At 42.5% G+C, this 288358-nt stretch overlaps 2 protein-coding genes across 2 annotated transcripts; both read right to left on the bottom strand.

Moving 5' to 3' along the window:
- Positions 1–29343: 29343 nt before the first annotated feature.
- Positions 29344–43152, bottom strand: FRG1 (FSHD region gene 1). The gene is made up of 9 exons (XM_036250077.1): positions 42895–43152; positions 40543–40613; positions 36651–36776; positions 35530–35587; positions 34029–34143; positions 32483–32587; positions 31404–31495; positions 30822–30932; positions 29344–29438 (listed from the first exon to the last, which is right to left on the bottom strand). The coding sequence occupies exons 1-9, from the start codon at positions 42954–42956 to the stop codon at positions 29402–29404; spliced, it is 777 nt and encodes a 258-aa protein (XP_036105970.1). The 5' UTR covers positions 42957–43152; the 3' UTR covers positions 29344–29401.
- Positions 43153–82290: 39138 nt separating this feature from the next.
- LOC118623018 (mortality factor 4-like protein 1) lies at positions 82291–244622 on the bottom strand. The gene is given in 5 exon segments (XM_036250594.1): positions 82291–82687; positions 82689–83036; positions 83038–83200; positions 83203–83371; positions 244098–244622. Coding segments are annotated over 5 exon segments (1602 nt in total).
- Between the last annotated feature and the right edge of the window lie 43736 nt (positions 244623–288358).

Here is a 288358-nt window from a genome sequence, read left to right as displayed (position 1 = left end):
AAATGAGAATTTGATTTTTGGGTTGTTTTTTCCTAGACTTTTTTTTTTTTGGTAGATGAGCGTTTTTGTCTTTGAGAAGGAAGTAAGTTTGACTGTCGAAATATACCACATGATTAAAGTGGGTTCCTGATTCAATAGTAAGCAAGCAGATCATTGAAATGTTCCGTATTTCAAAAACATTCACTGTCCACCTACAATGTGTCCAGAATTGTAAGCAGAGAACAAAAATGACAAAGAATTCTTCCCTCATGAAGATTTCAGTCTACATGAGAAAAGGATAATAAGCATGCTACATAGAAAACTTACATAGGATCTTAGAAGGCGATACATGTCATATAGAAAAAGCAGATGAAGGGGGATCAAGAGTGGGGAGAGTCACAGTGTTAAATAAGATGGACAGCACGGGCATTATTGAGAAAGTGATGTTTGAGCAGAGATTTAGAGGAGGTGAGGGAGGAGGCCTTGTGGATGCCTAGGGAAGCGTATCCCAGGCAGAAGCAGCAGCTGGTGCGTAGGCTTAAGTGTGAGAATGTGCCTGGCATGTTCTGTTAAGGCAGTTAAGTCACTGTGGATGGAGCAGAAGGACGAAGGGGAAAGAGCAGATAGATCTGAGAGGTAAGTGGGGTGGAGCAGATTATATTGGCCATTAGAAGCCATTATAAAGACCCTGGCTTCACTCTGGGTCTTTACATGTGTGTAAATAGGTAAAATTGCCTTGGACCTAGAGCATGCCTACCTTTTATTATATAAATAGCTGTTTGTTTTGAAGAGCATTCACCTGAAATACTACTGAGGGCATTTTAAACATGTCACCAAATATATTTTTTCCCTATGAGAGGATATTAATTGGTGGTAGTATTGGTGGCGGCAAAATCGGATTCTTTATGCAGAAAACTTATATTGTCATAGTATTCTTAGGCACAATTTTCATGATTTTGCATTTAATTTTCAAAGGCCTTTTATATACTATTGATTCTATTTTCAGACAAATTAAGACTTTAATCTACTTCCCTAAAATTCCACCATTTAATGCATGATATTTTATTACACATACATTCTTTTTTTTCTTTTTAACCTACTCAGTTCTTCAATACTAGAAATCTACAAAAAGCCAAGGCAAGGCATTTGGCCATAGGAAACCTTGCCATGGTTGGAGACATACTGACATATGAATAGAAAATGGTATTTACATGGACAAATGAATGACTATGTCAGTGGGAAGGGTGGTTCAAATACTACCATCACAGCAAGCATCAAGTATAAGGCTTGGGTGACCTGTTTAGTATGCAGGAGTCAGCATCAGTAATCAAATTGTTTATTAGAATAGCTGAAGTTCTTGGCAAGCTGTGGACCTCCTCTGATCTCCTACCTAACATTCCTAGGTCCCTGAGGTGGAGCCTTGATTTAAAATCATTGCAATCTACCCCACCCTAAATGAAATCTACCACACATAACATCACATTACACAGAACAGGTATGACTTGATTTATAAAACTGAATATTCAAAAATGTGTACTAGAAGATCAAGAAATGTGAGCTGATATTTCAGTTCTAAAGTTTAGATTTTTGTCCATCTTTTCAGGAGAATAAAAGATGTAAAAAATGGAAAATAATAGGTCATACAAAATTGTCACATGAATCTTTCTTTCCAGTAGCTTTATCACACTAAGAAAGAGTACTTGATTTTTGCTTTACTTTTCCATAGAAAAATATGTTAAATCATTACCTTTAGCTCAAGGTATTCCATTACATACCTACAAATTTAGTGCTCATATTTCTTTTTTAATCCTCACACGAGGACATTTTTGCATTTATCTTCAGATGGGGAGGGAGAGAGAGGAAGAGAGAGAGAGAAACATCCATGTGAGAGAGACACATCAAGTGGTCGCCACCCACATGACCCCAACCTAGGCCGGGGACAAACTGCAACCAAGGTACTTGCCTGTGTCGGGAACTGAACCCAGGCCTCTCTGGTCTGTGGGCCGATGCTTTAACAGCTGAGCCAAACCGGACAGGGCTAGTGCTCATATTTAATTGTCCTTCCCATATAATGTCAAAATAAAAGTTATCTTAATTATCCTTCACTTTTAACTGATCTGTTTCTTTGTGAAACCATTTGACGTCTGATTGAGTCTCTGACACCTCAGTTGTGTTCGAGTGTGAAGAGCCCTTCATCCTCTTCACACTTTCTTTGGTAAGACATGAGGTCTGGCCTGATCTGTCAATGCAGCCTAAATCCACTCATCTCTAAATATTTTTGTCGATTTGACTTTATACTCCTGCATATTTTCATTTTTACATAAACCGTTTCAGTTACCTAACGCTCCAACCAGTTGTTTCTCATAAGTTTGTGGTTAATTCATGTATCCTCACAATACTTTTTGGATGCTTAACTCTGTGTGCTGGGTAAACTAGTCTTGGTTCTCAGTCTCGTGGGAGAGGAAAATGAAGACTGGGGGGGGAAAAGTAAAACAAATAAAATCTGGAAAACTTTCAGTACATTAGCTGATTACTCCATACTGTAACCTCTGGGTTAATATTGTGGATGTTTCACCAACCTCAGTTCCACTCCTCCATTATGCAGCAGCCACGTGGTCAGGATGAGTCATGTCTTTGTCTTTCTCTTACCTCTGCAGGTGGGCCCTGGTTGGCCTGACCTGTAAGGTTATCCTAGCCCTCTTGCCCCAGTACTTGACTTCAGCCTTAGTCATTCATTTGGACTCTTGAATCCAACAGGTCATAGTTGGAAGCTCAGGTCTTTTGTCCTATGATTGAGGCACTTGTCCTTTCTCTTCTAACAGGAAACAATAAGCTGGTAGTCCCTGTTGCTTGCTGGCATTCATGCTGTAAACTTGAAGGGAGCCACCTAAGGACTAATAGATACTGTGGATGGCACAGAGTAGAGATGCGAAGAAACTGGGTCATTAAGACATTGTTAAGCTGCTAGATCAACCAATCACGGAGCCTGTCTGACAACTGGACTCTTCATTAATGTGAGCCACTGTTCTTTATTACTAAGCTAGGTCAAGTTTGAGAGTATCCTAACAGATGTGCGCACTAAAATAGATATTTCTAGTCCTGGCTGGTGTGGCTCAGTTTGTTGGGCGTCATCCTGTGCACCGAGAGGTCACGGGTTCAATTCCCTGTCAGGGCACATGCCTGAGTTGTGGGCTTGATCCCCAGTAGGGGGCGTGCAGGAGGCAACCGATCCATGTTTCTCTCTCCCTCTCCCTTCCTCTCTCTCTAATAAATCAATAAAAACATATATATATATATTTTAAATCCTCACCTGAGGATATTTTTTCTATTTATCTTTAGGTAGAGTGTGTATAGGGGAAACATTGATGTGAGAGAGACACATCAACTGGCTGCCTCCTGCATAACCCCGACCAGGGCCGGGGACTGAACCACAATCGAGGTACGTGCCCTTGACTGGAATCGAACCTGTGACTCTTTGGTCTGCAGGCCAATGCTCCAACCGCTTAGCCAAACCAGCCAGGGCTAAAAACATTAAAAAAAAAAAAAAAGATATTTCTACCTTGTCAAGAGCAGAGGAGGATTTACTCTAAAGCTGTACCATGTAAGTTTCAGGCCTTGCTCTGGCCTCTTCCAAGCCTTCTACCTAATTTTGCACTTGTAATATTGTTTTGAAAAGAGGACCATCCAAATTGCATAAGCTTCGAGCCTCACAACATCTGGATCTACCATCAGATGTTTTGTGGGAGAAAACTTCCACCTTTCTCTCCAATCCCCTCCATTCTTGACTCCCTGGGGGAGGCGTGCCTTACCTAATTGGTAAGTAGCCGGAAGGGTCACAGGTGGCCTGGCCTTTCTGGCTCTGTCATTCAGAACTGCCTGCCCACAGTGCTACGCTTACTGCAGCAAGCCCTTTGACCACATCTTCCCAAGTTGACACATCTCCAACAAACTTTTTAAAATATGTTTTTATTGATTTTCTTTCTTTTTTTTTTTTATCCTCACCCGAGGACATTTTTCCATTTTTTTGTTCAGGTAGAGTGGGAGGGAGAGAGAGGAACAGAAAGAGAGAGAGAGAAACATCAATGTGAAAGGAACACATTGAGTGGCTGCCACCCACACAACCGACCAGGGCCGGGGACAAACTGCAACCGAGGTACGCGCCCTTAGCGGGAACCGAACCCGGGTCTCTCCGGACCGCAGGCCAATGCTCTAACCGCTGAGCCAAACCGGCCAGGGCTTTATTGATTTTCTTAGAAAGAAAAGAAGGGAGAGAGAGAGAGAGAAACATTGATGTGAGAGAGAAACATCAATCGGCTGCCTCACATGTCCCCTACTGGGGATCGAACCCACAAACCAGGCATGTGCCCTGACTGGGAACTGAAATGGGACCTCTCAGTCCAGGGGACGACGCTCAATCCACTGAGCCACACCGGCCGGGCTCCAACAAACTTTTAAAACACACCGTTAACATGATGCTGCAAAGACGGAAGAAAGCGTCACGAAAGGCTGGCTCTGGGAGGTGCGGAGAGAAGGTGGTCAAAGAACGGAGCCTGTGTGGACTGGCATCCGCTGCCCCACTCCCCAGCCTCACCCTGCTCTCAGATATTCCCCTTCACCTTAGCGACTGGCTGTGCTTTTGGGAGGCAGTTTGCATTTGTCAAGTTACTGAGTGTCTAAACTCATTCCAGAGGAGAAAGAGTTCAGTTCCCATCTTGGCCTCACGTCTGAGCTGTTTTCTCTGTTTCAGCTGAATCAGCAGCAAAGCTGTGATTCATTCCCATCTGATGCCTTGTGTCTAATTCTGCATTGTTTTCTGACTTGGAATGCTAGGGAGAGGAATTATCACCCTGAAATGACAACAGAAGTGAGCAATAGCAGCAATAATAATAATAATAATAATAATAATAATAATAAATGAATGAAAAGTGCTATATGACCAACTAAAAGTACCAAGCAGGTCTCTAGGTGTTATGAAAGTTACACATGTGATAACATATGAATTCCTGATCTCAGGGAGTTTACAGCTGAAAAAGAAAATAGCACTTATGTATTTATATGTAAACTTTTGAAGCTGACCACAATTCAGACACATACTATATAAGTTCAGTTATATTACAGTGAACCATATGAAATTGCCATTTTTGTAGATTAAAAAGTAGTTGAATGTCAACATTTCCACATGGCCAACCTCATGCTACCCACGTCCAAAACATTCTCCTAATGTGAGTTGACTTGGAAGCTGCTGTCATCACACTGTAGATACCTGTAGACCTCTGGTGGCTCCTGATTCCCCTCACCCCTTGAAGATTTTTTTTTTTTTTTTTTTTAATCCTCACCCGAGGACATTCTTCCATTTTTTGTTCAGATAGAGTGGGAGGGAGAGAGAGGAACAGAGAGAGAAACATCGACGTGAAAGGGACACATCGAGTGGCTGCCACCCACACAACCAACCAGGGCCGGGGACAAACTGCAACCGAGGTACATGCCCTTAGCGGGAACCGAACCCGGGTCTCTCGGGACCGCAGGCCGAGGCTCTAACCGCTGAGCCAAACCGGCCAGGGCGGCCCCTAAAGATTTTTTACACCTGGCTCACTGTCATTGTTTTTAGTATGATTCCTGTCAACATTCTTGGTGATTAAAATATCCACACAGATGCCTTGGCAAGTTTGGTTCAGTGGTTAGAGCATTGACCCACCAACCGGGGAGTCCCAGGTTTGGTTCCCGCTAAAGGCACGTATCTCTGTTGTGGTTTGTCCCCGGCCCTGGTTGGGAACGAGTGGGTGGCAGCCAGCTGATGTGTCTCTCTCACATCTATGTTTCTTTCTCTCTCTCTTCCTCCCTCTCTCCCTCTCGCTCTATCTGAAGATGAATGCAAAAATGTCGTCAGGTGAGGATAAAGAAATATATACACAAAGACAACCCTTCCAATATTCTGCTTTCTTGGTTTCTTGACCTCTTCTCTTGCAATGTTCTTGGCCTCTATTTTATCTCAAATACCCAATTCTGTGGTTATATCTTAGATATTGGAGCACTTACTTCATTTTCCTTTGGAATACCACTCCTTATTGATTCTTTTCGTCCTCACTGGCTACCTCTTGAATATTCTCTGTTGGTTTCTCCTCATCAGCTGGCCTCTGTATGTAGGGGTGCCCCAGGGCTCAGTTTCCAGGTGTCTTATTTTGCTTTACCTATGCTCACCCTTTATGTGATTTCATCCAATCTGATAACTTGAATGCATTTTTTATATTGATGACTCTCGCATTTATCTCACTAGCTCAGACCTGTTCCCTGAACTCCGACTCATATCTAGCATCTTCTCTAAGTCACCTACTTTGGGTATCTAATGGGCATCTTAAACTTATCATGTCTAAAAGTGAACTCTTTTCTCTGTCCCAGTCCACACTGTTCCTTTCTCAGTCTTTCCTGTCTCAGTTCATGGCAGTTCCATTTTCTAGTTTGCTTAGGCCAAACATCTTACAGTTACCGTTGCCTTATTTCTTACCACACACCCAGGACACCAACAAATCCTATTGGCTCTCCCTTCAAATACATTATATGCTGAATCCACCACTTCTCACCACTTCTGCTTCTGCCTCGGTCCAAGTTATTTCCATCTGGATCATTGCAATAAACTTGTAATTGGTTTGCCTGCATTTTCCCCTCCCCTCTCTAATGTCCACATGAATCAGATCAGGTCAGTCCTCTCCTTAGAATCCTCCAGTGAATGAAAGCCAGTGATCTGGCCCTGGCTGGTTTGGCTCAGCGGTTAGAGCATCGGCCTGCGGTCCAGAGAGACCGGGTTCGGTTCCCGCTAAGGGCACGTTCCTCGGTTGCAGTTTGTCCCCGGCCCGGGTTGGGTTGTGCGGGTGGCAACTACTCGATGTGTCCCTTTCACATCAATGTTTCTCTCTCTCCCTCCCACTCTATCTGAACAAAATATATATAAAAAAAAATGTCCTCGCGTGAGGATTAAAAAGAAAGAAAGCCAGTGATCTTTCCATGACCTCCAAGGCCACTCTGGATCTGGCTAGCCTCCTGCTACTTCTCTGACCTCGTATCTTACCAGCTTCACCCCTTCTCCTGATGCTCAGCCACACTGGTGTTCCACATGTCATATATGTCCCACCTGCGGAACTTTGTGCTCCTTGTCCTCCTTTCCCGTGACCGGGCTACAGACGTCATCACCGTCTGGCGATGTTTACTTTTTATTTGTTTAGCATCTGGCTTCTTCTGACCAGAGTGTAGGCTCCTGAGGGCAGGGATTTTGCTTTGTTTACTGCTTATTCTCAACACCTAGAACAGTGTCTGGCACATAACAGCACTCAGTAACGAATATTTGTTGAATAAATAAAATAACTAAAGGAACTGCATTAACCTCATATACCAAATGGTGTTTAAAATAATATACCACCAAATTACGAATGGATTGTTTCCCAAAAGTTTTTAAGTCGGGTATTTGGAAATCAATATGCATTTTCCTATGAATATGAAGTAATTGTTGTTACTAGTCCATCTCCTGGTTGAGAAATCTAGGGCTTAGGTTACGTAACTATGCTTAGGTTTCTGATCCCAAGGCATATGTACCTAACCACTACTCAAAATGTCCAGACCAGGTCACAAAACCTCTGTAAGACATACAGTACTGCTTTAAAGTATTGTATAGAAAGGAAGGGCTACAATGAAATACACCTATCTTATACGTGAATAAGAGGTCTAGATTGACCTCTTAGCTTTTTAGATTGTTCAGCAATTATTACCATTCCTCAGTGGGTCTTTCTGCTTACATCAGCATGTCTGCTTTCTTCCTACCCATCAGTCTCCCTATTTTCTTGCTATCTTTCCCCTCTCCAGCTTAGATTCTGTGGTCCATCATTTCAACCACTCACTTGCCAATATGTTAGATGTTCTTGCTGTTTGTCCTTTCATTGCCCATTCTGTAAAACCCCACCCTGGATGAATACAACTGTTTACATCTCCTACATACCCGTACCTGGGCTGCTGAGTTCTGCTTAGCACATAAGATATCACTATAAATCAAAACAAAACAAAATAATTACCGACCCCTGAATTAGCAAATCTGTGAATCTCATGTACTTTGTCTCTTTCTTAACAACTCTTTCAAACCCTCTTCTTTTTTTAAAAAAAGTCCTCACCCGAGGATAATTTTCCATTTATCTTCAGGTAGAGTGGGAAGAGAGAGAGAGAGATTGATGTGAGAGAGACACATCAACTGGCTACCTCCCGCATGACCCCAACCAGGGCTGGGGACTGAACTGCAACCAAGGTACGTGCCCTTGACCAGAATTGAACCCGCAACTATGCTCTAACCTATGAGCCAAACTGGCCAGGGCTCAAACCCTCTTCTTAAAACTTGGATCATCTACTGTTTCTTCTGTTACTCTTAGACTAACTTATCTTCTTCTTCTTCATGGAGAAAATATAAGTTTTAGAAGAGAGCCACTTCAGTTCTCTGTCCCCTTACGGTCCACCTGTCCCCATTCTTGGTACTTCTCTCTGGCTACAATGGAGAGGTTATCCCTCCATTGTAGTTTTTCCACTTGTCTTCTGGGTTCTTGCTTTTACTTCCTTTTCAGGAATACCATGCCATCAGTGATGCCTTCTCTCTCTTGCATTTCAACCTCTTCTTCTCTGTTGGCTTCTTGACATTAGCATTTAAGCATACTCAGCCTCCTCTATCTTCCTTGGTTCCTGCTGCTGACCTCACTCACCAGTCCTTAAAAGAGTATTGCACTGGAAATTCCCCAAAACTAATCCATGGACTAGTATCAGATCAGCAGGAGATGTGTGCATCTGTGACACAATAAGAAACAAATAAGTTAATGTTGTCCATGTCTACCCATTTAGCAAGTTCAAGATATGTATGTCAGATTAAGCTTACCAATTGTTTTCTTTTAAGGACTATTTTATTTTGATGTTATATCCTTCAGATGTTTTTCTTTTGCAATTTAATGCTGTTTTATAGAATTTTAAAAATATTTGGTAGAATTTTAAATGTTTGGTAGAATTTTAAAAATATTTCTGCTTGGCAAAACAAAACCTTCTAATCCTGTCTAAATAATACAAAAATCTTTTGCATTTCTTACTGTTTCTTTAAATTAAAAAGTGTGCAAATCACTTTATTGTATCTCTCTCCCTATCTCTCACTCCCCCACCAACACTTCCTCATCTGGACATCAGACCAATCATTCTACCAGAAATGCTCTTGCTGAAGTACCCAGTCAGCTCTGTCATGGAAGTTTCATTTTACTACATCTTTCAATATATTAGAAAAAACTGACCTCTCCCTTTTCCTTAAAAAGCTCCCCTTCGCCCTGGCTGGTTTGGCTCAGCAGTTAGAGTGTCAGCCTGCAGTCCAGAGAGACCTGGGTTTGGTTCCTGCTAAGGGCACGTACCTCAGTTGCAGTTTATCCCCAGCCCTAGTTGGGTTGTGTGGGAGGCAGCCACTTGATGTGTCCCTTTCACATCGATGTTTCTCTCTCTCTCTTCCTCTCTCTCCCTCCCACTCTATCTGAACAAGGAGTGGAAAATGTCCTGGGGTGAGAATGATAAAAAAAAAAAAAAGCTCCCCTTGTATGGCTTCAATTATACTACATTTGACTGGTTTTCAGAATCCTTCCTGAGTTCCCTTCCTTGATCTTTTTTCAGCTCCTCTGTACTAAACTACACTAGTCTTGGAATCCATAGGTCTCCGTCTTGTCTACTAATCTTGTTCTACTCTGTATCCCAAGGTGATCCCATTCTTTTTTGTTTTTTCCCTTTAATGATTTTTAGAGAGAGAGGAAGTGAGACGGAGAGTGAAATAGAAACATCAATGAGAGAGAACATCAATTGGCCGCCTCCTGCATGCTCCCCACTGGGGATTGGGCCCACAACCCAGGCATGTGTCCTGACCAGGAATCGAACCGACAGCCTCTTGGTGCATGGGTCGATACTCAACCACTGAGCCACACCAGCCAGATGGTGATCCCATTCTTATGGCTTCTGTGTTTCATTCTGAATCTGATAACTCCACATAGTCATTCATAGGCACCTCCTGACAAGTCAGACTGTGCTCATCAGCTTTCCTCCTCCCTCTAAATCTGTTTTTCCTCCACCTCAGTAAACACCCACTCTACTGCTCTTGACTCCTCTCTTTCCTTATCTTTTAATCTTAATTATGAAGACAGTTAATTATGTCTTAATCCTGAAATCTGCAATCCTCTCTCCACCTCACTGCCAACACTCAGATCCAGGTTACCATAATATTTACCTTTTACCACTGCAATCTCTTCTTAACTGGACTCATAGTTTTCTCTCTTGCTCTTATCCAAAATATTCTCTAAACTGCAATCAGAATGGTCTTTTAGAAATGCAAATTTAATACTCTCACTTCCTTGCTTAATAATTTTAGGTAATCTCCCATTACCCTTACAGTCAAATCCTCAACATGGCCCAAAAGGCTCTGCTCAGAAGCTGGGTTGATTCTGATTTCCTCTCTGGACTTTATTGCTCATTGCTATCCCTCAGTTATTCTCTCTCAGCCAAAGCACTTCTTCCAAAACACATGCTGTCTCTTGCCTTAGTGTCCCTGCTCCCTGAGTTCCGGTGCATGGACTATTCTCTCCCATCATGCCTTCACCCATGTAAATCCTATTCATCCCTTACAATACAGCTTACTTTATGTCCCCCTTAGAGAAGCCTTCCCTGACCTACATCTTTCCAAAGTTTAGTCACCCTGCTAATCAGTTCTCGGATATTCTGTACTTTTTCTTGTCAGTACTTTGCACAATTAAAATTATTTGATTATTTGTTTACAGTCTGCCTTTCTTAATAATCTTTTAACTCTCTCAAGACAGGGGTCATGCTTATGTTGTTTATAACTACATCTGTAGTATCTTGCACAATGTCTGACCTGTGTTGGTGTATAATAAATATATGATGATTGATTACTGAGAGAGCTCAGGATCTCACCTCTAAATAACCATGCTTTGTGAGAAAATGCATTCAAGTTCTAACTGGGGCTGTACAAGGTTGTTCTTCTCTCTCCTCTTTCCACAACCACACCTCTTTCCTTTTCTCTCTCCCTCCTGCTCTTTCCATACACACAGAAATGGTATTTCAAGCCTTTCTGTAGAAAGTCTTCACTTTGTGATGGGCATTGAAGAAGTGTGAGTTCTGGAACGACTGAGTCAAAGACACCTAGTTTATGTGTCCTAGGGTTAGACACCTTGGGGTCAGGCTGTTGTCTCCGAGCATCTCTGTGATAAGCTCTCTCATTATTCTCCAGGATCTGATGTAAAGTTTTAGGGATATTTGTTTATTTTTAGTTCTAGTAAAGGTAAGAAAGCAGAGATGTATCTACTTTACAGGTCCTCTCAAAGAACCAAACTTTGGCTCTGTTTATCCTGCAAAAGTTTTTTGTTTCTTTTTTCAATATTTTCTACTATTTATTATCTTCTACTTTTGGATTTATTTATTTATTTTTCCAACTTTATAAGTTGGATTCTTAGCTCATTAATTTGAAATATTTTTTTTTTGTACTCTAAGCATAAAAGCTATGTATTTAATTTAATTAAGTTAGTTAATTTCTGCTTTTGCTTCCTCCTTAATGTAGCTCTATTGTGATAATTTGGATTATTTTATTTTTCCCTTGTTTTCAATTTTATTTAAAAAAATTTATAATTGAATTTGTTGGGTGACATTGGTTAATAAAATTATATAGATTTCAGGTGTGCAATTCTGTAATCCTTCACCTGTATATTGTATCGTGTGTCCACCGCCCCAGGTCAGGTGTCCTTCCACCACCATTTTTCTCCTCTTCCCTCTGGTAATCACCATTCTGTTGTCTGCAGATTATTTTATAATTTTCATTTCATTTCTTCTTTGACCTATGAGTTTTTAAAAAGACATGTTTAAAAATTTTCCAAATGTGTAGAATTTTAAATTTATCTTTTGAAAACACTCCATGTGTGTTTCTATCTTCCTTAGCTCTGTGTTAATTTCTGTAATATAAATTCCAAGAGGGAGTGGTTTTTGCATTTTTATTTTTTCTTTATTGATTTTAGAGAGAGAGGAAGGGAGAGGGAGAGTGTGATAGAAACATCGATGAGAGAGAACATCGATTGGCCGCCTTCTGCATGGCCCCCACTGGGGATTTGACCACAACCTGGGCATGTGCCCTGACCGGGAATCGAACCGGTGACCTCTTGGTGCATGGGTCGACGCTCAACCACCGAGCCACACCAGCAGGGCTAGTTTTTGCATTTTTGATGGTTTTCTCTATATTGTATATGTGTCTTATGGTTAGTGTATTGGAGAACAGTAAAGAAATTAGTACCGTTTCATAAGCTCCAAAGGAGGCCACTCTCTGTGGATGAGAAGCATCACTCATAAAATATCAGCTAATTTTGTAAGTTATCTTTTGTTATGATTTCCCAATAATTCATTGAATTTTGCAGAATATGTGGTTGTTGTTCCTTTATTCTTTTCTGAGGCTAACTTCATGGCTAAGCAAGGGGTCAATTTTTGTATATGTTCCCTGGGCCTGAAAAGAATATGAATCTTTTTATGTGAAATAATCTTTACATATCCTTTAGGTCATACTTTATGATTATGCTGTTCAGTTTTCTGCGTTTTGTCTTCTTGATTTATTCATTATTGAGAGAGGTGTGCTACAAATATACTATGATGGTAGGTTTGCCTGTTTCTCCCTATAGTTCTCAATTTTGGCTTATATATTTTGAGATTGTTATTAGATGCACACAAGTTTAGAATTGTTTTGTTTTCAGAGTAAAATGACTCTTATCACTGGTAGCCTGGTTTATTTCTTTTGGGAGGGGTGGTATATAGACACTCCTTTATTTTTCTGATATTTTCTCCAGGTTCTGACAGTGATGATAACCTCTAAGAAAGAGTAGAAAACAAAAAGCCTACAATTCTCACTACAATTATATTTAATCTGACAAACAACAGTTCATTAAATCAGCTTAATGCTGAGTATGTAAACTGTATTGAATTGGAATGTACCATGATGAAGCTTATAGTCTGTAGAGAAAATAAGATGTCTATAAAATAAATATTCCATGGTAGGAAGTGATAAAAGTCATTAGAGAAGAACAAAAAAATTACCATAGTATTTGAGAGGAGGTATAGGTTATTTTCACATGAAAGAGGTGATAAATATTAATAGCTAACATGTTTTTTTGTTTTGGTTAATCCTTATCAGAGGGTATTTTCCTATTGATTTTAGATATGAGTGGAAAGAAGGGAGGGAGGGAGAGAGGGAAAAACATTGACATGAGAGAGACACATTGATTGATTGCTTCCTGCATGACCCCAACCAGGGCTGGGGATTGAACCCACAACCAATGCATGTGCCCTTGACTGGACTCAAACCTGTGACCTTTTGGTGCGTGGGCCAGCGCTCTAACTACTGAGCAAAACTGGCTAGGGCAATAGCTAACATCTCTTAATTGCAAACCATAACCTAGTTTATTTCTAATAACTCCTTTAATTTTGAATTTGTAACTAACATAGCTATAATGCTTTTTTTGTTAGAATATCTTTTTTCATTCATTGACTTTATGAATTCTTATGTTTCTTTAAGCAATTTTTGCTCAATATTTAAAAATCTAGTTGAAAAATTTGGAACATTTGGCTCATTTACATTTATTGTTATGACTAATATTTTTACATTATTTCTGCCATTATGTGTTTCCCCCCCCTTTTTTTTTTCTTTCTTTTGGGTTATTTTAATCTGCCTGTTGGAATACATATACTCTTTGTCTGCTTTTAGTGGTTACAATAAGTATTTTAATATGCCTACTTAACAGACTCTAAAGTTAATCAACATTTTTTCTCTCTCCTCTTGAACAAATCACTTTGTAATGATTAAAGTTCAACCCCCCAATTATATGCTATTGTGTAATATTTTAGTTCTAACATCCCTTCTACAAATTACGCATTCTTTTATATATAGTCAGTTTTGCTTAGCTTTACCAGTTATTATTCTCAATATCTTTGCTTAACATTTCTTCTGGCATCTCTCTCCTTCCCTCTGGGATCACTTTACTTCACCATAGACTTTATGTCTTATGATTTCTTTTAAGGATGATTCATTGTGATAGATTTTCTCCATTTTTATGTGTCAATAATGTCTTTATTTTGCTTCAGTGCATTTTGTGTTTTTCTTAAAAGATAGTTTCATAGAGTATAGCATTCTAGGTTGACAGTTATTTTCTCTCAGCTCATGGAAGATACTCTTCTGCTGTCTCTGCTGTATTTTTGGCTTTATATCTGCTGTTGAGAAGCCAGGACTAAGTTGAATTGCTATACTTTTGTGAATGGTCAATCACTCTTTTTTTTTTTTTTCTCTAAAAAGCATATACTCTTTCTTTTATATATGTTTTTATTGATTTCTTAGGGAGAGAGGAAGGGAGAGGGAGATAGAAACCTCAATGAGAGAGAAACGTTGATCGGCTGCCTCTTACATACCACCTACTGGGGATTGAGCCTGCAACTCAGGCATGTGTCCTGACTGGGAATTGAACCCATGACCTCTTGGGTCATGGGTCAGTCCTCAATCAACTGAGCCACACTGGCCAGGCTGTGAGTGATCACTCTTTTTCTGGCCTTTTTTAAGATGACATATATTTTTTAAAAATACGTTTTTATTGACTTTTTAGAGAGAGAGGAAGGGAAAGAAAGAGAGGAACATCAATGTGAGAGAGAAACATCGATCGGCTACCTCCTGCATGTCCCCCACTGGGGATTGATCCCACAACCCAGGCATGTGCCCTGATTAGGTATTGAACTGGGACCTCTTAGTCCATGGGATGAGGCTCAATCTACTGAGCCACACTGGCCAGGCCATATTTTTTTGCATGTAGCTCTGAAGTTCCATCACAATGTGTTCAATTGTATTTCTTTATCATTCTTGCTGGGCTCCCAAGATGTGCTGTCTGAAAAATTCTCATTTGTTCTATTACCTTTTCCCCATTCTTTCTGTTATCTACCTCTATTACCATTTCTACTTCAATGGGGCATATATTAGGCAGTCTCATGTTCTCTGTGTCACTTGACCTTTATATCATGTATTCCATCTCCTTGTCTCTGTGAGCTGTATTTGGTGTCATTAATTCAGTTATCTGCTAGTTTGTTACTTCTATTTGCCTGTGTTTATAAAATCTGATGATTAATCCATACATGAATTTTTAATATGTTTTGAAGCTTTTATGTTTTTTATTCATATCTGCTTAGTCTTTTATAATCTCATACTTCCTGTTTATTTTCTGGCCTAAATTTTATTTCTTTAAACACAGTAAGTATAATTATTTAATATTCTGCATTTAATGTTTTTATTTTTGTTGATTCTCTTACTTTTCACTAATGCTATTTTGTATATGTGTTTTTTATTTTGACTGTGGACTTATTTTCTTTGAACATTTTGGGGTAGGTTTAAGGTGAGAAAGGCAGAACCAGTTGAGACCACTTTAAAACTGAATTATTTCCATGAGATATTTTTTCTTTTTAAATCAGAGGTTTTGTGATTTTGGGTCACAAACCCACTTGTGGTTGCATCTTAGAACGATTTTGTTCCTTCCCTTCCACTCAGTGCCAAGCAGAAGACAAAGCATTTCTGTGCTGCCCGACTCTGTGCAGCAGGTCTCGTGCACGGGTGCCCTGAAGGCAGCCACGCATTTCCTCCTGGGTGAGTCCAGGCTCCTGTCTCCCAGGTCTCGGGTGTTTGTCGAAGCAAAAGTTCAGAGTCTCCAGGATTTGGCAGAAACTTCCAGGTGAGAGCTAGCTTTGTGCCCATCCTTCTCTGAGGGCTCCTGCTTTCCCTTTGTCCAGTATCTGTAGATTCCTTTCCTTTATGCAGATACATGGTGTTTAAAAAGATTTAAAACATTTTATCCAGTGTATTAGTCGTTTCATAAGCAAGGCCATTCGTGATACCTTATCTGCTATACCAGGAAGCTCTGGCTTTGTAAAATCAAGGTGAAACGCCCCCACTTCTCCCGGGTTTGCTGGAGAGGAGACACCCCAGGGAAGATGAAAAGACACGTCAGTGCATTTCGCTGGGGACTGCTTGTGGTAAAGCGGTAGGTGTGTCAGCACCATCCCCCACCCGTGTGCGCGTTTCAGTAATGGGGCAGTTGGGGGGAGAGCAGAAGAAAGAGTAGTAAGTGTGTACTCAGACATGTACGATTAATTTTGTTTTTAATTGATGTTTTTTGTCTTAAAAATTTGTCTTTATTGATTATTAGAGAAAGAGGAAGGGAGAGGGAGAGAGAGAGAGAGAGAGAGAAACATCGATGAGAGAGAACATGGATTGGCTCCCTCCTGCATGCCCCACACTGGGGATTTGGCCCACAGCCTGGGCATGTGCCCTGACTAGGATCTGGAACTGGTGACCTCTTGGTGCATGGATCAACACTCAACCACTGAGCCACACTGGCCGGGTGTAAGATGGCTTTTTATCTTTCATTTCTATTTATAATGTATGGCAAATTGATCAGCATTTTTTTAATATTAAAGAAAAAAAAAAAAACAGGATCCTGATTACAGTTGGAATATGGCAAAATGTAGAATTTCCTATAGGTAATAATATGTCTGTTAGATAGGAAAATACCAACATTGGATTGAAACATACTTTCTATTCTATGAATTCGGTACTGTTAAATTATATAATGTATTAAAAAGAAAATAATTTATTAGGTTTAGAAATGAAACACTAACTAGAAAACAATGAAATCTAGTAACACAGCGGCTCGAAACTGAGAAAGTGCATTTCAAACCGTCTTTCCACGTTTTGGTTGGAGCAGCATGCTCCAAGAGGGCCACTCAGAGGTAGAGAGGAGGATTTCCAGTCTAGGAAGAAGGTGCAGCAAAAGCAAAACATGTAACCTACCTGCCCTGTGGCTAATTTAAGGTAGAGTAAAAGACTAGCGGGACAGAGGCGACCGCATTTTTAGGGCAGCTAAATGTAAGGTCACTACAGCGTGGATGCTGAAGTCAATGGGACCGAGGATGGAGGCTCAGCAAAGAAAGGCTGTGGACCCGGTCTCAGGGTTGAGGACCCGATGAAGAGAACGGCAGAACTGCAGTGGTAATGGGTGGGGTCTGTGCTTCAAGGCCTGATGGATGGGTAATGAGAAGCTTCAAACTGGGACCTGGGGCCAGGTATGTAATCCTCCAACTCTGGCTGCACTGGGGAAAGAGTTGAATTCGGCATGGAAAAAACCAAAAGGGGCATTTTCACGGGAAAGTCAAGAGAAAATTTGTTTATTGGAAATTTTTGTTAAGCCTTCTACTAGATGCTGAGGTCTTTGCCCATTTTCCTGTGTTGTGAACAAGCATACAGGAGTGGAATAAGGTTATGGAAGTTTAAGGAATATGGATAAAGGAAAATTGGTAATCATGGGTGCAGAGGTGGAAGAGCCTGAAGAGGCCATGATGGGATATGTTGAAGGCCTCCTGGAGAGGATTTTGGGGCTAAACAGGAGGAACAAGGCAACATGCCAGAGGTGCTGATTTTGTAGGCGACTGGGGAAATTATTTTTCTAAGCAATAGGAAGGGATGCATTTACACAGTTCCTACTGCCGTGCTTTAAAGCTGATCTAAACTGGGTTTATGGGCTGAGGAACTGTTGAACAGCCTAGGTTGGTCTGAGGTCCACTGGTCATTCCAAACAAGTCACCACACACACATTAGACATACACAAGTAGCATCAGACGGAATGAGTGCTGGTGGTTTAACAGCGTATGAACTTTGACTTCTGAACCTAGGTATGTCCCTGCGTTTTTTCTGGTGGCAGTAAAACAAAAACAAAACAAAACAAAAAAAGGAAAAAAATATACCTGGGTGGGGTGCGTATATTTAGGGGTAGCATAAGAAAACAGGGACTAATATTTAGTGATACAAGCATAAGGGAATAGTAAAGAACAAGAATAGTTACGGCAGTAGAAGCGTAGAGCATGGCCTGTTTGTCCTTCTGTGTGATTGTCTGCACCTGTGAATTCTCTACGAGTTATTGGGGTGGCAGTCAGGGAATTAAGGTTAGAAGTTGTGACTAGATTTCTTACTCAGGAGGCCCTGGCTGGTTTGGCTCAGCGGTTGGAGCATTGGCCTGTGGACCACAGAGTCCCGGGTTCGGTTCCCGCTAGGGACACGTACCAAAAAAAAAAAGGATTTCTTACTCAGGAGTCTTACCTACTCAAGTTTTCACCTTTCTAAAGGAAGAAAGAGATGTGCTTTGTTTACTTTGTTCTCCTCCTTACAATTACCCTTCCCTCTGAGGACCGGAGTTAGGAAACTGCTGATGGAAAAACAAACACTCACAAGTGCTGCACCCTGTTCCTTCCTGGCAGCACTCAGCGCAGGATTGCAAAAGCTCCTTAAGGCTGTCAGACACTGTGCGGAGAACACCTGCAGGCTTTAATTTAGAAGCCCTCGCTGAACACTCTGAAAAGAAAATGTATACTTTTTTAAAAAATTTGTTTTTTAAACTAATCTTTATTGTTGAATGTATTTTTCCCCATTGACTCCCACCTCCCCAATTCCGCCCCCCTCTTGCCTTCCCCCCACTATGGTTGGTGTCCATTGGTTATTTATACATGCATAGAAGTTCCTTGGTTTATCTCATCTCGCTCCCCCCCCTTCCCTTTGAGGTTCATCAGTCTAACAACCAATTTGTACTTCTTAATTCCTTCATCTTTTCACCCATCCCCAGCCCCCACCCATCTGGCAAGCAACAAAAAGTTCTCTGTATCTATGAGTCTGTTTCTGTTCTGCTTGCTTATTTTATTTGTAGATTCAATTGTTGATAGACATGTATTAATTGCCATTTTATTGTTCATATTTTTGTTGTTCTCCTTCAAGAAGACCCTTCAGCATTTTATATAATAACTGTTTGGTGGTGATGAACTCCTTTAGCTTTTTCTTGTCTGGGAAACTCTTTTTTTTTTATCCTCACCTGAGGACATTTTCCATTTTTTGTTCAGGTAGAGTGGGAGGGAGAGAGAGGAAGAGAGAGAGAGAGAGGAACATCGACATGAAAGGGACACATCGAGTGGCTGCCTCCCGCACGACCCAACCAGGGCTGGGGACAAACTGTAACCGAGGTAAGTGCCCCCAGCGGGAACTGAACCGGGTCTCTCTGGACCGCAGGCTGACGCTTTAACCGCTGAGCCAAACTGGCTAGGGCTGGGAAGCTCTTGATATGTCCATCCATTCTAAATGATAGCTTTGCAGGATAGAGTAATCTTAGTTGTAGATTGTTGCTTTTCATCACCTTGAATATCTCTTGCCACTCTTTTCTGGCCTGCAAATTTCTTTTGAGAAATCAGTTGACAGACTTATGGGAACTCCTTTGTAGGTAATGGTCTACTTTTCTCTTACTACTTTTAAGATTCTCTCTTTGTCTTTAACCTTTGGCGTTTTGATGATGATGTGTCTTGGTGTGGACCTTTTTGGGTTCAACTTGTTTGGAACTCTCTATGCTTCCTGGACTTATATGTCTATTTCCTTCACCAAGTTAGGGAAGTTTTCTGTCATTATTTTTTTCACAATTTCTTGCTTTCTCTCTTCTCCTTCTGGCACCCCTATGATGCAAATGTTGGCATGCTTGAAGTTGTCCCAGAGACTTCTTACACTATTTTTTTGGATTCCTTTTTCTTTTTGCTGTTCTATTTTGGTGTTTTCTGCTTCCTTATATTCCAAATCAATGGTTTGCTTCTTGGCTTTACCTACTCTATTATTGATTCTCTGTAAATTGTTCTTTATTTCAGTTAGTGCATCCTTAATTTCTGACTGGTCCTTTTTTATGTTATTGATGTTTTCACTAAGTTCCTTGGAGGTCGACTTCCGGTCAAGATGGCGGTAGGTAAACGCGGTATCGCGTCCTCCCACAACCACATCAAAGTTACAACTAAACTACAGAACAACCATCATTCAAAACCACCTGAAATCAAGCTGAATGGAAGTCCTACAACTACGGAATTAAAAAAAGCAGCTACATCCAGACTGGTAGGAGGGGCGGTGGTGCGAGGGGTGGCGGGGGCAGTGGCGCGACAGGCTGTTCCCACACCCAAGTGTGGCAGATAAAAATCAGGAGGCTCCCGCAGCTGGGAAGGTCCTTCCTGAGGACTGAGGGGTCCCCGTTCCACACCAGGTGCCCCGCTCAGGGTTCCAGTGCCAGGAAGAGAATCCCCATAACTTCTGGCTGGAAAAACCAGCAGGAACTGAGGCTCAGGGAGGCTGAGGCGGCTGGAGCCCCAGGCAACTCCCTAAAGGGCCCGCGCACGGACTTATCGGACTCTCTCCCTCTAAGCTTGGAGGGGAGGTAGCTCGAGGGGCACCAGAGACATACAGGGAAGAACTGAGCTGTTTGGCACTGGAACGAGGGCTGGAGAGGGGGCTTTCTCGGGGACAAACCTGCTGTAAGAGGCCTTTGTTCCTTTGGTGAGCCCTTCCCTGGGGCGGCAGAGTCTCCATATCTGGGACTCCAGCAACCTGGCTCACACTGGTAGCCCCGCCCTGCTGACTCCCTGAGGCCCCCCCCCCCAACTTTCAAGCCCACCCAAGCTGTTGCCACTTGCTTAACCATAGGATTGACCGGTCTTGGATCCTGCTTCAGGTTTTTCCTAAATTCTTTCAAACAAGCAGCATCTGGTCTCAGCGAGCCCCATACCTCTCATTAAGTAATACACAGAAACAAACACAGGGAGGCAGCCAAAATGAGGAGACAAAGAAACAGGTCCCAAATGAAAGAACAGAACAAAACCCCAATAAAAGAACGAAGCGAAATGGAGATAAGCAACCTAATAGATGCTGAGTTCAAAATACTGCTTATAAGGATGCTCAGTGAACTTAGTGATAACCTCAGTGAACTTAGGGAGGGCCTCAAGAGCATAAAAAAGGACCAGTTAGAAATCATGGATACACAGTTAGAATTGAAGGAGTCATGAACTGAAATAAAGAATAATTTACACAGCTTCAATAATAGAGTATGTAAATCCAAGGAGCAAACCATCGATTTGGAATATAAGGAAGCAAAAAATGCCCAATCAGAACAGCAAAAAGAAAAAAGAATCCAAAAAAATGAGGATAGTATAAGGAGCCTCTGGGACAGCTTCAAGCGTGCCAACATTCACATATTGGGGGTGCCAGAAGGAGAAGAGAGAGAACAAGAAATCGAAAACCTGTTTGAAACAATAATGGCAGAAAACTTTCCTAACTTGGTGAAGGAAACAGACATACAAGTCCAGGAAGCACAGAGAGTCCCAAACAAGATGAACCCCAAGAGGCCCACACCAAGACACATCATCATCAAAATGCAAAAGGTTCAAGACAAAGAGAGAATCTTAAAAGCAGCAAGAGAAAGGCAGCTAGTTACCTACAAGGGAGTTCCCATTAGGCTGTCAGCTGATTTTTCAAAAGAAACTTTGCAGGCCAAAAGGGAGTGGCAAGAAATATTCAGAGTGATGAAAACCAAGAACCTACAACCAAAATTACTCTATCCTGCAAAGCTGTCAAGCTGTCATTTAGAATCGATGGACATATAAAAACTTTCCCAGACAAGAAAAAATTAAAGGAGTTCATCACTACCAAACCGTAATTATATGAAATGATGAAGGGTCTTTTTGAAGAAAAAGGTAAAATATATGAACAAACAAAATGGCAATGAATACATATCTATCAACAATGGAATCTACAAACAAAATGAACAGGAAGAACAGAAACATTCTCATAGATACAGAGAACATTTTGTTGGTTGCCAGTTGGGAAGGGGGTTGGGGGAGTGGGTGAAAAAGGTGAAGGGATTAAGAAGCACAAATTCATTGCTAGACTGACAAACCTCAAAGGGAAAGAGGTTGTGGGGGGTGGGAAGAAATAAACCAAAGAACTTATATGCATAACCAATGGACACAGACAATAGTGTGGGAAAAGGTGGGAGGGGGGTGGGAGGGGGGAGGAGGGGGTCAATGGGGGAAAAATGTGGAACATCTGTAATACATTTTACATCCAACAATAAAGATTTAAAAAAAAAAAAAAAAGTTCCTTGGAGGTCTTCTTAAGTTCCTTGAAGGTCTCACTAAGTCCCTTGAATGTCTCACCAAGTTTCTTGAGCAACCTTATAACCTATGTTTTGAACTCTGCATCGGATTGATTGCTTATCTCCATTTTGTTTAGTTCTTTTCCTGGAGTTTTGTTCTTTTCTTTCATTTGGGACATGTTTCTTTGTCTCCTCATTTTGGCTGCTTTCCTGAGATTGTTTCTATGTATTAGGTAGAGTTGCTATGTCTCCTAGCTTCGTAGGGTGGACTATTATAGATGTCTTGTAGGATCCAGTGGTACAGCTTCCCTGATCACCCCAGCTGGGCCCTTGAGGTGTACCCCTAGTATGGACTGTACACCCTTCTGTTGTAATTGAGTCTTGATTGCTGTTGGCACGTCAATAGGAAGGATTTACTCAGGCTGATCAGCTGCAAGGACTGGCTGTGCCCACTGACCATTGGCCTCTTATTACCTTGGAGGATCAGCTGTTAAGGGGCCCAACACACAGAGCAAGACTTACTTCAGCAGGGCTCTGGTACCCCCTGAGTCCACTCATTGAGTGTGTCACTTGTGGAGGTGGTTGGGTGGTGGTGTTTCAGTGTTGGCTGGAGCTGTCCACTGGGTGTGCTTGCTCTAGGACAAGGTCAGCCACTGCCTGTGTTTTGGTGGGGGCCAACAGGCATACGCTACGAAGTGATCTGCTGGTGGCTGCTTCTTGTGCTGGACTTGAAGGTGCCCAGGAAAAGCCAAGCTGTGAACCAAAGCTGGCTGCTTCTAGTGCCAGGCCTGGGGCCACTTAATGAGAAGTATGGGGCTTGCTGAGACCAGATGCTGTTTGTTTGAAAGATTGTAGGAAATTCTGAAGCAGGATCCAAGACAGGCCAATCCTATGGTAAAACTTTTGGAAACAGCTTGGGTGGGCCCGAAAATTGGGTGGGGCAGGGCCTCAGGGAATCACCAGGGCAGGACCAACAGTGTGAGCCAGGTTGCTGGAGTCCCAGATATGGCAGCTGTCTGCCTACCCTGTGGGGGAAAGGCTCACCAAAGGAACAATGGCCTCCAGGAGAAAGCCCCGCCTCCAGCCTTTGCCCTGAGGCCAAACAGCTCAGTTCTTCCCTGTATATCTCTGATGTCCCTCAAGCTGTCTCCCCTCCTAGCTCAGAGGGAGCAAGTCCAAGTAATTCCATGCGCAGGCCTTTTAAGAGGAGCTGCCTGGGGCTCCTGCAGCCTCAGCCTCCCTCAGCCTCAGTTCCTACTGGTTTTACAGCCAGAAGTGATGGGGATTCTCTTCCTGGCACTGGAACCCTGAGTTGGGAGCCTGGTGTGGGATGGGGACCCTTCACTCCTCAGGGAGGACCTTCCTAGCCCAGGTTTCTCATGATTTTTATCCGCTACACGTGGGTGTGGGACCAGCCCGTCTGCCTTTACCCTCCTACTAGTCTCGATGTGGCTGCTGCTTTAATTCCGTAGTTGTAGGACTTCCATTCAGCTTGATGTCAGGCGGTTCTGAAGGATGGTTGTTCTGTAGTTTAGTTATAATTTTGATGTGGTTATGGGAGGAGGCGATATCACCGTTACCTACCTGCCATCCTGATCAGAAGTGAAAATATATACTTTAAGAAACACAAGGTGCCCTGGCTGGTTTGGCTCAGCGGTTGGAGTGTCGACCTGCGGTCCAGAGAGACCTGGGTTTGGTTCCTGCTAAGGGCACGTACCTCGGTTGCAGTTTGTTCCCTGCCCTGGTTGGGTCGTGTGGGTGGCAACCACTCGATGTGTTCCTTTCACGTCGATGTTTCTCTCTCTTCCTCCCTCTCTATCTGAACAAAAAAAATGTCCCTGGGTGAGGAATAAAAAAGAAAAGAAACACAAGGCAATGTTGAAACACAAGGCTAATGGAAAGAAAGCATATGATTTCTTTTTCATAGAAAATAAGCCTCAGTAATATTTAAGACAAATGTCCTAGTGCTGTAAAATTAAACAGAAATACACTGAATAGTGCTGGAGATTAGCCAGGGGCATAGTATACAAGAAATGTCAAAAAGCAAAATCTGTCTTAACACCATCAAGTTCCCTTAATGAAATATACTCTTTAAAAAATTGTAAACTAATAGATGGTGAGAAAAGGGGAAATATTAACCAAAGAACTTACATGCATATATGCATAACCAATGGACACAGACAGTAGTTTGGGGAAAGCAGGAATGGGATGGGAGTCAATGGGGGGAGTGGGGGGGACAGCTGTAATACTTTCAACAAAAAAGATTAAAAAATGGCATGGAATTCGTTTTTTTAAATTTGTTTCATTTATTTATTTATTTATTTATTCACTTACTTATTTTTTTAACCCTCTCCCAAGGATATTTTTCCATGTATCTTCAGATAGAGCAGGAGGGAGGGAGGGAGGGAGGGAGGGAGGAGAGAGAGAGAGAGAGAGAGAGAGAGAGAGAGAGAGAAACATTGATGTGAGAGAGATACATCGACTGGTTGCCACCCACACGACCCCAACTGGGGCCAGGGACAAACTGCTACCCAGATATGTGCCCTTGGCCGGAATCAAACCCATGACTCTTTGGTCCTTGGGCGGATGCTTTGCAGCTGAGCCAAACTGGCCAGGGCTTTATGTGTTTCTTTAAAAACAATTTTTTTTTAAGATTAAGAAATCTTTTTTTCTTCATTGATTTTTAGAGAGGGAGAGGGAGAGAGAAAGAGAAACATTGATGAGAGAGAACATCCTCCTGCAGGTCCCCCACTGGGGACTGGGCCTACACCCTAAGCCTGGGCCCTGGCTGGGAATCGTACTGGCGACCTCTTGGTGCATGGGTCTACACTCAACCACTGAGCCCACCAGCTGGTTTTTTTAAATTTGTTTTTAATCTTTTTAGTAAATGAAATGGATTTCAATATGTGTGAGCCAGAAAAAGTTTTAAGAGACTTTACCTGCATTAAGCCCCACAGGCTAATATTATTGACAATAAAATAATAGTATCATGTAAAGAAAGTCATTTTTGATTTCCCGTCCCAGTTAAGAAAATTATCATGTCATGATAATTTGGTTAATACAATATGGTATTAAGCTAGCATATTTTAATACGTTCTTCTGTGTCACAGGGAACTGAAGCCATGGACTGATCAGTGTTTACACTGGCATGGACCCAGGAACTCCATGCCGTTGGGGTGGGTGTGAGGAGTCCATTTTAGGAACTTAAGACTATTTTAAGATGTGTGAATATATGCACATATATTAATGATTTCTTTCGTGTGTGTGTGTGTGTGTGTGTGTGTGTGTAGGATGTTAGAGTTTTGCATCTGTATTTAGAAAAGCCCAGGCAGGTCCTTAATATAAGAGTTTGAGCCAGTCACGGTGGAGTAACCTTTCACACACAAAAAAATTAAACTTTGGACAAAATATGAAAAGTCATCTAAAGGTAATGGAGAGTGACCAAAAGCATGCAGAAACTTAAGGGGAGTTAACTCTGGTAAGAAGGGAATCATATATATATATATATATATATATATATATATATATATATTAATTCTCAACCGAGGACTTTTTTTTTTTTTGCATTTATCTTCAGATAGAGCGGGAGGAAGAGAGAGAGAGAAACATCTATGTGAGAGAGACACATCGAGTGGCTGCCACCCACCCACACAACCCCAACTGGGGCCGGGGACAAACTGCAACCGAGGTACGTGCCCTTAGCGGGAACCGAACCCAGGACTCTCTGGTCCACGGGCCAATGCTCTAACTGCTGAGTCAAACCGGCCAGGGCAGGAATCATATTCTTAACTCTCTTCAACTTAGGACAGACCCCAGGCAGTGCCACAAAAAGTCATTGAAACTCATGGAAATATCAAGTTTTACTAGTTGAGGAATTAGAGGACAGAGTTCAGAGTGATCAAAGAATCTGGAGAGTTAGGAGGAAATGCAGAAAAGGGGAGAGAGCTAGAGGGTAGCCACAGTGCCCAAATCTCTCCCTGACCTCTGAACTCCACATCCTTGGGGCAGTCTTCAAGCAGTGCAGCAATCTCAGAATGGAGATTTCAGCTGTTGTCCACCGTCAGGGTAGACAGAATTGGGAGCTAGAGATCAACCAAGTTAACTGCCTATTATACAAACAAACAAAACATTTTTCAGAGGAACAAAACAGAATCTACTGTTTCTGTAATGCATTATTTACAATGTCCAGAATACAATCAATTATATCAGACATATGGAGGAACATACTCAAAAGAAAAGGCAATCAGTAGAGAACGACCCCCAGATGACTCAGAGGTTGGAATTAATGGACAAGGATTTTTTTTTTCAATCCTCACCCGAGGACATTTTTCCATTTTTTGTTCAGATAGAGTGGGAGGGAGAGAGAGAGAGAGAGATATCGATGTGAAAGGGACACATCGAGTGGTTGCCACCCACATGACCCAACCAGAGCCGGGGACAAACTGCAACCAAGGTACATGCCCTTAACGGGAACCGAACCTGGGTCTCTCTAGACCGCAGGCCAACGCTCTAACCGCTGAGCCAAACCAGCCAAGGCTGGACAAGGATTTTTAAGGTAGCTATTATAACTGTGCCCCAAATTAAAAGCAACCTGCCCCCCCACCAGAAACCCTCTTAGAAGGACAAGACGTTTCAACAGAGAAAAGGAAACAACAGTAGGATCAAATGGATTCTAGAAGTGAAAAATAGTGTCTGAAATTTAAAAATCACCAGAATGGTTTAACAGCAGTTTGGAGATAGTAAAATAGTAGTTCAGTAAATTTACAGATAGAAAAATGGAAATTACCTAATCTGAAAAATGTGAGCAGTCAAAATTGGGGAGCTTTTTCTTTGGTTAGTGCTTTTATTGTATATAAGCTTTCAAAAAAATTATAGTTGATGTACAGTATATCAGTTTCAGGTGTACAAATAGTAATTCAATTATTTTTATACATTACAAAATGATGGGTCCGGTTGAGTGTTGACCCAGGCAACAAGAGGTCGCTGGTTTGATTCCTGTCAGGGCACATGCCCAGGTTGTGGGCCCAACCCCCAGTGGGGGGTGCAGGAGGTGGCCAATCAATGTTCTCTCTCTCTCTCACTAAAATCAATAAAGAAAAAAAAATTAAAAAACCCCAAATGATCACCACGATGTGTAGTTATGCTATCACCATAAGAAGTTATATTATTTCTTGTATTCCCTATGCTGTGCATTACATCCTTGTGACTTATAACTGGAAGTTTGTACCTCTGATTACCCTCCACCCCCTCACCTAGTTTACCTGTCCTCTCTCCCCACTCCCTCTGTCAAACACCAGCTTGTTCTCTGTATCTATGATCTGTTTGCTTTTTTAGATTAGATACCACATATATGTGAAATCATGAGGTATTTGTTTTTCTCTGTATAACCTGCTACACAGGTAAATCAGGGAAATACTTGGCCAGACTTCAAGTGCTTTAAACAAAATTTCTTATGACTTCCTCATGCATAAAGTGGAAATAATCTGTGCCAGGTGTTTATGTGCATTCATTCTTGACCTCGAGCCTCTTCCAGACTGACTTCAGTGCTGTAAGCAAGGTTTGTACCGAGTGCAGTGATGGAGGAACACTTAGAACGCCACCTGTGATTGTCTCATTCATTTGTCCTCCTCCACTAGCTTGTGTGTAAACTCCACGAGGGCCCGCAATGCATATTTTAATTCTGTGTCTTCCTAGTTGCCAGGAATTCGTTCTATATAGTTCTGCTCTCTGGCATGGGGGCAAGAACTGGGGAACACGAGGGTGAGCACTGTGCCACGGAATCTGGGAATGCCCTGTGTTCAGAAATAATATGTTTGCTCCAGGGAAATGGGTCAGCAGCAGATTGTCTCAGGGCCCAAGCTAGTGTTGGAGACAAGACTTCAATTTCTTGAGGGCAGTGTTTCTCAAAGTGTGGTTCAGACCACTTGCTTCAGAATTACCTGGTATGCCCTAGGCTTGCTAAGCCTGTATCTCTAAGGATGGGTCTTAGAAATCTACAGGTACCTTAAGTGATTCTTACACATAAATGTGAACTACTGTTTGTTTTTAGGGGGCTGAAGTAAAGAACGGACTAAGTCTCCCAACCTTGGCCCAACCAGCACTGTAGGCTGGATAACTGTTGTGGGGCTGCTGTCCTGTGCACTGTGGGATGTTTAGCCACATCCCTAGTCTTGAACCCTTTAGTATTGCTAGTAGCACCTCCTCTCCCAGTTACAACAACCAAAAATATCTCCCAACATTGCAAAATGTCCCCTGGGAGACAAAACACCCCCTGGTTGCGAACCATAGCTCAGAGCATGTTCCCAGTCTGAGGATCAAAAAAAGAACACAGATGGGGGAACATCCAGCTATTGGAACTGGAGTGCCAAGTTACGGCTAATCTACAGCAAGGGCTTCTTCATAAGGTTGATATTGGAAGCTTAGCTACCTTGCCGAAAAGGGGTCATGTAACTACAGCTGGTGACAGAGGAGATACAAAGGCTGAGAACCAGACAGGGTCTGGCGGCTGAGGCCAGGCCTCAATCCCAGCTGTGCACGAGAATCACCGTGGAAATGTAAACACGTACGGAAGCCTCAGACAACCAAAGTCCTGAAGCAGACTTTCCAGTGAAGTCCAGGCATCTGATACAAAACCTGGACTCTGAAACACTCCCAGGGATAGATGACATCTGAAACACTGTTCAGAAACTCACAAAGAGGCCAGGAACACAGCTGGCTCAGCAGCGCAATGCTATCGGAACCTCTTCAGTCGCTCCCCTCCCATCCCACAGGAGGGAGGAAAGCCTGCACAGATGGCCCAAGCAGGGGACTTCTCCAGTTTTACTTTTATCGTCTGTCCTGAGCCTACTCGCTCTTTTGTAGTTTCCTGTTCCCAGTTCACTGGCGAATGCCTGACTTCTTTCTCTGCCCGGCTCCCTGATATCTGGCTTGTGTGTGATTTGGGTGACACTGAAGAGGCAGAATCAGAGGCTTGCGGACTGACTGTCGAACTCCCCCTTACAGGTACTGACTAGCATGCACCGCATCAAGTAATGTCCAGTAAGCAATAAGCAATAAAGCAGCAAGAGGGATCCCACAAGCTGCACAAGAAACAGAGCAGCACCTGCTCTATGACAAGAAATACAGAAAGGAAAACACTCTGGCATTTAATGTGTGTGCTCTAAATTTCATTTCCCCAGAAACACTGCAGTGAACTAACAAGTGCCTCTGTGGAGAGGCGCAGTTAAACTTGGTTAATCTTGTTCAAGTTGCTACTAGTTTAGCAATAATTCCATAACAACCCAAGAACTCTGTAAAAACATTCACACTGATTATTTTATTCAAGAAAAAAAACAACAACCAAAGGACAAAGACAAAAATCCTGGTCATTTGCAGTATCTATCAGCTTTCAATTTGGCTCTCCTGTTTAAAAAGACAAATAATAAAAAATTAATCTATGTAAAACATTCCATACATAGTCAACTGCTGCTAAATATAAACTCATGCTTAGAAATTATGTTCTCGATTTTGGATATTATATTACCATACCACTTACATTAAAATATTTAATTAAAATTTTACTTTTCAATTTTGTTTCATACTAAATGGATTCTATTCTTATGAAAGTTTTTCCTAATCTTTAACAAATGTGCCTAAAGTCCATGGGAGCAATTTTAATTACCTCTGATTTTAAGCATACCCTAAACTTTAACAATGTTGTATTTCTGTAAGTGATAAAAGTTACAGGACAAAGTTACAGGACATATTCTATTCTGAATCCATAACCAGATTATTTTTTATCCCATTCTCAATTTGTTAGAACTAGACACTAGATTTAATTTGCTTAGTTGGGAAAAATTCTTACATCATTTACTGACTTCAGGTAATAACTCTATCACCTAGTTAGCAGGAAATACACTGTCTTTATCAAGCAATATAAAGAAATGTCTTAAGACTAATTTTGCTACATAGAACTTGAATGAGTGGCAGGAGATTAGCAAATTCTCCCTTAATCTGGCACTTCTTGAATTTTAGTTATTATGCTCAAAGCTAAACCTCTCTACTCTTTAGAGTGGAAGGGAGAGAGAGAGAGAGAAACATCGACGTGAAAGGGACACATCGAGTGGCTGCCGCCCGCACGACCAACCAGGGCCGGGGACAAACTGCAACCGAAGTACGCGCCCTTAGCGGGAACCGAACCCGGGTCTCTCCAGACCGCAGGCCGACGCTCTAACCGCTGAGCCAAACCGGCCAGGGCTCTACTCGTTTTTTTTAATGTTGTAAATTCAGAGTATTACTTACCTAAATAGGAATAGTAATAAATATTAATAATGTGCTATAATAAATATCCTGCACACTTCTGAATTCGACTTCATAAAAGTGCTTCAATTTTACTTATTTATATTTAGTTATTTTTAAACTGATCTATATTTATCTCATTTTTAGGAACCTGTGCTACTCTCATAGAACTAACTAGATTTTGAAATTAATCAAATGACTTCTTTCTAGCCTGCTTCTAACAGCTACAGAAGATGTTGGTAAAGAAATTTATGATGTAATTTCAGTGAAATCTGAATTTCTTACAACAAAATATATAAGTACTTGGAATCTGGCTATATTTAGATAGTTTTTCTTGGTGCTCTTTTCCCATACTTATGTCCTTTTTAGGTAATATTACCATGTTCACAAATAAGAAATCAAGATAAACATTTGAAAACTACAGTAATTCAGAAAGAACACTGGTTTTATATACACCACTTCTATTACTACTTAACCATAGCTGGAAATAAGTATAAATATACCTACCTGTCCAGAAGTGTTTCATGCAAAAATCCATCTTTTCGGGCCTTCTTAAGAATTTTACTGTCTTCTTTACTTATTTTAAGTTTGTGGTCTTGGAAGCTCTGAAATTTCTTTCTGTTAAGAAAATATCTTTTCTTGAAAAATATCTCAAACTTTGATTATACCTGATTACTGATGAACTTAAATATTTTTTAAAGTTTTTAATTAAAAAGAACCTAATTTTAATTAAAAATTCTTTGATAACATACAACTTTTTAACTACTGATGCTCTTAGTGCCCCCCCAGGGCAGCTGCTGGGCAGCTCGACCACACGGTGCGGGCTGGAGTCCCCCGTGTCCTGGCTATGGAACAGGGTTCGCTAGCACTCTCACTGAGAAGTTACAGCCATTCTATTAATGAACAGGGAGAAGAGATGGAGCCAGGTGACTTTAGCTCTGAAAGCTAGCAGGATAATTAGGAAAACAGTGCTATGTCTTAGAGTTTACGTCACACTGTCTCTTCCTGTCCTTCAGGCATTTCATTTTAGGCACCTTGAGAAGCACTTTGCTGTCAGATCTGTAGGTCTAAAAGGAAAAGAGTACGTACACATAATTGATTTCACACTGTTTAACATTTCCTTTGTCTTCTTCTGGAATATCATCTGTTTTCTTAGTTTCTCTTTCCGCACAGGATCTAATCTGCATATTGGAGATGAGAAGCCAGTAAGTCACACATTTATCTTCCCCCTTCCCCACTTTACTTATTACACAGAACATTCTAGGTGATTTCTTACGCAAAAGAAGAAAACAATTAACTTAGCAATTAGATTAAGAAAAAGAGATTCTAGATACTGTTTTTTTTTTTTTTTAATCCTCAACCGAGGACTTTTTTTTTTTTTTTTTATCCTCACCCGAGGATATTTTTCCATTTTTTTGTACAGATAGAGTGGGAGGGAGAGAGAGAGAGAAACATCGACGTGAAGGGACACATCGAGTGGCTGCCACCCGCACAACCAACCAGGGCCGGGGACAAACTGCAACCGAAGTACGTGCCCTTAGCAGGAACCGAACCCGGGTCTCTCCGGACCGCAGGCCGACGCTCTAACCGCTGAGCCAAACTGGCCAGGGCCTAGATACTGTTTTTATTTATATAAAGAATTTATATAAATCATTGCTACTATAGATTCCTCTATGCCCTTGCCTCAGAAACACTAAATAAAACATTATTTGAAAAGCATTTTACAGATCAGATCCTGCTGAACAAGTAGGCATAATACTCTCAAGGTCCCTCCATGCCATCTCAAAGGATAAGAGATCTTTCTTTCTTACAGCTGCATAGTATTCCATTGTGTACATGTACCACAGATGGACACTTGGGTTATTTCCAGATCTTAGTTATTGTAAATAGTGCTGCTATGAACATGGGGGTACATATATTCTTTCTGATTGGTGTTTCAGGCTTCTTAGGGTATATTCCTCGAAGTGGCATCACTGGGTCAAATGGCAGTTCAATTTTTAATTTTTTGAGGTAACACCATACTGTTTTCCATATTGGCTATACCAGTCTGCATTCCCACCAGCACTGTACTAGAGTCCCCTTTTCTCCACACCCTTGCCGACACTTGTTAAAGAGATGTAGTCACATCATGTGACATGTATTAATCTATAGAAAAATGTCATGATTACCTTTATCATTTCTTCTTCTCCTGCTGTTTTACTTTTTGCTTCTATATCGCCTGCTTCATTGCATCTGATAAAGCAGCTATTTGAGGCCAATAAAGCCATTTTCCCCTAAATAAAATAACAAATAGTTATGAGAATACCTTAAGTTTTGAGACTAAATTAACTACCCCTCCCCCAAATTCTAAAAGTAATCAGGAAAAAGAATTTGGGGAAAACCTAGATAATAAAAAGTAAAACATATAGAAAACTAAAATCACCTATAATCTAATTATTCAAAGATAACCACAATGAATATTTTTAGTATATTCTATTAGTAGGACAAAATTCTAACTAGATGAAATAGAATTGTTTCCTTTGGTCTAAAAGATCTGTTGAGGTTATTACTAATTTAGCTGAGCTTGAAAAAAAATAGCTTTGATTCTGATAAACAAAACTTTGAAAATTAATTTTCTTGTATATCTAAACCATGATTATAAATTTGATTAATTAAATTTTCTTACACATATACGGTTTAATCATAACTTGTATATACTTAACTCTTATGGAAAACTGAATACTTTAAACATCAGACAATATATTCACAAACATAATTACACAAAGGTATTAATAACATTATGTCATATTCAGTTATGAAATTGCAAATAACATGGGTCTGATTTAACTTTTACTTGAGGGGTAAGGGCTGGGTTTTCTGTCATCAGGATGACCCTTGGTAAGCTTGGATATGGCTGTGTAGTCCAAGGTGATTTACACCTGTACTGCTGATCTTTCAGTCACTTTCTGCAATCAAGTTTTACTTGTCACATCAGGGGCTTTTAAGTCTCTCTTTAAATTTAAATTTAAAATTTTAAAAACTTAATGTATCTTCCCAAAATCAAGTGAGATGAACTTCTCTAAAGTTTAGTATAAGCAATAGTGTCTGAATCATCATCCTGACCTTCTAATATAACGGCCTTTTCTGTTGATATAATTTTTATTATAAGCATCTCATCTACAAGGGGTTGCAACCCATTAGTAGTTCATGAAATCAATTTAGTGGGTCCTGATCAGTAGTAGAGGGGAAAAACACACAGAAACAGAGGTAAAATAGAATAGGAATACCAGAGTGCAAACATGTAGATAAATAAGTACTGTTACATATAGCTCTTATTTCAGTTACACATATGCGTGTACTAGGCTGCAATGTGCAATCGAAAAATGTTTTTGTCCATTGGATTGGAGTGAAAAAGTTTGAAAGTTAGTGACCCAGAGGTTTTATCCCTGGGCAAGAGGGAACTAGTCCAAGTAATTATCTCTTTTTTAGGGGATGCTTGGCTAATTTATGGTCATGGAAACATATGGCTAGTGGCCACCATTTTGGAAGTGTTAATTCTGTATATACAACTTTATATTCTGCTTTTTATTGCAAGCATTACATCTTATATAGTCTATAAAAGTTTATTTTTTCTGCTATTATAAATAGTGTTGCGGTACATAAAATTCTGATTTATCCTTAGAAGAGATTCCTTACATTGACAAGAAGTTTTTTATACACAATAATAGCACTTACATCTTGAAAGACTGGTTCCCATTGTTCTCTTGGTCCAATCGCATCTGAACGCCCAACGACAAGTCCATCTGAATTTATACCGAGGTATTTTCCGTAGCCAGATTTTAGGGCAATTCTTCAGATTAATAGAAAAGATAAATGTTAAAAACTGAGAGAAAGAAAATTAAATATGGAACATAAAAATAATGTGTATGTGGCCCTGGCCAGTTAGGCTCAGCGGTTAGAGCGTCGGCCTGCGGTCCGGAGAGACCCGGGTTCGGTTCCCGCTAAGGGCGCGTACTTCGGTTGCAGTTTGTTCCTGGCCCTGGATGGTCGTGTGGGTGGCAGCCACTCGATGTGTCCCTTCACGTCGATGTTGCTCTCTCTCTCTCCCTTCCTCTCTCTCCCTCCCACTCTCTCTGTACAAAAAAAATGGAAAAATATCCTCGGGTGAGGATAAAAAAAAAAAAAAAAAAAATAATGTGTATGTGTATGCATATAAAAATTCAGAGTAGCCACAGTTCAAATATTCAAAAGTCACATGTGATTACTGGCTACCATCTTGAAAGTTCTTTACATACAATTTCATATTATGCATTTTATTGCAATAATTATATCTCATATAGCAAACATTTTCCAAATTCTTTATTCTTCAAATATATAAAAAAGTTTATGTTTATTGATTCTTCCTCTTCTTTGTCTGCTTTTACTCTTTAAAAATCCTTCAGCATACTCACTGGTCATTCAAAGAAAGTACAGAAATAATCATCTGAATATTGTTTTTTAAAGAAAACTATGAGTTCTATGTTTTTAGCTTACCAGTCCCCTGTGATGCCAGGGGATTAACTTTATACTCATTTATAGGTTAATGATAACATAACACAAATCACTATCATCTTGATGTGGCCAATTACTAGAATATGAAATTCAGTTTCTCTATCTACTACACAAAGCATCATTCTGTACTTCCGCCTTGTGAGAATAAAAAAGGTCAGCTTATAAAATGATTGTAAAATAATGAATAAAATGTTCTTTTGGCCTTTATGACTATATAACATTCTCTGCTGGTTTCAACAATATTCCTTTCTTCTATCCTATCTGTCTCTTGATTTCTATTCAGTGAGTTTATAAACCGTAGCAATAGCAGACAAGTTTTATCTTATGTCTGTTTTTGTCACAAGATCTTTCTAATCTATATCTTATTTAATCTGTGACATTATTTTCATTTTTTCTAGCATAGTATTATATATTGCTAGGAATTCATAATGTATGCTTTTATCTGGAGTTTTGATTTCTTTTAAAGCACAGTTACTGAAAATGTAATTTAATAATACCTAAATATCAACTGGATATATAAATAGTTATATTTTGTTAAATATCACAAAATACACTTTCCAAAAATATTGTTTTGCTTTTTAAATCAAAATTACTCTGTGAGCTTAAGTTAGCTGTATAGTGAAAATTTTTAATGAATAAAATTAAATAAAAAAAGGTTATTCATTATAGGTCGACTCAAGCTTACCTGGAATCAGACAATTTGACAGCTGTAAACTGCTCTGGAGGACTAGGGCCCTCATCAACTACAGGAGAAAAAAACATTTAGAAATAAATTTGACATTTGTTATAAATATACATGTAAAGGTATTCTTCAGTTTTTAAAAATGTAGTTTTTTCTTTTTAAAATTAAATGTAAGATATTACATTATGATATAATTATAATGTAGTATTCATATTATCAAGATCTATTTTACCTTCTTGTAACTGCAGTGTTAGTTTTACATGCTTAATAAGATAAATCAGCATGATGCTTATTTAGTCACTTCCAAGATATTTTTTCTCTCTTTGTGTTTTAAAATGCAGTCAGGCCCTGACCTGTTTGGCTCACAGTTAGAGAGTCGGCCCGAGGACCAAAGGGTCGCAGGCTTGATTCCTGGCCCTGGTTGGGGTCTTGAAGGAGGCAACCAATAGATGTGTCTCTCTCACACTGATGTTTCTCTCTCTCTCTCTCTCCCTCCCTTCCACTCTATCTAAAAATCAATGGGAAAATATCCTTGGGTGAGGATTAACAAAAAAATAAATAAATAAAATAAAATAAAATGCAGTCAGTAAATGGACAAACCACTTCGTATTTAAAACACTAAATGCTTTAATTAATTCAAGAGATGGCCATTCAGACCAAAAGATATTGCCTTTTATCTTCTAATTTCTTCATATCTGAATGCTTCCTCTGATGGGCTAAAAGGGAATGAGAAATCTTTAAATTGTTTACCATGTTCCAGGTTAGTTTTGGAGAAAGGTCTGAAGAATAAAGGAATTCAAAACTATAAAGGAATTCAAAACTTTGACTCAGCCAGGTTTTCATTTTCTTTTCACATATGATTTCAATTATTCATTTTTCTATTTTTGTTTCTATAGACACTCTTCTGGAACTATAAAAAGTGTTTTCAAATTCTTAGACTAGAAAGAGGGAGTTACCAATAATTGTAAATAATGAGGAAAGAAAAAAGTGGAAGGGTCAAATGCAACAGGTTCATTCCGTTGGAATATACTTGAGATTAGTTAGATATTGGCTAAGTGAACAAATGCAATAAAATGTATACTTTAAGTGGCCTTTCCCTTTACTCACTTCTACCAGACACAGACCTTCTTTATGTGGCGCTCCCAGTGTAAAAAGTCCATTGTCAAGTGCATGTATGTAGGTTCCTTTATCCATTTCAATTGCTATGGTTCCTGAAATTTCACCAAAGTTTGTTACTGTCCACCAGATTCCTAAAAAATAAAATCAATATTTAAAATTTATATTTTAGATTTGACACAGGTTCTTATTTGTTATTTGTTATACCTTACTTTCTAAAAAAAACTTTATTTTGCAGTTCTCAGAAATAAGAGATCTCATATACCCTTTATTCACTTTCTCCCAATGGTAACATCTTGCATAACTTGGCTATTGATAGTAAAATATTAAAACCAGGATATTGACAATGACAGTTAATTAATTTAGTAATGTAATATCTCAGACTATAAGGTCAATGCACAGAAATCAACTATATCTATATACTAACAGCAAACAATGGAGAAATAAAAATTTTAAATTCTATTTACAGTAGTGTAAAATTATGAAATATTTAAGAATTTGAAAAAGACATGAAAGACTGCTACAGTAAAAACTGCAAATTATTGCGAGTCAATGTTACAAGCCAGTCTCCCTAAATGATCTAGATTCAATACAATTCTCCAGAAAACTCAACAGACTTTACTGTAGAAAGTGATAAATTAATTATAAAATTTACATATAAATACAAAGGATCTAGAATATTCAAGACATTCTTGAAAAAGAAGTATAAGGTTGAAAGACTAATATCACCTAATTTCTTTATTGATTTTAGAGAAAGAGGAAGGGAGAGGGAGAGAGAAACATCGATGAGAGAGAACATCTATTGGCCACCTCCTGCATGCCCCCCACTGGGGATTGGGTCCACAACCTGGGCATGTGCCCTGACTGGGAATCAAACTGGTGACCTCCTGGTGCATGGGTCAAAGCTCAATCACTGAGCCACACCAGCTGGGAGATATCACCTGATTTCAAGACTTTGTTAAGTGATAGTAATCAAGACAATATATCAGTAGAACAACAGACAATAGATGGAATGGAATCCAGAAACAGACCAACACATACAAAATCAATTGACTTTTGACAAAGATACCAATGCAGTTAAATGGGGAAAGGAAAGTTTATTCAACAGTGATGTTGAAAAAACTGGATATGAATCTGGGGGGGGGAAAACACCCAATCCTTACCTCACATCATACTCCAAATTAATTTGAGGTGGGTCATGGATCTAATGTAAAAACCAAAACTATGAAGCCTGTAAAAGGAAATGTAGAAGAATATCTTTGTGTTAGGCAACCAAGGATTTCTTAGACTGGAGAAATAAGGTGGTAGCCATAATAGAAAAAAATTACTTGGGCTTTATAAAAATTTATACTTATGAAAAAACACTATTAAGAGATTGGAAAGTCAAACCACGGACTGAGAGAAAAGATTAACAGAATTTTTGTTATTAATTCTCACCCAAGGATATTTTTACATTGATTTTTTTTTTTTTTTGAGAGAGTGGAAGGGAGGGATGGGGGGAGAGAGAGAGAGAAACATTGATGTGAGAAAGACACACTGATTTGTTGCCTCCTGCATGACCCTGACTGGGGCTGGGGACTGGAACCTGCAACCTAGGTATGTGCCCTTGACTGGAATCCCTGAGGGCTGTTGCTCTAACCTCTGAGCCAAACTGGCCAGGGCTAATAATAGAATTTTAATACTTTCTTAGTGGGAGAGTAAAATGGTACAACCACTTTAGAAAATTTTTGGCAATGTTTTATATAGTTAAATATTAGCCTATCCTTTGACACAGCATTCTATACCTAGATATCTACCAAGATGTTTACCCTAATTTTAGAATTGTTGATTTGCTATTGCAAAAAAAAAAATGAGATTTTTCTGGAATATTAGCTTTATACCATCTAACATAAAATGTAAAAAGCCGTAATTTATGAGGTTTCAAAATGCAACCTGTCAAGTTTTAAGAGAAAACTATAGGTGTGGAAAGGATAGAAGGATTACCTGGAAAACAGGCTGGTTAAGTATGTTTGGGCCAGTTTATTTCTGGTGCCATATATAGGCTACCTTTATGTTATTAAGACTTTCACTCATTTCACTGTACACAAAATAATTATTTTTACTGTGAATATATTTCTTTTAGGGATATACAAATCAGGGGCTTATTTATTTATTTTTTATTTATTTATTTATTTTTTTTATCCTCACTCGAGGACATTTTCCCATTTTTTTGTTCAGGTAGAGTGGGAGGGAGAGAGAGGAACAGAGAGAGAGAAAGAAACATCGATGTGAAAGGAACACATCAAGTGGCTGCCACCCGCACGACCGACCAGGGCCGGGGACAAACTGCAACCAAGGTACGCGCCCTTAGCGGGAACCGAACCTGGGTCTCTCAGGACCGCAGGTCGACGCTCTAACCACTGAGCCAAACCAGCCAGGGCAGGGGCTTATTTATTTAAAAATTTTATTTATTGATTGATTTGAGAGAGAGAAAAGGGGGAAAGAGGGAGAGGGGAGCGAAAGAGAGAAAGAGAGAGAGAGATAGAAAGAGAAACGTTAATTTGTTGTTCCACTTATTTATGCATTCATTGATTGATTCTTGTATGTGCCCTGATCCTTGATCAAGGATCAAACCCACCACCTTGGTGCATCAGGACAGTGTTCTAACCAACAGAGCTACCAGGCCATGGCCAAATCACTGGTTTAAAATGCATACATGTTCTAAGAAAATAAAGCAAGTACTCAAATAACACTGTTTTGTTCAACATTTTTTTTTTTTTTTTTTATCCTCACCCGAGGACATTTTCCATTTTTTGTTCAGATAGAGTGGGAGGGAGAGGGAGGGAGAGAGAGGACAAGAGAGCAGAGAAACATCGACGTGAAAGGGACACATTGAGTGGCTGCCACCCGCATGACCAACCAGGGCCAGGGACAAAGTGCAACTGAGGTACGTGCCCTTAGCAGGAACCGAACCTGGGTCTCTCTGGACCGCAGGCTGCTGCTCCAGCCACTGAGCCAAACCAGCCAGGGCTTGTTCAACATTTTGTTATAGTGTTGATAAGAAAGAAAATCGATTTCCAGCCAGGGCCATGTCTGTGACATCTGCACATTCTCCCCGTGTCTGTATGGGTTTTTTCCCGGTTACTCAGGTTTCCTCCTGTATCTCAAAGATGTTCACGTGGCGTGAACTGGCATGCCTCAACTGTCCCAGTCTGAGTGAGTGTGGGAGGGTATATGAGTGTGCCCTGTGATGGAAGGGCATCCTGTCCAAGGATGGTGCCTGCCTTGGGTCCTGAGCTGGGGGGGAGGCTCTGGCTACCCGCAACCTTGAACTGGAATAAGGTGGTTGGGAAAGAAAGATCTTACTTGTTTATATTCATCTTTCTTAAATGCATGTATAGCTCATATTTATCTCAATGTTTAATATTAGAAGTATCTTGAGTCTTCATTTAGAAATTTGGTGATGTTTTTGTGACCATCAATCAACTTATGTTAAAACTGATTTCATTATACTGTACATCATTTCACTTACAGTTCAGTGTCTAAGAATTTATTGACAACTTTGCTAACTTAGGACTTACTGAAATTTGTAAAATATATTTGGTTAAAAATATTTATATCAGGCCTTGAAAATTACATATCAGAGTGTGGGCTATTAAGTAGTCTAATGGTGTCTATTCAAACAGAGCTGTTTCCTCTCTCCTGTGCTTTGTTCTGATAATGAAGAAAAGTGACATCTACTGTGCTAGAGAATAAAAGAAATCTACAACTGTAAATAATACTTGAACACTTTAAGACAAATAAGAATAGGTCATAAATTCCTCCTACTTTCTTTTTACTACTTATCTCTAACTAGAAAAATATTTTTAAAGGGATCTCAACCAGTGTTACCTTTTCTCAGAATATAGAAAACTTACTTACCAACAATATCAAGTTGGGTTTCTTCATCATCTTCTCTTTTTCTCTTCTTTTCTTTGTTCTTTTTCTTCTTACTACAAGAGATAGTTTATATAGATGAGTTTAGATATACTGACTTGCATTTTAAATATCACAAAATAGAATCTTAGAAGAATCTTTTAAGCTGTACAATGATTTATGAATTATTTACATGAATATGCCTCTTCTAATACTGAGATGTTGCTCCTGATCCTGTAATATATTGTGTTATAGTTAAGAGCATGGACTTTGGAGCCAGCCCTGCAGATTTTAAATCATGATTCTATCACTTATCTCTGTTATTTCTGACAAAACTGACTGACTGAGTCAGTATTCCAACCTATAAAATAAGGATAATAATTAAACTCTTAAGGTTATTGTGAGGATTAAGAGTTAATATGTACTTTCACATGTTGCTGATGAGAATGTAAAATGGTGCCGCAGCTTTGGCAATTAGTTTGAGGTTCCTTAAAAAGTTAAACACAGAGTTACCGTATGACCTAAAAATTCTACTCCTATGCATATATCCAAGAGAAATGAAAACATATGTCCATATGCTAACTGTATAAGAATATTTATTTCTGCTCTGATCTTTACTCACTCTGGGCTTTGTTTGTTGTTCTTTTTCAAGTTCCTTTAAGTGCAAAATTAGATTGTTTATTTGAGCTTTTACTTATTTCTTGAGATAGGCCCATAAAACTATGAATTTCCCTCTTTGGACTGCTTTCCCTGTGTCCCCCAGATTTTGGGTTTTTGTGTTCTCATTTTCATTGTATAAGAATATTGATAACACTATTATTCACAATAGCCAAAAAGTAGAAAAAACCATCAATTGCTGAATGGATAAACAAAATGTGTTATATTCATAAATGTTACATTCACGATGGAGTATTATTCATCTATAAAAGGAATGAGTACTGATACATGTTACAACATGGATGGACCTTGAAAATATTTTGCTAAGTAAAAGAAGACAGATACAAAAGGCTACATATTGTATGATTACATTTATGTGAACTATTCAGAAAAGGCCAATCCATACAGATGGAAAGCAGGGAAGAATGGGAGGAGTGAATGCTTTAATGGGCAAAGGGTTTCCTTTTGAGGTGATAAAAATGTTTAGCATCTAGACAGTGGTGAGCCTTGTGACTATATTAAAAAAAACTCACTGAATTGTACTTTAAAAGGTTGAATTTTATGGTATCTAAATTACATCACAATAATTTAAAAAACCCAGGGATGATTTTTAAGAAGTTAATATGCAGTTTACAACAGTTCTTAGCACATAAAAAGTGCTATGTATGGTCCCATCCTAGCTCAGTGATTGAGTGTCAACCCCTACACCAAGAGGTCACTGGTTTCTTCCTGGTCAGGACACATGGCCAGGTTGTGGGCTGGGTCCCCAGTGGGGGGCGTGCAGGAGGCAGCCAATGGATGTTCTCTCTCATCTATGATTCTCTCTCTCTCCCCCTCTCACTAAAATCAATAAAGGCAAAAAAAAAATTTTTTTAAGTACTATGTATGTGTTAATTATGCTCAGTAGTTATGATAATTGTAAGACACATTTGTTTGCATTTTCTTCATAAGGTACATTTTCAGAAGCTAACTCTCCCCTCCCTTCAGTAAATTCAAACAGTAAAAGTTTCAGCCTATTCCAGGGTAGTGGTTTCAGCTTGCTCCTGGACACTTTATTCCCATCTCACCTAAAAGTACCCAAAACTCTGTTTATCAGAGAGACCAGGAGGAAATATTAACATTTCTAGAACAGTCAACTGGAGCAAATCTTCCAGTTCAAGACGTGGAAATATGCCTTCTTGCATTTGAAGCTCTAATTATTTACTGCACATGATATCTTATTCAGTCCTCATAACATTCATTTTTTTGTTTGTTTAGTTGTCCTTGTTACTTTCTCATTACAATCATTTTAGAGTACCATTAAACATTCTTAATAAATGAGTAAATGGAAGGTCAAAGATATTAACGAACTTGCCACAGATCACAAAACTGGTCATTGGTGCAGTCAAGTCCATACTTGAGCCCACATCCCTATCAAAACCCACACCTGCACATCGCATTGAAAATTCATGAAGCTTTTTTGTAGGGCGAAGGGAGACGACGGCGAAAATAACGACCCCCAGGGCGGAGCTCTGTGCGACAGGCCCCAGGGACTGGTCCCGCCCCCGGCCATCCCCGCCCCTCACCGCCCCCCCAGGGCGCGTCCCCCCCCCCCCCCCCAGGCCCGAGGCCGGGAGCCGAAATGACAGCCCATCCTCGGAGACGCGGGGCGGGGCTCGTGGAAAGGAGAGGAAGGTCTCCCTCGCACACCTCCGGCCTCACCTCTTGGCCTTGGTTCCCTTGAGCACGAGTTTGGTGGACTTCACATAGGAGTACTCGGCCATGGTTCTGGGGACACTCCTGTAGAAGGGCTGGAGCCGGCTGAGGACCAAACACCTCGACTGGAGCGGGGACGGACGAGGGACACACAGAGCAGGAGACCGAGCCCCGGCCCCGCAAAAGCGCCCGGCGGCAGCAGAGGCGTCTCTGCAGAATCCCTGGTGTTTTTCACCCCAACACCTAGTCCCAGGTAGAGTTGTACTTCCTGTTTATTGTCCCGGGCTACGGCAGCGGCAGAGGGTCTAAATACATCACCGCGTTCGCTCTGTCCAAGAACGCCGTGTTCGGGAAGCCTGTGGAGAGCGCCCTCTGGCGGTTGGAGCGGGCCTAACAGCCGTGGTGGGCCCCGCCCGCCGCTGTTGGGATAGCCTCCTGCTGGGTCCCAATGCGGTCAGCGAGAGAGGGTGACCGACTCAATCAGCCCTCCCTTCGAGCAAGCAGCGCACTGGGCCGGACGCCCTGGGGCCGCCCAGAGCATCATCTGGCCTTGGACGACTTTACAAGCCCTTTCAATTCCATAAACGTTTATTGTGGTGTTTTAACTAGGGAGACAGGAGTGATGTACTACTACAGGAAACAATTAGGGAATAAAATAAAAGATAATTAAATGTAAAAATTTGGGCCACAGATTTCACAAATGTTGCAGGAATTTGGGTGGAGGTGGGGTGGGAGGTTGACAATGAAAAGTAAGGCAATCAGAGAAGTCTTTCTGTGCAGGGCGGGTCTTGAGAGAGGTTCTCACAGCCTCAGTAACATTGAATACAATTCTCTTACCTGCTCCAATCTCTTCAACAGATTAATAACTCCCCCCCGCCCCCCGCGCCCACATTCTGTTTTCTCCCCCTTCCAGACCATCTTCTATAGTGGTACCGAGCAATTTTTCTAAAGGAAGAGCTGATGGCCCACCCGGTGGACTCACTGGTTGAGCCTTGACCCACATACTAAGAGGTGGCTAGTTCCATTCCCAGTCAGAGCTCATGCCCTGGTTGTGGGCCTGATCCCCAGTTGGGGGCATGCAGGAGGCGGCCAGTGGATGTTCTCTCCCATTGATGTTTTTATTTCTCTCTCTAAAATAAATAAAGAAAAAATATTAAGAAAGAAAGAAAGAAAGAAAGAAAGAAAGAAAGAAAGAAAGAAAGAAAGAAAGAAAGTCCATGATTGTTCTCCTACCTAAAGGACAGCCTCTTGTCTTGGGGAGGGAAAATCCTGGCACTATTTAATAAACTAGTGATGATCTGGCCTCTTTTCCCACCGCTTCCCTCCTGCCGCCTCAGCTCCAGTCACAGTGAATTACTGGAAATGTTGGAATGCTGGTGTCTCTTTCTGCGGCCAAGAATGCTGCCCTTTCCTCTTCCCACCCTCTTCACTCAGCCCCCTTTTCAACCTTGAGGACAAACTCAGGCATGATTTACTTAAAAAAAAATCATCTTTGAATTACCTCCTGGATATGCCCAAATAATTGCCTTTCTCATCCTATGGCTTAAGTGTGTGCTTTATTAAAGGGCAGGAACTGCAACTTGTTCATCCTTGTTTCACCTGTACCCTACCTAATGCCTGCTTCAGAGCAGACCCTGTATGGATGTCTAAGGTATTAAGGTCCTACAACCTGGAGTTAAGCTGTGGGATAATGAAGAGAGTGGAACAGTTGGAGGGTAACTGGACTATAGAGAGCAGAGGTTGTGGTAGAGAAGCAGAAGGGGAAAAATGGGTGGGTAAGGAAACATGTATCGTGGAGGCCATTGGAAGTCATTTCCTTATTTATTTTTCAGCTATCTCTGCAAGGACACTGCTTGGTGATAAGAGGGTACAAAAGATGCTTTGGCTCAGGACCTGAAGGCTTAAGGGCCTTCATCTACGTGAATAATGTGCAGTGAGAGTCAGTATAGCACATAATTAAGAGGATGGCTTCTGGAGACTGCTTGGGTGGACTAACCTTGCTCTTTCTTTAGGAGCTAGATGGCTCTGGGCAAATTATTTAATCTCCATACATCTATGTTCTTTAGCTATAAAATGAGATGATACTCTTAGGGTTATGGTGAAGATAAAGAAAATTAATATAAGAAAGCACTTTAAAAAGTTTGATAAAGCCCTGGCCGGTTTGGCTCAGCAGTTAGAGTGTTGGCCTGCGGTCCCCAGAGACCCAGGTTCAGTTCCCACTAAGGGCATGTACCTCGGTTGCAGTTTGTCCCCGGTCCTGGTTGGGTTGTGCGGGTGGCAGCCACTCGATGTGTCCCTTTAACATCGATGTTTCTCTCTCTCTTTCCCTCCCACTCTATCTGAACAAAAAATGGAAAAATGTCCTCGGGTGAGCATAAAAAAAAGTTTGATAAATAGTAAGTGCATCATAAATGTTAGCTATTATTATTAGATATCAAAGTGCCCTGAGAAAGGTGAAAAAAAAAAGTTGTAGCAGGTATGGTGGTGACACGTTGCAGGACTAGGGACACCCATCTTGTTCTAGGGATCAGGAGAAGCTTAATGATCAAAGTGGCATTTGAGAAGCGTCTTGAACAAGGGGTGGGATTTTGACAGATGGAGACGGGGAGGATCGGCATGTCTGATGGTGGAAACAGTATGGACAAAGGCATGGAGATAGAAAAGTACAGGACTCATGTAAGGAGTTGATTAGGACACTAGGCATGTAGAATGGTGGGATCTGGGACTGAGAAGGGAAGTTGGGGTAGTTCTGTAGCTGGAAAAGATAAATGACATTGGTAAGCAGTTGGTAGTGAGATGAACAGCGTGACACCCCAGGGTTATTATTCTGCAGTGGTATGATGGGTTGTGTGATTCCAGGGCCCTCCCACTGGAGCCAGGGCTCTGTATATAACATGCAAAACATGGAGACCAATTCAGCTTCAAGAATCTTAGGAGCTGTTGTTAAACTCATGATTCCTGGTGGCACCACAGAATCAGGATGGGTCCATCTCAAACCCGACTCAGAAAACAAAACCATCACGAATAAATTAGTAGATTGGTGTCCTTGCTTACTATTATATCATCTTCTCCAATATTTTCACAATTCTTCCTTTTTTCCTATTCCATAACAATCCGCGTGGCATGATGCAAAAAATTCCCAGAGTCATGAACAAGAGAGACAGGATGAAAGGCTTTACTTGTTAAGGGATATTTGGCAACACCCTCAATTTCCTCATCTTTTAAAATAGTAGCCTTAAGGTTGAGGATTTAATGGTGCAATCTGTGGAGAGTGGTTATGATCCACACAGTAAGTGCTCAGTAGATATTAGCTGTGATAATGACCAACCTCGTTCTTATTAGATGGTTATCATCACATAGATAGGAATGCTAACAGACCTGGTACAATTTCCCAAGCTTTACTGACCGTAAGAACCCTGCAGGTGTTTGTTAAAAATACTGATTCCCACCCTCTCACTTAGAGATTCTTACTCCAAAGACCATCGATGGGATCCAGGAATATGTTTTTTTTTTTTTTCATCCTCACCCAAGGACATTTTTCCATTTTTTGTTCAGATAGAGTGGGAGGGAGAGAGAGGAAGAGAGAGAAAGAGAAACATCAATGTGAAAGGGACACATCGAGTGGCTGCCACCCGCACGACCAACCAGGGCCGGGGACAAACTGCAACTGAGGTACGTGCCCCTAGCGGGAACCGAACCTGGGTCTCTCTGGACCGCAGGCCGACGCTCCAACCGCTGAGCCAAACCGGCCAGGGCAGGAATATGTATTTTTGACAAGTGTTACAAGTGACTCTTATGGTCAGGCAAATTTTGGGAAACATTGACTTAGAAATTATGTTTTCATTACTGGCAGCTGGGGAAGATTTTTCCCTAAACTTCTATCCTTTTTGAACATGAAACATTTATTTTTTAAAGGGAAATTGTATGGTAGATACAATATTTATACACATACTATATGTAGTGTGTTATAATGTATACTTCTGTCATGCCTATAATTAAAATGGGTAATAATACTAAGGGGAAAATTGTGCATTAAATGGAAAGGGGGGAACAGGGTGGAGAGAAATGGAAGAGTGTGCTTATAGCTGAGAAAAAGTTGAAAGCCAAAATGATAGAGATCTAAGCTTGTAAGTAGCATTTTGTGAGGAGCAAGAGCTTTAAAAACATCTGGAATCTTTGATCCTCAGTTGTAAATGGTGACTTTGGACAAGATTTAGGGGGAAACCAACCATGCTTTAAAGTGTTCTTATGAAAGCCTTTAAATGAAGGAAATTCTTTATATTTACATGAAGTAATTTAAATTGGAAGCTTTTAACAAATTAAAAACTCTTCCCCTCTTAAAAATTGTCTTTCATTTGAAATGAAAATTTAAGTTGATATTTATGGCTCTATTAACATCCTTATGCAAAGACTTAACATGTACATTTCCAAATTTTGTTTCTTGACTTTGCTGGAATGAATATACTGCTCAATAGGTTTTTAAAAAATCAAAGCGAAACAATTTATTTTGACAAGTGCATACTGTACTTTCTACCCCGGCTTTCTGGTGGTGAAATGTTGGGGTTAACAATGGTTTCAGTGTGAGGGCAGCGAGGGCTCCATCAGGTCCAGGCCAATTACAGTAACTTTGCTAAAACTGAGTTCTGTAGTTTGGGTTACAAGAAATGGAGGAGAACACACAGATCTTATATGAAACAATCAACAAGTATTTATGATGCAAAAGAGAGAGTGGAGGAAATAGAGCCGAGATGATAGGAATTGATAGACATTAATGTCAAAAGTCATTAGTCTGCTAAAATATTATTACTTTAAATTGGATTATCTAAGTTTATTATTGAGAAGGAAAGGAAAAAGACAAAGAAAAATAGAATGCACGAAGGTAGCCCACAATGGCTACGAAGCTGTACTGAATTTCAACTCTATTTTATGAAATTAAAGCTGCAGTTGTTAAGCATCACCCCATTACTAGTAAATAGGGTCTATTCAACTTGCACCAGCCATTACATTAAATTTTATTCTGACATTTGTATTTTTATAGTTCTATAAAAATATTATTGATTGTTTACTTTGGTCTCATCTGAGCCAAAAACCACAGCAATAACAAAAACTCATATTCCTGTGCTTATTTTTATTCCCGGCACCATTCCTTTAATAAAGGAGTGGAGGGGTGACTGATAACTGAATTACTTACAGATTTAAGTCAGAAGTTTGTAGTATTTCAGGATGATGCTGGTAATACGGTCAGTGAGTTAAAATAAATTCTGAATAAAACCTCATTGAAGGTGGGATCATCATGAATCCATGTTGATATCTTGTTGGATCTGGTGCCCCAAAGTGACAAATTGATTAATAAAATACACTTCCATTGATTAATTTACAATTATTAGATGTGCTCATTCTCTTCTCTCCCTTCCTCTCTCATTGTTCCTCATTCATTTGTTCACGCAGAGCAGCGGCTGGTAGTCTAAGATCCTCAAGCTCCTGAACATCTTTTTTTTGTTCATCCACTTTCAAAGTGTCCCTTACGTTTGCTTATTATTAAAGCATCACAGCAACATTGATATTTGTATTTTATTTTTTCCATCTTTATAACATTGTATAAGTTTAAGGTGTATAGTGTGTTTGTTTGATACACTTGTGTACTGATAAATTGTTACTGCAATAGTATTAATTAATGCCTACATCTACTTACATAACTAACATTTCTTTTTGTGGTGAGATCATTTAAGATTTCTCTTAGTAACTTTCAAGTATATAACACAGTATTGCTAACTATCATCACCATGCTGTGCATTAGATCCCTGCAACTTACTTGTTTTATAACTGGAAGCTTATACCCTTTGACCAACATCTCCCCATTTCCCTCACTCTTCCAGGCCCTGGGAACCACCATTCTGCTCTCTAATGATACGAGTTCAGCTCTTTTAGATCCCACATATCAGTGAAATCATACAATACTTGTCATTCTCTGTCTCAGATAATGACAGTATTTGTCATTCTCTTTCACTTAGTGAAATACCCTCCAGATCTACTCATGTTATTACAAATGCTTAGGTATGTTCCTGGGAGATTTTTGATTACTGACTCAATCTCCTTATTATTGGTCTGTTGGGATTTTCTATTTCTTCATTATTTAGTCTTGGTAAGCCATACATTTCTAGGAATTTTTCCATTTCTTCTAAGTTATCCAACATGTTATAGTATAATTGTTCATAATAATTTTTAAGATGTGTAATTCTGTGGTATCAAATACAATGTTTTCTTTTTAAATTATGACTTTATGTATTTGAATCTTCTTTTTTTCTTAGTCTAGCTAAAGATTTGTCAATTTTATATATCTTTTCAATAAACCATTTCTTAGTTTTGTTGATGTTTTCTAATTTTTTTTCTGGTCTCTATTTAATCTATTTCTGCTCTTATCTTTGTTATTCCCTTCTTTCTTCTAACTTTGGGCTTAATTTGTTGTTCTTTTTCTGGTTTTTTGAGATGTAAAGTTACCTTCTTTATTTGAAACCTGCCACCCCCACCTTAAAGTAAACATTTTTCACTATAAACTTCCCTCTTAGAGCTGCGTTTGCTGCCTCCCATAGATTTTGGTGTGGCATGTTTCCATTTTTGTTAGTTTCAAGATATTTTTGTATTTCCCTTTTTATTTCTTCTTTGACTCCCATTGGTAATTTAGAACTGGGTTGTTTAAGTTCCGTGAATTTGCGAATTTTACAGATTTCCTTGTGCATTTATTTCTAGTTTCATACCATTGTGGTCAGAAAATATAGTCAACTCAATATGGTTAAATTTGCTAAGACTTGCGTTGGTGATGTGTCATTTTATCTGTCCTGGAGAACATTCCATGTGCTTGGGAAGAACGTGAATTCCGTGGCTGATGAATGGAAGGAATGTTCTGTATGTGTCTGTTAGGTCCAAAGTATGGATGGAATATCTGTTGTTAAGTCCAACGTTTGTGTATTGATTATCTGTCTGGATGATCTCCCAGACTCCTAAGGAATCCTTGGATGTGAGAATGTGGAATCAGGAATGGCAGTGTTCAAAAGCTGTATTTAATATTTCAAAAATCTCAACAAATCATGCATTTTTACCAGATAAAACTACACACATAAAAAATATATGGGTGAGTTTTTTTGGTTTCTATCCAGAATTAAGTAAACATAGTAACAGAAGCCTTTCACATCTTTGATTCATTAAAAATAAAATAGAAAACAAAAAAACTACATAGTAAATATACCTAAAAAACATTTTTTTTTTTTTAATCCTCACCCGAGGATATTTTTCCATTTTTTGTACAGATAGAGTGGGAGGGAGAGAGAGGAAGGGAGAGACAGACAGAAACATCGACATGAAGGGACACATCGAGTGGCTGCCACCCGCACGACCAACCAGGGCCGGGGACAAACTGCAACCGAAGTACGTGCCTTTAGCGGGAACCGAACCCAGGTCTCTCCAGACTGCAGGCCGACGCTCTAACCGCTGAGCCAAACTGGCCAGGGCCTTAAAAAACATTTTTAAACATGGAATAGAGGAGAAGTTAAGTAGAAATCACTCTTGGTGGTAAAAGGTTAGGAATGACTGATTTTGGTGTGGCTCAGTTGATTGAGCATCTTCCTATGCACCAAGAGATCACCTGTTTGATTCCTGGTCAGGACACACGCCTGGTTTGCAGGCTGACCTGGGCTCATCCCCAGTAGGGGGTATGCAAGAGGCATCTGAGATTGATGTTTCTATCTCTCTCTCCCTCTCCCTTCCTCTCTCTGAAATAAATAAAAACATTTTTTAAAAAAAGGTACACAAAGAGCATGATCTATCTATCTATCTATCTATCTATCTATCTATCTATCTATCTATCATCTATCATCATCTATCATCATCTATCGCAGTCAGGCAAGCTGTCTGTTTCCTTAAATGAAGTTTCATTGGAACACAGCCATGCTGTCTGCTTTCCTCATACCCAGGCAGAGTTCAGTAGTTGCTCCAGAGACTGTACAGCCTTTGCAGCCTGAAACATGTATCACCTGGCCTTTTACAGGAACGGTTCATCCTGTCCTAGAGCATCACTAGAAACCGAGATGCAGCAGTGCTCTCTCAGCCGATCTCCGTGGACGGGTTGCGGAGGAGCCCGCAGCCCTGGCACCTGGGAACCGGCCACCGCAGCCCAGCTCTCCTGCTGCCCTTGATGCCCACACAGCCCTGCGCCCATCACGCATCTGCTGTGTTTCCTGAGTCGGTTTGTTTGTGCCCACGCATGTTTGTGTCATTTCTTCCTGCTATTGTAATTGTATAATTTAGTTAAATATTAGGTTAGCTGAGAAGATGAGCGTAACAAGAGTGTGGTTGTTTCTCTGAAAATAGGCCAAATGCCCTGGGAAGATGAGACGCAGCTGCTGCTGCAGAGTGAACTGGAGGCCGGGCCTCCAGGAAGAAGGGGAAGGCGTGGAACCCTCGGCTCAGTCCTCTGATGGCGTCACCGCGTCTGGAGCCAGGGACAGTGCATCCCTGGCAGAGTTTCCGCAGGAAACTCCAAGGAGTGAATGGATTCCTACGAGGCTTTGACACTGGTTGCCATCTGCTTATACCCAAGGAAAAGGAAATTTTCTTTTTTTCAATCCTCACCTGAGGACACTTTTGCATTTATCTTCACATAGAGCGGGAGGGAGAGAGGGAGGAAGAGAGAGAGAAACATGGATGTGAGAGAGACACATCAAGTGGTCGCCACCCACACGACCCCAACCGGGGCTGAGGACAAACCGCAACCAAGGTACGTGCCCTTAGCAGAACCGAACCCAGGACTCTCTGGTCCGTGGGCTGACACTCTAACCGCTGAGCCAAACCGGCCAGGGTGAGGAAATTTTCTTGTATCTTTATAGCAGGAGGTATTTTACTAGTTGGAGCAAGTCGCCCGCGGAAGTTAAGCTCCTGCCCTCCAAGAGACTGGGCGAAAGGGGTGCTCGCTCCCTTGGGGGTTATGTTTCCAAGGGGTGATGGCTCCCAGGTCCTTGGAAAAGCCCGACCTGGGCTGTAAAACTGGCAAGCGGCTTCGAAAAAGATTTATGTCTCAAAAGGGCAGAGAGAGAACGTCCAGTTCAGATGCTCCTTCACTGACGATGGATTATGTCTGGATAAATCCATCCTAAATCGAAAATATCGGTAAGCCAGAAATGCACGGATGCACCTAACGACGGAGCGCCGTAGCTAACCACACCCGTGGCTGCGCGTTGCTTTTGCACCTTCAGAAAGTTCAAAGTCCTAAGTGGAGTCATCCTAAGTCTAGGACCGTCCGTAAATGTTCTCTAAAGTACATGTTCTAAGGAAAAGGAGGCCAGGACATGGAGTCAGAGGTCTGTCAAAGTTTAGCACGCTGAGGGGGATGTCTGGTTAAAGGTCGACATAAGAGGGACCTTCCACTGGACCAGAGGAGAAGACGTTCCACCGTGGAAGGGAAATGCAGAAGGAATGGGATGAAGAGGGCCCTGCCTGCGTCTCCGGTAGGGTGCCCAGCCCCGGCCCCTCCTGGGACTTGACAGAAAAGGATGGCCAGACACAGGAGGGTCAGAGAATGTCCACATCGGTGCTTCGCTTCTCCGTTGCGTGGAGCCGGCCCAGGAGTAGCAGAGCAGTAAGGCCGGAGACAGGTGCCCGCCACACACACTGTGCCCTCAGCACTGAGCACTGGGCCAGAGCTGGTGTCCTGCAGGCCTTGGTTGGAAAGGGACCTACAGTATCCTGACAGGACAAGTGAGTCAGCGGAGGGCACGGAAGCCTCAGAATACGATGCCTTGGAGATCAGAAGCCATGGCAGCGGGCAACCAGGAACTTCAGCAGTGGGTACCAGAGCGTGCCCAAATAAACACAGGACCGGCCGCATGCTGGCAGACCAGTGCAGAGTGCCCGAGACCAGCACACAGCAGAGGCCAGTCCGGGAGGATGGTGCCCACCCCCCCAGGCTATGCCAGTTTGTCTTCACCCAGAGGCCTTCTGCAGGATGAGCAGCCCAGAGGGTAGACCCCTGGATCAGGAAGCAGCCTTGCGCTTGAACTCTGCATGGACTGAGTACTCAAGAGAATTAATTAATGGGGAAAAGGCCCAGTGCCTTGCATTGGCAAGTTTAAGCATTTTTTCACACTCTACTGAGAGAATAAAATGAGATCTGTTACAGAAATAAAAGACCTTTTTAAAAAACCTTTTTTGCACATATGTGCAGTTTATGTGAAATTTCAACATTTTTACATGTCACACAGGTAAAGTGCCCTGTAAGCACTCCATAAATATTGCTATTTATGGTTTTATTTCTAGTTCGCTTCACTTATTCTTATTTGTATTTCTAGTTAGCTTTCACCTCCACTTTCTGTGGCAACAGTTTAATATTCACAGCTCAGGTGGCTCACACCACTTGCACATCAGCACCCCACATTTCCTCGTTCTCTGCATCCGTTCATGTGTCTTTCTCCCGCGTGATTGGATTGCCCCCCCGCCCCCAGGTAATCAAGGATTACCTCCCAACCTCAAGGTCCTTCGTTTAATCACATGGGTAAAGTCCCTTGTACCGAGTAAGGTAATCAATTCATAGGCTCCAAAGATGAAGGCATCTTGGTGGGGGCGGGGGCATTATTTTTGACCTTACTCATATCTCTATTTTGTGTACTTGATTTCAGAACCTGGAACACATTAGACTCTAAATAAATGTTGAGTCAGCAAATAAATATTTCGATTTACAGATTGCTGCCACATTGCAACCCCCACTTCTGGGTGGAATGTCTATGTGAGAATCCGATCGCCAGAACTAAAAGTAAAACCCGGACTTTATCCAGTGGGGTTTGGAGGGAATGGTGTTTTACTGTGAGAGTGTACCCAGTCTATATCCTTCACCGCAAACCACAGACATAAATTATGGCCCACTGAATCAGAGTAAGAATTTAATGGAAAGTTGTCATGTGACCATCTCCTTTGCGTTTAGGTTGAAGTTGGTTATGTTATTTATTCCTTTCACTTGAGTGGCCTGAAACCCCCTTTCTCTTTATCTCTATCAGTAAAGACCTGATCCATTCAGCCTTTGTCAAATGCCACTTTCATGAAACATTTTTCTGACACCCCCCCCCTCCATGAAATATAATCTTTCCTAGGAATCTCCCTAACAGTATGATTAGACCGCTCTTGTGATTGTACACATTCTGTCTCCCAGTCTCTTCCTTTACCAATGGGGTGCTGTAGTGGACAGCTTACCACCCAGTGTTTTGGAACCCTGAGCTCAGTGTGGGGTAGGGCTCCACCGTCCACTACAAAAGCTGAAAAGGAGTGCATGCCTCCTCTTCCAGCTCCCTGCGTGCTGTTGTGTGGGTGCATACCCGGGCCCTACCACTGTCTGTGTCCCCGGATTTTGAGCCTGATGGAATGGGCAGAGGAAGTGGGGCAGAGATGGTGTGAGCAGCTGTAGCAGACGTCCAGGCTTGTGGCTGCGAATGCCCAGGCTCAGCAGAGCCCAAGTGTCAAATGGCGGCGACCTGGAGGTGACATCCTGCACAGGTTGCTTCTGTGCGATGAACTTGGCTATGTCAAGTTTCCCTTGGTTCCTACCTTGGTTCTCCAGCATCTTCAGTGATTCTGTGAACTATCCAGTACCTTTTTTTTAAAGACTGGATATTTGTGTCCCCCCCACACCCCAAAATTCATATGTTGAAACCTAATCCCCAATGAGATGGTATTTGGAGGTGAGGCCTTTGGAAGGTGCCCTCATTGAAGAGCCCAAGAAAGCTACCCCACCCTTTCTGCCATGTGAGGACCCATTAAAATACCACTCCATCCAGGCCTCCCCACTGCAGTCCAGTGTGACATCCCACTGGAGAAAAATATGAATTTTATTTTTAATTCTGGCTCAGAATAATAGGGTTAATAATAATAGGGTTCACTGGCACTGTTAACAAAGGAGATGAGTAACACACTTTGTGAAACTTATTCTTAAGGCTGAAACAAAATCCTCCTGTGGAAACTGTTTCCAATCAATTGTTTCCATACATTTGTTAAGTTACCCAGTGTATCATGTTAATTGACCATGGTATTTGATAGACTAGTTTTGTGCATTCAGGGTAATTTTTTCCCCATAAGATAAAGCTTTTGGGAAAAAAAAGTATCTCTAGACCTTTCTCTCCTAAATTGTCTGTTTTCATTGCCATAAAATCCATTTATTGAAGGTCTCTTTAATTTTAACAATAGATATTGTATTATCAAAGTAAAAGAATTATTCTTGTTCTTGTTTCTGGAATTACTGTAGGTTTGAAAATTGACTTATTTATCCCAAACCAGCTGGACACATTCCCATGGAGCCAGCTCCCCTGTCGGGGTCCCAGGGACAAGTGGTGACTTCTTTTCTATCTTTTCAGCAGTTCTAAGAAATATAGCACAAGGCGTGGAGAGCAGAGTCACAGGCTGCACTTCAGCCCCCACGTACCCCCTTAGCTAGGTTCCTTCATTGGTGCCCGGGGCCCGCTCCTGAATCCGGGGGTGGGCTCGCCTCATCCCTCAAGCCTCGGACAGGGCGCTCCGGCTCGGAACTCAGGTAAGGGCTAATACAAGAAGGAGGGGCAGTGGGTGGTGAGCAGCCCCAAAGGACAAAACAAGAAGCCTACTTGTCTGGCCTTTATCTCACGAATCATTTACAGTCATTCTCAAGAAACGTTCAACACGTCAGGAGTGTTCGGAAGGCCGTAGTGAACCCATCTTCTGAGGACCGACGCTGGGAGTCTGGACTGTGCTCGTCATGGATGTTCCTCTTCAGCCTGGAGCGCTGACCAGCGTACACGGGGGCACATGGCAGTCGCAGAGGGCAGGACTCGAGCCCAGATCCGTGCTCGTCCACCCCATCCCATCGGTAGCTTCCCCCTCATCAGAAGTCTCAAAGAATCCCGTTGTTGTTTTTCCTTCCTTTGTTCAAGTTGACACATTTCTAAGCAGAGACCAGTTTACCTGTGCCCCGAGAAAGAGAGCTTTCACAAAATGTGTCTTCGAGAGAGGGAGGTGGGAGTGGTTCCGAACCGGCCGGTGGCATCAGGACGCTCTCTGTGATGGTGCCAGACAGCGCCCACCACACCCAGGGCTGCTGCATCTGAGGGGGCCTGGGCTCGGGGTCTCTGCAGTTTGCAGCAAGACTCTGGGAGGACAAAGGGAGACAAGTGATCAAGTACCGTCTCAGAGGTGATGCGGGGAGCTATGCAGAGTCTGTGTTGGGACCATCGGTCCTCACTCTGGTTTCAGGACTCCTTTACACTCTAAAAATTATTGCCGCCCCCAAAGAGCTTTTGCTGATGTGGATTTTGTCCATCTAGATTTACCATATTAAAAAGCAAAACCGAGAAATTAAAAACATTATTCAAAAATAGACCTATTACAAGTTAACAAACATTTTATTAAAACAATTTGTTTTCAGAACAGCAAGATGAATGAGAAGGGTGACATACGTTTACATTTCCGCACGTGTCGTTAACGGCTGGCTTTCCAGAGACGGCGAGGGTCTCCTACCTGCTTCCTCATCCCTTTCGGTGCTGTCACAGGCCAGGTCGCTTCTGGGAAACTCCAGTGTACACGCGTAGAGTGTGAGTGGAAAATGCAAATACCCCCCAGTATTATTAGGAGAGTTTGAATCTTGCAGACCACCTGACAGGGGCTCAGGCTCCTCTGGACCGGAGGCGAAGGCAGAGGGGCTTTCAAGTGACAGGGCAGTGGTGGGGGTTCAGTTAGTTGACTGATGGGGGTGGGGTTCAGGAGGGCACAGATTGGGGTCACGCTCTCACGTCCTTTCCTGTTTCTCTGTGCTTTGGCTGCTGGAATTTACTCTTTGGATGATGAAATTACCATAGGTTAGGAATTGTGTGAATGGAATTATCGGTACTGCCTCACTAAAGATTTTCTTCTTGCCTGCCTTGTAAGGTCTGGTACATTCAAAACCTTCTATCTCATACCCCGCTCCCACCCCACCGAAATTTGTAATTTAGAAAGAGTCCATGTAGCTATATTTAGGTGATGGGTCTCCCTGTATACATTTTGGGATTTTTATACATTTATACATTTTTGAAACATTTATAAATCTCTATAAGCAAGGTTATGCTGTCACTTAAATACAGATAGGATCCTATTTCTCTTGTAGACAGAGCTACACAAAACTAACAAAATAGTATATTTTTAATACAACCTGCTAACTACTTGAGCAAAATTGGATTCAATTTCTTCCGTAGTTTTCCACAAGATGGTGCTGTTTCCCTTTTAACGACACAGGGCAGCCACCCTGGGGAACGCAAGGCATTCTAGACTTCCATAATTCCTGTTCCGTAGCTATTAAGCTTTCAGGGTGCTATTAGCTTTGTCCCACAGAAGAAATGTGTAGGGTTTTCTTGTAGAAACATAATTTTTAGCAATGAGTTAGCTCAAAATTCAGCAGTTACAGTCATCTCCCGTTTTCCCTTATAATTTCATTTATAATAATTACGTTTTTAGTGATATAACAGCTTTATAAAAACATCATCATATTATACACCCAATGACTGCGAAGTCATCTGCCTCGAAGCACAGACAATCATCAGTCAGCAAACTGGGTTCAAAATGGGGCCATTTTAAAAAAGCTATTTACTCTCTAATTTGCAAGTTGGGTTTTTTGTTTTTTTTTTTTAAATTAAAACATTTCTAAAATGTACTATGATTGTTTAAAAAAGTAATGGTTCTTTTTATGGTGAGGAAATAAAGTGAACCTCTGTGCTGGAAAGTGCAGAAAACAAATCAGCGTTCTTTAGAAAGGGATTTTACTGCTGGTTCACAAATTACCTTATGTGCTCTTGAGATGAGGGAAGGCGAAACCAGCCTCTGTCTGCACGGGGCACGTTACATGCTATGCTGCTTCCCAGAGGATCCTGCATTGTTGGGAGGTCAGATTCTTGAGCTGGAGACTTCTAAGAGGTGGTAAAGTGAGAAACTGGAGAGAGGCCAGCCTGGTTGTTTCATATCCATGTCGACAGGCAGAGCATCTTCTGACTTGGACGGCAGCACTGGTGGCTCCAGCAGGCCTGGGCGCAGTGAAGGCCAAGGCCGCCTGGCAGTCAGGCTGACGGGCATTGGACAGGGAGAGGGGCCACTGGCCAGAGGGGGCGGCCAGGCGTTCGATGTTCAGTGCTCAGCGCTAAGCAGGGCGTTAGTGTGCATCCTGAGGGGGAGCCTGCCACCAGGATCCGGGTTTGGGGGCCACTCGGAGACCTCAGTCTGATAAGCAGGGTTACGTAGTCTGAGGGTCGAGCAGAACCCACAGCGGTGTGCTCTGCAGCTTTGGCTGGTGAGCAGCATGGAGATGCTGAATCCCGGTGAGCAAATGTTCTCTGAGTGTCTCGGTTAGAAGCAGCCCGCGGGAGCAGGGACAAACTCCTCAGGTGTGGGCTGCAGCTTCGGCTGCATGCAGTGGCAGGCCCAGAGCTTAACCTTCAGGGAACGGGGGAGGACACAGCATCTCAGGGGGGTAGGTGACTGCAATACACTGGATTCCTAAAATAAGCACGTCCTTATGTCTTAGTCTGCTTGGGCAGCTGTAACACATCAACAGCCATCCCTCATAGTTCCGGAGGGTGCGAAGCCATGACCAGGGTGCAGCTGGCGTGTGGTGGGGACCCACTTCCTGGATGGAGGACAACTGCCTTCTCTCTGTGTCCTCACAGGGCTGAGCCAGCTCCAGTCTCGTTCTCTTATAAGAACACGAATCCCATTATAAATCCCCCATCCTCACGACCTCTGGACACCTCTGGACACCTCCCAGTACCATCCTATGGGAGGTTGGGGCTTCAACATGTGAGTTGCGGGAGCACAGAAACTTGCATACCGTTGCACCTTATTGAGTAAGCACGAGTTATCCTTTGGATAGAGACACTGGCCCCTGGGTGACTTGATTTCTGCCCAAACTGTCTGTCCAGACTTGTTAAAGCATACCTGACTATTTCCTCTAAAGATTCACTCATTCTTACCCTATTTTATTTACAGAATTTTAACAGAATGATATAACAAGACACCTCATAGCTTAATCTATCATAGGAGGTAGCATTCCGGGTAAAAGCACATGCTTTGAAATTGTACACTAGAATTTATGAACACATGCACTTTATATACATTACTTGATTTAATCCACAGGAATTAAATTGTCGGGTGCTCTTACCACTGCAGTTTGCTGAGGAACTAAACTGGAGAGATTTGCCTAAGGTCTCATAAGTGGTATAGCAAGGATTTGAATCTAAGTCTCTGATTTCAAGACCTACACACCATTCTCCCAAACTGTGTTTCAAGTGCCTGAGCATGCTAACACTCTCCCTTTTGAAATCTCACTTCTTTCTGGGTAACAGTTTTATCTATTTGTGAATAGAGCACCATAATGCAGACATGAACTGCTCTGAAACCTCCAACATTCGTGAGGAGACAAGGACAAGCTCTGTGGTATTGTGGGTGGGTAGGTGTCATCTGAAGTCTTCTTGCACCAGCTCTGTAAGAGGCAGGGGCGTATCTGTTGGCCTGTGGCGGACAGCAAGCCCGCAGCTTCTGTCCATACCCCCCCTTTCACTTCACCTCCAAGGGGATGGACTGCTATGGTTGGTGAAGTTTAAAGATCTTTTATGAACCACAGCTGGAGGTAGAACTTCCTAACTCTAGGTAAAGATTTATGGGCAAGCTAGAGAGTAAGGTAGCCTGGAGCTACTCCTTTGGAGAGAAAGTCTAATCATTTCTCTTTTTGGAACCCCGTGGCTCCCCTAAACGCTGGATAAAACATGTCTGCATTCTAATCCTTTGGCAACAGAGACTGTCCATTCTCTTCCACCAGACGCACAACCCCAAACAAATACGCAATGAAACAACACAGCTCAGGTGAGCGCTCCTGGCGTCACCAAGGCCACTGTCTGGCTGCTCTTCGGTGCCCCAGCCTGACCTGTCCTCACTGCAGCGGCCAGGTCTCAGGCTTGGGGAGAAGGAGGCAGAAGGGCTCCTTGGCGTTAGACCAAGTTAATAACAGAGTCCTTCCGGCTTTAAGCTCAGCTCAGCATCTCTCTCTCCCCCCTCTGTTAGGGAAAAGCTCCAGGTAGCAATGATCATTTTACTATGCTTTGTTTTCTGTACATTTTCTAAGGGACATCATAGACAGATTTGTTCCCTGGCCAAATACCATCTTAATCGCTTTTATTGTTAACAAATTTTATTTTCTTTGTGAAACTGAAGTCTAAAGGGATATTCAGGAAACAAGTTTGGTGAGAGAATTACGTTATGAATTAAATCCTTCAGTGTCTTTTTAGGGACATTGGTTGTTTTCTGCCTTGTTCTTCCCCAGGTTCTAGGCTCGCATGGAAATGGTGTTTTGGTCTGAGGCAAACTTCCTGATGGTTTAGCAGTGAATTAGACTACAGCCTGTAGACTACAGCCTCTCTTCTCTCAGCCAGAACCCCACGGTCTGGAGATGGGATCTGGGAAGACTATCAACAGTCTCTGAGCACCTGCTTTGTGCCTAGCACTCTATTAGGTACTAGAAATATTAGGGTTCAGGCACACAATTCTGCATTACATCACCTGCATGTTGTGTTGTGTGTTCACCGTCCAAAATCAAGTCTACTTCTGTCACCACTTATCCGCCCTATACCCTCTTCCACCCCCCCCACCCCTCTTCCCTCTGTGTCTTGAGTTTTTGTTTTTCTTGCTTAATCTTTTCACTTGTTCACCCGGCTCCCCAATCCTCTCCTTTGACAGCTGTTGGTCTGTTCTCTTTATCTGAATTTATTTCTCTTTTGTTTGTTTATTTTGTACATGTTTGACATTTCCCATAAAAAAGTTGAGAAAAAAAGTACTGGACATATTAAATCATTCAGATTAATTTCATGTTCAACCCTCACAAGAATAGTCCGGTGTACATGTTACTAGCCCCATTTTAGAGATGCTAAAATCGAGGACCAGAGAGAATGAGACTCCCACAGCTAGGAAGAAACGGTGCTGTGATCTGCAGGGGTTCGGACTCAGGACCGGCCACCACATTTGGGCTGTGTCTTCACTGGAGAGGTCTTTCTTTGATTCCTCAAGGTCATTCGTGTTCAGGAATTACTCTTCACCGGCGAGGTTCACAGGGAGGAGCCACTGTAGCTTCATGGCTGCAAGTGATACTCGGAGCTTGGGGAGGCGCTGGGGAGATTTCCGCTGATAAACTTCCTGGACTTTGTGGGGTTCTGAAAGGTCTCCAAATTCTCGGTCCTGTCGGCTTTTCCACATTAGTTCAAATGTCGGATGAGTCTCTCTTTGATTAAATTAGGGACAATTTATTTGGAAAGTTAAAAATAAAGGACTGAGATGGAGATGTGGAAAGCCGACTCAGCTGTCACGCGTAGGTCCCAGGCGGAGTGGAGTTTGGTTGTCTTCAGAAACCCATCCGTGTGCATCGTTCCCTGAACAGACCTACCCAGCTAGTCAGCTTTCACAGTCCAAGGGGAGATGGACACAGGACTGCTCAGTTTTGACAGGGACAAAAGACAGGTCTGGCGACAGAGCCTGGACAGGCCACTGCGAAGCGGACAGGGGTGGGGGACGGTGGTGCAAGGAGTCTGGGGAACTGGCCCCTTTGGGTTGGCCGAGGAGCACGGAGATCAACTCGCGTTCTTCCCAGGCTGCCCACGCCTGCTGGCGAGAAACGGCGCTGGGGACCCGGCGGGCTGAGCACGGGCCCCGCTGCCTTCCCCCGTCCGTGCCGGGGCTGGTGGTGATGCACTCGGGCAATTTGCCCGGCTCTCCTGATCCACAGCAGAAAATGTGCTTTTGAAGTGGTTTGGATGGCTCCGAAAGAGATGTGCTTCACCCCATTGGCATTGCTGCCAACGAGGAGAGGTCCTGCTTTTCATCAGCTGTTCACTTCAGTGGTGTGCGTCTCTCTAGCACCTGCCGCCTACCGCCCGGTGATGCCCACACGTGGCCCTGTACCGCCCATGGCCCGGTGATGCCCACACGTGGCCCTGTACCGCCCACGGCCCGGTGATGCCCACACGCTGCCCTGTACCGCCCATGGCCCGGTGATGCCCACACGTGGCCCTGTACCGCCCATGGCCCGGTGATGCCCACACGTGGCCCTGTACCGCCCACGGCCCGGTGATGCCCACATGCTGGCCCTGTACCGCCCATGGCCTGGTGATGCCCACACGCTGGCCCTGTACCGCCCATGGCCTGGTGATGCCCACACTGGCCCTGGCCCCTGGGGTGCAGGCTGGGCTGGGACAGGCTGGTGTCCCCGCTGAGCGCAGGTCAGCCAGGATCTGCGTCAGCTGCTCCGGCAGGAGGCTGGGCGTTCTTTATAGCTTCCCCAGACACAGGAATTGGCAGGGCTTGAAAAATCATCACTGGCAGGAAGTTCATTTTCTTTACTGCTACCTCCCCCGTCATAAAACTGAAAGCTTTTTACCTAAATCACGGTTGCTATCTCATGGTTGTGGGAGACCGTTTCCTTCGGAGGTTTTCCCTACTGGGTTCAGTCCCGGGGATCTGAGAGTCTAACAGGCCACTTGCATCTGAAGAGCTTCTCTGGTAGATGTTCCTCACATTCCCCCTCCCCCCAAGGCTTCTGATTCTGTTTCATCGTCATCCCCCACCCCCCTGCCCAAATATCAGATTTTGGTGAAATCCTTTCATTTTGATCTCCATCATCTTTCACTTAATTAGGACTTCCTTCACCAATTGTGCTAGCTTTAATCTCATCACTGTAGAGTAACTTGGAAATTTGAGTTTTCTCTCACAATTTGACCCAGGGTTATTTAACTCTTGCAAATACACAGGGAAGGGAACCCCTGCTGGTGTCTGGTGATGCGTGTAGCCAAACATTCTGAGGTGCTGACCCCCTGATTTGTACTTTGTTAAGAATAAAATCTTACTAAGAAACTGATAACTTCTAAGGCTTAAATATAGTAACTGACACTGTGTCTCATTCAGTCTCCCTTTCCGGTGTGAAGTCATGTCAGGAGCCCTGTGATCCAAAGTGGACAGTGTGGCCCCCTGTGTGACCTCGAGGAGGCCACGTCCCCTGTCTGCCCCTTCTTTCTTCACAGGTACCTCGTAGAGACCTTCGTCCGCACACAGTCGGCAGGGTGACCGGTGAGCTCAGGTGCAGTGTGCCCGTCAGTCAGCAGCTCCCGGGTGCTGGGCCGGGAGGATGTGCCCTCTTCTGGGGAGAGACCCCGCCACAGGATTTCTGCAGCATTGCTGCGCTCCGCCCTGCCCTGGCTTTTCAGGGATTCTGGTCATCGCTTTTCCACTTTTCATCTGCATCTCAGTCTCTCTCCTCCGTGGTATTTCCTGTCAGCATTTAAATATGAATCTTTCATGTAAGAAGTATTGTCTCTCCTCTTGGACAGACCCTGCCCTTGACCCTTCAGGCCTCGCTGGCTACCGAGCCCTCCGGCCTCTTCTTTCCCGGCCAGATGTTCCTCAAGAACAGTCCGCGCTCAGATCTCCTCTTCCTCCTTGTTCTTTCACACTTTATCCAGGTGACCTTGGCATTCATGTGCATCAGGGCCATCAAACCGCTTTGCTCAGGTCGCCGTCGGGGTTTGCTGGGGCCACCAGAGCGAACTACCGCGGACGGGGCGCGTGAACCACAGACCTCTCGTCCTTCCCCGCTGGAGCTGCAAGTCCACGCTCCAGGCCTCCGTGCTTGGCACAGATGGTCTCCTTCTTACTGTGTCCCCACCTGGTGCCTCTGCCTGTGTCCTGATCTCCTCTTCTCCTGAGGACGCCAGTCGTATTGACCAGGGTGCACCCGCCTGTCTCATTTAACTGATCACCCCTCTAAAGGCCCTGGCTCCAAACGCGGTCACACTCCAGGCCACCGGGTTCAGGACTCCAACGTACGCACACAGCTGAGCCCGTGACAATCACCCGTTGCCTTCCCGTTGTAAGTCCAGTGGGATTTCAGGCACATTCAGTACAGGGAACCTCTTCCTCTAGCTCGAAACCCTCTCTTCTGTCAAGGGTAGGGGTGGGCGGGGCAGTTCTTTGGCTGATTTTTCCAGAGAGATCCTTTTAGGACTCCAATTCTATCACGTCCCTTCTCTGTTGAACACTCTGTACTGGTTTGCCACCCACAGGTCATTCTGTAGACTGCGGGCCGTCAGGATGCAGGAACGAGTTTGGTCTTTCTTACTTCTGCTCCCCCAGAAGCCAGCTGGAGCTCTCTACCCAGTGGGCACCAGCCACTGACCTGACTCTTGGCCACCTTTTCAGCCTCATCGCTACACCAGTGCTCATCTGTCTCAGTCTCCGTGCCCTCGCTCCCAGTCTGTGAGCCCCCTGTGCCCTCTCCTCGGGTCTGTGAGCCCCCCATGCCCTACCCCTGGTCTGTGAGCCCGCCGTGCCCTCGCCCCCGGTCTGTGAGCCCGCCGTGCCCTCGCCCCCGGTCTGTGAGCCCCCCGTGCCCTCGCCCCCGCTCTGTGAGCCCGCGTGCCCTCCCTCGGGTCTGTGAGCCCGCCGTGCCCTCGCCCCCGCTCTGTGAGCCCCCCGTGCCCTCCCTCGGGTCTGTGAGCCCGCCGTGCCCGGGCGAGGCGCAGGCGCTGGTCCTGGGTGGCTGGCATTCACCTGGATCCGTGCTACTCCAAGTGGTGGCTCAGGGCAGCCGCACAGGCAGCCCGGGGAGCCGGTCAGCACTCAGGCTCCACCCCAGACCTGCTGAACCAGAACCTGCCTTTTAACAAAGTCCCCAGTGGTCCACCTGCACATTGAAGTTCGAGAAGCTCTGTTCTCGGCCTCAGCCTTCGTGTCCATTCTTCAGAGGGACCTTCCCCAGCTGGCCGGGCACCTAGGGGATTCACCCCCAGCCTCGTGATGCCCGAAGGCAAGGGAGTGAGACACAGGGAGGGCGCCGGGGAGTGAAGCCTGCCAGTCCAGAGCCGTGGACTTGTTTTACCCACAGCTGATCTTTCGGAAGTTTTGTGTCGCATAGAGGAGCGCGTGAAACTGGTGAACACTTCGATTTGAGCAAATTGATCATTGCGGGAAGTTTTATTTGCTTTAACACATTTTTTTGAGTTCATGCTGACAACCACTTTTCACAGCTATTTTGTTTTGATCCGCCGCATGATGACACCACAGGCCGAACGCGCAGCAGCCAGTTGTAGTTTTCCAATATTTCATCGATCCCTGGTTGCAGGAAGCATTGCAGGAAACCCAGCTAGAGCTCCTGTTCTTTAATGTCCTTTGATTCTAGCTCTGTTGCAAATCAGTGGTTCCGTGTTTCATTGCAAACGCTTCAGACATTGCGTTGTTGCCTTGATTGGTTTGTGGTTCCTAAGGAGCCCAGTGAGGACATTATTACAGAGCTCCGGCATTTTAAAGAACATGCGATGAATGTTCAACCGATGAGCGGAGTCATGCCGTGTGACTGAGCGAGGAAAGAAAACGCACTAGTGAAAATAAGCACCCTTGTGACTTTCCTCCGAAAGCGTTCCTGAGGTTTCACACATGTGCGCTTTACCTGTGGAACATTTCGCTGCCTCTATGGCCAAGTATTTTGGGACTTTATGGCACAAAGCATTCCATTAATTTAACTGGACAACTTGTTGCAGTTACTCAACAAACTGAACGTGTTGGCAGAGCTATAATTTTGCAGTCTAATCACACTTCTTCTCGGGCAGGACACCTGCTCCTTGTTGGTTTAATAACAGAGCTGATGAGGACTTAATTTGAGAGGAAATCCAGGGGCAGGTGCAGTGCTATTCAGACATAATGGAGGACACATTTGACATTTGTGGCAAGACCTATAGGGCAAGCAAAAACAGAAGTTAAAATCAACCTCATGTCAGACATACATAGTCTAAAACTGGACACTGCTTCTAGCCATCGAAGGAGGAAGCTTGGGAGACCTTTAAGGGAATGAGGGAGGGACCGGCCTTTGTCAATTGCCTTCCAAGGGCACCCACTTAGTCATCACAACAGCCCTTCAAGATAGGTTTTCTGTGTTCCGTTTTACCTAGAGTAAAAAAACGGAGCCTCCGGTCCAGGCTCGCCCTCACTCCCGCCCCCTGGCTAGGTAGTAGAATCACAGGAGTGGCATTAGAGACCCCCGTACATTCATCAGGAAGACTGTTACTGGAAAACAAACCCGGCAAGTGTCAGTAAGGATGTGGAGAAGGGAGAGCCCTCGTGCCCGGCTGGTGGGCATGGAGGCGAGCAGCTGCTGCGGCCAACGGCCAGTTCCTCAGAAAGCTAGCCACGGGACTGCCACGCGGTCCCGGGCCTCGCTCCCGGGCACGTCTGTCTCCAGGAGAACTGAAACAGGGACTCAAAAGGCTACATGTACACCCTTGTCAACAGCAATGTTATTCACAAAAGCCGAAAGACGGAAATAACCCAAAGGCCCACCGATGGGTAAGTGAGTGGATGAAGGTGGTATGTACACACAGCGGAATATTACTCAGCCATGCAAGGAAAGGAAATTCTGATACTTGCCACAATGTGAATGAACCTCGGAAACAGGCTAGGTGAAGTCAGCCAGGCACAAAAGGACAAATACTGTGCAACATTCTGACTACATGAAGTGCCTGGAGTGGGTAAACTCATGGGGACGGAAAGGAGATTGCGGTCACCGGGGACTGGGGGATATGGGAACGGGGAGTTACTGTTTCATGGGCACAGAGCTTCTGTTTTTGATGATGACAACTTTCTGGAGAGGGTGGTGGTGGCGGCGGTTGCACAGCAGGGTGAATGCATTTCATGTCCCCGAATTGCTCCCTTACACATAGTCAAAATGGTAATGTCTCTGCTATGCATATTTACAACAATAAAACGAAACTCATTGCGCGGGCTCCTCTATCAGATATGCTGACGTGGTCGGTTCGGACAGGGGCCAGGGCGTTGGCGTCCCCAGGCCCCCTCTGCTTTCAGGCAGTCCCGTCCAGAGCTGCTCCAAGAGCCCTCTAGGTTCTGAGCGTAGGCCTGATTGCTTCTAAACAGCTCCACCCATGAAACCAGATCTGCGCCTCCCTCTTGTGTCGACCCCCTACCCTCGGCCTGAGCTGAGCCTTAGCAGAACCTGAAGATGGCTGGGAATGTGCTGTAGGCTACGAACACATCTCGGATTACTGGCTGTAACTCCTAGGACTCCCAGAGGGTGGAATTCATGCCGGGTGAGGGTTTCTAAAACCCTACCGCCCAGGCCGGCATTCAGATGTAGAAATGCTTTATTTGTGCTGATGCTTGGAGCAGAGCCCCAAGCTTCTCGGAGGAGGCCCCGTAGAGACGTAGAGACGTCCAGCCTCATCACTCCAAGGCCAGGGGCAGTGAGGGGAATTGAACCCCACATTCTTCCCCCTAGACTGCCCTGTTTATCCTGTTTGCCCCCCTGCAGCTTGCCCTGTGGTCCTGGGTCCCCAGCCATCCTCAGGTCTAATCATCTACCTGCCACCCCCTTGGATAAAGGAGCGTGGTTCAAGGGACAGTGCTGAGCTGCACTCAGGGAATCGATTCAGGAACCATGATTCACTTCTCACAGGTCTGCAGCTGAGAAGTCCAAGACCACGGCGCTGGCAGGTCCAGTGTCTGGAGAAAGCCCCTTCCTCGCAGAGAGCTGTCTTCTCATGGTGACACGAGGGGTGGGGGGAGCTGTCTTCTCACGGTGACACGAGGGATGGGGGGAGCTGTCTTCTCACGGTGACACGAGGGATGGGGGGAGCTGTCTTCTCACGGTGACACGAGGGGTGGGGGAGAGCTGTCTTCTCATGGTGACATGAGGGATGGGGGAGCTGTCTTCTCACGGTGACATGAGTGATGGGGGGGAGCTGTCTTCTCACGGTGACGCGAGGGGTGGGGGAGAGCTGTCTTCTCACGATGACATGAGTGATGGGGGGGAGCTGTCTTATCACGGTGACGCGAGGGGTGGGGAGAGGGCTGTCTGGGGCCTCGTTGATAAGGGTGCTAATCTCATTCCCCAGGGCTCCACCTTCACAAACTACTCGCTTCCCAAAGGTCCCACCTCCAAGTATCATTACACTTGGATTAGGTTGTCAACGTATGAATTCTGGGTTTTGGGGGTAGATACAGACATTTAGACCAAAACAATCCTATCTTATGATTTTGGAGAAAATAGAATCCTTATTAGAATTCTTAGATCCAAGTGGAGAATATGTATTTTGCTATGTGTCCTTCTGTGGCCTGAGACTTTAAACCATGGACAAAAAGAAATCTTCCTGCGACTACTACAGCTTAGAGAACACACACATATAAGCATCAACATGAAATCCTCACTGGGAATTTCTGGTGGTTATGTTTTCTATTCCAGAGAAAAATTAATATATGATAAGAAGTGGAATATTTTCTGTTGTTATCTTGGGTATTACGACACGAACCTTCCTTAGGAAAGCAATAGGAACGTTTGAGGACAGTGGACACTGTCTACTCTTTGCCTTCAAGGTGTTGCAAACGTCCCGGATCCATCGGTCACCTTATCGAGCACAAGCAAATAGTACAATGAAAGCCATTTATCTGAAACAGAGGTCGGCCGTTCACTGTACACTTTGCAAGCATCTTACTAACCCTGCCAAAGCTTAACTCCACCAGAGCAGGACATGAATTTTTCATTGCCCCAATAATCAAGGTCTTTAGAGTTTCATGGTGTTTTCTTTCTAATACAGCAAATATGTTGAACATTGTTGACATCCTGCTTTTGATTGCCAAGGACAAAATATAAAAAACTTGCTCTGAATGATATTATAAAAACATGGAAAAAAAATAACGGTGCTGTAGGAACTAAAGTTGAATTATGTGCTCTATAGAAAGTCACTTAAGGTGGGCGGGGCAAACCTTTCAAGTTGGTTTTAGATAACAGATATAGACATCTTTATTGGATTTGTCTGGAAAAAAGGAAGGGAAATTCCAACATCTGTTCTGGTCAACATGTGCAGTAAGGCTCAGCCCTGTCCTCCCCTCGTGTCTCCCCTGTTCCCATCCTCTTCAGATGCTTTTTCTTTACTCTGACTCCATGTAGAGAAGAAGCTCAAATGAGTATCACATAGTAATCCTGGAAATTCATCCACTTATTCCTATAACATGGCCATTGCTCAAAAAACATTTTGAAGATTCTTCTAGTGCAGTGATTTCCAACTTTTCCCATCTCATGGCACATAGAAACTAATTACTACAATTCTATGGCACACCAAAAAAAAATAATTTTGCTGATCTGACCCCCCAAAAAAGGTATAATTTTGATTCATTCACAACAGACAGCTATTGCTGTGTTGGCTGTTGTCACTTTTTTTACTTGACACTCTAAGGGAAAAGAAGTCAGTGCCCCTGACTAAACAGTCAGGTATTGCGTGTTTTAAAAATTCTTGTGGCGCACCAGTTGAAAATCGCTGCTCTGTGGGATTGATCTTCAGAGCAAGCAATAAACCCCTGGATGAAGTTAGTCTTACTGGTTTAACCTGCATTTTAGGGTCACATGCAGTGGAAGTAACAGGGGCCTTGGAGGCCCATAACTGTTCGGAATCCAGGCTCCGCTCTCAATAGAGGTGTGAGGTTTTAGACACATTATTTAAGCTCTTTGAGCCCCAGTTTTCTGGGTACAACAGCACATCCCTTTTAGGGCGGTAGTGTGGATTAAATGCAGTCATGTGACTAAATCCAGGACAGAGTCCCCTTTCTCTCCTTCTGCCTTCCCTGCCCCTGATCTCCCCTAAGTCTTACCCTGAGGTCTGACGTCTGAGAGGCTAGAGACACAGTCAAGCTGGATGTTTGCTAGAAAACGAGGTGCTACACGTGGGTGTTAGGGAGGCGGAAACTGGCATCTATAAGGCCAAGGAGAAAATCAAGGCAGGTCAGGAGAGTGGGCAGTGATGATTCTGAAAGCCACGTAGGCAGTCATTGGGGTCGTTGGTCAAGGTATTATTAGTGCTGAGTTACATGGTGGCAGATATGAGAGATGATGGCAGTATTGCCTTGTCATGAGTCCAGGAACTTCTGTTTCTTGCTGCATCCAGTTCGATCCCCTCGGTCCCAGTCAAATTCATGGGCAATTGAAGTAAAGTCTGAGTGCACCTCGGGCAGGTAGGGACTTGGTCACCTTTTCTCTTCATTGTCAAAGCTGAGGGTTGCCAAGGTCAGGACAGAGCATGGCTATCGCAGTTTGATAACCGTATCCCTCATTTTTAAATACATATACCCTTATATTTGATCTCCCATTTACTTCACTTATTAACTGGTTCATTCATTCAACACATTTATTTGTGGAACAGTTTGCCCGGGAAGGAGCAGGGACCATTCTGTAGCATCAAGGGGAAACGAAGAGAGAATGCAGAGATATAGGCTTGATTTTGTATGACTTTTGACAGTTTTCAAAATGAAATATGATCTAACCTGGAAGGGCAAGATCTGCTGTTACTGGAAACATTAAAAAATCACATCCAAAAGAATTTCTACAATGTTTTTAAAAACAATTAGCTATGTTGGAATGACTACGTAGCAGTCCAAGACTTCAAAGTGTTCAACTAACATTTATTTATTAGTGTCTCTTGTGTGCCTGGTGCAGGGCAATTGTAGTGGGAGTCACAGAATGAACTGGAAAGTCCCTGACCATAGGCACCCAGTTACTGTCTGAGTATAGACACCTCGGGGACAGCACCACGTGCTCTGAAAAAGAGGGTGTGGTTCACCTGGAGGGTGGAACAGGAAAGGTGTCCTGCAAGAGGCACTGTTTGTCAGTCCTGAATAATGAGTTGGATTTTATGAGGCAGATAAGGCATTTTGTTAATTACATATCCCACTTAGGCACTTGGTTGGAATGTCTCTTTTATTTGCTCTTTGGAGATCAGTTCTTGGGAAGCACACATTTTCTATCTCAGGATAGGAAGAAAGGAGCGATTCTTTTTGTGCAGTATTTTTCACAGAATTTCTTTGTGTTGCCATGCTTACTGGTAGAGCTGAAGCTTGTCAGAATTCTCCTAACAAATGTGTGATTGAAGTAAATCACAGCCTTCTGCCTTTGGCCGGGGAGCCTTCTGCTACCCAGTGCTTCCAGGGGTCGGGGGTGGCCCACCGTCTGTGACTTATCTACCGACCAAACGATAACAAGTAACAGTTCCCAGGCTTAAACCTATAGCAGGGTCAGAAACAGTTTAAATTTAGTACTTTGCAGTAACAAATGCAGTCTGCCAAAATGATTGTTCTTTTTTTCAAAACTTTTTTTTCGAATACACAGGAATCTATCGACCAGTTGCAGACTTCTCTTAAATGTGCTCAGATCATGAAAGTGCTTTATAAGTTGTTAAGTTCCAATCTTGTTATTATTGTGGATTATACTTTATTCAATATTGAATGATGCTCTTAGTAAGTACAGGGGTTTTACCTGTGAAATTCTTCCAAAGCACGAAGAATTTGGGAATAAGCTTCCCCTTCAGAGCACCATGATTGGTCTTTAAATTCCCTTGATTTATACTTTTAGTGTACTGCGATTTAGCAATCGAATGCATTAGTGTCTTTGTAATGTAGTAAGATTTTGTGTACATTTTTTTCTATCTATCAAGGAAAGGCTAGATAAATGAACAGCATCACATTGGGCTCAGAGCTGATCATTCTGAAAGATGACTTGTGAGCACAGGAAATACTGACTCACCTTTTCCAGAGGCAAATGCTTTCCTTGTGGTTTTAAATCCAAATCCATCCTGCCTGTCTTCGAGTCATTAAAACAATAGGTTATCACAAACATTAATAGAACAATTCTTCTCTTTTTAACCAGAAGAGAAACATGAAATGCTTTGCTTCTTTGGACCGGCTTCCCATACCTCAGCCTCATAAAACCTTCTTGTCCGAACTTCTGTAATGTTCAGTTTCAATTTTTTTTTTAACTGAAACAATCAAAATGAAGTAGATGAATGTTCTGCTCCTCCTCCTGTCCCAAGTGGAACCCAATCTCAAGCTCCTACCCCCCACCCCCCGGGACTGTTTCTTTAATTCCTGGAGGGCCCATTGTTTCCACCCCGTGTTCAGGTCGGTCAGTGTGGGTCTCTCATCCCCCTCCCATAATCCTTCTCCTTTCTCTTTCTCTTTATTCTGCCTTCTAAAAATCTCCCAAGTCTACTTTCTTTCCATTTCCATGGCTACTGTGTATTTGAGATCCTTATCATTTATTGTAGGAGATTCTTGGTCTCCCTGCCTCTACCCCTCCCCAAGTTACATTCTTTCTAAAATGCCATGTGAGATGATGACGTCGCTCTCTTGCTAAGAACCGAACAGCCCCCAGCCGTACAGAATCTCGTGCTGACTCTTCAATGTGGTCTAGATAGTCCATGTTCCAGCTCCCAATTACTTTCTCAGCCTCAAAAGAGCACCTCACCCTCCAAGCTAATCAAATAACATGTACCCCCCTGTCCCCTTTGCACACCTCCATGCCCTTCCCTCTGCCCCTTGGCTACCTTCCCTGGTTTAAATTCCCATTGGTTGACGGGTGCCTGACTGGTCCATTGAATTTTGGACCTCCTGCCTGCTGTGTTTTCTGGTGTTGGTGCACTCTAGATTTTGGTCAGTTTACCTGGCTTGATCTGCCACTTGCACTACCTCTGGCTTACCTGCCTGGTTCTGGTTGATGGTGTTACTTGCAAGCTTCATATCTGCCTGTTCTCTTAATCATTTTTCAGCCTCCCCAGACCAGGCTGCTTGCCCTGTATCTGTAAACTGCTGTTGGCTTGCGAGCGACAGTGTATTTCTAATCAAACTATTTTGTTGCTATAGGTCCTTGACAAGGGTACAGTACACACAATAATTCTTCCTTTGAGTGTGTTGCTACATTATCTTGTGATCCATAAATATTTTCATTATTATTGTTGTTATTTTCTAACGGGAGGGTCAAGAAAGGCAGATTTGGCTACCAATCTGAGCTTAGGGTTTAGACTTTCTTAGGGTATTTGTGAGCCCTGCAAAAATTCTGAATTTTAAATGTCACTCAATGACCTGATAAAGTAGGAAGTTTGTTTTACTATGAATGAAGCAGAGTTTCAGCATCTGACTACTGTATCATCATTTCTACAGATTCAAAATGTAAAAGAAACATTCATATATGTGTGTGTGTGTGTGTGTATATATATATATTTTAAAATATATATATATATATTTTTAATCCTTACCCAAGGACATTTTTCCAGTTTTTGTTCAGATAGAGTGGGAGGGGGAGAGAGAGAGAGAAACATTGACGTGAAAGGGACACCTCGAGTGGTTGCCACCCGCACGACCCATCCAGGGCCGGGGACAAACTGCAACCGAGGTACGTGCCCTTAGCAGGAACCGAACCGGGGTCTCTCTGGACTGCAGGCCAACGCTCTAACCACTGAACCAAACTGGCCAGGGCGAAACATTCATATTTTAATGTGAGTACCCCGAGTCTCGGTCCTCAGCTTTCCCACCATCTGCTCTCGTCCCTATGTGATCTCACAAAGCACAGTGTCATCTATATATCACAAATGTATGCCTCCAGCTCAACCACACCCTGAACTCCAGACTCATGTCCGCAACTGCCTGCTAATTACCGCCACTTGCAGACTCATGTATGGTTCAAACATTACATGCTCACAAGAGAATTCTTGGTCCCCAGCTCCCAATGCCAGGGCCTGTGTACCTGCTCTTGCCCATAGTCTTCCCGTCTCAGTGTACGGCAGCTCCAGTGTACCAATTGCTAAACCAGAATACCCACCCTATCTCCTGCTTATTTCTTAGACTCCAATCAGCAAACACTATTCAACTACATTTAGAATCTTACCTCTTCTTCCCACATCGGTTTTGTTTTCTCTACTTCACTCTATGTGATCACTTTCCTGGATTATTGAATCACCCTCTTTTTAAAAAATTTTATTTTATTTATTTTTATTTTTTGAATTTATTTTTATTGTTGAATGTATTACAGATATATCCCCCTTTTCCCCCATTGACCCCCTCTTCCTCAATCCCACCCCACTCCTACCTTCCCCACATTGTCCGTGTCCATTGATTATGCATATATGCATAGAGTCCTTTGTTTTATCTCATCCTGCCCTCCCTCCCCCTTTCCTTTTTTTTTTTTTTATCCTCACCCGAGGACATTTTCCCATTTTTTTTTGTTCAGGTAGAGTGGGAGGGAGAGAGAGGAACAGAGAGAGAGAGAGAAACATCGATGTGAAGGGACATATCGAGTGGCTGCCACCCACACGACCGACCAGGGCCGAGGACAAACTGCAACCGAGGTACGCGCCCTTAGCGGGAACCGAACCCGGGTCTCTCAGGACCGCAGGCCGACGCTCTAACCGCTGAGCCAAACTGGCCAGGGTCCCCTTTCCTTTTGAAGTCATCAATCTAACAACCAATTTGTACTTCTTAATTCCTTCACCTTTTTTACCCATTCCCCCAGCCCCCTCCCATCTGGCAAGCAACAAAAAGTTCTCTGTATCTATGAGTCTGTTTCTGTTCTGCTTGCTTATTTTATTTGTAGATTCAGTTGTTGATAGATATGTATTAATTGCCATTTTATTGTTCATATTTTTGTTCTTCTTCGCTTCAAAACCCTTCAGCATTTCATATAATACTGGTTTGGTGGTGATGAACTCTTTTAGCTTTTTTTCCTCTGGCAAACTCTTGATATGTCCATCCATTCTAAATGATGGCTTTGCAGGATAGAGTAGTCTTGGGTGTAGGTTGTTGCTTTTCATCACCTTGAATATCTCTTGCCACTTTTTTCTGGCCTGCAAAGTTCTTTTGAGAAATCAACTGACAGTCTTATGGGAGCTCCTCTGTAGGTAATGGACTGCTTTTCTCTTGATGCTTTTAAGATTCTCTCTTTGTCTTTAACCTTTTGCATTTTGATGATGATGTGTCTTGGTGTCGACCTTTTTGGGTGCATCTTGTTTGTGACTCTCTGTGCTTCTTGGACTTGTATGTCTGTTCCTTCACCAAGTTAGGGAAGTTTTCTGTCATTATTTTTTCAAATAGGTTTTCAATTTCTTGCTCTCTCTCTTCTCCTTCTGGTACCCCCATGATGTGAATGTTGGCATGCTTGAAGTTGTCCCAGAGGCTCCTTACACTATCCTTATTTTTTTGGATTCTTTTTTCTTTTTGCTGTTCTGATTGGGTGTGTTTTGCTTCCTTATATTTCAAATTGATGGTTTACTTCTTGGCTTTACCTACTCTACTACTGGTTCTCTGCAAATTATCCTTTATTTCAGTTAATGCATCCTTAATTTCTGACTGGTCCTTTTTTATGCTGTTGATGTTCTAAGTTCCTTGGAGGTCTTTTTAAGTTCCTTGAAGGTCTCACTAAGTTTCTTGAGCATCCTTATAACCAGTGTTTTGAACTCTTCCTCTAATTGATTGCTTATCTCCATTTTGTTTAGTTCTTTTCCTGGAATTTTGTTCTTTTTTTTCATTTGGGACATGTTTCTTTGTCTCCTCATTTTGGCTGCTTCCCTGTGTTTGTTTCTATGTATTAGGTGGAGTTGCTATGTCTCCTGGGCTTCCTAGGGTGGCCTGTTGTTGTAGGTATCCTGTAGGATCTAGTGGCACAGCCTCCCTGATCACCCCAGCTAGGCCCCCATGGTGCACCCCTAGTGTGGACTGTACACCCTTCTGTTATAATTGTCTTGATTGCTGTTGGCATGTCAATAGGAGGGATTTACTCAGGCTGATCAGCTGCAAGGACTGGCTGTGCCCACTGACCACTGGCCTCTGACTACCTTGGAGGATCAACTGTGCAGGAGCTCACCACACAGAGCAAGACTTACTTCAGCAGGGTTCTGGTACCCCTGAGTCCACTCCTTAAGTGTGTCACTTGTGGAGGTAGTTGGCTGGTGGTGCTTCGATGTGGGCTGAAGCTGTCCAGTGGGTGTGCTGGCTCTGGGGCAAGGTCAGCCACTGCCTGTGTTCTGTCAGGGGCCAACAGGCATAAGTTACAAAGTGATCTGCTGGTAGCTGCTTCTTGTGCTGGGCTTGGAGGTGTCCTGGCAAAGCCACGCTGTGAACCAAGGCTGGCTGCTTCCAGTGCCAGGCCTGGGGCCACTTAATGAGAAGTATGGGGCTTGCTGAGACCTGATACTGCTTGTTTGAGAGATGTTAGGAAAATCTGAAGCAGAATCCAAGACAGGCCAATCCTATGGTAAAGCCTTTGGAAACGGCTTGGGTGGGCCTGAAAGTTGGGTGGGGCAGGGCGGGGCTTCAGGGAATCATCAGGGCGGGGTCAACAGTGTGAGCCAGGTTGCTGGAGTTCCAGATGTGGTGGCTGTCTGCTGCCCCAGGGAAGGGCTCACCAAGGGAACAATGGCCTCTGGTAGCACGTTTGTCTGAGAGAAAGCTGCCTCTCCAGCCCTCGTCCCAATGCCAAACAGCTCAGTTCTTCACTGTTTGTCTTTGGTGCCTTTCCAGCTGCCTCCCCCACACTGGAGCTCAGAGGGAGCAAGTCTGAGTAAGTCTGTGCGCAGGCCCTTTAAGAGGAGTTGCCTGGGGCTCCCGCAGCCTCTGCCTCCCTCAGCCTCAGTTCCCACTGGTTTTACAGCCAGAAGTGATGGGGCTTCTTTTCCTGGCACTTGAACCCTGAGCAGGGCACCTGGTGTGGGACGGGGACCCCTCAGTCCTCAGGGAGGACCTTCCCAGCTGAGGTGTCCTCCTGATTTTTATCTGCCACACATGGGTGTGGGACCAGCCCGTCCCCTCCGCCCCTCCTGCCAGTCTGGATGTGGCTGCTGCTTTAACTCCGTAGTTGTAGGACGTCCATTCAGCTCGATGTCAGGCGGTTCTGAGTGATGGTTGTTCTGCAGCTGAGCTGTCATTTTGATGTGGTTGTGGGAGAAGGCGATACCGTGGTTATCTACCTGCCGTCTTGAAGGAAGTCTGAAACACCCTCTTAACTATTTTTCATTTATTCACCCTTGCCCCCTGCATTTTATTCTCACTAAGCAGCCAGAGTAAGCCTTTTAAAACATATAATAGATAACATCTTTCATCTCCGTAAAACCTTCCAGTGGTTTTCCAGATGAAAGTAAAAGTCAGTATTTTGCTGCGACTAGCAAGGTTTTCCATCATCTTGTTTCCTGTTGCTTCCCTGATTTCAAGTCCAATCATGCTCCCGTCTCCCATTGCAAACCTCAAAGATGCCAGGAAGATGTGCTTCTGCCGCAGGGCCTTTGCACTTATGGTGCCCTTTGTCTGGGATGCTCTTCCACCAAGTATCACTATGGCTCCCTTTCCCTTTTTACCCCAAACTTCTTCTTAACATTATCTGTCATTAGAAGAGTCTTTTCTGATCATTTCATTTACTATGGCACCCCCATTATTCTCTGTTTCTTATTTTACTTTACCCTTCTTCACAGCACCCTTTACTACCTGACATGTTTTATATACACATTTTAAAATTTCTTTGCTGGTTGCTTCATCTCTCTTCATGTAAACTCCACGAGAACAGGAAAATAAACTTGTTCATTGCTCTATGCCCAGTTCTTACTTGGCACATATAGGCATGCAGGTGAGTACTGCACACATGAATGGGTATATTAAAGAGAGGTACAGTTATTTTTTTTTTTTTTTTTTTTTTTTTTTTTTTATCCTCACCCGAGGACATTTTTCCATTTTTTGTTCAGGTAGAGTGGGAGGGAGAGAGAGGAAGAGAGAGAGAGGGAAACATCGACGTGAAGGGACACATCGAGTGGCTGCCACCCGCACGACCAACCAGGGCCGGGGACAAACTGCAACCGAGGTACGTGCCCTTAGCGGGAACCGAACCCGGGTCTCTCCGGACCGCAGGCCGACGCTCTAACCGCTGAGCCAAACCGGCCAGGGCGGTACAGTTATTTTAAAGGTGGTTTCAGTGGGCTAGGTGCTGAATATTCATTTATGAAAAAAGAAAAACAAATAAACAACAGTAAGTCCAAATTCTTCCTGAAAATTTTCCCTCCACCTTTGAGCTAGCTTAGTACCCCCAAATCTCTTGGCTTCTTGACTTTTCAGGAGTCACTTATTGTGTTTCTATCCCATTTGATGATTCTGTTCTATCTTATATTGGTGAATTAGTTCTCTTTTTTTTGTTAATCCTCACCCCAAAATATTTTCCCATTGATTTTTAGATAGAGTGGAAGGGATGGACTGAGAGATAGATAGATAGATAGAGAAACATCAGTGTGAGAGAGTCACATCAATTAGTTGTCTCCGATGTGGCCCTGAGAGGGGCCAGGATCGAACCCGCAACTCAGGCACATGCCCCTCACTGGGAGTCCAACCCTCAAGTCTGAGGGCTGATGTTCTAACCGCTGAACCAAACTGTCCAGGGCTGATGAATTATTTTTTATACACATGCCCATTCTTTCTAAGAAGACTACACATTTCTTGAGGGTAGGTAAATGAGATTAAAACATACAAATTAAGCCTAGATTCATTAGAATCTATTTTTGTTATATCTTCAGTGCATACAAATGATTAAAGATTGGGACCATATTGCACATTGTGTGACTTTAGGTCAAAATTTAGGGCAAAATGGAAGAAACCTGGAAAAAAGCACCTGTACCTCTTGCTAGTCCAGTCTGAGTTTTCTTTATTCTATACAGTAAGTTCTGTACATGACAGTAAACCTCCTGGCTTGTTGGAAGTTGGATGTAATAACATCAGCACCAGTCTTGGTATCAGCAGTTGATAAGGTCCCGCCCGACAAATGTTCGAGCAGCGGTATTGAATACTGCATTTTAAGATTGTAGTGGGGGGAATGTTTCCACACATCTTCAACACAGGCTGGGTGGCACAGGTGTTTAGTACAAGAACAAAGGATGTTTCCTTAAATATTTACACTCTATAGCTATCTGTAGATAGTAGTATCTCTGCAAAGTCATTGTTTAGGCAAACCACACAGATCCCATCTTTCAAATCTTTCCATATACACTATTCCTTGAGTTTTAAAATATTTACTACTTTTGCCTCCTAAATTTACTTTAGTTTTCTGTATTTTTCTTACCAACAGTCCTGAGAACTAAGCAAAACACTGTGACACCCATTCACTAGGTCCTTTTTGAGACGAACGTATCACTTCTAACTGGGACTTGATGCCTGTGTTTCTACCACCCACACCTCAGTCCCTCCCCCGTTTTTTGTAGCTGTCATCACTCATAGTAAATCCTGTTTTAGTTTCTTATAACAGTTCTATGTCTTTTCCACTATTATACCTTTACAAGGACCTTACTTCTATTGCAGAAAGGTGTTTTATAATATTCCCTACAGAGATACTAGCTTATGATGCTAGATCCTATTTTATTGCCTGCCTCCCTTTCTAATCTGACTGCATTACTGGGTCTCATTTCTCAGTTCTGAATGTAACAATGCTGCACAGATGGATGGTGTGATTTGCCTGCAGAGGTTATTAGGATGTCATTTGCTTTTTCTCCCCGAATTTGTTAGCAAAGATTGGAAAAGCCAGTTCAAAAGTAATCCCTGTGTTATAGCATTGGAAACGGTCCCCCGCCCCAAAACAAATTTAATATGCTATTACTTAGCCGTCCCTTTTGTTTGCTTTCATTCACTCAGTTGAATCCCTTTCACTGTGTTCATGGCAAAAAGTATGGTAGCCCTGCCTGGCCGGTGTGGCTCTGTGGTTGAGTGTCGACCCATGCACCAGGAGGTCTCCAGTTCCTGGTCAGGGCACATGCCCAGGTTGTGGGCCTGATTCCCAGTGGGGGGCATGCAGGAGGCTGCCAATCAATGTTCTCTCTCATCGATGTTTCTCTCTCTCTCTCCCTCTCCCTTCCTCTCTCTCTAAAATCTATAAAGACAAAAAAAAAAAAAAATCTTGAAAAAAAAAAAAAGTACAGTAGCTCAATTTTATGAGTTGAATTAGATGAGTCCCTGTGCTTTTGTCCTTGTTAAAGTCAGGATTTAGGACACTTTTCTAATGAATTACTATTAACTGCATCAAAAGAGCTTAATGAGCTTAAAGAGCTTCGTGCCAGGTGATTATTTTTCAGAAGTCACTGAGAAGCTCGTTGATTCGTTATGTGTCAAGCGTAGAAAGCAGCAACTGGAGAAGGGTGCACAGAGGGGTTGGGGTGTTCAGGCATGGGCAAGCTCCTTTGCTGCAGATTGCTGGGGGAGTCCTGTGTTCGAGTTACACTGGTGGCGGCAGTCTGAAACAGATCACACACAGAAGGGGCCTGTGGTCCATCATTCCACAGCTGTAGACCTACCGCAGGCAGTGGGTGGCCACGAGAAGGAGATACACACATTCCACGCTCTGCAGACAGGTTATCCTGGGGTTGGCCAGCAAGTGGACAGACAGTTTCAGTGCAAGGTGATCAGCGCTCTCATCTAGGAAGCTCAAGGTGCTATAGGAGCCCACTGGGGGAGCACCTAACCTCTTCAGTGCTAACTGATCATTGACACATATGTTTGGAGCTGTTAGCAGTTCCAATAGAACTGGGGTGGAATAAAATCAGTTGGGCACATCAGCTTAGAATACTCATTTACTTTAGTTGTATGAGTTAGTGTAAAACGCATTTGTAAGGCAAAACAGGAGACATAGGAAGTTTGCAGCATCACTGTTGAAAACATATATGGTGCACTATATAATTCTCATAAAAATGTTATAAGAACATGTATAAATGCAATGCAATATGAAGCCGTAGAAAGACTACTATTTTATAGTTTATTTTTATAACTTCAATATTGTATACATTTCAGGATCATGAACACAAATTGCATACAATTGTCATGTCTTTTTGCTTTCTCATATTGATTTTTAGAAGGAATACTATTGAATATTATTCATTACTAACTCTTCACAGCACAACTATAGGGTGTTGGTAGACATTCACCTAGTTGGTGAATAGAATTAAGAAGATGCTGAGGGGTACAATTAGTCAAAATTGCAGTTAGGTAATGATTATATCAGAGGGCGAACTTCATTGGGTTGCTTCTAATGACTGAGAGACAGGAGCTGTCCCAGAATTGCATCCCATTGCATCTCTGTTCAAGTCCAAGCATCTGTGGTGGGACCATCCAGGCCCTTCCCTTATGGGGAAACAGGTATCCTTCTCCAGTGGACTTCATGAGTGTCCTTTAGGTTGGTGCTTTAGCCAAATCCCAGGAATGGAGTCTATTATGCAATCCCGAAGCACTCAGAGATGGCTTTGCCTCCCACGGAACGCAGGCTGAGATAAGTCAGGTGGTGCAACTGCCCTGGCCTGGCTATGCTGGCCTTGAAACCTGTAGACATGCCCCTGGTGCTGAGACGGTGCACCCCACCCCTGGACCCAGTTCTGCCTGTAGCAGCAGTGGTCTGTGCTTGATAACCTGAGACGCAGGCTCATTGCTTACCTTCAGCACACAAACATCTTTGGTCATGTTCTTGAGTTGTATTTTGCATACGTGTTCAGTTCGGATTGGTTTCACCATGTTCTCTATTTTAAAAGTTACTCTGTACCAGGATCTTCCTTTTTTCACGAAGATGTAATGACTTGGATGGCTGTTGACAACATTCCCTGTTCACCCTCCTCCTCTTCTGCATTACCTGCATCCTGTACCAACTGCTGGTTTGGCTTCATGTTCTTCTGATATTTGGAGTTCAAAATAGAAAATTGTGACTTTAGCTTCCCAAAAGTTTGTCAGTATCTTCCTAAAAAACAGGCAAGGATGAAGAAAGAATAACACAGATTAGAGAGTCAAAGGTAGGGAGACAGAGCAGCAGGACCAAAAGCAAAAGAATTTATGGGTTATTGCTGGGAATGCTAACATTTATGGGTCTTGGGAGTTTGATGAGTTTTGCCATCTTAAAAAAGTTCCTGTCCTTTTGGTTCTGACAACAGTGTGCAGAGAGTATGGTCTGCTGAAAATAAGACTTGATTTAAAGAAATTGCAGTTGTACTCTTGATCCTTTTGGGATGACGGATTATGAGAAATGGATTTGAAAAATGGACATCTATTGTGAAAAGTCACATCTGGGTGATAACTGAATACAGGAAAGCCAGGCAACACTTTGGTGTTTTCCATTTACCACAGTGTAGCTGCCTGCCAAGTGCAAAAAAATTGCAAAGGAGTCTTGTGGGAATGGAACTATCAGCATCTTGACTGTGGTGGTAAGTACATAAATCTGCTCTGGTGATAAAATTGTATCAAACTTAATAAACGCACACAATAGTCTAATTGGGGAAATTGAATTAAGATTACTGGATTATGTAATGTCAGTTTCCTAGGTGTAGATTATATTGCAGTTTTGCAAAATGTTACCATTGGAACAAACTACAAAAAGCATTCAAAGGATCTTTCTCTATTATTTCATTTTTTAAAAAAGGAGTTCTAACCCCTTTTATTTTCTCTGTTTAAAATCAAACAGAAAACAAACATCAGTTCTGTTATAAACTAACATTTCCAAAGTACATCATTTGTACAAGAGAAGGACTAAGAACAGAAATGTGGTACAGATCCAACGTCAGTGTAAGTGAGCGCCTCCCACAGCTTGCCGGTGGAGTCAGGAGGAGCCACTTCATGGTCGCCGGCACCAAACAAAGTCGCAGAATTCTCTGCCAGGTATTTCAGGAAATCGTGAAGGCAATTCAGTACCAAAGCAAGGCTCTTCTCATCCAGAGGTGTGCAGGCCAGCATCACTCCAATTCGTACAAATAATCTCAGTAGGTGAGGCGCTCCATGCACCCGGGACGTGGGCGCATCAGGGTGACCCGCCAGGATTTCAGCACCCTGTGGTCTCTCAGATTTGTAGAGCAGCTGAGTGCCCAACATCACATCGAAGTATTCCGTTATCCCTGCCACTACTTCATTAACCGCATACCCCTTATTTCTTGTGATTTGCATAATCCTCCAGAATGGAATCCACATTCTTCTTGGCAGGAAGATAAAAGAGCCGTTTCTGGCCGGTAATTAGGTCCCAGTCATCAACAAGCCATGGTTTTAGTTCCTCGGGAATCTTTACTTTAACTTCAGCTCTGTTCACGAATGTTTCCTCATGTTCAACGGTAGGATCCGCTCGAGCTCTGGTCTTGCGAGGAGGCTGAGGCACCTCACTGCTACTGCCACCATCTCCACTGCCAGGTGTTTCCTGTTTGTTCTTTCTTGTTTTCATGTCAACGTCCTGCTGCAGACCAGAGGCCTTGTTCCCTGGGGCAGCCCCTGTCATCGTCCCCTCTGGTCCTGTTCCTGAGTGGCCTCTGGAAGTTCTGCTGTTTTGGCAGATTGGGGTCCACATACTGGGGTACTCTGCCTTCTGGAACCCACTCATCCCAATTTTTACTCCACCCCCTGGAATGTATAAAGTATCTCACTTGTCTGTCCTTAACGGCAGCCTTTACACACTGGCTTCACAAAGCCGAGGCCTGTGAAAGCACAGCACTCGCTCACCCTCCTGGGACTTGGGTTCGGGTCCTGCTTCGGGGCCATTTGTAGGGATTCGCCGCCGCTGCCTCCTTCTCCCACCACCCCGGCGCTCTCCATTATTTCTTATGACTGTATGCAAATCTATAATTATCTCAATAAAAATTTCAATGAAAAAAGACCTTCAGTAAAATTTTGTTTGGTCTCAGTATTGTATCATGATGACTTTTGCTTCTGAAAAAAATAAATTAGAGCAAATTACTTTAGACATTAGGATATAAGAATGTAGTTGTAAAGGCAAACCATCTCTGGACATTTTATCTATCCAGTTCGCTTACAAGGAGAATGACATCTTGACCTAATAGTTTTTAGAAGGAGGTTTAGTTTAAAATGTTCAGAGTACTATATGCAATTTGGAAATATTGCATGAAGGTGCACTTTCAGTAAACTTGTAAATGATGTGACATGTAGTTTCGTATGTGAGACTTTATTTGAAAACTTAAATAGCAGGCACTATGATACACTCACATTATTATAGAGAGAGCAGAATATGTATTCATTATATTTTAAAATTTATAAAATTGAATTAATTCCCTAGATATCCATAATGGAACCTAAACACATAAAATCAAGTGACAAGTCAAACAATAAAAATATGAAGTTGACCATTCTAGGTTACTGTTTATAATTTGAGTGTGTGTGTGAACTTGGGAGGTCACATACTTATTTTAACTATGCTTCCTTAGTTCAAAGTATTCTCTGAATTTTCCTTTTGAATGTAGCTTTTGACTCTTGGACACATTAATTTGGATATCATCAGGGGAGGGAAGTGTTTGTTTTTTGAGGAGGGTGAAATAGTAAAAATCTATCAAGTTAAGTTTGGTAAATAACATGGTAGATGAGATTGAATCATAATCTACTGGGCCCAAAATAAGGGACTACTGTAAAGCAATGCATTTGCTTTTCTTGTGTGGTTTGTTTGAGCTTAAAGAGGTAAGCATATGCGACATTCCTTTACTTGATTATATTTGTCATAAAGCCAATGTTATGCCTGCAGACATATCTTATGTGTAAAGTGATTTGATACACTGGGTATAATTGGGTATCAACCAATATTAATGAAGACATATTTGTTAAATAGGAGCACAAAAATACATTAATAAACTCCTGGAGAATTTCAAAGGAGAAATTAACAGCCATACAATCATAGCAGGGGACTTCAACACCCCGCTGACATCACTGGATAGATCCTCTAGACAAAAAATTAACAAGGAAACAGAGACTCTAAATGATGCACTAGATCAAATGGACTTAATAGATATTTACAGAGAATTACATCTTAAAACTGCAGAATTCACATTCTTCTCAAGGGCATATGGAACATTCTCAAAGATAGACCACATGTTAGGACACAAACTAAGATTCTACAAGTTCAAAAAGATTGAAATCATATCAAGCATCTTCTCAAATCACAATGGCATGAAACTAGAAATCAATTACAACAAAAACATGCAGAAACATTCAAACACATGGAGGCTAAATAGTGTGTTATTAAACAATGAATGGATTACCAAGGAGATCAAGGAAGAAATTAAAAACTTCCTGGAAACCAATGAAAATGAACACATAGCAACAGAAAATCTATGCGACACAGTGAGAGCAGTCCTGAGAGGGAAGTTCATAGCACCAAAGGCCTAATTCAAGAAACAAGAAAAATACCTCACTGACTATCTAACCCTACAACTTAAAGTAACTTGAAAGTAAACAAAAAGAAAGACCCAGAGCAAGTAGAAGAAAAGAAATAGTAAAGATCAGAGAAGAAATAAATGACATAGAAACTAAAAAAAAAAAAAAAATTCAAAAGAATTGAATGAAACAAAGAGCTGGTTCTTTGAAAAAATAAACAAGACTGATGGACCCTTAGCCAGACTCACCAAAAAATAAAGAGAGAGGACCCAAATATACAAAATCAGAAATGGAAGAGGAGAAGAAACAACTGACACCACAAGATTGTTAACAACTACTATGAACAATTATATGCCAACAAATTGGACAATCTAGGTGAAATGGACAAATTTCTAGAATCACATAGTCTCCCAAAACTGAACCAGGAAAAGATAGAAAACTTGAACAGACCAACAACAACTAAGGAAATTGAAGATGTAGTCAAGAAACTCCCAGGAAACAAAAGCTCGGGCCTGGATGGCTTCACCGGGGAGTTTTACCGAACATTCAAAGAACTAACACTCATTCTCCTCAAACTATTCCAAAAAATTCAAGAAGAAGGAGGCCAGCATAATTCTAATTCCAAAACTGGATAAAGACACTACAAAGAAAGAAAACTACAGGCCATTATCCCTGATGAACATAGATGCCAAAATCTTTAATAAAATATTAGCAAATCGGATCCAGCAATACATTAAAAAAATTATTCACCATGACCAAGTGGGATTTATTCAAGGCTGGTATGATATTCACAAATGAATAAATGTGATAAACCACATAAACAAAATGAAAGATAAAAACCATATGATCATATTAATAGATGCTGAAAAAGCATTCAATAAAATCCAGCACCCATTTCTGATAAAAACGCTCATCAATGTGGGAATAGAGGGATCATATCTCAACATAATAAAGGCCATATATAAAAAACCTAAAGCCAATATCATACTCAGTGGGCAAAACCTAAAAACATTCCCCTTAAGAATGGGAATAAGACAGGGATGCTCACTTTCACCACTTTTATTTAATATAGTATTGGAAGTCTTAGCCACAGCAATTAGACCTGAAGAAAACATAAAAGGGATCCAAATTGGAAAGGAGAAAGTGAAACTGTCATTATTTGCAGATGACACAATAGTGTACAAAGAAAACCCTAAAGACTCCATCAAAAATCTACTAGATTTAATAAACAAATTTGGCAAAGTAGCAGCATACAAAATTAACATCAAGAAATCAATGGCATTCTTATACACCAACAATGAACTCACAGAAAGAGAAACTAAAAGACAATCCAATTTAGCATTGCAGCAAAAAAAATTAAGATACCTAAGAATAAATTTAACCAAAGAAGTAAAGGACGTATTCACAGAAAACTGCAAGTCATTGAAAAAAGAAATAGAGGAAGATATATAAAAGTGGGAGCATATACCTTGTTCATGGATTGGAAAAATTAACATCATTAAAATGTCCATACTACCCAAAGCAATCTATAGATTCAATGCAATCTCCATCAAAATACCAACAGCATATTTCATAGAACTAGAACAAATACTTCTAAAGTTCATATGGAACCACAAAAGACCCTGAATAGCTACAGCAATTTTGAAAAAGAAGGACAAAATACAAGGGATCACAATACTGAATATCAGATTATACTACAAAGCCATTGTAATCAAAACAGCCTGGTACTGGCACAATAACAGGCATATAGATCAATGTAACAGAACAGAGAACCCAGAAACTGACCCAAGTCATTATGCTCAATTAATATGGAGTAAAGATAGCCTCTTCAATAAATGGTGTTGGGAAAATTGGACAGCTACATGAAAAAATTGAAGCTAGACCACCAACTTACACCATACATTAGAATAAACTCAAAATGGATAAAAGACTTAAATGTACTCATGAATCCATAAAAATCCTAGAAGAAATTGTAGGCAACAAAATTTCAGACATCATATGCAGCAGGATTTTCACTGATACATCACCTAAGGCAACAGAAACAAAGGAAAAAATGAACACATGGGGCTACATCAAACTAAAAAGCTTCTGCACAGCAAAATAAACAACAATCAAAATGGAAAGGGAACCCACTATATGGAAGAGCATAATTGCCAATGATACATCAGATAAGGGGTTAATTTCCAATATATATAGAGTACTCATACAACTCAACAAAAGGAAGACAAAGAACCCAATTAAAAAATGGGCAGAGGAGCTAAATCCAAACAGGACATACAAATGGCCAAGAGACACATGAAAAAATGCTCAATGTCACTAATCATCAGAGAGATGCAAATGAAAACAACTATGAGGTATCACCTCACACCTGTCAGAATGGCTGCCATCAACAAATCATCAAACAACAAGTGCTGGGGAGGGTGTGGAGAAAAGGGGACTCTAGTACACTGCGGGTGGGAATGCAGACTGGTGCAGACACTATGGAAAACAATATGGTGTTACCTCAAAAAAATAAAAAGTTGAACTGCCATTTGACCCCATGATCCCACTTCTAGGAATATACCCTAAGAAGCCAATCAGAAAGAATATATGTACCCGTATGTTCATAGCAGCACTATTTATAATTGCTAAGATCTGGAAACAGCCCAAGTGTCCATCAATAGATGAGTGGATTAGAAAGCGGTGGTACATTTACACAATGGAATACTATGCAGCTGTAAGAAAGAAAGATCTTTTGCCCAGCTGGTGTGGCTCGGTGGTTGAGTGTCGACTCATGCACCAAGAGGTCGCAGGTTCGATTCCTAGTCAGGGCACATGCCCAAGTTGTGGGCCCAATCCCCAGTGCGGGGCTTGTAGGAGGCAGCTAATTGATGTTCTCTCTCATCGATGTTTCTATTTCTCTTGCCCTCTCTTTCTAAAATCAATAAAGAAAAAAAAAAGCCCTCTTATTTTTAAAGATGACATGGAGGGAACTGGAGAGTATTAACCTAAATGAAATAAGCTAATCAGAGAAAGACGAATATCACATGATCTCACTTATTTGTGGAATATAATGATAAAAATAAGCAGATGAACAAAAGAGACCCAGAGACATAAAAGTAGGGTTCATACTGATAAACCTCAGACAAGGAGAAAGGGAACAGATAAATCAAAGAACTTATATGCATAACCAATGGACATAGACAACAATGCTGTGATGGGGAGGGGCTAGATCAGGAAGAGGGTGTCAATGGGGGGAAAAGGAGAAACATCTGTAACAAAAATAAGTTAATTAATGATAAAAGAGACATATTTGTTGAATAGATAATGAAGGAATCAAAAAAGGAGTCTTAGATATATTTTCAACCTGACAAAGCCATTCCATTCCATATGTCTTATTTACACCTATATTTAATTACTGATGAACAGACTTGCTATTCTTGACCCGTTTTATTGAGAGATTGGTGGTGACTACATCCTGGGCTGTGCATCCAGAGTGGAAAGCCCAGCAGGTGTGTATGCATCTGGACCCTGTGGGCTCCAGCTGCTGAGTGTGAGGAAGCCTGATGACCCTGGCAGAAGGCTCCAGCAAACTCCTCGGATGAGCTGATAAAGAACTGGGGAGCGGTTTTGCTCTGGACATTCTGGGGAGATTTCTTTATTCACAGTTAGAGTTGAGAAGTGTTTTTTGAGTCCCTTAACCCAGGAAGGCTATGTGCCCCCATGTGCCCTCCGAGGGTGCCCAAGCAAATGCTGTGCTCCCCCGTAGCTCAGTTGCAGTTCTATGCCAAGGTCAAAAACCCGGGAAATTCCCCAGGGTTTTGTGTGCTGTGCTTGAGAGTGAGCCTGTTGACTCCGGGTTATCAGGAATTACATCTTAGTTACATAAGGCCCTGTGAATTATGCAAAGGCTCTGCTCTGGACCCACAAACTGTGGGCTGTGATCAAGTTACTGAATATCTGTGTTGCTCCCCCAATCAGTCTTGTTTTTAAAACATTTTTTTTCTTTATTGATTTTAGAGAGAAATAGAGGAAGGGAGAGGGAGAGAGAGATCGAAACATCGATGAGAGAGAACACCGATTGGCCGTCTCCTGCATGCCCCACACTGGGGATCGGGCCCACAACCTGGGCATGTGCCCTGACTGGGAATCGAACCAGTGACCTCTTGGTGCATGGGTTGATGCTCAACCACTAAGCCACACTGGCCGGGCTGTATTTTTGAATGTTGATATCTTTGATCAAGTTCGCAAAGTGATTTTAATCTTGCTTACATGTTGAAGAATGACTTCTTGCTATCTCAAATCAGTCATCTAAAATTTTAATGACCTGTTGAGGTCTGCAGACTACAAATAAAAAACATTAGATCAATATAAAACATTGCATGTGTAGAAAACATTTTCTAATAGAAATATTTGGGATCCAGTTATTATGTCACTTTTTGGGAGGGAAAATACATAATACTGTACAGGCAGCTAGAGGCATTAAAAAAGAGAAAGGAATAAAAAAAAAAGGAGAATTGTAATAAATTGTAATTCTTAGTTTTCATGATTCTTTATCTCTAGGTTTTGTGGGATACAGTTCTATGATACAATTTTCCCCATGATTATTTTCCTGATGGGCGTGGTAATTAGGAAAAAACTAAAAACTGACCCCCTTAGCTATTTTTGGCTGAATAACCGTATTCTTGCACTCAGTCAGCATGAATATAAGGCTTATATTCAAATCAAACTTATACAATAAAATATTCTTTCTTTCACATGCGCCTCTGTAGCCTCCATCCCTCATCAGATGTCAAGATGAATTCAGTCATAATGGATACAAGGCTTCTTTCCATCAGAAAGCAAGCACTGTTTTCTTACAAACGAGTGGAAACTGCTGAAAGATGGGGCCCTAGTATCTAGCTTTTATCCTGAGTTCCTGGGAGAGCCGAGGTGCTAAGAGACATTATCCATCCTTTTCCCAGATATTTTTTAAGATCCCTAGGCCTCCCATGTGCTGGAAGGTGAGAGAGGATTTAAAGTCTTTCAGAGAATGATTCCTCACATTACTGTGGTTTTCTATTACTAATACAATACTCACTTTCCTAACATCTGTGACACAGTTTTTTTTCTTTCTTTCTCTAAGGTAATGAACACAGGTAGCTCTTAAGAAACAGAACAGTTAAGCATAAGATTAAGTACCAGATTGTTTACATTTAGCTCCCAGAGGTTCAAATTATTCATCTGATTACTTTTTGTTTTTCTAAGGGAAGTGCAGCTACATGTTTACTAAGAGGGAAGAAACTCAGCTTTGGAGGAGTGTACATTTCAGCAGTGATAGCCTTTGTTGTCAGTTACTATGTATCACCAGGAGCTCTGACGTCCTCTCCCGGTGCATCCCTGGGTCCATGTCCCTTTGGATGCTGCAGCAGGAGGCGTGAATCCCTTCTGGCAGTAGAGACAGTCTAAAACGTGGAATGTAGGCTCCCGAGGAGAGAGGTTTTGCCCTTTTTTGTTCGCCATTCTACTCTAACACCTAGAATGGTGCCATGAATCCTTGAGAAAAACTGGGATGAATTTAATGGTGCTCGATCTCCAATGACCTTCATGTGGGGAGAGGAGGTTATCAGTGAGTTGCACTGATACCTTTTGACTCCTTTATCCTATGAAGAGCTGTCCTCCCCTTCTTCCAGGCTCAGTACCTGAGGGAGCTGGACTCTGGGGCCCGGGTTGCCAAACTGCAATTCTTCAAGAAGCCACAGTTGAGCATTTGGAAGGCTTTGAAGTGGCTGCATCAACCCTGCAGAGAAACACCCGCGGGCAGAGGTGCCATCCCCAGGCCGCCTCAGGTGCGGGCCAGGTGCGGAAGCCCTCCTGACTCATCAAATGCATGCCAACATTGGATTTTTGAACGCCATAGACCTGGTTAACAAAGCATAAAACAACCACCGATGCTTAGATTTCAGAGTTCTTATTTCATCACAAAAGCCCCAAGCATGTGAAGATAGGTTGGAATGTGTCAAGAAAAGCTAAGAAAGCGGGTTTCTGATAAGACCGGCATGTGACTCGTGCAACAGCTCTGAATTACGGTCTGAAGGACGGCATGCTGACAGTTCCTTCTTTCTTACTTGTGAGCGCTAGGATTTTATTTCCCCTGTAACGGGTCGTTTCCGAGCCAATCTTAAGATGAGAAAATACCTGGAAGAATTATGCGTGATGCGGAGTCGATCCGCTGATATCAGGCGGCGGCCCTGCTCACAGGTGGGTGGAGACGATGCCCGTGTCTTTGGACATAATAGCTTTTGACAGGTAGACCAGAATAACTCCTTTTTAGCCAGGCAGTTGTCTGTAAATCTGCCTAGTTGGTCATCCAAAGTGATGACATTTAAGATATAGTTGGTACACTGTTTATCTTAAAGAAACATTTGAAAATTAATTCTTCAGACCTGTGCAATATTTTATCTTTTCAGTTTAATAATATCCAAATGTGCCTTCAGTTGCTTTTGTGAAGCAAAAAACACATGTGTGTTGCTTCATAAATCAGTCGTTTAGCTTCTAAAATGAAGTACATTTCAAGTATATAGCAAAGGCCCTCAAAACACAATTATTAAAGCAACATGAGGAGTTGAGTTTGCTTCAGTTTTAGATTTTTAATAGACTTCACTGTTACATAGTGAAGACAGAAATACGCCATAGAAGTCTCTGGTTAAGAGCCAAGACTTTTTCTCTTGAATCATTTTAGATCCTATTGTTTCCACTGGATTCTGAGAATGGAACATATACATTCATATCGTTGAGTAAAGTTTTTAGAAAAATGTAAATATGCTGGCACATGAACTCAGAATTTCAAAGTATGACTTTGTAAGAGTTTCATGTACTTCCAATGAAAGTCCTATTACACCTGTGTTCTTTGTTTGATTTATCATGAAATTATGTGAGACCTTTATGTTTGTGAAGATAAAATGTGCAACTTGAAAGTTATTTCAAACACACCTCAAATCCATCACTTTATTCTGTTAGTTTTATCTCTAAATAATTCTTGTATTTGTTTGTTTATTTTCATTTCAACTTCTGTCACCCAGTCAAGATCAACATCATCTCTGTATTATCTGAACTACTGGAATAGAGTCTCCTCCCCAATGCCCTGGACACAGGAAAGCACTTCTGAACATTCAAATTAATCGTGATGGAAACACAACAAAATGTTAACAGTGATAGAATTAGGGCGCTACTTATTTTTCTATTTTATACTTTTTAATATTATTCCAATGTCCTATAATAAGCATGAATTACTTTAAACAGATTTTGTTAAGGTGCGTTCTCATTTCAAAAGTTTCAAGCACTACAGAAAGGTTAAGATGAGGAAAAATTTTATCACTTAAAATCCTACTACTTAAAAATAGTAAATCATCAAATCAGGTGAACATCATGCCTTTCTCTCTCTCTCTCTCTCTCACACACACACACACACACACACACACACACACACACACGACAAAGGACAGCTAAAAAACTAGTTAGAGAGACAGGCAAAAAATAAAACTGTGTAAATTCAGGATCAAACTATACATGTGATTTTATAAAAGATTAAAATGTATATTACTTTAATAGTGTATATTTTCTGCACGCCAAATCAAACTTTGTTAAGAATGCAAGGCAGCCCTGGCCGGTTTGGCTCAGTGGCTAGAGCGTCGGCCTGCAGTCCAGAGAGACCAAGGTTTGGTTCCCGCTAGGGGCATGTACTTGGGTTGCAGTTTGTCCCCGGCCCTGGTTTGGTCGTGCGGATGGCAGCCACTTGATGTGTCCCTTTCACATTGATGTTTCTCTCTCTCTTTCTCTCTCTCCCTCCTGCTCTGTCTGAATAAAAAAAAAAAAAAAAAGGAAAAATGTCCTCAGGTGAGGATAAAAAAATAATGCAAGGCACTGGCTACTGAAACAGGCTGTAGCTTTTCACATTGTGGGTTTTGATACCGGCTGCTTCAAGCTGTTCCTGCCCTTCCTCACCCTCTTTGTTCCTCCCACCCCACTGTGTGTATTTATTCAGATCCTGTGTGACTTCTAGGTAACATACTAGCGCTGTAAAGACAGGATGGGAAGGAGGAGATGCAAAGTGTCCTTCTCTGCAGAAATATGTCAGCTGCTTTCTTCTCAATTTTCCTGGAAATTTTTTCTATTCAGTTACCTGCCAGTGGGCTAGACCATTTCTTACCAAACACCTTGGAGTCCTTATGTAAACCTTTCTGGGTGGGGGCGGGGAGGGTGGCAGGAAGGATAAAAAAAAAAGAATAAAATCTAAGACTTCAAATTATAAGATCAAACAAAATAAGTGGGGAGTAAAGAAAATAATTTACAGTTTAATGATTTCTAGATTCAGTCTGTGAGTTTATAGCCCCAGAGAAACTGAACAAAATATACTGAGAACCAGTTAATGGGATAATCAGTAGAGATTAACTTCCTTTCCTTTTCACTTGAGTTGCATGGGGCTTGCCCAGTACCACCTTCCCACCCGAAAGCTGAACGTACTTTTGCCTCCTGATGTTAACCAGAGCGAGGCCTTTGCTAATAGACAGCTGGCTTCGAAAGTTCCTTTTCTTCAAGCTAATATCAAATGTGACTCTGAGTGCATCGCTTAACCTCATTGCACCCCGATCCCCTCTCTGTAAGGAATAATAAAATCTCACTCTGAGACATATTTATGTGAGGATCTGTATTACAGTAAGTGTCTAACAAAGGCTCATCCTCTTTCTCACCTTCTATCATCTAATTTAGTGTTTGTTTTTTTTTTTGAAGGGGGCAGGAAACTTGTTTGTTTCAAATAACTTATAGCTGAATTAAAAATGAGATCTAAGCCCTGGCCGGTTTGGTTCAGCGGTTAGAGCGTCGGCCTGCTGTCCGGAGAGACCCGGGTTCGGTTCCCGCTAAGGGCACGTACTTGGTTGCAGTTTGTCCCCGGCCCTGGTTGGTCGTGTGGGGTGGCAGCCACTCGATGTGTCCCTTCACGTCGATGTTTCTCTCTCTCTCTCTCCCTTCCTCTCTCTCCCTCCCACTCTATCTGTACAAAAAATGGAAAAATATCCTCGGGTGATTTCTTTTATAGTTAAATTTATTTTCATCATCTGATTTTGTGCTTTATATTTTTCCTACTTTTCCTCTTCCATTCTTTCTTTATTTTTGATTAAATTTTGATTTTCCCTTTATATTGGTTTAGAAATTCTACCCTTTTTCTATTCATTGCCTGATTACTCTTAATTTTAAAATCTAAAATTAACCTCTGTTCTCCTCCCTAGCATTGCTGTATCTGAATTCTGATTAATCTCCTGTCTTACATAGTATTTTTGTACACTATTTGGATTCCATTTTTTCCCCTCATATACTTGCATCATTATTTTATATACGCAATATATTTACTCATATCTTTAGCATCTCTTCTTTCCAGACCATTTTTCTGGAATTTTACTTCTTACTGATGTATTTCCTCTAGCAATTCCTTTAGTGAGGGTCTGATTATATTAAACACAATATTTTGTTTGCTCAAAATGCATTCGATTATTAGATAATGGTTTGGCGAGTAAATGACTTGAGGTGAACATTATTTTCTTTCAGCAATGTGAGGATAGGGTTGCATTGTGTTCTGGATCCGTTGTTGCTTGTGGAAAACACATTTTCCATGTAACTGTTAGTCCATTGCAGGCAAACTTGTTTCTCTGGCTATTTAGGTCTTTCCTTTCCTTCGATGTGCTGTAGTTCCCCTCTGGGCCTAGATGTGGGTTTCTTCTTCTTTAAAAATCGATTCTGCTCGGGAATGTTTCACTTCTTTATTTTCTCTATTTCCTCCTCTGGATCACAAATCAGAAACTTGTTAAACCTCAGCATGTTTGCATTTCATTATGTCTCTGAGCTTCATTCTGGACAATTTCTCTAGAAGTCATTATTTCCTCAGTTCTGTATCAGTTTATCTGATCTACTGAATTATGAACTTTAGTGGTTACATTTGTCATTGGAGAACTTTGAATTGGATTTTTTTCAAATTATCCTAACTTTTAAAAATAGAACTTGGTTCCTAGTTTATGATTTTGTTTTCTTTCTTGCATAATTAAAATACTTATTTCATATTCCATATCTTTAATACCTAAAGTCCTTGATAGTTTTATTCTGTTGTTGGCTGTTTCTGCTAACTCTTAAATATAGTTTTTTTATATTTTGGATTGAGCCCATGTTTAAATGCCTGGGCTTTATGTGCAAGAATCTTGTGACATCAGTGTTAAGGGTTTCTCCCTCTTCAGAGAGTTGGTGTTTCTGTTTCTTGGGCATTTCTTTTTTTTTTTTCCTTTATTGATTTTAGAGAGAGAGGAAGTGAAAGGGAGAGAGAGATATAAACATCGATGAGAGAGAACAGTGATTGGCCGCCTCCGACACGTGCCCCACTGGGGGTCGGGCCCACAATCTGGGCATGTGCCCTGGCTGGGAATCGAACCGGCGACCTCTTGATGCATGGGTCGATGTTCAGCCACTGAGCCACACCAGCTGGACTCTTGGGCATTTCTAAGGTATAACCAACTCAGGGCTACTTAAATGATTTCTTGTTGAGCTTCCTCAGACCTACTAAGTAGTATCATTTTAAACTCAAACATTGGAATATGCCATTCCTGTGATAATTATCATAGAAAACAACCATTTATTTTTTCACCCTGAGTCTAGGCCAAGAATGAAACTTTTCTTTGTCCTCTCCTTTTGTCAGTAGATGGACATGTTTCTAAAATTAACTTTGTGGACCATGGCTTTATTTGTAGATTGTATTTTATTTAACTCCTTCTTTGGGTTGACGTCATGCCTTGCCTACTGTCCCGTATTCAGCATACAAAGCTCAGCCCTCCAGGCCCAGAGGTTGGCACAGATGCCTCATCACAAATGCCTGCAATGATTTGAAAGTTAATTATATTTTTTTCTAGTTTAGTTATATATTTCAAATATATTTTTTAGTATTCCTGTATTTCATCTGATGATACTTTTTTCAGAACATTATTCTACTATATTATAAAAAATGGAATCTGGCCGGTGTGGCTCAGTGGTTGAGCATCCACCCATGCACCACAAGGTTGCCAATTTGATTCCTGGTCAGGACACATGCCTAGGTTGTGGGCCCGATCCCCAGTGGGGGGCATGCAGGAGGTGGCCAGTCGATGTTCTCTCTCATTGATGTTTTTCTCTCTCTCTCCCTCTCCCTTTCTCTCTCTCTCAAATCAATAAAGAAAAAAAAAAAAAAAAAAAAAGGAGCACACAATGTTCTCTTACTCAGCGTCCCTCTTCCATGTTAGTTAGCTTCTTTCCAACTCATTCTCCACCCAATAGCCAATGTGATGTTAAAAGGCGAATATGATCATATCAATTCTGCAGTAAAAATCCTTTCATAGCTTCCTGTTGTGGGTGGCACTGTATCCTTCCTGGTACCTGTGACTCTGACCTTATTGGGAAATATGGTCTTTGCAGATGTAATGAAGGGAAAATGAGACCATACTGGTTTAGGGTAAGAGAAGACACATCGGGAGAAGCCAAGTGATGATTGCAGTTATGTTGCCATGAGGTATGGGAAGGATTGTTGGCAACCACAAGAAGCTAGAAGACATAGTTTCTTTCTATGAGCCTCCATGTATGAACCAACCATGCTGTTAACTTGATTCGAGACTGGTTTTCTGAACTGAGAGACAGTAAATTTTTGTTGTAAGTGACTCAGTTTGTGGTGCTTTGTGGTGGTCAGCCTAGGAAACAAGTGCACTGGTGAACAGATGGACTGGTGACAACTAGAACAGCAGGCCAGAGAAAACGGAAAATGAGGGTGTTCAGAGTCCCCCGAGGCCTGGAAGCAAGCTGACCGACACTGTGGGATGAACACTTCCTCTCAGGATTAGTACACAGTTAAGGATCCTTAGTGTGGTCTGTCATGCCGTCTGGATCTGTCCCACCTTCCTTTTTCCAGCTTCCATTGCTTCTGTTACGTTCGCTGGCCTTGTTAAGCTTCCTTGAACAAGCCAGGCTCTTGTCTGATTTTATATGTGCCGATCTCTGCCCAGGAAACTCGCCTGTTTTGCTCGGATGAGTGCTACTCATCCTTCATGTCCGGCAAGATGTCACTGTTCGAGGACCTCTTCCATATTTCCCCCATCAGCCAGTCTGAATTAGATCCCAGTGATGACTTCTAGTGTAATGTCCCCCCTTCCTAGCATTTATCATGAACTACAACGGGCATGTGTATGTTATTTGAATGACTGTTTCCTTAATGTCTGTCTTCCCTGCTAGACTGTATGCTCCATTAGGCAGCAACCATGTCTGTTTTACTCTTCTCTATTTTTATAGCTACCAGCACAGTGATGGGCATGCAGTATATATTTTTGAATGAACGAAAGCACATTTTCATACTTGTAATTAGATGGATGGACACAAAGAGAAAAACACCCATTTTTCAAATTGTCTTTATAGGGGCCAGAGTATTAGGTGGATTGTTTCCATCATTTTTACTTATGTAGTTATTTTGACAGGTTGATTGTAAACATTATCGTATTAAAAAAGCAACCACTCTTCATTCACTCAGAGTCATATTTTGAAATATATTTGAAATGCCATATGTTATTACAATTAGTATTTTTCACTAGTTGCTCATATTAGGTACTGTTTCGTTATTTAAACTAAGTTGGTTCAATGTTCAAACTCAGTTCTCTGTTTATATCAAGAGAGCAGAAACACAGAGATATTATAAAACATGTACTTCCTTAAAAAATTAATATAAGCCTGTCATTTTGTGTTTAATCCAGGTAATACTTAAGATCATCCAGGATTTTTCTGGATAATAACTCTCAAAATTCTTTCTGGAATGTGGCTGTGAGGTCCCCACCGGGGAGTTCTCTACCGGCCTGGCTTTGGCGGAGGGCCAGCCCACTGACCCCTAGAGCAGACTGTGAATTCACCTTTTCAATGATGTATGTTTCTGTGTGTTTTCTCTGTACTTGTGTCCTGAGACAGTTAAATTATGGAGGGCACAATTCTGTACAATCAAAACATATCACAAATAAGGGTGACCCTAAGACCCAAGGACTTCTGGGAGAATACGAATGAAGGAACAACTGTGCTCGGCCCCAGCTACTCTGTTTAAGAACAACCCCTTTAGCCAGCCTCAGGTCACAAGTCCACTCGTAACAGTGTCGGAGAAAGTAAGCAAACACATGGGATCACCACCTTTGAAAACTCCACTTTGCCAAAATGACCCCTTGATCGATTTCTCAAGGATTACGGTAGATGGCCTTACACTTGGGGACATAGACGTTTAACTGTGTTACATGTTTCCCAAATTCTGGGAATGTTATAAAGGTCAAAACTTGCATCAAGAAAAATTGATTAATTACTTTTAATGTAGAAATGATGCCAATGGTTTGGGCGAGACCATGAAAATGAGCTACTGAAAGACAGCAAAGGTGTAGATCTAGCTTTCTCTGGTTTAGGTAAGAGGTTACTAAGAGATGTGGCAGTTGTGGACACGGGAGCAGGAAGTTGCCACGCAGAAGAAGCCGTTCCAGGAAGGCAGGTGTGATTGTGCTGTGTTTTCTTCTCTGGAGATGTCGTTCTTGATGCAGGGCTCAGGGGAGACTCGGGAACAAGGAGTCCGTGGCTGGGACCTGCACATGCCTGGGTCCCTCTCAGGGCCAATGCCCCTCAGAGTCAAGCTCCTCCCTGCATGGCTCTGGGCCTGTTCACTCGTTGTTAGTTGTGGCTGGAATTCGAAGATATAAACCCTCTCACATTGTGATAGCACCGCCTGAAGGGGTGGGGGGTTCTGTGTAGTGTAGGGCAGGTCTCCGGAGTCCTGTCTTTGTCACCACTGTTGAAAGTTATAAAAAAAATGAAGGAAATTGTAGTGCACTCGGGAGATTTAAAAACCATAGCCTTCCCTGGTTGGTGTGGCTCAGTTGGTTAGAGCATCATCCTGTACACCAAAAGGTGGCAGGTTCGATTCCCGGTCAGGGCACATACCCCGGTTGCGGGTTCGATTCCCAGTTGGGGCACTTGTGGGAGGTAACCAATAGATGTTTCTCTCTCTCAAATCAATAATAATAATAAAAGAAACCAACCCTATCTCCTAATTATTACTTCTTTTATATCCATGAGAATAGTGCCCAAGAAGTTAAATGTGTGTGTTCCTCCTATTATCAGTCAAAATAGTTTATTAATAAAGATAGTTTGCTAAAAGGATTTTCGAAAGATCATGAAACATTAAATTTATGAACTAATTGTACTAAAAGTTTATTTCAATATTAAATTTTAAAATAATTTTCTCCCAGAAGTGGGTTTTATAAAGCATAGTTTCAGAAATTGTAAAAGGTACATAAAAGAAATTTAAGTATGCCACTTTTATTTCTGGGGCCTGAAAATTAATATGGCACTATCATTGTCAACCAAAATAGGAGAGAGCTTAGGGGCATGGCACAGAGCCATAGCTCGAGTGATTTGAAATTACCTTGATACGATTTTACGCTTGTGGAATTGGAGGAGATTTGGAACTTAAGAATGTATAAGGATATATTAACCTTTCTCAGAGGTTATATTGTAGATGAGAGGAGCTCCGAAAAGATGTCTGGCTCTAATGTAGTGTATTCAGACAAATATCACCTCCAAAGGAGGCATCTGAATGAATAGATTGGCCAGGAAATTAAGGTTGAAAATGAACAGTGTTGGAAATGATGAGTTTGGAAAATGAATGTGTTTTCACTGAGATGTGAAGTGGAAGAAAAAGGAAAAGGGAATATGATTTATGAAGATTTTGTGATCTGGTAATAAACAAGGTAGACTAGTAGCAGTGATTCAACCTCCAGATAGCTACTGTCACATCGTGATTTACAGCCTGGGGTTTTGGGAAGTGGAGAAAGGATGCTATTTGCATTGATTGTATAGTTGTACTTCATCAGAATTTATATCTTTAAAATAAATGGAAGGCATTAGATAACATTTGTATAGTAAATTGCTGAGAATTGATTACAAGTGATAAAATAAAAAGCTGTTGAAATGAACTGGTGAAAAAAAATTAAAAACCTATAATTGCCGGTGAAAGTAAAACTGGTTTTCTCAGCTCTGGATCCGGGCTCTATTTTTTAATGGGTTGACAAGCAATTTAAACCACAAAAATTAAACAGTAAAGGATATAGCTTTAAAAATCAATGAATTTAAAGAGCCACAATTTTATTTTTAATCTCAGAAGAAACCCATACTTCTTATACTTCATTATTCCTTTTATTTAGCAAAAGCAGTTTATAGTGAACGACCAACATGGAGTTATGATAAGATCTTGCCACTGACGAACAGCTTTGGTGAATATTGGAAGATGTTATTTTTGACCCTTCGACCTATCATCATAGAGTTGTACAAGTGATGGCCACTGGCAAAACCTACTCTGGGAATTAATTTTTTTTTTGGTATTACCATATTTTGTTTGCATTTTTTGTAAGTACTAGCTGTTTTTCTTCCCAGTGTCCCCTCTCCCAGGGGCAAACAAAAGATGGGTTTCTAGAGCTTTTTCTCAACAGTTTCCCAAAAAGTCCCTACATGCAAGGGTCAGGAATACAGCTTTGTTTTAGACCTGATAGTCAGGGTGACTTACTGGACAGGTGATGGGCCCACTTGCACAGGACCCCATGCTGTGAAGGCCCCTGCACTTGATTTTAAGGTTTGCTGTCGAGGTCTTGAAAAATCTTAATGATTTTTGAACAAGGGGCCCTGCATTATCATTTTGCACCAGATCTCACAAATTATATAGCCAGCCTTGCTGGTAATAATGTAATGGCTGATATTTGTTGCATTCTTTTTTTTTTTTTTTTTCCTCCTCACCCGAGGACATTTTTCCATTTTTTGTTCAGGTAGAGTGGGGGGCAGAGAGAGGAACAGAGAGAGAGAGAGAAACATCGACGTGAAAGGGACACATCGAGTGGCCGCCACCCGCACAACCGACCAGGGCCGGGGACAAACTGCAACCGAGGCACATGCCCTTAGCGGGAACCGAACCCGGGTCTCTCAGGACCGCAGGCCGACGCTCTAACCGCTGAGCCAAACCGGCCAGGACATTTGTTGCATTCTTACTATGTACCGGGCATTGTTCTAAATTTCTTATACATATATCAGCTCATTTAATACTGTTTATAACAACCCTCTGAGTTAGGTGTCCCGGTTCCCACTTCCCAGAGGAGAAACTGAGCACAAAGACAGGAACTAAGCAAAACTAGTAAGCGTGGGGGGAGGTTCAGGCCCGACTGCCGCTTCTAGAGACGGTGCCTCACTGCTCACCTTGCTGCCTCTGCCCTGCTCAGTTTCTCTTTCCGTCCTCACTCGCAAGTGTCATCGCCCGTCGTAGGGGCCCCCCCTGGAGCCTGCGTCGGGTCTGCTTGCTGAGAATGTATGTGACAGACACAAACAGGCGACCTGGAGAAGTCAAGTATGTTTCCTCAATCTCATCTCCATGAACTAGCTGTTACCTTGGGCAGAGGTTTAAAGAAGGGGGGCGCATGGGCTGCAGACTGGCAGCGCCTGCACAGCCAGCTCGAGGGGAGTGGGGTGGAGGAGCTGGGCGGGTAGGCGGCACAGGGAAGCATAAGGAGGTACAATCCCTGTGGCCTATTTCGCAACTTGATTGTGGCTGCTGTTGGAGACAAATGCATATGGCTTTAAACTGGTTTCGGGGGACTGAGTGAGAACAACATTTTTCTGATTTGCAGGTGGCAGGGCATATGAGTGCTGGTGGCTGTGTGGCTGGAGGTGGCTAACAGAGGCCAAATGTTGGGAAAGGCAGCGAGACACCTTCATGCAGCTGGGGCAGGGTATGGAATTTGCAAGCTAAGTGGTTTCAGACTACCCAAGGAGGCCTTCTTGCTGCCCCCCAGACCATACTGTCTAGGATGGGTTTACCTAAGAGCCACCCAGTAGTATGTGAACAGCTAATGGATGAATCTAGCAACTGCCCATTGTGCTGGTATTATAGGCAGGCTCAATATTGAGCAACTGTTTTTCTGATTCACCGATTGGATCTGTCAACTTAGAATTTGTCACACTTCTTCGTCCCAGCCCTGCCCATGATTGTTGGTGCGTAGAGCAGGGCAGGGACCTTGAGCACTTGTGTGTTGTTGAAGGTTGTAGTCCCAGCACCCAGCACAATGACTGGAACGTGCTAGGAGCTTGAACATTTTCTGAGCAAATGACTGAATGTTGTCAATGTGGGATAAAAATAAAAATCAATGTGTTAGGTCTCAGGTTCCATATTTTCCCTCCTAGGCTAACTGGGGTGGTGGCCCCGCTCACTGCATTTGACATCCGGACACAGTGTGCTCATCACTGATAGACTCAGACCCAAGTTTCTTGCTTCCAGTCAGCTACAGTGCTGAAGGCTGGTCAACTAGATGGACCAATTTGCTTGGAAGGGAGGCACCTTTGAGGAGGTTCTGAAGATCTATCTTCCAGACAATGTCCTCTTTGGAAGAGTGTGTGTGTATAAATATATTTATATATATTGCTCACCTGAGGATATTTTTCTATTTATCATTAGATAGAGTGGAGGGAGGAAAAGAGAGAGAGAGATAGAGAGAAACATCGATGTGATAGAGCCACATCGATTGGTTGCATGCCGCACAACCCGACCAGGGCCAGAGACGAACCGTAACGGAGGTATGTGCCCTTGACTGGAATCAAACTCGTGACTCATTGGTCCATGGGCTGATGCTCTAACCGCTGAGCAAAACCGGTCAGGGCAAGAATATATATTTTTTCTTTAATACCATCAAGTGTAGAACCTCAGGAACTGGCAGCCATGTGATAATAGCTATGTCAGATGTCTGTGCCATGCCTAAAATGTATATTTTTAAGCTGGCCTCATGAAGTACATTGCTACACTCCAGGGTCTGTATTTTTGACTAGGCTGTCTCAGACAGGTGCCTTCTTTCTGGAGATTTTACCGTCTTTCACTGTATTTCTGATTAGAGAGGTTAAGGACTATTGCTCATGTCACCTCTGTTTTCATAGCCAATTTCAGGGATCACCTATCATTACAATACCTAGTGACATAATATTTAGTGAGCAATCCTAAATATTCTATCATTTAGGATGGCTCACTACTCATCACTGGTGAAAAGCGTTCTTTCAAATTTCAGGCATTGATTTAAAGGACATGCTACACTCAATATAAGGAAGTAATAAAAGAATTCTTAAATGGTAAGCATTTTTAAAGATCTAAATTACATAAAAATGAAAGAAGTTGCACGTGGTTTAATTTGCTACACGTCAGGACAATTTGGAAATTCAGACATTTAGTCTCTGGGCTCCGTGTGAACAGGGCCTCTGATCATGGTCTTCGTAGCTCACGTACTAGGAACTCAGCGTGTGTCTCCTTCTCTGCCTAAGCACCAGGAAAACCGTATCGTCTGCAAGGACCTCTTAGGAAGGTGCAAACGGTGTGTGTCTGGTCTGCGTCGGGTGTGTTCTGCTAATTTGTTTGGCAGATGGCAGTGCTTTTGAAAACACAGAATCCTGAGTCCCGGGGAATCATTTTTCTCTTTCTATAAGAAAACTCAAGGGGCTGTATACTAATCGACCTGTTATTCAGCGGTGTAATTCTGAATGTTTACTGAAGGTTTAAAAGCGATCAGGTACAAAACACCGTGTGGTGTCCAGGCACCGGGGAGCGAAGCACCCACAGCCCGTCCGATCCTCACAGGACTGGCATCTGCTGTCTCTGCAGGTGGCAGAGACTGTCACAAGTAGTCCTCACTTCCTCAGGCAGCGCAAAAGGTAGAAATCCTTAAGAGAAACTCCGCATTTAGGGTGAGTTCGAAATTGTGTTACAAGTTGTCTCTGCTCACTCCTCGTTGCCAGTAAGCCCCAGGCTTTGAAATGGAACACGTTTCACAAATTGGGCTTTCCCGTCATTTCTTTCAGAGAAGCAGCTGTCCTATTTCCTCTAATAAGGCAACGAGCCTGCAAATGCAGCGTCAGCTTGCAGGGTACACGATTAGAGAGGGTGCCCTGCAGACAGTGCCGGGGGCAACGCGATGACCCTCCCTCCAACCACACAGCTCCTGAGCTGTGCCAGAGCGGGGCTTTGGCCAACTCTGTCGTCATATTTACGTGGAGGAAAAGAAACAGGTGCATCAGGCGTGAGGAATGTTGGCTTCCAAGTTCAGAAGCAGACTGCAGGAATCCTTTTAGAATCTGCAGGAACGTTGTGTTGGAGTACCTGTTTCTGACTACCCAGAGCAAATTCCGGAGACAACTGTACTTGGAAACCAGATGGACGTACTGTTCTGTACATTCAGACCACAGAGCTTCTGGAAGGGGTTGGCCGAAGGAAGGAGACAAGGCTCTGGGAGGAATCTGACGTTCCCTGGGCTCCCGAGCTTTTCCGGAGTCAGAGCTCATGCAGGGCCAGGAGTCCTGCCGATTACAAGTGTCAGCTGGCTCTTCTCACTTGCACCCCAGCAAACTCTGTTCACAGATAACCCAGGGTAGCAGGTCCTTGGTGACTATTACCGCCTGGGAGCTTTATCTTTGGTCAGTGCGTAAGGGTAACAACAATTTGCACACGATAAGAATAACAACATTCAATTAGCAAGGGCTTGCTGTGTGTCAGGTGATGTCTAAGTGTTTTAAAAAGAGGACATACCTCTTTCAGTGCTTAGCTTCGCCATCTGAGGCAGGTGTTGTCACTTTCATTTTATGTGTGCAAAGGGGCAGGCTTAGGGAGGTTAAGTATCTGACCTAGGATCAAACAGCTAGTAAGTGGCAAAGCCATGGTTCAAACTCAGGTCGGCCTCACTCCAGAGCCTGTGCTTATACCCAAGGCCTCTAAGATTAAAATAAAAATGGGAAAGTACTAAATAATATATGTTCAGTATAGTGGTTTCAATCTGCGGGAAAATATTCCTCAATGATTGTAATTCTTCCTTCTTTCCTGCCACGACCCACTGAGAACTGCTGGTATTACACTTTATAACGTTACAAAGGGCTTTCATTTTGCAAGGTACATTTTTCTCGTTCACAAATTGGGACTTTTCCAGCTTTTCTGTATCCATGAAAGCTATCTTATTTCCTTGATTGAGGGAATAAGTTCTGAAATGCAATGGAAAACCTATGGGTGTATAATTAGAGTAAGGTTGCCAGGTAAAGTACAGGGCACCTCCTTAAATTTGAATTTCAGGTAAATGACAGGTAATTTTAAAATTATAAGTATGTGCCAAATTGCATGGGATATATTTATACTAAAATATTATTTCTTGTTTTTGAAAGTCAAATTTATCTAGGCATCCTGCATTTTAATTTGCTATATTTAGCAGCCCCAAATAAACCAGAGAGGCTGTGTACAAAGAATGAACCTTGGGTTTGCTGTTTCATGTCGATTTCTCAGTAGCCAAGGGAAAACTCAAACAAAATGAGTCAAAGAGAAATCTTGGGGCTAAGTATACTCAGTGATTATGTCTGTATAATTCAGCGGTTCTCAACCTGTGGGTCGCGACCCCTTTGGGAGTCGAACGACCCTTTCACAGGGGTCGCCTAAAACCATGAGAAAACACATATTTCCGATGGGGATTCATAACAGTAGCAAAATTACAGTTATGAAGTAGCAACGAGAATAATTTTATGGTTGGGGGTCACCACAGCATGAGAAACTGTATTAAAGGTCTCAGGATTAGGAAGGTTGAGAACCACTGCTATAATTAGTCTTTCCATCAACTTTTGCTAGTCTCAAACAGTGTTTTCAGTCATTGATATTTTGGGTAGTATGAAAATGTTTAGAAATTTTACAAGGGTTTTTTTTTTTTTTAACTTGTGTTGATAGTTCAGTTGAAGCTCTCTGAGGCAGAATCCTTAATGCACATCTTATCTTGTTTTAATATTTTCATGTTTATACTTTTTTTATCTGAATGTACTGCAGGCCTTTTGAGGTCTTCTAGAAAAAATTTTTTTTCCATCATTAGCAGGAGCATACATTGTTCAATTGAGACCAGCATTTCTGCTTTAAAAAGCTGGTACGTGGAGAAAGCTAAGGTTGTCCCTTAATCCACTGTCCCCAGGGGCTGACCAGACTCAGAAAACTGTAATCTCTGAATAGCTTTGACTCTGATTCAGAAAGTCTGCCTCTTTTTCTTAATGGAATTAAACCAGTAATACTTCAGCAATGCCTGGTTTTCAGGGCAAAGGAAGCTTCTTTGGTAGTATCTTAGAAGGAATTGAATTGGTGGTGGTGGTAGAGATGATGGTTGTGATTATGGTGGTGATGGTGGTGGTTGTGATGATGGTGGTGGTGGTGGTGGTGGTAGTTGTGATGATGATGGTGGTGGTGGTGATGATGGTGTGTGTCTGGAAGGGTGGAGGAAATGGAGAGTGTGTTTCTTTGTAGAGTAGAGTGCCTGACTGAAATAATACTTGGCTTTCAAAATTTGCATGAAGAACATTTCAGAAATATATCTGTTCATTGAATACGGAATATTTTAAGCAACAAATCAACCTGTAAAACTACACTGCAGGAACATTTATAGAAAAATGTTGCACATGGTCTAGTAGCAAAACATTAGGGGGATTTTGTGAAATGAAAGAAATATAGAAAAGCTTTATTTTCTGACAGTATTTATAGGTTTTGAAGGCCCTGATTGCCATTACTTTCTGAGTCATTATCTCTCTGATTGATTTGTCCCAGATTTGGCTACTCTCCCCAACATGTTAATTTTAGATGTTTCTCACTGGGTTGATAATATATAGGAAAGTAAAAGCACACAGGAAAAATTTAATATATAATGAAAAGGAGTTCTAGTATAAGTGATCTGAGAGCTGAGTCCTTTTACCAGTGCTCTCTGGTTAATTTAACAGCCCCCTGTATATTAAGATTGTGTCACTCAGTGGTTTCATGTAAATCATCTTTTGTTTTATTGGCTCTTATTTCCCTGCTGGAGTCAATATCCCATCAATTTCACCAACCCTCTGCTCTGTGATCTATGAGACAGTGCTGGTGCAGGTCTGAATTTATACCAGAACAATTTGCTTTAAATGTTACTGGCATCTTATCCAAAACATCATCCAGTTTATTCTTATAATTTCACTACTTTTCACAAAATTGCTTCCCTGCTTTTAGAGAAAAGGGAGTGACAGTAAAATGTAAAACACCTATATAGAGGATAGAGAAGTTGGACCTGAAAACACGAAAAAGTGAAGTCCATAAAAATGATGCAGGAGAACATGGGAGGTGTTGGCTCCGTCTTCACACTCTGTGGCAGCAGCAACACCGACTTGATGATTCATTTCCACCTTGCTGGCCAAAGCGGTTCTTGCAAGGAGACCCTATTTTAAAGTACATTTGGACCCTGCTGCTATATTCAGATTGCCTTGATTCCGGCAAGATTAACCTACTTGGCACAGTGTTGATAATCTCAGACCCCTTTCCTCCTCCATGCCTGCCTGCATTTGGCTGCTTGGCAGCTGTCCTTTGGATCATTAGCAGAAATCCAAGCTGCCCACCACAGGGGGCTCTGAGTCTTTATAAAGATTAATTTAGAAATTAAAAGTGCATTATCCCCCTCTCAAAAGACATTATCCAGATTGTGACACCAGCGTTTTTAATACAATAAATGATTGTTACTTTACTTAATCTCATCAAAATGTAATTGTTGATATCGCAGAGAAGTGGGCAGTGAATTCTTTTGTTATTTTCCCACCAATTTTGTGAATTTTATTTTATTTTATTGTTTTACTGATTTTATTGGGGTGACATTGGTTAATAAAATTAAATAGATTTCAGGTGTACAATTCTATAATACATCATCTGTATATTGTATTGTGTGTTCACCACCCCAAGTCAAGCCTCCTATCACCATTTATCCCCCTTTACCCTCCTCTACCTGTCCCCCCTTTCCCTCTGGTAATCACCATACTGTTGTCTGTGTCTATGAGTTTAGTGAATTCTTTCTTGATGCCCATTAAGACATTTTATCTCGCAAAAGGATTTTAATGGTAATGATGACACCTTGCACTTTTCAATGATTATTATATTTATATTAAAATGTACTATGTTTTAATGGAATAATTTTCTTTCAACATGGTAGGAAGTCTAATTCCCAGCATCCACATGAGGCAAGTCTGTGTTAATTTGTTCCAAGGTGTCTCCTGCTTTCTGTTTTGAGTGTATAATAACACAGTGAAAAAGCAAACTCAGTATGTGTGTGAACTCACTTTCTTGCTGAAATTGCCTAGGTTTGGTCCTTGAAGGGAACGTTCCAACATCAACTCATTTTGGAGACCTGATTCTAAGAAGAGTTTTAGTTTTAGCTTTGTCCTTTGTCAAATGGGAGCAACGATCCCTGTCCTGATGTCCTCTGAGGACTGCATGGGTCAAATGTGAAATGCTTTACAAACAGAAGTGTCACACAAAGTCAGACTTTTAAAACAGGGAGTGGGATGGATATACGAGGATTAAGCAAGATGAGCACATGGCAACATATGTAACGTCCAGTGATGTTGGAAGTTATTATAAGAATATGTCAATCATACTTTTCCTGATGTCTTGTAACTTCAAGCACATATATAGATAAATCTTCTTTTTCTTTTCTGTAACTCTTCTACATTTGGTCTCTATATAAGAAAATCCCATCCGTGGTTTCTGTGCCCCTCTCAGCTTCGGAATTTTGAAATCACCTTTTATCGCTTGTTGTGTCTGGTGGTCGCAAGCAGATGTTGCTTAAAGTAGTAGATGCCCTCAATTTCTTCTCTGAGTCTCCGAGCGCTCTTGGTGGCCGGCACAACCATAGTGGGGGGTAGTTTTCCTCCACTGGAAGAAACTTTTGCTCCAGCTGAGGAGTTTGTTCTTCCTGGGAGTTGGACCAGGCCGGGCCTGCAGAGTCCCTGCCACGCTGATTCAGTTCCGACTTTGCACCGGGCCATGTCCTCACACATCGTGCTGGGAAGGGCTGCTGTCTGAATCTGTTCGCGGAGGGTTTTGTCGCTCACTAATAAAAGTGGAGAAATTGAGAATGCTATTTATGAGGCAGCAGTTACTCCTGCCCTGCATTTACAGGAAAACTCTTGTAAATATAAAGAAATGATTTACTCACAGTGGGAATAGGTTTAACATAGATTAGAAACATTGTTTCCTCCTTCTCAGCCTTATCTTTTATTATTTTATAAGAGGTTAAGGCCAGCTCTGAAGTATTACTAGTGAGTGTTTCATTTTTACTGGCAGAAGGTAGTTCTAGCCACGCAATGAAATGGCACCGTTTACTAATGGTGTCTGCTTTGAAGTGTAACTTTTTAACTGAAGGTAGAATTTATGTTATGATTGTGATGTTGTGCCATCTCACCGGGAGTACTTGACATGTTAATTTCCAGGGACTGGCAGATGAGAAAAGGTAGACTGGCACCTGGACAATTAACATATATAAGGGCGATCAATTGAACAATCAGTTTTCAGGAAAGAATTTTAAGGAAAAATATTTATTTAATATTTTTTTCTTTTTTGATTTTAGAAAGAGAGGAGGGGAGAGAGAGAGAGAGAGAAACATTGATGAGAGAGAACATTGATTGGCCGCCTCCTGCATGCTCCCCACTAGGGATTTGGCCTACAACCTGGGCATGTGCCTGGCTGGGCAAAACATATATATTTAAATGTGAGTAAGTAGACCATCACTCTTCTTTATGGTTTGTGGGTGCAGAATCCCAGGATCACCAGAGAAATGACGTCAAGGACCAGTTGAAATGGGAGAATTTGGACTGAACCTGATTCCATCGTGGACTCACAAGAGTATGTGAGGAAACTGGTACTAGCAGGATGCCTGGTATTAGCTGTGCAGTGTGATGGGGATCTCCTGAGATGGTCCCCAACACCCCTCCTGCCTCCGCACACACTCATGGCTCTCCACGGCGGGAGGAAGAACAGGCTTCCTCCACTGGGGTCCGCACTGTCCCTGTGACTGCTCTGACCCATACTTTGTGGTAAAACGGTCGTTCTGAGACTTCTAAGCCCGGGCCTTAAGAGGCTCCTGCTTTCGGTCTCTTGGAATGTTTGCTCTTGAGACGTCCACTCTTGGAAATCTTGAAAGAAGCCCGAGCCACATGGAGAGGTCATGCGGAAGAGAATCAAAGCACTCTGCCAGATGCCCTGATGAACTCGCACCCGTGGCCGGCACTCCACCACCTGTAAGAGGGAGCCGTTTTAGATATCAGCCCTGAACCCCAGATGACTGCTGTCTCAGCTGCTATCACCTGGAGCAGAAAAACCACCCACTGAACCCAGCAACCGACAGAACCCTGAAAGGTGCTGCAGGATCCCATCGACCCGGGGGTGTCTTCTAGCCTCAGAGGGGCCCTTGTAGGCTGGGCATGGCCCTGAGTGGTGGACTAAATCAAGTCAGGTGCTTTGTCAGAAAGAAGGATTCTGTCTACCTGCAATTTACCTACCTGCAGGGAGCTTATGCCCCATAGTCTTCACACTGTGCTAAAGTAGATTTTTGCACTTTAAATGGATGATTGACGTGTGCCGGGCTGGTGGCTATCCATGGGAGACAAGGAAGGCTCTCCAGTGTGATGAGTTAGAAAATTGTTGCTTGGAGAGAGACACTTTCCCAGTCCTCTGAGAATGCTTTAGGTTGTGAAAGTGACGGGGTGAATGCTGACTTTTATCTGAAAAAGTCTCATGAGATTTTTTTCACAGACTTCTAAAGGAACCTTGCTCGTTTAAGCAAGAATATAGTGCTTTTCTGTTCTAATCCATATGGCAAAGAAATGCAAGCTTTGTCCAAGAGCTGCTTACACATTTATGCTTTGTGCTGGTTTTACATTTTATGTTATATTTTAGCTTCTTTTCACGTTATGTTTTAGCTTGATTTTTCTGATCAAATCCGGGCTCCTGGTTTTATTTGTAAAACTGTGGTTTATTTCTCAAATATTGAATTTCCCCTTTAACTTTAAGTCAAAAAAATTTCTTGTAAAAATTTATTTAAAAGCATTGTGAAGTTTATCTTACTTATTCATGGTCCAGTCTGATTATTTTATAAAGTGTAGGTCATAAGAAAGCGACCTAGTACACATTGCACGTAAGGGAATGAGAGGAGTTTTAAAAACGCTTTATTTGAAAATAGTTTTAAATTTACAGAAATGTTATGAGAATAGGAGTGTGCATAGAACCCCTGTATATGCTTTACCCTGCTTAATTGTTAACATTTTGTTTTATCATTTGATCTCTCTCTCTCTTTTTTCCTTTTCTCTTTGTGTGTGTGTGCAATTTAAATCATATTTTTTATCCTGTACCATTTGAGAGTACATTGTATTCATCATGGCCCTAAGATCTTAAGTTTGTATTTTCAAAGAATTAGGATATTCTCTTAAATATGGCACAGTTATCAACTTTACTATATTTAATATTGCTACAATAATTTTATCTAAGCCACTATCCATATTTTAATATTTTATTTTATTTTTTTTTATCCTCACTCGAGGACATTTTTGCATTTATCTTCAGATAGAGCAGGAGGGAAAGAGGGAGGAAGAGAGAGAGAGAAACATTGACACGAGAGAGACACATCGAGTGGTTGCCACCCACACGACCCCAATGGGGCTGGGGACAAACTGCAACCAAGGTACGTGCCCTTAGCGGGAACTGAACCTGGGACTCTCTGGTCCGTGGACCGACACTGTAACTGCTGAGCCAAACCGGCCAGGGCTATTTGAATATTTTCAACTGACCCAATTATGTCCTTTGTAGCCTGTTTTTCCTTGCAATACGTGATCTAGTTTAGGAATAGGTTGCCATGACTCTTTAGTCTTCTTTAATCTGGAATGTTTCCACAGCCTATTTTTGTCTTTTATGACATTGAGAGTTTGAAGAATAGTCTCTATTAAAAAAAGAGAATGTTTCTTATTTTGAGTTTGTCCAGTGGCTTCTCATGGTTCCATTTAGGTTATGCATGTTGGGCCAGAAGTGACGTGTGTTCTCTGGAAGCTCACAGTGTCCATAAGTCCCTCGATGTTGATGTTAGTTTTGGTCACTTGATAAAGCTATTTTTCAGTTTATCCCTGTACTTTTCCTCCCTTTTGCAACTAAGAAGCTATCTGGAGAGATCATGCAAATATGCCACTGCTCAGGAAACATTTCCCTGAGATTTGGTATCTACTGGGGACCCATGTCTGAACTAAAATTTATTATGACGGCTGCAAAATGATGATTTTCTAGGTTCACCCCGCCCCACATTTACCAACCAATTCAGCATTCTACTATGCCAGAGCCTCCTTTCTTTCCCACTTATTTATTTATCTAGTTATTGCTTGTTTGGACTCATAACTGTGTTTTCAATAGCCTACAATTCATTACTGCCCTTAATCATTTTGGTGCTTAAATTAGCCCAGATTTGGCTCACGGGTGCATTTTCCAGCTGCCTTCTGTGTCCTTGTGGTGCCCACACCATTTTTAAAGCACTTCTTACTTTTCGGCATCAAAAGGTGCCCCAGGCTCATCTTACATGTACTCTACCCTAGAGACAAAGATTGGGCACTGGCTCGGCCAAAAGGGCAATTTTTTGTGGGGTTAAACTGAATTTAGAATGCCTTTCACTCCAAATTTTACTTACAATGGCCAAAATGATGTTGTATCTACTTTTACAAAAAACAAATGACCAATTTTCTGCCTTACACCAAGATTACCCATACATTCAGGTGATTGTATCAGAATGAGGTACGTATTTGAGGACCTCACCTGGATAAGTAAATCTGCTCTTAAGGATAGACTTTTATTTTGTTCTCTTTAGAGTCTCTTATTATTAGCACATATGGTGGAAAATGTGATATAATTAATCAAATTGCTGTAGTCTTAGATGACAAACTATACTACTGAGTAGAGGCAAGATTTTGATTATGTTCTTTATTGATATTTTAGAAACATTAAGGGGTTTGGCTAGAAATGCCTATAATTTCACTTCATGTCAAAAGTTGTTTGCTTGTGTTTATGCTGTTTGTTCAGGAAAGTCTGAAATTCCGAGCATTGGGTGTACTATGAAAAAAGGAAGAGAAGGAAACCTTAAGTTCCAACACTAATGGGAATGTAACCGTTCAGAATTAGACCGTAAAAAGTTTAGGACCATACAAAATCAGAATTAGAATCAAATCAGGATGGAGTGTATGCCTGGGGTTGTGTCATGAAATTGGTTATTAGAGACACCATGTCACAACCTAGTTATCAGTGAGTGGTATCCTGATGGTGGATGGAATACATAATACGCTCTCCCATTTCAGAAGAACACTTTAATGAAGTGGCTGAGAGTAGCCATGTGTGTGTGTGTGTGTGTGTGTGCACGCGCACACCTGTTTGCCTATGTGGGGGGCAGGGTGGGCTGTGTGATAGAGGGAAGGAATTTGCTAAGGTTCCCATGGTTTATGTGTGGGGATGAAGTAGATTGCCATCTCTTCTTTTGAAATCTTTGACTGCCTACCTGTGATGGAGATAATATTTGAAAATCTATCACTATGTTTTTCTCTTTCATTCAGAGGTATTCATTTGCTTCAGTAAGCATTAAGGGGTGGTAAGAAGCAATGTTCTGCTTTTGATACCCAAAATAGGATTTTTGATTCTACCACAACAAAAAGCCAGGGTTTGGAGAGGGAGAAATGAGTTTCCTAAAGTTCTTCAGCTTCCATGAAGACATCTGTGCTCTGACTTGCTTATGGAGTTTTATTGCAAGTCATGGGCAAAGAGAATCAGAATGGACACGAGAGACGTCCCTGCTGTAGAAAAGGCAGAGCCTTTATCTCACAACTGGGAACCCCAGCAGGCGAAGGAAGAAGGAAACAGGGTTAATAGAAGGTGAGGTGAAGGAATCATGGCCACCACTCGGGGCTCAGAAGAATAGTCATCAGCTAGGTGGCAGGAAAACCCAAGGCAGAGAGACTTTTCTCTTGCTTGCTCTTTTGAAGTTTGGTAGGGAGACCAGAGTGCAGGGCAAGGGACGCTGTCACCGAGGGTGGTTGGGCAGAGGGAGTTAGCACTCTGGGTCCGTTTGCCCTATGTGGGAAGTAGATGGTCACTAGCTCTGTTGATGGCCAGGGCTTTGCTCCCAGACCCTGCTGCAAAGGCCACAGAGAAAACTGTCCTTCAGGAGACAGATGGTGGCCATGGATGAGACTGAGTCGGGGGAGGGAAGGGTCAGCCGCTCCGCCAGGTACTGACCAAGACTGAGAATAAGTCACGACGTCTTTAGGCATATCTTAGAAGAAATTATGTCAAGGGGCCAGAGAACATGGCAGGCTGGTGACTCTGCAGAAGTCAGCGAAGACCCAAGGGACCCAGGTGGATCCAAAGCACCTTGCTTACACTGCACATGGTCGCCTCCACGGGCCACCCGTGTGGGTACCTGGAAGACTGAACATTTACCCTCAAGCACAGAGCCAGATTCTAAGAGCTGCTAGTTGCCATTTGAACTATAAGAGTTTGAGATACCATTAAGCGGAAAGTTGAAAGTGTTTCTTTCAAACTCTCCCTTGGTAACCCAGTATGATGGAGGTTTGAGAGAAAGACTCAGGTAGTCATAGAAAACGAGGATGTACTTTTCTTCACCTGAGTGGACGTGTATATGGCTTTGATTCCATTGCACACCTTTGGCAGAGGGACAGCTGAGAGTGTTTTGGAGTTCTGGCAGGCAGTCTTTCTCGCTGGACGGCCCCCGCCCCCCTGCTCTTATGGCTGCTCCCACTAATTTTGCAAGCCTGAAAATTGGACTGCTTGTGTGTTGCCAATGCTGCATTATGAGGCCCCGCAGAGAGTCCCAGGTATATATATTTTGAGTTTTCCTGGGTAAGTTGTCTAGAGTATTCCATTATGGGTGAAATAGATTTGGTCCCAGACCATTTGAACTCAGGAGAATTAACTATAATTGGTTCTGGGAGATATAATATGTTTCCCCAGGAGTTAATGATTTTGAAAGGGTAGTTTTTCTTCTGGGTAGAGAGACATGAATCATCAAATAAGTATACAGTGCGGAATCTTTGTTTCTGACCATAGAATCCAGATGTAGGCTCTGGCCAGTGGTTCCCGGTGTCTGGTCAATGTCGCTGGATTAATAATAATGACTAACATTTGGCTGGGGCTTTCAAGTGTTCACAGTGCCTTCAGGTGCATTTCTCACATCAGATGGTGCCGCTGGTAGTGAGTGACTTGTGACTTCACTTGCTGACCCGCACACCCTGGCATGGGGTTTTGTCACTTTCTAAGAACTGCTTCATGAATTGATCTGCTACTCAAGCTGTTTTAGAATAAGACAAGAACGAATGAATAGGGAGACCCTGGCTTTCCTGCTCTGGAAGATCCATGGTCCCTACTTGTGGTTATAAAAGATAAACTTGACTTGGTTTTGGGAGGTGTTTCTCCTCTAACTTGACCACCTAATTCTGTTCTCTTCTGTGACAGGAAAATGAAGGCAAATGCTGTCCTAGCTAAAGACGTAAATATACACAGGCACAGAAGAGGTTAAATGATACGTCTGAGGTCATTTTTCAGAATGAGCAACGCAGACTCAGGGTCCAGCGCACTTTCGAATTGCTGGCAAGGGTTCCTTTGAAAGCCTCGTGATCCATAGATATTCTGAGGCGCCGGCCTGCATTTCCATAGGTGGCCAACAATGGCCAGAATTAGACGGAGCCACAGTCATCGAATCTGTTTGGGGAAGTACATTAGCGTACGGTTTTGCAAACTCGCATTTCATCCCTATGAAGACCAGTGAGTCCTGTCATAAAAATACTGTCAGGATTTCCTGCTTCTTCATGAGACCCAGGACTAAGCCAGAGGGACACCAGCACCCGAAACCTTCTCAGAACTGCTGCCTCTGAAACTCAAACCTGTAATTTGGTAAGTGTTTTTAAAAATTCAACTAAATGGCTACCATATGGTGGAAAATTAGCAATCTGGGACTGCAACTTTTGTGTGTTGTTAAATCCGCATGTGGAAAAAATTAAATCTCACCCTCAATGCCCTCCATGTGTTCAGTTGTATTAAATGAAATGCTCATAAAGTGTGACATTATTTAACTTTTATAAGGTTTGTCACATCTAGTAAAACTTATTACTATTCTTTTGAAAAGCTTCATACAGGTGCCTTCTGAGCTCACATCAGTCCGGATGTCCTATAATATATATAATTTGTTACTGGATATAGCACGAGGCAATCAGCAGTGTAACTCCAACCAGGGCAACTTAATATAGCAGAGAGCGCGCAGACTGGCAGTGGGCAGTGCGGAGGTGGGGAGGGGTCCCTAATAAACTTCTTTCCTATAGAAAGGATTTGATAAAACATACAGGGTGAAGTATGTACCATAAATTGTTTTGACAAAATTGGACTCTGTAAAATAAATGACTTCAAATGTCTTATGTTTCCCCAAATTTAAATGGTAGTACCATGTGTCCTTCACAGTCTGCATCTGCAAACGTGTCTAGGCTGCTCAATAAATGTCATAGTCATATTGATGCCATCGATAATAAGGATTCTTTAGGAAATGTGTCACCTTAACTCAGTTCACTCCGAGGCAAGAAGATATTTCCTGAGTTTAAGAGCTAGTTGAGCCGTTGATTAGAGCTGACTGGTACACTAGTGCTTTCAGCCCAGGTGTTCCTGGGACCCTGGCACATCGTCTCTCTGTTGCAGCAGGTGTGTTTGACAGCCCACGGGTATCAGAACCACACAGAGGACTGGGTGAACCCAAGAGGCCCGGGCGTCATTCTGGACCTACGGCACTTGCATGCACGTCAGACTCTCCGGGTAATTCTTTTATTTATTTATTTATTTTGTTTATTTATTTATAATTTTTTTCATCCTCACCTGAGGACATTTTTTTTTTTTTTTTTTTTGCATTTATCTTCAGATAGAACTGGAGGGAGTGGGGGAGGAAGAGAGAGAGAGAAACATCAATGTGAGAGAGACACATCGAGTGGTTGCCACCCACACGACTCCAACTGGGGCCGGGGACAAACTGCAACCGAGGTACGTGCCCTTAGCGGGAACCGAACCTGGGTCTCTCTGGTCCATGGACCCACGCTCTAACTGCTGAGCCAAACCGGCCAGGGCCTCCGGGTGATTCTTAGTCATTAGGAAGTTTGAGGCTGACAGTTCAAAGCCTTTGATGAGAGAAAACAAAGGCTGACAGGTTTATCAACTGTCTCAACTACGTACGGCTAATATACGCAGTGCATGGTCATGCGCTGCTGTCCTGTGATCCCTGGAGTTTTCAAGTGCACAAATGGGTGCGCACAGAATCGGTTACCTGGTGTAAGGTGCATCATTAAGGTGAATGGACTGAGTTACCGTAACTGCTGTCCACGTTAGAAGAAGCCACAGTGCATTCATCCTCGAATCAGTCTGGGGGACAGTGGACAGGGGGACTCTTTTTTTTATATATCCTCACCCAAGGACATTCTTGCATTTATATTTGGATAGAGATGGAGGAAGAGAGAGAGAAACATCGATATGAGAGAGACACATCGAGTGGTTGCCACCCACACAACCCCGACTGGGGCCGGGGACAAACTGCAACTGAGGTAGTGCCCTTAGCGGGAACCAAACCCAGGACTCTCCGGTCCATAGGCCGACGCTCTAACTGTTGAGCCAAACTGGCCAGGGCCGGGGGGACTCTTTTGCTGAGACTTGATACCCAGATGTTTCTAACCCTTCCCACAGTTTATGCAGAGTTCAACCTATTTATATCTGTAGTAGATCAAACTCCCAGACAGTTTAGAAGGTAAACCTGGTTTTTTACAGAGCTTAGCAAAATGTATCAAACCCATTTCTTCGCTGTAAGGAACATGACAGAGTCCATTTTGTTGCTTCATACTGTGGGACAACATCTGGGACAAATGCTCCCAGTTCTGGTTAAACGACCTTGCATCACAAGAAACACTCGGGCTCAGGTGGCACCCGAGACAGGGCGGAAAGAGTCGACGACTACGTATAAAGAAAAACGAATGAGGTGTTTTCATGGAGATTTCTGCTCTCGGCCACAATGATCCCCACCACCCCGTGTTCGGCTGTCCTCACTGATAATGTCATCATTCTGGGCCCATGTCTTTGGCTCTCTGGGCCTAGACTTTCCCATGAACAGCAAACTGCTCCAGGCAGCTGCCACTACCTCACGGTCAAATGCTCAAAGAGCTGCTAAAAATGCAACAACCTGTAAATGTCAGTGTTTTTCAACTAAGAGTGGTTTCTTTTAGTTCCAAATTGTGTGCTGTACACTCACGTCCCCCAGCTCCATCACACTGGCTCAGCGGGGTGCGATGAGTCTCCTGCAGGAACCTGTCCTGTGCTCCTACAAGGCTTCTTCACAAAGCAGAGGCCGAAGCCGTGGGCACTATAATTTCACCCCGTGAGTACTTCTTTTTTTGTTACTGTCCAGAATATTCCTTCCTCGTGGGTCATCTATGAGGAGTGACTGTTAACTTCCCACAGAATCGCCAGCAAGACTTTTCATTCTACAAGTGGCTAAGGCTGAGCTGTGCACACAACAATATGTGTTGTCATGTTTTGTCCTATGGACAAAAAAAATGACCGTTTACCCACCACCAGCCAAGAGCCAACAGTTCTCCAAGAGATTACTCAAGCACATGATCCTCTTTGAGCATCCTCATGCTTATTTGTATTTCTGGTAGAGAGTGCAGATGGAGAACGCTTGGAGTTTGGAGTCAGCTGCATCTCCTAATGAACTATGTGGTTGCAGCTGCCAGGAATAGGCGCGCCAACCACCCACTCTGAATGTCATGGTCCGCCCTTGATTGCTTTGAGCCGCAAGGGGAGACGAGGGGTGTCCGGCCCAGCTGGGACGGCTGTGCTCCTTCCCCGCAGCAGGAACGAGACATCAGTGCCCTCGGCTCTCACTCACGGGCCGTGCGAGGGTGGCGCAGAGGGGGGCTGCTGAATTAGAGGGAGCTCTGCCCCGTGTTCGGGCTGCCTTTGCCTGGCTTAGGGCCCCGGAAAGTCCCCCTGCCATTCGGCTCCGGCGAGGTATAAAGAGGGGGCATTCTTGTGCAGCTAGAAACCCTCAGTTCATAGCCCAGACGAGATCTGCATGGGTCATGAACAGTTTGTGACATTTGAATGGAAGTCAGAAAACACAGACCTGCTCCTCTGCCAGTTTGGAGAATATTGATCAGGAGAATAATAAAATATTTCAGAAGTAATCTTACCTGACATGATTAGGAGTAAGCATTTGTTGACAGATCAGTGCAGTCAAGGTCATTTGCCATGTAAAACGTACGTGGTTGTAGCTATCCATCTATGTTTCTCTGTATCTATCTACCTATATATTTATGCATATAAACACATGTTTTAGACACATTTAAACTGAGGAAGCATGTACATATATTTGTTTGCCAATCTTTTGTTATAGGTTCAAGGCCTATTCTTTGATTATTGATTGACTGGTTGGAATCCTGATCTATCTTTCTTCCAGAAAGTACCCCCATAAGGCTTTTTACAGTTCTTCAGAACAAAGGGGTTTTGTTGTATCTAAGAGAAGGAAGCTGGTACCTAGCACCTAGCACCCGCGACTCACCCATGACTTGGAAAAGTGGTAAGCTAAGGAAGAGCGGTATGAATCACATGCTGTGATGTGTGGCTTTTCTGTGGCTTCTACCTCTTCAAGGGCCTCTGATAGGGACACACGGAAATTGTTCTGATTATAACTCACCCAGAGCCACAGGAGACCCTGTGACAGACGAGCTTGGCTGGGCAGGAGAGCCCGAGGCTGTGCACCGGCTCAGGCCGCCATCCTTGGGCCTGTCTCGCCCACGTCTTACAGGGAGAGTGGACTGTAGTACGCCATTGCCTTTCTATATATGAGAAATATTGAGACTTGACAGCCACACTTAAAAAGGATGTTAGTTGAAGAACAGAGCTGAAGAACATCTGGTTTTGGTAAAGTCTGGCCTTCGTGCCCAATTTTACAGCGAAGCTGACTGAAGTACCACAAGGTCATGACTTGTCTAGGGTCAGCTCGTTGGTCAATAGCTCAGTTGCTGTATGATCCCCAGACTCTCATAACTTTCAGCCCTATATTTTAACTATTAAGCCACGTGGCCTGCTACAGAACATGCCACGAAACTTCCCAGATGTGCCCTGAGAGAACTCCTCCTGCGACCCGGCTCACATCAGGTCCCCTCAGGACTTTCTGGCTATTAAACGTTCTTGGAGACTCCGCCTCCGGTGTAAGCGCATTAACCTGAATGTTGTGAGGATTTCCCCCCATGACAGTGTTATGAGATTTTCTGATGAGGTCACTTCTTGGAAGGCAGGGATTTAAAAGCTGTCACTCGGCTTTGCTTTCAGCCTGTCATTTTTAGCCATGACGAATTTATAGGGGTACGATTTCTAATAGAGCCGATGTAGCCTTTTTTCTCTTTTGCTTAGAGGCTTTGGTTTCACCTCGGAAACATCCTCCCTGAACATCAGGAGTGTACTCTATCCCTGAACAGTGTTCTGGCTTCTAACGTTTCTGACTTCTGGTCATGAGGATTTATTTCCAAACCAACTGCACAGAGCAGGGAGGCTTTTCACCTTGATGGTGCATTCAGAAGGCTGGCCAGCTTTTCCTGTTTTCCATGCTACCTTCATCCCATTGACTGCCATTAGCTCCAACAGAAACCATCCCTTCTCCTTAAATGCTGTGGCTCTTTAAGAAGTGCTCAGATCACTTAGGTAAACCATCCTGAGACAGAATGTGTCGACTGCTGGTGTGCGCCCCCCCAACCATCACCCAAGCCAGACTTTATCTCCACTGAGGTTGGCAGGTGGCTTCTAACGTGGGCCCCAACGGTGAGACTCAACAGAGGGTACTTCTTCAGCAATGTCGTGGAACTGTTACGGACAGGCTATTGCTATTTTTTTCCCTTTATTGACTTTAGAGAGAGGGAGGGAGAGGGAGAAAGAAGGAGAGAGAGATAGAAACATCGATGAGAGAGAACATCGATTGGCCGCCTCCTGCACACCCCCCTCTGGGAATCGGGCCCCCACCCTGGGCATGTGCCCTGACTGGGATTCGAACCTGCGACCTCTTGGAGCATGGGTCGATGCTCAACCACCAAGCCACACCAGCCGGACAGGCTATTGCTATTTAAAAGACCCACGTAATTTTTTTCCAACATAGTTTACTGAAGCTCTTTAAAAAAGCAGATTCACTTTCCCACACCTTCCAACTCACACCTGCCTAAACCAAACTCTTGCCCTACTTGTTTTGTTACCCACATATATTTGCTAAATCTGTGTAATGTGGTATTTTGATTCTGCAGAACACACTGCCAGCCTTGTGTGACCAGTAATCAGCAGCTGCAGGCCCCTGGCACACAGACAAAGGACACCGCAGGGAGCGGACGCCAGGCTGGAGGGTGGGACGGGCCACCCGACACTGGACCTCGGAACCGATGCTCAGCCGCATCCTTGTTGATACTTTGCTTTTCTCAAGGTGATTCGGAGAAGAGTCAGGACGTCCCAAATAGCCCCGTTTCCCCATCTAAGGCAGGCTCCTTCGTGAGGGCCCGGGGTGCCAAGGTGCATTTGAGATGGTATCTGGCAACTCCTCCAAGGCTCGGGAAAACCTTCAGTTTCTGTTTCTGTCTTGTCCTGTGGATTATTCTGGGAAAATAGAACATAAGTCGAAATGATAGAATTCAAATCTAAGTTTTTCATACCAATAGTGTTAGAGGGAATTATACTCATTTTAATAAGAAATACCACATTTACTTCTTTCTTTCTCCGTCTCACGCTTCATTGTTTCCTTGAGAAAAATTGGGTATCTTTGTGGGAGACACAGACAGTGGGAAATAAGACATTGTATCTAATTTTATGTTCTGTAGTATAAATCTTTAAATGGTATATATAAATTAAACAGAGCAACTCAGTCGTTAACAATAGCTATATTAAATTAAGTACTGAATCAAAGTATATCATAAAATTTTAAAAAATTTCCATCAGTCATATCTTATTGTAATGGTAATGATCAGGATGGTAAAAAAACATTCACAAATTCTAACTCAACTTAATCCTCAAAACATATTTATTGAGTTGAATGATAGTTATGGGTTTCAGAAGGATTTATTTGAAGAGCTTTAAAGGAAAAAATACCATTTATGATTTTTCTGACTGTAGGGAGTTGTTTATTATAGAAAAAATGAGGAAGAAAATGAAAATCATGCATAATTCTATTACCCAGAGATAGCTAACACCATTAATATTTTGATATTTTTCTTCTGGCCTTTGTGTGTGTGTGTGTGTGTGTGTGTGTGTGTGTGTATGCACAAAGAAAAAAGAAATATTGTTGTAGTATTTATATGAAACAAGTTGAGATCATATTGTGTTAATGATTTTAAACTTGTTTTTAAAATGTGATGTATCACCCTGGCCGGTTTGGCTCAGGAGTTAGAGCATTGGCCCGCAGACCAGGGAGTCCTGGGTTTGGTTCCCACTAAGGGCATGTACCTTGGTTGCAGTTTGTCCCTGACCCAGGTTGGGGTTGTGTGGGTGGCAGCTACTCGATGTGTCTCTCTCACATCGATGTTTCTCTCTCTCTCTCTCTTTCTCCCTCTCTCCCTCCCGCTCTACCTCAAGATAAATGCAAAAATGTCATTGGGTAAGGATAAAAAACAAATAAACAAAAAAAAAAACTAAATAAAAAAAAAATGTTATGTATCACAAGCATTGCCCTTGGTTAATAAAGTATTTTACAAAATATTATTTTTAATGAACTGCAGAATATTGTATTATACAAATAGGAATAAATTGGACGTTAGGATTATTTAAAAATTTTAACTAGTATAAATAACTTTTAATTGAGTATCTATATATATCCTTTGTGAATATCTATGATCATTTCTAGGATAAATTCCTAGAAGAAGAATTTCTGGATTTATTGAGCCAAATTAGATGATTATTTTTTTAAGGCTCCTAATTTTTCTCTACTCTATTTTAAATAACAATAGATAATAATAATAATTGCATCCTAACATGTTTTTAAATGTTGGTATCAAGTTTTAAAATTATTGTTTTTGTGGGAATAAACAGAAATTGTATTCAGATTATGGAAATGTCAACAGATATGGTCTGAGAGAAAGCATCTTGAAATAGTTTCAGTAAATATATATGTGTTATTTGCTCTATTAGTTGCAGTGTCTGGTTACAGAAACTGGTCAAATCAGCACTGAGTCATAGTGATTGACTTTAAAAGCCTTAAAGATTATGTAAACCAATCTTCTACCAAAATGGGATGCTTTCCTATGATACTTCTTATAGAGGGTTATTTAGTTCTTGCTTGAACACTTCTTGGGATTAGGAGTTTACAATTTCACCAGCTAACTAACCTTCAAACTTAGTTAGTCCTTACTATGGAGCTCAGGCTTGTGTGTGTTCATCTGCCTCTGGGTCCTTGCAGATGATCCAAACAGACTTCATAGCCAATGTAACATTATTGGTGGTTTACATTTACCATAAGTTGTGTGTGATGCATATTATCTTCATCCGATATTTAAAAATTTATAATTAACTAGGGACAATTCTAAAAGAACCCAACAAAATAATGGACTAGAGATAGGTCACTTTTAAGTGACCTAATTATGGGGTTACACATGGCTGTGCTGATTTCTGTGCCTTGACCTCCTAGAACGATGAATTTGCTTTTAAGGAGAATGTCTTCACCCTGACCAGTTTGGCTCAGCGGTTAGAGCGTTGACCTGCAGTCCAAAGAGTCCTGAGTTCGGTTTCCGCTAAGGGCACGTACCTCGGTTGCAGTTTGTCTCCAGCCCTGGTTGGGGTCGTGTGGGTGGCAGCCAGTTGACGTGACTCTCTTACATCAATGTTTCTCTCTCTCTCTTCCTCCCACTTTCCCTCTCGCTCTATCTGAAGATGAATGTCCTTGGGTGAGGATAAAAAAAAAGGAGAATGTGTTCTTGAACCATATGCATTCCCTGTAATTTAATCTGGCAAAATGACCACTGGGGGTTGTGTCATGGAAAGTTTCCTGGTACATAGAATTCTCGGAAGAAACAGTATATCTGTGGGGTTAGCAAACATAATGACATCTTGTTTATTATTTAGTGTTACTATGATAATAGTAACATTTATATAGTACTTTTTATTTACAAATTATTACAGAAACATTATCTTTTTTGAATTCCCAAGTAATCCTGTAAGGTAAGTTTTATTGTTATTATTATTATTGGATATAACTACATTTTCTCCATTTTATGGGCAAAGAAGTCAAATATCTTGCCAAGAGTCACACAGCTAGTTAACTTGAAATGAAATCAGTACCGAAATTCAAGAACAGGACATCCGAGTCTACACTTTGCTCCATCCACCTCTTCATTTAATAGCACCTAGACGGCCACTGCTTCTGCATGCCTATTGATTTTGCATGATTTTACTGTGACGCAAACATCTAAGAATCCTAAATGGGTCGTAAGGTTGCTTTAATTCAAGAATTGTGATCAAACCACCCTATGAATGTAAATAGGTAAAGTTTTTAAAAAAGAAAACAAGTCTGCACCATGCCCACAGTCATTTTTTTTTAGGTTTGTACACATTTTTTTATCCTCACCTGAGGACATTTTTTCCATTCCACAGATAGAGTGGGAGGGAGAGAGGGGGGAAAAGAGAGAGAAACATCGGTGTGAAGAGAGACACATCGACCGGTTGCCACCCATACGACCCCAACTGGGGCTGGGGACAAATTGCAACCGAAGTAAGTGCCCTTAGCGGGAACCGAACCCGGGTCTCTCTGGTCTACGGGCCGACACTCTAATCGCTGAGCCAAACTGGCCAGGGCTAGGTTTGTACAAATTTTATCAGCAGGTTAGAGTAAAGGTCAAAAACATTCCTTGTTAGAGTCGATGTCCTATCACATGTATCAGAGAAGTCGACAACTAGAGACACCTGTGACTGGCAGGTTACATGTGTGTGCTGATCACTGGGCACCTTCACTGCTGTGGTAGAAAGAGAGGGTCAGGGGAGAGGCCAAAGATGACTCCTTTGGTGTCTGATTCGCATTTATTATGTACATCTGCGGCACATTCATAACCACCGGCATCCAGAGGGGGAAGGAGAGGAAATATAGACCGCCTGAGCCAGGTATGACCTTTTGCTGCTTAAATGAGAGAGCCAGAGTGGAGATAAAGGTCACGTTGGAAGTGAAGTATCAAGACTTTCATTAGTCCATGAATCAGAATTTTATTTCAGCCCAACTCTTCATGCTAGCTCTCCAGGGTGTAGTAAAACAGAGTTCTAATCAAAACAGCATAATGAAATATAATCTAAAAAGGAATAGGTTTATAGGTTAGCTTTGAAAACAGACAGGTGTTTTGTCATTTTAAGAATAAAATTTTCTAACTGACAAGCTTTTATGGTAGTTGAACAGGATCTGTAAGATGCATTTTTTTTTTTTTTACAGACTTCAAGCAGCCCCATAGTAAGGCACTTAAAGGTCACCTAAACAGAATGAAAATAGGGCTTTGAAAATCTTTCAGAGTAGAAGTAGTGTAGGGTAGAGCTAACATTGACTTTCGTAGTCACCAATATACATTCTTTTCTATGTGGATGAACTGATTCAGCTCAACTTGTTTATTCACATAATCAGTAATTATTTGAGTGCTGACTGTGTCAAGAACGTTATCAGAATGTGTACCTTGCCTACTCTTTACTGCCACGGTGGAAAAGGAGACTTGGAAGTGACAGAGACATTGTGAATAGAAACAAAGACACCGATGATGGCATCAGCTATTTATAGTGCTGTTTTCTCAGGCACACCTGCCTCCCAGAAACATTCAGGTTTTAGTTGTGGAAATTTAAGTCTTTAATTCAAGAATTAAAAAGAAATGGCATTAAATCCTATGTTTTCTCATCTTTGCCCATGTTATTGTTAGATTTTGAAGGCAAAGAACTATTAGCAGTTGTCACTGTGTCTGAAAATTGTGCATGACACTGGTGTTTCTGACACCAACATTTATAAGACATACAGCTTTTATAGATTGAACATGCATTAAATGTAGACAATTTAAAAAACTTACAATAGCATATGTTTGTTTATGTGAATTTACTTTGTATCTTGAAGTTTGATTCTAAACCTTTGTAACATTGAGTCTAAGGTTTCTTCTGAATCATTGCTTTAGTACCTGCAGGGATGCAAAATGTCATGATGACGCCCCGCTTTCTATACCCCGCGGTCCAGCTCTGGGCCTTCTTAGCCCCGGGAGAGTTACTGGCTGCTGTTCCTTTGAGACACATTCAAGAAACCTATGTCTAAATTTGTTGTTTCGCATTTTCCTTCTTTAATTCACAAATTTCTGGAAAGGAAACAACTTAATGCTTCTGATAGGTAGATGTTGCAGCCTGAGAAACAACCCTTCATGGATTCACAATAACTTTCCTAGCTCTGTAAATTCTGCTGTCTGTTCTAAGAGATTTGGCTGTGTTCATGTGTGAATGGACGATAACAGACTGGTTCCAACACTAGTTACAACAGTGCCTTTGAGGTGGCAAATCTCTTTGGAGATATATTGCAAAATTAATTTTTATTTCAGAAATGTTACAATATGAAAATGGTATGTCAGTCAAGGAAACAGAGCATTAAAACAGGTGCTGACATTACTTTCTAGGAAGATGACTAGCTGGACAGAGGAGCTAGTAAACCCAGCCTGTTGCCTGAGCTCTGATCACCTTTCAGCTATATTTCATCCCTCTGACGTGTGTGTATGTGCGTAGTGCATTTGTGGTTAACTGCTTTGACATATTCCATTTTGATTTCAAAACATCACAAGCCAAGAGTGACTAAACTCATTTTATCAATTGTTCACAAAAACAGAAAATAAATGTGAATCTAGTAAGAGAGTCAGCTTTTTAAAGACCTTAATATTTTCTGCTACCATCAATATATTTTTTTTAAAAAATAGCACTAAACAACACCAAAACACAATTCTTTCTTTTATAAAAAAATTTAACACATACTCAGTTTAAAATTATAATGTTTATTAAGTAAAAAGTATATATGTATATAAGTATGTATATACTTATATACATATATATTCCAAATATGTTAAATATTCCAATATGTTAAAAAATCAAAAGGTGTTATGTGTTTCTGGTACTCAGTACACATAGTCCGCACATAGAACCAGTGTGGCCGGCTGCTTCTCTAGCAATGATTGATTATCAGTGTCAAGGAAGAATTTATGTATAATCACAATTCTTATTGTTTTTATTCTAAAATGTACCAAAAAGTTACAAGCACAATACAAAGAAACTTTACACCACTTCTCTTGAGAGCAAACTACTGATGTGGTACCCTGTTGTTTTAGAATATTCTGTATTATTTTTCCTATAAATAAGAACACTTTTCTACATGTCCTCCATATAACCATCACAATCAGAAAATTAACATTGATATATCACTACCATATAATGTGCAGACACTGATCAAATTTGCTAATTGTTCCACCAATAATATTATTTTTTATAGCAAAAAGATCCAGTTCAGAATCTCAGGTTATATTTAGCTGTCACGTCTTTTTTGTACCCTTTGGCCTAGGAAAGTTCCTCATTCCTTCTTTGACCTCATCATCTTGACTCTTGTGAAGATTATAGGCCAGTTATTTTATAGAAAGTTCATCAATTTAGATTCGTCTGATGTTCTCCATGATTAATTCAAGATATGTGTCCTTGGCAGAAACATCACTAAAGTGATCTTGTGTTTCTCACGGATCATATTAGGTGGTGCACCATTTCAATTCGTCCCATTATTGATAATGTTGAGTTTGATCATTTGATCATTTAGTGTCTACCAGTCTTTTTCTCCACTAGAGTTTCTCATTTTTCCTTCACAATTAACGTGTATGTTGTGGGGAACTCTTTTGAGTCTGTGAAAATATTATATTCTTAATCGAACTTCAATTAATTCATGTATTTATTTATATCAGTATGGATTTAATGGTATTCTATTTTATTCATCGGAGTTGAACCGATTGCTGTCATTTATTTGATGTTCCATTTCCTTCCTAGCCTTTGCTGGCGGGAACCCCTTTACATTGGCTTTTGTCCTTTAGCACATGTCTGTGCAGATGCCCTTCTCACCTCATTTGGGTCTGACCCCTGTATCAGGTGTCCCTCCTACCCTGCCCCTTGGACGCGGTCCTCCCCTTGCTCAGCTCCGACACCTTGCTCTGGGCCCTTTCAGCTGCATCCCCACCTTCCTCCATCCCCTGGTCAGTGGCACAGACGTCTTCCGTGCCCAGCCCCACCTAATAACGGTTGTTGGACTGAACTGTTCAGGAGGGGAGAGAAGATGACGCTTGTTCTCAGTGTTGTCCTTCAGGACCTCTTCTAGACCTTCACGAATTCGTTCAAACATGTTTTTGTTTTTTAATTAAATTTTTTTTTCTTTATTGATCTTAGAGAGAGAGGAAGGGAGAGGGAGAGAGAGATAGAAACATGGATGAGCCCTGGCCGGTTTGACTCAGCGGTTAGAGCGTCGGCCTGCGGTCTTGAGAGACCCGGGTTCGGTTCCCGCTAAGGGCGCGTACCTCGGTTGCAGTTTGTCCCCGGCCCTGGTCGGTTGTGCGGGTGGCAGCCACTCGATGTGTTCCTTTCACATCGATGTTTCTCTCTCTCTCTCTCTGTTCCTCTCTCTCTCCCTCCCACTCTACCTGAACAAAAAATGGAAAAATGTCCTCGGGTGAGGTTAAAAAAAAAAAAAGAAACATGGATGAGAGAGAACATCGACTGGCCACCTCCTGCATGTCCCACAACCTGGGCATGTGCCCTGACCGGGAATAGAACTGGCAACCTCTCCGTGCATGGGACGATGCTCAACCACTGAGCCATACCGGCCAGGCCCTTCAAAAATGTTTTTGAGTTCCAATATTTTGCTGGGTACACTCTTGGTCTAGTAGAGATAAAAATGAGTGACACAGTTGTCCCCATTGAGAGGACAACATCTAATGGGAGCTAAAACATAAGTAAGCCATCTGAAATTGATGGTGCTAGTGTTCTAATAGACTAACAGAGGGATGGGAGAAGGGACAAGAGGGGTCATTCTGTCCTCAGCTATGAGGAAGGCTTCAGACAAGAGGTCACATTCAGGCTAGCAGAGGACAGTTTGGGCTAAGGACAGTAGAGCGAAAGGCACAGAGGCCGGAGAGTACGTGACATCTCTGGGGAATAGTAAATGGCCTTTGATATTTGGGATCTAGAAGAAATATAAGGATATGAGGCCATGAATACATATTAAGACAACAGCAGGTAAAAGAAAAATTGGGGCAAGATTAGGACTTTGAACTTTGCGCATTAGATGAGATTTGCATTTCAGAAAGATAATTTTGGCAGCAGCATAGAGAAGAAACTGAAATTACATGAAAAACTAATTCAGGAGGATATTGTCCTACCTTTCTTCCAAACTAAGTGAGAGTCCCGGCACGGTCTACAGGGCCGTCAGAGACAGGGACATGGGGAGTCTGCATCTCTAGGTCTGAGGCAAAGGCAGTGGTACGCTGGTAACTAGCTCTCTGGACTTGCAGCGTTTGCTGAATTTCCGAGGTTGATAAATATGCCCACCCTGGGCACCTTCAGGCTGCCGTCTCTTTCCTGAACAGAGTTTGGAGGAGATTAGTCAGTCTGCTGCCCTTGGCCAGGGCAAGGAGGCTCGGGCACACTCCTCGAAGGTGGAGCTTCCTCCCAGGGGAAGGAAGCCAGTGGAAGTGTCTCCGTCTGCCTGGATGCGGTGACGAAACACTGTAGACTGAGTGCCTTAACCAGTAGTTATTTTTTTCACAGTTCTGGAGCCTGGGAAATCCAAGATCAAGGCCATCAGGTCCAGTGTCTGCTGAGGACCTGGTTCTCTGATGTCCGTCTTCTCCCTCTGTCTTCACATCGCAGAGGGGGTGATAAAGGCATGAACCCCTCATAGCACCTCCCAGAAGTCCCACCTCCTAACCATCACATTGGAGGTTAGATTTCAATATATGAATGTTGGGGAGACACAAACATTTGGTCCATTGCAGTGGAATGATAGAAAATGGGTCAAAACTGTGATTTTTGTGGAGCAAGTCTGCAATAGGAGTAGCTGAGACCATCAGACACCTGACAGCAGGGGCACCTCACTGCGGAGGAGGAAAAGGAGGAGGTGGGGGAGGGGGAAAGGGGGGGAAGAGGAGGGGGAGGTGGAGGAAGATGAGGGAGGAGGAGAGGGGAGGGGGAGGAGAGACTGCTGGTGCTGGTGGCCTAGAGAGCAGATGGCATGAATGACAAGTGTGCCTTTGGGCAGGGTTCCCTGTGAGTAGGGTTCCTTGTGAGTAGATTTCCCTGAGAGCAGGGTCCCCTGTGAGTGGGGTCCCCTGAGAGCGGGGTCCCCTGAGAGCGGGGTCCCCTGTGAGTGGGGACCCCTGTGAGCGGGGTCCCCTGTGAGCGGGGTCCCCTGAGAGCGGGGTCCCCTGAGAGCGGGGTCCCCTGTGAGCGGGGTCCCCTGTGAGCGGGGTCCCCTGAGAGCGGGGTTGCGGGTAACCAGGAGCAGGCAGTGTGGCCCTGGAGGTACGTACATACTGTACATACCGTTCAGGTCAAGGCCGGAGCAGGGGAGAGGCTGCTCCCCGAGGGCTTCAGCTCCTCCCACCGGTGTCTGAGATGTTGATCCCTTGGGCCCTCTGAGTGATCTCTCCTGGAACACTTACACTTTCTTTCCGCCGTGGACTTCTGAGACGGGAAGGCTACCATTTGAATTTGGGGTAAGGGAAGAAAATCAGCAAGTCAGAAAGGTTGAAGCCGAGCCCCTATTAGACACTGTTCTAAAAAGTGTGCACGTATTAACTCTTTTGTCACCACTCACTTTACAGACGAGGAGATTAAAGCCCAAGGAGATGAAGTAAGAGTTAAGGTCACATAGCTGGTGACCCATGTTCCACAGAAGGAGACACGCAGGGGCGACAGGATGTGGGCATCTCAGAACACTTCCCACTTGCACAGATCAGCTCAAAGCCTGGCAGAGAAGACATATGCAATAGTTTTTGAACAAATAAACGAAAACTCTCACATCACTTAATCTTTTTGAAATTAGTGCCTTATAGCATTATGTTTCTGTCTTGCTTTTTAATTTTGAGAATTTCAGAATTTAGATGATCTTTGAGTAGTTCATTATATCTTCCCAAACAACAATGTCAGCTACACCAGAATATTCCTTTCTTCATTCTTGAAACATTGTGCTAAATCTTTTGACCCTGGACCGTGGAGCACTTCTTTATCAGTAAATTTAATTACTTCAATTATTCATTTACAGCAGCTCTTTCTCTCCTGACGTGTTTTGCTGTGAATCACGGGCCGGCTACTGCCTCGTGGGGCTGCCTTGCTCCGTGGGCAGCGTCCACATGCCCTGCCTGAAACACGCTCTCTGGGATCTGCCTTACCTTCCTCTGAGCTTATTTGTATCAGATCAGTATGCTTTATGGGAGAAGGTGCAAAGGGCATTGTTGCATCTCTGTGATGCGAGGCGGACCTCCCGCTAAAACAGAAACTGCATTTTCGGAGGGTGGATAGGTTGGCACGTAAAAGGGAGCTCCAGCCGGTTGATTTGGGGTGCTGAGAAAGAGACCCAGCATCAGAATGCTGTCTGGCAGTGGGCCCCAACATTTCCGGCTGACTGTGGACTGGAGAGAGTTTCATCCCTGTTCAGCACTGTGTTCAGACACAGGAGACAAGTGAGGATGCACCGGTAACCCTGGGTCTGTGCCACACTCACGGGCGTGACCAGCTGGGCGATGCCAGTTGTGGCAGAAGCAAAGATGGTCCCGTGCTTGCTGACATTTGAAGTAGAAAATTGAACAAGGATTGAAAAATACTTTCCCGCATGCTATTTTTAAAAATCCTTGTTTCTAATTTTCTTTCCTTTTGTCTCTAAAAAGGTATTCTGAAGATAAGGAGAGATCTTTAGGAAAGTAAAACTTTAGAAAGTTGTTCATTTCCTGTGTTAATACGTTTTTCCAGAGTGCTTGACACACAGAAACGGATACGAGTCCTCCGTGGGGTCAGGCAACTCGCCGGGACAGCCGGGACTCAGCAGCTCACACTGCCTTCGAGTTTGTATCCACCAACTCCGTCCAAGGCCTCCGTGCTCTGGGATGAAGAGAAAGGCAGTCTAAAGAGTCATGTGAAGGTTGTCACAGCTTCAGCCTGAAGGTGACATGTATCACTTCTTCTATTTCCTTGCTGTGAGTTTCCGTGTGGCCCTGTGTAACTGTAGGAGTATTTCTTTCTCCTTTATTTTTGAAAGATATCTTTATAGGACTAGAGCTATGGGTTGACATCACCTCACTGTATTCTGTGTTCTGTGGTTTTTGATAAGAAGTTTACTGTAATCTTTTCTGATTATAAATAACTATAAAGGGTCTGGGGTTTTTGTCTATTTGCAAGCTGAAAATTTAGCCAGCTACAGGTTCATCAAAACTGGCAGAAGACAAGAGACTCCTGAGTGAGAAGCAAATAACTTTATTGCTCGTGGCACAGAAAGCAGCATGAGCAACAGCATATTTGCTTGTGTTTCTCTTGCCCCAAGTTCTGTACGGTTGATGCAAATGGTCCCAGATGGATTGCCTTATAGGAGAGGAATCTTTAGCTTAGGGACCCAAATCTTTTATAATGGGCGGTAAGCATGTCTACCGTTTGTTCTGGAGAGAGACACTGTGTCTTATAAGACTGTGAACAAACCCACTATTTACTCTGGAAAGAGTACCATTTCTATTTTATAAAGCAGTTTCATGCACAAGCATACTTGTATAGATAGTCTGGAATTATTCAATGAGTGCATCACTTTGCGAGATGTTCAGAAATATGAGAGACCCATGTAGACTTGTCTCCTAATGGAAACGTATGCCTTTTTTCCTGGCTGCCTCAGGATTTCCTATTTGTGTCGTGTTTTCAGCAGTTTGAATACAAGGTTGCTAGGTTTGCATGTGTTCGTGTGAGTGTGTGTGTGTGTGTTGTTATTCATTCCTGCTTAGTGTTCTCTGAGCTACTTGGATCTGAGGTTTGGGGGATCTATTATTGATTTTGTTTCACTCTTGGCTACATTTCTTCAAATATTTCTTTTGTCCTCTTTTCTCTCTTCTCCTGGGATTCCAATGATACATATATTGGACAGTTCGATATTATCTCACCGTTTCTCTGATTTGGCTTTTTTAGATTTCACATATAAGTGATATTATTCAGTATTTGTCTTTCTCTGTATGACTCATTTCACTCAGCATAATGCCCTCAAGGTCCATTGATGTGTCACAATACAACACACACGCACAGACACACAAACACACACATATATCATATGTTATGTGTACATATTTGTATACACTCAAGAGATGGAATTGGTTCCACACTCTTTTAAGCAATTTCTTTCACTGTCCCAGATATACTATATGGAAATGCCGTTAGATAAAATGGCACATGTAAATTGCTTTGGGGCCTGTCATAGGTTAACTTGTGTCACCCCCAATAATTCATATGTTAAAGTCTTAATCTCTGGTACCTCAATGTGACTGTATTTGGAGACAGAGTCTTTGAAGAGACAGTCACGTTAAAATGAGATTATTAGAGTGTGCCCTAATCCATTATGACTAGTGTCCTTGCGTAAAGGGAACATTTGGGCACAGACAGGTAATAGTGGAAAAATAATCTGAAGACACAGGAGAAGACAGTCATCCATACACCAAAGAGAGAGGCCTTCCCTCCTGGCCTTCAGAAGGAACAGCCCTGCTCTGGGGTGTCTGAGCCCCCAGAACTGCGAGAAGACACATTTCTGCTGTTTAATCACCCAGTGGTCCTTTGTCACAGCAACCCTAGGAAACGAATAAGCCCCATAGGCATAGACTGCTTTCAGTTACTAGTGCCAGGTAGCAAATTACCCCCAAACTCTGAGGCTTACAATGACCAGTTTATTACATCCATCGGTTCTTTGGGTCAAGCTCGTGATGTCCAGGTTTTCAGCTAGAAAGACTAGAAAGACCGGAGGGTGGAATCATCCGCAGACTCGTTCCTCCGCGTGTCTGGTCCCTGGGCTGGGACAGGGCGAAGACTTGAGCTACTGCTGACTGACTACCTCCCTGTGCCCCTCCATGTGCCTTGGTTTCCTCACAGCTCGATGGCTTTGGGATAGTTGTCCTGCTGTGGTGGCTTGGACTCCAAGCACGAATGTTCTAATGCCCAAACAGGTGGCATCGCCTGCTGTGACTCACCTGAGGCGTCACGCAGAGTAACATCTACCGTACTCCGTTGGTCTCAGCCGTCACAGCCTGTCCACATCCACGGCTGGGAAGGGGGCAGTGTCAGCAATGTTTCAGAACCTTCCCCACCTCCCCACATCACTTCCTTGGGAGGACAGGCACGTTTAGTCCCAGGCATGTTGCTGCTTACTAGACGTGTTTGCGGGCCTTGGTCCGCGTGAGGTCACAGGGTCGGGCCAGATTAAATAAGGTCTCAAAGCCAATTGGGGAAAGTTAGATACGATTAGACAAGAAAATAAGGATTGGTTTAGGTTTTTAGAGATGATGCGTGAAATGCAGTGAATGGAGTATTTTATCTCCTTTTTAAGAAGATCAAAGGCGCCCGTCAAAGCTGTCCTCTGGGAGCGTTCGTGTGGGAGAGCCTTCAGATCGGCGTGTTCATCGGAGCCTCCTGCCTCATCCACGCGGGTTTGCTGGGGCCAGAAGCTCACTTATCGGAAATACTGAAACTCAAGTGTTAAGACTATGGTTACAACCTGCAGTTTTAGACAGAAGTCAGTGTCAGATGCTGCCTCCTCTCTCTGAAGGGGAGGAGTGCATGATACACCTGGGGGGACCAGGGCTTCCGAGGTGGCATCGCCAGCCCCGCCCCGTGGGAAGTGTGTGCCAGGTGTTGGGAGGGAGGCAAAGAGATGTGAGGTGTGGCCCCGCCTGTCAAGGAACTTACAGTCTAGTTAGGACAATGCCGCAATCAGCTAAAACAACCCAAAGCACAGAAAGGTTAACTATCTTAGCCGAAAAAGGCTAGACCTAGCCCTGTCTGTTCCCATCAGTGCCTCTCTAATGAGGAATCAAGTTACTTTCTATTTTTGTTTGAGAAACAAGAGTCTATTTGAGGATGGCTTTGGATGCTGAAGCCAGGACGCGGGGAGGAGGAGCGGCCCCCCGCGGGCTGGCTCTCACACTGGCAGCACTAAGCCTGATTCTGAGTTCGTAAGCGGGAGAGTCTCTGACCTGCAGGAAAAGGGTTCCGGAACTTTCTGAGGAGCGCTATGCTCCCTCACGTGTCAGCCTCTGTCCCGGAGAGGCTGGAGCCCTGCCATTCGGCCGGCGACAGCTGAGAGAACAGGTCACTGTGTGAGCTTTGGGCTGGAGCAGGGGCTTAGGTCCCCACGTCCTTTTCCTGCCCCAGCAGTGGGGCCCGTGACACGTGAGAGGGTCATCACCTGTGTCCTTGAGTAGCTAGGGGGAGCTGAGTCCTCATGGACCTCCGCTGGACTTGAGGGAGAAATCCATCTGTATTGTGTTCAGCCCCCAGGACTTGGGAGGCTCATTTGCTCTCGCAGGAAAACACAGCTGACCGTGACGAAATATACCGAGGAATTCCATGCAAGGTCTGAGAAGCAAAACTAGGGTTGAGAGGAGATGGAGACCAACGACTGTATGTGTCTGTCTCCAAATAAACAAAAAATCTCTCGAGTGAGCATTTGTTATAAGATTGTGTAAAATTGTAAGCAGTTAGCAGCTAATCAATATGGGGTATACTACCATTTCAAACAAAGAATTTGTTCGTTATGGACAAACCTCGTGGAAATGTCTGGTTGTCATGCTTCAGCTCAGGTGTTCTCCTCCCCAGGAGGTGGGCGCCTTGGGGCTCCTGCTGGATCAGCCCAGGCATAGTCACCGCCTGGTGCCAGGCCCCCTGGATTGCAGGAGCACAGAGAGGGGAGTCTAACCAGCCCCAGAGAGTGTGCTTTCTTAATTCAACCTAATTCTGAGAGAGAGAGAAAAGTCACAATTTCAGAAAAATATTTTAAAATGACTCAGGCAGTTCTGCTTCTAAGGAGTTTATATTCTAGACTACTTCCATATTTCTACTCCTAATAAAAGTTTTCTGGGTTTAAAATAAGTGAGGGAGCCCTGGCTCGTGTGGTCCAGTGGTTAGAGTGTCGGCCTATGCTCCAAAGGGTCTCGGATTCGATTCTCGGTCAAGGGCATTCACCTGGGTTGCAGGTTTGAGCCCCGGTCCCTGTAGGGGTGCGTGTGAGAGGCAACCATTTGATGTGTCTCTCTCACATGGATGTGTCTTTTTTAAAAAACAATTTTTTTTCTTTATTGATTTTAGAGAGAGAAAGAGAGAGGGAGAGAGAGATGGAAACATCGATGAGAGAGAACATCGATTGGCCGCCTCCTGCACGTCCCCAACTGGGGATCGGGCCCACAACCTGGACATGTTCCCTGACCGGGAATCAAACCTGCCACCTCCTGGTGCATGGGTTGACACTCAACCACTGAGTCACACGGGCCAGGATGGATGTTTCTTTCTCTCTCTGTCTCCTTACTTCCACTCTCTTTCTTTCTTTCCTTTTTTTTTTTTTAAATCCTTGCCCCAGGGCCCTGGCCAGTTTGGCTCAGTGGTTAGAGCGTCGGCCTGCGGTCCGGAGAGACCCGGGTTCGGTTCCCGCTAAGGGCACATACCTCGGTTGCAGTTTGTCCCCGGCCCTGGTTGGTCGTGCGGGTGGCAGCCACTCGATATGTCCCTTCACGTCGATGTTTCTCTCTCTCTCTCCCTTCCTCTCTTTCCCTCCCACCCTTCCCACTCTATCTGTATAAAAAATGAAAAAATATCCTCGGGTGAGGATAAAAAAAAATTAAAAAAAAAAATAAATCCTTGCCCCAGGACATTTTTCCATTTTTTGTTCAGATAGAGTGGGACATAGAGTGGGAGGGGAAGAGAGAGAGAGAGAGAAACATTGACGTGAAAGGGACACATCGAGTGGTTGCCACCTGCATGACCCAACCAGGGCCGGGGACAAACTGCAACCAAGGTACGTGCCCTTAGCGGGAACCAAACCCGGGTCTCTCTGGACCACAGGCCGGCGCTCCAACCGCTGAGCCAAACTGGCCAGGGCCCACTTCCACTCTCTTTCTAATAAATAAATAAATAAATAAATAAATAAATAAATAAATAAATAAAAACAAAAATAAAACAAAAGAATAAAATAAAAAAGTAGGGAAAAAGGATAGTTTTCTTTCCTACTAAAGGCTACTTGAAAGTGTTTTCCCTGCTCTTCTGGCTTACCGAGGGAGGATTCAAGATAGCTGTGTATTTTAATTTCGCAAATTTTCTGTCCGGTGAAATCTGATGTTTGAAAGATCTTCCCAGGGATCCCGTTCTCTATGGTGGTCTTTTGAATGGATGTTGAGAACACTGGGGATGGTGGGTCTCTGTTCAGAAAAGTCCTGGGTGGGCAGACTTACATTTTCCTTTCTCTAGGTATTCACAGAAGCTTGGAAACAAGTCTGTCTAATGCAGATGAATATACAAATTCCTATGCCATGAGGTGTGAGGTCGTGCAGAAATGTCACCTGTTTATGAACTTCTCCAGCAGGACTGACTTCTGGTTTCACAATTTCAGGAGAGATGCGCCTACTGTACACGATAACTGGGGAAGATGAAAGGAAAGTTCAAATTTGTGTTTATGCGTTGTCCTCTGTGCTAGAACATTTCTTCTCATCATATGTTTGCTTAGTACTTGAAAATGCTGGGTCTGTACAGCGGTGTATCGACAAGTCAATGCTTCTGAAAAAAGTCATACATTAAATTTCCATTTGCTCAGAAAGCACATGGACCCAAGATGCCTCCAAAAATATTGTCAGCTTTTGAGAGGCCATTTATCTTCATTCGTAATTATATATATGACACCAAAGATGTGATGGTAATAATTTCTGTTTTTCTAATGCCCGGTGCTCCTCTGTGGTATTGGCAAGTATCGAAATCAGCTCGAGCAAATCCAAACTCATTCTCCAGGCAGGGATTCGACTAAACTAATCACCGGAGGAAGCAGACAAACCCACCGCAAGGCGTAATGAGACATTTGTGAAATCTGGGGACTTGTGGAGGGTGTTGCTGGGAACCAGGGAAGGAAGGAGAATGGACACAGACTAGGTCACCCATTATTAAACCTGGGAGACAGATCAAAGCTCCAGTCCAGCCTAATCAGATCAAACAAGGTGCTATTTGTATTCATTTCTGAATGACAATTAAGTTCATAGTGAAAAATCTTTGTCATACATTCTGGGAGACGGGATGCTGAGGATGCCGAATGTTGGCAAGAACTAAACTGTGGTAATATTACATTATAGATCCTGGGCAGGGCTTTCTAATACTATAACAAATCCAGGAAAGAATAATATAATATAATAAGCTAGAAGGCAATTTATGATGTGACTAGATAAACAATACTTCAACATTCTGAAGGTAGAAGATGCGGAGCCAGGGACATGCCAAGAGATGGGGCACTTCCGTGGTTAGACATCATCTCTGTCACAGTTATGCTGCAGGAATCCTCTTCTTCAGACCTCGTGGCTTTATTTATTTAGTCAGTTTTACATTAATGTGCTCAGCAGCAGCTTCTGGTAATGTACACACATTCCCCACACAAAACACAAGCCCTACAGATTCTAAAATATGCATTTAACACATAGGCTTATTTCTACCTCGATAGAAATTCCTCTCATAATGCTGATTTGCAGGAGTTTCCTCTTCAGCAGATGCCTCTGATTTTCATCCTGCCTTTTGGGATTTGAGGGGTGGCTCACCTCCCCTCCTCATATTATAACAGCCTTGGTTGCTTTAGGAAGCTTGGGCTGTGGTTGGGTCAGAGCATCACCACTCTGTCCTCCAGAGCCCAATGGGTTCCTTATCTTGGCTTTTTTTGGGGGTGAGTCTGCTGGGCCGAGGTTTGCTATATCTAAAGTAAGAGAACTGAATGAAGTGCTCTTTAAACTTCTCCCAGCTCCTGTAATCACACAGGGAATAAGGAAGCTGCCCCTTACTTATCTCTCTTTCTTTCCTAGCACGTAGAAGAGGTTTGCATAATAATGGCTTCAGAAGTACAGGATGGGAAAGGCCCCTCAGAGAAACCCAGTCCCTTCTGCAGGTGGGTGTGAACTCTTCGCCAGGTGAAGAACTGATCACCGTTGAGGTAACTGAGGTAACCGGATAGACATGAACAAACGCCTGTAGAGCACTTACCATGTTCAGGTTGATTTGATCCTCAGAACACACGGGGGGCGGGTGCTCCCTGTCACGTTCGGCAGTGGGGATGCTGGGCTCGGAGTTGTACAGGGTTATGAGCTGGCAAGAGGGAGAGCCCGAGTTTGTACCCAGCTCCATCCACTTCTAGCGTCAGAACTCTTTGCCCTAAACAGCCCATCCGAAAGAATACTAATGGAAATAAGTTCTTAATGCCAAGACTCTGCTAGTAAAACAATTCATTGGGATGACCATGAAGTGCAGACAGGTGGGAGTCACACATTCCCATTGTACAGCTGTGGGTACCGAGGCTTGGGAGGATTTGATCTGTGCCAGGTCATGGGTACGTCAGCGTCAAGGATGGAGCTCGAGATGTTTTCTCCTCCACTCTCCTTGCTCCACGTTCTGGAGAAATTCATGCGAGAGTCTGAGGTGCAGCTGAGATCCTGTCTCTAGAGCCTGAGTGTGGGGGTGAAGCCAGCAGCCCCCTCCACCTGTGACTTGAGACTGTTCTCTGGGCTGTCAGATGCCCATGACAGTGTGCTCCTCAGTGTTGTTCACGGGCTCCTGTTCGGGCAGAGAAGGGGCTCAGTCAATGTTGTTTCGCTCAGCTTCCCAATGTACTGGTCTGGACAAAAGCAGACGTCAGTGGCTTGTATTTGTGGTGATGTGATTACGTCAGGATATTGGATGCACGGCTTTTTCAACATTGGGAACACGGAAGGCCTTCACCGGGCCATGTCCTTCGTGTCCAGGCTGCGGCATGATCGCAGACATAAAAAGACTTTCAGATAATTTATCCCCAATGAAACGCATGCATAAGGGTGGCATTTAAATCAAGTACTAGTTCCCAAAACAAAAGCAAACCCCAAATCTATAAACAACAAACACATGTAAGTGTCCTTCATGGTTTATGTCCTGTGCCTGACCCGTGAAATGGAAGGGTTAGCCTTTCACACGTTAATGCAGGCGTCTCCCTCTCTTTTCACATATGGTGGTGGTAATTATTTAATTTTACAAATAAATGTCAATAGGCATCTTTCACGTTGATAGAATTTTCCTCTTAAACCTGTAAGAACTGCTTAAAAGGAACAACTACAAATTTTAAAAATTACTCCTTGATTTTAATAAAAATTTAGTTGGATTTAGCTAAATGTGCACTGGAGTATTCAATCTGTCACAAGGGTCACGTGCGCAGGGGCATGGATTAGCATGGCGTGCTCCAGGTGGCGTATTTAGGGTAAGGTGCCCTTAGCCCCCTCTGGCTGTCCCCAGCACTTCGCAGAGTGCTTAGCCTGGGTGTCCAGCAGAGGGCAGTAAAGCTCCAGCGTTCTGTTCTGACTGCTCTCCTTACCAGGACTGCGGCGCAGGCTGCACTGATATTCTGAAGCCCTCAGGAGGCTGACACCTAATTGCAGACATTGCACGTTTCTGAAGAGAGGCATACAATGTATTGTGAGGTCAATGACCTTCTTCGTCAAGACTTCTCTGCAGAGCTGACCCCTTTGCACGACAGCACAGCACCAAAGCCATGCCCAGCACTCGCCAACTTGCAGTATCAGGCGTGTACTGAACTTCCTCAGCCAAATGTTTTTTTCTTGCTTTATTTTGTTTAAATAAAAACAGCATTCTCTCCCTGGCCGGTGTGACTCAGCGGTTAGAACGTCGGCCCGTGGACCAATGAGCCACGGGTTCGATTCTGGTCAAGGGCACGTACCTCGGTTGCGTTCATCCCCGGCCCTGGTTGGGGTCAGGTGGGAGGCAGGTAATCGATGTGTCTCTCTCACATCCATGTTTCTCTCTCCCTCCCTCCCATTCTGTCGGAAGATAATGGAAAAATATCCTCGTATGAGGAGTAAAAAGAAATAACAGCAGCACTCTCTGAGATTGCAGTAGGTAGGACCTTACCTGGCTGCCCATAGATGAATTATGTATATACTTTTAACATTGTGTCTGATTGCTTTGGAGTGTTGGGAGTTTTCTAAGGTAGAAGGAGGTGTATGTTCTTTCTCCCCAGCCCCCCAGCCCCCTTCCTAGTTCCAAACCTCGTGGGCATTGTCTGACGTTTGGCTTGAATGGGAAACACGGATGGTTTTCTTTCTTCTAAGAGAAGTGAATCCTCGAAGGGCAGAAAGGAGGTTGGAGAACCACGGGGGGAGTCTTGGCGATTCTCAGTGTTGTGGTCGCTGCGTGACCTGGGAGGGTGGAAATGCCGTGTCACGTATCAGAGAGGTTGCTGCCTGACACAGGGCCCATGGCAAACTATTTATGTGGTCGAATTAGTATAAAATGCCATGGGCATAAGTTATTCATGACCACTAATTCCGACGTTTCTTTGAGAAAAAGTCATGAAGAAGGTCGAGCCGTAATAACAGAGTGTGGTAACCACATTTTCATTTATGCTCTGTGGCCACCCACTGTTCCTGGTCCGCGCTGGAGCTGACCAGTGGGTAGTCACATTTCAGATCATATCAAAGACTTGATTTAGAAGAAGGAGGGAAAACTACAAAGAACAAAAATATATATTCTTAGCTTAGAAATTCTTGAAATGACCTCCTGTGGACTGTGTGGCTCCAACCCAGTGGTCTAGTGGCTCCATGACATCAGGACCCCTGAGGGCCAAGGCTCAGGGATTTGTCACTCTCAATGAGTTTCTGGAACAGAAACCCTTGAAAGCAATCCATCTTGCTTTCTTCACGAAGGAAATACAGGTGCTCAGACCGTATTAGATCCTCACGACACAACTGTTATTATTTTTAAAATCAGGACCAAAAATCAATTGAAGATTCTTTTTATTAGACTTATATGATGTATATATTCCCATTAGAAATTGAAAAGTGTTCCTATAAAAAATTGTTAGTCCATTTGCTAAATTTTTCTGTGACTCTTTTAGAAATGACTGAAACCTAAACTTTCTTACATGGTACATTTTATTGTAAGTTTAGATGAAACACAAATGTCTTTAATAATTATCCACTCAGGTATAGCGAGGTAAGCACAAGAGCTGGAAGACATACTCCTTGTCCGTACGTGTACAACATAATTGGGGAGATGAGGCTTACCCACACAAAAGCACTTACAATAGTATTATATTGTCTATCATTCACCGTTAAATTTCTTTTTTCTTTTTTAACTTTTTATTTTTTTTCTTTATTGAATTTTTAGAAAGAGAGAGGAAGTGAGAAGTAGAGAGAGAGAGAAACATCAATGAGAGAGAACATCCATTGGCTGCCCCCCATTGGGGATTTGGCCCACAACCTGGGCATGTGCCCTGACAGGGAATCCAACTGGCGACGTCTTGGTGCATGAGTCGACACTCAATCACTGAGCCACACTGGCCAGATCACAGTTACATTTCTTTATTATACATTATGAGTATAATATAAATTAGGGGATGTGGTTTAGGGAAATTCATGGACGAGGAAGGACTTGAACCAGTTATTGAAAATGGAATGCCCTGAGGCAGAGAAGGTAAAGGGCATTCAAGATGTTAACTCTCTTTGGACCCTGAAACAGGGTTTCCTATGGCTTTGATAGAGCAGCTGTTGTACCCTGGTAACTATTTACCTGGCTGTTCTGTCTCCCCCCTTAGAGGTATTAATGGGCAGGGTCCCTGTCTTAAATATCTGGGAGACCACCACTTTGCCTGGCCCATAGTAGAAATTAATAAATATTGATTGAATAAAGGAGTGGAGGCTGAGAGATAAAAATGAGCATGGCACATGTGTGCATGTGTGTGCATGTGTGTGCAGATGTGTGCATGTGTGTGCAGGTATGGGCACGTGTGTGCATGTGTGTGCAGGTGTGGGCAAGTGTGGACAGGTGTTTTCAGGTGTGTGCATGTGTGGACAGTTGTGTGCAGGTGTGGGCATGTGTGTGCATGTGTGGGCACATGCGTTTAGGTGTGGTCACATGTGGTCAGGTGTGGGCACGTGTATGCATGTGTGTGCACGTGTGGACAGGTGTGTGCAGGTGTGGGCATGTGTGGACAGTTGTGTGCAGGTGTGGGCATGTGTGTGCATGTGTGGGCACATGCGTTTAGGTGTGGTCACATGTGGTCAGGTGTGGGCACGTGTATGCATGTGTGTGCACGTGTGGACAGGTGTGTGCAGGTGTGTACAGGTGTGGGCACTGTGTGCAGGTGTGTGCACGTGTGTGTAGGTGTAGGGTGGAGGGAAGATGGGGTCAGTAAGGAACCCCACTGGTCGGGCAGAGAGTGTGTACTGAGAATAGCAGAAACAAGTTCGAGGCAGTTGATGGCTACTATTATCAACATAATCAAGGAGGAATCTCAGTGAGATACGGAACCAGTGAGCAGGAAGTAAAGGCAGTGTTGCAGGAAACTGATCTGGCTGTGATGCACAAGCAATCAGAAGTGTAAAGCAATAGAACCTACAATACAAAGGCTTCTAAATGAGCGGTTCTCTTTCTCCTACCTGAAATGATAGACATACATGGGTACGTTATTGGTCAGCATAGTTTCTCAGAGATGACTTATTTTTCTATTAAAGGGATGAAAAAAGTATCTCTAAAACTGCACACTAAAACCAGAAGAGCTCTGAAACAGTGTGGAACTTATTTCTTTAACATGTTCCAGGCAGAATGTTACTACTTCGCTATTCCCGAAGGTAGTAATCAATGAGGGGGTCGTACATGACAGCATGGACAGGGAATAATGACACCTGTCTGGACCACAGGGGATCTTCGGTCCGAAGCAAGAGACGGCTGTTCAAACAGGGAGATGTTGGAAGCGCAGGGGAAAGTCCCGTCCATGTAAAAATGGTCTGGAGAACATTTTCACAGAGAGACGTGTTGTTAACAGCAAGCGTGAGACAGTGACATGGGCACGTGAACATCTGACTTGTGATCGTGCCCGAGAGGTTGCTTGAAATGGGCCGATCAGCCGTGACCGCGGGTCTGGTGCTGAAACAGGCCTCCAGCTGGGCTCACTTCTGTCGATGGTTGGGGACTTCAGTGGATAGACTTGTGTTTGGTTGGCAAGGTTTAACCTTTTCCCCGATTTGTAAATGTTGGAAACAGCGGTCATCCGGAGCGTACGTGAGGCCTATTCATGCTGTAAACCCAATCTAAACATCCCAGCCCTGCTGGAGTGTTCTCTCCACTCCTCAGCCGCTCTCCTGTGCCAGCGCAGACTTTATACCTGCCTCATTCATACTCATCACAGTGTATTTTTAGCGCATTACATTTTAATGGCTATTTATATGTCTCTCTCCTCCCACTGAACTCTGACTCTCTGGAGAGGGGAATTCACACTCGATTATCATTATTGTTGTATCCCCAGGACAATTACTCAGTGAAGGAACCAGAGTGGACACTTCGCTGGAGACAGTGTGGTGCGCTGGCCAGAATCGAGCTTCAGGCTCAGCTGTAGGCTTGGATGTCGGTCTAGACAGGAGTTCAGGACTTAGAAGTTACTCAGCGCTTCCCAGCCTGGTTTTTCTTCTCTGAAAAATGGTGATCGTGATGCACACCACACAGGATTGGAAAAGGACTTGCAGAGAGAATGTCTGCCACTGCGGGTCCACTAGAATGATCTCCACCTCGTGCGAGGCCTCAGGGCGGCCCACAAATTCTCGGCGTCCTTCAGAACACCCCCTCCTTTCACCGTGCGGTCTGACCTGTTGGCCAGCCCGGGGTATTCCCAGGCAGGTGACATGTGCACATCGAAACCCTTGTCTCCGGGGGAATTCATTACCTGCACCTCTTGTACTTGAGTGCGCCCCCAGGAGGTGAAATCACCGTCCACTCCCTGGGCCAACTGGCGGACTGGGGGTTTGTTCCCGACGTCCTCCTCTTTGCCCCCTGCACCCGATTAACCCGAGCCTGTCCATGCGGCCGCTCCCCACCTTCTCACGTCCGCTGCCCCGGCCGCACAGTCCACAGTCTCGCCTTGTTCTCCATGAAAACGCCCCCGTGGTTATCCTGTCTCCACAGTCGTGTCCCCCGCTAGCCAGTTCACATTTATAACACGTGGTGTGAAGATGGGCAGACCGGCTGTGGGCCGTGTGCACCTGTCTAACCTCGTGTCTTATCACAGAGCGACCCCGACGTACTGGGCCCGAGGTGTGCGGGAGGTGTGCTCTCTGCGGGAGGGGCTCGCGGTGGCCCTGCCGGGCTACTCCCAGCGTCGCAGCTGGCAGGACTGCCATAATATTTGTCGAAGGAAACAAACGGCAGCTTTTGAAAGAACAGACCCCAGCAGAACCACCGGAACAGGGAACTTGGTCTCCTTTCCTGGCTCTTCTCATTTCCACCTGTTCCTTTTCAGGTTGGTCACAGTTGCTGTCATTGTCATCGCCATCATTATTAGCATCATCTTCTATCATCACCTAGTATCCCCTCTGTAATAACAACAGCTAGACCCCATGGACAGCCAGCAGGAAAGGCTGCAGGGCACTGGGAAGGCTCCTCAGGAGACTTTCAGAGAAGGGGCCTCCAGACCCCCGAGGTAACTTACTGTTTTGGGGTGGGGGGAGCTTATGCTGGAGGAGAGTAGCATGTACTGTTCCCAGACTGACCCACCTGGGCTCTCAGCCCGACTTCCCGCGGAAACAGAAATGTGAACTCCATCTGGTGGCCTGGGGACTGTGCTCCATGGTTTGCTCAGAAGGTCAGGGTTTTGAATGAATTAGATGAATTTTATTCTTTAATTCTTTTACTGTGGTTCTCATGTTTTCCCTCTTTTAGTGTCTTCTTACTCTTTGTCCATAGGCATCTACACTCTCCTACCCTGCATTACATACAGATTAAATGACAAAAAGATTAGGCAACTCCCTGAAAGTCACACCCAACTAGTCATTTGCAAAACAGGGGATAGAAAGTGGCTGCTCTGAATTCCAGGCGAGAGCCCGTGCTACCCTACTGATCTGCGCAGTGAGGACCCACTGGCTGAAGTGCATCAGTGACTTTGGAAGGGAGCGAAGGGAGGCGCTGTGTGTGTGTGTGTGTGTGTGTGTGTGTATGGTGTGTGAGTGTGAGCACGTGTGCACGCGGGAGGTGAGCAAGTGCTTTCTGTTCTTATTACCTTCTTACTGCCCTCGGCCACCACCTTCGCTCCTCACACCCTCCTCCTCCGTTTCCCTCCCACCTCCCCCTTCCGCTGTCCCAGCTCTGCCTGGGTTCTTCCCTCCCCATAAATTGTCCTTCGCCTGCCGCCCCCTTTCCCACCCGAGTCCTTATCCCGCTCATCTCTTGCTTCTTTATTTCTCCTTTCCCTGACTCGGCTCCGGAGCCGTGGGCCCCTAAGAAATAAAAATGCTGGATCTGTAAGGGACATTAGAGATAGGTAATTTTGATTAATTTACACGATAGCTGCTTTTACAAGGACAATTTGATGTCCAATGAGCCTTTGAAGAGTGTTAAAGTATTTTTTTCCTAAAACAGTAACATTACTATTTTATTTTTTTTAAAATACAACTAACTCCAACACTTGAAGACCAGCTTGGTCTTGGAAACGTCATTTCTTTGCTCACGGAAGGGTGTGTGTGCCCACCTTGCAGTTACGGAAGCTGCACACAAGGAACCCTCTGAGCATTGTGACGGCGACGACTCAGTACGCCTCTGTCTTGAGGGGCAGCGGGAGGTCTGGGGTGCGAGGTTTGAGCACAGGTTGAGTTGAGTGGACTGTAGTCAAGGTGGGGTCTGGCACAGGCAGGGCTTAGTTGAGGATAATTTGGAAAGGCAAGATCGCTGGGTGCAGGGAAGCTTAAAGCACGGCCCACGGGCCTGGGACCCTTGTGACCCATGAGCAGAGATCAAGGCCAGTGCAGATGTCAGGCAGGCTCGGAGGCTGAGGTCGGAGGTCAGCTGCCAGAAGGCTTCTCTCTGCCAGGGTCCTGGAGGGGTTGCTGCGCTAGTAACCTGAACAGTTCATATCGCCCTCCACCCTTCCTTCTCTGGGGTGAAGCCTCCTAAAGGTGTCAGGCATATAAAGGCAGGATTGAACACCAGGGAATGTGTCTAAGTCTTTATTTGGTGGACTTATTTGGTGGACGACATAGTGTCTATGGTGGTGGCCATTGCCGCTGGGAAACGGATGCTCCAGGTCCTCGTGTTCCTTTTAGCCACTCATTCATCCTGATCGTCTAGGTGTGGATACTCTCTGGCAGTCCATCTCATTCTGTGGTCCACCACTTTCTGGGAACCAGGAGAGGACAGTGACAGGAAGCTCTTACTTCTCCCTCTACCTGGGTTCCCTCTTGGCAGGAGATGAAGGTACTGGGCTTCATGGAATATCAGATGACACCTGCTTGTGGGTAGACATCCCAGGTCTGCCTCATGCATCTCCAGGCATAGACAGTCTGGGCTGCAAGTTTTTCTACAGATTCCATTTATTCAGTGTAGAGATTAAGATCAGACGAGGGAGCCAGATTGCTCCACCACATCCTCAGAGTGTGACCTTGGGCTGAGTCTTAGTTTCCTTCACTGTAAAATAGAGATGATAACAGTAAATGCAAGTGTATGCTAGTATCGGCTGTTGTGCTTGTGTTTACAGCTGTGAGTGCCATCTGTGCCCAGGTGGCATAGAGGAGGACATCTTTGCAGAGTAAGACTACACTTTGAGGCCGCTGGGGAAGTAATGCTTTTAGGTCTGTGTGATAAACTGGGTGCATTAGATTAATGACCTAATTAGTGGTAAATTAAGGCTGAGCAAAGTATATTGGGTGTATATACTTCTACTGCACCTTCCTGTAATTCAGAGGTTGCATTCCTCAGACATCTGCTTGCCTGCACTTCTGGCTGCACGTTGGCACGTTGGCATCTCAGGTTAGGAGCAGAAGCAGAGATGAGAAGGAGAGAGTCACTGCTGGCAAGCCCGGGGGTGCACAGGAAGAAGTCTCTAGCAGTGTGTGAGAGTCTGGCCGCTCGTTCTGATGGTGTCCAATGGCAGTCGCTTCCCATTCTCCACTCCCTGACTGGGCCGTCCCATTGGATGGCCAGCTCTGCAGGGGCGTTGGCCACCTCTGGGCACTCTTCCCGGGGACTCAGCCCAGAGCCCACTCCTCTTTCCAGTGCTGTTAGCACCACCGAACGGGCATCTTCTCAAGTCAAAAGGTGTTCCTGTCTCACACCCCTTCCTGCTGGTTAATTTGTGCTTTCCACAACTGCGCCTTGGCTTTGTAGTCACACCAGGGATCGTTTTTAAGTCTGGAGAAGGCTAAAGGAAGACACACTCTTGTCTGATTTTCCAAGGCTGGAAGAGCACAGCTGATAATGGTATATTCTCATTTGATTCCATACACACAAGTACTTTCCTTGGATTCTTTATTAATCAGCTTGGGTTATGAGGAGTGTCTTCACCCTTTTAAGGTTTATTTAGGGATTTTCCTGCATTTGCTCAATATATTTTTTCCAAGTTGGTTATAAGCAGGAGGGCTGACTCTCAGTCATGGTATTTCTAAGACTTGTGATCACGTGATGGGACTTGGGTGTTATATAATAAGTCACTTCAACAATGGGAAGATTAAGTTTCAGTTGTTCTACTGATACAATACCTAGCATCCTGTCTAATGTTTTAGCAATGCCACATTAGTGAGCCGAATGACTTTATGGTGGGTAAAAAAGGAATTACTTAGATTGGGCCCTTTTTTTTTTCATATGTCCATCAGATGGCAACTTAGATCTTGAATGTTGTGGAAGGGATTCTGCCAGAAGGCTCAAATGAATGGATGCCCAGAGCTCAAAGTCTGGCTGAGGATGACCATGTGAGATGAAATTTGAAAGGTAAGTCCTGCTGTGGGGTTCCCGTAAGTAACAGAACAAGGTGGGCACAGCTGTGTGCGCTGGCTCCTTGGGGGAGGGGCGTGTCCATGGGGCCTCTGAGGAGGGTTCTTTCCCCACGGTGTATGTCAGTGGTAGCTTGGGGTACCTCAAGTACACAAGTTAAGCAGATAACATATATCTTTTTTTCTTGAAATCTAGGCTCAGTCGGAGTGCTTGTATAAGGTAAGGCTTCCCAAAATGTTAAAAACTGACCCCTGGTTCGAGAGGTAGAGAACTGGGGTACAAAATTCTGGGGCATCTTCACAAGTCAAAAGGTGCTGTGGGTCTCTCTGTTGTGGGGTTCATGAGTATCTACCAGTGAGGGGAAGGATCAGGTGACCAATCATTTTAGTTGTGCAAACTGGGGTTGAGTGGGGAGTTGCCAGGACCTGCTTAGCTGAGAGATTTGGTTAGACAGAGGGCAGGGCAGATTTTTGAAAAGCTGTAGCTATAGGCTTTCTTAATTAGCCAGAGGGTTTCAGTAGGAGGAGGCCAGCCAGCAGAAGGAAGGGTCAGGTGAGCCGTGGAGGCAGGCTCTGGACAGCAGGAGCTGAAGTAGCTCCAAGCCAGCCTTCTGCTCTCTGTGCACCCCCTTGTTTATTTGAGCCAACTTGACTGTTTTCAAAGAACCAAATCTCTCTCCTTTCCTTTTTTTCCCCTTCCTTCCCTTCCTTGTCTTTCTTACTCCTTCTCTCCCTGTCTTCCTCTAGTTTTTATTTTTATTTATTTTTTGTTACGGTTACACATAGTTTGAAGAATCAAATATTCTCTCATATGGTCTGTTATGAAAGGTAATTTGCTACCCTCTTCCTCCTATTACTTCTTTCCCAGAGGCAACGGCTCCTAACGTTTACTGCTTACCCCCTTTTTTATCTGTCATTATATTTAAAAATAACATGCTTTTTTTTTCTACTTCTCAAATTTTTAGTTGTTGGCATTGTTTGTGGGAGTTCAGGATTTTTCTTTCTTTCCTCTGCCCCCGCCCACCCCTCACAGGCATCCTTCCCATTAGCTTATACTTTTGGGTATGTCCATGCTCATGGTGTCAAGGTGGGGACTGTGTCACTGGATTCACTGCTGAGCCAGTGGGAAATTAGGTTGCTTTTCTTTTCTCATAATTGTTGGCTCTTCTGGATTAATACCTTCTTTTTTTTTTCATTTGTTTGCTTCCCCATGTTTTTATTACTAATTCAGTCCCAAACTCCCTGCTAGTTGTCTGGTTATTTTCTCTAAAAGTTTTCATCCATTTGGTGTTCTGAGACGTCCATCTTCTTGATTAATCTTTTCCAGAACCTTCCGACCTGATCCAATCCGGGCTCCGCTGTCACCCCAGGCTCGGCTGTGTTATCCTGGGATCCCCATGTACTATCATGGTGCACACTTTCTTTGCTGCTTGGCTTCTCTGTTTGCTGTCTCTGTGTTTCTCTTATTTCGATTCCTTCTTATTTTGACGATGTGTGTCCTCCAGGAGCTCACGGGTAAAGGATGCTTGGGAGAACTTTCAGTCAGGATTCAGAGGGCAAACTTAGAAACTTCGAGGAGTGTTTAATAAAGGTGTGGGGTGGAGAGAAGGGCCTGGGCCAGGGAGCACAGGCCCTTTCCCACAGGTCGGTCTGCAGGGGAGGAAGCTGTTCCTGGAAACTGAAGGCAGAAAAGAGATTTGAGTGATACAGACAGCCCACACTTACTTGGAGGGATTTGTCTCTTTCTTGTCTTCCTGCAACTGCCACAATGGTCATTCTGGACTGATCTTTATTTTGTATCTTTTAGACACTGCAAATATACCACTTTGATTGTTTTGAGTTGAAGGCACTTGAAAACCAGTAAATGCAGGGAGAGGCTGTCTCTGAACTCCTCTATCTGCTTAAAGATGATCCTCCCAAAGACACTCATTGACTCTTGTCACAGGAGAAGAGACTGGAAGTTGACCTCATACTCAGACAAATTTCATCACAAACTACCACACCTCCCAACTATCCTTCCAAAGACCCATTCATCTTTCCTAAAAATAATTTTCTCTTTCCTAAGAGGCCCACATCTTCCCTCTCCTTTCCATATTTAGATGGTATTTAAGCCTGAATTCTAAACCACCTCAAGGAGTTCCTCATTTTTCCCTGGGTATCTTTCATGTGTACCTGAGGTATACATGTTAATAAACTTCTGTGCTTTTTTGTTAATCTGTTTTTTTATTATGAAAACTCAGAAGGGCAGAGGGAACATTATTTTTCCTACCCTACACTTGCATATGGATGGGATGCTGAAATTCACCTTTGATCTCAAAATACTAAACTTTCATTTTCCTGCTTGAGTGGGGATCTGGATTTTTATCTGCCTTTGAACTGGCTTCCAGAGATTTGCCCACCTTCACCCCAAGTCCAAAGGGATATGGTTCCCAGAACCTTCAGGGATCTTGTGGTTTCAATCAAATTAATTATTGAGTTTCCTTACTGCTGACTGAGGAGTCATTCTTTGGTCTACCAATCAATTGCCACATGTCTTTCTGCTCCCCAGCTCTGGTTTCTTCTTCCATTCTCCCCATCCTCGTTAGTGTGGGCCCTAAAAGGTTCCTTTCATGATGTCTGAGTGGAATTTCCTGAGGTCACGCAGTCCGATGTGTGGAATCCCTAGCCTCCTTCCCAAAGCAGTTTCACGTCCTGCAAGGGGATGGTACATCCTCACCCTCTCAGAGAGGCCGCTTTCTTTCCGGGAAGATGGGTTCATCTGTCGATTCTGCTGCCTATGGGCTAATAAAGAATCAGGCTTGGCCCTGGGCAGTTTTGCTCAGCGGTTAGAACATCAGCCCGTGGACCAGAGAGACCTGGGTTTGGTTCCCACTAAGGGCACGTACCTCAGTTTCAGATTGTCCCTGGTCCCGGTTGAGGTCGTGTGGGTGGCGACCACTCAACGTGTCTCTCTCACATTGATGTTTCTCTCTCTCTCTTCCTCCTTCTCTCCCTCCCACCCTATCTGAAGATAAATGCAAAAAAATGTCCTCGGGTAAGGATAAAAAAGAAGAATCAGGCTTTGTTCACAGTCATATTGTCCTCTAAGGTTCAGTACAACTTGCAGGGATGAGAGAAAGGACTCAGCACCAGGCCCCTGCCCTGAACCTTGGCACTGTCTCTCTCTCTCATATTCCACCCTCCATTTATGTGTCCACATGATACCCCAGCCAGCCCCCATCCCAAAAGACCTAAGTGGAGTGTATGCCTCCCTGAGGTCCACAGATCTCATGTTCTGAAGGATCTCACTGGGGCTAGAACTCCTGGAACTTTTCCTGTTACTGTCCCTCCAGACTGTGGGTTTAGCTGCTTTGCTAGGTGTTTTTAAGGGCCTAACAATGGCTTAATGTGTCATGCCTTAAAACCTTTTTGCTTTAAAGCAATAACTCTCTTACATCTGTAGCTCAAGGGGTGATAAAAGTGAAATATTCAGGCAATATTTTTGATTGAGAGGTTTTCCTCTAGCATCTGTTTATGTAAAGCCACTCCAGGGACAACATCTTTGTGACTTTGTTCACATGTGGGAGCTAAACTAGCCGAATTTATTGGGGGGGCGGGGGTAAGGCAAGTTAAACTTTAGGAGTGCAGAGTTTTATGTTGCAAAGAAAAGATGCCGTTCTGAAAAGTTGTTTCCACAGAGTTTTGATGCCCTGATATTCCAGTCTTACAAATAAAGACTGGATTTCATGGAATTTGAAGTCAATTGAAAGACAATCTGTCGGAATCGTTTCATGACTACAAAGCATTCTGAGAAAAAGCGTTTGCTCAGCGACGGTGTTTGGGTGGCCTGAGTGGTGTGTCATGCTTGGTCACGCGCCACTCTGATGCCACTTGGCAGGAAAAGCCACCAGGGCAAACGGGAACGTTGCTTGTGGATTGCGGAGTGGGGGAGTACGGTTTACTCACCCGGAGACAGAAGCATCCTCCCTCAGTGGGCTGGGGAGGTCGCATGAGTGCTTACGATTGCAATAGAGCCCGGTTGTCTTCTTCATTTTTTTTTAATTTTGAAAGAGTAAATATTTACAGAGGTAATACAGAAAAGTTGCCACCTGCTTTCCTCTATAGGCCATGCTGGGAGTTAAAAGAGAGTCAAGCAGAACTCACATGAGGAAAAAAAATTAAAGACATGACATACCACCTTTTTTAAAGCAAGAGCATTGGACTTGATTTGCAATTGGCCACATTGAGCAAACTTTTCTCTGAAAAGCCATTTTAATAGAAAAAAAATTATGAATTTTCTTAAGCGCGGTGATTAGAGTGTAATATGTATTTATGGTCCCCCCAGGCGCCACACAATAAAAATGGTTAAAACCTTTAGTCCTTTTAGTAGTTCGCAGTTTTATTGCCAAAGTTATTTTGTAGATTTTATGCTTAAAGCAAGGTCAGTGGATTGCACTGTATAAATTATTCTAAGTAATTGCTCAGTTATTTTATGGCTTAGTCACAGGATTTTTTCATTATTAAACGTAGCCTTTCCTTTAAAGTTAGGATGAGAAGGGCAATATAAATCACAGGGCAGCTTGCCATTGGGGGTTGCAGCTTTACCTGTGATAAGGGTTTAATAACAATCCGGCCCAGACACCAGCTCCCTCTCAATTACCTTTCCACATGGGCATTGGTTCACACTGTTTATTAAAAACTCCCTTGTAGTTTTCAAATGGAGTGTTTCAGATTAATGGCCCCCATGGAGTTTTACTTCATTGCACTTCATTAAAGCTCGATGGTACGAAAGGTTACTTCAATTAAATCCAGAACACGACCTGAAATCTGTATAGATTTTTTTCAGAAAACGTGATAAAATTGCTCTGCCAATCCTTTGAGATTAACAAGGCAGCATCCCTTTCTGTCACGGGCGTGCAAAACTCGTGAGCCTGTTTTGAATTTTCGTATGGCTGTATATTTGGATTTTTACAAAATTAGAAGCCAATCCACGGAAAGAGCCCGGAGTCATGAATGGATCAAGTTACTGGAGAGCAGACCCACCACGGGAGACTAGAGGGTTGGCAAAACCTTTTGTTACACTTTTGTGGATGCCGGACGCTTGTCACTCTAGAAAAAAATATTTTTGTTTCCCATGTAACAGAAATATTTTTCTAAATAGCCTGGTTTGTGTCACAGAAAGTGATAGAAGATTCTCTTCCTTGGCTACTCTCATCTGTAAGGCATAGTTTGTAGCAGTTCCTAACCATTGTTTTCCTCTGAAAATTCAGGATAATTGGAAGCATTAATTACCCATCCTCCATCATGAGAACGTGGCCTCATTATCTTGAGGCAGTGTGTGAATTGATGCTCATTAACACCACAACTCAGTACCTCAATTTTACCTTTTTGTGGGTTTAGTGAAATGAGCCCAGGTCCCTTTCCTCCTCTTTTTTGGATGGGTGAGATGTCAATGCTGTTGAGTTTTATTCTTAAAAAAGGTTAAGTTGAAAATTGCTAAGTATTTAGGGAACTGATGCTATAACTGTTTGTCTCTGAACATCAGAGGGGTAGCATTTCTTCCTACATCTCTGTTTGTACCTTCATTGTCGTTCTGCTTTCTACTGGCATCTTTTGCTTTCCCCCCAGGTTTCATCTACTTTAGATGATTGAAAGAGGCGCTTCCTAAGGGATGCAAAATAATCTAAGCATTTATTAGATATCTCACATGTATACCTGGCGATATTCACTGCACACTGCCCACAAGGTCATGACTAGGCAGAGAGAAAAGGTGATGTATTCAGAGGAAGGGACGTAAAAGCCCGCCCATTGGATGCCCTCACTTACATGTAATTTAGTTGGGTGGAGGCATTGAAGACCTGAGTTTAAATGTGGTATTGAATGAAGGATGGTTAAGCCCATAAATGATTATCACCAATGAACAATTTAGTTCATTAAAATAGCAGGTTACCTATTTGGACCCCCAGGGAAAAATCAGAGCATGTTTTAATGGAAAGACATGGGCAAATTGAGAACATGTGGTCCTATAGAAAGAGCAGTTCCAACTTGGTGTCCCAATGGCACAAGGGTTTCTGGGCAACCAATGGATAGCGTGAGCACCCGGATAGCCGGTATTTGAATGCGAGAGTAATGAGTGGGAATTCGAAGTGAGCTAAAGGCAAACCTTATCTATTTTAGAATTTGGGTTTGTGTTGTCTACATTTACGGTAAGTCAGATGTTCTCAGAGTGTGGTCTAGAGAACCTTTCAGTGGATCCAAGACGTCAAAAAACCATGTTCACAATAATATCTAAACTTCATTTGCCTTTTTCATTCTCGTTCTCTCCTGAGCGTACAGGGGAATCATACTCTGTATCGGATTAGACAGAAAAGCGCATAGGAGGACCCAGATGTCTCCTACTAAGCAGGCGAGTCAAGAAGTGAAAATAAGGAGTTCCTTTCACGATAGCCTTTTGTTTTGCACAATAGATAGTTTTCATAAACATGTTTTTATGTTGATATGCAATAGATTTTAATAGTTCTAAACTAAGTTAATAAATATAAAAATTATTTTTAATTCAAGTTTTAATATGGCAAATATCAATAAGTATAAATCGAATAAACAAAGGTCTTTGAGGTACTTAATAGTGTTTTAGCGTAAAAGGGTTCTGAGACCGAGATGTTTGGGAGACCCAACCGCAGAGAGCGAGAAGAACCCGCCCACGGTCATTGGCCATGTGTTCAAGCATTTGCCTGCTTGGAATGCCGGCACTTAGAACATAGAAGTCTGGGGACTACTTCTCCAAACGTGGTTGGTGAGAAAAATTTCGCCAAAGAGCAAATATTAAGAATGATGTTTGTGAAAGGAACAGGTAAGAAATATGAGAACTAAAAGGCAGGAAGGAGGTCAGAAACAGGTTTCCTCATCACTTCCTTTCGTGTGATACTAATGAGAATATTTAGCCACTGAAAACATTATAGAATGAAATATTAATTCATATCAGACTTTGAAACTGAAGAAGAATATGTTGAAGTAGAGTGTCTCAAGTGAGTGTGGGTGAGCCATTACCAAGTGTGACCTGCTACTGGGTGTTGGGAAGAATGGGGTTCCTTGCACTGGGGTGAGGTGTGGAGGAGGGAGTTGTGTACTGGTGTGCAGAGTGATAGAAGTGAACAGAAAACGAAGCAAAACCAGCTCATACAATGGATGAGCAGAATTTAGCAATACTACTGTGGGAAGTTTCTCATATGACTAAGCTTCCTATTTCAGATACACCAGAAGGTGACTGGCTTCACTTTCAGGTAGGAATTGATTGAAATGTCCCCATGAAGGACTTTGATTGCCTTGGTGAGAATCGTATGTCCAATCCTTGAGCAATGAACAGAAGCCAGGGGTGGAGTACCCTTATATCAACTTCTACTAGAGGTACAGGCTGCAGAGGGAGGAAAATACTTCTCCAAGAGAGGGATGCATTCTTCCCAGGTGATGGAGAGGCTCTAGGCAGAAGAGCACAAAACCTTAGTCAAATCCTGCTAATAACTTTACAACTGGATTCTTTAAAAAAAAAATTTTTTTTTTTTTATTGATTTTAGAGAGGAAGGGAGAGGAAGAGAAAGATAGAAACATTGATGAGCAAGAACATCAATTGGCTGCCTCCTGCATGCTCCCTACTGGGGATTGGGCCCACAACCTGGGCATGTGCCCTGACCTGGAATTGAACTGGTGACCTCTTGGTGCACGGGTCAGAGCTCAACCATTGAGCCACACTGGCCGGGTGCAACTGGATTCTTACAATAACTTTGTCACTGGCCTTTTGCCTTTTAATTATTCCCACCATTGACAGATTAATAACTTCTCCGAACCCATGAAGTCATAACATTCTTTGTTCAAAAACGTTTAGCTACTTTTATTACCTATAAGATAAATGCCAAGCATTTAAGGTTCTCTTGAATTTGGCCTCACCATATCTTCCTAGTTTCATCTCTTTGACTCCCTATAAAAGCCAAGCTCATCTAATCTTTGGATTTTGAACATAGTGAGCTCATTCTCATTTCCATTTACCTTCCCATGACTTGGCTTTTTCCTTGCCATGGTCCTCCTCTTACCCAAATTTTAACTATTCTTAAAAGTCAAGCTCAGGTGAAGTGGTGGGAAAAGTTGTCCCATAAGGAATTAGGAGATCCTGAGATTTCTGATTCAAAATGTTGGCTGTCTTTTCTGAATCTTCTCACGATAGAATGATCTCAGAGAATGTAGGGTTTGGCCCTCAGGCTGGTAGGCTCAGAAGTCACATTTTGTCAACAAATCATTCTCAGTGGTGGGCACACGGAAGCCAAGCTCACAAGACTAATTTTAAAGTTACAAATTTTCTGACGTGAACTACAATTGTCACATCGACAGGAATGCTCATTTGAACATCTCTCTGTAGACAGACAGACTTGCCTTATACATCAAATCATTTCTAGATGATCCCTTGGCAGAGGTGAGGCTAAGAAAGGTACTAAGACTGATACTTTCGTCTGCCATGCAGATGGTCTTGCCAATAATGGTCTTACAGCCATTCTACTAATGTCCTTCAGGTAGGGTTCCCAGGCACTGTTCCAAATGTCTGCATCTCTGACTTTTCTTTGCTGTTTTTGATGATCTATTTTACTATTGCCACATTCTATGGTTCTTTAAATGTGGTTAATCAGACTGTTCGTTTTTGCTGACTGCCATTCATTCTGTCTTCTAAATCTGATGTTGTCTACCTTGGTTCTGATTTTATAATTTAATTCTTGGAGAATGATTTTTTAAAAAATTATTTTTATTGAGATATAATTGGAGTATATTGTCATTCATGTTCAAGGTGAATGACATGTTGATTTAATACATTTATGTATTGAAAATTTAATTGCCATTGTAGTGTTAGCTAACACTTCTATTACATCATGTAATTATCATTTACTTTTGCCATGGGAAAAATTAAGTTCTAGTTTCTTACTAAATTTGAAGTTTATAATACAGTATTGCTGATTATAATCACTATGCTGTGCATTAGATCCCCAGGATTTGTTTATCTACTAGTTGCAAATTTGTATCCTGAAACAACATTTCTCCAATTCCTCCAACTCCCAGCCACTGGTAACCACCATTCTACTCTGTGTTTTTTTTATGGATTTAGCTTTGTTTTATTTCACTTTTAAGTGATATAATACTCTTGGAGGGTGACCTTAATTTTCTTGTTTCCAAGTGCCTGGAGAAAAGTTTTTATTATTTTACTGGCAACAGTTAATATTTGTCCTTCACAATAACCCTGTTAGGCAGACAGGGCACATGAGCATCACCACAAATAGATATGACAATGAAGCTCAGAGTGTTAAGAAATTTGTCTGGATCCACACAGAGTAATTGGATAAACAAGCATTCAAGTTGAGATATATATTTTTTAAACATTTTTTTCTTCATTGATTTTTAGAGAGAGAGGAAGGGAGAGAAAGAAGAAGAGAGAAACATCGATGAGAGAGAACATTGATTGGCTGCCTCCTGCATGCCCCCCACTGGGAATTTGGCCCACAACCTGGGCATGTGCCCTGACTGGGAATCGAACCAGTGACCTCTTGGTGCATGGGTTGATGCTCAACCACTGAACCACACTGGCCAGGTGAGATATTTTTACTACAAATCCACTTGATGGAAGACTATTTCTTTTCTGTCAACTAGAATACTTACTAAAGTGCTGGGATCATTGCAGATGCTTAAAATTTATTCATTAAAAAAATGAATAAGATCTTCTCTATGAAAACAAAGTGAAACAAATTATTGGTACCAAGAGGTCATATTAATTGTGAAAGTCTAGGATACAGGCTCTTTGCTCCTCGCTGATAACTCTGTCAAGCTACTAAACTAATTTCTGTTTTATGATTTGGAAAATGAGCATCATATTTCTTTTTGATGTGAATTAGTCAGGGTGTGACTGGACCATGAAGATTCAAGACAGGTTATTGGAATAGTTATGAGTCATAGTCATATGGATGAGTTTAAGAAGATAAAAAGTAGGAAGATTAGGATCACAAAGGTCATAAAGTTATAATGGATATTAGGGCCATGGATAGATCCTTGACTGATGGCAACTATAATTGTGAGAAAACTTCCTTCTAGATTATCATCTTTTATTTAGATTTAGGCTTTCCTGGGTGACTTCTCCCCAGATGGAATTATGCAGTGTGCCCATGAAAGATTTCTGAGTTTGGAAAAAGATTACATTCATGAGGTGCTCAGTTGGAAACATCAGGAATCAAGTTTGGCTAACTCAAGTAGAAATTCATTACAAGTAATAGTCATTAGAAGTGTATTTTGCAGGGTCAATCACAAGTCTGGAGAAACGTTTTCAAAAAATGGTGTGGAAACCCAGTGGAATGAGGCACCTGAGAACATAGCCATCAGCACTGTCACTGTCACAATGTCTTGGTAGAATCTGTACCATCTTCAGAGCTCGTATCACCTTCTTGAGATCCTGCGCCTGGGCAGAAGCTCTGGCCAGGTCGTATCATGAGCCGCTGTTCCCTAGCTTCCTGGGAGCCAGAGGTCAGATTTCTGCTCTCTCTTTGGCTTTTGTAATGGGAAGTGTTCCGAACAGAAAGTGTGCAGCACTGTTTTTTATTATTTTTATTAATATTTTCTCTAAACTTCAGGATTCCCACTCTTGGAAGAGCTGGATGGGCTTTTGAGTTGGTCTTGGCCTTTGTCTCTCTATCTCTTCTCGCCCACCCCCAAGACATTAAAATCAAGTTTGGCAAATGCCCAGTGGCCACAACGTGGTGGAATGTTCTGCCTACCTTTCCAGGTTTCTGTTTGACTTAGATTTATAATTCTTAGTACTTCTCTTACTTTCTTGCCAGCGCATCAATATATTTTTAAAAGATTTAAAAATAATGTATTTATTGTTTTTCTTGCATCCAGGGTGCCCATCTGGTATATCTATAATCATCCATGAAGAAATAGGAGCTAAGACTAGTTCCTTGTAATCACTCCACTAAAAGGGATGAAAGTATGTGTATGGAGATAGTTAAGACAAGTATCCCTGGAGGAGGGAGAAGGAGGAGGGAATACTTTAAACAAACATGCTTGGATGGTGACTCAGTAGGACCAAAGGTCTGTTAATCAGTGCTCAGCAGACAGAGCCAAATGTAAACATCATGACATAGTTTATTTGGGTTATTTATGATGAGGCTGCTATTTCTTCAGTTCCAGTACTTCTTGTACAATAATATCCCAAGCACACAGACTGGTGAAATAAAAGAGCCAGACTATCACAATCTGAATATAACCACCATATCAAACCAATCATTGGAGTTTAGTGCCATTTACGGATCCGTTTCTGGCCGGATTCGGCTGGAAGGGGCTCTGCAGCCCCGGGCACCCCGCGGTGGGCCCGAAGGGAGAGCCAGGCTGACCCCAGAGGAAAGTGTGGAAGTTAACTTTCCTTCACCACTGGTGGACCATCGAAGGAAGAAATTGTTTCTATTCCTGTAAATGGCAGGATTAAATCTGGTTGCTTTTCACTAAATTAAAAAAATCCAATTACCAGAGTGTACTGATGAGGAACAACACAATTCGGTGTATCGTGACCGCGTTCTGAAGCCGCCGTAAGGTTTCGGGGCGCCCCGCGCTCAGCTCCCACGCCCCCTCTTCTCTCCCGACCCCGGCCTTGCGGACTTCCCGAGCCCTGGTCCGTCACACTGTATTTTGGAACCTTGTTGTAAGACTATTAAAAATGTTTATAAAACTTTTAGCTGTTGTGCATAATACATCGATGCTAATTGATAGGTATAGCACATGGATACTAAAGTAGGGTAGATTTTTCATATTTGTGCCATTATAATGATATCATCAGCTTGAGCAGTCTGGAAAATGCTGTATTGAGTCATACTGTTGAAACTGCCAAAGGTCAAATAAATAGCTTTCCCCCTGCACTGAGTGCAATAATGTTTCATTTAACCAGCAATAAGGGAACTAGGTATTTCATAGAAATGACTTTTCCCAGATAATTGAGGGTTACCCCTTAAAGAACTTCAACTTTTTAAGATTTTAAGTAGTTTGAATGGAAAGCATTAAAAAGGGAATTGCCCACCTCCTGAATTTAGAAATAAAAGCACAGAAAAGTATAAAGACTAATCAAATCCATGTTTCCATCACACGGATTTCCCTTCTCTATAAATAGAGGAATATGAGAGTAATTTAATATTTGTAAAATAACCTTGGGTTATTGTTATAAACATTATTATCACACCATGCTGTGTGACGAAATAGACTCAGAAGTGTGTGGAGTATGTGGATGGCTCAAAATTTTATTTACACACTTAAGGGAAATATGAAAACAGAGAGGAAAAAAACAAAAATGACTATAAGCTCACCAGGCAGAAGTAATCACTGTTAACATTTTGGCATTATTACCATTTCTCAATAAAGTTAATATGTTACTGTTGATACAGTTTTCTAACCTTTTTACAACTTTTTAATATATTGTGACTGTTTTCTCGTAGCTTTCAGTATTATATACTTATTTTCTAATGGCTACATGATACTCTATTGTGTGGCAGCACCGTTGTTTTTTAACCAGTTTTTCATTGTGGGCATTTATTTTTTCCCAATATTTAGCTATTGTAAGCAGTGCTGCAATGAACACATTCATACATAAATCTTGGTGGATATCTTAATTAATATATTCAACAAGAGTTGATGGAGGGTTTACAATTTGTTGGGCAATATTCCAGGTGCTTGGGATATAAAAATGAATAATCCTGCCTGGCCAGTGTGGCTCAATGGTTGAGCGTTGCCCCATGGACCAAGAGGTTGCAGGTTCAATTCCTGGTCAGGGCACAAGCCCAGGTTGTGGGCCAAATCCCAGTGGGGGGCATGCAGGAGGCTGCCAATCAATGTTCTCTCTCATCAATGTTTCTATCTTTCTCTCCCTCTCCTTCCTCTCTTTCTAAAATCAAGAAAGAAAAAAAAAGTGAATAATCCTTGCCCTTATAGAATTTACATTATAGTAGGTGAAGACTGAGAATAAACAAAAATAAATAAATTATATAGTATATTAGAAAGTAAGAATTCCTATGGACTAGCAGTATTCCCTTAGGATAAATTCCTAGAAAACTCCTGATACATACTTCTAAAGCATCTTTCAGAAAAGTTGTACTAATTCATTTCTGTTTTTCAAAATGTTTGAGTATCTCTTTTCCTGACCTTGAAAACAGATGTTTCTACAGGAAAAAAAAAAAAAAAAAGCTATTTTATTCAACAAATCTATCTTAATTTTAAAATTGCATTTCCTGGATACTAGTAAATTTTGAACACATTTTCATATGTTTGTTGATTATTTGCATAATCTTCTTTTTAAAACACTTGCTCATATCTTTTGAATGGTACTAAGGGTGTGGGTGGATGTATTAGTTTCCTGAGGCTGCTGTAACAAAGTACCAGACACTTGGGTGGCTCAGAAAACCATACACTGATTGCCTCACCGTTCTTGATGTCCAAAAGCAAGGTGCAGAGAGGGAGGCACTCTCTCTGAAACTTGTAGGGGACCCATTTCTTGCCTCCTCTAGATTCTGGTGATTGCTTGGCAATCTCTGGTGTTCCTTGGTTTTTGGCTGCATAACTCCAGTCTTCACCTTCACATGGTGTTCTCTTTGTGTGTGCCTCTGTCTCTGTGTCTAAATTTTTCATTGCATAAGGACACAGTTACATTGGATTAGGGCTCACTCTAATTTAGACCTCATCTTAAGTTGATCGTCTATCTGTAAAGACCTTATTTTAAAATAAGGTCACATTTACAGGCACTGGGCATGGGGATAGGACACTTCGGCTTATTTTAGGGGGACACAATTCCACCCATAACAGTGCTGAGAGCTCATTCCTTATTGCTTTTACCAGCAGGTCTTAAGAACAATCAGTGACAAGTGGGAAATAGGATTTGCTTTCGTAGTCTGTGTATGCGCTCTGTGATTCCTTGAGACGGAAACGGGGCTGGTGACTTTATCCTTCAGTCTTGGCACGTCCAGGTTCCAACCCACCTGTACAGGTAGGTCGGTGCTTGCAGTGCAGGCTTACAATCCATTCTTGAACTCAAGGGCATGGCCAAGGAAGGTGGTAGGACTGCTTCGCACACCCATTCACGAGGGGCACAGAGAGAAAGGTTGATGGAAACAGACTCTAGGTTCTGCCCAGACAGACTCTCTGTGAGGGGACGAAAAGAACAGGGCAGTCCACGATGCTCCCTTGGGGAAGGAAGAAGTTGGCAAGAGAAATGGCTCCATCTGAATGTTGAAGAAAAACAGCTTGGTGGCCGGGTTCTTGATTCTGAAGCCCAGTGACCCATCAACCAGTCACGTGGGCCTGGCCGTGTTGACACCCACCCCCCCCTTGGCAAGGAATGAATAAAGGAGTAGAGAGAGCAAAATGGAATTGCTCCTCTAACATCCTCTCTCCTGTGCCTGTGTAGAGTCAGGGTTGCAGTAGAAATCTCTTCTATGGAAATGGGAAGAAAAGGGATAAGACTGTGTTTCTATAGTCCTTCTGTTTGCTGCTAGTGATTTCCCATTGCTCTACCATCAGGCTGCTTGCCATCACCTATGTCTGCGTCTAGCACTCGACTTTCTGTTCTCCTGTGCTGAGGCCGAATAATCAAACTTGATAATTTTACTTTGCTCATGCCTAAAGGTGGCAACGTGACTTAGTGCAAAGGGTTTGGAGGGCTCTTTGCCAATAACTGTGAGGTTTTGGGGTCTAACTCTGGATCTATAACTAATTTCAAGATGGGGCCAGACAAAGTAGAATGTTCTGTCTCTCCTTCTCTTTGTTTTCATATAAAGTAAATAATATACGGCAATAGCCTTCCTGGGGAAACAAAATATAAACAGAGGACAATTTCCCCCTAGAACTAAAGGGCAGCAAAACAAACAAACCAAACCCCCCAAAACAAGAACACAAAACAAGTGACTAAGAGAACCTTTAAAATAAATATTGTCCAAACACTAAACTTTGAATGACCCCAGGACATTCACGTTGGAAGAAGTCATAAGGGAAATGGGTGTTTTCACATGGCAGATGATGGTGATAAGAACCACTGCAATTATTGGGCAAAGGGACCAAGTCTGCAGGTGCATCATCCCAGCCAGGACAAAGGCTGTGGAGTTTTCTCAGAAACTCCCTGCCCCCCGGTCCCTCTCTCAGTTCTCCTCTTCGTGTGTCAGTATGGGGTCTCCTGAGGCAAGAAGGAGCTGGCTATTCCAGTTCCCCATGTCTCTATCTTTTGCAAAAGGACTGATGTTTTCATAGTAATGATTTAACCAGTGTATTCTGGGAACCTTGCTCTTCCATTATTATTTTTTATATGCCTCATGGATTTGAATACTGATGGGGGAGCTTTTATCACCTCTTTGGTTCCGTCTTCATTTGTCCTGTCTGTTTCTGCAGAAATAAGATTTCAAAATAAGCAGCTAATGAACCAAGTCTCCAACAAGTATAAATCTTTTTTGGAAATCTAAGGCGTTTTTTCAGGAGAATGTATTATCTGCCTGGGCAAGAGCGGGAAGCATTCTCTGTCTCTACTCTGTACAATCCTGCAGTTGGAGAGCTGTGCTCGGAGTCTGACTCGGGAGGGAACGGAGGGGAAGAAAGACCAATGCGTATTCTCCGGAATCCTCTCGGCCTGGGACAGCAATTCTTCAGGAATAGCCTGCCTCCGATATTTAAAATTCTCGCTAGTCTAGAAGTGGTATCAGAATCAGCAAACAGGCAGCTCGTTAAAAGAGAGCACCGCTGCTTTCGTTAAACAGGGCCCGGGTTTGAGTAAAATATACAGAGTTCGGTGGAAGAGTGTGCAATTCATTTTGCGTATCCATTCAGTCACCCCGCAGTGCAGATGCCATCTCCTGCCCCCCGCAAAGACCTTGCTCATCCTTCGCTTCTGCTTTAGCACAGGAGACCCTCACCTTGTCTCACCTGGACCACAGCCAAAAGCTCCAACTGATCTTCTTGGCTCTCGACTTGTTGCCTTCATTCAGGGATGCACCCCTATGCTTACCTTCCTAGAATATAAAGCTGATCATGTCATCTCCTTAAAATACTTGTTACTTTTTTTTTTTTGTTTTTGCTTTCAAGATAAAGTCAAACCTCTACCCAGGTACCCAAAGCTTCCCATAACCTGGCTCCTGCCAATACACCAAGCCTCATCATTCTGGCATACAGCCAACGTTCAGTACATTTTATGTAATGGGTGACAGTGATGGATACTGACAGAGGTCAGAACGCCAACGGGCAGGCCCAGGCCCTTCAGTGCGAAGTCATGATCTGTAGTAGCTTCTTCAGTGCTTTGGAGCATGTTTTGTCTTCAGAATCCCCTTTACACACTTGAACATGATTGAGGGCCTCTAAGAGCTTTTGCTTTTGTGGGTTATATCCATTTATATTTACTGTATTAGAAATGAGACTGAGAAATTAAAAAACTATTTGTTAACTCGTTTAAAAGGACGATACCAAGTCCAATGCATTTTAACATCAGCAGCACGTTTTTATGAAAACTAACTATATTTTCCCAAACAAAAAATAATTAGTAAAAAACCAACATTGTTTATGTATTTTAATAATTCTTTTCAATGCCTGATTAATAGATGAAGGTTGCATTTTTGTATCTGTTTCTGTATTCAGTCTATTGTGATACATTGCTTCCATTGATGTGTAAGGAGAAGACTTGATCTTAGATGGGTGTGTAGTTGGAAAAAGGAGTATTTTAATAACTTTTTTGCATAATTGTAGACATTGTTCTCTGATAAGTCATCCAAACTTGATGAGTGGGAGTTTCTTAAAAGTTGTAATGTAGTATCTGAATCTATATCAGTAAACTTTCATACTATTACATTCAAGTCCACTGTTCTATCTTGAACTTTGAATGAATCTGTTATACATGCATGATTTTCTGACATTATGCAGTGGTCATTTTGGAAATACTGGTTTATGACTTACATTGTCTTCCAAATACTGACCCATTTAGAAATGTACTCCCAAATCACTTTCATTTCTATCATTACCCATCTCATTAGAAGAGTCTTGAAGTACTGGGAAACTTAGAAGCTGGAAATTTATCATCGGCAATCAATACTTTCCTTGAAGTGACAGACTCGCGTCATTCCGTTTTTCTGGAAATGTCTGCCAGATGCCTCCATCTGAACAGCCACAGTTTATCTGTCATCCTTCAACGAAAAAATCAAGTTTCCTTGGAAAAACTGGCTAGTTCAGCCCACAGCTCGAACAATCACGCAGTATTCTGTTTTTCAAGGCAACTATCTTAATTCCATGTGCAGCAGACTTGCTTTATGCATGTTTCTGTTTCATCTCACTAACTATTAAAATGACCTAATGACTGAATTTCATCAAACTGATGACGTGTGTTACTTCTTTAAGGAGACCCCGAGTCTAAGGGGCATACTTTCCTATTGTGAGGGCTTGGAGGTGAGGAAGACAGTCACTGCTCCAGAGTTTGCTGCCTCTGCCTTGGCCTGTGCTGAGCAACCCAGCCAAACCAAAGTCAACAGGGCGGAGGAGGCAAGCATGTCTTAGTGCTACTATAAAAATAGCTTTGGCCTTGCTCACCCCTGCAAGGGTCTTGGGGACCCCCACAGGTCTGTGGACCCCACACTGAACACTGTTTACTTGGAGAGCAGCTATAGATGATCTCTCCTCCCCAAGGAAGGGTTTATTTGAAGCTCAAGAGAAATGATGTCCAAACATTTGATTTGACCTTCGTAACTCTAACACTGAAAAGAGTTTCTGATGATGACCTCTGTCAGAGTTCAAAAAATATGCAACAATCAATGTTTAAAAGAAAAAGGGTAGCAATAACATACTTTACTGAGTACTTACTATATTTACTATAAAGTTTGTTGTCAAACTTTATATACACTTCACTTAATACGCACAACAACCTTAATGGTAGGCACTATTTTGTTTCCATTTTAAAGAATTTAAGTGGTAACCGGGTTAAAGAATTTGCCCGAGGTTCTCATGGCTAGGGAGTGGCAAATCTGAGCATCCGAACCAATGTTTTTGAACTCAAAGATCCTCACTATGAATCACTGCTTGAAGTTACTAATAGAATATTTTCTATCCTAATTTCCCAAATGAAAACTTTGTTCTTCCAGGCATATTTTAGTGTATCATGGACTTCTCTATAACTACAATCATTCAAGTGTTACCTCTTCAAGAAAGTTCTGTTGTCCACTTGACCTGATTTAAATTTCTCATTTTAGGGCTTTCATAGTTTCAATTATTTCATGTATCACTGTTTTCCATAATTTCTGTTACTCTTATTGCCACTTACTATAAGCTCCTTTAGGCCAAGCCTAACATCTTATTCACATTTTATAGTATATATCCCAACTAACCACTGTCCCAACAGTCTCCCACCCACGAACACTCTTGTGAGTTTCAGTCAGCTGTGGGGTAGATCGCACATTGCCACATTCCCCGTGGGGTTCCTGTCCTCAAGAGGTAGAGCATGTTTTGCTCCTCCCTGGATCTGGCTTGACCTTGTGTTTGCTTTGGGCAGCAGAAGTAATCTTGTGCAAATTCCAAGCCTAGGCCTCTGGAGGCTTTGCCTGCTCCTCTGTTCGTTCTCTCGGAAACCTGCCCAGCCACCACGTGGACAAGCCCATGGAGCCTGCGGAAGGATGAGAGGCCGTGTGGAGCTGAGATGAGCCATCCCGTGTAAGCCGTGCTAACCCTACTCAGTGTGCGGCTGACCTCAGATGTATGAGGGGTCAGCCCGGGTCTGCTGTGCGGCCCAGATCAGAGCTGTTCTGATGAAGGTACTGCCAACTCACAAGTTGTGAGGTACATAGAAGATGTTGCATAGGCCACTGTATTAGTCAGAGTTCTTCAGAGAATCAGTGCCAATAGGACGTGTATATTTATATATGTGTGTATGTATTTATATATATGTGTATGAGAGAGAGGGGGGAGAGAGAGAGAGAGAGAGAGGTGAGAGGAAGAGAAAAAGAAAGATGTTGAATTATTTTAAGGAATTCACTCATGTAATTGTGGGGCGGGCAAGCGTGAAACCTGCAGAGTAGGCTGGCAGGCTGGAGACCGAGGGAGTGTTGATGCTGCAGCTGAGTCCGAAGGTGGTCTGAAGGCAGAATTTTGTCTTCCTCAGGCCTCAGTCTTTTTCAGCCTTCAGTGGATTGGGTGATGCCCATCCACTGTATGGAGAGTAATCTGCTTTATGTCATATCTACTGATGTAATGTTCATATTAATGTTAATCTCATCTAAAAATACCTTCACAGTGAAAATTAGGCTGGTATTTGACCGAATATTTGGGTCCATGTCCTAGCCAAGTTGACACATAAAGTTACCATCACAACTACCTGGTTTAGGATGGTTTTTTAGGGAACAAAAAAGATCTGATTTATGTTGTAACCATTATCTCTTCTCAACTCATGCATTCTTAAGAATTATTTAGCAAAGAGTTGCAAAGTTGCCCTGGCTGGTTTGGCTCAGTGGTTTGAGCGTTAGCTCATGGACTGAAGGATCATGTGTTCTGTTCCGGCCACCGGCATGCACCTGGGTTTCAGGTTCGATACCTGGCCCCAGTTAAAGTCATGTGGGAGGCAACCAATTGTTGTGTCTCTCTCACATTGATAGTTCTCTCTCTCTCTTCCTCCCTCCTTCCCTTCCACTCTATCTAAAATCAGTGATGGAAAACAATTCTTGGGTGAGGATTAACAACAACAACAACAACAACAAAAGAGTTGCAAAGTTTACTAATTCCAAAAGGCAAAATCATTTTTTTCCTCCATGAAATTTTAAGCTTTTCAGTATATATTAACATGGGAAATAGTTAAAAGTGTTGGCAATAATTTTCTATAAACAAAGTTCTTCCCTTTGCGAGTGCAGTTGGATGATACATTATTCAAGAGCAAATCAAGACAAATAACTGTCTTTCCTGAAAAAAGAATTTGGTTGCCATGCAGAAAATTCTCCAGGTATTATTCCACTACTCATTCAGTAACCACTAACTGGCCTCCTTACCTGCTCCACGCTAGACTCTGTGCTAGACACTCCCTTGCAGATGATCTCTGCTCTCTTGGCACAGAGCTAAACGAGAGCACATTTTTCTCACAGGAGTACATTCTTTTCTTAGAGCAATTTGCTGTTTTTTATGTTCTGTCTCTATTCTGTGTGCTTAAGTACTTCCACTGGAATAATATGCATTGGCTGTTCTCGTGGAAGAAATGACTCCTTTTTTCCCCTCACTCCAAAAACACTGCAGCATTGAACGGGTCCAGCACAGTCCCTCCTGCCAGGGCTGTGTTTCCTCATTGTGTTCACAGATCTCCGAAGGCAAGGATTATAGGCAGTGCGCTGTTTGTGCCTCTGCCTTTTGGCAGCACAAAATGGGTTTAAAAATACTCCAATAAATAAGGGTATTTGCCATGCCCTGAAATAAAAGAACCACTAGACGAAAGTGCTACCCACTTGGGATCTGCACGACTCTGCACAGACGCGGAAGCTTGGCTTTTGACTCTTCATCTCTGAAACAAGGGGATCTGCCCACCTCCTCATAAAGTGCTCATTTGACTGTAAACATTCTAAATGCATTCTAGTATTCTTGTGGACAAAATGTATGCTAGTAAGTACCGCTGATAGGAGATTAATAGGTGGTTACACTGGCTAAACGCTTTGCTAACATGATCTACTTTAACCCTGACGGCAGTCAGGTGCGTTAGGTACCAGATGAAGCAAACGGAGGCAAAGAGATTTACTTAATAAAGTAAGTTGTCCAAGGATATTCACCTAGTAAGTGGCACACTGGGCATAGACCCCGGGGTCTGTGTGACACCCACGATGGCCTTGATCACTACATTACGTAGTCCCGCAAGAGGAGTAAACCAGGGCACTGCTGCAGGTGATGACGCAGTCCTAGCTCAGAGGTTAAGGGTGCAGGCCCCAGGCCATGACTGCCTCAGATTAATTCTTTGCTTCTTTATTTATTAGCTATTATTTAATTGTTCTGGTCTCAGTTTTTCCCTTTTTTTTTTTTAATCTTCACCTGAGGACATTCTTGCATTTATCTTCAGATAGAGTGGGAGGGAGAGAGGGAGGAAAAGAGAGAGAGAAACACCGACGTGAGAGAGACACATCGACTGGTTGCCACACATACGACCCCATCCGGGGCCGGGGACAAACTGCAACTAAGGTACGTGCCCTTGGCGGGAACTGAACCCAGGACTCTCTGGTCTGCGGACGGACACTCTAACCTCTGAGCCAAACTGGCCGGGAAGTTTTTCTCTTTTTAAAATGAGGATAATAATGTTGCCTTCTTCTAGAGTTGTTATAGGAATTAAATGGGTTAATACATGTGAAGTGCTTTGAACACCACTTGACACATTCTCATTGCTCGCTGAGTGGTGCATTCTCATAAAAATGTATGAAGCTTTTCCATCAGGATGTCAAGTTTTGAATTTCCTATTTAGCTAAATCAATAATCTTACATGTATCTGCTAATGACTTTTAGATTAAGGTTGAGATTTCTACGTGATGTCCAAAGACACAAAAAGTCAACTGGGAAATTCTAAACAACTGCCATTTCAATGGAAATATTGGCCAGACTCATGATTGGGTGCCCTGAGGAACAAAAGCAGCAATTCTATTTGTGACAGTTTTATAAAAGACTTTCAATTGGTTGCATGATTATGTGAAGGGCAAACTTCAATTTAGTAAGAAAAAGAAAAGAATACCGGTGGGCAGTTAAGACTTTCTCAGAGTTGTTCCCTACCTTGCCTTCTCTGAGCGTAACACAGAAGTCTTGGAGCAAAATGTGGAATGGTCACAATGACGGAAGTCAAGGATAGTTTTCCCCAGCAGTGTCCAGGGTTATGAGTATCTCAGGCAAACCATTAATCGTTCTGTGTTAAGTTTCTCTGTTGTAATTAGTTGAATCAATGTTCCTTCCTTAACTCCTGCTTGAGAAGGTCTCAGAGAACTTTCTGTGTGTGAGCACCTTGTGAGTGGTTCTGATATATAGAAACAGTGCCATAGGGGACATCATCTTTTTTAGAATGCTCCACACAATTACAAATGTTTCACATTATTAAGGGTATATACTTTCGAAAGTCGTTACAGTCTTCGCAATACATTTTCGTAATATTCTAGAATATTGGGAAAATACAGAAAAGCATAAAGAATAAAATTGGCTCATGTATCTTCAGTAAGAGGTTGTTTTACAGTGTTTGTATGGTCTGGTGATGACTGGGGATGTGGGATAGAATGAAAAATTGATATTTCATGTTGGCCCCAAGAATAGTATTATTTGATACTTGATACAACTTATCTTATCCTAGTTTTAAACAATATTTTAGTTTGAGCTGAAATTTATTAACCTGAAAGAATACCTCCGAGAGTTTAAGTCAAAACACAGCTGCATGATCAAACAATTTAAATAGCAATACTGTGATGACGGATTTCAATTACGCAAAAAAGATCATGACGGTGCTACTTAGGCAGTTTTGTGTCCATGATTGTACTTCCAGAGTCGGTGATGTTTGAGCAGTGACAACCTTGTGAAGAAGCAGGGGCATGAAGAGGGAAGATGGATCTAGGGATTCAGGTGCCTCTCGGGGTCACCCCGCCTTTTAGATGAAATGTAAGATGTGCTTCCCGCTGCAGGATGGAAATGTTGGAACGGGCTGTCCAAGTGGAAATAGCAGCGATGTCACAGTTGTCATCCGAAGACACACCTGCCCTGGTACCTGATTGATTCTCAGTGAACTTGGTTTAAACAAATAAGCATAATTGTGCTTAAGGGTATATTTTTTTTAAAAAAGAATTCACTTCATGTCTTCTTCCCACAGACTAAAACCCTCCTGGGACTCCTTAGAGAAGTTTAACAACTGAGATTTGGAACAAGGCAAGATGGTATCAAACACCCACTTCGGGGCAGCCTGATGACACCGATTATGCCAGCTGGCAGTGCACCTATGTCTGCCCCCCAGAGCCAGCCCAAACTGTGATTTACCAGTGATAACAGGCCAGCCTATCCATTATGTTTCTAGGAGATCTGGGAGTTCAGGGCCAATGTGTTCTTTGCAGCACACTTCATGTCCGCGATCCGGGATGTCTGAGATACTCTCGTAGGCAGATAAATTACAGTGTCAAGTTAATGGCCTGTACCCGAGGAGAATGAGCTGGAAGGTCAGACCAACAGGTGTGGGCCATCATTGCATCCAACGGGTTATGCTTCCTTACCCAGCGCCTCGAGATTGGGACATAAATACTAGATGTGACAAAAGATAACTTACAGCTTTTTGTTTGTTGAAGGAGAGGAGAAATAGACCATGAACACATTTTTTTCTGTAAGTGCCTCTAATTCTTCCTATCATCCTGACACGTGGAAAGAAGGAAGGGAGGAAGCTAGAGACAGTCGGCAGAGAGAGCACGGTCTTCTGCCCTGGTTGACCGCTCAGTTTGGGTCTTTAGGCTACTTTTCTATTCACTGGATGAGCGGCAGGGTCCTAGGAATTATTTGGTAGCAAGTTCAAAGTGAAGAAAATTAACTCTGTGAGGCGCCTGAGATAACACCTGGTTGGACACCCAGATGACAAACAGAGGCGGGTTCTGACCTGCTGGCTGGTGACCTCAGAAGCAATTAATGACCGAAGCACTGGGTCTGCTGACCTGCAGACCACTGGGCTTTCCTTCATGCCTCTCATCTTTCAGGGATTCTGGGCAGGAAGATTCATTTTTCAGTTCAGCTATTGTATTCTCCAGCTCTGTGACTTCTGTTCGGGACCTTCTTAACTGTTCTGTCTCTTCACTGCATTCTCTCTGTATTTACCCATTCTTCTTCCAAGTTCTGTGAGCATCTTTATGACCATAGCTTTGAACTCTTTATCAGGCAAACTCTCGGTTTTATTAAGTTTTTTTCCCCTGAGGTTTTTTATCTCTCTCTCTTTTTTTTTTCATTCTGAACATATTTTGTTTCTTCATTTTGTTTGAGTCTTTGTACTGGTTTCTCTACATAAGATAAACCGTCACCTCACCCAGACTTGAGGATTGGACGAGGAGATGAAGCCTATTGTTCAACCCTGCCCTCGCCTTGGTTGTCTCTCCAACGTGTGATCGTCCAGGCAGCCTGTTATATGTTTAACAGCTCACAGTAGTTCAGGGTGTGCCAAGACCCGCCTGTGTCCCCAGGGAAGGACCGCAGCACCTCAATTTGTGCTGATGGGAAGCCAGACTCTCAGGCAGCAGCTTTTCAAACATGAAAATCTATGCAGTCCTGGGGGACACAGCATAAGCCCCACTGGCCACTACAGCCAGGCGATATGGGGCTGTCCACCTGGAGACAGTCTCAGAAACCGGGGCTCCGGATGAATGTGTACGCTCCTTTCTGGAAGATACTGGCGAGCTATCTGAGGCTAAGGGAGAGGCCACAACAGAATAAGCCGAGGGGCAGCCTATGGATGTGCCTGCTGGGAAAAGAAAAAAAAGGTGATGATACCTGCCAGCTGGCCCAGGGCAAAGGGGGAGCCATAGACGGCGCCGGCAGGAAAAAAGAAAAAATAAAGAAAATAGCGCCCACCAGCCAGCAGGCCCCTAGATGTGTGCTCAGTTAGATGCCTGACCCTCCGCTGATGCTTCAAGATCAGCAAATGAGCCTCTTTCACACCAAGTCTGGGCGCCATGTGGATCTCAGGAATGTGAGCACCTGCCTCTCCCGGCCCTGCCGGGATCGGTGCAACGCGATGAACCTACAGCCACACGCCGGCTGGAGTGAGAGGGAGCTTTGCAAGAGAGCAAATGCTCCACTTCTCTGGACACAGTCCCATTTACTTGCAGACTGGTACCCCCAGGTCACAAGTGTTTTTAAGTAAATTGTATCCTTGAGATGGCATTACTGCATACACCCTAGCTTTGTCTCTTGCTTTTTACGGGAAGAGACCTTGAAGCCAAAAGATAACAAACCCTTATTCACATGCAAATGAAGCACCCAGTACACCTGGGCCAGCCCCAACCCCAGCTAGGATTCTGAGAACGCATTAACACAAGGTTGAGTGCTTAACACAAGGTTACAAAACGTCCATCTTCCAACCTCCCAACCCCACAAGCACCATTGGTTTCAAAAACTAGATGTTTTGGGGGCTTGCCTTTAAGATGAGGCTCTTAAAAGTTGGGCTACCGGATGTGAGGTTTAATCCTTAGCTCCTCAGGGAGAAGCTCCAGGTTTTGAGTTTTCTCCCAATGGTGGGGTCACTGCACGGGGTGGGTTTCGTGGTGAGATCGTGTCTCAGCCTCTCCCATCCCCCGCGTGGGCCTTCCCTCCTTGGCCAGAGGCTACGAGTTGCTCGACAGTTTCTAGGTGTTTCCCAGAGGAAGTTGTTCCATATGTAGTTGCAGACTCGGTGTGTTGGTGGGAGGAAGTGCGTTCAGGAGGCTCCTATGTCACTGTCTTCAACTGGAACCTGCGAAGTTATAGGAGTGGATTCATGACAAGCACAAATTATTCTGTACTAATCTGCACATTCAATTCACGGACCTTGAGACTTACAAGAAATCCACTGTTCAAGAACTTGTTGCACGACGTCATCAAGGGAACTAGATAAACTTGAAGTTCAAAGAAACTTGAAAATATTTATGTAGGTATCTTATTGGGAGAATCATTTCGTAATGAATTAAAGGACTCTGGGATGGTCTGGTGCGTGTCTCTAACCTTGTGTGATTGATTTTGTAGAGATCATTATATTTTATCAATTTTTGGAACCATTTTCTGAGGGAGAAGCTTGGAAGTGGAGAGGGTAAATTTGGTCCTTTTTTTGCTTTTTATTGCTGGTGCCATAGCACCCACGCTTGTATTCATGGGCATTCATGTGTACATCTTTGTGGAGAATAGGTTTTTGTATTTCCCTGAAAATTTATTCTATAGAGCGAATGGACACAGTACTGGTTTTCTGAAAGTTTTCTTAAATCAGCCCGTGTGTGTCCTGTAGAGTAGTTCTTTGCTGTTAGAGTGGTCTGTGTACCACTGGGGTCTTGAGGACACATGTTTCAAATGTCAACAAGAAAAGAAGAACGAAAAGGAGGGGGGACCAGCTACTAATCTCTTGAGCAGTTTGCTCGCTGGGAAAAGGTAACAGCTGCATCAGTTTTATGGTCTTTAATTCTGCACGCTCAGGGTCCTGACATTCCTGGTGTTCACCTGAATCTGCAGGCCCTCGGTTCAGCTCAGCTACGCGATTCTGTCATTCACAGTAAACATGGGAAAGCTTCTCGCCCTCCTGGTGAAATACTTTTGGTGTTCAGATTCCTAGGGTATACGGATGATCATTTTTGAAAAGGATGCCCATTTAATGTGCTGATTGCAAAACTGAAAGGCAGAGGTGTCTGCAGAACACTCGGGGGCAGAAGTATGGGAGGTGCTGAGTGTCGTTTCAGCAGGCCCCTCCTCGGTCCCTTTCATTCATTTCCCTACAGCACATGGTGTGTTTGCTTTTCCTTTGTTAGGAATTCGGTGCCGAGCATGGAGAACAATGATTAGGGCCAGTGACAGTTCACATATGTGGAATTTGAGGACTTTTGCAGATTTTATGGATCTGGTGCGGTTCCACAGCAAACTATAAAATGATTATTGCAGCCCAGAAGGTTGTAAAAGTTAAAACACAAATATCTGAATTATGGCGCCTGGCAACGCATGCACATAGTGGTTAGGTCATCGCGGACATCGCCATCGCTTGACATTCCTATGGCTCGTGTGAGTAAGTATTTTCATCAGCTCTGCGATAATAATTCCTTGAAATAGGCTGCTAATTTTGTTTTATGAAAGAGAATGAGATCTGCACTCTTAAGATGAAGAAGCTGGCATATTCCATGAGTCCTCCCTCATCAGTTATATTACTCTTTTTCTGGTTCCTACTTTATGTTTGAACTTGGGATCTGTATATATTGATGGCAGTGAGTTAGAAACATCACTTTCTGCCACATGTCTGTATGTTTTTGTTTCATACATTTTGAGGATCTTTTAGTTGGTAAAGTTTATAAATGTCATTATCTTTACTAGCTTACCAATATAACATAATACAATGCTCTTTTTACTTAAAATGCGTTAAATGCTGTGTTGCCTAAAGTCATATTGCCAAATCTGCTTCCCTTTTTTGTAAGTTTGATTAGTTAAACTGTACCTGGCCCTTAATTCATTACTTTCTAAATGTTTCTAGGAGCAGCATCTTCTTTGTTGTTGTTGTTTTTTCTTCCCAGCAAAGGGCGGGCTTATTTTTAGGAAGTGGTGCATACTGAGACACAGGTGAGCTCATGCTCAAAGACCTGGCCACCCACTGGCTTCCAGAGGATGTGTCACATAGGAGAAAGAGGATGTTGTTTTAGTTCAACTGAAGATGTTGCAAACATGGATAGAGAAATTCAGGCCTTTACTACCCAATGCCGGTTTCGCGATAGCCCCGGCCTCTCGCGATAGCCCCGGCCTCTCGCAATAGCCCACGAGTCTCACGATTGCCCCAGCCTCGTGCGATAGCCCCCGCCCTCTCGCGATAGAGCCGGCCTGTCCCGATATCAGCCAAGTCTCGCGATAGCCCCGCCCACTCGCGATAGCCCCGGCCTGTCCCGATATCAGCCAAGTTCGCGATAGCCCCGCCCTCTCGCGATAGAGACGGCCTCTCGCGATAGACCCGCCCACTCACGATAGCCCCGGCCTGTCCCGATATCAGCCAAGTCTCGCGATAGCCCCGCCCACTCGCGATAGCCCCGGCCTGTCCCGATATCAGCCAAGTCTCGCGATAGCCCCGGCCTGTCCCGATATCAGCCAAGTCTCGCGATAGCCCCGCCCACTCGCGATACTCCCGGCCTGTCCCGATATCAACCAAGTCTCGCGATAGCTCCGGCCTCTCGCGATAGCCCCGGCCTGTCCCGATATCAGCCAAGTCTCATGATAGCCCCGGCCTCTCGCGATAGCCCCGGCCTGTCCCGATATCAGCCAAGTCTCACGATAGCCCCGCCCACTCGCGATACTCCCGGCCTGTCCCGATATCAACCAAGTCTCGCGATAGCTCCGGCCTCTCGCGATAGCCCCGGCCTGTCCTGATATCAGCCAAGTTTGCGATAGCCCCGCCCACTCGCGATAGCCCCGGCCTGTCCCGATATCAGCCAAGTCTCGCGATAGCCCCGCCCACTCGCGATACTCCCGGCCTGTCCCGATATCAGCCAAGTCTCGCGATAGCCCCGGCCTCTCGCGATAGCCCCACCCACTCGCGATAGCCCTGGCCTGTCCGGATATCAGCCAAGTCTCGCGATAGGCCCGCCCACTCGCGATAGCGCCGGCCTCTCGCAATAGTCCCGGCCTGTCGCGATATCAACCAAGTCTCGCGATAGCCCCGCCCACTCGCGATACTCCCGGCCTGTCCCAATATCAGCCAAGTCTCGCGATAGCCCCGCCCACTCGCGATAGCCCCGGCCTGTCCTGATATCAGCCAAGTCTCGCGATAGCCCCGCCCACTCGCGACAGCCCCGGCCTCTCGCGATAGGCCCTCCCCCTCGCGAGAGCCCCGGCCTCTCGCGATAGCCCCGGCCTGTCCCGATATCAGCCAAGTCTCGCGATAGCCCCGCCCTCTCGCGATAGCCCAGCCTCTCGCGATAGCCCCGCCCTCTCGCGATAGCCCTGCCCACTCGCGACAGCCCCGGCCTCTCGCGATAGAGCCGGCCTGTCGCGATATCAACCAAGTCTCGCGATAGCCCCACCCAGTCACGATAGTCCCACCCACTCGCGATAGCCCCGGCCTGTCCCGATATCAGCCAAGTCTCGCGACAGCCCCAGCCTCTCGCGATAGAGCCGGCCTGTCCCGATATCAGCCAAGTCTCGCGATAGCCCCGCCCACTCGCAATAGCCCCGGCCTCTCGCGATAGCCCCGGCCTCTCGCGATAGCCCCGACCTCTCGCGATAGCCCCGCCCACTCGCGATATCCCCGGCCTCTCGCGATGGCCCCGCCCACTCGCGATAGCCCCGGCCTCTCGCAATAGTCCCGGCCTGTCGCGATATCAACCAAGTCTCGCGATAGCCCCGCCCACTTGCGATACTCCCGGCCTGTCCCGATATCAGCCAAGTCTCGCGATAGCCCCGCCCAGTCATGATAGCTCCGATCTCTCGCGATAGCCCCGCCCACTCACGATAGCGCCGGCCTCTCGCAATAGTCCTGGACTGTCCCGATATCAGCCAAGTCTCGTGATAGCCCCGCCCAGTCGCGATAGCCCCGGCCTCTCGCGATAGCCCCGCCCACTCGCGATAGCCCCGGCCTCTCGCGATATCAGTCAAGCCCCTCTCGCGATTGCCCCGGCCTGTCGCGATATCAGTCAAGTCTCGCGATAGCCCCGGCCTCTCGCGATAGCCCCGGCCTCTCGCGATAGCCCCGCCCACTCGCGATAGCCCCGACCTTTCGCGATAGCCCCGACCTGTCCCGATATCAGCCAAGTCGCGATAGCCCCGCCCACTCGCGATAGCGCCGGCCTCTCACAATAGCCCCGCCCTCTCGCGATAGGCCCCAAGTCTCGCGGTTGCCCCGCCCTCTCGCGACAGCTGTTTCTAGGAGCAGCATCTTGTTTGTTGTTCTATTTTTTCTCCCCAGCAAAGAAAGGGCTTATTTTTAGGAAGTGGTGCATACTGAGACACAGGTGAGCTCATGCTCAAAGACCTGGCGACCCTCTGGCTTCCAGGGGATGTGTCACATAGAAGAAAGAGGATGTTTTAGTTCAACTGAAGATGTTGCAAACATGGATAGAGAAATTCAGGCCTTTACTTTCCAATACCGGTTTATTTAAAGCTGTTTAAACTCATCATCCTCTATCGTCGCTCTTCCAGAATGGCTTTATGGGTCGAGACCTGGGGGCAGTGCTGAGATTTAGGAATGGGGCCGGGATATTTCTGAGCTCCACGCAGAGCCTTCATGGTGATCCACAAGAAGCCAGGTCCTTCCTTGTCTTGTCTGCAACATTGTCACACACACTTCTGGTTCTCGAATGTTCACACTCCCATTTTCATACTCACTTCATACCTTCACATTTCACATACTTAACATTTTTTGTTCCCATAGCATTTAAAACTTAGCCTGTAAGGGTGACTGTGTTTTCCGTGTCACCTGCTGAGCGACGTTAAGTGACTGCAGGCAGTCCAACCCCTCAAGATCCAGATGCGGGAGGAGTCAGGGGGGTGTTGGAGCCTGTGTCGGGGAACATCACACGTGCCTGGGTTCGTCACAATGTCAGGAGAGGGGCTGACGCACTAGCATGCCCAGAACAAGGTGAGCACTTGCGTTGTCCCTCGCTTGTCACCAGTGAGCAGTGCTTTATCTTCATCATCTATTCCACGGATCAGAGTTGTATTTCTGTGTAATAAACCAAACTCTGGACATTTTAGATTACACATTTAAAAAATAATTTAAGTCTCAAGGGGGTGCTTGTTCATGTCTGCTGCTGAGAATAATTACAGCAACAGTATTAGTACCGTGTATTGAGTTTTCTCAATGTGCCAACCATAACCATGTACTTAGGATACATTATCGGTAGTTCTTACAACCTAGGATGACATTGTTTCCGGTTGATGATGAGGAAACTGCGGCTCATAAAGCTCATGAGCATCAGAGCACGTATTCGGCCCAATGTTGGGCTCTGAAGCCTTCAGTCTTTGGGTTCAAAGAGGGTCCCATCCGAGCCACTCTGCATACCCGAGGTTAGGGCATGGCACGGGTTGGGGAATCCTAACCCGTGGAGAAGGCAGACACTCACAAAGCCCACGAGGAGCAAAGGCCAGGGTCTCCCACGCTCCCGTTTCCATGGAGACAACACTAGGCTCGAGGTGCTTTGCTGACAGGCAGTGTGAATTTGCACTTAGTGGGGGTGCTCTGCCTTTCCAACGGGCAGGCCCGAGAGCACGGCTCTGGGTGGGGAGAGATCAGGCTCCCGAACACGGGGCAGTGGACGTGGGTGTCAGCTGGGTATGCGGGTTCCCTGGGGACATCAGCTGCACCTGGAGATCTTGGGGCCTGTGGATGTTACTTGGGGAAAGGGGGACTAGGCCACTGTGGGAAGCGGAGCTTGGATGGCCCCTCCCTCCAGGGAGAAGCAGAGAGAGCTGCCCCAGCAAGCACTATCCAGGGGAGCTGGGGGGACACTGGGGGGCACTGAGGGGCGTTTTTTGTAGTGCTCCACGCTCTTTTTACAGCACTGCAAGGTTTGCATGTTGCTTGGTAAGTTTATTTTAAAACATCTCAGCAGGAGAATGTGCGTGTTGTGGAAGGAATGACCAACCGGTACAAGCCCTCCATTTGTAATAGCATCCTTGCCAGGTTGGAGTTAATAGGCCTCCAAGGAAGGGTTATTTAGAATAGAACCAGACAAAGTGCTAAATAATATACTGTCCAGCATAATCTACTGCCCTCGAGGGAGAGAGCCGAACGACTCAATATGGGTTTTCCATCTTCCGTTTAATATCCTGATGTCAGGGGAAACCGCAGAGCTGCCTCTGTGCTCCCTGCGGTCCGGGCTCCTCTCCTCCTGGACCCGCGCCTGCCTTGCGATGCCATCCCGCGGAGCGGCAGGTGCACCGAGTCATCCTCAGTGCTGTGAAGGGAGGGGAACAGGGACGCTGCAGGTAAACGAAACTGAACTTGGGCCACGGAGAGGTGAGTGATTAGCACGGCAGCCCGAGTTTTAGGTGTTGTTTCCATTGGGATCTCTGTGGGCTTAGGGTTCATCATGCATAGAACCAGTGTGTCTCCCTGTGGAGTGAGGAAAAGGAATCGCAAACCGAGTTTTATAGTTCAACATCCTAGGTGTTTTCAAGACTTGCTATGTAATGAAGGTCTTCATGACCCTCCCCTGTTTTAGCGAAGGGGTTCAATGTCAAGTGCACCGACGGAGGCATTCAAAATTAGGCAGAAAACAGCATTTTTTTTGTGATTTCCTAGGCGGGAAAAACTTGTGCTTAGTCTGGGGGGGATTTCTGTGGGTCAGGAAGCTACGTTCTGGGGTGGAACTTGGGGAGGAACTATATTATCTTGCAGGTACTAGATACAAAACCAAACCGATTTTTGGTCTAAATGAGCAAATAGTCCCTCCCTCCCTCCGTTCCTCTCTCACTCCTTCCCTCCCTCCCTCCTTTTGTTCTTCCCTCCCACCCTCCCTCCTTCCCTCCTTTCCTTCCTTCCTCCCTCCCTCCCTCCCTTCCTCCTTCCCTCCCTCTTTCCCTCCTTCCTTTCCTTCCTCTTGCCTTTCCTCCCTCCCTCCCTCCCTCCCTCCTTTTCTCTCTCTCTCTTTCCGTCATGAGTCCAGTGCTGCCATGAGTGGATTGGGGCAGAGAGGGGAGGACGGTAGCAAATCCACCCCGTTTTCCAGCAAGGGGCCCTAGCCAGCCTCACTCTAACAACTTTAATAACGTGCACCTTTTTATTTTTTCTACCTGCTGTTTTAAGGAAATACTTGAATATACATTTTGAAACATTTGATAGAGTACTAGACACTGGGCTTGGATAGGGGGATGTTCGGAAGCACATAGACTTCACCAGGGCTCCAAGATTCGGGAGGAAAGGTCGCCGTACGCTCCCCATTCCTACCGGAAGAGCCTGTGGCCCTACTCAGTGCTGTGAGTGAAGGGCCTTTGCCCTGCATTAGGAAACACAAAGCAGGCTCCCTTCCATGGGAAAGGAAAGCTGTTCCAGCTCATTCCATTCTTGCTGTCTGTGAGGCTCATTCTGGTGTGTGTTCTGATGTGTACTGAAACACTGCCGCCTTTCCGTTAGCTTTTATAGGTGGCTGATGACTGAATCACACAGTTCCAGCTGCCCCAGGGTCGATGGCTGAGCAAATTCAAAGCTTAGTCTTCTGGTCTCATCTTCTGCGCGTGAAACCAAGTGCTTGTGAAGAACTGCAATTACGGTGTGGTCCAATTTTGCTCACTCTGATAATGTGTTACACCAATTATTTTTTAGAACAGTTTTACATTTTATAGTCACAGGAAATTGGAAACTTGGAGTACAAAGTTCACACATACTCCTCACTGGGTCCCCTATCAATAACATCCAACATTGTATTAATCATTATGATGCCTGTATTACAGTTAATGAACTAATATTGATACATTATTATTCACTAAAGTTTAGATTTTATTTAAATTTACTTAGTTTTCACTGAATGTCATTTTTCTGTTTCAGGATCTGATCCAAGTACTGTATGACATTTCATGGCCATGTCTTCTTGGCTTTGACACTTTCTCAGGCTTTCTTTGCTATGGATTACCTTGACGTTGACAGTTTTGAGGAGTACTGATCAAGCATGCTGTAGGATGCCCCTCTCCTGGAATTTTTCTGATTGGACTGGAGTCATAGGCTTTGGGGAGGAGAACCTCAGAGGTAAAATGACTATGTCATCATATCACATCAAGGTATAGTGCATACTATCAACATGACATCACTGTTGATGTTGACCTTGATCATCTGGCTTACGTAATGTTTGTCAGGTAAACGTAGTCTTTTTTCTTTCTTTCCAGAGTATAGCCTTTGGAAGAAAGTCCCTTTGCACAGCCCAAACTTAAGGAGCAAGGAGTTATGCTCACCATCCTTGAGAGTTGAGTATCTACATAAATTATTTGGAATTCTTCTGTACAGGGAATTTGTCTCATTCCCCATTTAATTATTTATTCAATCATTTATTTATATTACCAATGACTATTTTCTACTTTGGGTTATAATTCAATATTATTTTATTTATTTTGTTGCTCAAATTACTCTAGTTTTGATCACTGGGAATTCTTTTTTCTTTTTTCTTTTTTCTTAATTTATTTTTGTTACAGATGTTTCTCCTTTTTTTCCCCATTGACACCCTTCTCCCCATCCCCCCACCCCATACCCGGCTTTGTTGTCCGTGTCCATCAGTTATGCGTACATGAATATAAGTTCTGTGGTTTATCTCTTCCCTCCCCCTACCACCCCCTCTTCTGAGAGTTGTCAGTCTGTACCCTACTTCTGGGTCTACCCAGTTTTCCAGATTGTTATGTTCATTATATTCCACAAATAAGTGAGATTGTGTGATATTTCTTTCTATGCTTGGCTTGTTTCGCTTAGGATAATACTTTCCAGGCCCCTCCATGTCTTCTCAAAGGATAAGAGATCTTTCTTTCTTACAGCAGCATAGTACTCCATTGTGTATATGTACCACTGCTTTTTTATCCATTCGTCTAGTGATGGACATTTGGGCTGTTTCCAGATCTTAGCTATTGTAAATAGTGCTGCTATGAACATGGGGGTACATATATTCTTTCTGATTGGTGTTTCAGGCTTCTTCGGGTATATTCCTAGAAGTGGGATCACTGGATCAAATAGCAATTCAATTTTTAATTTTTTGAGGTAACACCATATTGTTTTCCGTAGTGGCTGCACCAGTCTGCATTCACACCAGCAGTGTACTAGAGTCCCCTTTTCTCCACACCCTTACCAACACTTGTTGTTTGATGATTTGTTGATGGCAGCCATTCTGACAGGTGTGAGGTGATACCTCATTGTTGTTTTAATTTACATCTCTCTGATGATTAGTGATGTTGAGCATTTCTTCATATGTCTCTTAGCCATTTGTATGTCCTGTTTGGAGAGGTGTCTATTTAGGTCCTCTGCCCATTTTTTAATTGGGTTCTTTGTCTTCCTTTTGTTGAGTTGTATGAATACTCTATATATTTTGGAAATTAACCCCTTATCTGATATATCATTGGCAATTATGCTCTCCCATACAGTGGGTTGCCTTTCCATTTTGATGATTGTATCTTTTGCTGTACAGAAGCTTTTTAATTTCTTCCTTGATCTTCATGGTAACCCATTCATTATTCAATAACATGCTATTTAGCCTCCATCTTTTCAAATGTCTTTGCATGTTCTTGTTGCAATTGATTTCTAGTTTCATGCCATTGTGATCTGAGAAGATGCCCGATATGATTTCAATCTTCTTGAACTTGTAGAGACTCAGTTTGTGTCCTAACATGTGGTTTATCTTTGAGAATGTCCCATGTACACTTGAGAAGAATGTGAATTCTCTAGTTTTGGGGTATAATTCTCTGTAGATATCCATTAAATCCATTTGGTCTAGTGCTTCATTTAAAGTCTGTGTTTCCTTGCTAATTTTTTGTCTACAGGATCTATCCAGTGATGTCAGTGGGCTGTTAAAGTCCCCAGCTATGATTGTATTGCTATAGATTTCTCCTTTGAAGTACTCCAGATGATTTTTAATATATTTTGGTGCTCCTATATTGGATGCATATATGTTTACCAAAGTTATATCTTCCTGTTGGATAGATCCTTTCAGTATTATGTAGTGGCCTTCTTTGTCTCTAGTTGTGGTCTTCATTTTGAAATCTACTTGATCAGATATGAGTATTGCTACTCCAGCTTTTTTTCCTTTCCATTTGCTTGGAAGATGTTTTTCCAGCTTGGAAGATGTTTTTCCATCCCTTCACTTTCAACCTATGCGAGTCTTTTGTGGTGAGGTGGGTCTCTTGTAAACAACATATAGATGAGTCATGCTTTCTTATCCAATCAGCTACTCCGTGTCTTTTTATCGAAGCATTCAATCCATTTATATTTAAGGTGATTATTGATATGTACTTTTTTATTGCCATTTTTGTTTAGTGTGGTTATATTTTTCTTCCTATTTCTTCTACTAATTACAGCAGTCCTTTTAACATTTCTTGCAGTGCTGGTTTGGTGCTAATGTGTTCCCTTAGCTTTGTTTTGTCTGGGAAGCTCTTTTTTTTTTTATCCTAACCCGAGGACATTTTTCCATTTTTTGTTCAGGTAGAGTGTGAGGGAGAGAGAGGAAGAGAGAGAGAGAAACATCGACATGAAAGGGGCACATTGAGTGGCTGCCACCCACACGACTCCAACTGGGGCCGGGGACAAACTGCAACCAAGGTATGTGACCTTAGTGGGAACCGAACCTGGGTCTCTCTGGACCGCAGGCCGATGCTCTAACCGCTGAGCAAAACCGGCCAGGGCTGTCTGGGAAGTTCTTTATGAAGCTCTTTATGGGAAGCTATTTTGAATGATAGCCTTGCTGGGTAGAGTAGTCTTGGATTCAGATCCTTGTTTTTCATGACCTTGATTACTTCATGCCATTCTCTTCTGGCCTGTAATGTTTCTGTTGAGAAGTCAGCTGAGCGCCTTATGGAGGAGTTTCCTTTGTAGGTAACCTGTTGCTTATCTCTTGCTGCCTGTAGGATTCTCTCTTTGTCTTTAATTTTTGGCATTTTAATTACTATGTGTCTTGGTATGGGCCTGTTTGGGTTCTTCTTACTTGAGGCTCTCTGTGTTTCTTGAACTTGAATGCCTTCTTCCTTCACCAGATTAAGGAAGTTTTCTGTCACTATTTCTTCAAATATAGTGTCTAATCCTTGCTCATTTTCTTCTTCTTTGGGGACTCCTATGATGCGAATGTTATTATGTTTCCCCATTGTCCCACAATTCTCTTAAGCTGTGTTCCTGTTTTTTGTTTTTTTTTTCCATTTTTTGTACAGATAGAGTGGGAGGGAGAGAGAGGAAGGGAGAGAGAGAAACATCGACGTGAAGGGACACATCGAGTGGCTGCCACCCGCACGACCAACCAGGGCCGGGGACAAACTGCAACCGAAGTACGTGCCCTTAGCGGGAACCGAACCCGGGTCTCTCCGGACCGCAGGCCGACGCTCTAACCGCTGAGCCAAACTGGCCAGGGCTGTGTTCCTGTTTTTTAATTGTTTTTTCCTTTTGGTTTTCTGATTGGTTGATTTTTTCTACCCTGTCTTCTAATTCACTGATCCGGTCCTCAGCTTCCTCTACTCTGCTGTTTAGTCCTTCCAATGTGTTCTTTAATTCTGCTGTGTCATTCTTCATTTTTTTTTTTTTGTTGGTTTTTAATTTCCAATTGGTTGATTTTCAATGTTTCTATGTCTTTACTCATGGTGTTGATGTCCTTACTCATGCTGTTGAACTTCCTCCAGATCATGGCTCTGAATTCTAGCTCTGTTAACTTGCTTAACTGCATTTCATTTATCTCATCTTAGGTAGAGGTATTTTGTTGTTTCATTTGGCATTTGTTTCTTTGTTTCACCATTTTGCTATCTCCGTGCGTTTTGGAGCGTGCCAAATTTTCCCTGTGGGTGTTGGTGCTCTGCTGTTTGTGGCTCCCTCTCCTGGGTTTGGATGAGCGTGGGGGGACTCAGGTTAAACATCACTGTCAAGTCTTACTTTCCTGGGCAGAGTTGCTAGCCCAGGAATGGTTCAGTTATTCTCTAGCTTTTTGCCTGGAGGCTATTAATGGAGGTTACTTGAAGAGCCTTGGTTTCTCAGTCGAATGAAAAACTCCCTCAGGTGTTCAGAGTCAGGGGATTTCCTGAGGATGGGGCAGATGCTGGTTATCAATGAGCCTCAATTTGCATTTCAATGGCCACCTGGGTGGGGTTGAATCTCTGAGGGAGGGGCCACCACCTCTCTCCAGAGCCCTGGGAAGGAGTAAGATGACCACCGTCCTATGTGGCTGCAACTCAGCAAAAGCTCTGAGTGCCCTCCAAATCCTGAGTGTCCCCACACAATTCCAGTCCAGTCCGCCCTCCCTCTGCCAGAGCCCAAGGTGAGAGGCTATGGCTATTGTAGTGTCTTTCCTGGCTCTGCGCTGTGGAGCCGCTTGGGAGTGTGACCCGAGGGTGCTGCTCAGCTAAGGCCGCTGCTGTCCATGGGCTCCCAGTGCCCCTCTCACGCCTTCGCAATCCTACCAGGATCCAGTCAGTGTCCCTGGTCATATGATCTTTGCAAGCTGCTTTTCTGTTGCGTTTTCCCGACGATTTGTCTTTATTTTAGTTGTAATTCCAGTTTGGTCCTGGGAGATAGTCTGTGTAGCTTCCATTCACTCCGTCACCATTTTGTAATCTCCTGATTACTAGGAATTCTTATGTCCCTTTGACATACCCATATCAATTTTTATTTGAGCATTTCCTCAATCTATTCTACTATAATGTAATCATGGATCCTGACCCAACCCTAAAATCAACTACTTCTCCAAGAAGCCAGGATTCCTTTTGTTTGAGAATGGTGTTAGAAATCAAGATCTGAGTGCTAGATATACTTATGACTAGTGAGTTATCATTGCTTCTAGGACTCTTAACTGACAGAGCAAGGGAATACATGTGTGCATGTAAAACCATGTATGATCACATATCTATAAATATTTCTACATATAATCATATGTGTCTATACTAAGCTAAACAAGAGTTCATACTGATGTATGCAACTCTAATCTATTACTATATGAATTTCTCTGGTCTCTTCCCCATGCTTACCTATAATGTCCCACTCCAACAGTGGGAAACCTGGTTCTCACACTCCATGATTTATAGACTTAACTGTTCGATTCCAGTATGCTTGCATAAAATAATTAACATTGTTAACCTGTACCCCTGGGGCAAATAATATTATCGAGCAGAGTACAGTGCTTATGTACACTTCCTTTTGTCTTTATTCTTATAGACTACATTCATTTCCCGAAGTACTTAGGTCAGCATCATTCCCCACCCTCACCCCATCTTTTTCAGTAAGGTTGTTCCATACATTTGTATTACACTTGTATTATTTTATCATAGTCTGCACTCCACTGAGGGACCCCCAACCTCCTAAATTACTTGAAATGTTTGCATACATTAGGTTTGCTCTTTGTTGTGTTATGGGTTTGACAAATGCAAAGTATCATGTATCTACTACTAGAACATCACACAGAATAGTTTCACTGAGCTTAAAAATTCTCTGTGATTCACCTACTCAACCTTCTACATACCCTGGTGACCACCGATAATTTTACTATAGCTATAGTTTCGCTTTTTCCATATCTGAAAAAATGACTTCTAGCTAAAATATACAATGTCACCTAATTGACATCATGTAGCCAGCCTTTTCAGATGGGCTTTTTCCACTCAGCAATATCCATTTAATGTTCATACATGTCTTTGATGGTATTGATAGCTCATTTCTTTTTATTATGGAGTAACATTTTCTTGTATTAATATACCTTGTATAGATGTTTGTTTATTCATTTACATATTGAAGGATATCTTCATTGCTTCAAGTTTGTGGACATTATGAATAAGGCTGTATTGACATTTACATGCAGATTTTTGTGAGCACTTAAGTTTTCAAACCAGTCGGGTAAATACCTAGAAGTGTGACTGCTGGATCATATGGCGAGAATGTGCTTAACTTCGTAAGAAACGGCCAAAGCTGCCTTCCTGAGTGTCTGTACCATGTAGCATTTCACCAGCAGTGAGTGAGGGTACTTTTGCGTCACATTTTTGTTAGGGATTGGTATTGCCAGTTTATCAAAAACTTTTACCCATTCTAATAGGCCGGTGGTGGTAGCTCACTGATGTTTTAATTCACAGTTCTCTGATGACAAATTATGTTGACCATCTTTTCATATTTATATTTGGCATTTGTATACTTTTTTGGGGAGGTGTCTGTTCAGATCTTTTTCACATTTTTAAATTGGCTTACTTTCTCATTGTTAAATTTTAAGGGGTCTTGGTATATTTTAGATATAAGTCCTTTTCCAGATATGTTGTGCAAATATTTTCTCTCAGTTTGTGGCTTGTTTGTAGTATTTTTTCAATATATTTTCACATTCTTCTGAGACTCTCTAGGAGGAAAAAAATCTAGTCAAAGGACTCAGTAATGTCTCCACCTCCTCTCTCTAGGAATCCCCTTCTCGTTAGCATTGTCCCCCTCTCCAATGTGAGAAAGGTATTATGAGAAATGTAAGAAAGATATTATGAGATGCTATCAGTACCCAAATAGATAAAGAGAAAGTACATTTTGAAAAGTTTGGTCCTCACAAGGACCCTGTGGTATAGATGAGGCAGCACCGGCTTTCACACTTCACTATCAACTTGGATGGGAAGTTTCCAGATGAGGCAGCCGGAGCTCGGGAAAGCTACATGAATTGGCCAGAGTCACACAGTTAGCAAGAGATGGGGCATGACTAGAATCCTAGCTTCTATCTCCTGGCCCCACATTCTCATACATGCATTGCACTGAAATCATTATCTCATTAGCCAGAAGACCATTAGTGTTTTTATTTGAAGTGCAAACTCAGTGATGATCCAGGTGTTTAACAGTTGACTTGTCTGATGCACCTGAGCCTTGGGTGCATCAATAAATAACACTGAAAATGGGATGAGTTGAGTTGCAGCATGTGCCTTTAACTCTGCCTTCGTTTTCTTGGCGTGTTGTAGCTGCAGTGGATCCTTCATAGTCTACTGTCTGATTCTTCTAGAAAATGTTTTTTTGTACTCCACATTTTAGTGGAGATAGCCCTTGGTATTTGCTAACATTTTCTTTAACAGTTTTGGAGGAAAATATCTGTTATTGAACCAATTTGAAAGTTGTAAAGTACTTTGGTGCAGGATTTCTCAAGCTTGGCCCTGTTGAATTTGGTGTCAAATATCTTTATGTGGTGGAGGTGGCTTGTGCATTGTAAAATGTTCAGCAGCAGTGGCCTCTGCCCACTGGGTGCCAGGGGTATCCCTCCCAGTGAAAAATGTCTCCTTGGGGTGGGAAAACCCCCTCTGTCAAGAACCACTGCTCTTGTGTTTAAACGGTTTGACGACTAATGATTTAAGCGGCAGCTCATTAGGTTAATGTCAAGAAGATATAAACTTTATAAGTAAATTGGATTCATTTTTCTAGAATTTTATTACTTTGTTTGTATAGTAATTTAAATAAATAAAGTGAAAGGAATAGGGCTAAGCTGTGCGAGGTCTAGAAAAGATGAAATCGAGGCCAACCACGTATTAAATACATTGTGGCAAAATGAATGAACTCTCTGATCCAAGGAAAAGTTCCTCACAGGAACATCATTTTTCTTTTGTGTTTTCATTGTAGAATCATGAAATTTCATGGTCTTGGAGCCCCTATGGATGATGTAGTTAAGTGCTGCAAGAGGAAGAAGGTGCAGCGTTGATGGATGCATGTTCTGTTTTAACATGGTCTATTAGCCGGAGCAGTATAATATATATGGCTAATTATAGAAAATCTATAGTTAATTATAGCATTAATTACTGCATAGAAATAATCTAGGACTTACACATAACACCTGAAATTGACTTTAAACATTACCCCCTGAACTAGGGAGATGGGTGATTCTAGGCCAGGGCTAGGAAAATTCACGATGATCCTGGGGCATTTTGTGGTCCCAAAGAGTGAGGGAAAAAAGGAATAGGACATGGGAAAGGAAAACAGGAGCCTACCTGTAAGAGCTCCCAATGGCCAAAGTTAGGGCAATTCAAGCAATAAAAGAAATAATAAGTACTACTCCATTACAACCCGCTACAGTAAAATAAATTCCCATGAGTTCATATTGATATAAATAAATGATTGCATAAATAATTAAGTGGTGGAGAAGTGACAAACCTTCCTGACAGAAGAATTCCAGATAGTAAATATGGAAAGAATGGGACAATGGGAAAGACCATCAGAATACCACAGTTATAACTGCTGAAGGTGAGATTCATGGGCGCATGCTAAAGTGAGCTGAAATATTAAGGAGCAACAGGATGTTTGCTCAAATATCTCCCCCCCAATATTTATTTATTACTGTAGTAAACTAAACATGTTTCTATAAATTCTTTGATACTCTTTAGGAAGTGGAGTTTAATTCCCTTGCCTGTGAGGTGGGCTAGGTTTAGTGAGTTGCTTGTAAAGACTAGCATATGGGAGAGGGAAAAGTAGTAACTTTACAGTGAAGAACCCTGGTGTGTAGAAAATAACCAAGTGATAAGGTTGACATCACCAGTAATAAGTCATGTTAACACCATATACCCCCTCATATGATGCAATGGGAAGGGTAATTCAACTCTGTGGTATAATCCCCCCCAAATCCATCATGAGAAAACATCAGCAAATTCAAATTGAGGAACATTCTACAAAATATCTCGCCTACTACTCTCCCAAGGAGTCAAGGTTATGAATAACAGGATAACAGGGAAAGACAAAGAAACGGTCACAGATTGGAAGAGACTAAGGAGACATGACAACTAAATGCAATGCGATGTTTTGGATTGGATCTCGAGCATAAAAATGACATTATTAGAAAAACTAGTGAAATATACCCTAGAGTTAAGTTAATAGCATTGTACCAATGTTAATTTTTTAGTTTTGATAAATGTACCATGATTATATATGATACTAACATTAGTGAACCCTTTATACTATATTTACAGCTTTCAGTAAATCTATTATTTCAAAGTTAAATAGAAAATTTAAAAGATCATTCTTTCTTCATATACTGTTGTATGCTTGTTATGTGTTCAGAGAGCTTAGGAATCTAACTTACCTTGGTGAACAGAAAACAATAACTGGCAACATTGAGCATGTACATTCACCGTAACCCAACAATTTCACTCTTTAGATACTTCAAAACCAAAACCAAAACCAAACCAAACTCTTACACATGTTTACAGGAGATACATACAAGAATGTCTATAGCTACACTGTTTATAATGGCAAAATAATCTTTGTGTTTGTTGACAATATAATGGATAAGTTATGTTTTCACACAATGTATTGATACAATGTAAAAGTATAAACTAATGAGTTACAGCTGTAAATATAAATAAAGCTGGATCTCCAACAACAAATATAGATAGAAAAGAAAACAATGGACAGAAAAATATTTACAGTTTGATTTGATTAATATAAATGTCCAGACCAAGCTAAATTAAATAAGATATTGTATACAGAATAAACAAATAGGAAAATTGTCTGCTCTGGATGGGAGAATGCCACGCACATTTTCCTAATGACATGAGGGGTGCAAAAGGGTTTATTTTAATGCTATTCATTAAACTATATACATATAGATGTTAAATATACTTTAAATATGTAAAATGTTGAGTAATCTATAAAAGAACATTTACTTACATTTATTCTATTACCATTACCTTGTTATCTCTTTGACCTCCTCCTCTGCTACTAATCCCCCCTTCACTCACCTTGTTACAGCCACACTGGCTTCCTGGCCCAGCAATGAACCCAAAAGCCTTATTCTTCTTTATGGGCTTTGCTTTAGCTATTCCATCTGCATTTAAGTCTTTGCTTATCCTGAATGCTCTATTCAGTACAGCATACTACTCTGCCCTTTGTTGTCTTCTCCCCCATTAGAACATAAGCTTCATGGAGCCAGGATTTTTGTCTCTTGTTCATTAGTGCATCCTCAATACCAGAACAGTTCCTGACACATATAATGGATTATTAATACATATTGATTGAATAAATAAATGAGCAGGAGAGATATAGTTTAATAGGGAAGTATGGTCTTTATGGTCACACAGACCTGAGATTATATTCTGTTTCTGTTACTTAGTAGCCATATGACTTTGGCAGGTTATTTTCTCTTTGAGCTTAAGTTTTCTCATTTGTAAAATGGAGATGTTGTGGAATGACTAAATGAGACTTTATGGAAAGCACTTGACATAAAACCTCACATGTAATGGGTACTAAATGAGTGTAAATTCTTGTCCTTATGATCAAGGTATTGATTTATAGGACTACAAAAATGAATCAGACATTAACTCTGGCCTTGTTGAGCTAACAGACTGGAAGAAGAAGAAAAAACATGCATAAATAACAATAGTACAAGGTAGAAAACATGTACTGTTAGAAAGTGCTATGGGTGTTTGGGGGATGGGAGAGAAATTAAGGAATGACATTAAGTAGAATTTAAAAATGAATTATAGTCATAAGAACAAACCAAACCCCAATCTAGCAGAAGTTTGGAAATGAGAAGATCACAGCAGAGATAAATAAAATAGAGAACAGAAAAACAATAGAGGAAAATCAGATTTTCAAAAAGATTAATAAAATCAACAAACCTTTAGCTAGATTGATTGAGAAAACAGTGAGAAGACTCAAATTACTAAAATACAAAATGAAAGTGGAGACATTACTTTCTGTTCTACAGAATGAAAAGGATTATAGGAGAGTATTATAAACAATTGTATATCAACAAATTGATAACCTAAGTGAAATTGACACATTCTTAGATACTCAAAACTTCTAAAGACAGAATCACAAAGAAATAGAAAACTTGAATAGACCTAAAATGATTAAGGACATTGAATCAACAATCTAAAACCTCCTGACAAAGAAAAGCCCTGGACCTGATTGGCTTCTTTGATGAATTCTACAAAATATTTAAAGAAGAACTAACAGCGATCTTTTCAAAACTCCTCCAAAACATTGAAGGAGAAAACACGTTCAAACTCATTCCGTGAGATCAGCATTACCCTTATACTGAAGACAGACAAAGACACTGCAATAAAATTACAGACCAATATTCCTGATGGATATTGACGCATATAAATCTTTAACAAAATAACAGCAAACTGAATTCAGCAGCATATTAAAAGGAGTATATACAATGACCAAGCAGGATTTATTTCTGGAATGCAAGGATAGTTCAACTTACAAAATTGGTCAATGCAATAACTACATTAACAGAATGAAGGGGCAAATCATATGATTGTCTCAATTCTTGTGGAAACTCTATTTGGCAAAATTTAACAGTCCCCGATAAAAACAGTTAAGAAACCTGAAATAGAAGAAAAATGGGTCAATATAATAAAAACCATATATAAAAACCCCACAGCTAACATTGTTTTCAAAGATGAAGGACTGAAAGCCTTTCCTCTAAGCTCAAGATGATAATGGCCTTATATAAAGAAAAGCCTAACAATTTCACAGAAATCTGTTGAATTAATAAACAAATTCAGCAAAGTAATAAGATACAAAATAAACATCAAAAATCTAATTGTGTACCTGAAACCTGTATAATATTATTAACCAGTGTCACGCCAATACATTCAATAAAAAGGAAAAAAGAAAAAAAAAATGCAAAAATCAGTTGTCTTTCTGTACACTAAAATGAACCATTTGAAAGGTAAATTGAGAAAATAATTCCATTTACAATAGCATTAAAAAGAACAAAATACTTAGGAATTAACTTAATTAAGGAGGTAAAAGTTGTGTACACTGAAAACTACAAAACATTGTTGAAAGAAATGAAAGAAGACACAAATAAAATGTAAAGACATCTTATGTTCACCTATTGGAAGACTTAGCATTGTTAAGATATCAATACTACCCATAGTGATCTACAAATTCAATGCTATCCTATCAAAATCCTAATGACCTTTTGCAGAATTAGAAAAATATGGTTAGGAATTAATATCTAGAATATATGGAGAGGTCCTAAAACTTAACTAAAAACAAATAATTCAAAAATGAGCAAAGGACTTGAATAGATAGTTCTTCAAAGAAGATAAGCAAATAGCAATAAATACATGAGAAGAAGTTCAACATCACTAATTACTAGGGCAATGCAAGTAAAAACCACAATGAAATACCACTTCATATCACTTAGGATGCCTATTATCCCCCCCAAATCACCAAACTAATAGGTGTTGGTGATAATATGGAGAAATTGGAACCCTGTGCACTGCTAGTGGGAATGTAAAATGGTGCAGCTGTTATGGAAAACTGCATGAGGGTTCTTAAAAAAATTGATAATAGAATTACTATATCATCCTGCAGTTCTGTTTCTGGGTGTATTGAAAGTAGGTACTTGAAGAGATATTTTTACACCTATATCCATAGCAACATTATTCTCAATAGCTAAAATGTTGAAGCAACCTAGGGTCTATAGATGGATGAATGGATAAGCAAAATGTGATGTATGCACACAACGAAATATCATTCAGCCTTTTTGAAAAGGGAATACAATTTTGATACACACTACCACATGGATGAACTTTGAAGACATGCTAAGGGAAGGAAGCCAATCACAAAAGGACAAAAGTAAGGGCAGGAGGGGATGGAGCATCATAAAACATTGTCAGGTCAGGAGTTTGTGGTTTGTGGTGTTGGAACGTGTGTGGCGTAGGTACCCTGGAGGCAGTGTTCTGGGAGAGGACAAGAATGAAGTGGAGCCTGTGGCGTCAACCTTGTATCTCGGGAGCAGTGTGTCAGCTGTTACACGGCGAGGTCCAAGGCGTGACCATGAGAGTGGGCCTCGTGGTGTGGCAGAGGAGAGACAGTTCTGGGTGAGGAGCATGGGGATTTGAGAGTTCACTGCTGGGGGTATTTCCATAGGAAGCTGAGGTCACAGAAAATGGTAACGAGCAGGGGCGAGGGAAAGGCAGAACAAGGCGCTGACTGTCCTGGTGGATGACGGAAAGCGCATGGGAGGTCTGAGATGGGTGCAGGTGACACAGCAGACGCACATGCTTCAAAGGAGCTGGGCTTCCGAAGGAGAAAGGAGAGACAGTGTGGACATATTAGCGGGAGCAAGAAGGGTAGCGATCCCACCTGTAGGCCATTACTTACTTGGTGCGTGGGAGGGAAACACCCGTTTCCTATGGGGGGGAGGCTGGGCAAGCAGTCTTCACCATGGCAAAGAGGATTGAGGGGGGTGATGTAGAACAGTATGGGGATGAGTTAAAAACTTGTGAATCATTTTGAAAACCCAGCTATTTGAAAGTATACAGACTTCTGCATAGAGATGCACAGGAATGCTTCGTCAAATGAGCTATGGTTGCACTAACCCCCCAGGTCCCATCTCCAGTCTTTGAACTCAGAACCCTCACCCTCCTGAGTTTGGTTGGGCTGATGGCTACCACTGGAAAGGACACATCCCAGCCTCCCTTACAAAAAGGCGTCGCTAGGTTTCTCAGCCCCCAGCGAGGTAGCGCCCCTAAAAGGAGATGCTTTGTGCCCACTGTCTCTCCTTTCCTCGCCCACGGGAATATGGATGTTGGGAGAAAGTTTTGACTGTGTGGATGATCGAATTCCCTGAGGGACGTCAGAACCCCCCGGACCATTCCATGGAGCACACTCACCCACTCACACCTGGAAAGTGATGTGAAAGAGAAGTAAGTTCTCCCTTACTTGGGTCCTAAATACTATGCCGTGGGCCCAAGTTCTGGTTCTGAACTTCGACCAATTGCATGCTCGCTTTCACAGGATCCCGTCACCCGCCACTTAGAAACCTAAAGTGCTCCTGGCCTCAGTGAAGATGCATTTGGAAAATGTGGAAAAGGCTGTATGATTCAGTTCAGTTTTTTTCATGAATTCTTTACTACCCGAAGGATTAGTCAGCAGTGTTTAGTAATGAATCCACAGATATTTGAATGAAAAAAAAAGACTGAAAAGCACCATGTCACTTTCTTCTTGTTTTTGAGTCACGAATCAGGTACCATTTGTGCCACAAAGCCTTCTGCTGCTGTTTGGGAGAAGGGCAATTTAGCATCTCCTTATTTTAGGGTAAATTCACTGTTTTCATCCTGTTGCAAGCGCGTGGAGTGACCCGGCTATATAACAACCCTGCTGTCTCCTGTGGCAGGGGCGTGGATTCCCTTCACCCACTGCAGGCTGGGCAGTCAGCCTTCCCATCCTTCCGCCGGTGCCCTGAATCAGGTCAGAAGCTGCCTTATCTGTGGCACTTCGCTCTCTGTTCAGTTGTGGGAACAACGGAGACTTAGAGACGCTGCAGAAAGCAATAATGCGAAGTGTCTCAGTTCTTTCATGGAAGGGCATCAGTCATGTTTCTGGCTTTTACAATGCTGGGGGTGGGGAAACATTTTCCTTTGTTTCAAATACAACACCTTTTCTGCAATTCAATTAGAACAAATGCTTTAAATACGCCCATTCGCTTTGTTGCTTTGAGAAGTTACGTTACCTTTGGTTAGCAACGTCTGTGGTTCTTAGCAACAATGTTAACTGTACAGCTTTGCTAATAAGTTCATGGTTAATGCATTCTCTGAGCAGTTCGTCCTCTCCCTGCTGTGTAATTTTTTAAACCATTTTTGTAAAGGAGGGGCACAGGTTTTAGGGGAGTCGTGTGCATGCACCTCTAGGGCAGTTGGCGGTCCTGTGGGCATGCCAAACCTGAGAGTTTCACCTCCTAAGTACTCTGCTTCTGGGCCTTGGGGGCGTTGAACAGCCTGGGCTGGATCTGAAAGGTTGTGGAGTGTCAGGGGAGGGAGCAAATGAGCCCCTCACAGCTTTGATGCGGGCGCGGCCCTGTGCCTGGAATTCTCCTCACCCCCTCTCCACCTGCATTACTTAAAAAAAATCTTTTCTCCTCTTTTTCTTTTTTAAAACATAGTTTGTGGAAATATATTTACATACATACAATTCATCCATTTGATGTGTATGTCTCTACAGATTTTAATATTTTTACAGATCTGTGCAACCATCACCATCATCTGTTTTAGAACATTTTAATTACCTCAGAAGAAACCTTGTACCCTTTAGCTATCACCCCTTTCCTCCCCGAAGCCCTTGACTCTAGAGCTAAGCATCCATAGGTCTACTTTCTGTCGGTATAGATTTGTCTGCTCTGGACTTTTACGTGAAAGGAATCATACTCTGTGGTCTCTTGTGAGACCACAGGCTTCTTTCACTCAGCACAGAGCTCTCCAGGTCTAACCATCTTGTAACGTGTGTCAGCACGTCTTTCGTTTTTATGACCGAAACCCTTATATAGGTGTGCCATGTTTGGTTTCTCCGGCCACCTGTTGATGAACATCTGGGTCACTTCCATGTTTTGGCTATTGTAAATAACGCTGTTGTGAACATGAGTGTGTGAACATCTCTGAGATTTCTGCTGTCCATTCTTTTGGACACATGGGTAATAAGGGCATTTTTAAAAATCTTCACCCAAGGACAATTTTTTCCATTTTTTGTTCAGATACAGTGGGAGGGAGAGAGAGGAAGAGAGAGAGAGAAATATCAATGTGAAAGGGACATATCGAGGGGCCGCCACCCACACGAGCAACCAGGGCCGGGGGCAAACTGCAACCGAGGTACATGCCCTTAGCGGGAACCGAACCTGGGTCTCTCTGGACCACACGCCGACGCTCTAACTGCTGAGCCAAACCGGCCAGGGCAAGGGCATTTTTATTAAAAAACTTTTAGTAGCCACATTTAAAAAGTCAAAACAGAAACAGATTGGAATTAATTTTACAATAACATATCCAAAATATTAACATTTTACATGTAACCAATTAGAAATTTAAAGATATTTGCATTCTTTTTTTTCATACTAAGTCTTTGAAATGCAGGAAGTGTTTTTCGCTTCTTGCGCTTCTCAGTTTGAACTAGCCCGTTTCAAGTGGCCGATATCTGTGGGTGGTTGATGGCTACTGTATTGGACAGCACAAGTCTCGTCACTGCGGAGCCTGGGATTCAGGACGAACTGACTGTATCACAAAAGCTGCTTATGAACTCAGATTGTTCTTTCTCTCTCATTCCTTGAGAAACACACACACACACACGCACACGCACACGCACACGCATGCATGCACACATGCTGTTGGCAAAACCTCCAACCACCAGATACATCTGACTTGATTCTGTAAGAAGGGCCATGTGATCTGGTGCTTGATATTATGAACTAAGTTCAGCCTGGGTTTCTCCATCGGAATGATTGACACCTTGCTGTTATAACTTCTGTCAGCTCTAACGACTATTTTATTTATAGCTGGTGACAATGCATTTTGTAGGATGGGTCAGTCCACCTGGGTGGGGGTTGATGTGAGAGGGTTATCATGACAGTTCCAGCACATGTTTCTATGTGGCATGTTGTGCATTTGGAATAAATGCCTGAAACCATATGACATTGGGGATCTATAAGTAGAAAAGAGCGCTTCTTCCAAGACAATGAATGGAATGTGATAGTTGCTCATGTAACATTGTTCATTTTCATTTGAATTTTTTATTCAAACACATAGTTAAGGGAGGATGTGGCCATAATTGATGCTTTCCTCTGTGCCCATTCTGTGTCCATATCTTGACAGGCGTCTCGTGCTGGTGAGGTCTTTCACAAGCAGTCTTCTAGAGCAACAGGCGATGGTAAAACCCCTGGCTTTGAGGAGAACGTGGCTTGGGCAGGTTTATTCAGATTCTCTGGATTGCCACATTGGCACCTGCAACAAAAAGGGTTGAAGTGAGGCTGAACGTCTGTGAAAGCACCCAGCACCGTAGCAGACTCGCAGTAGGCTGGCATTTCCCAGACCCAGAACATAGGTGCTAGTGCACGGTCTTGCCACCTCTGCCTAGTGGCAGCGTGATGGGGTCACAATGAGCATTTTTAGTCCACCCAGGAAAGGGACTCTGAACTAAAGGCATCCGTACATTCTTTTATAGACCACTGGGGTCGACTGGATTTAACATTCACTGGGCAAAATGTGACCTCTCTTAATTATCTTAACATTATTAAAACATGTAATCTTGTGCTTCTGCCACTGGGGCCGCCAGGCTTTGGCCCTGGTGCCCTCCGCTCACAGTCGTTCAGGGTTCCTGCAGACTGGCCATTACCCATCACCACCTTTCTGCTCCAGCTGAAATCATCTTCAGTGACACCAAGATGGACACGATGGCTTTGATTCGAAATCACTGCAAAAACCAGGTTTTATGTGTTGAGCTGCACTGAAATTTTATTCACTGAATTATATTTTATGGTTAAAAATAGGCAAAGAACAAGGCAAGTTAGCAGTGAAAAGAGACATATGAAAATGATAAATTTAGCTGTGTACCTCTCTGACCCAATATAATGACGTTTCAGTTTCAAAAGCCTAATTATTTCTCAGAGAAGCTTCTTACTTTGCTCACACAACTCACTTAAAAAGAATTAAAATAGCCCTTCAGGTATACCCAAGATAGAGCAACATTATTAACCGTGGTTTATTAATTGCTTTTTAGGTTAAAAAGAGTGGTAGAGGAAGTTTAACATTTTTAAAGTCATGAAAGTAAAACAGAATTTAGCATTCACACACTGAATCACCTTTTTAAAATTGTGGGGCTTTTTTGCACATGAGGAAAATTGTCTGGAGTGTTTGAAACACCTTTAAATAGAAGTTTCTTTCAAGTTTATTTTTCAAAGAAATGTTGCTGGCTAGTGGGAAGTAAAACTCCTCTACTTGGAACTGTGTTTAGGTGCTGAATGTTAAATGGTCATTTTGGAAAGATAAAAATGGCATTGATGCATGAATTGCTGTTCAGTTCAACATTTTAAACATATTGTTAAAACAAATTCAAACATACTGTAATTTTTCAAAGTTATGACAAAATTATGTCGTGTCCATATAACCCTCCTTATAAAATATTGACATACAGATTGTATATATTATAAAGTATGCTATATATTATATATTATATAGTATTTTATGTATAAATGCACACATTATTTTACAAGAACTGCTTTTTATTTGTATCAGAATGCCATGTTTTTTTGAGATTTGATATAAACTCTGCTTTTTGACTAACATTTACCTTTAAGAAACGATACAGCACTTTGGACAAACAAATGTGGACAAAATTTCCCTTTTTGTTTTCCACCGGGCTGGGTTAGTTGAAAACATTTAGTTTTGTAAACTGACATAGATATTTTAGCATGCATTTTATGTAGATTTAGACCAAGGGGTTTCATCTGTCCTTTCCTTGGAGTTGGGAATTAAGCCTCAGAAACAACCTTGTCTAATTGGGAAGTTATCAGAGCAAATGTGTCAGCAAGAAGAAAGAAACCAGGGAGTGTTTGGGGAGGGTGCTTAATCAGCTGCACATTGCCGTCCGGAGAACATGTGCGTGTGTAACGGAGGTAGACCAGAGCCTGGGTCCCATCGAGTAATACCTGACATGACTCCACGACCGCAGTCAAAATGGAAAGGGCCAAGTGCATCAGAGAGTCATGCCTAATATCTGCTACACCTACCTGGCTGGGACATGCTAACTTTCAGTCATTGCAGTTACAGGTAAATGTCATAGGGATCTTGTCCCTGCCTCTTCCATTCCTGCCTTAGTGGAGCTGGCCTGCCCACCCACTATTTTGCTGTGATCTTAAGAGCCCACCCTGGGCACCGGGCTCTGCCTCTGGCATCTTCCCCAGATTTCCCTCCCACTTGCCTTCATGGTCCAATGTTCCCCTTCCCTGGACTTTCGATCTCCCTCTGGGACAGAGGCAAGGGAAGGGGAGAGAGAGATCAAGTGGGGATAGGATTATACACAGCAAGGAGAACTGCCTCGGGCTGTATTTTCTGCACCGAGCTGTCCAATGAGTGAATGTCTACCCATTGCTTCCTAGTGCCTTGTGCTGTGCCAGGTGCTGGCGGAAACGCTTCAATGACTGTAGCCTGGGAACAGCTTTTAGAATTGAGACTTAAACTCCACTGTTATCCTTATGATTTGGAAAACTTTTGCTTGTATTTTTGTTTGCGCTTGAAATAATGAGAAGGATGAAGGACTTTAATGTGCTCTTGAGAAAAGACGGGGCAGAGAGGATTAGTTTTTCCCATTTAATATTTATATTTTCTTCTTAGTATAGAGAAAGCTAAAGTTTTTATTTGGACACTAATCATGCTTAATTCCTATAGCATTTCATTCTTATTTTTTCAAAGCTGGCTAGATTGATCTCTAATCATTCTTTTGATGCATCAGATTTAAAAATAACACTTTTCATCTGTAAGTGATCTAAAGTTGTTTTTGATTTATATTTTATAGTGTCTGGCAATGTTAAGAGAGGGCTTGTTAGAGGTTTATTTGGCTGGAGAGACATCTCTATTTTTCCCTTTCGTGTTTAAATGATGGATCTACAGCAGCTGAAGTTCCCACTGAGCGTTTCTGGGAGTGGAGACGGAGGAGTAGCATTGCCATGCGAAGGGTTAATAAAAACATGAAACAGCTTGCATCTGGGGAATATCGGTTTAACAGATAATTGCTTATTCACTTTTCTGAGGGACATGGTAAGTTTCTCTGCCACAAAATGAAACCAGATGAGCAAATCAGGGCCCTGGGCTCCATAACCGATGCGTGCTAAAAGCGGCAGCAATAAAACCTGGAGGTTACAAGGAGAGAGCTGGAACCCTTCAATGAGTTGGGAATTGGTAACAAGGGGATGGAGGACATCTGCCGTGGAAACCTCAGCAAACAGCAAGAATGATGGAAAAAGCATTTTACATGGTGAGAAATCCAACCAGCCAAATAATCGGAGAACATGTCAAATGTCTATTGAGAGAGATTTCCACAGTAGGAGACTAACGCAAAAAGCGCTTTTTAAAAAACATTGTGGATACGATTTTATTTAAGCAGAAGGATCATTCTTGATTTTCCCAACCCTTCTTATCTCTTTTAAGCAGTCTACTGCTAATTAAAGTAGTATAAATAGAAAAGCCAGAATCCTGTAGATTTCTATCCCTACCAATGTCCTTCAACTAAATTTAAAATAATTCAATTTTCTTCATTCCAGTCTGCTTTCTGAGTCATATCCCACTCCCTGATATCTTTACCAAAATTTTACTTCATTAATGTTTGCCAACTTTTCCAAATTTAGGTATCTAAATTTGTATCTCTATATATTTGTCTGAATTTCCTTCAGATCCTACTTTTTCTTTAATTCTTGTATAAAATATATGAACTATAATTTCTCCCCCCCGAAGGGACAACACATGCTTAAGCAGAAATGAGGTGTTCTCCAGTGACCATTCCTTTTTAAACCTGCGTTTTTTGGATCAGAATGGTCACACGGAATTAGTTCCCGGGCCCGCGTGTTTATCCCTCTTCCTCCCTCCTTCCCATCCTCTTTCCTTTCGCAAACGTTCACTGAGCACTCACTGCAACCTAGATTAGAGTGTCCAGTGCTCATAAGGGAGAGGTGACTCTCTTTGTGGAGCTCAAAGCCCTCTATTTAGTGGGGAACATAACTACCACCAGGGCCTCATAACATTAAGCGTTTCACTTAGTGCTCTTTGGTTTCAAACATTTGAACACAGCATGAGAGGAAAGGGGACGTATTGGAAAGATCTGTGGTTGTGATGGGAGGGGGGCTCGTAGAATCAACTGGAGCCCGGCCAGTGTGGCTCCGTGGTTGAGCGTTGACCCTACACCAAGAGGTCACCAGTTCGATTCCTGGTCAGGGCACATGCCCAGGCTGTGGGCCCGATCCCCAGTGGGGGCGTGCAGGAGGAGGCCAATTGATGTTCTCGCTCATTGATGTTTCTAACCTCCCTCTTCCTTCCTCTCTCTCTAAAATCAATAAAGAAAAAAAATTTAAAAAAAGAAAAAGAAGAATCAACTGGGGGTTGGAAAATGAGCCTTGGAAATGCAGAGTCAAAGGGCCAAAGGAAGCAGGACCCTCACATTTGTCTCTGAGCAGGAGGGACAGGTCAGCACCTGTTACTGTGATCAATGTCCTGGGCCACCTCCACCCTGTATCACTGAATTGGAGTCCAAGCCCTAGCCCTGAGGGGAGGAAGGGCCGCCTCAGTGTGGTCACAGACCTGCCTACGGGCTGCCTGGAGCTGGAAGAGAAACCGGTTTGAGTTCCCGTGTGAAGCAGGCTTCTGGGTTTACCTTTCAAGGAGCCCACCTAGTGAAGGAGGGGGCTTCGATCAGGGCACTATTGGGGAGAAAAGCAACATAACAGGAACTACCCTCTCCCACCCCAAACAAAAACAAAAAAAGACAAATATTTGTTATGATGATTAGCATGAATTTGCAAGAGAATTGTTATCTCAAATCATATCTGTATTTCAACTCTATCTGCCTGGAAAGGATGTCAGACGCTTATACCAGAAAGCAGAAATCAAATCAAACCAGTGAGATGCTGGAGAAATGAGAGTCAGCGACCACTTTTGCAGAGCTCTAAGAATTTGGTCTGTCTTGTCAACAGCCATGGCGCAGCTCGGCAACGGGCCTGATGTAGAAGATGCTCAATAAACATTTACGGAGTGAGCGTGGGCCAGGAATGGAGAACGGTGATTCCTTCACGTCATTTTCTTCTATTGTGCTTGGCTGCCTGGGAGGTGACCAGGTAAAGTGGTCAAAAAGGGAGACCCAAGGTTAGACACTGACGTAAAGAAGTAGGGAGATTTAAAGGGCTAGAGCGGGCAGCACGGACTGAATTGATTTTCAATGTGAAACACTGAGTCTCTTAGGACCCTGACGACAGTTTCAGAATGAGGTTCCTAACAGGGAAGACCTGGTTGGTAGCCTCTAACTTCAGCAAGTTACTGACTTCTTTCTATCTCATTATTAAAATAGGGATACACTTAGCTCACAATATGATTTTCAAAGTCAAATGAGATAATGAATTTGAAAGCACTTGGAAGATGTCAAGGTGAAAATATTGTTATTCATTTAGTCAGCCAAAGGAGACAACTTTATTTGCTTTAGAAGAATGATTTTAAATATGGACCCTGATCACAAAATTAAGGGCTGCCCTTTTTATAGAAGAAAAAGGCTTTACATTTTGTTTGAATCAGAATTAGCTCCAGGGCAACCTTTCTTTCAAGCAGCTCCGCAGGGACAAAATTGGGCAAAAAAATATTTCTTATGAAAAAAAGATTGTGATGAATTAATTAGCACAACGTTGGAGAGTTTGTTGACAGAATGTGGGTTAGTCACAACAAAGCTGATAAATTGATTTATAGCTTATGTGAGACTATTCAATTTCTCATTAAAAATGTACAGGGGTGGCCGAAATAGGTTTACAGTTGTGAGTACATGAAACAGAGTCTACTCTTGTATTATTATTTATTAATCATTGCATTATTTTTTATATGAACAGCTGTAGGCGTACTTTTGCCTATCCCTGTATTCTATAGCACAGTGAACAAATTCCATTTCCTATGACAAACTTCTTTCCTAAACGCTGTGGTTATCAGACGGCCGTATCACACGGGGCCAAGCCTCGTGGTTAAATGTCATTTGACCTATTTCCCAGAAGAAGAAAACAGAAACAAAAAGCAAAGGAAAAGAAACAAAAACAACAATAACAACAATAAAACAAGCCACACTCATTTCTTCTTGCATGAGAGTAAGTACAGAAAAGAATGGTAATTATAAGAAAAAATAGAGCATGCACAGTTCTAAAGTTGAAGCAGTTCTTCTCCGGTCGATGCCTGACAGTTCATTGTCTTAAATCACTGGAATAGAGTTTCCAACTTTCTCTTCATTATCTCAGTGACAAGAACTATGACCTACACACCACTTGAATTTTCCAAGTAATTATGGTCAATACGTATAACAATTTTCTTTCTGTTTTCCCATCAGATATTATTGCAACATGTTATCTTCTTTTCATTTCTCCCAAAACATATTCGAAGTATTGAGGCTTCTCATTCTAACACCATGCTTGCTATGCTTCTTTCACAGCTTCTACTAGGAAAGCTCTGGCATTGTCGGTATCTAACATTGTTTAATAAGTCTGTTTAAGCCCGGCCGGTGTGGCTCAGTGGTGGAGCGTCGACCCCTGCACCAGGAGGTCACTGGTTTGATTCCTGCTCAGGACACATGCCCAGGTTGTGGGCCAGATCCCCAGTGGGGGCGTGCAGGAGGCAGCCAGTCGATGTTCTCTCTCATCAATATTTCTCTCCCTCTCCCTCTCTCTTCCCCTCTTCTACAATCAATAAAGAGAAAAAGACTTTTTAAAAAAATCTGTTTAATGGGATGTGTAATTAAATGGTGAAAGAAGAAAACTTAGTGGAGTTATTCTTCTTACTTTTGAAAACATCAATTTGCTATGTTTTTGGAGAGTTATTCTCCCTCTTATTCAATGTAATAATTAATATTAAACCCCTCTAGGACAGACGGGACTTTCATAGCATTATAGAGGATGGGGAGGATGCTTGAGACACAGCTCTGTATTCCAGTCTCTTTCAGACTAACTAGTGGAAAGAAGCTTTTCGTTAGACACAAGGGCTAGAATTGGTACAGACTATAAGGTCTATAGAAACTCATAGTAAGGAGTAAATGTAAAATTCACGGCAACAGCCTGTGCCAAACTCATTGACACCTTGCCAGCATTTTGAAAAGACTGTATTAATTAAAGAACTATATAAGATCAATGATACATTTTCCTTAGTAGATTGATACTTAAAGGAAATTTAAAATAAAATTGCTCTGGATAGAAGTTTTCAGAAAAAGATTCTTTGAGCTCATGTAGTCCAATGCCTTAATTTGAAGATAGCAAAAGCGCAGAGAAGATTCATAAGTACCCCAAGGTCACATAGAACATCAGAGGCTATGCATCAAAGCTCTGTAGTTTCCCCCTTGTGCCCAGAAAGATGTTAGTGATATTTCACTAGAAATACATGAGAAGGGATGTTGGTGGGCCCCTTTTCCTTCCCAAGGCAATAGGAAAACCCCTCAGCCTTTGTGGACTTCAACTCCGGTGATACTATATTGAAGTTTTTCCGTCAAATATCATTGTTACATGTAGTCTCTTTTTATTTAACCCAAGGCATATTGAAAATATTGAGATATTTTTGGGATTATGGGATATATATAAATCTATTATGGGGCACTACATATAATGTAAGTCACACAAATGTGTTGATGTTGGGTAGGTGACAAGATGTGGCAAACCCTCCTGTAATTCAGTTCTATCTACTCTTAGGTCACATCCCTGGTGTCCTTGGGAATGCTGGAGCTCATGAACAAACATTAATGGAGCGTCAGCTATGTGCAGTGCATGTGACAAATCAGAGCCTCAGGCGGTCAAGGACAACTAAAGGATTCTTCTGGGCTCTTCGTAGGTCACATTTGCCTTCCTCAGGAACACTGCATGTATCTGACCTTTCTCAGTCCAACTGGCGGTTGCATTTGGAAGTAGAAGTGGGTAGATGGCCGCAAGTGGGGACAGTGTGCCAGGCATCCGTGACTCTCGCTTCTTCAGGTGTAATCTGCATGTACCTCACCTCCGCTGCACCCAGGCGGTCTGTCCCTGCATGTCCTGAGCTGTCCCTGAGCGAGGTTCCTGTGGGAACCGTCTGGCACCCACACCTGCACACATCCGAAAGTACAAGGGCATTATCCCTTAGGACAGTGGTTTCAAGAATGACTGACATTAGAATTACTTGGGGATATTGAGAAATACAGATTCCTGAGTCCCACGTGAAGATATTATGAGTTCATGCTCTGCTTTGTAACCTGAATCTGGAGTTCAGAACACACTCTGTGTGACTGTTAAGCAGCCAACGTCGAGAATCATTGCATGGTTAGGCCCACTTGACCAATGGCGGGAAGAACCGGTGGATTAATACATCTCTGGGTGGAAAAGTCTCAGCACAATCTGCACGTACAATTACAGTACACAGACTTCTCAGAGTGTCCCAGTGGGATTGAACATTACTACCCCCAGTGATGATCAGTTAGATAATGCACCTTGGAAGGGGTTTTCCCTTGTTCTCTATTTTACTCTTCTAAGACCCCCACTCCTATTCCCATGGGTTAATTAAAAAATGAACTTCCTGCACCCAGGCCGACATCTCAGGCTCTGCTTTTGAGAAGGAACCCAGGGTAAGTAAGCAGAAAAGATAGAGCTTGTATCTGGCCCTCATGGGAACGGATAGAAGAAGCAGGCGTTTGTTCTACATGGTGAGTAGATGCAAAAGAGCTCTCCTTGCTTGACCTCAGATGTGTTTTCCTGTGTTTAAACACTTCCAAGGCAGGTCTTCTGAGACAATCAATTAATAATGCATAACCTCTGAAATTCTTTGTTATTGTTGTTGAGGCCTAGCCCTTTAGGGCAATCCACGGTGCTCTCCTAAATACTTCCTTAACTGAGGAACTCTTTTCAACATATTTGTGGGGTGTAGTTGGGATTGAAGAATACATTGATATTAATTTTCCTGGCTTTAAATGCCCAGTTTCTACCTCTTCTTTCACACAGTCACTCCCAATTATACCTTCATGTAGTCTCCTGTGGTGTAGGCAGATCGGGGGGGCTCCACATGGATTAACTTGAATGCCATGGAAAGAGTCCTTCTTGTCTACTTGGGGATATCATCATTCCTTCTAATTTAGCCTAGGAGATGTATATACACACGCGCGCGCGCGCACACACACACACACATATATATATATATATATATATACACACACTTAAGAATTATTTACATTTCAATACATTTATGGCCTTTATTAAAAAATAAGGTCAGAATTACTACAGTGAGTACTTTTGAAACACAGTATTTATTAGAACTAAATATACTACATAAGAATTTATAAGATTTATGTAGAATTCTGAGGAGGCATGTACATAGTTTTAAGTGCTTTCTCTTTTATCCTTAACTGAAGATGTTTTTGCATGTATCTTCAGATAGAGCGGGAGTGAGGGAGGGAGGAAGAGAGAGAGAGAAACATTGATGTGAGAGAGACACATCGACTGGCTACCTCCCTCATGACCCAACCAGGGCCATGGACAAACTGCAACCGAGGTATGTGCCCCTAGCGGGAACTGAACCTGGGTCTCTCTGGTCCACAGGCCATTGCTCTAACCACTGAGCAAAACTGGCCAGGGCTTCGTTGCTTTTTAATGTCAACCTTACTGAGGCATGATTTACATATATTAAAATACACCCACTTTAAAAGTATAAGTCAATGAGTTTTTTTAAAAAAATGTGTTTTTGTTTATTTTTTAGAGAGAGAGGGAGAGGGAGATAGAAACATCAATGTGAGAGAGAAGCATTGATCAGCATCCTCCTGCGTGCCCCCTACCAGGAATCGAGCCCGCAACCTGGGCACGTGCCCTGACTGGGAATCGAACCAGGACTTCTCAGTCCATGGGACGATGCTCAATCCTCTGAGCCACACTGGCGCGGCTCAATGAGTTTTGACAATGCATGTACCTGGGTAACCATCACCACAATCAAGGTATAGAACATTTCCTTTCTCTCCAAAAGTTTCCCATGTTCCTTTGGAATTAATTCCCTTATCCTCAGCTCCAGGCAACCATTGACTTATTTTATGTCAGTTTCAAGTGGTTTTGCCTATTCTAGCATTTAATATATTTGGACTTCTACAATATAATTCTTTTGTGTTTGGCTTCTTTTGCTTAGCATAAGCTTTTGAGAGTCATCCAAGTGATTTATTTTATTGTTTCTTTTATTGCTGACTAGCAGATGTACAATTCACCTGTAGATGGACATTTGGGTTGTGTACAGTTCCTAGCTGTTGTGAATATAGCTGATCTGAAGATTCCTGTACTGTTCTTTGTGTAGAGATGTTTTTACTTTCTTGGGTAAATAACTAAGGAAAGGAGTTGCTGGGTCATAAGGTATTTTTAACTCCATGAGGAACTATCAAACTGTTTTTCAAAGTTGTTCTACCATTTGCTCTGCCACCTGCAAAGTATGAGTTTTTCAATTGCTCCACATCCTCACCAAAACTTGATATTTTTCGTCTGTATACTGTTAATTTTTTTTGTCAGTATGCAGTTGAATCTCATCATGGTTTAAATATAAATTTCACTGATGATTATGGAGAATCTTTTATGTGGTGATTGGCCATTTGGATATCCCTTTTGGTGTAGTGTCTGTTCAAGTCTTTTGCCCATGTTTTATTTATTGTCTTTAAGGAAATTATATAATCTAAATTGTTGAATTTATTGTCCTAAAGTTGTTGGTAATATTCTCTTATGAATTCTTTAAAGTCTATAGTATCAAGTCATAATGTCATATCTATTTTTTTATTCTCACCCGAGGATATGTTTATTAATTTTAGAGAGAGAGGATGGGGGAGAGAGAGAGAGAGAGAGAGAGAGAGAGAGAGAGAGAGAGAAACACATAGAAATTAGAGAGAAACATCAATTGATTGGTTGCCTCCCATATGTGTCTTGACCAGGAACTGAACCTACAACCTAGGCATGTGCCCTGACAGGTCATCAAAATGCAACCTTTTGGCATATGGGACAACACTCTAACCAACTGAGCCATCTGGCCAGGGCTGATGTCCTATCTTTTATTCCTGATTTGATAATTGGCTCCTTCTTTCTCTTTTTTTCTTGATTGGTCTGATCAAAGATTTGCAATTCTATTGACCTTTTAAAAGAACCAGGTTTTGGTTTCATTGATTTTTCTCTATTGTTTGTATTCAGTATCATTGTGAGTTTTTTTCCTTTATCTTTATTCCTCTTTATTCTTCCTTCTTCTCCTTACTTTGCGTTTAATTGTTCCTTTTCTTTTTTCTAGTTTACCTTTTAAAGATGATAGCTTAGATAGCTGATTTTAGACCTTTCTTTTATAATATAAGTATCTAAAAACATACATATCATGTCAAGCACTGTTTCTGCTATATTCCACAAATTTTGGTATGTTGTGATTTCATTATTATTAAGTTAAAAATATTCTCTACTGCCTTATGGTTTAATGAAAAATGTGTTGCTTATTTTCCAAAATTTAGAGATTTTTAAATAATTAAAAATTTTTTAAATTTAATTCCAGTCAGAGAACTCACTTCTTGATACTAATTCTTTTAAACTTATTGATATTTAAATGCCAGCATTTGGCTCATCTTGGTGAATGTACCATGTGTAATTGAAATAAATATGTACTGTGCTGACAACTGATAAAGTTATTTTGTAGCATTATGAGTCTTCATTATTATTACTGATTTCCAGCTTATTTCTATGAAAGGAGAAGTGTTGAAATCTCTATTTCTCCTTTTAGTTCTATTAGTTTTTGCTTCATGTATTTTGAAGCTGTATTATTATATACATATTTAGGGTTGTTAAGTCTTTTTGAAGAGTTGACCTTTTGTCATGAAATATCCTTTTTTTTGGTCATGGATATTTTCTTATCTTAAAGTCATTTTTTTCTGATATTAATAATATAATTTCCATTTTTTGTTAGTGTTTATATTGTACATCTATTTCATCCATTTGTTCTTTCACATATTTAAAGTGAGTTTTTTTTTTTTTAGATAGCATATCATAGGTTCTTGCATTTTTATCTAATCTGATGATCTCTAGTTTTTAATTGGAGTGTTTAGGTCATTTACATTTAATATAATTATCAACAAAGTTCGCTTTAAGTCTACTGTTTGCTATTTGCTTTCTATTTTCCCCTCTGTTCTTGGCTTCTTTATTCCTCTTGTCTTTTTGAATTGTTTTAGTATTATATTTTATGGCAACTATTAGTTCATTTGTTGCAACTTTTTTTTAGTGCTTGCTCAAGGGTTACAATATGTACCTTTAGTTTTTCATAGTTTACCCTCAAGTAATATTATACCAATTTACAAGTCATGTAAAAACCTTAAAGCAGCATACAGGTAGTCCTTACTTTTTATGGTCCTGATATGCATGAATTTCAGTTATTATGGTTTAGTCAGATGACACCATTTCCCCAACAACACAGTTCAAATTTCAGATACTACAGTTTATTAACTCTGAGTAATTGTGTAAAGTACAAACTTTGATGCTAGTCTTTAGTACACAAATCAGTACATAATTAATACATGGGCGTCATGACTTCTTTAGATGTGCACATTGTTTCTTTCAAAGTCTGTTGGTGATTAGTCACTGTGCATCTATTATTTCTTCATACACAAACAACCAGTGTGTAGTTGTGTTGACTCTTCATCTCCCAGTGGTAAGCCCATACAATTTAACAATTAAAGTAGTACTGCTATTGATTAATGGTTTAGGTCACCTTTATGCATTTGGAGACTTGCAACGAAATGTGACAATTTGCTTGTTATTAACATACACATAATCTTTAATCCACCCAATAGACCAAGGAGTCATTTGAACTTTTAAAGCCTACTATCTTATATTGACTTTTCCATGGGCTATTGATGCTACAACTGAAGATCATACAATTCCTTTAGCTGAGTATGGAAGAAATATTACTTAAAGAATGCAACTGAAAACATTCAGGCATCATGGAAGGAAGGAACAAGGACTAATATGCATGTAATGTGGCAGAAACTTTTACTGAACTGTGAAAATAATGTGCAGAATTTAAATAGGATGTAAATGGAGTTATTGGAGCAACAGCTGAGTGTGGCAATGTTGACCACCGCCACCACCATTCAGGAGAAACTTAGTGAAAGTGGGTTTATTGACATAAATGAGGAAAGAGATTTTTGCAAAAAGAATAAAGATGTGCTTAAAGAAGTGATGTCAGCTAAAACTTTACATTACAGGAAATCTTGAAGGTATTTCACAATATTAAAAGCACAAAAATTGAAATGTCGGAAGCTGATGCAGACTTATAAAAGAGTTTGACTATTTTCCAATGCATTGAAAAGATGCTTGCTTCATACTGTAAGTTATGCTTTGAGAAGATGGCAAGCATTATTCAAGCTATTCTTGAAGTTTTCTTTACAAAGAAATGAATCACTTTAATTCTTAATGTTTCTGCTGTTTTAAATTGTAGTAGACTAAATCAATATTACTTTCACTATTTTTTATTTTTCTATACATTTATAGAACTGACATTAAGAGAGTTTTAAATGTTTGACAATGTTTTTAAAGGTCACACAACGATTATAATCTTTCTCATTGATTACAAAGATCACTCTGCATGGCTTTACCTTGCATGGTCATTTTAACAGTCTTGTGTTACCGTACAAATGTGGGCTTCCCATAGTTCCAATTCTTTTATTTTTTGTGTGCTTGTCTTTGTCTGTTTTGACTGCTGTAACAAAATACCACAGACTGGGTAGGTTATAAATAGTAGAAATCTATTGCTAACAGTTCTGGAGTCCAACGTTAGGGTACCAGCTTGATCGGGCGAAGGTCCTATTCTGGGTTGCAGACTTCTCATTTTATCCTCATAGAGTGGAAGGGGTTAGGGAGCAATGTGGGATCTCGTATAAGAGTACTAAACTCATTCATGAGGGCTGTACCCTCATGATCTAACTACCTCCCAAAAGTCCCACCTCCTAATACCATCATTTTTGAGTTAGGATTTCAACATACAAAGTTTTGGAAGACACAAATATTTAGACCACAGCAGCACTATTGTCCAATATTGTACATCAATATTTTATTTTCATAATGCATTGTTATTACTTTTGTCTAATAAAGTCAATTATCTTTTGAATAAATTAAAAATATGAGAAAAATAGTCTTATACTTATCCACATATTTACCATTTTTGAGGTTCTTTAGTCTCTAGCATAGATTCAAGTATCCATCTGGTATCATTTTCTTTCACCCTGCAGACATTCTTTAACATTTCTTACAATGTAGGTCTGCTAGTGATGAATTCTCTCAGCTTTTTAGTTGCCTACAAAAGCTTTACTGAACCTTCATTTTGAATGTAAATTTTATTGTTTATAGAATTCTAATATGACAGTTTTTTTTAGCATAATGTTTTCCTTCAAATATGTGGTTTTATTGTCTTTGTCTTTGTCTTTGACTGTTTCTGATGAGATGTCTGCAGATCTCTCTCTCTCTCTCTCTCTCTCTCTCTCTCTCTCTCTCTCTCATCTCTATCTCTGGGCTGTTGTCCACACCTCCCTTGGTCTCTGGAAATGCAGAGATAGCTTAGTGGTCCTCGGTGGACAGCTTTCGGAGCCTGATAAAGGGTATAGCTCTGAGCTCCATCTCTCTCCCCAACAACAGGCAGTTCTCTCTCTATATTCTCCATGAAAGTCCCTTGACCCTCACTGAAGCCCTTTGATGAGGGAGATCAGTCGGCCACTCGTGTCCCAGATGCAGTCTGTGGCTATTCTAGGCACGCTAATGACCCGAGACTTTCTGACACACCAACCTTTACTCTTTGGGATCCAGGTGTGATCCAAATTTTATAGGCTTTTGGAGTGTGCTGGCCGTACCCTCCCCACCGCTCATACAATCACACAGACTAAAGGAAAGGTAAGAGGGCCGTTCTCTGGCTTTCTGAATGCTCTCTTTCAACTTTCTCTGTCCCTTCTTATATCTTTTTGCGGTGGGTAAAAGTCTAAACCAATTCAATCTGGCCCTGATGCAGTGTGGGAGAGTCTGACACTAGAAATATAGCTCTCTCTGAACTTGGCAGTTAAAAGATTATCTCTTGGATCTGAGCTATAAATTGTCTCCCTGATATTTTGATACCATAGCTCAGCCCCAAGACTGGGGGTTGGTGGTGGGGGTGGAGGGGGGACCAGAAATTGCTCTGCATTCCGGTGTGAACTTTGGCTCACGTTTGGTCCTTCAAAACCTCTTTCTATGTAATAATTTCTCCATTTCGACTCCTATCGCTGAGTGCCTGATTTCTATACGTTCCCCACATATTGCCGAGGAAGAAAACCTCACTGGTTCATTTTGCGCCGGTTTGTGCAGAACTTTCAGTGTCAGGTCATCTCCCAGGCTGCTGGTGACTCTGTGGATTGGCCTGAGGCGGGGAGGGAGCCAGCTGGTAGCCCATGACGAAATGAGCACGTGTGAGTCCAGCTGGGGTTTTGAGTCCTGTTACTGCTCTGGGCTGCCGTCTACCACGCGTGTCTTTTGTGTAGTATTTCCAGTTGCAGGGATGCGTTTGCGCTGCCTTTTGCATGGTGTGGCCAGTAGCCTGAGAATGCCCAATCCCGGGGTTAGGAATGCAGTGTGTGAGACCGTGGCTGCGTGTTTCTCTGTGTGAACTGAGGGAAATACTGCCGAGGAAACTGCGTGTTAATGCTTTTCTTTTGTTTCATTGGAAGTCTGCCTGGGTGAGCAAAACAGATGGGAAAGAGGCATGGGGTCGGGGCAATAATTCTGTTCCTTGGCCTCCTGCAGATTGAAGCTTGATGGGGAGAGAGCTGTCATTCCACACCCCTCCTCCCTGTTTCCTCTCCTGGTGAGGTCAGGTAGGGTTTACCAGTCAGGTTCATGGGTGTATGTTACCTATATTCTTGAATAAGCTTATATTCCTGTTGCAGGCTAATTATAATTTTCAAATTCATATCTGCTTAAGAATCTTTTTCATGAACTCGATAATGTTAAACTCAATGTCTTTTCATAGCACAATCAGAGATTTCTTGTCTTGCTTTTTATCTTTTGATTATTTATGGAAATCCTAGATATTTAGCACCACGTTATGTGTTTTTTCCCCCTCAGTATTGCTTGATAAAAATTTTAAAGTTGACATTATTATGATCACAAGTGTAGAAAGGTATAGAAAGAAGTTGCCACGGATTTGTTGCAAGGCTGCGGTAATTCACAAGGCGTAACCTAACGGGGGTGCAATTAATACTTGCATGAAGAAGTGGAATAATGTCAGCCCGGGAACTACACATTTTAGGAAGGTTTTTGGATAATTGAAAGCAGTGGATTTTCGTGAGTGGAATGGTTAATCAATTTCATGCATCTTGGGGAAAATGAGGCTAATTTTCAGCCCGATCCACTTCCTAGCATTATTTTCACAAGGTCTTTGAGCTAACACAGCAGTCACAGTTGCTAATAGGCCTCATGTCTACTAAGTTGTTAGCATTTTATCTTGATACACTGACGGAATACGCTTCAAGAATACTTAACAGAATACTGCAGTAACCTCTAGCTGCCAAATGCTAGATTTAAGTGTTTATCAGGACCAACGTGAGTGGTTAGACTTCACAGTGCAGCACATATTAAATTGAAATTAGGAGTCCAATCAAACTCCACAGAGATTCGACAGATACCAGTACTTGGGGATCTTGGAGATGGTCTACTTCATTCAGTTTTGTAAAAAAGAAACGAGACTCAGGGAAAGGGATGGAGTTTGCTGAATTCACTCAGCAGGTTTGAGGCAGAAACACAATGTAATCCCAGTTCTCCTGCTTCTCAGTCCCAGGATTTTCCCACAATACTGGCTGTTTTATTGCCAATTCCTTTATTTTGCTATCTGTCCAATATATCTTGCCATTACAACCTTATTAAGATTCTATCCTTCCCCCCAAACGCTTACAGTATCGTTTCTATACATAAGTAAATGCCAATTGCTATTGGAAGAAAAACTCCTCTGCTCCTCCTCCGAGTCTCCCCTTCGCTCTGACATCTCTGTCACACTCACAACCGTTCTGACACTGGATGTGCGGGTTTTCTTTTCTCCCACACGGAGCAATTCTGTGACACCAGCTGCGTGTCTTCCCGTTTAGCTCCATTCTCACCCTACCTACCTGGAGACAGTGTCAGATCCCCACAGGTTCAGGGCTCAGTCTATAAGACTGCCTGCTCCCTGCCCCATGAGATGCCAACCACGAGTCTGAATTGTTATTTGTGTTCTGACATCAGCCACCAATCGGAGGTTCCTATGACAGTCTCCTCAGATCCCGGAACTCAGGGAAACACTCTGTTTACAGCTCATTATACAGGATATGGTAGAGGACATGGCAGAGGGACAGCTGTTTGCAGAGGTGCACGGGATGAGGTCTGGGAGGGTCCTGAGCACAGAGCTCTGTTCCCGTGGAGTTGGGGTGCATTGCCCTCCTGGTACTTGGATGTGTTCACCAACCTGGAAGCTCTCCAAGCCCCATACGATTGAGATTTTCATGGAAGTTTTCTCACATAGACATGATCAACTCTTAACTCCACTTCTAGCTACTCTTCCCTCTCAGGAGCATGGGGGGGGGGGGGCGGGGAGGAGGCTGAAAATGTCAATCTCTTCTGTAACCATGGCTTGATCTTTCTGGTGACCAGCCCCCATCCAGGAGGCCACCAAAAGTCACCTCATTAGTAAAAGACACTGTTATCACTTAGGAAATTCTAAGGGATTTAGGAGCCTGTGTCAGGGTTGGGGTCAGGGATCAAACATTAAAACAAAAGAGGCTCCCAGTGCTCTTAGCACTGAGGAAATTGTAGGGGTTCTAGGAGATGTGTGTCTGGGTCAGGAACTGGGGGCAGAGACATTTATTTTTATTATTTCATAGTTACTATAAATAATTATTCTATTATTTTGCTTTTTATTTATTTTTTTAGTTTAGTATGAAGTTAGTAACAAATGTTATGGGCCTTCAGAACATACTAGTTGCTCATTTTTCAGGGCACAGTGGGAAGCTGAATGACAGCTACACTGTGAGTGAACAAAAAATGACTCTGATGGACTCTTGCATGGTTAATATTATTGAACAGATCCATCAATCCTCTTTTTTTTTTTTCTTTTTGGAAGTGATGAATTTTAGGTTTTACCATACTTATATTTTAAACTTTATTTTGAAGTAATTATAGATTCACAAAAATTTGAAGTAAAAAAAATGTACAGCGATGTCTTGTACACTTCTGACTCATTTTCTCCCAGAGGTGACATCTTACATGACTATAGTACAATATCAAAACCCATAAAATGGCATGGTACAATCCACAGAGCTCATTCAGATCGCAATAGTTTTACATGCTGTCATGTGTGTGTGTGTGTGGTATAGTTCTATACTATTTTATCACGTGTAGATTTCTGTCACTGCCACCAAATCAAGGTAAAGGACTATACCGTCCCCAAGGGTCCCTCATGCTATCCCTTGGTAGCCACACCTACTTTCTTCCCCTGTAGCTCTTACCCTTGGCAATCACTATCTATTCTCCCCATCTCTAAAATTTAATTTCAAGAACCCATAGAAATAGAATCATACAGTATTTTATGTTCTTTAAGTGGAAGGAATAAGTCACAGAGATTTTTGTTAGCTCTGCAAAATATTTTTAATTTGTTTCCAGTCCTGTGATAAAAAATGTGCTTGTTTCTCCCCCCACATTTGCTGGTATCAAGAGAGAAAATCAGTATGATACAAAAGAATATTCCATTTTTTCCTCTTGAAACATTTATGGTTCCATTTTCTCTTTCTCTTTGTGTTCCATCACACAGAAAGTACCTTTATGCTCTGTACTTCTTCTAAGAAAGCTTAGCAATATAGTCTTTAATAAAAACCTGGGTTAAAAATTTAAAAACAACTTATGTTATATATAAAGGCCCTTTCTGGACCTTTATAATCATTTACCAAAATGGAAACAGATATTTACAAAACAAAATACAAAATGAGCTCACTCCACTCACGCATCATTTCTGAGAAAGTACCCCCTCTTCCTAATGTCTGTGGATATTTTTTCTAGTAACTCCCTTTTTATTCAAATTTCACATTTTTACAAGTTTCTGTAGCTAAGGTAAGAAAATGTGACACCAAGTGATTGTTCACCAATTACAATTGATATTAATGGTGGCTCCTGGGAAGTCACCCTGTAGCTCCTGTGCTGAATTTAGGGATTTGTTAGCTTGGCTGAGTTACAAGGGATTACCTAAGGACGAAATGTAAACTTACTGATGCATAGAGGAAGCCATTTCTATTAATATAATTAAGAGACCCTACCTAATCCTGATGAAAAATTACTTGAAAATAACAGAGGACAGAGTTCTTATTTTAAAGTAAATGAACTATTGGGAGTAATTACGATTAGTCAAACCATAATTGGATTTAATGAGACTGAATAGAAACCAATTAGACATAATTGGAAGTTAAGCAAAAGTCAATTAAATCCTTATAATTTTAACTTTATAAAAGTTATTGAATTAAATTACCAGGATTAATTAGCAAAGGAAATAAAGCCATGAAGTATATTTCCAGGAAATTGGTAATTTTTTTGAGGGGAAAGGTATTGTTTCACTTAAAGATTAGAGTTCAGTGAAAATCATTTTAATCAATTTTGAAGCCTCTGTAGTTTAATAATTTCAAGTGGAGTAATTATGCAAATTTATAGTTTAATCTGAAGTTGTTTGTGGAATGAAGAAGTAGAATTTACTTGATAGAATAAAATAGCATATTCATAAGTCTCAGCGAATTCAATGTCCAGTTAGGGCTCATTTCGTCGTTTGAAAATCACGGCTGACCTGTTGTAGAAATGGTGGGATTGAAAATGCAGTCACCGCCCTGGCCGGTTTGGCTCAGCGGTTAGAGCGTCGGCCTGCAGTCCGGAGAGACCCGGGTTCGGTTCCCGCTAAGGGCACGTACTTCGGTTGCAGTTTGTCCCCGGCCCTGGTTGGTCGTGCGGGTGGCAGCCACTCGATGTGTCCCTTCACGTCGATGTTTCTCTCTCTCTCTCTCCCTTCCTCTCTCTCCCTCCCACTCTATCTGTACAAAATATGGAAAAATATCCTTGGGTGAGGATAAAAAAAAAAAAAAAAGAAAATGCAGTCACCACTCTGCTCTTTAGAGTTCCTCCGGTCCAGTCCTTATTCCTGCAGCACCGCCACCTGCCCACCAGCCACCGTCACAGTGAGGCCCCGAGTCCATTTTCGTTCAGTAACATAAGTGAAGTTCTGTGCATGTCGTCACCTGGGAACTTGATGCTAATAAACCATGGTTACCAGACCAGTCTCCTCCCAATGCAGCCAAGGTCAGTCAGAGCTGTGATTCCTGCTTCCTCCAGGATGCTTTCATGACCTTCAGGAGCACCTCTGAGCATGTGCTCACTTCAGAACGTGGTGAAAGAAGGTTGCAGTTCTGACTCAGTGCTGAGCTATAATTCTCTGCTGATGATACAAATATTAATTCCACAATCACAGCAACAAAGGAGAGAACAGTGGTACGAATTGGGTGAGGAACTAAGTCTATACTATGTGCAGAGATGCAATATCACTTTATGGACATGATACTTTAAGTACATTGTATCCAAAATAAAGCCAGTTCCATACACATTGGGGGCATAGTGAATTCTTTGCTGAAGCATATTTTCTGTTTTTTTGATAGGAACATATTTAATCAGGTTAAAGTAAATGAATTATGATATTGTCAATGCAGTGGGTTTACTCCACTAATGATGCAGTAAGATTTTGTGTGTATGATGAACTGAGAGGTGTGAACTCAGACTTCAGAGAATAAAGACCATACGATTGTAACTAAGAAGTGTCTCCCACTTTCATTCCATGCTGCTATACCGTAACAAAGCCAACCCCACCCAGCTATGGTTCTTACATAACAGTGTCATATCTGACTGAGCAGGCCTGGAGATCCTTGGCATCTCGGGAAAATTCCCCAGATTCACGACAAGGGCTGCTACTGCTTTTGTGGTGGTGGAAGGAGGGATTTGTTTGTGCGCCTGCGGATGCCATGCTGAAGGTGATGCATTTTTCAAGAGTTGGTACAAAGTCAAATGATTCAAATATCTATCACTGATCTCCGGGCTTTTCAGGGCTTCTGCTACCCCTTTGTGTGAGGGCTGCTAGAAGCAGGGTGTTTAGAGCTTGAGCAGATGACACGGAGACAGAAGCACCAGGGAAAGAAAAGGAGGAGCCGAGAAACATCCAACACAAAATCAGCACCTTAGGATCAGGTCTGGCCCGAGGCAAAATGGGTCAAAAGGTCTTCTTGGGCCCCGCTTTCCAGCTCTTACCTGTTTTCTGTGATTTCCACCCGTTCCGGTCCTATCCTGTCACTCAGTCTGAATGGAAGAGAGGAAAGCAGTAACCAGATCAGAGAAATGAGGAGCAACAAGCAGGGAGATGGAAAGGGGGTGGTGCGTGATGGGAGCCTTGAAGTGCGAAATGGAACAGTTTGAGCTATTACTGCTGCAGTTTTTCTAAGACCTGCTCTATTTTTATTAAACCTGTACATTGAATGCTTCTTCTGTACATGATAGTATGCTAAGACTTGATAAATTTTGAGTGTGTGAGTCATCAGATGGCAGGATTAAAGACTGAATTTTCAGCGGTCTGGCTCCTTTACCGGTAGGGAAATGAGCCGCAGCGCCTGTGCCGTCTGCGGAGTTTGAGAGTTGTCTGTTCGTCAACACAACACCTTCCAGCATGAACTTCAAGTCAAAAGGTCAGTAAGATCCAGGATCAAATTCCAGTTCTAGCTGTGCGATGTTTTGCAAATTTCTTAAGCTCTCTGATTCTCAGATTCCTCCTTTATAAAGGGGATAGATGACCTATCTTACTGTTTTGTTGAAAGATAGACAAAAATAACAATGGTCAGGTGCTTAGTAAACTTTCTGGTAGAGAGTAGGTACCTGGGTAAGTACCAAGGAGTATGAATGCTGAATTGCACGGTAAGAGTATGTTTCATTTTGTAAGAAAACACTATACTCTCTTCCAAAGTGGCTGCACCCACTTTCAATGTACAGAAGTTCCTGTTGCTCCACATCCTCGTCAGCATTTAGTGCTGTCAGTGTTCTGGATTTTTGCCATTCGAATAGCATGCAGTAGTATCTCATTCCGGTCATTTTAATTTGTATTTCCCTGATAACATGATGTGGAACACCTTTTCATATGCTTATTTGCCATCATTATACCTTTTTTATTGGTGAGGTGTCTGCTAAGGTCTTTGGCTCATTTTTTAATTGGGTTGCTTATTTTCTTATTGCTGCATTTTAAGAATTTTTATATATATAATCATGTTTTAGGGGCTCTTTTAAACTACATGTAGCTAGACTCAGCTTTTGAGTCTAGTCTCATTATTTGTGTGTAAATGACTGGTTTAAGCCATGTAGATTGATGGTGATTATGACAGTTAGACTTATTATATTCTCTTATTTAGGTGCTTTCTGTTGCTTCAATATTTTATGCTTCTCCATGCTGCTCACCTCTCCTGACTCCTATTGGATTGATGAAATTTTTAAAAATTCTTGATCTCTTGCCCTGGCCGGTTTGGCTCAGTGGTTAGAGTGTTGGCCTGCAGACCAGTGAGTCTCAGGTTTGATTCCGGTCAAGGGCACGTACCTTGGTTGTGGTTCATCCCTGGCCCTGGTCAGGTCCTGTGGGAGCAACCAGTTGATGTGTCTCTCTCATATTGATGTTACTCTCGCTCTCCCTCCCTCCCAGTCTATCTGAAAAATATCCTCAGGTGAGGATTAAAAAAAGAAAAAGTCTTGATGTCCTTCTACTTCTACATCAAGAAATAAGCTAACATGGGCCAGAATTATCAGAACCAACGAATAATTTCTGTTTTTCAGTTTTCATTTGGATGGTTGCTTGGCTGTTCCTAACTGGTGGGGAGTCTGTGGAGTCCTGGTTGTGAGCGTGTCACTCAAGGGAAGTTTTATATTTGTTTCAAAACATTTCCTACCAGGGATTTCTGCCCCTTTCTTTCTTGACGTAGGTTTTCTCAGACCCCGCTGAAGTCGAAATTCAAAATCAAATTCTGTTTTCTGTTTCAGAATAGAATTCTGGTTTTTCATTCTCAAGGGGAATTTTCCTTCCTTAGAACTCAGACCAGAATGGACAAGTTCCCCTTTTATCTCTTCACTTTCATTAGAAGCTTTTGTTTCCTGATCTGTGAGTTCTGAAATGTATGTGGGGGGGGGGAGGGGGTGTCTCACCTCCAACTCTCTCTCCTGCAAGAGTCCAAGCCTTGGGCAGCCTTGAAATCCTACTTCCTAGAGTCTTGGCATCAACAACAGTTCCCGGAGCAGTCAAGGTTTAGTCTTCATTGACCACCTGGGTTTTCTGCTTTGTCTTTTTGTTGTTGCCCCTAGGATATGTCTCTCTCTAGAAAGCACAACTATGCATTTAAATGGATGTTTGTTGTATTTTATCTGCTATTTCTAACTGTTTTGCAGTAAGGACTTTACAAAATATCCATTCATCTTATTGCTGGAAGAAGAGGTTTGTTTTAATGTACCTTAGACATATTCAATTCCATACAAATATCTTGTATAGAAGCCATTATTGCCTTTTAACATTGGGGCTCTCCAGATCTCCTGCTGAGCCACGTGGGAACCTATTATTCTCTTAACACACCTGGACTGCGTTGAATGAGTTTTATAGTTTTTTTTTTAGGACATTTTTTTCATTTATCTTCAGATAGAGAGGGACGGAGAGAGAGAGAGAGAAACATCAATGTGAGAGAGACACATCAACTGGCCGCCACCCACACAACCCCAACTGGGGCCGGGGACAAACCGCAACCAAAGTATGTGCCCTTAGCGGGAACTGAACCCAGGTCCCTCAGGTCCATGGGCTGATGAGTCTTGTAGTTTTGATTGTCCTTACGAAATACTGTCTTCTGTTACCATCTGCACACATCAGTGTGACTCTTGCTGTCATTTATGTAGCGTTGAAATCAGCCTTAAGTCTATGCTGGTCTAAGGGAGGACATAAATAAAGATGACTGAGACCTCAATGGCCTTAATTAGATAACATATCTAGTGTTCTAAAGCAATTCTACATTCTGTAGGCAACTTCTGTGTGACCCAAAGTGACCCAAAGGCTCAGTAGAGCAAAAGAAACAAAGTTTCCTATGGGTGGATTATTTGATTCGGTACTTCTCCCCATTTCTGAAGTTCAGTCCATTCTTTCTTTTGCAGGAATCACTCCTCTTCCCTCAGTCCAGTCACAAATCTCTGACCCGTACTTTAAGGGTAGGACACGAGCCCATGACAGAACACCCACCCCTGGCTACAGGATTTGTCTGAGAGTGAGGAGGTGATTCAGTTGAACCAAACACAGGAAGAAGCCAATGAGGAAAGCTGTTTGCTTTCAGATGAGAAAGATGCTGGCAGAGACCCTCGGAAGTTAGGTTTCCTGAAGAAGTGGGTTCCAGGTTGGAGAGGATAATGCCAGTGTACCAAGAACGTGGGAATGAAGGACCTAGAGACACACACCAGCCCCCTTTCAGGCCCTGGCCCTAGCTTGAGGTCCAGTTTTGCCCATTTCCATGCTCTCCCTGGAGTTTGATTAGGGGAGCTGCCGATTCCTTTTTGGAGATCGCTGAGCTGGTTGACTCGGGTGTCTGTCTTTTCCCATCAGGAGTCCTGATGCCTTGTCATCTTCATCAAAAAAGTATTTTGTAAGTACCTCATTACTCATTGGCATGATTTTGGTGCCAAACAAAGTGATTTACAAAGGTATTGTCTCTGTATTTTAGTGGTTTGCATTCTAAGAGTTCTGAGTTTGGCACCCTTTCTCTGGAACTGCTAAACTCAATAAATCTTTCATACCTCACTTTTTAAGTACATAGTTAAACATTAAATTAATGGATGAAAGTCATCTATCTTTCTGGGAGGTTCAGACCTATTTCAATTGTGTGCTAGGCATTTGTGTGCGCGTAGCTCTTGATGTCAAGGTGAAACTGCTCTCCTCTCTAACACATAAGAAAATGGATGCATAAAAACTTTCAGTATAAGTTATCCTTCCAGCCCCTGGGCATTGGAGATTTGGTTATCTTTTCACTCAACTGACAACTGATACACTGTTTGCACTGGATAATCTGGCTTTGTTCAAGCACAGTGCTGTTTGTATTTTTAATTCCAAATCTTACCTCATTATGAACCACTTTCTACCCTTTCCTCTGGGAAAATACGAATGCTGCTTGTTTATATAGAAAGTAAAGTTAAAGGGCCCGTGTTGACATTTTGGCTTGTTTTCACAGGCGAAGAAAGAGTAGGACTGTATTCATACGTTGAAGTTTCTTTGACTTTTTCCCTCAGGTTGGATTGTGCCGTTAGCCAGAAACCAGTGCTTCATCCAGGTTGCTTCATGCATTGACCACTAACCACTGACAGTAATGTCTTCATGGAAGTTTTGTTTCTTTTGGTTAATTTGTTTCTACTTCTCTTGTTTTGAAGCCCAGCTGGTAGTGAGCAACCATATTTTAAGTGAATATTTGGAATAACAATGAAGTTTCCCATTGTGGTGTTTCTTTGGCTTAAATCAAGACTTATGTAACATACCAGGGAAACTGGATAGACTGGTGGGACTTTGGTAGGGCCTGTCAAGTACCCTAGTGATTTCAGGAGCTAAGTAGACTTACAATATCCACTGAGAGCTGACCAAGTGGGTACCTGATGCTGTCACAGACACTGCCATTAGGCCACCAGGAGCAGCCACAGACAGTCAGCTGTTATAGTTTTGAATGTGTTTCAATGAGCTGTAACCATTTCTTTTGTCCACAAACTCTTTTTTCTTTCTTTCTTTTATTTTATCCTCACCCAAGGACATTTTTGCATTTATCTTCAGATAGAATGGGAGGGAGAGAGAGGGGAAGAGAGAGAGAGAAAGAGAGAGAGAGCGAAACATCAACGTGAAAGGGACACATCGAGTGGTTGCCACCCACACGATCCGAACTGGGCCAGGGACAAACTGCAACCGAGGTACGTGCCCTTAGCGGGAACCGAACCCGGGTCTCTCAGGTCCACAGGATGATGCTCTAACCACTGAGCCAAACCGGCCAAGGCACACAGACCCCCCCCCCCCCTTTTCACTGAGTTGTGTTGTTGACTTATGTTGTAGAATTTTACAGAAACAGTCCAGTAAAATTTACCTTTGTGTTTCTTATAAAGTTGTTGAGGATGCTTTTTTTTTTTTTTATATATTTCACAGTGACTCTTTGATGAAGAACTAAGGAAAAACTGCTCTCTGGACTCACTATCTGAAAACCTTATGCTTTAATAAAGCCATGGTTTTGTTAAGACTGAGTAGACAAAATGAATTTTGCTACCTTTTTGGACTAACTGCAGATAGTAAAACCAAATTTTTTGTTCATCTTCAGCAAATAGTAGACTGGTTGGCATACCTTGGTTGGCTGTGTCTTTTCTTTCCCTTTGCCTTATACTTCCTCATTTTTCTTAAAAAAATTTTTTTTATCTTGTGATTTTTATACAAATTTTCATAAAATTTCCTTTTGTTAAATTTTTATTTATTTATTTTTTTTATCTTTTCCCGAGGGCACTATTGCATTTATCTTCAGATAGAGCAGGAGGGAGGGAGGGAGGAAGAGAGAGAGAGAAACATCAATGTGAGAGAGACACATCAAGTGGCTGCCACCCACACGGCCCCAACCGGGGCCAGGGACAAACCACAACCAAGGTACATGCCCTTAGCAGGAACCGAACCCGGGTCTCTCTGGTCCGCGGACTGATGTTCTAACTGCTGAGCCAAACCAGCCAGGGCTAATAAAGTTTCTTTTTACAAAAAGAAAGGTATAGGTAAGATTGAATAGGCATTTCTTCCAAAGTGATGACGAATCCACCCAAACTCCTACGTGAGCTCACTGTTCTGTTAGGTGTAGCCCAGAGCAGTCAGCACAGGGCCCTGAGCACAGCCAGGCCGGCGTCTGCGATGGGTACTTACAATCTCAGGCCCGTGGGATGAAGAGAGTCCCTTAGCTCTTATTTCAGATCCTAATCTTAGGTTACATACTATTTAAAGAAGCTTTAATATATAATTTCTAAACCAATAGTAGGTGTAAAATGAGAAGGTTAGAAACAGGGAGAAAAGCTACTACGTGGGGCCACTAACAGCAATGAAGGGGAGAGAAAAACATGAAATAGGTAAAAAAGCTAAGCAATATAGATAACCGAATGCTTTAACAGGCCTTTTTACATCGAGTGCTGTATGTGTATATTTACATATCTATTATATTATAGGTAGATATAATACAATATTCATAACGATGACCAACTCAATTATATAGAATTATTTTCTGTCCAGAACTCTCATATTCCGAAGACTACAGGTAATCGAGTTTTATATTATATACATTATTAAACTACATCTAAACCTCAAAGTCATGTGAATTATGTACAAACTCAAAGAGCCACACATGGAAATACTCAGTCTCTGAACCTCCCATTGCAAAATTGATCAAATAGATCAGAAAATACAGGAATATAGGCTTACTACCTTCTAGTATCACTGGAAAAGTATCATTTAATACTATACAAATGATTGAATAGACGTGTCTCCAGGGCCTGCATAGCAAACAGCTTCCGTGTCTACCCTAGTATGCAGAAACACTTCATTTAAAATGGAAGCTGTAACCGTGTGTGTTGTAGTATCTATAATTGCGTTTCTACTTGGGTTAATGTTAGATTTTTTGCAAGTTGAAAGAAATGTATGCTCATTGTAAATTCAATTCATGTAGATTATGTATGCATAAATACTTATTGATAGAAAACATTAAGTTAATTTCTTCCATGGGTTTAATAACTGGTAAACTCCTGAACTTATTCTTGGAAAACATCCAGTTGGCCTCTTGAGGAGCACAGGGCTCTTCCTCTAATCTCTGGTCTGTGAGCATTGATCACGGGCCATAAAGTCCATTCCCCCGAGCAAGGAATAGTGTTCCGGTTTTGTGATGCTGTTTGGTCCACGTGTGCTGGTGGTGGGGCCCAGAAGGGGTAAATCACAACGCGATGGTTTCCTTTCTCTCTGGACGCATCAGCAGACTCCACCTTCCTTTTGAGATTTCTGAGTCAGCAGAAGGAACGTTCCAGGGCCTGGGCCCTGACAGCCTGGCCCTCAGCTACTGCTTGACTGGAGAAGGCCTCGGTTAACCCTCAGCTTTGGAGCAAACTTATTCCTGTTCTCTCTTGCGTTTTCTTTCTCTGGCCATAGTGGGGATGTAACTCTGAGGTTCAGATTGACCTTCAGAACGATGGAATGCAGTTAGATACTACATAAAGCAGACAGGTGGTTCAGCCTGTGAAGTTAGGGGCCAAAATCTCACTTAGCTAGAAATAAATGTTGCTTTGCTTTTTATCTTTTTTTTTTTGCATTGTTCCCTGTAGGTATGTTTTTCTAGAGAGCTTCTTAGGAAAGAGTGGGGACTAGGCCAGAGAGAATTATTTATTTGACCTATATAACCTTTATTTAAAAAAATTTAAAATTTGATTTATTTTTAGTAGGAGATTAGTGCACATGATTTAATATTTAAAAAAATAACAAGTATACATTGAACACTTCCTCCTGGTCTCACCTCTGCTCCGCATCCAGTTCCCTGACCAACATCATTAGGCTATTATTATTAGCTTGTGCATTTCAGAATTTATGCATATCCTTAAGTTGTCGCTTTTTACGTATGCGATTTTAAACCTTGCCTTTTCTCCAAGCAACATTCCATCTCAGTCAGTACATTGAGTTTATGTATTTTTTAATGATGGCATAGCATTCCTTTGAATAGGTACACTATAATTTACTTAATCAGTCCCCTACTCAGAAATACTGAGGTTAATTTCCAATCCTTTGCTAACAATGTTTTGATACAGTTATATATACATCATTTTGTACACATTTAAGTACTTATATGTGTTATATAAACCTGAGTAAAATTGCTTTGACAAAAATTATATGTATTTGTAACTTTTTAAAAATTTATCTTTATTTGTTGAAAATATTACAGATGTCCCCCTTTTTCTTCCCATTGATCTCCTCCTCCCTTCCCCACTTCCCTCTGAGGTTTGTCAGTCTGTTCTCTGCTTCCATGTCCCTGGATCTATTTTGTTCGTTAGTTTATTTTGTTCATTAGATTTCACATATAAGGGAGATCATGTAATACTTGTTTTCTCTGACTGGCTTATTTTGTTTAACATGATACTCTCCAGATCTCTCCAAAGGGTAAGAGATCCTTCTTTTTTTTTTTTTTTTTACAGCTGCATAGTATTCCATTGTGTATATGTACCACAGATTTTTTATCCACTCATCTGCTGATAGACACTTGGGCTGTTTCCAGATCTTAGCTATTGTAAATAGTGCTGCTGTGAACATAAGGGTGTGTATATATTCTTTCTGATTTGTGTTTCAGGCTTCTTAGGATATATTCCTAGAAGTGGGATCACTGGTCAATTGACAGTTCAATTTTTAGTTTTTTGAGGAAACTCCATATTATTTTCCATAGTGGCTGCACCAGTCTGCATTCCCACCAGGAGTGCTGTTGTCATTTGTTGATTTGTTGATGGCGGCCATTCTGGCAGGTATAAGGTGATACCTCATTGTTGTTTTAATATGCATCTCTTTGATGATTAGTGAAATTGATTATTTTTCCATACGTCTCTTGGCCATTTGTATATCCTCTTTGGAGAAGTGTCTATTCAGGTCTTCTGCCCATATTTTAATTTCCTGGTACTGACACAAGAGCAGGCATATAGAACAGAACACAGAACAGAGAACCCAGAAATCAACCCAAGTCATTATGCTCAATTCATATTTGACAAGGAAGGCAAGAATGTACAATGGAGTAAAGACACTCTCATCAATAAATGGTGTTGGGAAAATGGTGTTGTAAAAAATGAAACCGGACCACCAACTTACACCATGCACAAGAATAAACTCATAACGGATAAAAGACTTAAATGTAAGTTGTATTTGTAACTTTGATAGGTGCTATTTGCCCTCCATAGGGATAGTAAAATTTTACATTCTACAACCCCATGATGGCATGTTATAAAACTTCGAGTTTTTGCTGATCTAAAAGGCGAAAAAAAATGGCATTTCAGGGCAATTTAATTTGCATTTCTCATTTTATAATTGGAGTTGACATCTGTCAAAGAGTCTTTTGAATTTTTCTGAAAACTATTCGTTTATATCTTTGGATCCTTTTGTTTATTGTTGCTAATTTGTCTCTTAGTGATTTCTAAGAACTTCCTATATTAAAGAAACTAATCCTTATATGTGATATAGTTACAAATGTAGTCCCCCAATTTGTCCTATGTCTTTTAATTTTGCTTATTATTTTTTTGCCATAGAGAAATTTTTTGTCTTTATGTAGTAAATGGTTAGTATGTCATAGATCCTGGGTTTTCAGAAATAGTTAGAAAGGTTTTACCACTTTTGGTTCTAAAAATATTCCTCCACATTTTCTATGCTAGTTTTACTTTCATTTTAAATTTTTTTCTTTTCTGTTTTAAAATATATATATTAAATACCCAAGGACATTTTTTCATTTTTTGTTCAGATAGAGTGGGAGGGAGAGAGTGGAAGAGAGAGAGAGAAAAACATCGATGTGAAAGAGACGCATCGAGTGGTTGCCTCCCGCACAACCCAACCAGGGCTGGAGACAGACTGCAACCGAGGTACGTGCCCTTAGCGGGAACCGAACCCGGGTCTCTCTGGACCGCAGGCCGATGCTCCAACCAGCCAGGGCTTAAATTTTTTTCTTATTTGGAATTTATTCTGGTAGGTAGTAGGAGATATTAATACTTTTATTTTTTTTTATGTATTAACCTAGTTGTCCAAACCCCATTTATTGACGTATCCCATCCTTTCCCCACGATCTAAGATGCCATGTTAATCTCCTTAAGTTGGAGGCTGGTGACTGGGGTGGGGGATGCTGGCGACCTGCCTCTGTAGGGTGAAACTGGAGCCCGGTTCCTTGGCCTCGATGTGAGCAGACAGTCTGTAGTATCTGGGGAAGAGTGGGAGGAGGTTCTGGCTCAGATGTCAGACTCCCACTGTTCTTCAAACATTTAGGAGAGTTTCTTGAATAAATGCTTATTGATTTGCTTTTGCCCTTAGGTCAATTTTCAGAGATGTTAGATGTTAGAGTTTTATAATTTTTACTAGTTGAATGGCTGTTTCACTGGGAAGGGGAGGGTATGCCAGCTATACTGGAAGTCCCATAACATTCTCTCTGTGCCCTTCAGCAACGTTTGAACGATCTATTTACCCATACATTATATAGATGTATAACTTTCGTTATACCACATTTATACTCATTGACATAGTAGTTCTGCTTGGCCTTCCATCTGTCTTATGTTAGATTTTATGGGTTTGTGAATTTTTAGAAGTTTTTCATTGTGGTCTGATTTATTTGTTTGTGAACAATTTTTCTAGTAGCTATGTTTAGATAATTGCTCAGCATTGGTAAAATTTTCATATTGTCTTTGGCAACAATTTTTGTATGAACTTTTAAATCTGTAGATAAGTTTTGTTTTCTGTAGTTTTTTCTTCTAGTGTTTTTATATAAATCAGGAATTATTTATTACTGAATTATTTGAATTTTTTTGAATCAGCAATTTGTGGGAAATTCCAACAGAGGACAGGGGAGGGGCTAAAGTTATTTTGCAGGCTTGACAACCCAAAGCTTCTCTTCTGCAAATCTGGCTAATTGGTGTGATTCTTTGTCTAGCCCCACCTTCTCTGAATCAAACTGAGTGCAGGAAGACTTTTGCTGACATTCTGGCCATCTCAGTTTCTAAAACCATCATTGCAAACAAGATACAATTTTTGAACTTCAACATGAGTCTTTAGCTTTCAGGAAGTGCAATTTCACCAGCACGGTCTGAAATCATCCGTCACTGTGCCTAGCCACTGTTTTTGTTTTTCCTTTCCTTTCTCATGGCTTGCTTATCTAACTGTTTTGAGTCTCTACACAGATTTTTGGAGTCTACAGCTTATCTCCATTTTCTCCTAGTTTTGCCTAAAATGGAGTTTATATATTTTTAAATTCTTCTGGCTGATTTTAGGGTTATTCCCAGAAAGATTGGTAAGAGATGCTGTTTATGCAACTATGGTCATATTATTGGCATGTCACTTAATAGTACTCTAGTCACACATCTCTAATGGAACTCTTAGACTATTCTGAGACTTGGAAATAATTTAATATGTTTGTCAATGCTTATTATATTTTCTTCTTTTACTTTTTTTTAAAAAAAATTATGGTGTTTCACTGGGAGACTCCAGTGTTTGGCAAAAGACTAGTTATCCCTTCAAATATATAGCATTTCCTTTTGCCTGTCTCCATTGGTTGCAATAGATAATTCTACTGGAGCAGTTAGGGTTGTTTAGAACCCTGTGGTCAGTGCTGGTTAGTAGGCTGTAATGCGTCGAGTGGGTGCTTAGATGGAGTCTAGCAACAGAGTTGTTAACAGACATTATTTATACTTTCGAATGATAGTGGGAGAAAATCAGAAGAACTATCAGAATCACAGGAATTGTGGATGACCTGGCTTTCACTAGGTTCAATTTTCAGGAAAGTAGGAAGAGTGCTCAGCCCCTCTTATACTGCAAGTGGAGGTAATTTTGAGAAAAAGTGGCATCAGATCATTTATTTATTTGATCTTTAACATCATGTTCTGGAACCATGGACGGATATAAAAGAGAATATAAAAATGAAACGTGGTAAGTGACATAAGGAGGAAAGAATTACTTCTTTGGGACAATATCAGAAAAGGTTCTCCAGAAGAGGTTAGTGTGTGTTGATTTCAAGGGAATCAGTGGGTTTTTCTTAAAGAAAGATTATTCAAAGAGAGAACATGTTACTGGACCTTAATTGCCAGGTTTTTGAGTCTCAATGTCGTAGAAATGAGCACTGAACTCAGTATAATCTCAAGCAGATAGAATTTATTGAAACGAGGTTGTTCACAAGGGAATCAACCAGAAAAGAGAAGTCGAGCTCCCCGAGGGGTTCTTATGGTTTATATAAGGGTATTGGGGTGGGTGTAGGGCTTGGGAATGAGGATGAGGTCAGTTGTCTCACAATCGTCATCTGCTGGTGGTTGATTCTAGGGTAGTCACAAGATGTTTTCCATGGTCAGTGGACCACCCAAAGGACCTGTAAGATAATGCTTGTGCAAACATTCTGGTTACCATTTAATTGACAAAACAACTATTTTGCAGAACATGATGTTAAGAAAGATGTTATCATCACATTCTTTCCTTTAAGGATGTGGTTAGGTTAATTTTAACTGCGGAATTTTACTGAAAGCAAGGAGTCATAGGCTTCTTAAGATGGAGTTCTTTTGGTCAAGATGGAGTCCAGATGTTACCCCTATACTTTCTCAGCGTCCTTTAACAATATGTAGGACAGATAACATGTAGTTAATTACCCTGTAGAGTATAACCTTCTGCAGAGTGTGAGAAAGTATCAAGCTATATTCCAGCTTTAGCTTTTCTGTTTAATAGAAAATTATCAGAGTAGTATTTTCACTAGTTATCAGTATCTTAAGATAAATATTCATGCATAGTACACCTTTTAAAAACTGGAATAAAAAATAGATTTAAGGATCGCTATTCAACTGGAATGTCAATGTCAGGAAAAAGATGAAAATGAACAAGAGTTTACATTACCAAGAAAAGCCTTCTAAGTAGCACCTGCTGAGACCTTTAAATGACACACACACACACAGACACACACAGACACACACAGACACACAGACACACACACACACACAGGGATATTTAAGTAGAGCACACCTGTGAATGATCCTTTAGAGTAAATTAAATGAGTCTGGCCCTGGCCGGTTTGGCTCAGCGGTTAGAGCGTCCGCCTGCGGTCCGGAAAGACCCGGGTTCGGTTCCCACTAAGGGCATGTACCTCGGTTGCAGTTTGTCCCCGGCCCTGGTTGGTTGTGCGGGTGGCAGCCACTCGATGTGTCCCTTTCATATCGATGTTTCCCTCTCTCTCTCTTCCTCTCTCTCCCTCCTACTCTATCTGTACAAAAAATGGAAAAATGTCCTCGGATGAGGATTAAAAAAAAAAAAACTTAAAAAAAAAAGAAAAAAAAGAAATGAGTCTGGACTAATGATTTGTGAGGTGATCACTCCATTTGTGTTGGGAGCCAATCAGGAAGATTCTGTTGGCATTTTCCTTGTATCAACCAGTACTGCACAGTATAGGAAACACAAGAACTGAAGAGCTCACATCTTCATGTTCTGAAAACTTGCGTGGTTAACGAGTGCATTGGTCCCATGGCATGTCCCTTGTTTTCAAAATTCTAAGTTAAATTATCAGCAGTAAGAATGCTTTTCCCTTTGGTTACCAAACAATGAGTAATTTGTAACAGTAAGTCACCCGAGAATAGCATCAGCCAATATCAATAAGTTAAAAGAACCCCTGGGAAGAGAGGAGAATTGGTAGGACTGCTGCTTTGTTTATCCTGTCTGTTATTTTCTCCTCCTCCTCCTCCTCCTCCTCCTCTCCTCCTCCTCCTCCTCCTCCTCTTCCTTCTTCTTCTTCTCCTTCTTCTTCTATGTTCATTTCTAGACAGTGTCTTTTAATTGCTTGTGTGCTCATCTGTGTGGATTTAAAATGCTTTTGTGGTGGCAAAGAGTAATTAGCCTGGAAACTCAACTTTTAAATTGTATTAATGAGCTGCGTTCCCCTTTATCTTTTAACTGACCCCAAGAGCATTAATGAAAGGTATCTAAATATGAATACAGGTGTAGTAATAAAGGAGAATGATCAGTCACCCTTACTTTAATTGGTGTCACTTTAGCTTTTAGTAAGGTAATAGGATAGTACTGCCACCTGCAATCATTCAAGACTACTTTGCTCACTAATTAGCTCACATACAAAAATTAAATGACCTTTCAAAAGTGAGTGAAATAGAATCTGGTAAGAACCATTAAAAATATATTTGTGCAATAGCATTGGCAGAATATTTAATCATAGAATTTCAGAGTTTTGAGGGAACTTAGTGGTTCATTTTATGCAATCTCTGCCCATGAATCTCTTGAAACTCTGTTGGTGCAGAAACTATTCTAAGATGCTTGTAACGGGAGGTTATTTCACTTTGTCTGATATTCCAAGGTCTTCTATCTAGAATCATTAATTCTTAAATTCTCTACATGAAAATGACACTGTAGAGATAGTATTATGACTACAAAGGTTACTTCTCTCTTTTAGATAAAGTTGAAATTTATTCAACTGACATTTGTTGTGGGTACATTGGACTCTGACTACTTTTGGCATGTAGAGAAATAGAAAACACGGTTTTGCTGCCCTTGAAGAGTTTGTACTATGGGATCTAGGTAAATACATACAAAGAAAAACTTCATTAAAAAGTTGAATATTACATCATATGTAAGCACATTTGGTTAGAATTATAAGTAACTGTATAATCAACAAAAGTAGATGTAACTTCAAGTCAAGCCAGTGAATTTGTCTTGTTTCCTAAGAAAAATTTCCACATTAAAGAAGACTTCAAAATTACATTTTTACTTAGGAGACACAGATCATTTTTATTTAGGGGACATTCAGAGAAGTTCACTGTCTTTATTGTATATGTTCACTAAAATGCTTTAACAATGCTTATGATTTTGATAATTACTTGTCATACAGAAATGGATCCAAGCTTTTCACTTTAATGAGCACGAAGCAAAATGTATTAGTATCCAGTGTCTCCTCCATGCGGTAATCCAGAGTGTGCTTCCCCATAATGAAGGTGGCTCCTTCTCTTCTCAGACAGTACATCTCCAGGTGAGGAGAGAGCCTGGTTAAGGGCCTATGATGATGAGCTAATGATGAGTGCAATTGAGTTTTCTTGGAATAGCTTGACTTCTGAGCATTTTTCTCACATATACTTGAGATTTTTATAGCCATTTCACTAGAATTGATGGTCAATATTATAATTAATATTTTCATGATTGGACGACCACTTACTAGCTAACATCCTCCTATTTCTCTATATAAACTCTCTACTGTGGCAACTAATAATAATTGTTATTATAATAATCTCTTATTATTTGTTAGGAAGTGTGTCAAGTATTTTATGTTCATTTATTTCACTTTATATTTGCCACAACACCACAAGTTCTATTCTTACTTCCATTCTACAAAACAAATTGAGGCAGAGAGGTAAATTTCCTGGGAAAAGGTAGAGGTGTGATTCAGACTCCCATCTGGTGGACTCCAGAGCCAAAACTGGCGGTGGCATTTGCTGACTTGGAACCTACCCAGTAATTTTCCATTTCTATACTTGCTTTTGTAGCTTCCTCCATACCAAATGCTCTGTACTGCCCATTTAATGATGTAATTCCAGATCCTACTTTGGCCAGGTTAGTAAGAGCTATTCCAGAGTTACAGAAATGGCACTGTGCTATGAAGTATTAATAAATGTCAAATTCTAGTCCCCTCTTTTTCATGTTTAGCAGAGTCTTAAAACTTAAACTTTTATGTTGAAAGAGTAAAGGATGATTCCAGCAATATATTTTTAAGGAATATCTCAAACAGGCCTCATTTGAAGACAATCTTCAGCCTACAAACGCTCCCTCCTTTCTGTTGGATGAGCTTAATTCCATCTGGATAGCACTTTGGGATCCCTCAAATGAAAGGGACAATAGCATCAGAAGAGATATGTATTGGGATTTGGAGTCTATATATTCAAGTTGTTATCAAAACTAATTCATGGATATTGGTTAGGGAATAGGCACACTTTTTTTTTTATATACATTAAATAAATGTTCAGTTATGACTTGCTTCTGTAGGATTAATGCAAAAAGAATCATGAGATCTATTTTTTCTTTACTCTAGAGTATTGATTGAGTGTATATATTAGAATATATCTGATACAAGAACAATCTTTCCTCTTCCACTTAGCATCAGAGATCCAGATGCTTTAGGAAAGTGCTGCAGCTCTTCTATTTGTATTACTGTAGACCGTGCCAAGGATGAAGCCATGTCTCCTCTGTGACACTGTAGGACACATCTGCCAGTCAATCCCTGATTGACTAATTGGAATTATGAAGTATTGAGTTGGACTGGAAATCAAGAGATCTGTTTAAGCTCTTTCTCTGTTATCCATTAGCTGAGGATCTTGTGGGGAGCTATAGCCACATGACTTTCCTCGCCAATAAAAACAATAAGCTCTGCATGATGGTCTTTAAATCTAACAGTTAAGTTTTAGAATTGCATGAGATCACTTGTTCTTCTGTCTACTAGATTATTTCTTTTTATAAACTGAATCTGGTTGGCTTGTCCCATTTCCTATTGATCTTAAGGAGATTAGAATATGCCACCCCAAAACATGTCACTATGGCATATGGATTATTTTGAGCTGAAGGAAACTGAGGATCAACAGATATAGAAAGGAGCCTACTCAGAGCTTTCCTTATCTGATTAAATGAAAAAATTCTGAGAAGTGATGACAGTCATAAATCTCTTCTCTGGGGGAATTTTATGGCCAGGAAGAAGATGGAAAGTTGGTACTAAGAGTCTACACAAATAAACCTTTCTACAATAATCCTATCTTCTATTAGTTTTCCCATATATTTTTCTTCCCACAATTTACTGCCCCTAGCAACCTAACCCCCCCTTTTGTCTATCACTTCTCCATAATTTATCATCCTTTGTTAAAATAGTATATAAGCTTCTGAGTCTAACCATTTCTTTAGGGTTTCACTCCTTTTCTGTGTAGTCCCTATGTACATAACATTAAAAACATCAACTAAATTTGTATGCCTTTTTCTTCTATAAATTTGTCTTATGTCAGTTTAATTCACAGGCCCCAGGCACAGAATAGAAGAAGGTAGATAAAAGTTTTTTTTCCTACTCTACAGAACGTGAGGGTAAAAATATTTCTGTTTGATTTACAGTAATGTTGAATTTGATTCTTTTCCTTCTTTCTTCTCCATTTCTAAAATTTGAGTGTTCTGTAGCTTCAAGAACTCCCAAACTTATAAGCACCTTGACACATCTAGCCTTGGAAGGCAGCCAGCACTTTAGGATTTGACTATGTACATACCACTCATACTGTCATAAAGTAGGTAAGGTGGAAATTATATTGTCTCCTAGCATGAATATATATATATAGCATAACATGGCTTGTTGCCAGTTTTATATCACATCTCTCCTCTGGTTTAATGTTTTATACACAAGGTCACACAGTTAATTCTAGACACATTAAAACCAGCCTATATCTATATTACTAAGTGATTCACAAGACGCTAGATTCTTTTAAGTCCCTCTTGGACTCTACTTTAGGCTTCCTGAGGACACAACATTATTACTCTTACAGTGGAAAAGCGTTTGGCTAGGCATCAGGAAATTTACATTTTAATTCAAGCTCTGGCACTAATGTTTGGTGTGACTTTAGGAGGATCACTTAATGTCTCTGAGCCATGGTGTCCTGAGCTCCAAAACCACAACTTTGAAGTTTATGGTCTCTTAGATCTATCTCAAATATAAAGTTTGCTCTATGCTCTAAGGCCTTGATTTAGTTTATTACCCTGGTAATAACATACTTTCAGGCAGTAACTTGGAATAAAATTCCATTTTTTATATAATCTTCAGATAACCAGAGGAGAGAATTTTATTTCAGCATTGTTGTTTTTCAAATTGAAACAGGTCTCGGGTCACATCATAAATCTTGAAGCATTATAAATTATAGTGAGTCTCAAGTAATATAATTAGCCAATAACAAAGACAGTAGTCCTGTCTCAGAAGAGAATAGAGCAGATATTTATTTCTAGAACTAAGTAGAAATTTTGCAAGAATTTCTGCATTTAGGCCAAGATACTTGTGAAGGTAGACATACAGCTTATGTGAAAACTGTTCACTTATTCCTATCTACAAATGTAGATACAGATGAATTTTAGTCCATTCTTTAGTATGTAAAATGCTCTAGGCTTATTGTCCCTCCCTCTTGATTTAGAGGGAAGAGAAGGCTTATTTACTGGATATGATGGAGCCTCAGGGAAGCCACATCTTATCTATCAGATTCCTGAGAGCTTTGTGATGCAAATCACACTGCTCCCTTCTTCCTACCAACAACTAATTTGAACCAGGATTGATTGACTAGAATGTTTGCTAATCAGTTTGAAACAAAACCAGGCTGGGGGCCAATGGAAGTTTGCCAGAACCTCCGGTCCAAAGACCAGGTCCACAGCTGGTCTCATTTTGGAAATGCTTTTGCCCATTATCTTATCATTTGGTCCATTTTATATGGTCCATGTCTCAAATTACAATAGTTACTTTGAAGGCACTCTGAGCAAAGAAAAAAACAAAACACTACACACAACTTGGAGATACTGATTTAACAATAACTTTGAAAATAAGGTCACCTTGTTGTAAATGTAATCCCTCCCGCTCCCACCCCCTTCTTTTTATAGAAGTTGCTAGGTTAAGGCATCTCCCGGAGGAAGAAGGAGAAATGGAGCCGCAAAAGTGGGCAAAAGTTTTATTGAAGCGTTTTGGGCGAGGTTCGCTGGTCCACGGGGAGGGGGCCAGGGAAGTTGCGCTGCTAATGGCCTCCCAGGAAAGCTTTATAGGGGGGTGGGGTTGAGGAACAAAGAGGGGAGGTACTTGATTCTGTGTAACTAAGAGGGGAGGTATTTGATTGGTGGTTTCGATTTCTCCTCGGGCTATAGGGGGTGGGGTGGAGGAACAAAGAGGGGAAGTATTTGGTGGTTTGGATTTCTCTTCTGGGTGGTCCATTTCCCGGTCATGTGACTCCCCTGAGCTCCCGGGCCTTACACTAGGTATATTGACAGCTATGAATTACTGCCGAGCTGTAGTTTTTGGATGTAGCTAATGGGACATTTGTTAGTGAAGTAGGGAAAGCCACTTTGATTTGACCATCAGAACGCTGGATTCTTTGTGACATTCTTCAAACTCTCCTTTGTGTCATTCTCCAAAATTTAAAAATACAGTTAAATAATTGTGCCCAAACCAAGATGTTATGGAGTCATCAAGGTGGCAGAATCACTGGATACATTCATTGGGACTAGGAGGGTCACATGAATGTGTAAATTAGACAAAAATATAGGACAATGGGGAATGGTGGAGATTGTTGAAAACTAAGTAAATATTTCTACTAAAAATTTTCAAGTTTAGATTTGAAAACATACAATTTTCATAAAACAATGATAACAAGAGCCCTGGTAGAAATGATCAATTTGATAAGTAATATTAATTCTTACTTCAGAGATAACTATGCAATTCACTGTTTTTTCCAAGATAAGCAATAAGAACTGGAAGAGAGAGGACTGACATTTATTGACTGCCTAATAAATATCAGGCATGAACTGGGCATTTGAACATGCATGATTTCATAAAGCCTCACAATGACCATCTACAGTAGGCGGCATTAATCCCATTTCACTGATGACACATTTCAATCTCAGAGAGTTTAGGTAATCTATAAAAGGTAAGTGGAAAAGAAAAGATTTGATTACAAAGCCCATGTTCTTTCTTATAGTCTAATTGTATGAACTTGATGAAGCTTTTTAACTTTTCCTGTGACTCACATTTAAAAGGGGCATATTAATACTTTCTTCACAGGAATAATTTAAGAATTGAAAAAGTTAATAATTGTGAAAATGCCTCACAGAGTCATGATGTCTTAAAACATTTGTTGACTATGAAAGCATGACAATGACTCTATTGAGCAACTATCAGCATAGCAGGTGTCTGAATCTTTCTGCTGTGCAGGTTTAGAGAAGGCACCTACATTCTTTTACCTGGATTGTATTATGAGTTATACCCAATTAAACGGGCTAGAATACATCCTGTGGTTGTGCAATGACTGAAGGATCCTAACACATTATGATTACTGCAATAATGAGAGTAATAACTAGGAACCAAGGAATAACAGTATATTATTTAGAGTTCTCCAGAAAAATTGGAACCAACAGGGTGTGTGTGGGTGTGGGTATGTGTTTAGTATAAGAAATTAGCTCACTTGATTATGGAAGCTGACAAGTCCCAAGATCTGCAGTTAGCAGGTTGAAGGTTCAAGATGGCCAGTGGTGTAGTTCTAGTTTGAGTCTGAGGCTTGAGATTCAGGAGACCCGACAGTGACAGTGTGAGGTATAGTCCAAAGCTGTCAGGCTGGAGACCCAAGCAGAGTTCATGTTTTAGTTCAAGTCCTAATAAGGAAAAGACTGATGTTCCAGCTCAAGTAGTTGGGCAGGAGGGGTTCCCTCTTACTGGTGAGAGCATCAGCCCTTTTGGTTCTATTCAGGCCTTCTGCTGATTGGAAGAGGCTCACCCACATCAGGAAGTGCTTTGATTCTAATGTTTATCTCATCCAAAAACTCCCTCACAGACACACTCAGAATAATATTTAACCAAATATTTGGGCACCTCGTGGCCCAATCAAGTTGACATACAATATTAGCCATCACACACAGCACTCGGAGTAACTATCACTGAACTAGGGACTGATCTTATGGTAACAGAGCAATAAAGAAAGCAAATATCTGAGCTTTTATAGGGGTAAATTTGTACATGGTAAAGAATTCTGTAAGTTGAAGAAGAATTTCAATATATGTGCTCATTCAAAGTAACTTTCCCGTGGGAAACCTTGGGAACTATTGGGTGTTGGGCCCTCTGAGAGCCTTCAACCATTGACTGACCGGAAGTCTGCATGTCGTTGTTAAAGATTTCAGGTACTTCTATCAAAACAACTAAAGAGCTATCTCATACACTGCTGGATACATGCAAAGAGAACTTGAGAATGGTCATTCTCACAGGTATTACATGATGCAGTATATACTGATACCCCACTTTGTACTTTGTTGGAGCAAGTTGGAGCAATTTGCTACCAATTGATCTTTAAATTATCAATTTAGTATATCCTCAACAAACCTGTCCCTCGCTCACCCCATGATACCTACCTTGTACAGCTCAGCCCTTGGAATCCCAGCCCTCCTGTGGCTGGGAAAGTCCCACAATCAGTCTGCGTGCTCTCCCTTTGAACTATGGCACTAACCAGGGTGGCTACATAATTTGCAGGGTCCAGTGCAAAATAAAATTGTGGGGCCTCTTTTCATTACAGGCACTGAAATACGGCCTGGCTGGTGTGGCTCAGTGGATTGAGTGTTGCCCCATGAACTGAGGGGTCCTGGTTCGATACCTGGTCGGGACACATGCCTGGGTTGCAGGCTCGATCCCCAGTAGAGGGCTTGCAGGAGGCAGTCAACAGATGTATCTCTCTCACATTGATGTTTCTCTCTCTCTCTGAAAAATCAATAGAAACATTAAAAGAGCCCGGCTGGTGTGGCTCAGTGGTTGAGTGTTGACCCATGCACCAAAAAGTCACTGGTTCGATTCCTGGTCAAGGCACATGCCCAGGTTGTGGGCCAAATGGCCAGTGGGGGGCATGCAGGAGGCGGCCAGTCAATCGTCTCTCTCATCAATGTTTCTATCTCTCTCTCCCTTTAAAATCAATAAAGAAAAAAAATTGAAAAAAAAAACATTGAAAGAAATATTTAATATTTAAAGCCTTTTCACTTAAAAATTTTTTTATTACATATAAACCATAATACAGAATAATAGTGATAGATAAGTAATGATGTAAATTTAAAAATGCAAAAAGTTAATGTTTTTGGTGTCCTACTAATGCAATACAATAAATAATATTTTATTAATGTGATATCTTGATTGATCATAAGATTTTTCTGGTTCTCCTTTCTGAAAATTCACTTAGATTATCAAAATTTATTCTTTTATATACTTCATTTTCAATCAATATAATTAAAAGCAACTTCAGCCCTGGCTGGTTTGGCTCAGGTGTTGGAGCGTTGGCCCTCTGATCAGGGAGTTGTGGGTTTGTTTCTGGTCAAGGGCACACACCTCGGTTGTGGCTCTGTCTCCGGCCCGGTCGGGGTTGTGCCAGAGGCAACCAATCCATGTGTCTCTCTCACATCGATGTTTCTCTCTCTCTCTCCCTTCCACTCTGTCTGAAGATAAATGGAGGAATATCCTTGGGTGAAAATTAAATTTAAAAAAAAAAGGAACTTCAGGAAAATTAAATGTGGCAAAATTTTTTGACAAGTTTTAATTCTGAGGAGGATCTTTTTTGATGATGCAACTATTACTGAACTTTGGAGTTTTTAATCGTATAGGCTATGATAGGATTGGCATACTTTTAAAACCCTGTTATGTTATTATTTTTGTTGACATGATTACTAATTGTGAATAGATAAAACATGGTTGCTGAGAAATTATATCAAATAACAAGAACAGATTTGCCAGAAACAATTTTTGAGAAACTTATTATATGACTTGCAATCCTCTTGAACAACCAAAACACATCTTATCTATTATTAGAAATAAACAATAAGCCATATTGAGGTGCATATAGATGCAGATACACAAACAAGCAGAGACCTAACAGTTTCTAGAAAAGCTTTCTAAAGCCACCTATACTTGATCACTTTTAATCCCATTGTGGTAGGCATCTCTGACATGGTCATAATCTTTCTATAATGAGAATATTACATTGCTAACAAATTATTTTTTAAATGCAGTCTTTACTGCTTCTAGAGCTGATGGTTCTTGCAGAACACGTTTTCTAGAAAAGTTTAACTCTTTTTTTTTTTTTTTTTATCCTCACCCGAGGATATTTTTCCATTTTTTGTACAGATAGAGTGGGAGGGAGAGAGAGGAAGGGAGAGAGAGAGAGAAACATCGACGTGAAGGGACACATCGAGTGGCTGCCACCCGCACAACCAACCAGGGCCGGGGAGAAAGTGCAACCGAAGTACATGCCCTTAGCGGGAACCGAACCCGGGTCTCTCCGAACCGCAGGCCGACGCTTTAACCGCTGAGCCAAACTGGCCAGGGCGAAAAGTTTAACTCTTTATAGAATAATTTTCAAGTAGGCCTGAGTTCAATTTAGATGTAAATTTATAGAATGGCATTTCAATATTTCCCGTGACTTGTGGAGCTTTTACAAGTAGCCGTAAGTGGCACCACATCACCCTTTTTATAGAATTCAAAATGTTTATTATGTGTTCTTCTTGCTTTACCTTTAATTATAGAAAAAAAGTTGTCTTCATTAATAGTTCATCTGAAACATCACATAAAACTATGATTTTCTGCTGAATGGGATGATTTGAAATTGAATTTCTATTTTTAAGCCTGTGGCTATTTGCTTTGTCCCGTTGCAGCAGCTTTTAAAACCGGAGAGTCTAAACTTCTGGAAGAATTCTCATCACTCCCCGCGAAGGTGCTGCAATGTCCCCACACAGGTCTTCGTTATAACACTGTGCTGTCTGAGGTTTGTGGCCTGAGGGCCACCTGCTCCCGTCCTAGTGCACAGGCCACAAAGGTGATTCTGTGCAGACACAGGGCCGGCTCTGGGACCGAGGGGAAGGGCTTCCCACTGTGGTTTCAGGAGCTCCTCCTTTTCCTCGGGCCCCTGCCATGGTGCTGCTGCCGCCGAGGGGGTTGCAGTGCCGGCCTGCTGGCTGCCTAGGGCGTGGTGCCCAGGACTGAGGCTGTGACATGCAGCTGAGCGGCCCTCCTCGGCCCCACGCTGGACGCGGCTCCTTTGCCGGTGAAAGGGCTTCACTGTCCCATCAGACTTCACTTAGAAAACACGATTTCAAAGATAAAATGAATTTCAGGATGGAGACAGCAATGCATTAAGGTAACTATGGGGCCCTCTGAGTACAGAGCCCTATGTGATGACACAGGGCACATGTCAACGAAGATGGCCGGTCACAACCCCTTGTGGCATCTCAGTGCGGCGGCATCCAGCTCCTTTCCGAGCTCATTCATGCTGCGGAAGCCTGCCTCCCATTCTCCACCTCTTCAGCCTCCATCTCCTCTTCCATCCGCCCTCTCTGCCGATGGCCTGGGGCCACATGTCACCGGACAATAAGAACAGAAGAAAGGAGGTGACACCGCCACCTCGCATAAACTGCTGCCGCCTCAGCACCTCACCTGTGTGTGTCCACGTCCACGAACAATTCTTCTGGTAGTTATGTTCGGATAATTGCTCCACATCGGTTAAGTTTTCACCTTGTCTTTGGCAACAATTTTTGTATGAACTTTTAAATCTGTAGATAAGTTTTGTTTTCTTTTCTATAGTTTTTTCTTTTAGTGTTTTTACATAAATCAGTAATTATTTATTACGGAATTAATTGAATTGTCTTTTGAATCAGCAATTTGTGGGAAGTTCCTATGGAGGACAAGGGAGGGGCTTTCTCACCTGTGACTCTGGGTGTCACGCTCTGCACCAAACCCCAGCCGCCCCCTTTGATGGGCTCACTCCCCTCACCTCCTGCAGCGTGGATGTTGCCCCCTCCTGGAGGGTACCCCCAGCACAGGCTGCAGACTTTCTCCCGTCCACGCAGCATCTCTCCTGATCAGGCCCCCAGCTAATGCTGCGCGTCTGTTTCTTCAGAGTCAACTTTTTGGAAAGAGTTTTTACACTTGCTGTCTCTGATGTGTCCCTTTGCTTTCCCTCGGAGCCACATTTTGCCTCTATCACTTCAAAGAAACTGCTCGTTTCAAGAATTCTAATACCTTCCATGTTGTTAAATCCAATGGCCGGCGTGTCCTCTTCTGACTTAACCAGCACAGGCATGGACACACCGTCATCTCCTGTCCCTGGAAACACGTCCACACTTGGTTTTCTGACACTCGACTCCTTCCTCGCCGGCTGCTTTGACGGCCGCGCTTTGCTGGTATTTTCTCTTCGTCCTGACCCCTGCTCACTGCAACACCATGGCTCTTCCTCTGACATCCTCTCTGCCTTCCCTGACCCACTTAGGGCTTCACACAGTCTCGTCACTTTAAGCATCGCTTACACACCAGGGACTCCCAGATTCAAATGTTCAGCCGGCACACGGTCCCTGAATCCAGACTTGGATGTCCAGCGCTGTCGGAGGCCGCCCTGTGCTCCTCTGTCCCCTATGCCGCAGTCCAGCCTGTCGGCAGGTTCTGTGGACCTGCTTCCGAACCGGTCTGTGTTCTGACCACTTCTCACTGATGGCCGGGGCACCCGGCAGTCAAGGAAGGTCTCAACCTAGTAGCAGGGTCCAGGTTCTTGTCACCACACAAGAAAGAATTCAAGATCGAGACAGATTCAGCAAAGCATGGTGATGTTGTGAAAGCAAAAGTACATACTCAAGAAGGGAGCAGTGGCAAACCCCGAGAATGAGACACCCAGATGGGGCCTGGGTAGAAGGTTTTTGTTAAGTGTAGGCCAGGGGAGGGGAGAGGGTGGCCCTCGGCTTCGGATGCTGGTGGGGTGACTGTTCTTGGCCCTCAGCTCAGGGTAGCTATTGCTTTTTTGGTTCTCCTGGAATTGCTTTATTTTCTTCATGAAGTCAGGCGTTTTTGTTTATTTACTGCCTTATGCTTAGAGCCTAGGCGTGCTTGGCACATCCTAGGCATTCAGTTTAGATTTGTTAATTGAGTGAATAAATAGCACTTGTGAATCCAAATGAGATGACATCTATGACTCCAGGACTCAGGGATGAACAAATCCTGTTAAGAACATCAAAATTGTGTGGTGCTTGGTAACTTGTTTCAATCTCTTTCCCAGGAGATTTCAAGCTGTAAAAGGCGTCCATTCAACCTGACAATGTGCTGATTAGCATGTCACGATATAGCCAAATGGGCTGAAAGGACAAAGACTGCGACACTGATGCCAGTAGTCAGGGTCCGTGCTGGATGTGTCTGCATGAGCCGGCCGGCCCTGCAGTACATGCAGTGCATGCTGGACATAAACAGAGCATTTCTGCACCGGAGCAACTCTTTCAAACAACTGAGATGCCATTTGGAGTAAAGAAATAGCTCATATGCTCCGTGCCATGCTTGAAAGAGCACCAAGGGCTTTAGGGTAGGAAACCATCCACTTCTTTTCAGCAGAGCATGAAATCATCCTATTACCTTTTATCAGGCTACGTACATAAAGGGGTTGTGCCTATTAATAAAAACCATGCATCCTGCCCAGGCTGGTTTGGCTCAGCAGTTAGGGCGTTGACCTGTGGACCAAAGAGTCATGGGTTCAACTCCTGGTCAAGGGCACATACTTTGGTTGTGGTTTGGTCCCGGCCCTGGTCAGGGTTATGCAGGAGGCAACCAGTCCATGTGTCTGTCTCACATCAATGTTGCTCTCGCTCTCGCTCTCCCTCCCTCCCTCCCTCCCTCCCACTCTATCTGAAAATCAATGGAAAAATATCCTTGGGTGAGGATTAAAAAAAAAAAATTCATGCATCTTTGTTTCTCCAAGGGAAAAACTGTCATTTTCCTGTTCCCACCTACTTCTGTGGGGTCACTTTGCTGTGCTGTGGTGTGTTGGGCATGGATTGGCCACAAGGGTTAGATCGTTTATCTGGATGACTTTGAAGTAGGTATTCTTCCACTGAGACTTTCTTCTAAATGTGTATCACAGACTGTCCTCTGGCTAAGCCCTGTCTCACGGGAGAAAAGGGAATGCGAATACTGTCATCGTTGGTTGAGTGACATCACATATTGTTTTTTTGCTTTCCTGGGATAGGATTTGTTTCATTGATGCTTTGTTTTTGTATCAGGTTAAGCTTGTCTCCTGGCCGAGTCACACCCACTCAGTGATTTTATTCTAATTTTTGCCCCCTGCCCAATCAGTGAAAGCTTCCTGACACCCATTTTATTACTAGAAAACTTGAATGTCTGTTTAGGTCTGGCACTCAGTTTTTTAAACTGAGAATTTTGCCCAGGACTTCCACAAAGCTGCTCGCATAGACATTAATAATTGCAGTAAAATAAATAAATAAATAAACAAATAAATAAATAGCAGTTGGATAGGAAGGCTGCCTTGACATAATAGTCCAAAGTGGCTAATCGATATACAAAATCCTGAAAATATCACAGGAGTTTAAAAATGAGAACAGAGAACGTCATCCCACAAAGATTGGTGTTACTCAACATTTGGGCCAAAATTCATAGTTTTGATTCTTCCGTACAGTGTAACATAGGCAACTCTCATGTACTTAAAGTATTCTACTTAAAATACATTTTAGGAATTAAAATTTCAGTAAAATAAGTGCTTTAGTTTCTAACTCAGAACATAAGATGTGCATCACCATTGTTCGTAATAGGAAATGATACACTTAAATATTTAACAAAAGAATCAGTGACGTAAGGTACATTCATGCAATGACATATTGTACAGTATTTAACACTATGTTGAAAAGGTTTTTGGTAACATTTCATACACTTATTCTAAAATAGTAAGGGAAAATAACAGGATTGTAATTGCATTTCCTATATGATCCCAACTACCTGATAGTTGTGATAAGAGAAAATGCTGGCATAACATACATCAAAATGCTGAGCTCTGCCCCTATGCAGAAGATGCAGATGTTTTACCCTTAAATTTATATTTTTGGTGCCACAGAACATTCTTGCCATGGGTCAGAAGAGAGTTAAAGATTATCTTGAAGACAGGGGTCAGTGTCTCAGAGGTCAGCCAGGGGAGGTAGGTCCCAGACGAACGGAGCAGGTGAGAGGTCCGTCTCCGGGAGCAGGGAGGCCTGTGGGCAGACGGGAGTTGGTGCCCTGCAGAGAGGGCACGGCTCTCGGGGCCAGCCAGCTGCGGCAGTGCAGGTCTTTCCTAGCTTGTCTTACCAGTTATTGCCAAAGTTCAATTTTTACATGAACTTTCTTTTTTTTTTTTTTTTATCCTCACCTGAGGACATTTTTCCATTTTTTGTACAGATAGAGTGGGAGGGAGAGAGAGGAAGAGAGAGAGAGAGAAACATCGATGTGAAGGGACACATCGAGTGGCTGCCACCCGCACAACCAACCAGGGCCGGGGACAAACTGCAACCGAACTACGTGCCCCTAGCGGGAACCGAACCCGGGTCTCTCTGTACCGCAGGCCGACGCTCTAACCGCTGAGCCAAGCCGGCCAGGGCTTACATGAACTTTCTAAATGTAACTGTTGGCAATTAATTCTCTTTTTCTTTGGGGGGAGGGTAGCAATGGGGAGGCCAAACGAGATATGTCTTAAAGGCAGATCTTCCAGGGTACAGTCCATATATTTAAAATGTTAATAGTAAGTTCAGCTGAGTGACTATAGACGAGGCAGGTGCTGAATGAAGGATCACAGGGCACATCCCTGCACGCGGTCTGCTGGGTATCCTCTACTTCCTTCCTGTTCTCTCTGTTCCTTTCTTACCTCCTCCTTTCTCACCTTCCCCCCTCTTCCTCACTGGCCTCTTAAAACATGGAATGTAGTTTTGGTGAATGTTATGGGACTCAAAGATCCCCCAGAAGTAGTAAACCTGAAGACTGTCAGGGCCAGAGCGAGGGTGTCCAGTTCAGTGGTCCTTAAACATCTTGCTTTTAGAACTTCTTTCCACTCTTTACAGATTACTGAGGACTCTGAAGTGTTTTTGTTTATATAGGACATAAGTTAAAAAATATATAAAAAAGGAAATATATAAATAAATGTATATATTTATACAGAAGTATGTAAATATATATTTATATTATTATAATTGAGAATGGAGAAATTTAGAAATCTTTTAATTTAAAATAAGAATGATAACCAATTTATGAAAATAAAAACTTTAATTAAAAATTTAAATGTTAATTTATGAGACTTATTTTTAAAATTTAATTTTTTATTCTTTATTTTTAACATTTAAAACCCTATTTTTTTCTAACCATGACTAACCAATTGTTCTACATTTTTGCGAATCTCCTCAATGTGTGACAGCAGCTGTCCGGAGGCCCCGGTTATTGCGTTTCCTCTGTCGTGATGCTCTGGCCATCAAGCCTCTGGAAAACTCCACTCATCTGTGAGAGAATAGGGGTTACAGTGGCAAATGATTTAATATTATGAAAGTAGCTCTGACCTCATGTAACCTCTGACCAGCTCTCAGGGTCTCCCAGGGGTTCCTGGCTCACAGATGAAGAACTGAAGGTGTTGGTCCTGTCTGAGCCAATTTTATAACCTGGCCCAGTGAGCAGCTCGGTGGAGCACCTGCCCCCTCCCCCAAACCATCGTCTCTTCCATCTCTGCCCCCGACAATCTGTCCTTTTGTATTAAGGCGATATTTTCTATCAAAGTGAAAATACTGGTGGGAGAGAGAACACCTGAAGCCGTTAACAGCTATCAACTCCTTAGTTGGAAAAAAATTTAATTCATTTAAACTTGAGAGGCCATGAGGACAGAAAGAAACATGAGGATGTTCGGAAACAGGGTATGGACAGACCCCTCTCCTCAGCTGAGCAGCAGCTTTACCTGCTGCCCCGCAGGGCCTGGCCTGGGAGCAGCCTGGTGTCTGAAAAGCGCAGGGTCGGCTAGAAAGGAGGCCCTTCCCTGAAGTTTTCATTGCTCACCCTCGAGCTACCTGAGTTACAGTACCCCCGCGGCTGCTAGCGTCCAATTCGGGACTCGCTGATCGCTGATCGAAGACAGAGACTGACAACTACTGATAAAACCCAATCGAAACAAAACTCACTAATTTCTATGAGAAAGATAATCATGCGGGAAGTTCTTTGTTAATGCATCTCATTGTATCTTGCAACTTCCTTAACACCTAGAAATGCTTTTCTAAGCCCCTAGTACTTTTTCTTAAATGGGTTTCTGCTCTCATTATGATTTACTTCTCCTTAGGGACATGCGTTGCTATTTCTTCGTTTCTAAGAGAGTAACCGTTCTATTGGCGCATCTGTGGTGAGACATCCTTGAAAATTAAATTCTAGTCTTTGTAAATAGGGCAAAATGCAACGAGAGTGTCAGGTAATGCGTGAGAATTCAGCTTACTGGTTGTTTCTGCAGATGGAATTACAAATATACTTAATTGGTGAGGGGAAACAAACTCAATGAACTTCAGCCACTGAACGTTCACGTGTCTGCAATGTGAGTGTTGATTCTTCCCCTGTGTAGGGAAGAAATGATTCTCCTTTGTGGGAGGCGTTGAGGGGATGGCTGGGTGTTTCAACTGGGAGGCACTGGCTGAGATCAGGCAATGCAATCACTCTGGGGGTGAACTGAATCAGAGTTTTAGTGATATGCCTGAGTTTAATCAGGAGTAATTCATTCCAGGGTGGGGTAAAAGGTAGGGAGGGTAGTGGAAATGCAAGAGGTCAAGAATAGATTGAGAAATTAGGAGCAGGGAAGTTGGAGACAAACTTGCTCAGGACGCAGTTTACACATAAAGGCGAGAGTGATGGCCGGTGCAGACTAGTGAAAGTTACTAGTGGTCAAGGTTAGGCTGAAAGTGACCAGGGGAGGTGCTATTCAGACAAACGCGGGAGTCTTTTGTGCCACAGGAGAATCAACTGTTGTGGGTGGTAAATTAGTTCTGAGTCAACTGCACAAAATAGTTTCCCATTACCGTGGTCAAACAGATGTTTGTTTGCTGATGACTGTCATACCAACTATATCACTGGACGACTCAAGTTTTATTTTTCAGTTACAAAATACAAAACTGTGTAAAAATGCCTCTCAGCAAGGGGTAAAAGCCAAAGATACATGGCATGTCAGGAAAAATAATACCGATGGAATTATTTGACTGGGGTTTGTCTATGACATTTCAGAAAAATCTACCAATACTTTGTCAATTACTAACATTTATTTATCAGTGAATCACTTCAGTATATAGTTTCACCACCAGCATTATAGGCAAGGCATCTCCTCTGAACCTCATTTGCAAAAACTCCGATTTGCTTTATCAGCCTGCCCCTTCCAGCCGCTGCTGCTTTGGAGGGGCCCTGACTCCTGGGGTCAGCTGCTGACAGAGACCTGGTCTGGGCAACCCCATGCTAAAGACTTGTTAGGCCTAACGGAGATGTCCTCTCTCATGGAAGAAGTTAGAAGAGTTTGTGAAGAACACACAGCTGCCTGAACACTTTGGAACATGCACTCGGGACTTTTTGCAAACATCTCTGTAGCCTGCCTCCTATTAATAGGAAGCCAGTCCAGCCCAGGCCAGTTTGGCTCAGCGGTTAGAGCGTCAGCCTGAGGTCCAGAGAGACCCGGGTTCGGTTCCCACTAAGGGCATGTGCCTCGGTTGCAGTTTGTCCCCGGCCCTGGTTGGGTTGTGTGGGTGGCAACCACTCGATGTGTCCTTTTCACATCGATGTTTCTCTCTCTCTCCCTTCTACTCTATCTGAACAACAACAACAACAACAACAACAAAATGGAAAAAAATGTCCTTGGGTCAGGATGAAAAAAAAAAAAAGGAAGCCAGTTCTGTTCTACAGTGTGGTGCCTGCCTCTCTGATTCTGTTCCCCTTCTGTAAAATATGAGTAATAATTCTAAGGCTTACTGGGCAGGGCATCATGAGACTTACCTAAAACATACTTAGTCTTGCTGCCAGTTGGGGCCACTCTGACCTTAAGGCCTGGCTAAGATTTATGGTTTTCTCTGGTTTCTGCCTCCAGACATGGGCACGTTTGCATGGGCTTACGTTCTCCTGGTCACGTCCAACTCTGACTACTTCCTCCCCTGAATTCTAGCTCTGCTGGCTCTTGGCTCTGTTCGTTAGGGCTGATCTTCACTCTCACGTGCACTCAGCTGTGGAACTCGCACCCTTCCTGACTCCCACACAAAGGCGCCCATCTGGGCCTCTGGGCCGGCAGCAAACCCCACCAGAGTTTTAAGAAAAGAGAGGAGTCAAGTAGTGAAGCAACTCAAAGGAATTAGGGGCCTCGTTAGATATTCTTAAATCTTTGTACCTTCTGTTGACGTGGACATACCTCCTCCCGCCCTTCTTTGCTCCGTCCTTTTAGGAGCAAAAAACAAACAGACAAATACCCAACAGCACCAACAATAGAAACCTTTCCTCTTCTTTCTTTCTGCCTCTTCCCTTCCCTGTGACTTGCTGGTAACCAGCGGAGCGCAGAGAAAGTGGTGCTGTGTGACTCTGGAGGCTAACTGGGAAAGGCGAAGTGGCTTCCGATTCACTTGCTGAGCACACTCCTTCGAAGCCCTGAGCCGCCATGTGGAAGATCTGAATACTCTGAGACCTCGTGCTGCGGGGGAGCCCAGACCACATGGAGAAGCCGCAAGAGGATTCTCAACTCAAAAGACCCAGCTGCGATTCTAGCCAACAACCAGCGCGAACCACTGAGCATGTGCGTGATGATGTTTCCAGGTAATGCTACCTCTCAGCCATTGAGTCACGTTTGGCCTGAAGTTCCCGAATGATCGAGCACAAACCAGCCACTCCTGTGCTTCCTGTCCAAGTTCCAGACCAACAGAATCTGGGCTTGGTTTAAGCTTCAGAGTTTGGGGACTATTTGTTACACAGCCACAGTTAACTGTAACAATGGTTATATAACACTTGACCTAGATCTTGAGAGATGAATGGTGTTTTTGGCCAGGCAAAACTGTTTGGAAAAGTCTTGACATTTTAGGAGAAGACTAAGGAATTCAGTGTGGTAATAAAAATAAGATTGTTGGAGAAAATCAGGAGCTAAGAAATGAGGCAGTGAGAAAATGTGCTATATGGTTTAGTGAAAACTATAATGTATTTGTTTGTTAACATAGGCAATTTTCTTCTGGATCAATGGCTTTATTTTTTAAATTGAAAAAGTGTATGCCATAGAATTTCTGGAGGCTTTCTGAAGTTTCAATTGGACATAAAACATGATTTTTGAAAGTTTTATATTTCTTGCAGTTCTTCATTAGTTAACATTATTCTCCAAACTCAACTACAATTGAACGTGTCATAAATTACAAGCTATGGTTTAACTGATGAGTAATTTTAATTTGATTGCCAGTTGAAAAAAACAGCAACACTGTAATTCCTCATGACTGCTTCATATCCAGTGTTATCGTAATTCTTTGGGAGGGTGAGGTGGGGTAAGAAGAGAGTTCAGATGTGGTCTTATCAGAGCCTCCTGGATACTAATACATTTTGTATGTAATTTTCCGTGGAGGCATTGGTTTTAATCAACTTTCCAGCTGTAGCACCACATTCGTTAAAGCAGAATACCCAAATGTGCAATATTTTTGTTAGTGGAAAACTGGCCATAATGAACGAGCCAAAATCTATTAGTTATCTATTAACCTCAGCATGCAAGAAAGCACCAGATTGTCAGCTTGGCTGGTGATGAACCTGCGCGTCTCTGAGCCACTGTAGGGAAAGCCGAGTCAGCAGAACCAGTGGCCTGTGAAGACGGCAGTTTGTGAGCAATGTCTGGCTGAGTGTGAAGCCGCGAACTTGGTAAACGAACGCACAGATGCATAGCGTAACGAGACCACGTGTGGTGGGAGAACATCACCATTTCGTCTCATGCTGTGCTGTCTACATCAGAATTCACGGTATCGTCTGTCTCGGGAATGCTGTGTGAGTTTTACAAACCTGAAAGGGATGTAAGTCAAGTTTTGATTACTATTTGGTGGTTTTATTTGGTTATTGAAATGTAGCTTGATTATGTGTGTTTTCCAACCCCCTTTTTTAAGCTCTGACCATCTTGATTAAATTTCTCCTTGAGGAGTGGGAAGAAAACAGCTAAATGACTATCACAACTTCTTGGAGATGAATGGCTTTAAGCAGTTTGAACGTATCATCCCTGAGTAACCTCTCTGGAGATTAGTGGAAGGCAAGAGCACTGAAGATCATGGTCCCTGCTAGCTGTAGATTTTCAAAAAATTGATTGTAAGAGTGTCCTCCTAAGGCTCGGATGCAGGGTTTATTTCTGTTTGTCTTGTCTCATGATCAAACACCTGTCATACTATGTACATAGTTGGATTCTGGGTTCAGTATTTGAATTGCATGGACGAGAGGTTTCATTTTCTGACGCTGCTCTGAATTTCTACCTTAAGAAACTTGCACCAAGCTCTGGATTAGATAAGGCGTTATGCTAAGCAAGCTTGGGAAAGGGAGCTACTATGGCTTACACCCATGTGGGCTGCGATGAATAGATTTTCGCTACTCATGGCTTGGACCCACGTTGTGGAATATGATAAAGAGAGTTTCACTTACAATTGCCAAAGAGAAGTCTATATGGTCTTCGAATGACTGATTTACCTACACATCTTTTGCAAATTACATACAATCCTATGTATTTACATTTGTGTTTTTTCTAATTATAAATGACAGCCTGGAATTGACTCTCAGGGGGTGTTTTAGTGGACAAGCACTTGATTTATTTTATGGTTTTCAGAGTTTATTTCATAAGCTCTTGTTGAGAACCAGTTACATCCCAGGACTAATGGCTCACTGGGTGCAAGGAAGCATGAGGCCTGCTCGCAAGGGGCTCAGTCTGATGCTGCAGAAACATGGAAACACGCGATCCGAGCAGGGAGGAAACCAGCGCGCAGGTCCCAGCGGTGACACAGGCCACGGAAGCTGATGTCTGAGAGCATGCTTACTCATCTTTATATATGACAGTTCTTCGTGCAATAATAACAACTTCAGGAGTGAAAGACATTTTTATTTTAGCAAATTGGCCACCTTTTTCCTTTGAGCTTACTCACATGATTGACTGTGGGATGGGAAAATACGGGAAAAAAGTACAGGAGAGAGACCTTGCTTTATAATGTGAAAATGAACAAATGACACAAAGTGAAGTTTGATTTTTAGATTACATTTAAAATTTAAATGCATTAATTTATATAAAACCAAGGGATACAAAAATCTTTTTCAGGGGATAAATCTTTTTTATCTTCAGGTCAGAGAGCAAAAATGTGAACCAGGAAACGTTCACTTACACCGAATTGTGCTCATGTGGACTACTAGTCTGACAGCTACACACACACGCGTGCACGCTCACACGTAGGTATGCAAACAGGTACACACACGGTTTCCTAGGGCTGCTCTAACAACGTACCATGAACTTGATGGCTTAAACAATAGACATTGATTCTCTCCCAGTTCTGAAAGCCAGAAGTCTGCAATCCAGGTGTTAGTGGGACCCTGCTCTCTATGAAGTCTTGAGGGACGGATCCTTCCTTGTCTCTTCCAGCTTCTGGGGACTCTAGACATTCCTGGGTTGTGGCTGCTTGACTCCAGTTTCTGCCCCATCTAGCTTTTGGTCTTACGACAGTGTTTCCGGGAGTCTAGATAATTAGACATGGATAAATAGTCACAGCATTTAATTAATCGTATTAATTATTTATATTATACAACACATAATATATTATACTGATAATTTTTAAATTAATACACTATTTTAATTAAAACATTAATTACACTATTAATTATAATGGTAAAAGTACACATTTTACAGGCAAATATATAGCCATTAAGATCATGTTTTGGAAGAATATTTAATGACATTAAAAATGTTTATCGTGTACTGTTAACTTGAAATGAAAATGCAAAACTGGATGTGCAGTATGACCTCAGTTTTGGAAAATGAGTCCATATATATCCAAAGACTAGAAACAAGTCATCGCCATATTACCTCACTGTGGTAGAATTGCAGGTGACTTACATTTTCTTTATTATTATTATTTTTAAAAATTTTTGTCGCCTCCCACATGCCCCCTCATTTTCTTTATTATTTACTGAACCTTCCAAATTATTTTCATAATAAATATGTTTTTAAAAAGAAAATTATTATTGCCCTGGCCGGTTTGGTTCAGCGGTTGGAGCGTCGGCCTGCGGTCCTGAGAGACCCGGGTTCGGTTCCCGCTAAGGGCACGTACCTCGGTTGCAGTTTGTCCCCGGCCCTGGTCGGTTGTGCAGGTGGCAGCCACTCGATGTGTTCCTTTCACATCAATGTTTCTCTCTCTCTCTCTGTTCCTCTCTCTCCCTCCCACTCTACCTGAACAAAAAATGGAAAAATGTCCTCGGGTGAGGATAAAAAAAAAAAGAAAATTATTATTTGATTGGTTGATCCTGTGGTGGAAAATGTGAACAGCTACCTATATCATATTGAGTAAGTTGTGTCTCTTAAGAGTATTCTCCATTTGATGCGATGTGGAGGAGCTCTGTCAGGGGTGTTTAAGGACTAGGATCGTGGGTTTTTGAAGCTGGACGAATGCACTAAGAATTTCTGCTCCAACTTCTTCAGTTATAGACGAGGAAAATGACCCACAAAGGGACTGTCTTTCTTGACCAAAAAAAAAAAAAAGTACAGCTCCTGAGAGGCATCTGTGTTTGAGTTCATGAAAAGCTGCCTGTATTAGTCATCTCCTGTTGGATAACAATTATAACAACTTAATTGCTTAAAACAACACACGCTCACCATCTCCCAGTTTCTGTGGTCAGGAATCTGGCCACAGATTGCCTGTGTCCTTGGGGCTTCAGTCAAGGTGTTGACCGGGTCTGGGGTCTTATTGGAAGACTTTTTTGGGGGGGAAAGCTATGCTTCCAGTCTCATATGGTTTTTGGCAGGACTCAGTTCATTCTGGGCTGTTGGACCGAGCTGACTATTGGCTGGAATCTGCTTGTGGTTCCTTGTCTTGTGGCCTCTCCAGTATGGCTTCTTGCTTCATCAGAGCCAGCAAGAGGAGAATTTGACTGGCAAGATGGAAGCCACAGTCTTATGTAGCCTACTCACTGAAGTGACATCTCACCACCTTGGAAATATATTTATTATATAGCCTATAATCGAGGGAAGGGATGGCACGAGGGTATGGATGCCAGGAGGTACACGGGGAACATGGATGGCATCTTCAAGTCTGTCTGCTGCACTAGCTCTCTAACAATTGTAGAGAAGTATGGCCAGATGCCGTGTTTGTTAGTAACATATCTATTATAAAATGAAAACATGGAGGCCAGAATCCTGCACAGATATCTGTGTATAGTCACTGCTTAGTACATAGTATCTGATAGCTTAATATATGCTTTCTTGTTCAATTTTCCATTCACTTACCAAATATTTAGCTTGGCCTAACTGGGTGTCAGGTACCTTTTTAGGTGTGGCGATGTATCAGTTAACACAACAAAGTCGTTCCCTTTGTGGAACTTACAGTCTAGTGGAGGGAGACAATATACTACACCAACCAGTAAATAGGTAGTCTATCTGATATGGGGAATGAACAGAGCAGAGAAAGGCGAATAAGCAGTGAAGGGGTGAGTGAAGGGGAGAGGGTTGCTGTTTGGGTGGAGTAGTCAGTGAAGACCTCATTAAGGGGAAATCTGAGCAGAAACTAAAGGAAATATGGGAACCAATCATGAGAATGTCTAGAGAAAGAGAGAGAGCACGTGAAGGTCATGAGATTGTGCTTCTCGCATTTAATGGCCCACTAGGGGTGTAAATGACCAACGACCATCTGCTGCTCTGAAGTCCATCGCTGTTTGCCAATGACTGAGTGTGGTAGGGGTCCAGAAACAGATTAATTTTGGGGGAGATGAAGGGTCTATGTTGGGCAACCTGGGCTAGAGGATTCTTGCCAAAAGTTTCCTAGCACTGCACATTATTTTAAGGTTTTTTTCGACCCAACGTTCATTCCTTCTCTTCTTCCCAGGGATCAGACCTGAACTGTGGTTTGGCAGTTTTCCTAGCCTCCTCCAGCCCCCTTTCCATCCCTCCTCAGGTGTTTCTCCCCACAGATCTCTTGCATGTCCAGCATATTCTTGCTACTCTGAGGACCCAGACTTCAGTGTTCAGGCAGAGATCACAGCAGTGCAAAGGCCCTGATGAGGTTGGCATTTTTGAGGAACATCAAGGAGGTCAGTGGCTTTCTTGAAGTGAAGAAGGCAAAGAATGGTAGGTGATGAGGTAAGAAATGCATCTGAAGTCCTTGCAGAAGAAAAATACTTGGTTAATATAAAATTGTTTTTAAAGAAAGGGATCAAAAATGTTACTCATGAATCCATAAAAATTCTAGAAGAAAATGCAGGCAACAAAATTTCAGACATCATACGCAGCAGAATTTTCACTGATACAACACCTAAGGCAAGAGAAACAAAGGAAAAAATGAACACATGGGACTATATCAAGGGACTATATCAAATTCAAAAGCTTCTGCACAGCAAAAGAAACAATCATCAGAATGGAAAGGGAACCAACTATATGGGAGACCATAATTGCCAATGATGCATCAGATAAGGGATTAATTTCCAAAATATATAGAGTACTCATACAACTCAACAAAAGAAAGACAAAGTACCCAATTAAAAAATGGGCAGAGGAGCTAAATAGACAGCTCACCAAACAGGACATACACATGGCTAAGAGACATATGAAAAAATGCTCAACGTCACTAATCATCAGAGAGACGCAAATTAAAACAACCATGAGGTATCATTCACACCTGTCAGAATGGTTGCCATTAACAAATCATCAAACAACAAGCGTTGGTGAGGGTGTGGAGAAAAGGGGACTCTAGTACACTGCTGGTGGGAATGCAGACTGGTGCAGCCACTATGGAAAACACTATGATGTTACCTCAAAAAGTTAAAAATTGAACTTCCACTTGACCCAGTGATCCCACTTCTAGGAATATACCCGAAGAAGCCTGAAACACCAATCAGAAAAAATATATGTACCCCTGTGCTCATAGCAGCAGTATTTACAATAGCTAAGATCTGGAAACAACCCAAGTGTCCATCAATAGATGAGTGGATTAAAAAGCTGTGGTACATGTACACAATGGAATACTATGCAGGTGTAAGAAAGAAAGATCTCTTATCCTTTGAGATGACATGGAGGGACTTGGAGAGTACTATGCTAAGTGAAACAAGCCAAACAGAGAAAGACAAATATCACATGATCTCACTTATTTGTGGAATATAATGAACTAAACAAACTGATGAACAAAACTGACCCAGAGACATAGAGGTAGGGTACAGACTGACAAAACTCAGAAGAGCAGGTGTTGGGCAAGGGAAGAGATAAACCACAGAACTTATATGCATGTATGCATGACCAATTGACCTAGAAAACAAAGCGGGGGCTGGGGCTGGGGTGGGGATGGGGAGGAAGGTGTCAATGGGGGAAAAGGAGAAACATCTGAAACAAAAACAAATTAATAAAAATAATTGAAAAAAATGTTAAACAATGACACGTGTGTCAATTGCGGAATTTAAGGGAGGTCATTACAAACCCAGTGTCTGATGATCTTCTCATTAGCAGCACTCAGCATCTGTCTGGGTAGTAAATGTAAGTGGTCGAGTTCTGGACCATTAAAATTTTGATGTAAACCATTAAGGCAACTTATGGGCCTCAGTTCAAAGGGTTTGCCATTGTATCTGTGAGAGTAGCAGGAGTAGAGTGTATTTATGCAAATCTAATAGATTTGTAATGAATAATCCTGCTTAATAAGCTAGTTAGACCATTTGATCATTTACTTGAGAGTGATCATAAATGTCTTTTTCTAAAATTGTTTTAGAGTGCTAATCATTTAACTGTAATAGCACTTAACATAATGCTAAGCACACAGCAAGCTCTATGTTTATTTTGTTATTGATGATGAGGACGAAGAACATGGTTCTTAAAGGTGTCGTTCGGCCACTCAAAGGAACTGCCAGATGCTACTGAATGATCCAGATGAAAAAAGACTAGAAACTTTCTTTTTGGAGGTTTGTGGCTGAAATCCCTGCTTTTTGAGACTGTAAACTTGACCTAACCTTGACTTCAGAGCATTTTCCATCAGGAACTTACACATTTTTACCTCCTCTCTTTACCTCTGCTTAGCTTCTGAGAAGCAAAAGACTGCAAAATCCTTTAAAACTTCAGAAACAGAGTAATGTTCAGTCAAGCGATCAAGGCTTCGGAAATTAGTCTTGAATAGTATCATCGTGTATCAATTGAAGTCAGATGAAGAGGTCTACATTCATCCAAAGTTCTCTTTCATACTAATTAGACCCTTTTCAAAGGTGTAATCACCATTGAACAATTACTTTGGAGTACCGAATAGACAATAGATATTTGATGTATCTTAATGTCTTTCCGTGTTTCTCATATTTCATTGGAATTTTCCTACTTCACCGGTGAATCGGAGGACTTTCAAGGACTTCCACTCACCACCTCCACAAGTTAAAATTCTAAACAGAAGATCAGTTCCCATGAAAAACCAGATTCAATTACCAGGAAAGCCTGCAATAATTAAACACTTGATTGCATGGATTGCCTGTCTGCCCAATTCCTCCTTCCGCGGCCACCTTGAACAGAGAATGATTTCTGGCCCCAGAGGTGAAGCTGCCGGCACACGAAGCGACATGAATCACGAAGCATGTCGATGACCCCTTTGTCACCATTGCTGAGGTCCAGACTACAGGTGACCCTTGGACAATAGGGTTTGAGCTGCACGGGTCCACTTATACATGGACATTTCCCACAAACACCGTAAATGTCTTTTCTCTTCCTTATGATTTTCTTAATGTGGTTTTCGTTTCTCTAGCTTCCTTTATTATAAGAATACGGTATGTAATACATATAGCACACAAGATGTTAATGGACTATTTATGTTATCTGTCAGGCTTCCAGTCAATAGTAGGCTATTAGTAGTTAAGTCTGGGGGGGAGGGTAGGGGGGCGTCAATAGATATATGGGGATTTTCAACTTTGAGGGGGTCAGTGCCCCTAACCCCTGCGTTGTTCAAGAGTCGACTGTGTATCTGTCTGGAACACCTGACATCCTTGTCCGGCTCCGTGTCATATGTCTTGGCGCCTTGTACCGTTTCAGAAGGATACGAACAACGTGGACCAGATTTCTGGTATGTGAGCCTGGCAGGGACGTTTTGGGGACATTTTAGGGACGGGTGTCCGTTTCGTGGCTAAGCACAAAGCCTGCCTGCTCCACCACAGTGAGCACAAGCGGCCAGGAAGCAGAGAGAATGTTTTCTGGGTGGGCAGTCGGTGCATTCTGGGTCCTCTGCCTGTGGTACTGTGTCTTCCCCTGTCTCAGTGACCCCTGTTCTTGCTCTGATTGTATCTAAGCAGTCCCCCCAGGAAAGACTCCAATCCTCTGCCAAGGGTACTGTGTCTTCTCTCTCTCAGTGACCCCAGTTCTTGCTCTGATTGTATCTAAGCAGTCCCCCCAGGAAAGACTCCGGTCCTCTGCCTGGGGTACTGTGTCTTCTCTCTCAGTGACCCCAGTTCTTGCTCTGTGATTGTATCTAAGCAGTCCCCCCAGGAAAGACTCCGGTCCTCTGCCTGGGGTACTGTGTCTTCTCTCTCTCAGTGACCCCAGTTCTTGCTCTGATTGTATCTAAGCAGTCCCCCCAGGAAAGACTCCGGTCCTCTGCCTGGGGTACTGTGTCTTCTCTCTCTCAGTGACCCCAGTTCTTGCTCTGTGATTGTATCTAAGCAGTCCCCCCAGGAAAGACTCCGGTCCTCTGCCTGGGGTACTGTGTCTTCTCTCTCTCAGTGACCCCAGTTCTTGCTCTGATTGTATCTAAGCAGTCCCCCCAGGAAAGACTCCAATCCTCTGCCTAGGGTACTGTGTCTTCTCTCTCTCAGTGACCCCAGTTCTTGCTCTGATTGTATCTAAAGCAGTCCCCCCAGGAAAGACTCCGGTCCTCTGCTGGGGTACTGTGTCTTCTCTCTCTCAGTGACCCCAGTTCTTGCCCTGTGATTGTATCTAAAACAGTCCCCCCAGGAAAGACTCCAGTCCTCTGCCTGGGGTACTGTGTCTTCTCTCTCTCAGTGACCCCAGTTCTTGCCCTGTGATTGTATCTAAAACAGTCCCCCCAGGAAAGACTCCGGTCCTCTGCCTGGGGTACTGTGTCTTCTCTCTCTCATTGACCCCAGTTCTTGCTCTGTGATTGTATCTAAAACAGTACCCCCAGGAAAGATTCTGGTCCTCTGCCTGGGGTACTGTGTCTTCCCCTGTCTCAGTGACCCCAGTTCTTGCCCTGTGATTGTATCTAAGCAGTCCCCCCAGGAAAGACTCCGGTCCTCTGCTGGGGTACTGTGTCTTCTCTCTCTCAGTGACCCCAGTTCTTGCTCTGATTGTATCTAAGCAGTCCCCCCAGGAAAGACTCCGGTCCTCTGCTGGGGTACTGTGTCTTCCCCTCTCTCAGTGACCCCAGTTCTTGCTCTGATTGTATCTAAGCAGTCCCCCCAGGAAAGACTCCGGTCCTCTGCCTGGGGTACTGTGTCTTCTCTCTCTCAGTGACCCCAGTTCTTGCTCTGATTGTATCTAAGTAGTCCCCCCAGGAAAGACTCCGGTCCTCTGCCAGCGGTACTGTGTCTTCCCCTGCCTCAGTGACCCCAGTTCTTGCTCTGATTGTATCTAAGCAGTCCCCCCAGGAAAGACTCCGGTCCTCTGCCTGCAGTACTGTGTCTTCCCCTGTCTCAGTGACCCCAGTTCTTGCTCTGTGATTGTATCTAAGCAGTCCCCCCAGGAAAGACTCCGGTCCCTTGGCCTGGCCACGGCTGTCCGCTAGCCCAGGCCCTGCCTGCAGCGGCTCCTCACTGGGCACACCAGGGCTGCGTGCTACCAGGGTCAATGTGAACATCTGACCAAGTGTGCTCCCCTCCCTGCGGGCCATGACAGCCCCCCGCACCGAGCTAAGGACAGCACTGGGTCTTGTTTGGCCAGCTGAGAAACGTCATTGTTATCCTCCTGGCCTGTGGACGGGCCTCCCCCACAGAGCCTGGGGAGCTCGCCCTGCATCTCTCTCCCGTGGCATCAGCTCACAAGTACCTGCCTGGTGTCGCACCCTCAGGGACCAGAAGGGGAGGGTGGCAAACTCGAATCCAGCTCTCGGCTTAGGTGTGAGGGGTTGGGCTGGAATACCCACCAGTGTTCTGCAGCAGGGTTTGAAGTGGCCTGTGGGTAGGGAGTGTGGGGTGGGAAGGAGACGCCTGAAATTTTCCTTTCATAGCATTTGGACCCCAAATCGCTGGCCAAAGTCATCCTAGTCAGAAGAGGCTAAGTTTTGTGTGGAATAAACATCCCTGATGCCTCGATGCCTTAACCCCACAGTTATTTCTCACTCATGCTACACATCCAACACTGGCCAGTGGGGACTCTGTTCCACAGTCACCCGGGAATGCCACTGTCTCAGGGACGCCGGCTCACGGAGCCACCGTCTCAGGGATGACCGCTGACGGAACCACTGTCTCAGGGACGCCGGCTGAGGGAGCCACCACCGTCTCAGGGATGCTGGCTGACGGAGCCACCGTCTCAACATGCTTTCATGACACTGTGGCACGGGGGAGGGTGAACTGGGGATTCTTGCTCTGGCCCTTTGCCTGTGTCACTTCCACTCATGATTCATGTCTGACTTGTTGCCCAGACAACCTGGCTTCACTGGTGTTCTCATCAACTTTCATAGATTTGGCCATTGATGATTGAAACTAATGGATAAGGTTGCTTACACTCCACTGTGGTCAGGCTTTTGAGGGGGTGAAAAATCAAATTACAAACCCTCTGACCGCAAACTCCAACATCTGTATTTTGCTTCCTACCCAGTAGGGGGCCTCCCTACCTAACAACTTGCCACCACGGTGGTCATGAAGGCTTTTGCCCATGCTCCCCTCCCTCCTCCCGACTGACCATGTGGCCCTGTGTGCAGGGGGCAGGCCCCCTTTTCTTGGGAACTGTAGATCATCAACTTTCTTTGAAAGAGAGTCTTTGTATCTGTCACCTTGCTACATCTGCTCAAATCGAATCCCAGTATGGATCTTGAAACATGGGGCTGGGACCTGAATGCGTGCCTGGGGCGGGAGGTGGGTGCTTGGGGCCCCGTCATGGCGAACACTCGGTGAGCCCCACATTCCAGCCGGACTCGCTGGTCTCGCCTCGCAGGTGCGTCAGCCTGTGACCTCAGCTCGCCACACCTGGCGCGATAGGGCTTCTGGTTACGTGGGAGAAGTGGCCCCTCCAGCCACGCTGCTCTCCTGACTTTTTCTTGTAAACTGAAAGCACTATATTTATTAGAGTCTGTTCTGTGAAATGGGGTCAGAGGCATGATTCTATTTCTCAGCCTTTGAACAGGGAAACACGGAGACCCAGCGATGAGCCTGTTCTGTGATGCCGGGGCTGCCTAATGCCAGGTGGGTCCGAAGACTCAGGTCTCATGCTGGTCACAACACCATGGTGCCTGGAGCTTGACATTTCATTTTCACACAAAAGGAGAAATATTCGGACTCCCAGTGGCTCCTGAGCAGAAGTCCCAGGTTTTATCTAGAGTGGCGGAGATAGCAAATACTGGCTTTCTGTTGAAGCGAAGCTCCGGTTGTGAGAGCGTGCCCTCTCTCGAAGCTGCGAGCCAGACTGGGAAATCCGCACAGCCCATCTTGAGTTTAGGGGAACTTGGGGAGAAACCTTCACAGGCTCATTCCAGAGCCCCCGCCACGGGAGAGACCTCAGAAGCCTTCAGGACCCACGCGCCTCAAAGCAGAGCAGTGAGCAGACCGGCCACGTGTCCACGGATGTCAGACGTCGGCACCGCGCCCGTCTGTGCAGGTCCCTCTCGCAGCCTGGACGCTTCGCTCCTTGCACAGTGCGAGTTGGGCCGTGCAAGGCTTCCTCCTCCCAACTCCTGCAGCTCGGCTTATGCTGCTCGACAGCCCCCCACGGCCCCGGCATCTGGCTTCCTCCCGGGAGGCATCTGCCCTGCTGGAAGAACAGGAGGCCGGGGAAAGAACTGACAGGGTTGGATCCAGAGGGCCCTGATTCTTAGGGAATAAACACCATGACCTGGGCTTGGTGGATCTGTTCATGGGAGGACGGAGTAGAGACCCCGTTGCTTTCTGTAAGAAGTTTGGACATGCTGTGAGGATGCTGCTGGAAGAAAGCCTTCTGAACACTGTGCAAATCCATATTGTAAACAAAAGAAGCCTTTTGTATGCTGTGTGTGCCCCCTGCAAAGTGTACTCAATAAATAACTACACGCTGCTCTGCTCTCCAAAAATGAACTGGCTGGAATGCGTAGCACCGTGGCTGAGGTTTCTTGTGAGAGTTGATGTGCACTTTCCACCAAGTTCAAAGCGCCGTTTCCCTCCGATGGCTCTCAGCGTTTCTTCATAGTATTCGTATCTTTCAGAAAAGCACTGGCAGATTGCTTTCCTGAGAGTGAATAAAAAATAACAGAATTTCATGATGTAATCTTGAGAAAGTTAAGAAAAAAAGTGAAAATGTCTTAATTCAATGGTCGTTTCTTCCCAGTTCCTACATGTTAAATTAATATCTAAATAATACCCAGAAGCACGCTGTCTTGTGTGGACAAACCCGGATTACACATCAGAAATGGGCTTTTGTTTTTACTTTTGTTACTAACGCTCTTAGAAACCCTCGATCTAGAATTCCTGTTCTTTAGAGCAGAGTTTCCAAATTATCCAAGAAACCAAAAACAGGGCTACTGAGTTCTGGTCACGTCAAAGTGTTCAGAGGAAGGACACAGCGTGACCATGCGGAATACAGAAGGCTTTGCGTGTGTCAGAAGCCCTTCCCGTGTACCCGGGCCTCTAGGCTGGATGCTGTTATGGACGGAATGTTCGCATCCCTCCCCAAGTTCACCGGCCGCAGCCCTGTCCGCCAGCGTGGTGGCATTTGGGTATGGAAGCCTTTGGGAGTTGGCTGAATTTAGACGAGGCCTTGAGGACGGTGCCCTCATGAAGGGCGTGGTGCCTTCTAGAAAGAGGAGGAGACGTGAGACCTTTCTCTCTCTGCCTCAGCGCACCGAGAAGAAACCACCTGATGGTAGCTGTCCGCAGGCTGGGGGAGGTCCCTCAGCAAGAACCGAATCTGCCAGCACCTTGGACTTCCCAGCCTCGGGACAGTGAGCAGTAAGCGTGCTGTCTGAGCCCCCGTCTATGGCATTTTGTTACAGCACCTGTGCTGGCTGAGAAAGATCTTGACCTGGAGATGCTTGCCACTGACTTCGTCACAATCTGTCTGTGGCCTCATCCCTGCAGGAAAACACAGAGTGGGATCTAAAACCTGGAACACCTCTCTCCAAATCCCAGAAACAGTCATCTGTTTTCTGGGCCCTTATTAGAGGAATACAGTGAAAGATAACGTTCTTTACGTAGATGCTTTTCTCTGCTGCCTCATCCTTCTCACAGGTGTGCCCGCCTCCTGGCGGCTTCCCTCCTGAAGAAGTAGCTGCCCCTAGGTCTTCCCTGCTTCCTCAGGGACCAGGGCATCTCTCGATGCTTTCTGAACCAAGCCCCGCTCTGGTTTGCTGCAAAGCTCTTCGGCGACCTTGCCGGGTGGCCTGGTTTCCCTTTGACCCAGTCTTCAAATCATGGCCCATTCTTTCGGCTCCCTTGTCGAACGCCAGGCAGCACCTGCTGGTGGAACAGGGGTTGGCGTGGGAGGCAGGGCAATTGTTCCGTCTCAACTTGGAAAAATGCCGGGGGGTGGAGCTTTGGGAAAGTGGCTGAAGCTTTTTGGGTTAGGGGCTATTTCTAGCAGTGATCACGGGCAGATTTCAGGTTGGTCAACAAGAGCGATTTCCCTGTTCCTATGATGGAGATGAGAGAGACCTAACAAGCGCACCACTTCCTGTAGGTGCTCAGTTTATGGTCTGTATCCCTGTGTGTGCTAGCTCTGTTCACCCCAGATATAAAGTTCCACCTCTTCCTTGATTTCCGCATAAGACCACACTCATCAAGGCAAGGTGCATGGAGATTTGAAGGAGGCGCAAGGAGTGATTACAGAAATGCAAACAACTTCTAGGTGCATATTAGATGCTCTGGTCTTAAAAGCTTCCTTCCACCCAACCCCACCCTCCCCAGGCTATATGTTCATATCTCTGAGACAGAATTTGATAAAAGGGGCTATTATTCTCTATAAATGGAACTCATAAGATGGAATTGCAAAAACAATTCAGCATTGCTACCTTCAGCCACCCCTCACAAAACACGCACATGAGGGAATCCCCCAAATACCTCTGCTGAGGACTACTAACGCTAGCATGATCCTTCTGGAGTCGGAAAGTAGCTGGTCAGTGAAGACAAAGAGCCAAATCACTCATGACAAATCGTACCGTTTGGAAGAATGTTCCCAAGCTCTGCAAGATCGACTTTGGTTTTTCCAATAAATATCATTGAAGAAAGGGATCAACCAGGGAGCCCCCAAAATCTGGAGAGAAAGCCTCTTCTGCCCCTGAGACACTTCTCAGGTAGGATCCCAGCACCCGAAACATTGCTACAAATGTGGTTTTTGGAACAGCCTAGACCAGTTAGTGACTAGAATATGAACTAGGACACACACACACACACACACACACACACACACACACCCGACTCCTTTGATCCATTTACACATTTGTCTATTTATTGAACAAACCCTTTGCAATTCTGGGCACCAATTCTGATGTATGGGTTCCCCCCGCTCGTCTAAGGAACACTCAGACAATCTGGGTGTCCTCCAATTCAACGGGTTCCGACACTCCACCTGAAGAGAGAATCAAATCCCCCAGGTTAACACTCCTGATGTTCACGGCCCTCCTGGTCCGTGACGAGTCCAAACACTCTCTCATTCTGGCTGCCTTGTGTTCATGCTGTTTTATCTGCAACTCTTTAGGGTGAATTATTCACTCTTTAGCCCTGAGAGGTCTTTCCGGGTGCCCCCTGCCATTCTCCATTAATTCTCTTTTTTGGGCAACTTTTATTTATTATTCTATTCAATGCTCATTTTTCCTTTTTTTTTGTTTTGTTTCTCTCATGAGAAAATAAGCCATGTGAGGGCAGGGCTGGGTCTGGCTTACTCTCTGTTGCATCTCTAACACCCTATCTGGTAGGCAAAGAAAAATAGGAATAAAAGTATTCAGTATTATGGATTACACTACATTTAATTGTTTCTTTATGTAGTTTTATCACAGAATTGATTGGCAAGGTGTATGTGTGTGTAGTGTTTAGGTTATCAGTTCACAGCTGTTCATGAGATGAATAATTGGGTCCGTGGATTGCTCAGGATTCTCCTGAGAAATGGAATCAGTAGGATGCTTAGAGGGATTCTAGTAGTTAAAGCAGTAGGGGAGGGAGGACAGGCTGGCCACGGCGCTGCGGGTAACTGTTCCCAAGATGCCTGTCCTGACCGCACACCTCTGTGCCTCTGACAAATGAAGGCAAGCAGGGCCATGGCTGCAGTGTTCCCAGCCACCGCTCAGGGCCACTTCACGTGGTTTCCACGCTGCCCTGGTTATGCTCGGCTTCCACTGGTGCTCAGCCGTGGGTTCACCTGCCATTTGCAGCAACATCCTTGCCTTTGGACTTGGTGCTGGTCTTGCATTTATTTCTCTGGCTTTGATGCAGCCTTAGCAAACTAGACATGACTTGGATGTAGCCACCCTGGTTCTGTCGGCCCCAGACCAGCATGAACAGTACTCGCCGCTCTAGCGCTAGCTCTTGGCTGGACCTGCTCAGCGTCCTCCAGGACTCCACCTGGGACAGCTCCTCCTTGGGTGTGTGCCAGGGTGTGTGTATCTACCAAGTACTTCACACAGAGGAGGCTGAAGGGAGGCTGAGAGTGGGTCTCTCATTTGAATATGTGCTTTTCTAGGGAGAGCTGTTCTCTTTCCATATTGTGCTTAGTACAGAGAAGGGAAGAGCCTATAGTGTGCCAGGCATCGTGTTAAGTACTTCATACAGATCCCCTACGTTTGTTCTTCTGCTCTTCTGAGAATAATAGTTGACTTTCCTACCTACAAAGCCATTTCACAGTATGATACTAACCACCCACAGAGACAATATTTGGAGTCAGTGCGAAGAGCTGTTTTGCAAACGTCTTAGGAGATAGATTAGCTACAGTGTGAGACATCAATTTGCATTGTACTTCACGTTTGTGTTATAGGCTCTCTCTAACTTGATTTCATTACAGTGTTGAATTAGGTATGAGCCTAAGGCACACATTGCTGTTAAAAAGTTTTGTTTTGTTGAGTGTTTTGGAATTTGGATGCTTAACAAGAGTTGACAAAATTGCATGAACTTTCTTTTTCCTTTTTTCATTCAGTTTACCTTGCCTAACTTCTTCCTTTTTCCTTTGGTTTTATTTTCAACCCTGACATTCAGACCACTCAGCTCTGCCCTTACCTGGAGTTTCCAGAAGCCAGTGACTCCATGATAGATCTGCATGATCAACTTTGATTTTTCTAATAAATAGTATTGAAGAAAGGGACCTGGGGACACTGCTCTGTCCTGGAGACCCCACTGTGCCCACAATTCCCCCGTCGCCAGCCCCCCAGCCCTGGAGCCTGTTAAGAATAGGGGAATGAAGCAGACATCCAGAGAGAGTGGAGAAACTGCCGGTCTGGACCACCCATCCTGGAAAACGCCCAAGGAAGGTGGGTGGCGCTGGGAGGTGATGGAATGGATGGATCTGAAAGTCTCCTGGGATTGGGCGAAGTCCGAGGGTGGGAGCTTAGACTGAGCACACGCCTTCAAGCTAATTACGTAAACAGGAATGTTTGCTGGAGGAAAAGCCTGAGGACAGAGTTGGACCATTGCTGTTCCTTTCGATTGTAAGCAGTTTTACGTTTGCTTCAAATGCTGATATTCACTTAGATCTTTGATTCTTGTGTGTATTCAGAGAAGAAGGGGATATATAAATCTATATATAAATCCATACCTCACTTAAATCTGGATTAATTCAAAATTCTAGAAGGGATTACAATGTTTGCCTTACTTATGTTTCGATTCTTTTTTACGTGAATTGATCTTCAGACGAATTAAAGGGACAGCCACTTCTGGACTGTCTCTTGCTGCCTACAGGACATACAGCTTCTTGCTTTCAGTTGAGATTGATTTGCCCAAAATTTAACTCCTTGTTTCCCCACTAAATGCCACCCCCCACTACATAATTTAAGTGATACCACTATTCTGTTACGTAGCTTCAAAAACTTCAGCTACGCCTAGCTGGTGTTGAGCATCATCCCATGCACCAAAAGGTCACTGGTTCGATTCCCAGTCAGGGCACATGCCCAGGTTGTAGGCCTGATCCCCAGTGTGGGGGCATGCAGGAGGTGGCCAGTCGATGTTCTCTCTCATTGATGTTTCTATCTCTCTCTCCCTCTCCCTTCCTCTCTTTCTAAAAATCAATAAAGAAAAAAAAAAAAAAGAAAAACAAGCAAACAAAAACTTCAGCTACTTTTGATTCCTTTCTACTGTATTTCTACCATGTCTTTGTGTTATCAAACCTTGTAAATTCATCCGTTGTGCCTGCCCGTGGTTTCCACTTCCTCTGCACCACGCCGGGCACCTCATTTCTGACTGACCACTGCCCCCCCAGAACTGCACACGGTCCAGTGTTCCTTCAGCTTCTCTCACACATTTTAGAACTCGATCCCACCGCTGTCTGAGCCAAGAAGCAGTGTTGCCCTCATTCTACAGATGAGTAAACTGAGACCAGGGATTTAATGGACTTGTCCGTGTGCACACAGATAGTAAATATTGAGATAGGACTAGTACCCTGTGCTCAAAGCCAACTGAGGCCTTTTCACAGTTTTAGGAGTTTATGTTAGCAAAATCGATTTGAATTGTGCTGCATCCAAAGGAGCAGATAGAAAGGGGCTGAGGCGCTGCACAGCGGAAGAGTCAAGGCAGAAGGGACAGGGCGAGGGAGTCACGGGGGTGAAGGGGTTCCTGCAGCGGTGCCTTCTCTTGGGGCACGCAGGGGTCGGTCGTGCAGAAGGCCTGACTGGTGCCGGTCAGGAGAGAGCTCTTTTAAAACTTGAATGTATTGGGGTGATGTTGGTGAATAAAATTACTTAGGTTTCAGGGGTACAGGTCTATCATAGCTCAGCTGTATATTGTGTTGTGTGTTCAGCACCCTAGTCAAGGCTCCTTCCTTCACCTTTTCCCCCTGGCTCCTCTCCACCTCCCCTCTGACAGCTGTCAGTCTGTTCTCAGTATTATGAGTCTGTTTCTATTTGGTTTGTTAGTTTATTCACATATAAGTAAAATCAAATGCTATTTGTCTTTCTCTGACTGGCTTATCTCACATAGCATAATCCCCTCCAGGTCCATCAATGCTGTAGCAAAAGGTAATATTTCCTTCTTTTTTATGGCCGAGTAGTATTCCACTGTGTAAATGTACTACAGCTTTTTCCCCATCACCATTTATCTCCCCTATACCCTCTTCCAACTCTAGCTACACCCTCTCCCCTGCAATCACCATACTGTTGTCCGTATCCATGAGTTCTTTCTTTCATTTTTATTTTTTGCTTAATCCCTCTATCCTCCTCAAACCCAGACCCCCAAACAGAGCTTTCTGCCTGCTCTCTATCTGTGAGTCTGTCTCTATGTTACTTGGTAGTTCAGTTTGTTCATTAAATTCCACGTCTGAGTAAAATGATATGGTACTTGTCTTTCTCTGACTGGCTTATTTTACTTAGTATAATGATTTCCAGGTCCATCCATGCTATCACAAAGGGTAAAAGTTTCTTCCTTTTTACAGCCGAATAGTATTCCACTGTGTAACTGAACCACAGTTTATTTATCTACTTATCTACTGATGGACACTTGGGCTGCTTCCAAATTTGGCTACTGTAATAATGCTTCAATGAACATAGGGGTGGGTGTATTCTTTCAAATTAGTATTTCAGGTTTCTTTGGATATAATCCAAAAGTAGAATTGCTGGATCACAAGGCAGTTACATTTTTAACTTTTGGAGGTAACTCCATACTGCTTTCCACAGTGGCTGCACCAGTCTGCATTCCCACAGTGCACAGGGTCCTGTTTCTCCACATCCCGACCAACACTTGCTGCTTGTTGATTTATTGATGGTAGATGATTTCTGATTGACTGGTTTAAGGTCGCATTTCTGGGAGAGCTGAAACTGTAATTAAGTCTTGGTTTGGTAATGTGGAGCTTAGCATTAGTGACTCTATTTCGGGTCTGTTGTCTTGTTTTTAATACCAGTTCTTGTCAAAGTGACCTGCTGGTTCCTTTGTATACCCTTCATACTCTTCTCTGTTCATAACCGGGAGCCATAAACCAATGTTTATATCTTAAAGGGAAAAGTTAAAGCTCCTTAGTTGGCATTAAATTTCCTCTCCAATCTTTACAATTTACTAATGTGTTCTTCTCTTCATTCTCTTTTTTTTTCTTTTTTGTTAATCCTCACCTGAGGATGTTTTTCCATTGATTTTTTAGATAGAGTGGATGGGAGAAAGGCAGAGAAAGAGAGAATCATTGAGGTGAGAGAGACACATTGATTGGTTGCCTCCTGCATGAGCTCCAACTAGGCCAGGGATATAACCTGCAATCCAGGTACATGCCCTTGGCCGGGAATCGAACCTGTGACCCTTCAGTTTCTAGGCTAATGCTCTTAGCGCTGAGCCAAACTTCATTCTTTTCAGTTACTTGAAAGTCAGCCTCAGCCAGACCAGTAGAATCCTTTGTCCTTAGGCACCCTCTGCACACGTCTCCATTAAGCTTTTGATTATATGGTTCCTCTGCCTGAGTTGCCTTTCTTCCGCCTGCTCAGTCCTATTTTTTTCATGCAGCTTTCCCTGTCCGCTCATCTGGACCACGTGCTGCTTCGTAACATGTATGACAGATTCACTAGATGCCCTCTACTCAGTTCCTCCTTCTCAGAAACATGCAAACGCTATATTTTTCAGCCTCTTGATGGCTATGTAGGGAGCACATGACTCTGTTCTGGCCAGGGGAATGTAGGTGGGATTGATGTTGAACAGAAAACGCCACTCTCCCTCCGGTGGTGACCTAGGCCGTCATGTGTTTCGGATGGCATAGCTGTAACATGGAAGCAGCTCAGATCTCGGAGCCACTACTTGGAAGAGAGCCACTGAAGAGACCCTGACTTCGTAAGAAAAAGACATGTGCTTTTATTAGGTAAGTCACTGAGATTTGGGAGTTGGTTGTTACAGCAGCTAGTGAGCATTGCCCTGACTTTGCTACTTTGTTTTTGACACCGACAACGCATCACTGCACTTCTTGCTTATGAATTAGCAGCTGCTTCCCTGATCTTGCGTTCCCACATGCCCACTTTGATTGACATATGTTTATCTTGATATCCTCATGGAGATTTTAGAGTTGAGGCTAGGGATGCCATATTTCTTCCCTTTTATCCAAATGCCATTTTTTCCTTCTTCCCTTTCCTTCCCTCCTTACTTTTCTTCATCCCCATTTAATCTTAACTGAGATTCTACCAGGAGGTAGATTCTGGTGATTATAGAGATTTAATGAAATCTGATTTGGGGGTCTCAAAAAAGTAACTATCTAGTAAGGCTCTTGTAGTCTAGTGGTTGCTTACCATTTAAGCGTTCTACTTCCCAATAAAACTTAACTCAGTTGTCTAGACATGACAGATTCTTAGTGACTAGTCATTTCATGTAGCAACTTCACAGTTTCTCAAGACAGGTCTTGAATGACATTGTAGGAATGCTGAGACAGGGACAAACTTTACTTCATGCTCAAATAGCCCAGATGGCCTCTGGCTGGGCAATGTGGTCAAACTTCTATAGCCCTACAGGCTACGACACAGAGACATGGCAGATCACCCTGATTTAAGGAGTGAAAATGATGAGCAGTGCACGTTATCTGCCCAGTGAAGGACCATTCTGGGGGCTCCTGACCTTGTGATCTGTGAGCTCCTAATTCTCTGGCTATCAGATGGTGTATATTCTCCTGCTTTCATCAATTGCCAGTTGTATTTTTCCATAGCACCATGTGATTCTGCATTTGGCCACTATTTTAGTTTGCAGACTTTTGCTCTGGGCTGATTTTCTATCATTATGATGTCAGCCTCCATTTGTACACTGCTGATGCAGTTATATCTGCCTTTGATTTTGGGTATCTTTTGTCTGCCTTGGTCTGGCAGGCATTAAATCATTAATGTTTCAAAATCACATACAGCTGAAACTTTGTAAAACGGAATTTCTAGCGATGAGCTCCTTAAAATTACAGACACAATCCACTTTTCTCTCTTTCTCTTTTTTTTTTTGGCCTTTGCTGACCTCCAATTTCTCTTCAAACAGGTATCAAGAGGGTTATCTTGGATTGATAATTGTTTTTCTTGATCTCATATGTATGGAAACCTGTCTTTTGTCATGGAAACCTCACTAGAATGTAGGCATTTCTCTCCATTAGAGGCAGAAAGCTTTTCCGTCATGATTTATATCTTTCAGATTAAATTATTGGGAAACCTGGCCCTTCCTGAAAGCTGGCTATATCCACAGCAAAAGTAGTCCTGACTGGGCTACTTTGTTTTTGACACTCACAATGCATCATTGCACGGCTGGCTTGCTAATTAGCAGCAGTTTCTCTGCTCTTGATTTTCCACAGTGGGGATTTTTGCACAACTGTTCTTTCAAGGGAAGTTTCCATCTTACTTCACCAGGCATTCTAACTGCTGAGACAGTGCATCTTTCCGGGAGGAGACGGCGCTGAAAACCCCGCAGGAATATCCGAGTGGCTCCTTTATTGCATTTAGGAGAATCCATCCCCTAAAAGTAAAATATGGAAAGAAGCTAGCCATTATGATTTTCATATATACTAGCTGACAGGCACAATGTCGTCCTTTGATGATCTCATTCAATTCTTATGACAACTGTGTGAGCTAAAGTTGGATGAGAAAACTGATTACTAAGTAAGAATCTAAGTAAGTTGCTCAAGTCCACACAGCTAAAAAGAGGGAGATTGGGAAACAGGCAGCTATGTCTGACTCTGCAACCCTGGCTTTGGTCACGATAGGAAAATTCTAATGGAAATACTGACACGAATTTTAAAACTAATATAAATACGCATTGAAATGGTGGAAAGAACATTGGAAACAACTTATGACAAAGAAAGTGCAGCTGTAACTTATGATGTGATAGCAAAGATTTGGGAAGCTGTTCCGGATAATATCTTATTTATGTTGGGCGTAAGATTCGTATGAATATAAGCACGTTGTTACATTATGTATTGTTACAAGGGACGTAATGCATAACGTCCCTTGGTTCTAATAAATCTGTGAGGCTGTGCCAGCCAAGCCTGAGACTGGTGGTGGGTGGTCAGGGGTGTGAACACCATGCTAAAAGGAGAGAAAAAGAAAGAAAGAGAGAGTGAGACAGACACTGGTCCCTGGAGGCCATGCAGAATCGGGCCTGGAAATGTCTTCAAGGGAACACCAAGAATAAAAACACACAACCCCTGCCGATGAGCAGTTTAAAAATCACCCCAGTCTTGCGTGGGAAATAACTCTTCATTGTGGGAGTAGCTCCTCTTTTATGGATATTTTCATTCTTTTCCAACTAGGATAATAAATACAGCTGATGAATGACTTTCCCTTTCACCTATGATTTAAACTCTTTTGTGTCAGAATCTTGTCCCTATCCTTGCTAATAGCCACACTCCCCAGACTCCCCCAACAATTGCTGACTGGGAGCCCTTGGTGAAGGCACCTGAAGTTTTGTGTTTACGCCTCTCTCCTGGGTTATAGGAATCTTATATAAGGTGTGATATATATAAGGTAATTAAACACACACTCACATACACACACCCACGATGTTAACTATAAAAGCACTTTAATTCTCTAAAAGAGAAACATTTCACTAGAATACAGTTTCTCATTGACGGAGTTTGGGGTGCCTGTAGCATGTGGGGTGAACATAATTTTTTCTGATTGCATCTTAAATCTCAGTACTGATGCTTATTTCCAACTGTTTTCCATCGACATTTTAAAAACTACATTTTACACCTTTCCACCTTACTAAACAGGCAATCCAAGCAAGCTTTTCTTGATTTTAGGTCCAGCATTTATTGCTCATTCTCCTGTACTTGATTATTATTTTTTTATGAAAAAATTTTAATATTGACACTATTGCAGATGTGCCCCATTTTCTCCCTCTTTTCCCACCTCCCCCCAACCCCGGCTCCCTCTCCCTTGGCCTTTACCCTCTGTTGTCCGTGTCCATGGGGTGTGCGTAGCTGTTCTTTAGCTAATCCCTGCCCCTTCTTTACCCATCACCACCCTCTTCTCACTCTGGCATCCGCTACTTCTCCTGTAGTTTAGAGGTAGATTTTTGGCTGTGTCTGCTGTAACGTGATCCTTTAAATAACTTCTGGATTAATTTCTTTTCATTTACCTCTTTCTCTTAAAGTAGAATTTAGAATGAGCAGCTGTGTGGCTTCCTGGGTATTTCAATAGGACTCTTTTAGCCACACAATAACGATGGGCTCTAAGGATGAATAGTCCTCTAAATTGTCTCCTTGTGCTTAATTCTGTGATGTTTCTATCTTTATTAGCATCCATTGTATCCGGGCAGCCTTCACAACCTCCCCTGGTTTTAGCATTGGTACCATCACCATGCTATTACTCGCCTATTTCCCTTCGACTTCTCCCTTGGCTAATTTTTCTTCTCTCTATATTGTTTAAACACACTTTTGTTGCTCCTTTTGTTCTCTGCTTGGTCTTCAGGACTCCTCTCTTGAGCCCATATATACGCTTTTATTTTTGTACTTTTATTTATGTGTATCTTTGATTAAGAATTTCTTCTGGAGCCCTAATCAATATTATTGTCTTACGTAGTGCAACCCCTTTCTTCATTTATGGATGAAATGCCAGCCACTGGAATTGCTTTCATGTCACCGTCTGCCTGTGGGACCCCGCTTCCTCGCTGCTGACTTCAAGGTTGGGAGCCAGAGGCTATTTTTGATCTTCCCATGTTCTCACTGTCTTTATACTAGAGAGAAGAATTCTCTTTGGTCCAAGAGTTTGAGAAGATCTCTGTCTCTCTCTCTTTCTCTGTGTTAGTGGCTACATGAACATGTCGTCTTAGAAATTTCTATTATGGGAGTTTGTGAAGTAGCCATTTCCCAGAGTCAAGGACAGACCACCTGCTATTAGGGGAGCTTTTACGGCTTAAGTCTTAAATTGCTGTGCTCCACGGAGGAGTAGTTAAGTTAACCATTAGTAGAGGCGTATCAGTCTCACCCTGCAGCTTATATATTACGTCTTTTAGACTCAGGACTAGAGTATAAGGCTTTCAACAACTCCGTTGTGTCACTTGCTGTGATGCTCAAGCACATTTCTGAGGTTGTGATATCTTTTGTGCTCTACAATCGACTCGTATTTCCCTTGAGAAAGCCTTTCTGTGACTTTGTTCTTGGAGATTCCTAACCACAAAGAGTATTTCTCCATAGAGTAATTCACCACAACAAGTCATTGCAAAGCCCTCTGAGAGACTGGAGAGAACTCGGTCTCTTTCTCACTATTTCATACTGATATTTTACAGAAGCAGCAGGTAGAGTCTCCCACCTCGTTTTTGAAGTGATTGCAAAAGAAAGGGCCTTTAAATGACAAGATGGACCATCAAACTCGGGCATTGTTTTCTTTCATCCTGTTCTTTACTAAATGTTGCTGTGCACAGAGAATCAAGGGCTCTGAGATGGATTAATGCAGCAAGATGCTCACCGTGCTCATGAAGACTGACTGTTTCCTTGTGTCATCTTTGGTCGTGGGAAGCATCTCTCCCATGAAGTCTCAAGTTTGAAAGGTAGCAGTGCTGGGTCTGTCTCCACCACCTGGCGATCTCTGGAGTAACACACATTGTTAGTGTTGAGATGGCATATTTTAAACCTTCACTTTTATTTTCTGCCTCCTGTTATTACCAAGTCATTAAAAATGGGTGCGTGTGTGTGTGCATGTGTACGTGTGTAGGAGGTTAGGGAAGAAGGGAGTCCAGACACCAAAGACACATAGCTGGCTTTGAATTTAGGACTCAAAGAATGTTTGGGGTAAGAAGGTCATTTTTTTTGCTAAAGGAAATATTTGCTTGTTTGCAGTGTTGTTGTTGTTGTTGTTTTAATACCCTATTTTTTCTTGTTTTAGTATAAAGTAAAGTTTTGGCAGTTCTCGTCCATATTCAAAGAGCTAGAAGGTAGCAGAAGCAGAATGCAAACTCAGACAGCTTGGCTCTCCCCGTTCTGGACCATTCTCTACTCCCTGGAGGAAACCGAAGTGCAGGAAAGTGACCAGTCCTGCCAAGGTCACACGCTCATTGTTGGCAGCAACTGCTTCAAAAATGCATCAAGAGCAAAATTACACACACACACACAGGGTCATACTAGCTTTGTTTCTTTTAGGTAAATTCTCACCATATTTGATTCTTACTCCAATATGGATCTTGTACACAGATTCCATTGGAACAGTCCTTTATAATTAAACCAGATTTAAAAAAAAACTTACATTAAAATCCTTTCATATTTCTCTTAAGTTTCATATTTAACTTTTAGAAAAAATTCTCCCTTGGTATCCCTGCCAGACTTTTAGGCTTTTGTTGGCAACGAAATAACAGAGGAAAGCTCTGTGTTTCTGGTTTGAAAGGGCAGGAGAAGAAAGAATCCAGAGGTCCACGTTCAGTGGGCTTTGTGAAGCTACCTGGTTGCTCGTCCAATCAGAAGGGGACGTCCTTTCCCGAATTTCCTGAGTCAGAGCGCCAGCGGCCCCCATTCCCGGGAGGAGCTGCCATGACACGGCTTACAAGTAATTTACACTCAACACCTTAAAATTATTCTATAACCAGCTATTTTGCAGCTTCTGTAACAAATTATTTTTTCGGAGAACCAATATTCCTCCAGAACTTTAATTTTAAAGAAGACCTCCACCTTTATTTTAGATTATTAAATTAATACATGTCGAATTATAGAGGAGTTGGAAAATATAAAACACAAGGGAAAAACTGTATTACTGTCTTTAACATTTTGGTCTGTTTCCACTAGAATGTTTTATTTTGTGTATTTTAAACCAGAATTGGAATCATAATATACATACAAATTGTATCTTTTTTTACTTTAACATTTGTATTGTGAAAAGTTTCCATGTTACTAAATATTTATTTATCATTATCAACATTTTAAATGATTGCATTGTAGTCCATCACTGGATGGGCCAACATTGATATAATCATTTTATTTTTCTGGAACATTGGTTCAAGTTGTTTTCACAGTTTGCTATTATGAAAAAAATGTGTCTTGGCCTGAGTTTTTTTAGACTAGATTTATAAAAGGAAGAATATTGAGTCCAAGCTATACACATCTTCAGTCTTGAAATTTATTACCAAGGCTTTTCACAGGATGGTTTTACCAAGATACATCGCTACCAGCAGTGTGTGAGAATGAGTATCCTACCACACCATGGTCAGTGCTGACCACTATCATTAAAAAAATACATAAATCACAACCACTCAATAATTTAATAGGCATTTCAGAATAGCTCTAATAGGAGTTTTTAAAATATAGATAGTAAGATTAATTTTTGTTTCCCTGAGTTTTTAGTTTAATCCCTTTGTTAAATTTTTTTTTTGCCTCAAGTGTCTTTTAAAAAATCTTGCTTGTTGACAATGTTAATGCTGTGACAGTCACATTCCACTCTGTACTCTTTCTAATGCTCTTCTCATATTTCCTACTCCCTGATTAGGGGTAGAGAGGCCACCACCTGCCTGCTATTCCAGCCCTGCTTTCCTTCCTTCTGCCTTCCCACTGGGAGGGAGTGTGGGACCACCCCAGGGACCACCTGACAGCCCCAGGGGGTCCTGGATCCCTACAATGAAAGCCCAAACCGGTAGGAGGGAAGAACTGGTTTGAACACCCTCACACAGCTGCCAATCATCCAAGTTTGGTTTTTCCTTTCTCTCCTTTTGTTCTTATGTTGTTGTTACCATCTACTTTAAAAACTTGTACTTGGTATACAAAAAAATATTTGGGCATGAAGTTTATGACTTGTAGGGCACAGAAAATTATTTGCCTGTCTTATGTGAATATATATATTTGTGTATATATCTCTCTTTATAGAATTGTATATATGTAATACACATATATAAATGTATAAAAATTGCCTTACCAGTGTGGCTCAGTGGATTGAGCATCATCCTATGCACTGAGAAGTCCCTGTTTGATTCCTGGTCAGTAGTGGGTATGCAGGAAGCAGCTGATCAATGTTTCTCTCTCACATTGATGTTTCTCTCTCTCCCTTCCTCTCTCTTTAACAAATCAATAAAAACATATTAAAAAAATAAATGTATATAAACGTAAAAATAGCTATCATATATAGAGTGTACCAAAAATGTATACACAAAAAAATGTAATCATAAAGCTAGTGCTCATTAAAATACATTTCATTTTCAAAATGTAATAGAATTTACAGATACCCTGTATACATTTTTTTGGGACACTAGGTATATAATAGATATATATTTAGTAATCTCAATATATTAATTTTTATTATAGTCATAATATTATATATTATATACTATATCATATATTATCATATATATCATATATCACATATATATCGTATATCATATATCATATATATTATATCATATAACAATAACATATTAATTATAAAACATCAATATATAAGAAAATTATATAAAATGTTAATAAATTTAATAATCTATTAATATACAATAATAATTATATACACGTGTAACTACATACATGGTTTATGTAATAAAAATATATATTTAATAATCTTCATAGTCCTGCATATATTGTGGTACACACACACACACAGACACTCATGCTAGGCCATGACATGTTACATTTCAAAGGGATGGTACAGACAGTGCCACAGTTCAGGGAGCACATTGAGGACTGAGATGGGCAGGTTCAGCCAGTCCCCGGGCCTTAAACTTGACCCCGAAGAGTGAGAATTCCCAATTGTGACAAGAGTCCTGGAGGACGTTCCTTAATGAGAAGTTCGGCCGGGTTGTGTATGAGTACTTTTCTTTTTTCTCAGCAGCAGTGTCTTCCTCAAGGGCCGGTGGAGCCATGAACACACACAGCATACCTGGAGAGAAGAACAGGCTAGTGGGGGGCAGAGGGCTAACAGGTGAAGAGTGGCCACATTTTGGAGATTCTGTGTGTTATATTTGAAGTGCTATAAGTTTGGTCTGATTAAATGAATTTTGACCTTTGGCAGTAGGGAGCCATTGAAAGTTTTTCTGTGGGAAACTGACCTGCACACATTGTTTGTGTGAAAGACAATGACACTGGAATAGTGGGCTGAGCGAGGCAAAACCCCAGGTGGGAGCCAGTGAGTGACGGTGGCACGGGTCCGGTGACCAGGGTGGAGGGTGCGGGTAGCTGGGCCGGCAGAAGGGTAGCTGATGGACACGGATCAGGTCTGGAGCCAGTCAGAGATCACTCTACTTTAAATAACTAGATCATTGGTACAAATAACACAGTTGAGAAGGGAAGCTGGTTGTGAGGGAAATGAATGATCTGTGATGTGTGGGCAAAGGAAAGAGTCAGGTGAAAAGCATATCACTGTATTTTAAATTGCTAATAACCTGCAAAATCTGTCAGGGACCAGGATTTGAGATGGTAAAACACATCATTATTACTGGGTTCAGGTATCATGTTCCTCCTTTCCCTATTAGTTCTGAAATACAGAGAGGCTGTGTTCAGATTTTCAGAGAAGCATGAATTCTCTCAGACCATGACTTAGAATCTGCAGCAGTATTTTTCCACGTGGAGCAAACAAACAAACAAACAAACAAACAAACAAACAAACAAACGGTTCCTTCTTATTGTCTTTCCTATTCTTTTATTTCTTCTTCCTTTAACAAAGACTGGTACTGATGAACACAATACTGGCTAACTAATACCTGAAGTATTCCATTTAGAACTCTCTTAACATCTTAATATTGAAATCAGAATGTACTTTAAAGGAGCATATATACTACTCTGGTTTTGAGGTCCTAAGGGGGAATAATATTTGAACATTAATACCTTTAGTCAAAATAAGGGTTTGGGCCCTTTAAGTTTCTAACAAGTTTTCTTCTTGTCTGTGTTGGTGACATGGATTGTGAAATTCTGGTAGTTCTATATTAATATAGCAGCTATTTATAATTTGTCAGGAGAAAAAGCCATATAGAATTTGCATCAGAGTAACTATGTTGCTTCTAAAGGGTGATGATGCACCCTGGCCCGCTTGGCTCAGCGGTTAGAGCGTCGGCCCGCGGACCAGAGAGTCCTGAGCGGTTCCTGCTAGGGGCATGTATCTTGGTTGCAGTTTGTCCCTGGCCCCGGGTGGGGTCGTGTGGGTGGCACCACTTGATGTGTCTCTCACATCAATATTTCTCTCTCTTTCTCCTCCTCCCTTTCTCCCTCTCGCTCTATCTGAAGATAAATGCAAAAAATGGCCTTGAGTGAGGATACAAGTAAAAAAAATTAAAGGGTGATGATGCTTTCTGGAGGTTTCATGTAATGTTATAGAGACTCTGGCCAACACTACTAAACATTTACTGAGGGTTGGAGAGTTTCTTTAGTTACTCCTGCTTGTGGTTGAATGGAGCTGGTTTGAATAATGATACCCATGCTCCTAGTCTCATAGTTGATTATGAAGTTGTAGCTAAAGATAGAATATTTTGGTTTTATTTACTAGAATAAAACATCAAGTAATATGAATGTAAAAGAGATTTACTTTAATTGCAATAGCTCTCTTAATAGCACAAGTAAGCAATAAAGTAAAAATAATATTTTAATTTCAAATTTCAGGTTAACACTACACAAAGTTGGAAATTCATTCTACTGGAAATTCCTACACTCATGTCCTGAAAACATATAGCAATGGCAATAAATAAATAAATAAATAAATAAATAAATATCAACATTTGGGTCAACATTTTAGTTTAAATATTCTCCAATTTAATAGCAGGATTAAATAGCATGTTATAATTTTTCACAGTTAGGGCTTACTAACTGTATAATTTACTAACTGTATAAGAGATATAATTTATGGATGGTAAAAGTCACCTTTCTTTTTTTTTTTTTATCCTCACCGGAGGACATTTTTCCATTTTTTTGTTCAGATAGAGTGGGAGGTAGGGAGGGAGGGAGGGAGAGCGAGAGAGAGAGAGAGAAACATTGACGTGAAAGGGACAAATCGAGTGGCTGCCTCCTGCACAACCCAACCAGGGCCAGGGACAAACTGCAACCGAGGCACGTGCCCTTAGTGGGAACTGAACCCGGGTCTCTCTGGACCGCAGGCTGATGCTCTAACCACTGAGCCAAACTGGCCAGGGCAAAAGTCACCTTTCTTAAATGAGTAGTTTGATGAGTTTTGATAAGTGTATGTAATACTTTACCACCACCACCACCACCACAACCAAGATATAAAATATTTTCATCACCCCCAAATTTCTCTTGCGCTTCTTGGCATTCAATCCACTCCCTTGATATGCAGTCCTGAGCAACCATTGATCTCTTTTCTGTTCTTAGCTTTGTCTTTTTCTGAATGGCGTGTAAGTGGAATCATACAGTACATAGACTTTTGTCCTTGTTTTCTTTCACTTAGCATACTATCTTTGATCTTCATCGTGTTGCTGGTTGTATCAGTAGATAGTTCCCTTCTATTGCTGAGTAGAGTTCAACTGTATGAATGTGCCCCAATTTATTCACCAGTTGATGGAAATTAAATCCCCCCCCCATTTTTTCTTGGCTATTATGAATAAGCTGCTATAATATTTGTATGCAAGCATTTCTGTGTGCGTATGTTTTTATTTCTTTTGGGTAAATGCCATGAGTAGGATTATTGGGTCTTACAGTAACTATAAAATCAACTGGATAAGGAACTGATCAGCTGTTTTCCAAAGTGGTCATACTATTTTTTCTCTCCTATCAGCAATGTATGAGAGTTCCAGGTGCTCCTCATCCTTATCAGCTTTCGGCATTTTTAGCCTATTGTAAATTTAATTAATAGTCTCTGCCTTTTTCAGATATATAAATAGTGTTGTAGGTCCTGTCTAGGGACAAAGAGTTATTGTGGTCATTCCAAATCTTCTTCAGCTCAATTTTTATTAGAATTTTGGAGGAGAGGTTAAGGTTATGCAAATGATAATTTGCTTCTGCTTAGAACTGAGACATTACTGTTGCTATTGGAAATTCCTTCCTTCCATTAGACCAATACTCATTGCTTGCACATTACATGGCGAATACAAATAACATATGATTCCTCCCTTCCAGGGATCCAAATCCCTGTGGGAGACATGGACCAATAAACAGAAAATTGTGACATAATGTAGTTAATGCCAAATCTTCGAGGAGAATGGCTAATCATTGTAGCATAGAAACCTCAGCTTTTGATAACATTTCCTGCGTCTAAAAGCAGCACACGGCAGGGCAATTGTTCCGGTTCACGTAGTTGAGAAGTCGTCTCCCTGGCTCCAAACAGATGGAGTCTTCTCCACAGTAGTTCTCTGACACCAACTGGGTGTTGAACAGGTCATCACAGAATAAAGGCTCAGGCCCACAGACGACCTCCACTTTGGACTGTAGCCACAAATGGGGTGCTCAGTCTCTCCACATTTCTGTGCCGCTGACTACAAATTTGAAGGTTCCCATGAATTCCTCCCCAGTTTGAGCATTTTCTAGAGGGACTTAGAGAACTCAGGAAAATGTGTTACTTACTATTACTGGATTATTAGAAAGGGGAACACTCAGGAACAGCTAGATGGAAGTGGTTGGGCAAGGTATGGGAGGGGCGGTGTGCAGGCTTCCACCCACTCTCCAGACCTCACTGTGCAGCCAACCTGGTCTCTGAACCCTGCTGCTTAGAGGATTTTATGGAATTTTATTTTGTAGGGATGATTGATTCAATCATTGGCCATTGGTGATTGAAGTTAACACACAGCTCCCTCCTTTCTCCAGAGGTCAGTGGGTGCAGGCAGAAAGTTTCAGCCCTCTAATTATATGATAACCAGCTTCCATGCTGCAGATAGCCAGGGGTCAGCATTAGTCACCCATAGTTATCTCCCTATCCTAGACTTGGGTATGGTTGAAGGGGTCACTATGAATAAGAAAAGACAGTCGCATCACTCAGGAAATTCCGAGGGCTTTAGGAGCTCTGTGTCAAGAACTGGGAAAACGCTCATATATATATATTTTTATTATACCATAGTGGTCCAGCTAATTTGATCTAAGATTTATGAGCATTTGACCAGAGTCCATTTGACTATAGGATGGTATGTCTGTTGTAAATGAGTGGGTTTCTAGTTTGACCCCCAATTTTCTAAATTCATGCACAGCACTGGTGACATTTATAAAGGACTTGCATGTGTATTGTCTCATCTGACCATGGCACACGCCAGGCTCCCTCTAGGCTTCTGTGTGCCTATTGAGCTTTGTTACAGTTCATACTACAGTAATGTTACTGTAGTTACAGAACATACTTCTGTTCATATGTTTTTATACTGAAATCTACATGTTTGTCTGAGCTCCTTTTGGCCTGAATCACATTTATATTTTTATCCTCCACATTTAGTAAAGTGTCCACCTTAAAAATGTGTGTTAAATGAAAGAACAAATGCACCAAGTTACCAATCTCTAAAGTAGAACTGGAGGTTTGTACTGCCACAGATCAAAATAATTTAAGTGATTTGAATGGCTTTAGTGCACAGAGACCAAGTTTACATGACCACCACAAAGCAAAAGTGTAAGATGCTTATTCATATAACTTAGGCAAAATATCTGTTTCCATTTGAACCCTCTAAATTTTCCACTTTGGGTGAGAAAACGAATTGAAAAGAAAGACAATATTCACTGGGGACAGTATAAGAAAATGAGGGAAGGTCATGGGACATTTTTGTTCTGTTTTACCCAACAGTTTATAACTTGGAGGCAAATCTCTTGGCTCTATCGATGCTCTGGAAGCTCTGTCTTCAACATAAACATTTTAATACTTGTGTTTATGTATAATAGCCAGAAAACACAGCAGAGTTATTGGCCAGTGGGTATTACTCTGTGATAATATAACAATTCCTTTTCATTTGATGTTGCATACTTTGTAGAGTTCACCTGAGTGCTAGGTGTCTACATCACAGGTCACGCTCCTTCCCTATGTAGTTTTGAGTAAAATGCAGCATGAATACTAATGGTGGCATTTTACCCCCCACCCCCTTCAATTTCTGGCAATATGTGCTTTCAAATTTTGCCAGAAGCTTGTCAGGTATTATTTTCAGGCTTAAAAAAAACCTGAAGAACCTTCATTTAGATGATTTATTTGCTTACCTGGGCTTTCTTGTTTGATTGTGTTTCCTAATTATTAAGAACTGGAATGGATTTTCAGGGATTTATTTTTCAAGCCCACTGACAATTAATTACCTTGGTGGTTTTCTCCCTTCTCTTCCTTAAATTTGGATGACATTTCCCCTTAGTGTTGGTTTATTTTGTATTCAATCATCCTGCAGAGAGCACATTTGTTTTCCAGGTTAAATGTTTTCATTTATCATTGATATGATGCTTTGTGTGCGCTGCCTACAATGAGGGTTGGAATTCAGAAAAGAAACGAAATTCTTCCAGTCTAACAGGAGGAGTCATGGCTTTGCAAGTGCACATCGGAGGCTGCAGTGGAGAGGCCATGGGAGACATTCGAAGCACTGAGACTTAGACAACTGTAACACTTTGTCACTTACGATATTTCATTTGGTCTTTACATGATATACCCAAAGGGTTGCCCATCTGTTTTTCCATACGGAAAGTTTACACACGTTAGAGTAGACAGCAAGAGCAAACGGGGAGCCAGAAATAATTCGAAGGTGGGTTAGGTGCTCGGGAGCAGCAGCCTCCTCTCGTTGCGAGAAACAGCTGTTGCTCCCGGGGAAGGTAATCACAGATTATTCCCCTTTTGCTCCTTTGGGGTCTGGGAAAACTAGGAGAGAATCAACATCCCGACCATCCATTTTATTTGCTGTCATTTTCTAAAGGTGACACTGTGCCGAGATGAAGAGTTAACTGGCAGAATCAGTTATGTCGAAGCATTCAAGTGGAAGATCTTTGTTTATTTCTTGGTTAAAATAAAGGAAGAAGAAATGCAGGCTTGCAAACACACTTGCAGAACCTGAGTTCACATTTTCCCTCTATACATTGAAGCTGACATCACACTGAAAACGATTTTAAAGGAAAAATGAAGCACGAGGACTTTATATAAAAACTTAGAAAATGAAGTAACTAATACAAATCCACCTAGAAAGAATAAAAATATTGGGTTCAGTGTAGGAAAAATATTTTATTTACAAATTACAGGTGTTGAGATCAAATCAATAAACAAGAACAGATACGGCTCTCTTGAAATGGATAAATGTGTTAACACGATATAATATGTTTCACAGGAAAATACTTGGCCTCTATTGACAGGTGAGTTTCCAAAGCTCCTGGGAATTTTTAAAAATATGAATCATATAAAGTGTTGATGATCACTGAAATAAAGTGAAAAATTCTACCTAGCATTGAGAAGGACTGACTATTTCTATCAGCAGTGATTCTAATTTTTTTAGTGGGTTTGCTTTTAACTAACTCCACCCATTTTCAAGTATTTGTCATTTTTTTCAGAGTCTGACCCTGATAATTTATCACCTCTGTTCACCAGTATTTCTTTACCACATTGTGATCACTGTGCAAGCATGTGTCTGGGAGTGGGGGTTGCGATGAAGTCTCGGTCTCCCGGGAGCACGAGCCTGCTGGGAGTATGAGAAGTGAGGGCCGTTGCAGGCTCACTGGGATGCATGCTACCAGGGACCTAAGAAGGGCGCCAACTTCATCCCATTTCCTCCTAGAGATACAGAATCTTTATTTAGATCAAAAACTCAAACCTCTATCCTAACCCAGAAAGACAACTTACTCACGACAAGAACAAAATTAAACTCAGGGAGAAAATGCTGCCGGTGACTCTACTGTTTTGTTTTTAAGAGAGAGGAAAAGAGAGGAAGAGAGAGCGAAACATCAATGGGAGAGAGACACATCAACTGGTTGCCTCCCCATGACCCAATCAGGGCCGGGGTTGAACCGCAACCAAGGTACATGCCCTTGACCAGAACTGAACCCATGACTCTTTGGTCCAACCACTGAGCCAAACTGGCCAGGCTCTACTATTTTTTAAAATTACATTTTTTTTTGTAGCAGTTCTAGGTTCACAATAAAATTGAAAGGAAAGTATCGTGATTTCCCGTTTACCCCCTGCCCCCATCCTTGTGTAGCCTCCCCTCTTATCAACATCACTCACCAGAATAGTACATGGTTTTGTGTGTTTGTTCTTGACCAAGGATGAATTTACATTGTAATGTTACAATGACCTAAAGTCTGTAGTTTACCTTAGGGTTCACTCTTGGTGTTGTTCATTCTATGGGTTTGGACAAATGCATAATATATATATATATCCATCATTATGTACAGAGTAGTTTCACTGCCATAAAAATACCCTGTGCTATTTATTTATCTCTTTTTCTCTCCTACTCCTTGACCACCACTGATCTTATGTCTTCATAGTTTGCCATTTCTAGAATGTTATATAGTTGGAATCAAACAGTATGTAGCCTTCCAAATGGGTCTTCTTTTACTTAGTAACATTCATTTAAGCTTCTTCCATGTCTTTTTACAGCCTAATAGCTCATTTCTTTTCAGTGCTAGATAATATTCCACTGCCTGGATGTACCACAGTTTAGCCATTCATCTACTGGTTGCTTCCAAGTTTTGGCAATTTTCAATAAAGCTGCTATAAGCATCCATGTGCAGGTTTTTGTGTGGACATACGTTTTTAGCTCATTTGGGTAAAAACCAAGGAGTGCAATCACTGGGTTGCATAGTAAGAGTATGTTGAGTTTTGTAAGAAACTGTCAAACTGTCTTCCAAAGTGGCTGTGCCGTTTTACGTTCCCACCAGCAGTGAGTGAGAGTTCCTATTGCTCCACATCCTCACCAGCATCTGGTTTTGTCAGTGTTTTGGATTTTGGCCATTCTCATAGTTGTTTAATGGTATCTCGTTTTAATTTGCATTTCCTAATGACATTG

The sequence above is a fragment of the Molossus molossus genome, unplaced genomic scaffold, assembly GCF_014108415.1.
Source record: "Molossus molossus isolate mMolMol1 unplaced genomic scaffold, mMolMol1.p scaffold_m16_p_9, whole genome shotgun sequence".
Classification (NCBI taxonomy): Eukaryota; Metazoa; Chordata; class Mammalia; order Chiroptera; family Molossidae; genus Molossus; species Molossus molossus.
The sequence above is the reverse complement of the archived record's forward strand: the minus strand, read 5'-3'. Positions and strand labels throughout refer to the sequence as shown.

What these genes read in the sequence shown, in the direction of transcription:
- FRG1 (XM_036250077.1), bottom strand. Translation starts at nt 42,956, where the DNA reads ATGGCCGAGTACTCCTATGTGAAGTCCACCAAACTCGTGCTCAAGGGA. An exon ending in GGGAGCGCCACATAAAGAAG is followed by an intron (nt 35,588 to 36,650) that starts GTCTGTGTCTGG and finishes TTTCTCCTGTAG; the next exon opens with TTGATGAGGGCCCTAGTCCT. An exon ending in GTCAAATTGTCTGATTCCAG is followed by an intron (nt 34,144 to 35,529) that starts GTAAGCTTGAGT and finishes ATTAATCTGAAG; the next exon opens with AATTGCCCTAAAATCTGGCT.